This window comes from Phocoena phocoena, chromosome 12 (assembly GCF_963924675.1).
Source record: "Phocoena phocoena chromosome 12, mPhoPho1.1, whole genome shotgun sequence".
Classification (NCBI taxonomy): domain Eukaryota; kingdom Metazoa; phylum Chordata; class Mammalia; order Artiodactyla; family Phocoenidae; genus Phocoena; species Phocoena phocoena.
The window spans coordinates 41713292-42001649 of record NC_089230.1 but is presented as its reverse complement, the minus strand read 5'-3'; the positions used below and the strand labels follow the sequence as shown (position 1 = coordinate 42001649).

Genomic DNA, 288358 nt, shown 5'->3' with positions numbered 1-288358 from the left:
CTAATGTCTTCCAGAATCTACCCAGTTAGGCCTTTGGATGGCTTCAAGCATTCTTGAAAGTATTCACCTTCTTGTGTGCTGGGAAGGGTCCGAGCACTGTGGCCCTCAATAACTAAGGTACAGGTCCCCCCAAAGGGAACAGCCAGGGAGACAGCACCAGTATTACAGGCATCCCAGTCCCCCCAGACCCGTGGAGTCCAATTCCCTTCTGGTCTTTCCAGGCATCTCTCATCCCCCAGCAGCCCTAAAACACACACCCTGAAGTCATTTTGGGGAAGAGACTGAGTTTCCCAAGACCCAGAGGAGTCCTCAGAAACCAGAGAAGGCAGTGACCCCCTAGAACCTGCCCGATGCCGAAACAAGCCACCAGGATGACCGAAGGGCAGTCCCATTTCTCATAGCATCCTCCAGCTTGGACCTGGGCTTCTCAACCTTCTCGGAGCTGGAGAAGACCCCAGGACTTTCCAACTCTGTGTCCTCATTTCCAGGGCTAGTGCATGTTCAAGACAACCCAAAATAGGGATCCTATTTGCTGGGAATGAGGTTTTCCTGTACAGTTGTGGTAAAATTTCCTGTCAGTGATGAATCTGTGGTTGAAGCCACCTGAAATCTTCTGACTGACTAGGTCTCTGGCTTCAGGTGCCTAAGTATCAATTCCTACAGCTCTGGCCAGGAGTCAACTTGGTCTCTGAGGTCAGATGTAAGGGAATAATTTGTATATCCCGTTGCTCAGACCTAGGCCCAAGTACTCAATCAAGTTGTTCAACTGTTTCTACTCCCACCCTGGACTTTTCGTAACAAAGTTCACCTTAAAAACAGTGAACTGGGCTTCCCTGGTGGCACAGTGGTTGAAAGTCCGCCTGCCGATGCAGGGGACACGGGTTCGTGCCCCGGTCCGGGAAGATCCCACATGCCGCAGAGCGGCTGGGCCCATGAGCCATGGCCGCTGAGCCTGCGCGTCCGGAGCCTGTGCTCCACAACGGGAGAGGCCACAACAGTGAGAGGCCCGCGTAGCGCAAATAAAAAAACAAAAAAACCAGTGAACTACTGTATGTAAAACAGATAATCAACAAGGACCTACTGTATAGCACAAGGAACTCTATTCAACATCTTATAATAACCTATATTGGGAGAGAATCTGAAAAAATATATATATATATATAACTGATTCACTTTGCTGTGTACCTGAAACTAACACAACATTGTAAATCAACCATACTCCAACATAAAAAAATTAAACAAACAAGAAAACAGGTGAACTTCCTTTCTAAAGACACCTTTAAAAAGACTCTGAAAACAGGATAAATGTTATGTTTTCTTGATAAGGCATTTATTCTGTCCCCTGAGTACCCACACTTTATAGGTCAGGAAAATACCCAGGTACTGTTCTGGTTTGATATAAGTAGTTATCACATGCTATTTACAGAGTGTGTGGAAGGATTTCTGGGCTCCTACTGGGTCTTGGAATTCTGTTTCCAACAGGCTTTCAGCAGCCGTAGCTCGGAGTCATCCACCTGGTGACCAGAAGCCGGGATCCTGCACCACGTGTTCCCCAGATACTGAGGTCAGATGTGCCAGACCCACTGGGAGCCTGATAACTGACTTAGTAACGTCCCTAAGTGATAGCACTTTTGATTAAACCTCACCTCACTGCCTGTTCCCCCTCTTGTCCCATCTAAAATTAGAGCTGGTATTTTGATAACCATGCCCTTGCTTGAACTTTAGGATGGTTCAAGAATAGGGGGAAAGCATGATGTCCCTAGACTATTACCTCCAAGAACAGGGTGTTTTCTGGGTCACAAAGCCTTAGACTTTAATTCGAGTCTTGCTGGCCTTTTTCCCCTATGGAGTAAACTTAGATATATTTTTAAGCCAACAGGGTATAAAAGGAAGCATAAGATTTAGATTTAAGAAACGTGTGCTTGGCTTTTGAAATGCCAAGCTTCTGCTCCTAAGCCAGATATGTAAACAAAGTCACTTTACTTCACTGTGTTTCATTTTTCATCTATAAAAAGGAAAGAGTGTTACTTCCTGAACTGCTATAAGGATCACATAGGTTAATAGACAGAGATCCCTTTGCGAATAATAAAGGTAATATATGACTATGAGGTTTTAGTATCATAATTATTTGTCATGTTCCTGGGTTTTCTACTTTGTGGCTTTGTTTGAAAGCTGTAATCGCCAAAGTCAATTTGTCCCATTTTAATGTCAGAGTTCAAGACGTCAAATATTATAAGAGAACTTGGAACTATCCTCTAAAGTACCCCTGAACCTAGGAAATGAAGATGTTCTAGAGACGACAGACAGCCCTAGATCTCCATGAAAGTGAGGAGAAGAAGGCCAAAGGCAGACTGATGTAAAACAGGACAATTGCAGCGAGACTGGATGGGGGGATGTCAGTACAATAGAGAGTGCCCTCAGTCACCTGGGAGAACAGGTAGATTTTCCTGCCGTAGGACAGAGTGTTCAAGGCATCCCGGGGAATTAGGTTAAAGTGAATGTGCAAAGAGAAAACTAGAAGTGGGGAGGTCCTTTCAGAGATACTGAAACAGTTCAGGTGGAAGGCGGGTGGATTTCGGACAAGGATTGGAGCACAGATTAAGGGAGGATAGAAAGTAAAGAATAAATCTGAACAAAGACTCATTAGACTGAGAGATAAAGTGAGGATGAGGCCGAGGTTCCAGACTCGTGTGAGGATCTCGATGAGGTTGCAAAGCAGGTGAGGTGGGCTTGAGGGAGGGAGAGACCGGGAGGAGAGTGAGATGTAGGAGCTGAAGATCTCGGAGGAGGGGGGATTCTTACCGATGGGAGTGGGTGTGCATGGCTGAGGGTGATGGAAATGGGGAGGGGGGGGTGACGATCCCTGAAGTGGAGGAAGTCAAGCCTATAAGACCCTGTGTTCCCTGAGTCCCCACATTGTGAGTGGAGCCTCCCAGGATGAAGGTGGGACTTAAGGTTATGATGTGCACAGGAACCAAAACTTCCCGTCGATCTGGAGGACTGACCAAGGCTTTAGAAGCTGAGAGTAACGAGGTCAAGAAGCTAATGGTTTAGTTCCATGACAGTGGCCCACACAGTGGAGAACACAAATAGTATTTGGAATGCCACCTCTCCTCTCACTTCTGATCTCTTCTTCCTCATTCCATTTTCAGACCCAAGCTCAGAAACGGGGAAAATGAAGATAGAGGAGCAGCCTCCACGTGACCCTTGAAAAGACTACAGGTTTATGACTCTTGCTTCAGGTAGTCAGGCATCAGTATGAAGGAAGTGGGAGGAATTGCTCTGTGAGGAGATGGAGGGACTCCTGACCCCCATCATCAGAGGACTCTGATGCCCATTCATCCAGTGCAAGAGGAGCCATGGAAAGAGCTGAGTGTGGGGACAGCCATGCCAGGAGGGAATGAGAGACAGAGCATGAAGCCTGGGTGAGCAGAGGGCTTGCATTGGGGGGTGCGTCTGAGTGACAAGGACGAGAAGCCTGGGTGGAATGAACTGACCCCGAGGTTCTGAGTGGACTCTAGGCAGGCGGAAACCTCAGGCCTTCTCAGAAACCCAATGGCATCAGTCTTTTATTATTATTATTATCGAGATACAGTTGATGTACATTTTATAAGTTACAGGTGTACAACATAGTGATTCACTATTTTTTTTTTTTTTTTTTTTTTTGCGGTACGCGGGCCTCTCACTGTTGTGGCCTCTCCCGTTGCGGAGCACAGGCTCAGCGGCCATGGCTCACTGGCCCAGCCGCTCCACGGCATGTGGGACCTTCCCGGACCGGGGCACGAACCCGTGTCCCCTGCATCAGCAGGCGGACTCTCAACCACTGTGCCACCAGGGAAGCCCTCTCTATTTTTTTTTATTCTTTTTTTTTTTTTTTTTGCGGTACGCAGGCCTCTCACTGTTGTGGCCTCTCCCGTTGCGGAGCACAGGCTCCGGACGCGCAGGCTCAGTGGCCATGGCTCACGGGCCCAGCCGCTCCGCGGTATGTGGGATCTTCCCGGACCGGGGCACGAACCCGTGTCCCCTGCATCGGCAGGCAGACTCTCAACCACTGCACCACCAGGGAAGCCCCTGATTCACTATTTTTAAAGGTTATACTCCATTTATAGTTATTACAAAATATTGGCTATATTCCTTGTGTTGTACAATATATCCTTGTGGCTGATTTATTTGATACATAGTAGCTTATATCTCTTAATCCCCTTACCCTTCCCTCTCCCCACTGGTAACCACTAGTTTGCTCTCTATATCTGTCAGTCTGTTTGGCATCAGGATTTTTTTTTCTTTTTTTTTTTTTAAGAAGATGTTGGGGGTAGGAGTTTATTAATTTATTTTTTCTGTGTTGGGTCTTGAGGCCACAACAGTGAGAGGCCCGCGTACCACAAAAAAAATAAATTAATTAAAAAAAAACCACATAAGCAGTCTATAAGCCATTCTCTCTAGGTCTGGTCTTTACAAGCTCAAGTGTACACTCAAGTTATATTAACTTGGGGTTTGGGCGTGATAGAAGCAAGCGGTGAATGTTTACTCATTGAAGGCACATTGTTTGGAGGGACTTGGAGCAGGGGTGATGGCAGTAATTTGCAGAATTACTCAGCAGAAACTGGAGAGTGTCGTCAATGAGTTGGAAAATGGTTCTGAACAATTCGTGATGAGGGTTAGTGGCCGGCCTGAAGCTGAGAAACTTGAACTGCCTTGCTTTTGTACGCCATTTTCTATCTTCTGATTGCGAGTGAGAGCTGAGATTATTAAAGTTTAAAATTACATAAGCCGGCAATTTTCCCATTCTCAAATGAGGAATTTGAGTCACACACAAGTAATTGCAGGTTATAAGGAGTTGCATCTGAAACCTACACAATAAATATTTTGAAAAGTGAATTCAATTTAATTTTAAAATACTGAAAGGTGAAGTTTTAAAATAAACTTCCAATTTGATTTGTTTTCAGAATTTTACACCCAAAGGCTGGGTGAACCACCTTTACACCCAATCACTTAAAAACCTGTTAAGAGTCGATAGCAATGACTTCATCCTATATTAGTGCTGCACTTGAAATTTCATTCCTTGTCATTACTTTCCAAAGCCAAGGACACTTCACTAAGCCCCCTGTCCCAGATCTCAAGAGAGGAAAAGAGAACATAGTGGCAGGGACAAGGTTTGTCCTCAGAATCCGGCTCTCACACTCTCTCCTCTGCCCCATTCGGCCCAGGAAGTTGGTTCCATCTCATTTGGGTCCACTCTCCCGCCCCACCCACCAGGCCTGAATTCTTCTCCCAGCATCTCTGAAGGTTTCTTCTGTGAAGTTAACTATAACATTTAAAAATTTTTTATTTTATATTGGAATATAGTTGATTAACAATGTTGTGTTAGTTTCAGGTGTACAGGAAAATGATTTAGTTATACGTATACATGTATCTATTCTTTTTCAAATTCTTTTCCCATTTAGGTTATTACAGAGTATTGAGCAGAGTTCCCTGTGCTATACAGGAGGTCCTTGTTGGTTATCTATTTTAAATATAGCAGTGTGGACATGTCGATACCAAACTCCCGATCTGAAAGCCAGATCAAATAAAGAACTATCCAGGAAAAGCAAGTCTGTCCGTGTTTTGAGAAAGGGAAAGAGCTGAAGTTCACACAAAAATCAAAGGCATTTTAAATTGCAAGAGATTATGAAAATCTTTGAATTCAGGGACTTTCCTGGAGGTCCAGTGGTTAAGACTCTAGGCTTCCACTGCAGGGGGCACGGGTTTGATCCCTGGTTGGGAACTAAGATCCTGCATGCTGTGGAGCACGGCAAAAAAAAAAAAAAATTCAATTCCCTCCTTTAAAAGCTGAAGAAACCAACACCCTGAGAGCTATGTGACTGACCAGAACCACATGGCTATTCTGTAGGCAGGAAGAGATTATCTTCGGCACCCAGATATTTCTGGAACATTTTGGTAATATTAAAAACATGACTAGGGCTTCCCTGGTGGCGCAGTGGTTGAGAGTCCGCCTGCTGATGCAAGGGACGCGGGTTCGTGCCCGGGTCCGGGAAGATCCCACATGCCGCGGAGCAGCTGGGCCCGTGAGCCATGGCCGCTGGCCTGCGCGCCTGGAGCCTGTGCTCCGCAACGGGAGATGCCACAGCAGTGAGAGGCCCGCGTACCGCAAAAAACAAACAAACAAACAAACAAACAAAAACAAAAAAAAAACCATGGCTATATCCAAAATGTAGTAAATTCATATTATATACCTTACCAGGTGATCAGACAGTAATAACTTGCAGTGTCTTGGCATCTGTTTTTATACTAAGGCTTGAACATTAATTTATTCAATCGGCTAACAGTTATTACCTGCCTGTTCAGGTGCTGGGGGGAAAGCAGGGGACAAAAGGGCCATTGGAGAGTTTTGAGCAGACAAGGGATAGGATACAATTTTGAAGGACCACTCTAGTCACCGTGTTGAAAATAGACCATGAGGCAGGGGTGGGATGTGGGCGACGGTGAAGCGTGAAAACCAGTTAGGAGGCTGTTGCAATGAAGGTGAGCAAGCATGGTGGCTTGTACCAACGTAGGAGTGGAATGAATGATGTTTTCAAGGAAGAGCCAACAGGATCAGCTAATGCAGTGATATGAATGTAGAAGGAAGCAATGAGTTGGGGACAGCTCCAAAATATTTGGCTTCAGCAACTGAAAGAATGCAGTTGCCACTAACTAAAATGGGCAAAACCAGAAAGATGCGACTGAGGGATAAAATTTGTTTCGTTTGGGCATATTGTTTGAACACCCTAAAAGACAGTTTAGAGTGATATCAATAAGCACGATTGGACCTAGGAATGTGGAGTTTAGAGGAAATACTGGGTTGGATATTTTCCAACTTTAATTTTGAAGTAAAGAGCTTAATTATAGCTCGTTGTCACCCATAAAGGCTGTAACAAAGCATTTCTCACTAGAGTGTTAGTAACTATTATATTTTATGGATTCGACCTGTACCTACTTATTAAGCACCAGGCACCATTATAGGTTCTGAGGAATATAAAAATCACTATGGTCCTTATTCTAGGTAACTAAATCTAGAGAAGGAGACCAAAAAATAAGAACAAAAACCTATGATACTAGAAATGCTGTTAAGAGTTTGTTCATGGTGCTAATGAAAACACAGAAGCAGACATAATCAACTACACCCATGAAGGCCAGAGATAGTGTTTGAGCTGAGTCCTTAGGGTTGAGTTTGAGTTTTGCAGACAGACAAGGGCATTTTAGGCAAAGGAAACATGAACAAATGCACAGGGGCAGGGAGGGCAGGGCTCATCCTGGGACCCACGGAGTCCAGGCCATGTAGGGGAAGGTGACTGTTAATAGCAGGATGAAGAGAAAATCGTGGGCGGAGTGTGTGGAAGGTATGATGTGCCAGTTGCTATGCTACCTCATAAAAGAAGAGGGAACAAACACAGGCAGCAGGAGTAAAGACACACACGTCTGTGCCCGTGGCCGCTGGGCTCTGCTGAGTTGCAGTTAATCTCCTGGCAGCAGAGGAAGTGGCCCTGCTGGCAGGGAGGGACAGACAGGTGCCAGGAGCTGACCTGGGCTTGAAAGGGTGCCCTTCAGCGGGTTGTCTCCAGTTGCTGAGAACAGGACCAGCCGCTGCGGGGGCAGGCAGCGAAAGCCCAGGCACACCCGGGAAAGGACTTTGCCTCCATCTGAGAAGATGGAGAGCCACTAGCAAGCTTTCATTCAGAGAGGGGTCCATGATGAGCTTCCTAAGGGGTTACTCCCCGCCAGGAGACTTTGACCGGGAATGATGCTTCAACCCAGAGAAATTCATCTCATGTGGTAGAAATGCATCAGGATCACAAGCCTGTACAGAGCATTGGTCTGATCTCCCCCAGATCAGATCACGTGAAAGGCGAACTACTCCTTTTTCACTTAAGACCACCCTGAAAATGTGAGATTTCTGTCCAGGCTTAGCCTCCAAGAGTCACAAAAGAAATGCTTTTACTTTGGATATTTTAGAGCATCTGCAAATGTTTATCAAATTTTGTCAAAGTGTTAAGATTTAAACAAACTGTATAAAGGATAATCTATTAAAACTTTGTGCATTGTGATGTGTGTGTGTGTGTGTTTGTGTGTGTGTGTGTGTGTGTTGAAACTGAAGGGAAAGGGAAACACCTAGGGTTATAAAAGAGGATAATCTCCGGGAGGAGACCTTCAAGATGGCAGAAGAGTAAGACGTAGAGATCACCTTCCTCCCCACAAATACATCAGAAGTACATCTACATCTGGAACAACTGCTACAGAACACCTACTGAACGCTGGCAGAAGACCTCAGACCTCCCAAAAGGCAAGAAACTCCCCATGTACCTGGGTAGGGCAAAAGAAAAAAGAAAAAACAGAGACAAAGAATAGGGACGGTACCCGCACCAGTGGGAGGGAGCTGTGAAGGAGGAAAGGTTTCCAACACTAGGAAGCCCCTTCGTGGGCGGAGACTGCGGGTGGCGGAGGGGGAAAGCTTCGGAGCCGCGGAGGATAGCGCAGCAACAGGGGTGCGGAGGGTAAAGCGGAGAGATTCCCGCACAGAGGAACAGGGCCGACCGGCACTCACCAGCCCGAGAGGCTTGTCTGCTCACCCGCCGGGGCGGGCGGGGCGCGGAGCTGAGGCTCGGGCTTCGGTGTCAGAGCGCAGGGAGAGGACTGGGGTTGGCGGCGTGAACACAGCCTGAAGGGGGCTAGTGCACCACGGCTAGCCGGGAGGGAGTCCGGGAAAAAGTCTGGAGCTGCTGAAGAGGCAAGAGACATTTTCTTCCCTCTTTGTTTCCGGGTGCGCGAGGAGAGGGGATTAAGATCGCTGCTTAAAGGAGCTCCAGAGACGGGCGCGAGCTGCGGCTAAAAGCGCGGACCCCAGAGACGGACATGAGACGCTAAGGCTGCTGCTGCCGCCACCAAGAAGCCTGTGTGCGAGCACAGGTCACTATCCACACCCCCCTTCCGGGGAGCCTGTGCAGCCCGCCACTGCCAAGGCCCCGGGATCCAGGGACAACTTACCTGGGAGAACACACGGTGCGCCTCAGGCTGGTGCAACGTCCCGCCGGCCTCTGCCGCCGCAGGCCCACCCCGCACTCCGTGCCCCTCCCTCCCCGTGCCCTGAGTGAGCCAGAGCCTCCGAATCAGCTGCTCCTTTAACCCCGTCCTGTCTGAGCGAAGAACAGACGCCCTCAGGCGACCTACACGCAGAGGCGGGGCCAAATCCAAAGCTGAACCTCTGCAGCTGTGAGAACAAAGAAGCGAAAGGGAAATCTCTCCAGCAGCCTCAGGAGCAGCGGATTAAAGCTCCACAATCAACTTGATGTACCCTGCATCTGTGGAATACCTGAATAGACAACGAATCATCCCAAAATTGAGGTGGTGGATTTTGGGAGCAACTGTAGATTTGGGGTTTGCTGTATGCGACTGACTGGTTTCGGCTTTTATGTTTAACTTAGTTTAGTATTTAGAGCGTATTATCATTGGTAGATTTGTTTATTGATTTGGTTGCTCCCTTCCTTTTTTCTTTTTATATATAGATGTATATATATTTTTCCTTTTTCTCTTTTTGTGAATGTGTATGTGTATGCTTCTTTGTGTGATATTCTCTGTATAGCTTTGCTTTTATCATTTGTCCTAGGGTTCTGTCTTTTTTTTAGTATAGTTTTTAGCACTTGTTATCAATGGTGGATTTGTTTTTTGATTGGTTGCTCTCTTTTTTCTTTCTTTCTTTTTTCTTTACTTTTTTATTTTTAATATTTTTTTATTTTAATAACTTTCTTTTCTTTTCTTTCTTTTGTTCTTTCTTTCTTTCTTTCTTTCTTTCTTTCTTTCTTTCTTTCTTTCTTTCTCCCTTTTCTTCTAAGCCATGTGGCTGACAGGGTCTTCATGCTCTGGCTAGGTGTCAGGCCTGTGCCTCTGAGGTGGGAGAGCTGAGTTCAGGACATTGGACTACCAGAGACCTCCCAGCTCCACGTAATAACAAACAGCGAAAACTCTCCCAGAGATCACCATCTCAACGCTAAGACCCAGCTCCACTCAACGACCAGCAAGCTACAGTGCTGGAAAACCTATGCCAAACAATTAGCAAGACAGGAATACAACCCCACTCATTAGCAGAGAGGCTGCCTAAAATCATACTAAGATCACAGACACCGCAAAACACACCACTAGACATAGTCCTGCCCACCAGAAAGACAAGATCCAGCCTCATCAACCAGAACACAGGCACCAGTCCACTCCAGAAGGAAGCCTACACAACCCACTGAACCAACTTTACCCACTGGGGGCAGACACCAAAAACAATGGGAACTATGAACCTGTAGCCTGTAAAAAGGAGACCCCAAACACAGTAAGTTAAGCAAAATGAGAAGACAGAGAAACACACAGCAGATGAAGGAGCAAGGTAAAAACCCACCAGACCAAACAAATGAAGAGGAAATAGGCCGTCTACCTGGAAAAGAATTCAGGGTAATCACAGTAAAGGTGATCCAAAATCTTGGAAATAGAATAGACAAAATGCAAGAAACATTTAACAAGGACCTAGAAGAACTAAAGAGCAAATAAACAATGATGCACAACACAATAAATGAAATTTAAAATTCTCTGAAAGGAATAAGTAGCAGAATAACTGAGGCAGAAGAACGGATAAGTGACCTGGAAGATAAAATAGTGGAAATAACTACTGCAGAGCAGAATAAAAAAAAAAAAGAATCAAAAGAATTGAGGACAGTCTCAGAGACCTCTGGGACAATATTAAATGCACCAACATTCGAATTATAGGGGTCCCAGAAGAAGAAGAGAAAAAGAAAGGGACTGAGAAAATATTTGAAGAGATTATAGTTGAAAACTTCCCTAAAATGGGAAAGGAAATAATCAAGTCCAGGAAGCACAGAGAATCCCATACAGGATAAATCCAAGGAGAAACATGCTAAGACACATATTAATCAAACTATCAAAAATTAAATACAAAGAAAACATTAAAAGCAGCAAGGGAAAAACAACAAATAACATACAAGGGAATCCCCATAAGGTTAACAGCAGATCTTTCAGCAGAAACTCTGCAAGACAGAAGGAAGTGGCAGGACATATTTAAAGTGATGAAAGGGAAGAAACTACAGCCAAGACTACTCTACCCAGCAAGGATCTCGTTCAGTTTCGACAGAGAAATTAAAACCTTTACTGACAAGCAAAAGCTAAGAGAATTCAGCACCACCAGCCCAGCTTTACAGCAAATGCGAAAGGAACTTCTCTAGGCAGGAAACATAAGAGAAGGAAAAGACCTACAATAAGAAACCCAAAACAATTAAGAAAATGGTAATAGCAACATACATATCGATAACTACCTTAAATGTAAATGGATTAAATGCTCCAACCAAAAGACATAGACTGGCTGAATGGATACAAAACCAAGACCCATATATATGCTGTCTACAAGAGACCCACATCACACCTAGGGACACCTACAGACTGAAAGTGAGGGGATGGAAAAAGATATTCCATGTAAATGGAAATCAAAAGAAAGCTGGAGTAGCATTTCTCATATCAGACAAAATAGATTTAAAAATAAAGACTATTACAAGAGACAAAGAAGGACCCTACATAATGATCAAGGGATCAATCCAAGAAGAATATATAACGATTCTAAATATTTATGCACCCAACCTAGGAGCAACTCAATACATAAGGCAAATGCTAACAGCCATAAAAGGGGAAATCGACAGTAACACAATCATAGTAGGGGACTTTAATACCCCACTTTCACCAATGGACAGATCATCCAAAATGAAAATAAATAAGGAAACAAGCTTTAAATGATACATTAAACAAGATGGACTTAATTGATATTTATAGGACATTCCATCCAAAAACAACAAATACACATTTTTCTCAAGTGCTCATGGAACATTCTCCAGGATAGATCATACCTTGGGTCACAAATCAAGCCTTAGTAAATTTAAGAAAATTGAAATCGTATCAAGTATCTTTTCCGACCACAGCGCTATGAGACTAGATATCAATTACAGGAAAAAAAAATCTGTAAAAAATACAAACACATGGAGGGTAAACATTACACTAGTAAATAACCAAGAGATCACTGAAGACATCAAAGAGGAAATCAACAAATACCTAGAAACAAATGACAATGAAAACATGATGACCCAAAGCCTATGGGATGCAGCAAAAGCAGTTCTAAGAAGGAAGTTTATAGCAATAAAATCCTACCTCAGGAAACAAGGAATATCTCAAATAAATAACCTAACCTTACACCTAAAGCAATTAGAGAAAGAAGAACAAAAAATCCCCAAAGATAGCAAAAGGAAAGAATCATAAAGATCAGATCAGAAATAAATGAAAAAGAAATGAAGGAAACAGTAGCAAAGATTAATAAAACTAAAAGTTGGTTCTTTGAGAAGATAAACAAAATTGATAAACCATTAGCCAGACTTGTCAAGAAAAAAAAGGAGAAGACTCAAATCAATAGAATTAGAAATGAAAAAGGAGAAGTAACAGCTGACACTGCAGAAATACATAGGATCATGAGAGATTACTATAAGCAACTATATGCCAATAAAATGGACAACCTGGAAGAAACGGACAAATTTTTATTAAAGCACAACCTTCCAAGCCTGAACCAGGAAGAAATAGAAAATATAAACAGACTAATCACAAGCACTGAAATTGAAACTGTGATTAAAAACCTTGTAACAAACAAAAGCCCAGGACCAGATGGCTTCACAGGCAAATTCTATGAAACATTTACAGAAGAGCTAACCTATCCTTCTCAAACACTTCCAACATATAGCAGAGGGAGGAACACTCCCAAACTCATTCTATGAGACCACCATCACCCTGATACCAAAACCAGACAAAGATGTCACAAAGAAAGAAAACTACAGGCCAATATCACTCATGAACATAGATGCAAAATTCCTCAACAAAATACTAGCAAACAGAATCCAACAGCACATTAAAAGGATAGTACACCGTGATCAAGTGGGGTTTATCCCAGGAATGCAAGGATTCTTCAATATATGCAAATCAAGCAATGTGATAAACCATATTAACAAATTGAAGGAGAAAAAACATCTGATCATCTCAATAGATGCCGAAAAAGCTTCCGTCAAAATTCAACATCCGTTTATGATAAAACCCTCCAGAAAGTAGGTATAGGGGGAACTTACGTCAACATAATAAAGGCCATACATGACAAACTCACAGCCAACATTTTTCTCAATGGTGAAAAAGTGAAACCATTTCCTCTAAGATCAGGAACAAGACAAGGTTGTCCACTCTCACCACTATTATTCAACATACTTTTGGAAGTTTTAGCCATAGCAATCAGGTGAGAAAAAGAAATAAAAGGAATCCAAATCAGAAAAGAAGTAAAGCTGTCACTGTTTGCAGATGACATGATACTATACATAGAGAATCCTAAAGATGCTACCGGAAAACTACTAGAGCTAATCAATGAATTTGGTAAAGTAGCAGGATAAAAAAATTAACGCACAGAAATCTCTTGCATTCCTATACACTAATGATGAAAAATCTGAAAGTGAAATTAAGGAAACACTCCCATTTACCACTGCAACAGAAAGAATAAAATACCTAGGAATAAACCTACCTAAGGAGACAAAGGACCTGTATGCAGACAATTATAAGACACTGATGAAATAAATTAAAGATGGTACAAATAGATGGAGAGATATACCATGTTCTTGGATTGGAAGAATCAACATTGTGAAAATGACTCTACTACCCAAAGCAATCTACAGATTCATTGCAATCCCTATCAAACTACCAATGGCATTTTCCATAGAACTAGAACAAAAATATTCACAATTTGTATGGAAACAAAAAAGACCCCGAATAGCCAAAGCAATCTTGAGAAAGAAAAATGGAGCTAGAGGAATCAGGCTCCCAGACTTCAGACTGTACTACAAAGCTACAGTAATCAAGGCAGTATGGTACTGGCACAAAAACAGAAATATAGATTAATGGAACAGGATAGAAAGCCCAGAGATAAATCCACGCACATATGGTCACCTTACTTTTGATAAAGGAGGCAAGGGTATACAATGGAGAAAAGACAGCCTCTTCAATAAGTGGTGCTTGGAAAACTGGACAGCTACCTGTAAAAGAATGAAATTAGAACACTCCATAACACCATATACAAAAATAAACTCAAAATGGATTAAAGACCTAAATGTAAGGCTAGACACTATCAGACTCTTAGAGGAAAACATTGGCAGAACACTCTGACATAAATCACAGCAAGATCCTTTTTGACCCACCTCCTAGAGAAATGGCAATAAAAACAAAAATAAACAAATGGGACCTAATGAAACTTAAAAGCTTTTGCACATCAAAGGAAACCATAAACAGGATGAAAAGACAACCCTTAGAATGGGAGAAAATATTTGCAAATGAACCAACTGACACAGGATTAATCTCCAAAATTTACAATAGCTCATGCAGCTCAATATCAAAATACAAACAACCCAATCCAAAAATGGGCAGAAGACCTACATAGACATTTCTCCAAAGAAGATATACAGTTTGCCAACAAACACATGAAAGGATGGTCAACATCACTAATCATTAGAGAAATGCAAATCAAAACTACAATGAGGTATCACCTCACACTGGTCAGAATGGCCATCATCAAAAAATCTACAAACAATAATTTCTAGAGAGGGTGTGGAGAAAAGGGAACACTCTTGCACTGTTGATGGCAATGTAAACTGATGCAGCCACTGTGGAGGACAGTATGGATGTTCCTTATAAAAGTAAAAATAGAACTAACATACGACCCAGCAATCCCGCTCCTGGGCATATACCCCGAGAAAAACATAATTCAAAAAGAGTCATGTACCACAATGTTCATTGCAGCTCTATTTACAATAACCAGGGTATGGAAGCAACCTATGTGTCCATTGACAGATGAATGGATAAAAAAGATGTGGCACATATATACAATGAATATTACACAGCCATAAACAGAAATGAGATTGAGTTATTTGTAGTGAGGCACATGGACCTAGAGTTTGTCATACAGAGTGAAGTAAGTCAGAAAGAGAAAAACAAATACCATATGCTAACACAAATATATGAAATCTAAAAAAAGAAACGTTCTGAAGAATCTAGGGGCAGGAAAGAAAGACGCAGACGTAGAGAATGGACTTGAGGACATGGGGGGGGGAAGGGTAAGCTGGGATGAAGTGAGAGAGTGGCATGGACATATATACACTACCAAATGTAAAATACTTAGCTAGTGGGAAGCAGCCGCATAGCACAGGGAAATCAGCTCGGTGCTTTGTGACCACGTAGAGGGATGGGATAGGGAGGTTGGGAGGGAGACGCAAGAGGAAGGGGTTATGGGGATATATGTATATGTATAGCTGATTCACTTTGTTATAAAGCAGAAACTAACACACCATTGTAAAGCAATTATACTCCAATAAAGATGTTTAAAAAAAAAGAAAAAGAGGATAATCTCCTCCAGCTCCGATCCTCAGGAACCCTTTTCATTGATAGGTCGAGGCACCTGTGCCTCTCCATGAAATGAGTTGCGTGCTGTGGCTTACATTGTATATGACAGATACATATAGTTGTAAGCATGGCAGGTCTTAAAAGAGTATATTGGCTGATAATGTTGTGGTGATTTTCCAGGTAGAGAAAAGTCTTTTCCAGGGTGGCTTTCTGCTCCTGACTTTTAGGGTGCGGGGCTGAATAAGGTAGCCTGTCATCACTCTTTCCTGTCTTTTCATTCCCACATCCTGTCCTCAAGAAAACAGCCAAACAACGTGTATTGCTCTGGTACAAAGTTTCCAGAAGTAACCAGCCAGAATTTTCACTTAGTTGTTTCATTATTTGGGGGGTAGGGTATCAAGAAACTAGTCTACATATGAAAAGCCTACATTACATACACATACGCACACACTCTGGGGATGTGCATGTATTTTTAAAAAAATATTTATTCTACATATGATGCTAGGATCTTCTTGTGTTTGATCTACCCAATCAAATATCCTGACTTCATAATTTATGGAAAGTCCAATGCCCTTGTCAAGAGTGATCTGAATTTCTGAAGGTGTTAGGTAAATATGGTCGCTTCTTTATCTGATCTCCTGCTTCAGCTAGACTGTTTTGTTTACGGTCACTGCCCTGCATGTGAGGAATCTGGTCCATACCACGTGAAACCAGCCGTGGTTGCCTGCCACTTTCACAGAGTTGCCAAACAAACTACTCACCCAGTCTTTGGATGTGAAGGCAACTTTACTGAAGGTCTAGGGGAAATGATGGGAAGTTTATATCACAGCAACTCATACAACTTTAAAGCTAAATAATCTTCATCCCTCTTCTTAGAAGTCCTTGGCTTCTCCATGTTATTGCTAAGCCATCTTGTCTCTTTTCTTTCTCCTCTGTATCCTCCTTCCCGCCCCTTTTTTTTCTGATCAAAATAAGAGCCTTTGTCTCTGGAGAGATGGGGAGAGAAAAAAAGATAGGCTATAAATAACCATTATGTACAACTTCCAATGGAAAAATTTTCCCAGTCACCCCTTCCAGCTTGAACTCCAAACTCTCTGCAGCGTTCACTCCATTTAATCATAGCTGCCTACCTTCCTTTTTATTTCTATTTTCTCAGGAAGGGAAAAATTGGACATTGAAAGGCAAATGGGAATTCCCTCTGAGAGTACAAATGGGAGAAGTCAGGAGGAAGTTTTCAAAGTGCATATTGGAGGCATATACTACTGAGGGACACTGCTGACAGCAAGAGTGGATTTAACATGAGTTAACAGGAATTTTCTACATAGGCCTGAAAATAGAAATTAAGTTGGAGCAGGAGAGGACTGGTTGTTGACAAGGGTGTGAAGGAGGGGGCAGATGTTAATTCAATCTGTTACCTGAGTGACCGAGAGGAGCAAAGTCCTGCAAAGAAAGAAACCTGCAGCCTCCGGGAGGTTTAATTCCCACATCTGGGAAGGCTTCCCTGCATCTATAGCTGTGATTTACAAGGAAGGAGACGGTACACCTGGGGACAAACTGATTTCCTGAAAGGGGATCAAATTCTGCATCCTTTTCTCACTGCCTGCTGACCTCTTGTTAGGACCCCGATGAAGACCAAGATATTATTGGAGATCTCACGAGGCAGGCAGGCGGAAGGAAGTCGATATCATCTTTGAAGATGACTTCAGACACAGCGGAGGTCAGTGACAACATTCTGCTTTCAATTACTGACCTTTTGAATAAAAACACTGGCTTGTATCAGCCCCAGGTTTTTGTTGGGAAACATATTCTAGCATTTCTTTCACATTTGTGTGTGTGTGTGTGTGCACCCCATGTACTTTCCAGTCACAAAGGGCCCTTTTGTTGTCACTAGTGAAAACAGGAGAGACCATTACAGGACATGGACGACACTGTGCCCAGGAAATTGCATCCTCATTTCAAGCCAGACAGTTCCAATGGACAGAGTGGCCTTAGCTACTCTCAACTGTTTATGTGTCCTTTGGAGCATCCGGACAAGGAAGTAACTTGTCAGTCAGAAGGAAAGCAAGTCAAAGCAGGATGAACAAGGCGAGTTTATGGGGCTGGAAGACTGATGAAATCAAGCAAGAAGCAGTCATTCTTCTCAGCCAGTGGAGTCATAAGCCCTGTCCAATATTTTCAACTTCAGACATTGAACTGATCGTTTGGGGTGAGGTCAGCAGGGCAGAGTCCAGCTCACTCTCTTCACTGTCTCACCTGTCCCCCCCACCATCCTTTTCCATAAGGAGTCTCAGAGGTGATTTGTGCTGACTACCCTCTACGTTAATATCCTATGTTTAAGTACCTCAGCCCCTCATTGTACTTAGCAATCCTTTCAGGATAGGAATCAAGCAAGTGAGAACATCTCTGAGCTGACTGGGCCAGTCCGGGGACACATTTATATCAGATCACATGAAAGGTGTTTAAGTGAAGTGTTAAAAATTGGGAGACAATGAACAATTGGCTGAATATTGGGCTGCCATGTTTCGGTGGGTACACCCCAGCTGTGGAGATGGGGATGCCCTGGTGAGGGGCTGTGTTTGCAAATTGATAGGGGAAAGGTCACCTGGCAGGTAAACAGGGTCCTGCTGAGAGTGGTGGGCTCTCCCTAGTGGTATTAGGGAAACACGGAGCAGGGAAGGCATTGACTGCCTCCTTGGAAGGAGTGACTCTAGACCTTTCCAACCATTTGCTGCCTTTTCAACCCCTCACCACCTTCTCTCCTACAGATCTCTGTGAAGCTTGCATTTCACACATGGACACGCGGGGTCATGTGCTCACCGTCCTTTACTCATTCTCTTTCTCTCTTCAAGGGATCACCTGTAATATAAAGTCAGCTTAGATCCTGTGATCCCCAAATACTCCCATTTCATCAGATTTTTCTGAGTCCGTTTAGACAGCAAGATTAAATCAGGGAGAGGACTGAACCAAAATTCTCTGAGGAGAATTTCTTGCATGGCTTTGCTCTCCCTGGCCTTAAAAGAAGAAGCAGGAGAAAAAAAGTGATACTGAATGCCATACAATATAGCACATTTTAGGAGAGAGGTAGCTTTTAGTTTTAGTGATTATTTTGTGTTTACAAAGCACAAACGCTTATATGCAAGCTCTGAATAAGAGACCACTTGGTTGCCTTTAAGCTGTAGTCAAATATTGCAGGCTTGTTCTGAAGAAATGTACTGAAATTCTGCTTACTTCAAAGGGAAAAACTAGAAGAAATAGGAAAAAAGATATTTTGACTCAACATAAGAAAAGAGTTAACCTTTACTGCCTTGAAAAGTAGTAAACCTGCCAGCACTGAAAATCTTCATTCAAAATGGTGATCTGGTTTGTATAAATTAGAGAAACCTAAGCTGAAACAACAAATACAACCAAAAGATTCAGTGACTTAAAGAACAAGGTTTTGGGGATTCCCTGGTGGCCCAGTGATTAGGACTCCGTGCTTCCACTGCAGGGGGCACAGGTTCGATCCCTGGTCGGGGAACTAAGATCCTGCAAGCCACTCAGCACAGCCCAAAAGAAAAAAAAGAAAAGAAAAAAAAAAAGCTTTTTTACTGTGTTTTTTCTTTCCTCGTGTAACAGTCCAGAGCAGGTATTCAGGGACTCAGGTAGATGACTATTCTAGTATTCCAGACTTGTCCTGAATGTCACCATCCAGTGTCCTGGAAAGAGGAAACAGCATGAAGAACCACCCAGGGGAAGTCACCACCCTGCCCCCACTGCACTGGCCATAACTAACTGCAGCGGAGGCTGAGAAGTATGTTCACCCCAGATAGTGACAGGCTCGCTTGGCACTTCTAATACAGTGAGTGGATAACAGGAGGAGTGGACTTGGGGTGAGTGCTGGGAAATCTCTGCTGTATGAATGGATGCGTTGCACTTGGACTCGGGCCAACAAAGTTTGACTCCTGCACAGCAATTCAACAGCTCTGGTACACTTAGGTGAATCATTTAACCTCTCTCAAGTGGTGTTTCCTCATCTGCAAAACAGGAGGAACCTTAGCAACATCGATCTTACTGATGTGAGAATAAAGGGAAAAGAAACAAGATATCCAAGAGCACTGGGGTCATCAGGCCAACTTTCCGTTGTTTTCATCGCCATCTTCAGTGTACGTGTACACAGTGGAGAGCATCCACAATGCACTCTACGTCTGGGAACAAATGACAAATGAAGCAGATTTCAAATGCAGAATGAGGATTTTACACTACAAGCGGAAACAGAACCACTTAAACACGGCCATCAGAAATTAGACGTGAAGGAAGGATTGGGGAGAAATGAGCTATTGAAGAGGACGATAGAGCTTCTTTGTCTAGATAACCTTAAAAGAAGGTGTGATTCTTATTTCCTGGGGGAAAAGTTTTAGAGGACTGTACCAGGTGATTGTTTCTCCAAGTCCTTTCTAGAGCTGTTTTTCTTGGTCTGGCATTAGCCTGTACAGGCATCACCAAAAATAAGGCATAGTTGAGCATTTTTTCATAGAAAACTTAAGATTCCTCGTTCTACTATAATATATAGAGAAGGAAATAGATATTATAAGCTGGAAAGCTGGAGACATTTGTAGACCATGCAAAACATTCATCTGCAATAACGAACCTATTGCGTCAGTAGTACAGGAAAAGTACTTGAACAGAGCTGAAAGTTTGTGTTTGCTGCCTGCTCATTGCTATCTTTAGCATGGCTTTCCAAAAAAAAAAAAAAAAAATCAGAAGGCAGTAAATAAATGATTGACTTGAAAGCAGAAATTGAAGGAAATAGAAGTACAGAAATGTGTAGTTGCACATTCAATCATTTGTTTATTCATTAAACAAATATGTCCCAGGCGCTTGGAATACATCCATGAACTAAACACACAAAGAACTTATATTGCAGTTGGTGAGAAATACAATAAGCAATAAATGTAATAAGTAAATTATACATGTTAGAAAATAGTAAGCGCTATGAAAACAAAACAGTGGCAGACAGGAAGACTGGGGGGCAGGGGTGTGAGCAGTTTGTGATTTTGAATAGGCTGGTCAGGTGGACCTTATGAGAAGATAATATTTGAGCAAAGAACACTGCGGGTTGGGGAGTTGGATCCAGAATGTCTGGAGAAAGCGTGTTCCAGGCAGAGGGATCAGCAGGCGAGGACTTGAGATGAGGAAGGGCCTGCGTCACACCCAGCGGGCCAATGGGGGGGGGGGGTCACTGGATGTGACACTCTTGGCAGTCCTCCAGTGGCCACCCCCCTCCCTTGGGGAAGAATGAGAACACGGTGGGAAAAGGAGCTAGCAGTTTTCCCCTGGAAACATAAAGAATGACGAATAAGATTTTTTTCCCCTTAACAATCAAGATTATTAAACTGTACAAATAGGAATAGCTTTAATTTTAGACCAGAATAATTATTCATCACATATCTTTAAAAATCCCATTTTACAGTGCATTGTATAACAGGAACCAGGTCATTCTTACGCTCAGAATATTCTTCCTTGCTTAGCCAATGTATTTCTCTGAGAAGCAACATAACGTTATAAAACCAGCCTAGATTTGGGGGTCAGACTGAATTCAGTTCTAATTTTTTTTTTTTTTTTTTTTGCGGTACGCGGGCCTCTCACTGTTGTGGCCTCTCCCGTTGCGGAGCACAGGCTCCGGACGCGCAGGCTCAGCGGCCATGGCTCACGGGCCCAGCCGCTCCGTGGCCTGTGGGATCCTCCCGGACCGGGACACGAATCCGTGTCCCCCAGCATCGGCGGGCGGACTCTCAACCATTGCACCACCAGGGAAGCCCTCAGTTCTAATCTTGACCCCCCCACCTACTAGCTGTGTCTGTTACTTAACAGCCTTAGGCTTCAATTCCTGGCTGTAGGAGAGGAACAGTGATATTGGATGAATGAGACAGCGTATGGAGGATAAATAGTATAGTATCCATCCCACAGACTGTGCCTAAAAAGGTTAGTTTCTCCTTAAAGCAGGAGACTCAGTGGCGATGTGGAATGCCTGCTTTCTGCTATACATGAGAAAAAAAAAGTTCTTCTCCCTGAAACACCGGCTCTTCTATATGAAACACAGTTTGTCAAAGTGGAAAGAGAAAATTTTGCTTTCCATTCAAACACCTTAGCTTCATTCTGGGGCTTCCTCTGATAGCATGGTGACCTCAAGCACCACACTTCTGATGAAGAACTGTCTGTGAGAATTCGGTACAATGATGAGAAGGATCGTCTTATGAAAGAAACTGTTCTTGTGATGCCTTCAGCCCTAGCTCAAAGTCCTGTGGTTTCCAGTAGATCAAATAAAGCCTGGGGTAAAAATAAAACCTCTATGGAGATTTGTTCGTAGAAGCCAACTTGCTAGAAGGCAGCATTTCTCAATGATTTCACAGTCTGGTATTTTCACTGATGATATTTCAGTTATATGCTGTCAATTGCAAATTTTTCTAACACCATAGTATTGGCTCAAAGCTCTTTCTAATTAAGAAAGATGCTGTGAAGAGTCATGATAAAGGGATTTCAAATGCTTTGATTAAAATGACATTCACAGCACTGACATTTAAATGCCAAATTTGGTTCCTCTTCCATTCTATAAGTTCATCCATACTTTTGTATTGTATATGGAAGGAGATTTGGAGAATTTCAGGAGCAAAGCCGCCACCTTTAGCAGCAGTCTCTTTATAAAACAAAATCTTTCCTGTTCAAAGAAAAAAATCCTGCTTCTATACAGACAGCTTTATTTTCAAAAGATATGAACATATAATTGGATTAAACTACTTCATAACATTCTTTGATATTCTTCAGCCTTTCCCCACAGTAATTTATACCTTTGTCTACTGTAGGATAGCACAGAGAAGTGGATTTTCGGGTTTAAAATTTCTTTGTTTTATCTCCAGATCCACTGGTTGTTTGATCTTGGGCAAGAGAGCCTCAGTTTTCTCAAATGTAATATAGGGATAGCTCGTGGGATTGTTCTGCAGATTTACCAAGAAAATTTTTTAGAAAACATCTAATATTGGGGTTGATGCCTACCAAGCAGTCAGTAAGTGATAGCTATTATTTTCATGAACAGCCATCATAGTACTTTTGTTCCGTTTTTGAAACCTGGGTCAAATGACATACATTCTGGAGAGAGATGTTTATAACTTGGGGAAAAATTAAGCAAAAGATAATAAAAGAGCATTTTTTAAAACTACCTACCATTTTTGCATGGTTATTATGTGCCAGGCAATATACTGAGACATTTCTACAAGTTATCCCATTCGATACTCAAAATAACGTTTTTTTCTTTTTTAAAATTCACACACCATAAACTCACCATTTTAAATTGTACAGTTCAGTTGTTTTTTGTATACTCACAAGGTTATGCAACCATTATTTAATTCCAGAACTGTATCACCACAAAAAGAAACTCCACACCCATTAGCAGTCCTTCCCCATCCCTCTCTCCCCAGTCCCTGGTAACCACTAATCTACTTTCTGTCTCTATGGATTTGCCTACAAATGGAATCATACAATATGTGGCCTTTTGTGTCCGGCTTCTCTCTTTTTGCATAATGTATTCAAGGTTCATCCATGTCATAGCATGTGTCAGTACTCCATTCATTTTTATGGCTGAATAATATTCCATTGTATGGATGCACCACATTGCGTTTATCCATTCACCAGCTGATGGGACAATAACATTTTACTGTTGAGGATACCGAGACTTAGAAAGTTTAAAGAAACTTGCCAGAGATTGTATAATTAATACATGCCAGGGCAAGGATTTGAGCTCGGGCTTCTTTCTTTAAATCCAGAATTCATATTCTTAATCATTTTACCTTACTGTATTCAAATGTAAAAATAAGTTAGTATGTAATGAGAAATAAAAAAATATGCATCCACTTCTTTTGCTTATTTTTCTGTTTTTTCTGTCCTTCTTAAAGGTCTACAGGTATTCTCAATATAAATATTATTTTGAGTCTAATCTTATATTGATGGTATGTATTGTAAATATTTTCTTCCAGTTTCTAACTTGTCCTTTCACTGTCTTGAATGTGTCCTTCGATAAATAAAACTTCTCAACTTCAGTATGGTCAAATATATCAATACTCATATAGCTGTAATTTTTATGTGTTGCTTAGGAAGCCTTCCCGTACACCAAGGTCTAAAACATAATCACTTATATATTCTAACAAGAGCACAAAGTTTCCTTTTTTATATTTAAGTCCTTAATCAATCTGAAGTTGATTTTGTATACGAAATGTTCTAATTTCACCTTTTTCCAAACATCATTTCATCCATGCATTTCATAGAAGAGGAAACATGCATGGCAAATAAATACTTGAAATGATATTCAGCTGTATTAGTGACAGAGGAAACGCAAATTGAGAACAAGTTGCGATAGCATATTATATTCTTTCAAAATAACAAAAAATGTTTAAAGTTTGACAATACCAAGTATTTTGGAGAATGTGATTCCACAGGATCTCTTATACATAGCTGAAGGGAATGAAAAGTGTTAAAACCATTTGGAAAACAGTTTCATATTATAAAGGTGAACACCGACGCCCCCTGTGAACAGCAGTTCTAAGAGGAGTGATACTTAACACCATCGTTCATAACAAAACTTATAAACAACCCAAGAGCTCATGTCAGGAGATCAATGAATAAACATTAGTATGTTCACATCAAAGAGTACAGCAGCCAAAATGAATTACAGTTACACAATATTATAAGTGACTCTTAGCAATATGACATTAGGCGAAAAAAGTTAAGTCCTAGAAGATAACATACAATGTGAGACACTCATTTTGGTAAAGTTAAAAATAATTCTAATGAAAAATAGAACAAGGGAAAAATGAACACTGTTGTAGAATGGAGGTTACCTTATGTTGTGGGGGGCACAGGGGAGTGGTGGAGAAGGACCAATAAACATGCAGGTTATCATCTTAGTTCTAGGTTTCTTTGTTTTGTTTTGTTTACTGAGTGGTATATTCAGGAGTGACATTATTTTCTCCCAATTTTTTTGAGATGTAATTGACATGCCATTGTATAAGTTTAAGGTGTACAGTGGAATGATTTGTTATATGTATATGTTGCAAAATGATCACCACTGTAAGTCTAGTTAACATCCATTACATTACACAGTTACAATTTTTTCCTTGTGATGAGAACTTTTAAGATCTACTCTCTTAGCAACTTTCGAATATACAACATAGCACTAACTACAGTCACCATGCTGCACATTACTTCCCCAGGAATTATTTCTCTTATAACTAGAAGTTTGTATCTCTTGACCACCTTCACCCATTTCCCCCACCCCTACACCCTGCCCCTGGCAAGCACCAATTGGCTCCTGGTCACTGTTTTTTTCTAAATTCCATATGTAAATGAAATTATACAGTTTTTGTCATTCTCTGTATGACTTATTTCACTTAGCATAATGCCCTCAAGGTCCTGCATGTTGTAGCAAATGGCAGATGCTCTTCTTTCTCATGGCTGAGTAATATTTCGTTATATATATAGTGGCACATTTAATTATACATATTATGGAATATATATATATATATATATATATGACATATTTTTTTTAATCCATTCATCCATTGATGGATGTTTAGGTTGCTTCCATGTCTCAGCTATTGTAAATAATGCTGCAGTGAATATGAAGGTGCAGATATCTTTTGAAGTTAGTGTTTTCATTTTCTTAAGATAAATTCCCAGAATTGGACTTGTTGAATCATGAGGTAGTTCTCTTTTTACTTTTCTGAGGAACCACCATGTTTTTTTTCCATAATGGCTGCACTGATTTACATTCCCCCCAACACTGCACAGCGTTGCCTTTTCTCCACATCCTCACTAACATTTGTTATCTATTGTCTTTTGGATGATAGCCATTCTAACAGATGTGAGATGGTATCTCATTGTGGTTTTAATTTGTATTTCTCTGATTATTAGTGATGATAAGTACCTTTTCATATGCCTGTTGGCCATTTGAATGTCCTCTTTGGAAAAATGTCTATTTAGAAATGTGCCCGTATTTAAATTGGGTTTTTTGCTCTTGAGTTGTATGACATCTTTGTATAGTTTGGATATTAACCCCTTATCAGATATATGATTTACAAGTATTTTCTTCCATTCAGTAGGTTGCCTTTTCATTTTGTCGGTCATTTCTTTTTCTGTGCAGAAGCTTTTTCATGTGATGATTATTAAACGTCCCTTGCTGATGACGTTATTAAAGGAAACCAGCCAGCAAAGAAGTGAATAAAAGAGACCATTCATGGAGCCATGTTAAGAGTGTCATGAACCAGAAATGTGATTAATCCAATTCCGAGGAGCTATGGTCCAATACGAAATTTAAAAAAAGAAAAATAGCTAATAAATCCCCATTTTAAAAAGAAGTCCAGTAGCAGATCGATGAATTTTTATAATAAAGGAGAGGATGCAAGTGACATGAGAAAGGGTCAGCTTTAGCTTGCTTGTTTGTGGAGACACTGTTCTAACTGCCTCATATAGCACTTGGCAGCTATTCGAGCAAGGATTCGGAGAACAGGTGGTGAAAGCAATAGTGCCCAGGACATGGGCCTCCCTGAACACCCCAGCAGGAGAATGGTCCGCAGGAACAGGGTACTTATCATGGGCACCCAGGTCAGAGGTTGGACCATTGGACTATTCAGAGACATTTGTCTATTCCCAGCTCCTGCACACACAAATTGTCTAACTAGGAGCATTTTTTCAAATTATCAAAATCCTATCACAGTCCTTCTCTGGGCTGATCAGGTGTGAAGTACCGTACAGAACAGAAATGCTTCTGAGCTGGCCTCAACCTGAGAAAGCTTGAGAGTGACCTCCAGAAGGGTCTGTGGCCACTTCAGTTTACGACCAGGCCAGCTATTTTATGTTTAGTATTCTCTCGCTCTTCTCGGTGGTTTGACCACAGGTACACGTATCCCTGAACAAAAAAAGATTTTAATTGCTTACCTTTCAACTAGAATTATTTATTTTGTTTGTTGTCTCTCTCCCTCTGACAGATATAAGTTCTCAGAGGGCAGAGATTTTTGTCTGTTTTGTTTACTTCTGTATTTCTGGTGCCTGACACACAGCAGGTGTCACAAATATTTGTTAAATCTATGAATGAACTGATACAGGCGAGTGGAAGTGGTTCCTGACGTCACCCTCGTCCCTCACTGAGGCCCACCTGTAGATCTATATGAACTTTAGCATCTGTGGAGAAAGGACGTCATTAGGTCACAAGAGCCTTTTGCTGCCAGTAGTCAAGGATTCACTCCATTAACTCATGAAAAATTCTTGCTGCATCATATGTATGCACTTTTGTTTCCCATTTATTGCTGTGTCATCAGGCCTATGGCAGGCATGACTAGAGTCAAAGCCCAATCCCATAGTGGTATCATACAGCACCCTTACTATGGTGATTTACAGTGTCTTAGCCCATCCATTCTAAAACCTCTATATATGGCCCCATCTTTGTGTCTTTTCTAAGACAGAGTCAAACCCTAATCTTGCACAAATGGCCTCCGATATGCAGGGTTTCATTGCCGGATTCACGGGACCTAGAGGTCCAGGGGCCTCTGATGAGAGACTTCCCTAGACTGGCATCCTTAGCAAACCTGAGGAAGAACTGAGAAGGAAGAAGGAAACCAGTCTACTTGACCACTGGTCTCTCTAACCCGGGGGAACAGAAAGCAAGATTGCAAAGCTGAATTCAGGGATCTATCTTGGGTCACCTCCGAGCACTAATGCCTTTTCCTCAGCTTGACATCTCCCTACTTCCTCTACTCGGCTTAGATTTTCTTCCTTGCCCTTGGATTCATAGAGTATGAAGCTCCTCTATCAAATGACAGCCCTGCCCTCTTTCCTCATATGGCCCCACTTCATTCTTTGCTTTGTCCAGCCTGTACTCTTTTGATGCCCAGAAACTGCAAAGGCCAGTTCTGAGCTCATCAGAAAGTAAAACCCCTACCTAAAGTTGGCAAGAGGCATCCTTTCGTCAGCCTTGCAGTGTTTCCAGAACTGACATCTCACAGACTTCAGTGGAATTTTGTTCAACAATACCTCACCCAGAGCCGAGAAGTAAAAAATACCCACTATTCAGGTACACTCTTCTGAATGAGGATGCACTGGGGTATACAAAGCTGATTTTTGGTCTCAGAAACAGTCTTTTTGTTTTTCCTTTTTATAGAATTTAAACTTTTTACAGCGAACCATGGGGATTTTTAATATATATCGAGAGAGTTTACAGAGATGAGGGGTATTTATAACATATCATCTTGAATCAAATTCATTTGAACAAGGTAATTGTCCCCTTGTGATAAGGGAGCAGCTTGTTTATGGGGTTGCCATTGTTACCCATTTCTAAAAGGGCTTCTTCCTTTAAAAAGGACTTTCTAACTCATGAGCCACCTATTCCTTTCCTCCTGTCTTGGGTGAAGTCACTGAGCTATCTTTATAATTTCATCATTATTTTCCGAGCAACACACTGAGCAGCTATAAACGGAACATTAGGGAAATTCAAACCCACGCAACTGGTAGGGAAATTGGATTAAACAATGGTCTACCATCGTGGTCAAAAGTGACCACGGTGAAAATTAATTAAAGAGAAATATTTCTGTTGCCTTGGGCATCATTCTGCAGCTTAGAGAATAAATGTCCCAGATAATAGCAATGACTCCCAAAGTAAGATGGTGATTTATACATTTTCTTCCTGAAGAAACTACTGGTTATGGACAGGGAGAAGCTCCCCACTTCCTAGTTGGCCTGTGAAAATGATTTGGTGTAACTTGCAGTTCATGTGGATGCAACTGGAATGTCAGAGGTGAGAATTCTCTTCTAGGACAGAGTTCTCTTTCACCTGGTGTCAGTTTCCCTGCCCACCCTTCATCCCAACACATGTTTGTCATAAATAACTCGCTTGGCAATACAGTCTCTTCTCTGAGTTCTGTCAGTGGTTCTCTGAGTGCTTCCAGCCTGTCTATTTGGGCCACAGCACCCGCAAAGCAAGCTATCTCAGAGCTGGTTCAAAACAAGAAATGAAATCTTCCTGACCTCTTTCTGGCCTCCTCCTTGGAAAAAGAATCGGAGTTGCTTGTTAGCAAGTCTTTGAACTTTTGTGTGATCTTTCCTTGAATTTCGAAGAGGAGTTCTGCAGCAAGTGGCTTTGATTTTTGTTTAATTGATGTTCTGATATCGAGTTCTTGGTCTTAACTGGGTTTTTTTCCTCTAAGACTGTATTTTATTCATTTAACGTGATGTAGTTTGTGTTTGATCTACTCTCTGTGGAAATAGGTTTTGCGTGGATTTTTTAAAGGTTTTTCTAAAAGAAGATAACTAAATGATGAACAAATTTCTCTCCTACTTCAGTATGACTAAGCTTACTGGTAGCCAAACAAAATGAGTTGTGATGAGCTCAGAACACAGCTCTTACTTTGTATTTGAAAATAGAAAAGAGGGAAAAAGCACTTAGCTGTATCAAAACAGAACTTGGAGAAGCAAGTTCTTGATGGGGGCCTTTTGAATCCAGACAGGTAAATACGTAAAATTTCCAAGGTAACGTGTGGCTGGTGAGTGTAGATTTGAAATCAGAAGAGTGAGGCAAAATGAGCGAGCAGATTAAAACCATGATAATATATATATAATACATATTGTATATAAATATACTATATCTCTATTACTGAATCACTTTGCTATACACCTGAAACTAACACAATATTGTAAATCAACTATACTTCAATAAAATAATTTTAAAACCTGTAAGATATAAACTTGCAATTAAATATATCAAAACCATATGTAATAAATACTCAAACCCCACCGCTTCCTACTTACATTACTACATTTGCTAGTATCTGTGGACCTGAGGTAATTTACATGGATTGTATCTGTGTGGTAGAAATAGCACATGATGGAACCTTACTGCACATCTCTTCCCAGCTCCATGTGCAGTGATGTGAGATTGGTAGCTTGAAAATAGCTTTGCTGGAGTATTTACACCGTGAAATTTGACAAATGGTACAAACCAGGGCTTTTCACCAGACCTCCAGTTGTTTCAAACATTTACCAGCACTCTACTACCAAACAAGCGTAAGAATCTTGCTGTTTCAGAGCGTGAGTAGATCTGAAGGGCCTGTTCTGGACGGTTGATTGCTCTAAATGTGCTTTGTTTTTTACCATACAGCATTCTTTCCCTCTTCATCGTTTAGCATTATTCCTTTCTCTGTGGAGTTACCTCTTTCTTATTCCATGCAGTTGGGCCAGAGGGTGGAGACACAAAGACCCCAGCTCTCCCTGTCATCAGGGGTGACTTGAGTCATAGTACTGCAAGGCACTGGCCACAGTGATTGGTTCAGGCACGAACATGTGAGCCAAACTGGAACAGAGTCCTCCTTGAAATGTAATCGATGGATGCTGGCTGGGATTAAGAGCAGCATATGTAGGCTTGAAGCCACCATTAGCCATCTTTTCCACGTGTAATGATACATAAGGGGAAGCAGGACCCTGATGACATTATTTGAAATTTGTTTCAAGCCCAAAGTGCCTTAGACCTCCCAGTTACCTGAGCCAATATATTCCCTTTCTCGCATGACCAATAGGCATTTTTTTTTTATCTTGAGTAATTCTGATAAAATGCCATATAATATCGTACGGAGAACTCTCTTCTTGGGCTACAGGGACAGAGATGCATAGAGGGGATTGCAATTTGATCTATACTGTGACCAGATTTGTAGACCAATAAAATATTCTTTACACAGAGTCTTATTGTATTTATCAACCAGAATTTTGTGTAAATTTATGAGATTCTATTTAAAATACTAAATTGTGTATTTGCTTGATTCTTTGACGTTCATGAAAGATAAGGACAATGCAAAGTCTATCATCACATCCCCAGGACTTATGCCAGCATCACATACAATATAATAAGAAATTACTCAGGAAACACCGGTTGAGAGAAAGCCTGTCCCTTGAAGACGCTGCATTCATCTGTACCATGATGATGATTCAGCCGTTTCATGCAATACCCCACAGCTTTCTTTGTAGAAATGCATATGGACTACACTGTTTGATGTGAGGCAGAGTAAGCAGATTCTATAAATAAAGAAATTCGAGCTCATCAGTATGCTCTTTGACCTTGAGAGTTGAAGTTGTTTCTGTATAAGCCAGATTTCCCATTTCTGAGTCTCTGGGCTCAAGGGAACCAAGCCAGAGAAGAGAAATACCCTACCCTGCTTTATAACAAGCAAAAAAGGTTAAGCCGTTGGCTATTCGCAGATTACCAAATAGCTAATTTAAATTAAATTAGCTATTTTAAATTAAAAGTAATTTAAATCTATATAACTAAGCTTTCAAAATTTAGACATTTTTTTCTGGTATATCTCATACCCACCCACAGCAACGTCCAATGAGAATGCTTTGTCAGAACAGAACTGAGGTTGCCAACGGGGAGGGAAGGATTGGAAGTTTGGGATTAGCGTAAGCAAACTGTAATATGTAGGATGGATAAATAACAAGGTCCTACTGTACAGCACAGGGAACTATATTCAATATCCTGTGACAAACCATAATGGAAAAGACTAGAAAAAAATATATAACTAAGTCACTTTGTTGTACAGAAGAAATTAACGCAACATTGTAAATCAACTATACTTCAATAAAATTTAAATAAATAAGTACATAAAAAAGAATGCTCTTGTCAAAACAAGAGCAGTGTCTGCATCCCAGTTAGAATCTTTTGGGGGAACACCTGCCTCCCCTTCTACGTTTCCACAGAGATGAAGGAGCAGTGTTGGGATGAATACTTCTGTCTTCTCTTTGTCCCTTTACTCATTTTTCCTCATTAGAATAAAAACAGATCTGTCTGAAGAGTCAGAGAATAATCTGGCACACGTTTACCAAGCTGACCAGGGTGGGGATGAGGCACAGCATTGAAAGGCCAGCAGCATATCCGTCTCCCCTTCAGCTGGGCCTCTGTTCTGCCAGACATCAGGTTACTAAACAGCCATGATTCTTTGTGGGGTTGGCTGGAGAAAATGTGCACTCTGCAGAAACAGCTCTCCCTACAGGTAAGGAACAAGGCCCAGATTGGGAGGAAGGGAGGAAATTGTGGCCTCCACTTCAGCCTAAGCTCAACCATCTAACACTGTTTACCAGGGGTTGCCGAGCCAGCAGGGGATCTGCTGATTTGCTCTAGCAGTGAAGCCGTATCAGGAACAGCAACTATAATCTGAGTCACCATCTGATTAAGTTCACAGTAATCCACTATCATTCTCTACGATCCGTCTGTCTTCTTCACCAGCCAAACAGCAAATGCAGATTTGGTAGAAATCAACACCTAAACCTTCCAAATCCTTGATGGTGGCGCTAATCTCTGCAGTACCTCTAAGACTGCAGCGTTACTCCTGGTTTACTAATTGGGTAAGCTTTAACGGCGTCCATTTGCTCCCCCTGCTACAACAGCTCTCATTTCACAGAACCCGTCTGGGCCTTCTGCCAGTTGCTGGACATGTCTGTTCTAACAGAGCAATCTAGAATTGAAGGGTGGGTTCAGGAACTTACCGGATACCCTGTTACATTAACAGGAGCCAGAAGTTCTTTGATCACTTGACATCATTTAACCCTACTCTGACTGGCGGACCACAGTAGCATTTTGTGTCTCCAGGAGATAGTGTCAGTTCAGAGCCAGAGTCACAACATCTGATCAGTCTCCTTTCCCCACTGCACAGTCACCCTGGGAAATACCCACAGGTCCCTTTTGGGAAGGCTATGAGGAATGTTACCGTATGAACTTTGCCTGTGTAGCAGGGTTTTCCCTTTAGAGAATTCAGTATTCAAGGATCCCTCCTTTATTTTTTTATTTTTATTGTTTACAGGTTATAAAGAAAGTATATTTTCAGTGCAGTTATGACATTCCTCGTTCTTCAAATTAAAGAAGAAACGTCCACTGAAACCCCATGTTTCATCATTTTAAAATATTTTTTTTTAAATAGCCAAATAGGGCTTCCCTGGTGGCGCAGTAGTTGAGGGTCCGCCTGCCGATGCAGGGGACATGGGTTTGTGCCCCGGTCCGGGAAGATCCCACAATGCTGCGGAGCAGCTGGGCCCGTGAGCCATGGCCGCTAAGCCTGCGCCTCTGGAGGCTGTGCTCCGCAACGGGAGAGGCCACAACATTGAGAGGCCCGCGTACCGCAAAAAAAAAAAAAAACAAAAAAGTCAAATAGCCAAATAGCAGGTAAATAAATGCAATGAATTTTTGGACGCCAAAGAATGCACATGGGCTACAGCCATAGGAATATTCTTATGTATTTGAAATACAGGTATTAAGGATCCCTCCTTTAAGGCATGCTTCATCCAAGGGGCTCTATATCTGTCAAGAGGCTCAAGGCTGGTTGAGAGAATGTGACTCTATTATGGTGATTCAAGGACCTCTGTTCATCAGACTTAGGGCTTTTCTATTTATACAAATCGACTAAGACTTTAGTGGGATGTACACCTACTTTCATTCTAAGGACACCACAATCAATCACCAATGCCAAAGATTTCTGCGGGTCAGACTATTCTTACGACGACTTCAGCTCAGCAGTTCACCATAGTAACCACGGCCACACTGTCTCTGGCAATTAAGTACATTTAAAGGGCAGATTTTGAACCCTGTCCTCTCAACCACTGTAAAGAGGACCATCTGCCATGGACCTGGGCCCCATCCAGGTGTGCTTACTGCTTGAGGACAGAAAGCAGAGGAGCACCCCCCGTGCCTGGATCCAGAAGAGGAGAGGAGAAACCCCCTGCCCCTGAACAGAGTGAAAAAAGACAAATGGATGGAGACTGAACCTGGCTTCAGGGGCCCAGTTACTCACCCACCAGCTGACTTGGCTCAAACTCAATAGATGTCAAGTCCGAGCTGCAATGCCACTCCTTCACCCTTGGGGAAGGGCAGAATAAGAAGATGGAGAGAAGCAACATTTCCAATCCTTGCACTTACCCTGGCAAGAAAAGGGGACAGACGCCCTCCTATGTGGAAACAAGACTCCGAATAAGACTCTGGATGAAAGCGTAGGATTTGGATTAGCTGAAGCGACAGGCTTCAAGTGCTTGACATGGGGGGAAACAGTAGTCAGGAACACAAAGGCAGGAGAGGATGGCAAATCCAGGAGGGTTCTGGTCCTGACAAGTGACTTCCACTCTACTAGAGCTCCTGTCCCAGGAGGGAAGTAGGTGTCAATCAGGAACCAAAGCCTGACTTGGGATACAAAATGTACAAATGTGGAGGTCATTAGGAAAGGGAAGGTTCAAATGGCACATGGATACAGAGGGTGAGAACTTACAGTATTTAGGGCAAAAGAAGTAATTCCAAAGCAATCCTCAGTCCATAAGCAGAGATTTCCTAAAGTGTCTCCAACCTTTATTAGCTGAAAAATAGACAGCTATTCCCCAATCATCCCAACTCCCTAGAAATGTGAACCTTTAGGCAAGTTTGCCCTGAAGTTGCAGTTGTGCAAAAATATGTCATTTATGGAACGATAAGCCTTGGATAATTCTCGGTTAATGTTCATGTGGTTATTAAAAATCAACTAAGACTTTAACTTTCATTTGCATTTCATTTTTATACTTTCCAGAAGGAAAAAAATTACAGAAAATACATCTCCTGGGACCAAACCACAAATTCCAGTTCAGTTCAAGAAGCTGAAAAAATAGGACCCCTGCCTTCCAAGAGACGCAGAAACCAACAGGTGCTCCGCTTTGAAAAGGAGGCTAAGAATAAAGCAGGCACAGCAAATAGTTCTGGGCAGGAAAGAAACCAGTCAAACTCTTGCCAAAAATTATTGTATTAAGTGCTAAATCCTACTTAAAGGTGGCAACCACAATTTAGCCTTTTAGAAATCTCTCCCTTTATAAATAGAGCCTCCTGCTATTTTCTAAGAAGCAGAAGAACTTCTGTCTGCAAGATGATTGATTTTTTTTTTTTTTTTTTTGAGAAGAGCCGGAATTTAAAACTGGCATCAAAACCCAGCCAACTTGAGGCTAGGGAGAAGAAAGTAACACTGGTTATTTTATCTAAAGATGAGCCATTCAAATTTTTGGTACATCAATACCACGTTTGCCTGAGAAAAAATTAAGGAAGTCTGGTTGCATAAATACCTCCTATTCATGACTTTTCACCTGCCTCTGTGAGTGTAAGATTGGGTGATGGTATTGGCAATTATTTGGAACAGTCACCAGGGGCTGCTTCCCCCAAGAGCAGCCCAGTTAAGTGGCATGTCTATGGTGTTCTTTTACATAGTGACAAATGGACCTGAGGCTGATGAAATTACATGGAGCTCCACATGACGGGCCATGGTCAGGTAGAGACTCACCAGGAGGATGTGGAAAAGTTCTTTTTTGAGGGAGAAATTTAAAGGTGGAGATGGTAGGGGCAGGGGAGGTGGGATGTTGTGTTTTTAAGACATTCAGGAGGGTCTTCCCTGGTGGCGCAGCGGTTGAGAGTCCGCCTGCTGATGCAGGGGACACGGGTTCGTGCCCCGGTCCGTGAAGATCCCACATGCCGCGGAGCGGCTGGGCCCATGAGCCATGGCCGCTGAGCCTGCCTGTCTGGAGCCTGTGCTCCGCAACGGGAGAGGCCATTACAGTGAGAGGCCCACATACCGCAAAAAAAAAAAAAAAAAAAACATTCAGGGGATCAAAATAGGTATGCAGGCTTGGGTGATCCTTCAGGAAAAGTAGGAATGATGTCACCTACTTCATTGTGGAATGATTTAAAATGACTAATGACATGAAAGTTAACTATCTTCCCTTCGACATATTTCCAAAGCCTTCAGTAATGAAAACAGTTTCTTCTTTGTCAATTTCCTATGCTTAAAAGAAAATTTATGGGCTTCCCTGGTGGCACAGTGGTTGAGAATCTGCCTGCTAATGCAGGGCACACGGGTTCAAGCCCTGGTCTGGGAGGATCCCACATGCCGCGGAGCAACTAGGCCCATGAGCCACGACTACTGAGCCTGCACGTCTGGAGCCTGTGTTCCGCAACAAGAGAGGCCGCGATAGTGAGAGGCCCGTGCTTGCCACAACTAGAGAAAGCCCTTGCACAGAAACGAAAACCCAACACAGCCAAAAATAAATTAATTAATTAATAAAAACTCCTACCCCCAACATCTAAAAAATAAAATAAAATAAAATATCTGCATTTACGCAAATGATACAATTTGTGCTTTCACTTTCCTCATCAAGATCATAAAAACGTCTTGTTGGTGATAAACTTCAGTAGTCTTTGTTCCTTATATAGCCCAAGAGTCTAGAACAGTTCCTGGCACATAGTAAATGCTTATCTTAACCTGGAGTCCCAAGAAAGCAGAGCCTGAGACAAAGGCTTTAAATTCAACCACTTTGCTGGTGGAAGAAATCCCAGAAGAGCAAAAGTGAGGGAAAGGGGTTCTGAGAGCAAATGTTTCATTTGATCTTTTTTTTTTTTTTTTTTTTTCGGTACGCGGGCCTCTCACTGTTGTGGCCTCTCCCGTTGCGGAGCACAGGCTCCGGACGCGCAGGCTCAGCGACCATGACTCACGGGCCTAGCCGCTCCGCGGCATGTGGGACCCTCCCGGACCGGGGCACGAACCCGTGTCCCCTGCATTGGCAGGCGGACTCTCAACCACTGCGCCACCAGGGAAGCCCTCATTTGATCTTTTAAGACCATCCTTTGCTAAGTGTAGAAACTGCATCTCGAAACAATCCTCTGGGAGAGGAAGAGAGAAGAATGCATCCCTTGGCCCCCATCTCCCACTGGTCTCCCTTACGTTTCTGAGTCGTGCGTGTATGGGACCCCCCCAGAGCGCCACACCTCGTGGTCAACAGAAAAGCTGTGAGCAGACTGTGTGGGCTAGTTGCACCGGGGTTGGGGGCGGGGAGTTGGTAAGAGCTCGCACAGAGGAAGAGAGGATGGGAAGTTGTACGTAAGAGGAGTCTAACATAGTACTCAATAAGTATTTGCTGAAAGGATAGAATTTTATTATAATAGTCTGAGTTATTGATTGAAGAGGTGTAAAATGTCCCCAGTAATTCATTATCATAATCATCGGTAGTTTAGTGAAGAAAAGACACAGGCTCTGTTTTAAAAGATCTTGTTTCATGGAAGAATTTTAATATTTACTGATTTTTGAAATATTTTTCCAACTATCAGCTCAGTCTAACTATAGCTGATCAACGGGGGGACCTGCAGCCATGCGACAAAATGTCACAGATAATGCAGCTGCCCCTCGACTGGATTAAAGAAAAACTGTTCCTAAAAGCATGGAGCAAATCACATATTTCCACGAGCATCATCAACAACAAGTACCCGCTAAGTTAGCTTAAGTGATTTTTCAAATTTGCCACTGTCCCCTGAAGACCTCACACAGACTCATCCTTCCCCATCACATCATCCTTTTCTGACTACGATTCATCCTTCAAAGCTAAACTGAGAAATCAGTTACCAAAAAGCCTTCACATTCCCTCTCTCTCCCTCTTCCCCCTTCCCTGCCTTTTCCCCTGTCTCCTTCCCTCCCACCCTTTGTCCCTCCCATTACTTTGTGCTGGGTGCTTTCACGTTACTCAGTGTTACTGCTATGGCTGCATCTATCATATTCCACTGTAACAGTGAACATTTCCCCCACTAGATTGTCAGCTCTTCCAATGCTGGGATTGAGACACTTCTTAGGACCTGACACAGAGCAGGCATCCAACAAATTTCAGCTGAATGAAAGAATGAGCCAGTTGCTGTTTGAATAAGAGGGGAAATTGCAAAGGATTTTGGGAAGAGAGGGTAGCTGATGGTGATAGTGGGCTGAGTCAGGGAAATCTTAGAGGAGCTAGATGCAGAAGGAAGATGAGATTCATGGACCTAGAGAGAAGGGAAATGCTGTTCCAGCTGGGGCTGTGGCCATAAGGCAGAAATGCATTTAATTTACCGTGAAGCAGTGGATTCTCCAGCTTGGCGAGGGCAGGAAGCTCTAGAGCAGGTCACAGGAAATAAAACCGGAGACGAAAGTGGGGGTCAGGTTGCAGGGAGCACCAAATGCCAGGCTTAGCAGCCTTACTTTGTCCTCTATTTTAAGTTCTCAAAATATTTTGAGCAGTAGGCAGCACAGTCAAGTGGCATTTAAAAACAGCTGGTAGACGTGTGGAAGAGCAATTGGGAGGGAGAAACCAACCACACTTAGGAGCAGAAAGTGACTTTCCTTGTCAAGCTCTGAGCCAAAGATTAGAGTTTGGCTTTGGAAAAAACAATTGGGGAGGGGTTTAAAGATTATTTGCAAATTCAGTGCTTTTCTGTCCCTAGCTTAGAGCAGACATTCTCCAAGATGTGACCCCCAACTCTACCACAGTCTAGTCTCCTGACCTCCTGCCAAACTGACCCTTTTGTGGTCTCCACACATGACCTCTATTGCCTCATCTCTGGGAAGATCTTGGTGCCTGGAAGACTCTCCCTTGTACCCTTTTCCTCTGGTCAAAATGTGACCCGCACTTTATCCCTCTCTTTAAATGCCCTCTCATCCATGATAGAAGGTGAATGTAAGAAGTTCATTCCCAAGTGACACATGTCGCTTTCTCTTGGGCTGTCTGGGGACAAGCTATCCCTACCTCAGAATGTGTAGGGGTCAAATCTAACCATATCTCTCTTGAGTTTTACATATGGAGGAAGAATAAAGTGTGATGTAATAAACAAAAACCTGGATTTTAGTTTGTTCTGTATGTCCTGGGTCACACACAACCTTGGTTTCCTTACAGGCAAAATAAAGGGGTTGGATGAGGTCTTCTCTGAGGTGCCTCACGGCTCGTCACTCCAAGTGACTAATAGCGAGAATTTGTTAGTGACTAGTGAGAACTATTAGTCACTCCATGTGACTAATAGTATTTCAGGGAGACACACGGGGGCTAAAGGCATGGCACCTAGAGTGACTGGCACCTTGGAGATGCCCAATAGACATGTCTTGATTGATGGACTAACTAGAGATCCACTCTAATCACTTAGATGTTCTATTTGCCTCTGTTTGGAGCTGGCTGGGTGCAGGGCCCAAGGATCAGAGCTGACTGTTGTGACTGCAGTATCTTTCCCCCAGTTTTACTGAGATACACTTGACTTACAACAATTGTGTATGTTCAAGATGTATGGGACAAGTTGATATATGTATATCTTGAAAAATGATTACCTCAGTAAGGTTATTTACCACATCCATCATGGCACACAGATTGTGTGCGTGTGTGCTGAGAACACTTAAGATCTACTCTCTTAGTAACTTTCAAGTATACAATACAGTGCTGTTAACGATAGCCACCACACTGTACTGACTGCAGTCCTTAAAGCAGTGCTTCTCAAACTCGAACACACATATGTATCACCTGGGAATCTTGTTAAAAAGTGGATTGGGTTTAGTAGGTCCGAGTGGGGGGGCCTGAGATTCTGCATTTCTATCAAGTTCCCTGTGGTGTGGATGTAGTTGCTTCCCCAGCCAGACTTTGAATAGCAAGAACTTAAAGCACGGTACAGTCCATCCTCCATATCCCCGGGTTCGGCATCTGCGGATTCAACCAAACGTGAGGATGTGGAACCCACTGCTCAGAGGCCAACTGTACGTTACACCCTTTTATATAAGGGGCTTGAGCATCCAAGAATTTTGGTATCCAGAGAGGTCTTGGAACCAATCTCATGGATGCCGTGGGACAACTGTAGTAGGCCATAGAGTCTAGAGCTGTGATTTTCAAAGTAGGGCTCACAGTCAGACATGAGTAGGGAGGGCCATAGTGGGCTGAGGGCTAACTTTATGGGGCAGATAAAGTATAATTCCACAGACTTTAATTTTTATATTCTAATAAGTGCTGCTTAGTGGTGGAGGTTCCAACTGGGAGATTTGGTTGTCGTGTGGTGTGACTGTAATTATGTAAAGTGCATTCATTCGCCTAACAGCTACTGGTGAGCGGTGCCCTGTGCCAGGCACTTGTCTAGGCACTGGGAGTACCTCTGAACAAACAACAGGAAACTCCCTGCTCTCATGAAGCTCGTATTTTAATAAGGAAAGTATTGTAAACAAAACAAGACACACACATAGTTAGAATTCCTACACTTTAAAAAAGAAACACACTTTTCATCACATAGCAGTGTTTTCTTAAGCTGCTCATTGCTGTTTGCAATGCTGCTATTCTTGCCTTTTAAATGTAAATTGATATTAGCTTAGCTTAATTATCAATGTAATTGTGGTCTGTTGTGTGAATCCAAGGGTGGGTAGTTATGTATGTTTGCCCCCCTGGTATTTTAGGCCTACACATTTCCATTAGCTAGACTCTCAGACATGCAGGCATTTGAGATTCAATTATGAATCATCCACATCCCATTTCCAGCTATCAGTTTAGTGTAATTAGAACCGATTAACTGGTGACCAGCAGCAATGTGACGAAAAGTCACAGATGACAGACTTGTCCCTCCCTCAATTGGATTAAAGAAAAATTGTACATAAAAACTTGGAGCAAATCATATATTTCCATGAGCATCATCAACACCAATCCTAAAGTAGATATACTGAATCTCTGATCAAATTCTTCTTGGCTGGTGCCATTTAACTGTGATCACCAAGTCCTTTTTTCACAGAAGGAAGAAATGGATAGGGTAGATGGGCCATAATTCTTCATGTTCACTGAATCCTTACCAGCAAGAATCACGTGGAGGCTGAAATTTCTAAGAATGCCCGCCATAAGCAAAGATTTCTACCACCCGGAGTTTTACAATTATTATTGTGTGCAAGAGTCATGACTTTTCGATTAGGTTGATGATTTCATTAGCCATGTACTTCCTTAGTTTCTGCTTCTCTGTCCTCTCTCTTACCATCAAGGGGGCTATTAAGGGCTTGATTTTCTCCTTTTTAGATGAGAGCAGTGTTTCTTTCTAAGTTTGGACATTTTAAGACGTTGGATGCTTCCCCGACACGGGCTCAGTCCAAACAGAAAAGTGAGTGGTGCTGTCCTGCTAAGTAGTTTGGAAGTCAGACTGACCAGTGTCACCCAGCTTTTTTCACTTGGAAATACATGATCTTTTTCAAATGTTCTACAATAGGCACATACTGTTTTCATATATTTAAAAGTACTTTTTAAATAAAATAAATGATTTGTTGATGACAATTGACTTAGTACAGTCACTGTTTATGAAATGAGGTGAAATTTTTAAAACTGCTTCTTTTTTAGCTAAAGGAGGAGGCAGTCAATCATCTTTTTTATTTTGGAAAACCGAGTTAGTACCCATTACCCTGGGAAAACTGTATCACTGGACCTTTTTACCTTATGTGACTTAGAAAAGGTCGCCTCTCCCCTCAGAGCTCTGGGAAGCGTCATGATAATTTGTATACTACTGGAAGGGAAAGCCCAACTCCAAACGCCCTTCCTAACACCCGCAGTTATTTTCTAGCTGACAGAGTGGACCAGAATGGCTCAGACCCAAGTCCTCTGGCCAGAGAGGACAGCCCGGACCCCAAAGGGGACTTCACCTGCAGCACAGGGATGATGGCCACGGGTGAGCACGTGAGAAAGCAGGGTCCAGCAGGGCACGTGCCTGCAGCTGCAAGCGCCCCCGCCTGGCCAAGCTGCCAGGGTCTCATTTTTACAAAGGCAGAACTCACCCTCTCTGAACTGAAGTAGCTGCCACGTTTCTAGACCAATCAAAAGGGAGAGGAGAACTCAAATGGAAGATGCTATACTCTCATAAAATTTAGCCATTAATAGGGAAAAGATAGCCATATTTGTACCCTAGGCTGGTGAAATAAGTTGATTTGTACTTATTTTGTGTGTTTACCATAGGCAGGTTAAGGAGGCAATATTCCCTCAACAGAGTTCTACGCAAAGATCAGGAGCCTGGATGTTCGTTGAGAATATTCTGAATATGCTGCTAAAAAGCTTTAGCAGCAAGTTTCAGCTGTGTGGTCACTGCACTATACACCACAGCTGTGAGTCTGAAGGGCATGTTTCCTGGGAGAAATACTCAGGAGACCCATGGGCAGCACAGGAAGTGATGACAAAGGAATGTAGCAAATGAGCAAATATCTGGATGCATCCGAGTGTCAGGGACCCTCTGAGCTGAGAGGGACTTGTTTGCAGACAGGAGGGGAACTGTGGCTCCTGTTTGTTTGAAAGCCCTTACCCCGGAGAGAAGGGGAGATAGTTCTGCCAAAGCTTCTGGGAAGTTTCCACTTGCCCTGAAAGCCTTCCTAGCCCAGGTGCTGCAGCGTCTGAGACGACCTCACAGTCTTTCATTCCTTTGAAACATGCCTTTCAAGGTGCCATTTAAAACATTGGAATGAAAACCCATTAAAGAATATGTAAGCAAGAGTGAGAAGGAGGGTTGCCAGGGACAAAGAAGCCACTCATGCCTCATCACCATTTTGCTTAAGGGCACTGTGTTATTTTCCTAGGGCTAGCATAACAAAGTACCACGAACTGGGTAGCTGAAAACGGCAAAATATATTCTCTCCCGGAAACTGTGCCCCATGGGAGGGAGACGCAAGAAGGAGGGGCTATGGGGATATATGTATATGTTTAGCTGATTCACTTTTCAATAGAGCGCAAACTAACACACAACTGTAAAGCAATTATTCTCCAATAAAGATGTTTAAAAAAAAAAAAGAGGGTTGGGCTTCCCTGGTGGCGTAGAGGTTGAGAGTCCGCCTGCCGATGCAGGGGACATGGGTTCGTGCCCCAGTCCGGGAAGATCCCACATGTCGCAGAGCGGCTGGGCCCGTGAGCCACGGCCGCTGAGCTTGCGCGTCCAGAGCCTGTGCTCCGCAACGGGAGAGGCCACGACAGTGAGAGGCTCGCATACCGCAAAAAAAAAAAAAGCCAGACCATGTTGGCACTCTTATCTTGGACTTCTGGTCTCTAGAACTGTGAAAAATAAATGTAGGTTTCTTTTTTAAGCCCCACCCCCAAAAAAAACCAAAAACCCTGAAACCATGCTCCATAGGGTTAATAAAAACTGGTGGCTAACAGAAGCTCTTGGGCTTATCTTACAGAACAGCAGATAAGGGAACAGCTTGTTAAAAAAAAACCCTCTGCCTGTAACACAACAAATCTGGCTGAAACCAGATGGAACCAACATGACTGAGCCGAGTCTGCACAGAATAGACCTGCTTGTTTAATAGATGACCTTTTGCTGTCACAGCCCCAAATTTGCCCACACTTCACACTAATTCCCCCCGGATTTGCACATGCATCCCAGGAAGAAGCGTGTAGCTCAGCAGCACCTGCACAGGAAGATAATTGCGTCACCTTTTCCTGCCTCCATCACTTTCCCTTGCACCTCCGACCACCCTATGCTCTTCACCTGTCGCTCTCCCAAGATCCCCACCTTCAGGGAGGCAGAGCTGAGATTTGTTTTCCTGTCTCCTCAGTTGGCTGCCTCATGAAGAAACTTTTTCTCTGCTGCAAACCTTAGCTTCTCAGCATTTGGCTTGCTGCATGTTAGGCAAAGGAACCTGGTTCGATGACACTGTGGCCAGAAGTCCAGAGCCAAGGTGTTGACAAGGCCTCTCTGAGAATTTTAGGGAGAAGTCCTTCCTTGCCTCTTCCTCGCCTCTGGTGGTCATCGGCAGTGCTTGGTACTCCTTGGCCTGGAGATGCACCACTCCAATATCTGTCCCTGTTTTACATGGTATTCTTCCCTCTCTGTGTTTCTGTTTTCTCTCTTTATAAGGACACCAGTCATTGGATTAGGGCGCATCCTAATCTAATATGATCTCATTTTAACTAATTACATCTGCAAAGGCGCTACTTCCAAATAAGGTCTGAGGTTCCAGGTGGACATCAATTTGGGGGGGACCCTATTCAACCTGTATATAGTATAGTGTAGTACAGCAGCTATACCTCCTTTTGGCTCTATTTGCTTCTTCTAATATTCTAAATATGAAGAATTATCAAGGTGAAAAGAGGATTTCTTATGATTTGGATTAGTACACAGCTGACAGGAGATTTTTTATTCATTTTAAAAATAAGCTTTTTCACTAGATGGGGTCATTCAAGGTCAAAGATTACCTCACGTGGGGTTGGAACGCACTGATAATATCTTACATGATCTTCAAACCAGCTGTTGTCAACATTCCTAATGTAGGTAGAAAAATAATTATAAACAGAGCTCTCCCCCAAATCTGCCTTTGGATGTTCCTTTCAGCAAGTTCCCTCTAGAATACCATGATTTACATCCATCTCCTGTCCCCAACCACAATCTCCTTCTTGTTGACAATAGTCTCTGGGACTCTGGGACATTGAAAGGAGAAAATTCACACAAAATTACTGCTGACCTCTTTCTGTGGGATTCTTTAGGAATACCCTTCCTAAATATCTAGACCTGTATGAAGAAAGAATCCAGAGGAAATAACAAATGCTTGTTAATACATTAATGTTATCTCCTCAAAGTGTAGAGATCAGGCAATCACACACACACCCATTGCCTAAGTATCAGATATACAAGCTGAAACAAGTGGGTTGTAAGCTACAAAACTATCCAGTCAATAATGAGAGAAACGGAAAGGTGTGCTTCCAAAAAATAGAAAATGAAAGCCAAGTGAAGATTTCTTTTCTAAATAAACATATTTTAACAGAATATACTTATGGCTGTCTGTTTCAGTGCTGTGTTGCTTTGCCCAAGGTAGCCTGGTAAGGAAACATCGCACATCTGGATTGGGTTCAGGAAGAATTTATAAACATCATCTATAGCCACAAGCCTCAACAATTTTTGAAGTAATACAAATGTCCCATAATCTAAAGAAAAATAGAAGCACAGAAAAATTTGTAATTTTGCAATTACAAATTTGCAATAAGAAAAACTGGTTACTGAGTATCTTCAACAGAAAGCTAGGCATCATTTAGAGCACGGTCTTCCAGGTTATCCGATTTAAGCCTGTCATTGCCTTGAAGCTATTTTACAACTCTTATAAGTTGTAGATAACTGATAATAAGGTAAAATAACTGTCTACTGACAATTCTTGTTTATCAATATGTGATCAATTCTGGCTAGCGGAGGTTCTGCTGACTTCCCTTCCCCACAAAGGAAAAGCGTTTTGCAATCACTTGCAAATTCATTTCAGTATTCCTAATTTATAAATGTGTTTGTTCTTTGGCTTCTTTTTTGAATTACTTGTAATAGCTTTTCCAGTTCCTGCAATTAATTAATGAGTTAAATAAAATCTTTGATGCATGTTCACTTTATATTCATATGAGTCATATTACTTTAAAAAGTTATCCTTTTACAGATTTATGGAACAAAACATGCCACCACTTTCAGACTGAAAAGAAGTCTTCAATGTTTACTGAAAATTAAATCTATCCATTAGATTAAATTTAAGTGAATTTATATATTCCTGTTATATATTCCTGGAATAGCACTCTTGTATGAAAGCATTAATCCCTGCATAGATGGACTGACAGGTCAAGGTTATTAAATGTACTGTTTTTCCATAGTGTCCTCATTTTTTATCACTTCTGCCTGGAAAGTTTTCTAGACCAGCTCTGCTCCAGAGCTAAGGAAAAACTGGGATACAGCCATAGAAAATGTGAATTCATTTGGCTTGCTTTGTGAATTATCACATACATTAAAGCTGAGATTGACAGCAATGTAATTCTAAAAATAATTAATTGCTTGATAACAATGCAATAGCTACTACATTCAAACAACTTGACAATTTACATGTCACAGAGTAAGTGAAAAAGGAACAGGTAATTGAGCTGCCCATCCTTTACCTAGAGGATGAGGACCCACAAGACTGACGTTCTGACTTCAGGTAACCCCTCATCCCCACACACTCAGGCCCTAGACCAAGTTGAGAAGAAATTAGAGTATGTCTTTGGTACATTTTAGTAGCCAATTTCTGCCAACCTACTATGACTACCTCAACAGCCAGTATTCTCTAGCCCAGTCTCTGCTGTCAAGAGAAGATTTTGAATAACTCTTTCACACTAAAATATTAATAACTTTCAACATCTTTCCTTTCCCAGAAGGAGCTTTATTTTAAAAGAGCATTGCAACTCCCACATATACAGTTAGCTGATCTTTGACAACGAGCAAAGGCATTTAATGGAGAAAGGATAGTCTTTTCAGCAAATGGTACTGGAAAAACATGATATACACATGCAAAAAAAGTGAATCTAGACACAGAACTTAGAGCTTTCACAAAAATTAACTCAAAATGGGTCAAGACCTAAATATAAAATGAAAACTACAAAACACCTAGAAGATAACATAGGAAAAAAAAATCTATGTGACCTTGGGGTTTGGTCATGGCTTTTTAGATACCCCATCAAAAACATAATCCATCAAAGAAAAAATTTAGAAGTTGGACTTCGTTTAAAGTTAAAATTTCTGTTTTGAGAAAGACACTTTTAAGAGAATGAACTATGAGCCATAGACTGGAAAATATAAACCATGGCCAACGCATACTGATAAAGGACTTCTGTCCAAAATGTGCAAAGAACTCTTAAAATTCAACAATAAGGAACCAAACAACTCAATTTAAAAAATGGGCAAAAGATCTGAACAGACACTTCACCAAAGAAGACATAGAAATGGCGAATAATAATATGAAAGGATGCTCAACATTGTATATCATCAGGGAAATGCAAATCAAAACACTAATGAGATGCCACTCCACACCTGTTAGAATAAAGTCCAAAACAGTGACAACACCAAATGCAGTAAGAAATCTCATTCATTGCTGGTGAGAATGCAAAATGGTAAGTCATTTTGGAAGACTGCTTGGCAGTGTTTTATAAAGCTAAATATACCATATAACCCAGCAATCGCACTCCTAGGTATTTATTCCAAAACGTTGAAAACATGTCCACACGAAAAACCAGTATGTGGAAGTTTACAGAAGCCTTATTCATAATTGCCAAAATCTGGAAACAACCAACTGTCCTTCAGTAGGTGAATGTATAAACTGTGGTATATCTATACAATGGAATATTCAGTGATAAGAAGAACTAAGCCTTCGAGCCATGGAAATAAGCTATCAAGCCATATGAAAGAATCTTACATGCATACTGCTAAGTGGCTGAAGCCAATCTAAAAAGGTTACAATGCTATATAATCACAACTATATGACATTTTGGAAAAGGTAATACTATAGAGACAGAAAAAAGATCAGTGGTTGCCAGGAGTTTGAGGGGAGGGAGGAATAAGTGGAGTCCAGAGTATTTTTAAGGTGGTCAGACTATCCTGTTTAATACTGTACTGTAATGGTGTATACCTGACACCATGTATTCGCCAAAGTGCATAGCACTGTTCAAACAACAGTGAACCCTATTATAAACTACAGGCTTTAGTAAAAATAATGTATCAGTATTGGTTGGTCACTTATAAGAAATGTATCACACTAATGGAAGACATTAACAATAGGAAACATTGTGTGTGGCAGCAGTGGAATGAGAGTGGGTATATTTTCAGTGCAATTTTTCTGTAAACCTAAAGTTTCTCTAAAAACAAAAAAAGAGAAATTCAAGCTGAGTGAAATGTTTAACACAAAAGTGTGAATCACTCGTGAAATATTGGCAGATGTTTTGGAATAAGCAATCCCCACTACGTCACTTCATTCACATAAAATAGAGGCAAGCATTCCTCCTATCTATCAATAATGTGGCCTTCCTGAGTACCAGAGAGGGATTTTACTGTGTTCTTTCTTAGTCAGATTCATTCTTTTTTTCTGCTTCTGCCCCAGATTCACTGATGGGAAAATATTAGCATCGAATCATAAATCCTTACACATTTGGCCACACTTTTTGCTCATAAAAGTTACTATCGGGCTTCCCTGGTGGCACAGTGGTTGAGAGTCCGCCTGCCGATGCAGGGGACACGGGTTCGTGCCCCGGTCCAGGAAGATCCCACATGCCGCGGAGCGGCTGGGCCTGTGAGCCATGGCCGCTGAGCCTGCGCGTCTGGAGCCTGTGCTCCGCAACGGGAGATGCCACAACAGTGAGAGGCCCGCGTACCGCAAAAAAAAAAAAGTTACTATCACTTTCATTCTGAACTCAAAAGCCAGATAAAAACACTTGCTATCACACCAAGTTTACCAATCTTTGGTGCCCTCATCAGCATCGGTGCTCTGTTCCACCACCCTTCCTTCTCCACTACAGTGTTTACTCTAGGCACCTCCTCTAGCTCTGACCTTATGGTTATTGCTCTGCTTACTACTTGCCACTTTCCAACACGACTTAGAGCTATTGAGGGCAATTGTTGAAAGATACAAATACAAGTATTTTTTTAATCACAGGTTCAAATACTACACAAAGGTTATTTATGAAAAGGATTAACAAGATTACCCCACTTTACCTACATTAGGAAATTGGACATTTTAATCTAGCTCAAAAATTTTAAAACCCATATCCTTTCAAGCCAACCTTCCGTACATCTTCCGCTGGATTCCTAAATTAACTAACTTGAGTCTATTCTTGAAAATGCTCTCATAAAATTACCCATAGATTCAAGATTAGGAGAACTAATAAGGGGTCTAAATGTTTAAAATATTAGAATTCTTAGATACTAGTCACATGGTTTACCTTGCTACTTGAATTAAAAAGGAAATTAGGGGCTTCCCTGGTGGCGCAGTGGTTGAGAGTCCACCTGCCGACTCAGGGGACATGGGTTCGTGCCCCGGCCCAGGAAGATCCCACATGCCGCAGAGCGGCTGGGCCCGTGAGCCATGGCCACTGAGCCTGCGCGTCCGGAGCCTGTGCTCCGCAACGGGAGAGGTCACAACAGTGAGAGGCCCGCATATCGCCAAAAAAAAAAAAAAGGAAATTAGTGGATTAAAATTATTCAACTGGGCTTCCCTGGTGGCACAGTGGTTAGGAGTCTGCCTGCCAATGTGGGGGACACGGGTTCGTGCCCAGGTCCGGGAGGATCCCACATGCCGCGGAGCAGCTGGGCCCGTGAGCCATGGCCGCTGAACCTGCATGTGTGGAGCCTGTGCTCTGCAACGGGAGAGGCCATAGCGGTGAGAGGCCTGCGTACAGCAAAAAAAAAAATTATTCAACTGTTATCAACAGTTTAAAACAGTTATAAGAAATCTGTCAATACCATATCTAACAGCCCTCATTTAATTATTATTATCTAGCCACTCCAATGCTAGATATAACTTCATCAATTTTAGCAATTACTTTATTAATGATTCAAACACTTATGGAAGAAATAATAAAAGACTGACAATACTCCAATGAAAAATAGCTTATACTTGTTTCTATAACAGAAATATTGATTGAGAAATCAGTCAAAGCAAATATTTCAGAACCTGACTCTTATTTCCAGTGAAAAACATGTTTATTGAATAAGCACCAGGTACAAGCCACTATGAGGCATAAAAGGATAAGGAAGATACGGTTAGACATAATGCCATCTGAATTGAATTTTGAAAAGTAGAAATGGGAAGAAGTTCATTCTAAAGGAGTAAAAAGCATTAAGTTGACTAAGTAATTTGGTATTTTTTTAGCAGAGCTGACTGTCCACTTTGATCAGTGTATGTGACCAATATATTTTGACCAGACTAGTGAAAGGGAAAAACTTGAAAAACAGGATGAGAAAAAAAAACCCAGCAAACCACAACATGAATGTCAAGTTAAGGATTTCTTTAGACAATGGGAATCATTGCAAGTTTTGAGAGCCTGATTAGGACTGCCATTTTGAAGATTATTCAGAAGCAGATATGCAGGATAGGTTAAAGGGGAAGGAACTTAGTGAAGTAAATATATTATTGAAATAGTCTAGGAAGGAAGGAATTTTTGTGTAGTGATAGCACTTCTTAGTATAAGAACCAACTCTAGAATAACTGCACCCTACATCACTAGAGCAAGCAACTAGAAAAGATCAAAAGTAATAAAGGCCAATATCCCTGGCAAACAATATTTTAACCAACAAGAGGGGATGGTGGAGTACCCATTGTCAAACTGAATTTGTTTAAAAACTGGTGGTTAAAATGTCTTATAAAAACTGTCTTATAGGGCTTCCCTGGTGGTGCAGTGGTTGAGAGTCCGCCTGCCAATGCAGGGGACACGGGTTCGCGCCCCGGTCTGGGAAGATCCCATATGCCGCGGAGGGGCTAGGCCCGTGAGCCATGGTCACTGAGCCTGCACGTCCGGAACCTGTGCTCTGCAACAGAAGAGGCCACAACAGTGAGACGTCCGCGTACCGCAAAAAAACCCAAAAAACAAAAAGCTGTCTTATAAAGATTTCTGCTTCCAATAAAGGCAAACTAAGAAATTCAGATGAACCCTCCCACAGAGAACAACTAGAAAATGCTGGAAAAATAATCTACTTGAAGACATCAGAGAGCTAATGATGCAGTAAAAAATATTACAGGATCAAGATCCAGTACAAGAAAGAAACAAAATGGGGCTATTTTTCCTTTAGGGATATCTGCCATTTCTGGAAGAGATAGCTCACAGGCAGAGAAGCTGGACAGAGCTTTCCTTATACTTAAGGACCCAGGACATGGGTCAGCAAAATTTTGCAAATCATAAATAATTTTGGCTTTGAGGGTCATATAGTCTCTAACAACTATTCAGTTCTGCCATTTTAGCACAAAAGTAGCCTCAGGCAATAGATGAATGAATGGGCATGATTGTATTCCAATAAAGCTTTATTTACAAAAACCAAGTGTTAGGCTAGATTTGGCCTGTAGGTCATTGCTCACCTAATCCCTGGACTAGGAGGTAAAAATTGGAATCCATAGCTCTCTTAGGAAGGGAAGCCCTGGCAAGTGCCCTTGACTTTGGGTTGGGATTCTGCTAGGTGAGCCAGATGTAGAGGGGCTCTCTCAAGGGCTCAAACTCTTGTTCTAAATCAGCTGAAGCCCTGAGTTGACTAGGGTGATTAGTGTCCCTAGCCCTACCAGAAGCAAATTTAAATCCTATCTGGAGTAATATAACATTATCTAGAGCCTCAAATACTTTCATATAAAATATTCAGCTCTCAATAAAAAAATGATCAGGTATATGAGGAAAAAAGACTTTATTTTAAAAATGAAGTGAAACAACAGACAGTAGAAACAAACCAACTGGGGATACAGATAATGGGCTTTAAAATATTTATGCTTAATAAGCTCAAGAAATTAATGACAAAATTGATAATGTTGACAGAAAACTGAAAATTCTAAGGAAGAACCAAATTGAAATTTTAGAACTGAAAAACACAACACCTGATATTGAGAACGCAATGGTTTGATTTCACAGATAACTAAATATAGCAAAAAGGAGAAATAGTAAATTAGAAGATCTATCAGAAGAAAATATTCAGAATGAAGAAAAGAGGAACAAAAGAGTAAAGAACATAAGACACATAGTGGATAAAAGAGAAGATACACATAACTGGAGGTACAGATGTGGGGAAAAAAAAAGAGAGAAAGCAGGACAAAAATGATATGCAAAAGAATATGGCTGAGATTTTCTGAAAGTCATCAATTCACAGATTCAAAGAGCCCTATCAAACCTAAGCAGGGAAAATATAAACAAAAGCACTCCCAGGTGCATCACAGTAAATTTAACTAAAAAACAAAGATGGGGCCACAACAAAATACTAGTCAACTTAATTCACCAGCATATTAAAAGCATTATACATCATGACTAAGTGGAATTTGTTCCTGGAAGGCAAGAACGGTTCAACATACAAAAATCAATGTAATACACTGTATTAACAGAGCAAAGGAAAAATCCCATGTGACCATATGAACCGATGCAGAATAAGCATTTGACAAAATTTGACACCCTTTCATGATAAAAACCTTCAACAAACTATGAATAGAAGGAAACTGCCTCAACATAATAAAGGCCAAAAAGTAAATATTTCCTTTATTATTTTATACAGTGTTTTTTTATACCAGCTTTTTGTTCATTGTTCCTTCTTACTTCTCTATCGTCCTTTCTGAATTTAATGTTTCTTCCTGAAATTTACCCTCTGGGAATTCTTTTATTAAGGTCTATTGATTTGAAACTCTTTCCAAGTTTTGTTTTTATGAAAAATGTCTTTGCTTTGGTCTTACTTGTGAATAATTGATATGATTCTATGATGACAGCTATTTTGTTTCAGTCTTTGGAAGATATTCTACTGTCTTCTGTGTTTTGTTATTGCTTATGAGAATTCTGCTGGTCTAATTGCTTCTTTGAAGTTATTCTACCTTTTATTCTCTACCTCTTTTAAAAACCTTCCTTTTAAATTTAAGATTCTAAGTTTTTCTACAACGTGTCTAGGTAGAATTTCTTTTCCATTTTTCTGGTTTCAGTTTAATTGAATTTCATGATTCTCTATTCTCTGTCCTTAAAAATTCACCAATCCTGTTAAATAAATATGATCTCTTTAAATATTTCCTATTCCCCCTTTTCTCAAATCTCTCCTTTGGAAAACTCCAATTAAAATTTGTATTAGACTGTCTCATTATATCCCTTGTGTTTCTGAACCTTCTTATCTGGGTGACTTCTTCTTGGCTATCTTCATGAATTCTTTGTTTGTACCTAATATGCTACTTAATTGCTCCATTTAATTTTAAATGTAATTATATTTTTCACTTCTAAAAATTCTATTTTTCTCCCAAAGTTCCTTGTTTTTTTTTTAGTGTAAACTTTTAATTGAATTATACACACATATAGAAAAGTGTGTAAATTATAAGGGTACAGCTTGATGAATTTTCATAAAGTGAAAACATCTGTGTAAACATCACCCAGATCAATATGTAAATGGAATATGCCCAGAACCCCAGAAGTTCCTTTGTGCCTCTTCTAGTCACCATCTTGTACATAACTTCTGCATAGTTTTAAATTTTATATAAATTTAATTACATAGTAATTTCTATATTATAATATACATCTGATAATTTCATTATCTTTCACATTTAGGGCCTAACTCTGTTATTTGTTGGTTTGTGGACTTTATTTTTTCCTTATGTTTTAAAATTTTAGATTTTGAGCTGATGTTCACAGGGACAAATCCATGGGACTTCCGTGAGGACTCAATTCAAAATGCTTCCCTCCAGGGAAGATATGTTTTGTTTTGTTTTGTCCAGGATTCCAAGGAGCTGCTAACCCAGAACTCTTTAAGTCAACTTCTAGCCTTAGGATTTTTTGGCTCGCAAATGTAGCATAAATTCAAACCTCATTCCATATGAAGGTAGCGTTGTGGTTGCAAATTCTCAAGGGGACATTTTTTATCCCCCTCAGCTGAGTCCTTGAAAACTAAATTTCCTTTTACTAGAGGGCATATTTTCCTCCATTTCTAACTTTCATCGAATATGTGATCTTTTGGAGATCCTGGCTTTATGTAAAGGTCTTACTTAGTTCCAACCCTCTACCTTATATGGACCAAGGCTTTGTCATCTGTCCTTCATTTGACAGTTAACGTTAAAGGGGATCATTTAGCACAACCGCATGATCTAATTCAGCATCACTAATAATGGTACAAACCATTATCGTAAACTGCCAAATGCGATGAGTGAGAAACACACATTACTCATGTAGCATTTTCGCCAAAAATGTTTCCCCTAAATCTAATCATCAGAAAGAATCAGACATCCAGATTTTGGCACATTCTATAAGACGTTAACAAATAATGATGCTATAAAGATTCAGAAATTCTCAGAAAAAAAAACACATTTTTTTCTTTTGAGAAGTTGAATCAGGAGTCTTACATGTCTTTTCTTGGGTGAAGCAAATACCTGAATCATTAATGATATAGTTTTAAAGCTGACTTTGGAGGCTCCAATTTAATTTTTTTTTTAAGCTCAAGTATCTGACATCTGTTTTACAGTAGTTTGAGCCTCAATTAGATGGAACAAAAGAAATGGAAACGAAGTACCCAAGACAAATGTGAAAGAATCAAAGAAGACAGAATCTGCAAGATTTGACAACTGATTCACTTATGAGATAGTATGGAAAGTAGAACAGTCCCCCAAAGATGACTACATCATAACCCTTGGGACCTCTGAATATATTAGATTACATGGCAAACAGCCAACCTTAAAATAGGGAGAATATCACATTATCTGGACGGGCCCAATGTGATTACATGGAGTTCTTAAAAGGGAAAGAGGGAGGCAGAAAAGAACCAAAGAGGTGGCAATGTGAGAGGGATTAGGGTCGGCATCGCTGGCTTTGAAGAGAGAATAGGGCCACGAGTCAAGGAATGTGTTAAACTCCAGAAGCTGGAAAGAGCAAGGAAACAGATCCTCTCTTAGAGCCTCCAGAAAGAAAACACAGTCCTGTCAACACCTTTTGAATTCAGTAAGACCCATTTTGGACTTCTGATCTCTAGAACTGTAAGGTAACAAACTGTGTTGTTATAAACTAATATAAATGGGGATGTAGGGGAAAGAGCGAGCCAGAAAGGATTCCTGGAATGAAGGTGCAATGCACAGAATTGGAGAAGCCTAATGAGGAGGCAGGTTTGGGAGAGAGGAGGAGTTTAATTTTGAGCACAAAACCGAGACAAGGAGGAACTCTAGTGAGTGGTTCAGTCAAACTTTGGAGCCTAAGAGGCCTGGTTCTTACAAGCTATTCCAACTTGGCCAAGATAGTAAACCTCTCTGTGCCTCAATCTTTTCATCTGAAATAGGAATAATAATAGCACCTACTTCATAGACGATTGTACAGAGGAATAAATGGGATAATTTATGCAAGGCTCTTGTACTTAGTTTATGCTCAAATGTTGGTTGATGATGATGATGATATGGAAAACATGCTGTGTATTGCTTTTAGTCATCACAGGCCACTACACAACTTTAATTTGGTTTATGACCAAATATCAGTGTAGGAATAAAAAATGTAAATTAAACTACCTTGCTTCCTTGTTTAGAAGGGATGCCAGCTGTACTATTTCTGTTTCAATGATTATTCTCCAGATTTGTGCATATATATTTACACACACACACACACATAGAGAGATGAAACTGCATTCATTGTTCAAGTTGACATTTTGTTCCTCTTCTAAGACCTTGGATTTGCCCTTACAAAACCTACACAGCTGGCCTAAAGCCCGATGAGACTGCTATGCTCCAGGAACACTGGGGTTGGGAAATAACTGTGTCCAATCCTGTAGCCTGCAGGGCAGGCTTTCTGCCTCAGAAGGGCAAAAAGAGGACAGTCACAGGAGAGATTAGCAAGAGGTCCAAGAGATGGAGGAAAATGGAACTTGCCTAAGTAGGGTTTATTATCACTTTACCTGTCCCATTAAAAGCACCACACCCTCCTAGGATGAATTACGCTTTAAAGATCACTTCTTTTCTTCCTGGAAATCGTTCTTCCTTCCTGGGGCTAAGGACAGGTATTTGCACATCTCTGGAGGTTAGTATTTCCTACTTGCTCATTAAAGACAAAGTTTAATAAGAGAGTGTGCCTGCTCTAAAAGAGCTCAAAGTCTGGTGAGTGACCAGCACCCAAACAATGGTATAAAAAATTTGTTTCAAGAAGGGTAAAACCAAGTGCTTCACATCAAGTGTGGAGACTCATGGAACACAGGTGGCAGCATAACAAAGGAAAACGCTCCAGAGGGAAGTGTAAACAAAAGTGCCTCTGGTAGAAAGGAGGTCTGTTTTCCAACTCTGATGCTCCATTGCCTCGTGGTCTATTAAATTTTACTCCATTTCCCCAAAGGATTGACATATAAGCAACAATCAATTAAAACCCGAGGTCGTGAGAGAATGCTGTTTTTCAACTCTAGGCCGAGAACTCTTACTGACAGATGCCTGTGCTATTTCCAGTTTTTGATTATTATGAATAAAACTGCTGTGAACATTCATTTACAAGTCTCTTTTTAGATGAGTGTTTATCTCAAATAAACACCTAGAGTGGAATGTCCGGGTCACAGGGTAGGTGTACGTTTAATTAAAACTTCTATTATAAGGGAATCAACAGAGATCGTGAGGCAAGGCTGTGTTCAAGTAAAAACGGGTTGGCTAAAATGGAAAGTTGTGTGTGTGTGTGTGTGATCGCGCCGAATTTGTCAGGGACAGCAGTTTTATTTAAACATTGAAGAAATCTTTTATCTCAATTTCAGTCCTCAAACTGGAATCTCCTCTAAATCAAGGAGACCATCTTGACTGACAAGATGTTAGAGCGCTATTCATTTGTAAACGGTTTGCTCTACTGGATCCACATGCTGCCATTTTGCACCATCACTAACAGCATATTCTACCCCTCGTTTTAACTGAGTCCTCTGCATTTCTACATAGAATGACTCTGGTTGGTTGGGAAAGCTGGCATAAAGAGAAGCTCAAAGTACTGGCAAAATCACTGGGATGTACCCCGTTAAGTCCTCTGCTGACTCCATCAAAACACTTTTTTTTAAACCAGATCAAAATAATCATATCTTTCCTTATAAAGGAGAAACCTCTTCATTAATCACCTTGGAAATACTCTAGGATTTTATCCATTCTGTTTTTATTTCCAAGTCACTTGTTTGCAACCTAAGGAGTCTGTAATGCATGATTCTTTTTCCTGTTAACTGAATTAGATGCCTCATCTGAAACTCCTGATAGCAATGCCAAGTTAGCTGGACTAGAAACAGATGCTGCTAATCCAAATATTAACCAGCTAGAGACATTAAGGCACATATGACTTAGAACAAGGACCCAGGTGCCATCAAAGCTGAGATGTCAAGGCCTCTGCAGAGTAACCTTTTAACAAGGTCTTATTTGTATATGTTTCAGTTAAGGTTTTAATCTCTGATTAGAAGGGAGAAAATAAAAAAGATTTAACTTGCCAGCCCAAGCTTTCAGCAATATAAAAAACTGAAATCTGATTTGTCTGTTGGAAAAGTAGAAAGAAGGCTTGATTCAAATAAGTATTTTAGAAATTCAAAGTACAGACACAGTGCTATGAGCTGTGCTATGAGCTGAAATGCATAGACATTCCCTTGTATTTACAGCACCTGCCATCAGAAAATCTCGGTGCCCTTCAGGGGAAGGCCCTGAGAAAAAGCTTTTTGATGACTGAAAAGAAACTGTAAGGTAGACGTAGAAGGCAGAAGTGTCCCCGATCTAGTAAGATTTTCTCTTGCGTATTTAAAGAAAACTTTAAAAAGTCAAGTCAGCATATTCTTATTGGGAATTCAGTGAGTCTGAAATTTCAAATACATTTTTATAATAACATTAGGCACTTGGTAGACATAAATCTTTTATAAAAAAATTTATTTCTCTGTTAATACAAATTCCAACATCAACAAACAATAGTCCAGTGGAAAAATACTTAGCCATTAACATTGAAAACTTTTTTTATTAATAAATAGAACTTTGGCATTCAAAATTCTAGCTGTAAACCCTATTAAAAAGCAAAAACAAAAAAACAACCCCTTTACAAAAAAAGAGGCAAGGATGATAGATCAGAAGGCATAAGCCAACCAGTGGCTTCACATTCTTACAATAACTGTATTTCAATTAAGTCATGACCGTTGTATTTACACATGAGGTATTCTGGGTGGTTCAAAAACTGAACCTAGTTTACAAAAACCACCAGTCATAGTGACTGATTATACACTCTGCTGTGCTTTTAATATAACCACCTAGCACCTTACTACTTCTTGTCATCACACCAATGTGATGCTGAATTTTATGTTTACATATTTAAATAACTATTTATACATATATGTACACATATACACACAAATGACTATACTCCAAAGGAGTTTCCTGCTCACTAAACAGGGGAAAGGCTGGGCTCCAAAGACATATATCTGATACCTCCCCTCATGTTTACTAAGGTATCTACCTAGTAACCAAAAACTGCTCCTTGCTTTAAAAGAAAGGAAAAAAAAATCCTAATCAAGTCTATTTACAGAAGAACAAGGTGCAATAATCATCAACATTCTTACAGCTCACGTAAAATAGAAATGAATGCTTACTGCAGGCAAAAAGGCACAAAAGGTTCTCTCTGTATGCAGCTGTAATAGTGTTGTTAATGACTTATTGATTTGAAACTACATTCTTTATATACTCAATACTTCTTTTAAGTAAGAAAAAAATCCAAATATCCAAAACCTTTCCCTCTTCATGATTAAATGTAGAACATTATATCATGCAGCAATTTTCACCATGACATTCTGGGGTGAAGCTAGAAATTTTATGTTTTGTGAACACTGGAAAAAAAACTGTCAAAAATGGAAACAAAATGAATTAACTTTGGCTCTGAGAGCTCTAGCTACTGGCAGTTTCAAATGACACAGTCTGAGTGAGCACGGTTAGGAGAGTTGCTTATTCCTGTAATTACATATCTACAGTGATAGAAAGCTGCATAAGAGAATGCCAATAATCTAAACTGAAGATGCGCCTGAGCTGCGTGATGTAAAAATATAGTCCAAGTTCTCAGCTACTGTGTTATTCAATGAACTGTTAGTGATACTGAAAGAACATTTTCCCAATAAAGTAGTTCCTTTAAAAATGCCCTCTAAGAGAATCCTATTAATAAGTCTTGAACTATGACAGCATTAATTTAGAAGCTCATTAGTGAGTCAGAAATGTACAATATCCATTTTAGCAACACTTTCCGGCTCTTGAGATTGTCTCTAACAGGCTACTGGAAGAAGTCTAATTCAGTTTAATAAATTGCCATGACCAAAAAACAAATTCCACTAAGATAAAATACTGTTAACGTTAAATACTGAATCCTATTTCAAATACAAAAAGGGGCCACACTTATTTTTTTTTTAATTCAGGCATGGCTTACCTAGTCAATACTTAAGCAAAATTTCAAATAGATATACTTTAAAACTTAGGTTAATTTTCACCTCAGACACACAATCACTGTAATAACTTCCAAGGATATCCTAGTTCAAACTAGGACAAGATACTGTAGTGTTTCTATTTGCCCATCTTACCTAGCCTAACAGTAAAATCTTTGTTTTTAATGAGATACTGATATTCTTACTACTCTAACACAAAAGATTGTCTTGGGAAAGGGGAATTTTCTGAAAAATAAAAATCAAAATTAAATACTGACAAATTAGAATACTACTAGTTTTATTTCCCCCCAAATTCCCTCCAAGTCTGTCTACTTATTATCTAGGCCCCTTTACAAAACCCAGACTCCAAGAGATTACATTCTGTACTTCAGGGTTATACTTACACTATCACATCTTAAATCCCCTTTTTATGTGGAGTATACATTTTGGAAACTGAAATACATCAGCAGTAGTTAGTTAATTTTCTACTAGGTTAAATTTGTTTTAACCTCAAGATATGTGAACTAAGTCAAATTCTGTAAGTTTTAGAAAGCTAACTTATTCTTAAAAAATATAAATTACTTAATCCCAACTAAGCCGGAAAACAAAGTATCTACAGTGATCAAAACAAACGATCAAAAGTTTGTTTAAACAACAATACTAACCATAAACCCCCCAAACGTATACATTTAAAAATCTAGTGACCCAAATCAGTGATTATTTGCCCATTATCACTATTATTTTAGGGTACCTTTACTTTCAAAATTATGGAGGCTGGGGTGTGGGGGAGGGGATTCTATTCAAAGAGGATATAAAAGTGTTGTGTGCTACGCTTGTGGCTTATCTATTTCAGATGCTATTACCTACTTTACTGTAAAGGGCCATTTTTACAGATCTTAATTTTTTATAAGGCAGAATTCTTTGCATCAGATTTTTGGTACAAATTTACTACTCCCTGATTGTCTTCAAACCACCAACATTCAAAAACAAAAGAACACGTGAGAAAGCCAAATTCTTGCTAGTGACTAAGCCCTTCCTTATTAGGTTAGGGACCTTGGGATGCAGAATCACTACAATGCACTGATTTCTTAGTGCCCAGATCCTAAGACTTAAAAGGGCAGGGAGGACTCAGGCACTGAATGGAAGGAAAAGTCTGATGTCCTTACAATGTATTATAACTGATTGTTGAAATATAACTATAAAATAACTATTGAGAGCCGTATATAAGTCAATTTCTGAACTGAATGTCTTCCTGGGTAGTTTCCTTGAAGGCCTTATCCCAAGTATGTTTTCACTGCTGAAAACTTTAGGAGCATATTTTTCTAGGAGCAGCCTTTATACCAGTATATAAGCCCGGCAAGAAAACAGACATGTGATCTGCTCTTGCCCTAAACAATATTCTCCTGCTTGATTAACATCCCTCATTCCTTCTACCTGTTATTTAGCCTTGACCTAAATGAGACCTGGGGTTGCATCAAGAGATAAATCAAAACAACTTGTAAAGGACAATGACTGCCGTAACTAAGTACATTAAAAAGAACGTACATTTAAACGCTCTGAAGGCAATGGAATATACAGTCCTTCCAAAATACCAGTTAAGACAGGGAAATACTCATTTGGAAGCTTAAATGATTATATGCCTACAAAAAAGTCAGTTGCATTTCATAGTGATATCCTGTACCCCAGAAGAAGAACTAACCTGGCCAAATTTGTATTCTATGAAGAACCCTGTTTTTAATGTACTTTACCTAACAAAAGGAATTGCAATATCACCTGGGTTTTAGATTTTGTTTTATGCTAGTGATAATTCTGATATAAAGAATACAGGTTGATTTTTTTCTTAAAGTAGTTTCAACTTTAAAACAGATACAAAACTGTTAAAATGTAAACATTTGAGATTTGGATAAATAAGCTATTGTTCCAGAGTCACTCTGTTAATCTTTCTTTTACAATAATGATCTGAGGCCTTAGGTTTGCATTAATTATATATGGCTTTGTTTACATTGATATATACATATAGATAGATAGATAGATATAATATATAAACAAAAAGTTGTAAATAGTAAGGGACATGTTAAAATTAGTTCAGATTACGTTAAATTGCCTTGTAATACATACATTACAATGCTAACGGGAAAACCATCACATCAAAATTTCACATCTCTTCAGCAATTCACAAGCACTCTGGAAAAACAGCTGACCTATCTACAGTACTAAAATCAACCCAACCCTACAACCTCACCATCTCAGCACAGGGATTGTTCAAACACAGATGGTTTCGCCTGCTGTACTACTATTTGAACACTTGCCTGCTGTGGCAACTCTTGTTCAGCCAGCCCTTGAAAACCCCAAGTACAACACAAGCTTCTCCATGAAAAAAGAAGCAGCACAAGAATACAGTGTGTGCCTTTCTCAGAAGCTTTGCTTTGATCCTAGAAATCTTTATAATTTTGTGAACACACACACATACAGACACACACACACACACACACACAAACTACAGGATTAAAAGAAATCCTATCCCTTTATCTGAAGGGCACTCTTCACAGCTTGGTCCTACAATCAGTAGTTTGAGAATACAGAAATTTTTTTCTTACACATTTTATCATATTTTTCAAATGGTAATTTAATTATTTCCTGATTAGATAAGCCCCTTTGATACTTCCTCACATCCCAATTCCTCCCCAAAAGAACAAATCCACAGAAAAAAATACTTATGTGCAAGTCGTATGTCACTTGCAAGTTTCTATCATGGCTCCTAAACGAAATGTGAAGAACCTAGCACAGCAGCATGTAACAATGGGTCGTTATTGCTGTGGGACCAACACTGGTCACTGGGTTACACAGTTGTCTCCCATGTCCTGAGCATAGCGGTCTGATATCGTGGTCCGTAATTCATCTATGTCCCTCCGTAACTGGCATACATCTGACAGTTTTTTAGTGAGTGTTTCTGGGCTGTGGTCATTCTCAGTCTCTTCAGCTGAACAGTTCATTGCTGTGGAAATAAAACATGGAGAAAATCTCACATTTTTTGGGAACAAAGTCATTTTAGGATTTTCAACTCATTATCATTGTAAATATAATGCTGTATACTTAATACAAGTCAGGCTCAGGTTTAAATTATGCATCACTCAATAGTAAATGCATCTTATCTACTCGGTCCTTTTAAAATTTTGCTAACTAAAATGCATTAAATTCATACAGTGATAACACACAAATTCAACAGGTTTAATGGATGACAATATTCCAAAAGTAAAAAGGAACAGGCTCTAACAGCTCTCTTCAAACTCAGAAACAAAAATGTGAAAATCACTGTGTGGTGAGGGGCATTATCTTATATTTTTACAGATTGCAAAGTATTAACAATCGAGTGTGTGTGTGTGTGTGTGTGTGTGTGTGTGTGGGTTGGGACCCTATGATTCTAAACAACTGAATCAGGCTGATAGCTAGTTGCCCAATGGCTGAATCACTGAGGGTAAGGCCCTGAGTTAGCTAGCTTTTAATTAATTGGAGGCATAAGAGTCAGATAACTTGTTATTTATAACAAACATTAATTGAACTGTTTTACTGTTCATGAATCATGATCTGGGCACTATGCTGAGTGCTGAGGTCAGCAAAATAATGCATATAGTGGCTTATTCTTAATGATTTACATACAGTTTCACAAACAAGTCAATTCAGTCAGGTACCACAGGTGACCTGCCACTACACAAAGGCTACATTAGCACAAAGAAGAGAAAGAAAAAGGCCTCACTGGAGAGGGGACAGGTTCACTGAATGGGACAAGGAAGCAGAATGAACAAAGGTATACAGAAGCAGAAAACAAAACAGTCTGACAGAAATTGAGAAACATCAAGAAAACCAGCTCTAAAATAGCAGAACACAAATTAAGTGAGGGGAGGTCCAAGAAACAAGGCTGGAGAGGCAGGTGGGAGCCACCTTTATCTCTATTCTCAGGGAGGGTATTAGGAAATCAGAATCACAGGTTAGACAGATGGCTCTGGCAGCAATGTAAAGATGGACTGGGGTGGGGAGGGCACAAGGCTTGGCAGAGAAACCAGTCCAGACGAAGGGCTACGAAAGCTTGAATTAAGGCAACAGTGCAGTGGAGATGTGGCAGCAGGAATAAACGTCACAAGTAGGAAGGGACTCATAGACATGAAGAAGTTCGATTATCAATCAGCTTGGAAAGGGGCCAGGGACTGGACACGGGACACAGATGGGGGAACGAGTAGGGTGGAGGATAAAATCTGGGTTGGGGTGATAGGTGGATAGTGGTTCTACTTATTGAGAGGAGGAGCGGGTTTAGCGTAGGGAGGAAAGAAAAGTAGGTTCTGTTTCAAACATATTGAGTCTGTGATACCTGTGAAACTGCTGGTCCTAATGTACAGGTGAGTACAATCAGGACAAAAGGGACATTCTAGGCAGTGAGAGATGAATGTCTGTATGGGTCAAAGGTGTAGAGAAAACAGCAAAGAAGTGGATATGTACAAGATTACTCAGAGAAAGTAAATAGAAACAAAAAGACCAACAAGAAAAGTTTCCTGGGCGACCGCCAGTATTTAAGTGGTGGAGAATTTCACAGATTGAGGCTGAGCAGTCATAAAAGTAGAAGCAGAGCCCAGAGAATGATGTCATGGAAACCATGGTAGCCCAGATTTAAGAAGGGTGGGGTGAACAGTATCAACAGATAACTGATGACTCCATCAGTTTACCTCCATCAGATGAGATAAAGGTTCAAAACACCTCCATTGTTTTTGAGAAATTAGCTGGCTGGTCAAATTTGCAAATGCCAGCCTATAAGGTAAGGGCTCTGGGGTTAGACTTTGAAGACTGGAAGGGCTGTACACTGTGTGGGGGAGGTGCTGAGACTCCCTTCTGTTCACATTGGGAGCACGCTTTTATCCTGGTACTGAAAAAGTAATAAATGCTACACAGGACCGTGCAGATGTAGAAGGTTACAAAGTAACTGAAGGGGTGACCAGCTCTAAAATGGTGGAGAAAACCAGTCTTTTGTGTGTGAGCTTTTATTTCTTGCTCCAAGAGATCACTGCTAACTAAACACCCCATGTTCACCTGGCAAACCTCTCCTCCTTTAAGATTCAAGCCAAACACCAGCTACTCCATGGAGCCTTCACAGCCCCTCCCAGGTAGATTTAGTTGGTTTTCCCCCTGTGCTCCCACTGCCCTCTGATCACATTTCAATTACAGTACTTACCACAATGCTGTAATATTTTGGTTAATGTGTGAGCAAGGGCTGTATTCAACTTATCTGCATTATCAGCACCTTAGTGCTTGGACCATAGAAGGCATCTGATAAATGTTTACTGAGTGAGTGAATATACTTAAACATTGAAGTGTCTTTCAAAAAGAAACAACCCAATCAAAAAATGGGCAGAAGACCTAAATAGACAATTCTCCAAAGAAGACACACAGATGGCCAACAGGCACATGAAAAGATGCTCAACGTCGCTAACTACCAGAGAAATGTAAGTCAAAACCACAATGAGGTATAACCTCACACCAGTCAGAATGGCCATCATCAAAAAATCTACAAACAATAAATGCTGGAGAGGGTGTGGAGAAAAGGGAACCCTCTTGCACTGTTGGTGGGAATGTAAGTTGGTACAGCCACTATGGAGAACAGTATGGAGGTTCCTTATGAAACCAAAAATAGAGCTGCCATAAAAAGAATGAAATAATGCCGCTTGCGTCAACATGGGTGGACCTAGAGATTATCATACTATGCAAAGTCAGTCAGAACGAGAAAGACAAATACCATATGATATCACTTATATGTGGAATCTAAAATACGACACAAATGAATGTATCTATGAAACAGAAACAGACTCACAGACATAGAAGACAGACCTTTCATTACCAGAGAGGAAAAGGGGAGGCGGATAAACTAGGAGTCTGGGATTAGCAGATACAAACTACTATATATAAAATAAACAATAAGGTCTTCCTGGGAACTATATCCAATGTCTTATAATAAGCTAAAATGAAAAAGAATAAATATTTTATATGTATAACTGTATTGCTTTTCTGTACACCATAAACTAAAACACAACACTGTAAATCAACTTATACTTCAATTTTTTTAAAAAAGTGTTTTTTACATACCCACACTCATATATGTGTTCTCACATTTATGAAGTGGAGGGGAAAATTCTGCCGACATCTCTGAGTACAGTTACATGTTTCATTTAACAAGTGAGATACTTCGATAAGGAGTAATATTTGGTTTCCCAAAATAACTACTATGAGGCAAGACGGCAGAATCTTTTTGATGAAACTGGAAACAAAACTAGTCTCCACTCAGTCACATATTAACCATATTATTAGGCAATTACTCAATACAAACATGTTGGTACATAAACAGTATGGTCTTACTCCACTCATACCTCCTTACTGAAGTCCATTTCCTCCATATTAAAAAGAGACCAACATGTCAATATTATAATAATTTAGAGCCATGTAAGTTGAGTGTTCCAGCAAAATTAGCACAGACGGGAAGAGACACTAGGATATTCTTGTGGCGGTTCTCACCATTATGTGTTCAGGAAGGCAGAACTGAGGCAGAATGGGTGGGTGTCACATTGGAAGGGACAAAGCCAGCAGGTGTGCATCACAAGGGCAACAGATCTATGGGCCATGAAAACTGGCTCATGTGACAGCACTGGCACTTACATTAGACAGTTGCCATAGAACATACGTAAGAAAGCTTACGAGTACTTTCTCTCAAATATTTTACCAGTGGACTGATGGCTGGGTCATTAATTTAATACAACTGCCACATGAAAGCAAAGAGAATCATTACTTTTAGAAAAGTAATCAGGAAATCACACCCAACTACCATTCCAGTCACATATTAACAGACTCAGCATAGGAAACATCTCCTAGCAGGCACATTTATAGGCATTCTTCTGAGTGGCAGTCCATATCAACTACGATCCTGCTCATTTCTATAAACATAATGAGGCAAGTTCTAGCAATGAAGTAGGAACAGGTATTCAGACCCACAGATTGATTCAGAAATATATAAAGCTAAGTAGGACAGGAGATAAAAACAAATAGGGAAAAGGCAGTCAGAAGCTCCCGATGCATGAAGACACATTTCTAATTGTTAAGCGATACAGTAAGAACAAGTCAGTAGCCGCTTACATCTGATTCCCAGTAGTAATGAAAGATTAGGCTCTTTGCCCTGAGCACGCTGGTTAAGAATACTACACAATGCCTTCAAGTCCAACAAACAATAGGACATCTCCTTGAACAGCTGATCAATCACACTCAAATCAAATAGTGGCCTTTTGGAAAGAATGGTCTGCTGCCTGGATTGGTCTGCTTCCTGGCCCTGATCCAATAAAGAGCAGGTCTCTTCTGTTTGTCTTTGGTTCTGCAATGGATAAAGAAAACAAAAATCTGGTTGTTAGAACAGAGGAAAGGTACTCAAAAGCCATAAAGGTTAACAATCCCTCATCCAATTCTATAAAGAAAACAGTGGAATATTACATGCACATTAACCAAATTTAACTGCATACATATAGCAGGAAAAATAAAAAATTTTCACCATTTACTCCTCATCCTGAAAACTGCTAATTAAAGGTAAGTTTAACTAGCTTTCCAGTTGGAACTGTATTTCAGAAAAGCCAAATAGCCTGGGTTGATGAGGAAAATACAAATTTTTACAGACAAATGCCAGCTAATAAATGTAAAGGGAATGATATAATTAGAAAAAATTACTGTTGTTTTAATCATCTAATGATTCAGACAATGATCACTGGTGTAAGCTAAAACCAGCAAGGAAAAGGTTGCTGGCAAACTGCACATCCACACACTTGCCTAAGTATCAACAACCCCATTAACTGCTGACTGCAGAGGCTACAATGTTACAATGGAAAGAATCAGTCTGTCACCACCTTAACCCAGTGAGATGGGTATTTGTGACACTTACAGTGGGATAAACAAACACGTATAATTTGATGATGTGAACAATACCTACAAAGTATTCGTGCCAAAAAATGTTTGCACTGAATCTAATATCTTTAGCTTTAACTCCTAGCTTACAAGAAATACAGGGGGGAGAGAACAAGATAAACCACACCATGAGGAAGCGATCAGACAAATCTAGGTGTGACAAGTTTACAAGTCTGTAAGACAAAATGCCCAGTTTCTTCAGGGAGAAGAAAGAAACTTTAGGTTTATAAGACAAAATGAAACACAACACACGGTCCTTGCTTGAATGCTGGTTTCAACAGCCACTATAAAAAACACTTGGGGAGCAAGAGGGAGGGGATATGGGGACATATGTATATGTATAGCTGATTTACTTTGTTATACAGCGGAAACTAACACACCACTGTAAAGCAATTATACTCCAATAAAGATGTTAAAAAAAAACATTTGGGGAAGAAGGGGGTAATTTTCATAAGACTAGGTATTATCAAACGCCAAGGAAAATTATTATTCTTATCGGGTGTGACAATGGTGAAATGGTTATATAGGAAACTGTCCCTAAGTTTTGGAGATGCATTCCTAAGTATTTAGAGGAAAATGTCATGATGACAACTCAAAAACTAAAATAAGCATTTTTTATATAACATGTCCTTAAATGCAAGCCAAGTATTTCATCTCATAATTAAATGAAGAAAGTGTGACCTGTTCCAGTGATGAAGTGTCTACATTGCACCTTCCCTTAAGGATTTTCAAGGGTAATTTTGTTTATATTCAACTTATGCATCATTTGATGACTTTAGGATCTAATCTCTGTACACTATTTGACTTTGCTATAGTTACGTTTGTGCAATTGTTTCTAAGACATTAGAAAAATAAAAGTTTGTGTTTTAGATTATAATTTTAGTAAGAAACCTAATGGATTTGATTAACTGGCACATCAAAATCAAGTCTTCAATTAAAAAGTGATTTATGAATATGTACAAAATAGGCATTTGCTTTAACTTAAGTAGGTACTGAATCATCCTTGAAAGCTATCTGAATTTCTTTTACTCACATCAAGCAATGTTCTTAATCTCTGAAGGTTTCTTTCTTTCTTTTCCAGCTCTTCCATCATCTTTTGAGTAGTCAATTTTTCTTTAGAAAGCTTCCCTTGCATAGACTAGAATAAAGAGAATTGCAAGCAAAGCATGTTAATGCTTAAAGCAAAATGCAATCAGGTAGGTAACCAGGAATACTGGCTCTGAATACTTTAGATGTTCTGACCTCCCTCACCCCTTGGAAGATGATGCCTTCACTTTTCAATCAACCCATATTACTTCTAGAGTGGATAATTCCAAAGCAGGGGAGGAGGGAGGAAGGAGAAAATATCATCTTTACCAAGACAGTTTTTAATCTGGGTAAAACATGTTAAATCTAATGTTGCTGTTTTAACAACTATATTACAAACAGTTCTTATTTTATTGACTTTTGTTTATATATTGGGAGTGTATTAGCAAATCTATACTTTAAAAAAACCCTTTTTCTTATGATTAATAAGGTACAAGATAATAAGATCGTAAGACTATCCCTGTTTTCTATCATTTGAAACAGCTAAACAACCTCTCTCAGTGTATAGTATTCCAAGCTGTGAATATGATGTTCAATTCAGGGCAAACGTCTATTATGGGACTTAGATAAACTAATCTCTCTTAATTCCATTATAAAATTATTCAGACATGATACTATTGTGAGGTAACCTTGAGTACACCAAAGCAGAGTATAGGCTATTTGAAGACTGCTTGGGTCATTTCAGCTACACACCAAAGAAGGACTTGCCAGAAACCTTGTACTTATCAGTGATTTTTTTTCTATCAACTTTTCCCCTTTTAAACCACAAGATCAATAAACATGACTAAAGAAGAAATTTCATTATTTTTTGCTTCAGGTCTATATTTAGTCTCAACTCTGAAAATACTTCAGAATGCTGATGACCTAAATAGCACACAATCTACTGTGAAGGTTTTTTTTTTTCCCTCACATTATCTCTGGATGGAATAAGAGAGGATAGCTGTCACCACGGGTTGAGATAAGACTCTAAATATAAAACAGTTTTCTCAGTAACAGTATTCAACCTTGTTGCTTTTTAATTTCATTTGTCTGCTAAACTCTGTAAAAATACTATACTTAATTACTCAAAAGTTGGATACAAATGAATCAAGCTCTATAACAAGTACATTTTCTTCCAGGGAAAACTTGTTTTACATTCCACAAAGATCAATTCCACAGTACAAAGTCACATGGGCTATCTGAAAATATATATTTTTGGATATTGAAATTCCTTTGTAACTGAGTCAAAACCCATTTGATTGAATGATATGTTGGGATTTATTTATCTAGCTAAAAACTCATACTTACTGGCATGACAAGATTATTCGGCTAGAATCCAGAATTCATCCTAAATTTTCTTAAGATTTGTGACTGTTTATTTTATTACAATTGTAGAAGAAAGGCACCACAAATAAACTACTCTAAATCTCATATTTTAACAGTGAAAACAGAACCCAAGAGAGGTATTTTCACAATGCTGTAATATAATTCTTTAGAAGATTATAGTGGTTTTTATTTTTATCATATTGAACGTGACTAATAAGTAGCTAATAAATCTGACTAATATGTTACTGTGTAAGACTAAATTTAAATCAGTGAAGAAAAAGGTAATCTCCATCAGAATAAACCAGAAATGTCTGGTAGTACTGCTGTCTGTCATAAGAAGGAAAATTGAATTGGGGAAATACATTAAGCTTAACGTGTTATGTTGGTTAGGTTCAAAGGCACTAATCAAGCAGCCCTTTAATAGCAGAAAGAGTTCACAGACACATTCTAGTAAGACCAAATGCTGTACAACTTATAGGATAATACTAGGTGTGAGTGCTATAGCTGTCTGACAATAACATTTCACCTAAAAGATTAATTACTTCTCTATCCCAAATTGTATGAAAAAGCACATGTTTAAAGTTTAAGAAAAAAGCAAGGTGAGGGGAATCTCTACTAAGCTTAGAATGGGATTACTGAAGTTAAAAACGAAATCATTTTTAAATGTCTACAATTTCTCTTTAAATTTCTTGTTTAATAACGATTTTTTAAAAGTCTCAGTTACTAAGCCACAGGTTGTTGATCACAATCATTCTTGCAGTTGAAAGTGGTTTTAAATTCATTTCTTATTTTGATGTAAATATCCAGAAACGCTAACCATTTTTTGGCGCATATACAACAGCTCCAATGAAGGAAAGCCAAACGTGCCTGACTCAGCGCGTTCTATGTACTCCACAAACCCAGTTTAGGAGGAAGTGTTTTGAAAGCCACTGATGTTAGCAGTTTTACCATAGAAACACAGCAAGCGACCAACCTCACCCCGCCCCACACGCCATACAAGAGTTCCACAAACACATTCCTTCCTACAATCATTCATTTAGCAGAAATTACAGCCAAGCACTATCTGTTCACTGGATGGTACATCAATGAACACAACAGTCAAAACACTTGGTCCTTGTGGAACTTGTACTAGGAGGGAAAAGAGCAAAGAAAATAAACATAATAAATACATAAGTTACGTAGCAGCACACACTGGGACTTGCCTCGTGCTTTCGAGAATAAATAGGGCATGGTGAGGCAGGGGGGTTAAAATCTCAAATGGGGTAGAATAAGGGCTCATGGAAAAAGGTGACAGCTGAGTAAAGTCTTGAAGGAGGTGAGAGACTGTGTCCCATAGGTATCTAGAGAGTATGTTTCAGTCAGTGCAAAGGCTCTGAGGCGGATGGTTTCTTTTCTGTTTGAGAAAAAGCAAGAGAGCCAGGATGACAGAAAAGAGTAAGAGATCAAGTCAGAGAAGGAAGGCGAGGTGGGGAATTGATTGCATAAGCTCTTCTAAGCCAATGTTACAAACTTTGATTTTTAACTCAGGAAAAAATGAGGAACCACTGAAGGGTACTAAGAAGATATGATGTGATCTGATATTTGTTTAATAGCTCACTCAGGTTGCTGAGAAAACACTGTGGACAAGCAAGGGTGGCAGCAGAAAGAAATAATCCAGATAAAGAATGAGGATGCTTGAACTAGGGTGGCACAACAGTGGAGGTTGGGAGAAGGTGCCAGATGCTAGATATATTTTGAAGAAAACAGGATTTGCTCACAAAATGTAAGGCAGAAGAGAAGTCAAGAGTAAGTCTTAAGGTTTCCAGACAGAGCAAATGGAAGGGCAGATCTGTCATTAATAGATATGGGAAATATGGAAGGTGTAGCAGGTTTATTATTTTTTGGCTTAGGGGAGTAAGAAATTCAGTTTTGAACATGTTATGTCTAATACATCAAGTGGTGACATTGAGAAGGCAATTGGATATACAAATTGTAAGATAAGGGGAGCACTTTGACCTGGAGATAAAAATTAGGGAGTAGTGAGCACACACATTATATTTAAAGCCATAAGACTGGGTAAGATCACCAAGAGAAGTATAAATAGAGAATCCTAGGAAAGAAACAAACCCCTGTTTTGAAATATGACACTGTGTGTGTGTGTGTGTGTGTGTGTGTGTGTGTGTGTGTATTTTAGCAGTATAACTGACCTACAAAACTATGTTAATTTGAGGTGCACGACATAGTGATCTGATATTTCTATACAGGACAAAATGATCACCATGATAAGTCTAGTTATCATCTGCCACCATACAAAGTTATTACAATATTATTGACTATATCCCCCCCACTGTACATTTCACTCCTGTGACTCATTTATTTTGTAACTGCAAGTTTGTACCTCTTAATCTTGCTCACTGGAATATGATACAATATTTTTGAAAGTAATTTACACGTCTTCAAAATAAACCTTAACATAAATATCACAAATGAAACTAAACTTATCCCTAGATTATAAACTGGAAAAGTTTCTAATAAGGTAATATGTCCAATTTTTATATACTAGTCTACTAACCTGCCTATACGTTACAATAGGATTTATGCAACAGACCTTAAATTCATTGTGTCTAGTTAAATCAAACAACAAAAACAACCAAAAAAATCTTAAAAAGCAAGTTCCTCTGAATTCTTTTGATTGCCATTTTATTGTACATATTTCAATTATCTAGAAACAAGGTATAAGTCAGTCACTTTAAGTTTGTTGCTGAGAACAGTCGAAAGGCTTCATAGGAACTGTTATGATTTTATTAATACGAGCACACTATTTTTGCAATAGCATATGTAACTACACATAAAAGGTAAGATAATAGTGCTACTATCATAAGAAATAGCAATTAATAAAGAGCATGCATACTTAACAAGATAATGGCATTTAGAAATCATTAATAAGAAGACTATATTCTTTTAATAAAATTTAATATTTTTCTCTCAACACCTTTTTAAAAACTAGTTAAGAAAAGTTCATCTCCTACAGGAGGCCATCCATTCGTTCAAGACTGGGCGAGATAGCTGTTTTATCTAGTACATAGAAACCAACACAGAGAGTCAAGGAAAATGAATATGTTCCAAATTTAAGAATAAGATAAAACCACAGAAAAAGACCTTAATAAAAGAGAAAAGTGGTTTACCTGATAAACACTTCAAAGTAATGGTCATAAAGATGCTCACCAAGGTAAGGAGAACAAAGCAAGAACAAAGTGACAATTTCAACACAGAGAGAAAAAGTATAAGATAGTACCAAATGGGAGTCACAGAGCTGAAGAATATAATAACTGAACTGAAAAATACAATAGGGGGTGTTTAATAGCAGACTAGATGAGGCAGAACAAAGGATCAGTACATCTGAAGACAGGGCAGTGAAACTCAGCCAATGAGAGCAGTAAAAAGAAAAAAAGATTGAAGATAGTCTGAGGGACTTATGGGACAACATTAGGCAGACCAACATTCACATTATAGGGGTTCCAGAAGGAGGACCAAGAAGAGAGAAAGGGACAGAAAACTTAAGTGAAGTAATGGCTGAAAACTTCCATAACCTGGGGAAGGAAACAGACATCCAGATCCAGGAAACTAAGAGTTCCAAAGAAGATGAATCCAAAGAGACCCACTGCAAGGCACATTATAATGAAACTGTCAACAGTTAAAGAGAGAGAATCTTACAAGCAGCAAGAGAAAAACAACTTATTACATGCAAGGGAAAGCCCATGATGCTACCAGCAGATTTTTCAGCAGAAACTTTGCAGGCCAGAAGAACGTGGCACTATATATTCAAAGTGCTGGGGTGGAGGGGAGGGAAAGAACTGCCAACCAATAACATTCCACTTAGAAAGCTGTCCTTCAGAATTGAAGGAGAAATAAAGAGTTTTCCAGACAAGCAACAGCTGAAGGAGTTCATCACCACTAGACTGGCCTCACAAGAAATGTTAAAGGGACTCTTTAAGCTGAAACAAAAGGGTACTAATTAGTAACAGGATAAGTATAAATCTCACTAGTAAAGGTAAATATATTGTAAAATTCAGAATAATCTAATGTTGTAAAGGTGGTAGGTTAATCACTTATAAAGCTACTATGAAGGTTAAAAGGCAAAAGTAGTAGAACTATAACTACAATAATTTGTTAATGGATAGACAAGATAAACTGTGGCATCAAAAATATAAAAGGGGGAGGGTGCTATATCAAACTAAAAAGCTTCTGCACAGCAAAGGAAACCACCAACAAAATGCAAAGGCAACCTACAGAATTGTAGAAAATATTTGCCAATAGTGTATCTGATAAGGGGTTAATATCCAAAATATATAAAGAATTTATACAACTCAAGAGCTGAAAAAAAAATCCAATTTAAAATGGGTAAAAGTTTAAATAGACATTTTTCCAAAGAAGATATTCAAATGGCCAACAGGCACATGAAAAGTTGCTCAACTTCACTAATCATCAGGGAAATGTACATCAAAACCACAATGAGATCACCTCACACCTGTCAGGGTGGTTATTATCAAAAAGAGATAAGTGTTAGCTAGGATGTAGAGAAAAAGGGAACCCTGGTGCACTGTTGGTGGAAATGTAAATTGGTGTAGCCACTATGGAGAACAGCATGGAGGTTCCTCAGGAAACTAAAAACAGAGCTACCATGTGATCTAGCAACTCCAGTTCTGGGAATTTATCCAACGGAAATGAAAACACTAACTTGAAAAGATATGTGCACCCCACTGTTCACTGCAGCATTATCTATAATAGCCAAGACATGGAAGCAACCTCAGTGTCCCTCAATGGACGAATGGATGAGAAAAATGTGATTTTATATAATACACACACACACACACACACACACACACACACACACAATGGAATATTATTCAGCCATAAAAAGAATGAAATCTTGCCACTTGCAACAACATGGATGGAGCTTGAGCACATAATGCTAAGTGAAATAAATTAGACAGAGAAAGACATACTGTATGATTTCACTTATATGTGAAATATTAAAAAAAAAAACAACTCAGAGATAACAGAGAACAGATGTGTGGTTGCCAGAGGGGAGGGAGTGGGAGTGGGGAGGGAATGAGCAAAGGGGGTCAAAAGGTATAAACTTCCAGTTTTAAAATAAGTCCTGGGGATGTAATGTACAGCATGGTGGCTATGGTTAACAATACTGTATTGTACATTTGAGTTGCTGAGAGTAGATCTTAAACGTTCTCATCACAAGAAAAAAAAATTTACTAACTACGTCGTGATGGATGTTAATTATTAGACTTACTGTGGTGATCATTTTGCAACATATAAAAATATCAAATCACTATTTTGTACACCTGAAACTAATGTTATAACAGTTTGAAAGAAAGAAAGTATAGAGTTAATGGTAACAAGATAAGATTTTGGAGTCAGACAAAATTAGGTTTTGGGTGCACAGCTTATGTGTTGTATAATCATGGGTAAGTTATCCAACCTTTCTAGGCTCCAAATTCATCAGAAAGATTTTCCAACCTTGTAAAGTACTGTGAAAATTATGTGGTATATATGTAGACAATACCTTTGGATGCCTGCCTATTCACAAATCCCATGAATCATACATAAGTAGTCATATTTGTACTGGGATTCTATATTCTTGGGTTATAGCTCACCGGGTCAGGCTGAATGAACACTTGACCAAACCTGAGGAAGTGAGACCCAAAGTCTCTGAGTTAGTCTCTGCAGGTGGCGGGAAATGAACTATAGAACTTCAGGGCTGTGGGACAGCCATAGTCTGCCATATGAGCTAAGGAGGAAAGGAAGTCAGTCTGCAGAGAGAGAAAAGAACTGAAACAGAGGGAAATGCGAGCAGCAACAAAGCCTTTTCCTTCCTGAAGCCAGGCTTCATTCCCACCTATGGATTCCACAGATATCTCTGCATTCTTGTAATACAGTATATTCTACTATTTTTGCTTAGGCTAAATTGAATTGGTTCTGTTGCTTACAATCAAAAAGCCTCAATTACTTTTACCTAGTACAAAATATTTATGCAACTAACACTAATTCCTTTCTTCTTATACTAATATTTAAAAGTCCATTTCTTATTTCAAATCACCATGATATACACTTTAAATATCTTACAATTTTATTTGTCAACTATACTTCAATAAAGCTGGGGGAAAAAAAGAGCCCATTCCAGGGACTTCCCTGGCAGACCAGTGGACCAGTGCAGGTTCAATCTCTGGTCGGGGAACTAAGATCCCACATGATGCGCAGTGTGGCCCAAAATTAAAAACAACAACAACAACAAAACAACAAAAAAGAGCCCGTTCCAAATTCAGCATTATGGGTGAATTTTCTTGTGGAAAAAGGTTTTTTTGTCTTTTTTCACTAGTCATCCCCTAGAAGAGTGCCTAGCCCATGGTAGAAACTCAGTTAACAATTATTAAATGACCTGAATTGGTGAATAAACGACAAAATATGAAAAAGTAACTATTTAACACCTAGTTTTGTTTAAGTAAGAATCTGTGCTTACTCATTCAAAACAGTTACTGAGCCTCTTTTATGCACAAGGCACTGTGCTAAGTGCTGAACTGGATAAGGAATGTTCAAAGACCTTAGTGTACCCATTATAAAGCTCTTGAAATAAATGTATCAGAAAAAAAAGGCATTTTATTCATCTCAAGGAGCAAATAATGCCACCACACTGTAGAGTGTAATGTACTAAAAGATTTCACTTTGGAGACAAAATTTCCAAATTGTGCTTCTAGGCAACTGAGCATAAGATGCTTTCCGCAGAAGACGAGTTTCCCAGTGTGCTCCAGTTTAAATATCTTTCATTCCAGGAAAAGACCCTTAAAACAATGCCCTCCCCTAAGGCTTATACAAGGAAGAAATCAGACTAACATCTTTTTTTCTTTTTCTTGGGACTTTTCACTTTGAGACATCCAGGATTAACGCCCAAGGCACAAACTCTGAAGTCAGACAGACATGAATTAGAATCTCAGCTGTCGAGACCTTGGGCACACCTTTTAAATCTCAGCAGCTTCATGTATAAAAATATGCTCTTTCTTACCTTGTAAGATTACTGTTGAGGCTTAGAGATAATAAACATAAACCAGAAAGAACCGCTCCTGTAACAGGTAATATCATCACTAGCATCATCACTGACACCTCTGCATTTGGCAACAGAGGTTCCATTTCTCACTTTGGCCTAAGTGTAGACAAATATTAAACTCCTTTTCCTCATTCTTCCATACTGATAAAAGAGAATTTTCAAAATATTTGTAAAACGGAGGAATATGCAAGCACCATAAAAATTGCAATTTTTTAGGTTTCTGTTTAATAATAATTGAAGATAGTGTACACCTCAAATTCCTTTCTTAACTATCACCTTGTTACCTGATATCATTTTAAAAATAATCTCCCTGAGGGCTCTGCTTTCGGCATGATGGCATGAGGAGCTCTTCAGACCTGCTCCCCAAGGAAACTGGTGAAAAACCATAAAATAACACATTTAAAGCTTCTGGAAATGGTTCATACAAGCAAATGAAGAAATATATTCAAGAAAAGCTACTAAAACTCAGAAGAGCTGAAGTCTGTGGTATTTGAAACAAAATCCACTTGATTCCTACCCTCTCACAGCTAAGCAAGATGGAAACTCCAGACTGGAACAGCCAAGAACAGAGGGCGCCCCCTCCCCCAGCTCCTAGTTGGACCGCTGTCTTCCTAGGAAGGGCAGGGCGTCAGCACTTCTCATCTGTAGCTGAAGCTAAGTTCCAGGCAAGTGCAGCCAAAAGGTGGGGGCTCCGTTCTTCAGAGCCCAGGCCGCCTCAAGGGAGGAAGGCTTTACCTGGGGTGTAGCCACGAGAATACTGGGGCCCTGACTGCCCTTGCGTTGGCTTCTGGGGCAGGAGTATCCACTGAAAGAGGCAAGCCGAGAGACCTAGAGCTGCTGCGCACCCTCCCTCCACTAGCACTCAGCTAGAGTCACTCAGAATCTTGACATTGTTCCCACCCACAATGATTAGGCTCAGAGATTTTGCCTGGGGAGAAATAGGCCACAGAACAGAGACCGCTGAAGGTCTCCCTAAAGGAACTGAATTCTTTTGCAACAGAGTATGAAGTTCAATCCTAAGGGCACTCTCAAAACAGCGGGAGATTGTGGCAAAGGCAGTTGGGAGGACAGCGTTAGATTCCCTGGAGCAACAGGCTCTACTGTAGGCTGGCTAGCTTGCAAGAGAGAAACAGTAAAAGAGACAGCTGGGAAGGACACTCCTGAACAGTAAAAATCTCAAACATTAACCCAGGAAGCTAGTCCTTCAAAGGAACCAGAATGGACCAGTCTATGAAGCAATTTATGCCACAGGGCATTGCTGAAAACAGCAGAGTGTTGGCAGTTAACGGAGCTCAACAACTGGTGTGGTCAGAGAAAGAGTCACAAAAGACCACAGATTACATTTATATAAAATGTCTAAGAGCAGGCAAATCTATAAATGCAGGAAGTAGATTAGTGATTGCTGATGCTGAGGAGGGCATGGGGTTTAAGAGAGTGACAGCTAAAGGTGTTACTTTTGGAGGTGACAAAAATGTTCTAAAATTGACTGTGGTCTTGGTTCCATACATCTGTGAGCATACTAAAAATTACTGAATTGTATATTTTTGGCCACTTGGCTTGCAGGATCTTAGCTCCCCGACCAGGGATCAAACCTGAGCCCCCTGCGTTGGAAGCGTGAAGTCTTAACCACTGGACCACCAGGGAAGTCCCTCTGAATTGTATACTTTATATGGGTGAACTATAGGGGGTGTGTGAACTATATAACAATAAAACCGTTATTAAAAAATCTGCACAGTATTAAAAAAGCACCACTTGCCTGGGTTCCTTTTCTTCCAGGTCATGATTTTCTCAGGCTTATAAAGCAAGAGCTACCAAAAGAGTTTAAACGTGCCATTACACACCTAAGCTTAGTGTCTCAGAATTAAATCCTGTTTTTTAAACTTAAATCTCAGTCTTTCCAGTCAAGTCCCACGAGCAAGCTGAGGATTGTACAATACTTCCTAAAGGCTCTAGGACTAGGACTACTACTGGGCTATAAGGAAGAACTGCCTAGAGAACTTATTAATAATACATTATTTCAAGCTTCACTCCAGAGATACTGACTCATCAGAGTCACAATGGGGCCCAGATATCTGTATTTTAGAAAGTATCCCAAGTACTTTGAATATCCATATAGGTTTGGTGACCACTCATAGCACAGGCTCAAGAATACTCTTTCATGATTCAAGTGAGCTGACTCCCTTCCTGCAACTTCCCACCTCAGACACAAAGAACTGACTTTTCAAAAGTTAAATCCACCTTTTACATATCTTATTCTAAGATTTTAATTAACAACTATACTGTGCACACAAAAGGCCTATACACTAAAGATTTTTTCTCTTTGTAAGTACAAAGACTAGAGAGAAAGCTTATTTTTTAAAAATCTACTTTTCCTTTGATAGAATACATATTTTTGGCTGTTAGGATTTTCAAAAATTAGTATTGATTTCTGATGAGAAATTTTCAGTTTTTCATGCATTATATAAAGCATTTACACATAGGTAAAATTTTTAAAAATTAAAAAACTTTGGGAAGAAAGAACTTCATGTCAGGACACATTACAAAACTAGGATAACATAAAAAATGGAGATAAAATCACACAATAATAATGAAAAACATTAAATCAATATGTATTTAGGTTAAAGAAAAGTTATATTCTGCCTGTATGACACTGTATTGGATTATGATCCATTTTCTCACCATATCTACTGAAAAAACCTGTTTGATGAAAGCTTTAATAAGAGAGATTGCTAAAAATTGGAATAAAATCTTCTGAGGCTGTGGAAACATCTTCTCTTGAAGCGTTATAAATAGGACATACTGTCACAGTTTTGAGATTGGTGGTCCCAACCATGCCATTAAAAGTGAACAGTCTTAAAGACTTTTAAAAGTGTCATTCTTACTTTGTAATATTATAATCATTCATTGATAGCTGTCAATTCAGAAAGGCCATTTAAACGCGTAAGTTCTTTTAATGAGAAAACTTTTTAACATGTTAGAGAAAACAAGTAAACATAACAAACTTTTTTACTTTGTATCTCCTCTGCCAAAAGATTACAATGATAACATAAAGATAGCAGCTCACTGGAAACAAGGTTATATGGGTGAAATGTCCTTTTGAGGGATAAATAGGAAGGAAGGTAATAATGCCCAGTGAAGAACTCATTCGCATTCTGACTGTAGCCATGTTTATGGAAATGATGGGAAACATTCTACTGCAAAATGTCTTTTTATAGTATGTATATTGACAGAAGAAAAACCTGTAAGAGGAGAAGTCAGTTTAGCTACACTGGTTTCGTGGATATAAGGAAATGCAATATTTCTAAAGGATCAGTTAACTAATCAAGGTATTCATGCCAGTTAACAATATCATCTTGACGGCTGAACAAAATAGTAGATAAATCTGTGTTTTTATAACACTGAACTCAATTTCAAAATCAGCATATACTGTTACATGAAGTAAAACTTTTTCTATATTCAACAACAAATACAATATAACTAGTAGAAGACTGATTTCTCCCCAAACCTCCAAAGTTGTGAATCAATAAACTTGCCACTGACCTAAACCAGGTAAGTATTTATTTGAGTTCTGGTGCAAGGTAGTAAACTACATGTATTTTATTTTCTTTTTTTAAATTTATTTATTTTATTTATTTAGTTTTGGCTGCATTGGGTCTTTGTTGCTGCACGCGGACTTTCTCTAGTTGCAGCGACCGGGGGCTACTCTTTGTTGTGGTGTACGGCCTTCTCACTGCAGTGGCTTCTCTTGTTGCGAAGCACGGGCTCTAGGTGCGCAGGCTTCAGTAGTTATGGCTTGCGGGCTTTAGCGCACAGGCTCAGTAGCTGTGGTGCACGGGCTTAGTTGCTCTGCGGCATGTGGATCTTCCTGGACCAGGGCTCGAACCTGTGTCCCCTGCATTGGCAGGTGGATTCTTAACCACTGAGCCACCAGGGAAGTTCAATAGTTGTATTTTAAATATAGCATTTTCACTCTATAACAATGCCTTATTTTTACTGCCTATAAACTGGACATAGTAAACATGGCAAGGGATTTTATTTTTTGTGTCATAAAATTTAAGCTATGAGAATAACCTGCATCTACCCAAGGCAATGCAGTACTCCAAATCAGCCAAACGAACTTCTAACAAATTTGATCTTCTCAACAGTGTGCAGGGACATAAAGAAGCAGTGAAACATGAAACTCGAATAATACTAAGTTGGCTTTGTCTACTAAACATCCAAAAATGGAACAACTTCCCAGCACTATGGAGGAACAAAACACGCAAACTACAATGGCAATGACATTTTACAATAAGTTTAATACTACACTAATAGCTAAAATGCATAATTCATGTTAAAATTGGTTGGGAAGTTCTCTGTTGTTCTTAATTATAAAGTATTTTGTGTTATTTTGGCTATGCCAAGGAATTTGAAGTAATATAAAACAGAGTTATAGCATGTTGGAAGGACATCACCATCTACATAGGACTAAGGTTGGCCATTCTTGATGTAAGCAAAAGGAAAAGCTAGGAGCTTTAAATAATCAGTAATTGACAGGAATTGCTCTATTATGTGGTTCAACTTGACGACATGCCCATTGACTATAGCATAAAGCAACAAGAATACTTCTTCAACCCAGAGTGTTCTCTTTAGGATTCTGCAGTTTCCAATGCTAGGTAAATGATTAGTATTCATTTTTTCAGAAGAGGCAATATTCTGAAAATTTCAGGTTTTTACAGATTACGCACTTTTTATATCCATCACAAACCACCAAATAACAAATGAAACAAAAAACCTAGCCTTCTCAACTGTGAGGGCCCCAAAATAACAAGTTTAAACAAGTAATGTTAAGCAAAAAATTTTCTCATTATCTGAGGCATATTTGTTTCCATCTGTAATTTTCAAGATATTTTCAAATAATATCTTGGTAAATACATGGAGTTTAGTTGGCCAGTTATCAACATTTGCTGTCTCTCTCTGTGAGGAAACTATATCCTAGACCTATAAACCTAGATGGTTACAATGGCTAAGAACAAAAAACAAAACAAAACAAAACAAGATAGGCTTTGCTTCCAAAGGTAGACAATAGAATTAATGAGTATACTGTCTGGGCCCAAATATTTGGAAATAAATGTACCTCATTAATTTGACTTCCATTCTGTAATTAATTTGAAGAAATAAAAGAATGTTAACTCAAGCATTTTAAGAACAAAGAATGGAATGGCACAGAATTATATATTCTTCTACATATTCATTTATATATAGTCATCTCTAAATGTGACTAAAGACTTGGTTAATGTGTAAGAGTAAATTGCATTACGATGCTTCCACAAATGGGGAAAATGCACATTTCAATTAATACAAATATACACTAAACATCTATAATGTGAGAGAGAGTATGCAATAAATCCTACAAATAAACAAATTAAAAACAATAAATCCTACATGTTTTATCCACCAAAATTTCAATGCCAAAGGACAAAGTTGACTGTCCTTAATTTGTATCGCGATAACTTTTATTAGATTTACCTCCTGGATATTGTTACCAAATGAAAGAGAAATTCCTTTCATTGTGGTCTATGATAAGAAGTCAGATAATAATGGCTGAGGGAATCTAACCATCTCATAATTCGAATGGCTTGCAGAACAACTGAAGGAATACACACTAAAGAGTATAACCTCTGTGAATCAATCCAATAAGCCCACACACTTGTTGAACTGGACTAGTGTTTGACTAAACTGATAGATCACTTAATATGGCCAAAAGACAAAGCAGATTGTCCATAAATTCTGACACTCAAACCATTACGTTTTTCTTTTTTACTTCCAGTTTTGAGAATACTCAAATGAGGAGATATAAAAATAATTTATTCAGCAAAATTTGTCCAATGGTTTTCTATCACACAAAGAATAAAATACAAAGACATATACCTCTATGTGATCTGGCCCCAGGCTACTGTCTACCATCAGTCACCTCTCACTATACCTTACAATCACTGTACTCCAGACTAGCAGCCTACCTGCTTGTCTTAGAGCACACCAGGCACATTCAGGGCACTGGCTGCTCTCTTTGCCTAGAATGTTCTTCCCCTGCTTATCTTCATTCAGAACTATGTTCAAATATTACTTCTTCAGGGAAAACTTCATGACCACTGCATATAATGCAGCACGATCTGTCATTGCCCTCTATCCTCCTTTTTTTTTTTTTTTTTAAAATAATAGTACATATCCGTACTTGACATTATGTTTCCATTTTCTCCATCTCACCCCACTAGAATGGCCAGGGACTTGCTTTGTTCACTGATGAATCTCCAGTGCTAAGAACAGTGCCTGGCATATATGCAGGGGCTCGGTAAATATCTGGCAAATCAATAAAAGAATGAAAATCCACTTAATCTACAAATTTTGGTTTATATTTTGGGTCAGATACCCTAAGCTCTAGTGTCATACTTTGATAATACAGAAAAATAATATATAGAATTATTAGGAGGGAGAGTGCTCTTGCCGAGTTACGATGGACTAAAAACAGTTAATTGTCTTTAATTTTAGATCACTGATGACCTTAACCAAATGTGTTCTCAGTAGTAGAGATAGACTGCACCCAATTGAAAAGAGGAGAGGTAAGGAATAGAGAAGAATAATTTTCACAGTTTTTGAAGAACTGATTTACCAAGTATCATTTTCATTCTAAAGAACTGAAAGATTAATATTAAAGAATTTGCAATGTCACCTCAAGTGTTATTAATATGTTCATACAAAAACATATATGCTTTGATATTTTTTAGATATGCAATTACTAAGAGTAAATCAGCATACAGCTAAATTAAAATAAGCACGAAGTATTCCTTACCTGAATTTCTAAAATCATTCTGTCAATCTCATCTTGTTGGCTGTCTATTATCTACAACATAGGAAATATATCAGTCTGAATCAAATTTTTTTTCCATTGCTTTTTTGGAAGTACCAAATTTCAAGAAAACAAAAGCACAGGGAATTATGAATTTATTTTTTTTAAATCAAAGTGTGTGGGGTTTTTTTTTTAACAAAAGTATTCATACAAAGTATCCTTTAAACAGCCGTATGATTTGGATCACACATAGGTAAAACTGCAAATGTCTTACTCTAGCTCTTGATAAAACTTTAATCTTTACAATTTATAAAAATAAGTTTGAGACAGATTTTGAATAATTTAGGACGGAAAAAGATATACTTTTGTTTTTGCTAAGAAATAATATAACTTTAGTTTGGCTTTTATTTAAATTTAAATTAAAGTTACTTAAACTGCTATTTTCTTTCCTAATAAAAACATTCAAACTAAAAATTCCATAAGCTCTTAAATATTAGCAAAAATATAAATCAAATAAACTAGATAAATTATATATCTATGCACGTATCCATATAGTATAGATTTCACTATCAAATTTCATTATTAAAGACATATACTGACCTTACTAGCATTCTCATTTTGTTTTCTCAGGTTATCATTTTCATTCTGAAGCTGTTTTGCATCTAGCATGGGAAGGCGAATTCCATCTTCAAGGCATCTTTCTACTTTTTGCTGCAAACTGTTTTAGAAAGACATAATTATAGGAAGAGAATAAGCTCTCTGTGCTGATTTTGGTAGATGAATGAAGTCTCTTCTTAGCGTCTATAATATTTTTTAAGCAAGCAATAATCAAGACCTACAGACAACAGATGACTAAGTTTGAGTACCTATATTTCATACAAATAAGAAATATAATGCAGGCAGATTATCTTTTCAGAAATAGCAAATACGAGACCAGAGTCAAGAGTTGCTTAGTATGTGACAACATTAGGCCCTGGTGAAGTCCTTCATGACGCTAATCTGAGCTCTGCAATCTAAGCCGTGTTCTTTCCCTCTCCCCCAAAGGAGAGTTCCTTGATTAAGATGATTATGGTAGGGAGCCTAAGAATACGGATACACGTCTTTTGTCCTGCATTTTGAGTTCAGCAAAAGTTTGTTTGTAAAGATAATTGTTGACTAAATCAGCAGAATTAAACTTCTCCTTCATTAATATGAGGAACAATCTAGTTCCTTTTTACAGTAATCTGCATTTCTATCAATAACCTTTCTTGTTTCCTTCAGCATTTTTACTACCTCCTTTTTGAACTTGGGATCTAGTAGATGAGAGGTCAGTTTCATTCTTTATTCTTTCAGGGAATTCTCTTGATCTTTTCATTGGGAGTGGTTCCTCTGCTTCTTCATTTTACTTATATTTCTCTGACTGTATGAGTTTAGAAGAAACAGTTACCTAGTGGTCTTGAAGGGCTGTTTTTGTGGGAGCATCCCTGTATAGCCTGCATGCGTCTAACATTTTTGATGCGAGGGCTGTTATTAGTATGGATGCTCTGCCACGTCTTTCCTCAGTGTGTGCTGCCCTAATGGGTGTGATTGGTGTTGTGGTGACCAGAGTTTGCACTGGATGCTGAGTGGGGCCTTCTCTTTGAAAAGCAACAATCCAATATATTTATTCCTTGACCTAACAGTTTCTTATGCTATGCTTGGCACAGAGTTGCATTTTAGAAGAGGAAACAACAAAAGGAAGCCCCTCTGGTATATTAAGAATAAAAGACAGGGAGCAGGGTGGATGTTAGCTTTGAGAAAGGAAGAACAGTATTGTTTGGGTTAAAAGAAACTATGCTATTAAAAACAATGACCAAAACCAAAACATAACAGCGAAGACACCTAGGAATAGTTCTACTTTAGCCTGTAATCATACTCAAGAGTTGCAGCCTACTAAAAGAAACAGACTTGTCATAATGTGGATTTTGATATTTTCATTATTTTTCTTCTTTCAAGTATCATGGCTATCGTGTTTTCTCTCTCCCCACCCACCGCCCAAAAAGAAAAACTGCCATATCTAGTCTGTAGACAAAGAATTGACAGTCTTAAATAGTACAATAAGGGCTTCAGATGTGTTCATAAATAATGGCACCAGAGAAGTTTCTACGTATTATGAATGTACTGTACTGATTTGTAATATATTGTTACTTGTCATAAAAGTATTTGCTCTTTCAGTCTAAAAGTAAAAAAATACATTATTTCTATCTCAGAATAAGTTTTTGTCTCAATTCAGTGTGAAGACACTACTTCTATGTATTTATAACATTACAAGAAAAATAAGTTACATGAAAACCATTAAGGCTCTCATATTAAAAAGAAAACAAAAGAGCCAGTGATGTGGAGGGAAAAATATACTCTGTCATGTAAAAATATCAAGTATTCTTTCATGTATATATTCTCATTTTGTTTATGTTATGAAGCATGCTCACTTAGAAAAGTAATAAATCTCTTTAACGGCAAAGGTACCAACTATTACAATACTAGGAATCCCCTCCACATATTTTACTTAGATTTTCATTTCTAAATGGAAAAGTTTTCTTATCTCATTTTTAAATCCCAAAAGTTCTACGTATTCACAAAGCAGGAAACTTGTAATATTATATAAAAACAGATCAATGTAATGATATAATTTATAGTCACATAATACATCTTAAGTTCTTCTGGAACTTAAGGCATACTACATCATATAGCTGAGGAAACTGAAATAACACTCCTACGCCCAAGTCAACTGACACTACAGCCATACAAGTACTGAAGAATTTTAGAAGGCCTTCTTCAGTCCCTTATATCTATTAGAAATCAAGAGAAAGTTCCTGGGATGATGTCATATCAGAGAGTATCAAGGTAAAGTTTAGCATATGGAAAATGGATTCTCAAATACACTATACTAAATCTTTCCAAATCACAAATACTAGGCTCAATGCTCTCCAAAAACCTAATAAAAGAGAAGGTATAAAATGATATTAAATATGTAAAAGCACACAATGGAACAAAACAAATTATTTTCAGGTGTTCCTAGTTCTACTCATAAAACACAGCTTGAGTTTATGATTGTAATGCCCTATAAAACAGAACAAACGCATTACCTCTTTTCATTTTGTCATAAGATTAAAGAAAAAGATATGTGGTTGAGTTAATGGAGGTCAGGAAGCTGTTTTGAGACTAGAGAATAGGATATAAGATGTGGAATAATAAAAAGAAATTAAAGACCAAGAAAGCAGAAAACAGGAGAAAAATAAAGGTAGAGTCAAAGGTATATGGACTTTTTTTGGAGCTGAGATTAGAAACACAGAAGACTGAATTGTCCCAGAAATGAGAGGTTTTCTGCACTGAAATCTAGGGAAAAAAAGTAGACCAGGCATATTTAAGACTTCGAAAATAGCAGTAAAGCAATATTAACATGGAATTATCAGGAGGATTTTGACTAAAAACGTGAATTACATTGAGTTATATATAATTGATAGAAGCATAAAGAGTGTCTTTATTAAATTTAGTTTTTTGCTGCTTTGTTGTCTTCTTCTTCAGGATAGTGTTATCTACTTATAGTTGATAATTTATTAAGGTTTCTTAAGTTCTACAAAACAGTGCACATGTAGATGCATATATAGCATAGTTTTCTAGGTTTTTCATGAATCCAACATTAATTTTCCAGCTTAAATACATTAACAAAATATACTAACAAATAATATTCACTGCAGTTCTAACTGTATTAAATTCGAAGAGACCTGTGAGGCAAGAGATATGTGAGTAAACCCGGAAGGTGCATGGCAAACGGCCACATCTGTTACTCTGCAGTCAGGTGAAATGGGAGCCAATTACCTCACTTTGACATGTCCCATTAAGGAGTGCAGTCCGGCTGCCCCTCTTTTTGTTACTTAGAATTTTTACTTATTCTTTGACAAAGCCATTAGATAAAGGGTTTGTGTTAATGCTTCCAGTTTTCAACTGATGTTTTTTTTTTTAGAAAACTATTCTCATCTAAAACCTACTCTTATCTAAAACCAAGATGTCAGTATGTTGCATCGCATTGTTAAATCACAACTGAGACAACCTGTTTCGATGACATAATACTTCTGGTTCTCAATAATACATCTTTAAGAGAAATAATAGAGTACTAATTATAAATTAACATATTTTAAGTGAAATGCTTTATGACAAATAAGGAATAACTTAAAAATAACATAAAAGAATAACTGAAGGTTTTCTTACCTCTGAACTGTAGTTACCAACTCCTTTTCTTTCTTTTTCTGGCATATTAGCTGTGCCTCATTTTCTTGACACTGTTTTTTGAACTCTTCAAGCCTTTTTTCCATTTCCATCAAAGTCTCTTGCAAATTCTTGTTTTTTTCTTCTAGAACTTGCAGCTAAAGAGAAATTTTTTAAAGTTCATGACACAAAGAATATTAAATATGTTCCTACTAGAAACTGATACTGGGTTCTCAAGAATTAATAGACTTATGGTTAAAATTACACTATCTTCATTTCATGGATAGCACTTAACACTTTATCTCTTCCTTTGTGTAAAGGGAGCTGAGAGAATGAGATTATGGAGAAGAGGAGAATAGGGTCAGAAATTTCTAGAAGACAGAGAAAAGTGAATGATCTCAATTTGGGGATATTTTTAAAATTTTAATTGTGGCAAAATATACCTAACACAAAATTCACCATCCTAACCATTTTTAAGTGTACAGTTCAGTAGAGTTAAGTACATTCACTTTGTTGTAAATTAATCACCAGAACTCTTTTCATCTTTCAAAACAAACTCTCTACCCATCTACTTCTCTGTCCATCTACCTCTCCCCTCAACCCCTGGCAATCACCCTTTGACCTTCTGTCTCTATGAATTTGACTACTTTAGGTATCTCATACCTATTTTTCTTTATCTTTACTCTATTTATCTTTGCTTTTTTTCTTTTTTTTAAATTAAATGTCTCCTTTTCAATTCCTAAAATAATTACTGTAATCATTTTTAAAAATTTTATTTTATTTAATTTTTTATACAGCAGGTTCTTATTAGTTACCCATCTTATACATATGCCAATCCCAATATTTATCTTTGTGATTGGCTTATTTCACTTAGCAGAACGTCCACAGGTTCACCCATGTTGTAGCATGTGTCAGAAAGTCCTTCATTTTTAAGGCTATATTGTGTGTATACCTCACGGTTTGCTCATCCATTCACCCACTGATGGACACTTGAGGTACCGTTTGGCTATTGTAAATAATGCTGTTATGAACATGCATTGTGAATAAACACCTGTTTGAGACTCTGCTTTCAATTATTTTTAGCATATACCCAGAGGTGGAATTCGTGGAGCATATGGTAATTCTATTTTTAATATTTCTGAGGAACCATCATATGGTTTTCAATAGTGGCTACACCATATTACATTACCACCAACAGTGCCTGAGGGATTATAATTTCTCCACATCATCACCAATGCTTGTTACTTTCTGTTTTTTAGATATTAGCCATCCTAATGGGTGTACTGTGGTATGAACACATGTTTTAAAATCTATAGTCCTCTCTGTTCCTGCTCAAGCTCCTGTGGGTCCTTCTTTAGTTCCTTCATGATATCACCCTCTGTTAGTTTTACAATTTATAAATTAATGTAAACAGAGATTGTATTATAGGTCTAGAGTCTACAGAATAATGATACTCCATGGATTAGATCAATGATTCTCAACTGGGAGTGATCTCCCTCCACTCACCCCAGCAGACATTTGGAAAAGTCTGCTGACATTTTTGGTTTAGGGGGAAGGGAAGAAGCAGCACTATTGGCATCCAGTAGGTGGAGGCCAGAAATGTTGTTAAGCATCCTTTAATGCACAGGACAGAATCCCACAACAAAAAATTACCTAACCACAAATGTCAAGAGTCCTAAAACTGAAAGTCCCATGATTAGTAAGATTTTGAGAAAAGACTGAAGAGTAGGTTTAATGGATTTACAAATAAGGCTTCAAGAGGATAGGCCTCACCAGAGTTAGTAGAAAGACTTTGGATGAGGTACTGCTAAGAAAGGAAAATGGCCAGAAGAGAAGTCAGAGGAGTGAATGGAGGTCATAGATTAAAGTATAAGAAAGAATTTATAGAAAGATTAAGAAGAATGATGAAAACAAAACAAGTATCTGGAAAGATGGTCAAAAAAAGGTCTTGTTAAGCCTTGGTGGATCCCACAGAATACTGGGAAAAGTCAGAACTGAGGTGCATGAGTGTGTGTGCATGCAGTGGGGTGTCACTGGTTTAGAAACTACCTTTTAGAGTAGAACAGTAAGTGAGAGAGTTAAGACAGGTTCATTAGGAAGGAAACTGCATATTAATTAAGGACAAGAAAGATCTATTCATGCTCAGATGAACAAAGTTTCTAATTAAAGTTAATCCTAAAAACAGCAATTAAGCACACAGATTTAACTTACAATTAGCCAAATATACAACTAAAATTTTAAATTATAAAAATTTACAAAATGAATGAAAAATTATAAAAATGAAATGTCTAAAGAGTCAACTTAAAAAAGAATATGTTTCCCTCTCATTTAAAGATCAGAATTTTATTTCATGTTACCTGTAGACTCTGACTCTGTACATCATCAAGAGTTGGAAGATCAGCCAGATACTTTTCTAAGGTCTCAATTCTTCTCTGCTTTTCTTTATTCTGTTCAGATTCCTTCTGGCACTTCTTTTTCAGGCTACTGATGTATCTATCTCTGGTTTTAAGCTAAAGAAAAAGATTATGAAGCTTCAGTGGTTTTGTCAAAAACCAGTAATATAAAAGCCAACATTCTAATCTTAGGCATCACTGAATTCACAAACTATTCCAGATATAGTTAACACCACTTCCAACTTAAGTATGATTTATCTTATTTCATAGATTCGAAGATTCACATTTTTTTCAAATTCTTGTATCATTGAAATCAAGAGTTTTGAAATTTTTATTTGATTTTACAATTGATGATATAAACTGCAGTCAGGCAGCGGTAATGATGTAGTTTTTAATTGCCTGCACATGTGCAAATTTGGTCAAGGTTATTCATATCTTTGTCATTTCCACAGTATTATGTACATGTTGAAAATGTGTTGAGTTTAAATCATATTTAAAATACCTTTGAAATATTACATTATAATTTGGCATTGAAAAATGTTATTGGGTACCCAGAAAGACAGTTTCAGGGAACAACTGAGAAATCAGTGAAGCAGGTATTCATCTCTGGAAGGATGACTTTAATTTCTTATTTATTGCAAAGTTATATGCAATGTTTTACGTGAATTAAGAAAGGAAGATATCTATAAGTAATTAAAGCTGTTTTGTTACTTACAGACTTACAAAGGAATCGCTTATCATGCACTAAAGCAAAGCAATCAAAGCCAGGGCACTCACCAAAATTACCAAATACTTAGGAACAAATAATGGGACTAGTGAGACTAATTCATACCTCAAGCAAGACTATTGTTAAGGCACTGTGTCAAACTGAACTTGTACTATATTCTCTTACTATACAAAATAAAGATGTGCCTTACCATTAATGTCATCTTAGGACTGATGAAATATGCTAATTGAACACCTACTATGGAATACATACAATTCATGATCTTTAGTAAATCCCAATTTCTGTAGGTTGAACCTCAGACTTTTATGTACTATTTTTTTTCACCTTTCCACCTAAAACATACGATCTTTAAATTTTGTAGATATACTATCTCTAAAGCTCTTTCATAATCAAGATCAATTAAAAACAATGTATATACAAATAGTTGCCTAAAAAGTAAACTCCAGACTCACATTTACTTTAATTTACCAGTCTTCCAAACATTTAACATTCTTTCAGAAGCTTACAGCGTTCTAAAATATCTTTACAGCCTTTTCTCATATTCACCAGGGAAAAAAGTACGAGTAATTAGTATAACGGATTACTCTTTCAAATTTTATTAAAGCTAATGCTTGTCCACAATCCAGTTTCTTTCATGCCTTATCTAACATATTTCAGGTCCAATGTATAAAAACTTTTATTAAAACAATTTCAATTGGAAAAACAAAACACAAAACAAATATACACTACCAAATGTAAAACCGATAGCTAGTGGGAAGCAGCCGCAGAGCACAGGGAGATCAGCTTGGTGCTTTGTGACCACCTAGAACGGTGGGATAGGAAGGGTGGGAGGGAGGGAGCCGCAAGAGGGAAGAGATATGGGGATATATGTATATGCATAGCTGATTCACTTTGTTATAAAGCAGAAACTAACACACCATTGTAAAGCAATTATACTCCAATAAAGATTTTAAAAAAAAAGAAAAAAAAAACCCCAATTTCAATTGGAGAAACAAATGACATCGCATTTCATCTATTCATTCCATCAATAATGTTAGGATTCACTTAGGTCCTTGGGTAAGGAGTAACAATGGTAAAACAGACAAAACCTTTTTTTTTTTTGCGGTACGTGGGCCTCTCACTGCTGTGGCCCCTCCCGTCGCGGAGCACAGGCTCCGGACGCGCAGGCTCAGCAGCCACGGCTCACGGCCCCAGCCGCTCCGCGGCACGTGGGATCCTCCCGGACCGGGGCACGAACCCGCGTCCCCCGCATCGGCAGGCGGACTCTCAACCACTGCGCCACCAGGGAAGCCCTGGACAAAACCTTTTATTTGGGCTTTCTTAGGACTAAAATCAAGTATGCTGGTGTGACAATTTAACTTTTGATCTATCAGAACTCACAGACTGTTGGCCCTGGTCGTGACCTGAAAGACCATATAATCCTGCTCTTGCCTTAGCAAATGACCCTGTAAATTACAGAAGCAAACATAACTACCAGCCTATTTTTACTACATGCTCCCTAATTTACACTTAATTGTTTGTGTCTTAAATGTGACATAATTGTTTAAGTGACATAATTGTGTCCTCAAAAAGCAGCCACTGGAATAAGTTAGTCATGCTGTCTTCTATGCAAAGGTGTCCTAGGTTTCTTCTTTTTCTTTGGTCAATTCTCTTCTTTGCTATCATGTCAAGCTTGGTGCTCTGGATCACAAATCTCGGCCAACACTCTCCTGTTGGATACCATCTCTGTTATCTGTGGCCACAAGCTGATCACACATAATTTCTGGATCTTTTTTGTTTATTTTTTCCAGCCCTGCTCACTGATGAGAAGCTCTTTATTTTTTGTTTTCTTTAACTTCCAAGTTTTATGTTGTTGCAGATTAGCAGATTAACAGAGGTTACTGAATTCTGAACTCCAGTAATTACCTACAGGTAAATGAGGCACCACTAATAAATCTTTCCTATTCTAGTTATAAAAAGTTAAGTAAAATTTCAAGGAGGTATTATGCAATACTGAGATCATTCCTAGAAGGCAATTCCCCACTTCAGAAGAGGTTTACAAACAGATTTATTTTTCTTCATTTTAAATACAATTATTAGAACAAAATAGATTAGGGAGAAAGTGTTTTCCACTAAAATTTTTATAAATTATTATTAGAACCAAGGCATCAGCTGGAGAGTTAAATTGTCTTGAATTTTACTTCCAGCTTTTCAACAACTTCTATCTACATGCAACTGGACAAATTACTTAACTTTTCTCAAAATTTCAGTAACCTCATTTTTTAAAAAATGGGGTACGGTATATACCTCATAGGGTTTCTGTGACACTAGGACTGAATAAGAAAATGCATTTAATGTACATCAACGTACCATCTGGCACATAAAAGAAAGTGCTCAACAAAGAGTAACTTCCCTTGTTATTCTTACCACATTAAATGTTTTTCTGTCTTAGAATCAGTCTTGATCAGGGTTACTGAGACTAAATGCAGAAGGAAAACAATGCAATCTAATCTCATGTGGGCCCAGGGTGCTGTTTAGTTGATGCATTACCAATGAGTCTAATTTCCTAGCTTCTACACTCCCTTCAAGAACTCAGGTCATCTCCACGTCCTCTGACACAAAGTCTACCCTCTATATTAACCCCACTCCTCAAGGTCCACTGGTATAGACACGTCCATTCTTAATTGTCTCACTTCACAGAGAGGCTATTTCTCTTCTTTTCCAAGAGGAACTCTTCCACCTTGGCATCTGTTATCAACATTCTCCTATTTCTCCTTAGGAATTTGGTCCATCGTGCACCCATTCTGACATCTTCGATATCTCTAATTATTCTTTCCCTAGTCCTTTGTTGGGGTTATCTCATTCCCTTCTCTCCCTTTGTGGCAAAAATCACCTGAAAGCATTTGTTCATTCATTCATTCAATATGCCAGGGACAAGGGCTGGTGCTACATATGCTACAGTGACACATTCAGATACATCCCTGCCTTCACAAAACTTACAGAGATATATGAAAAACACAGCAACATTCAAATTTGTGCTGAGAACAAAATGCTTTAAGCATGTATAAGAAGCGGTTGGAGGGAAAATATATTTGAAACTTGATAAAATATTGATAAATAGGTGACTGGGGAGCAGGAAAAGAGAGCCAAGTAGTCATCAGGCAAAGAGGACACTTTATGTAAAGAACCTATACCAGAAACCAGGTCTGACCTGCTTAACAACTGTAAGACACTATACCAAGACACAGTGTACCAGAGGGAGACTGGTAGGGCCCAAGGCTATATAATTAGGCAGGCTCTTTCAGGTCACAGAAAATATTAAATTCTTATTTTAAAGACAATGAGATGGCGTTAGTGGGTTTTAACCAAGTAAGAAAAATGACTGGATCTTCATTTTAAAAGGTTCATTCCTCCATACTATTAAGAATGGATTTGCAAGGCTGTGGAGCACCTGGAACTCTCACTCTCTGGTAGTGGAAGTCTTAAATGGTACACACACTTGGGAGGACTGGGGTAGTTTCTTGTAAGTTAAACATCTACACTATGAACCAAATGACCTAGAAATTCCACTATTAGGAATTTATCCAAGAGAAATGAAAACCTATGTATACCAAATAAAGTCTAGTACAAGAATGTTCACAGCAGCCTTATTCATAATTTTCCCAAACTGCAAACAATCCAAATATCCACTAACAGGACAATAGATACATTGTGAGAGATCTATATAATGGAATGCAACTCAAGGATAGACAGGAACAGACTACTGATACATGCAACAACGTAAATAAATCTCAAAGATATTAAGGGAAAGAAAACACACACAAAAGAACATATATGGTATGACTCCATTTATACAAAGTCCAAGAAGACTCAGAACTAATCTACAGTGATAAAAAAGTGTTTCGGGGACCTCCCTGGTGGCGCAGTGGTTAGGAATCCATCTGCCAGTGCAGGGGACACAGGTTTGAGTGCTGGTCCGGGAAGATCCCACATGCCGCAGAGCAACTAAGCCTGTGTGCCACAACTACTGAGCCTGTGCTCTAGAGCCCGCTAGCCACGACTACTGAGCCCACATGCCACAACTACTGAAGCCCGTGCGCCTAGAGCCCGTGCTCCGCAACGAGAAGCCACTGCAATGAGAAGCCCGCCCACCACAACGAAGAGTAGCCCCCACTCGCCGCAGCTAGAGAAAGCCCGCGTGCAGCAATGAAAACCCAATGCAGCCAAAAATAAATAATAAATAAAATTTATTTAAAAAAAAAGTGTTTCAGGGAAGGAAATAAGACTGACTAGAAAGAAGCACAAGGGAACTTCTTGGACAACTGAAATGTTTATGATCTCATTTTAGATAGTGGTTATATGGGTATACAGTTGACCTTTGAACAACAAGGGGGTTGGGTTGCTGACCCTCCATGCAGTATACAACTTACAGTCGACCCTCTGTATCTGCTTTTTCCTCCACATCCTCAGATCCTCAAATTGTGTAGTATTTACTACTGAATAAAATCTATGTATAAGTGACCTGCACAGTTAACCCATGTTGTTAAAGGGTCGACTGTATACTATTAGCAATATTCATAAAAACTGAACACCCAAGATCTGCACACTTGACTGTATGCAAATTATGCTTCAATCTTTAAAAGTATAATAAATAAAATACATAGAATTACAACAAGAACAAAAGTGATTGAGGAGAACAGGTAGACTGGGCAAGGGTGAATTCAGAGACACCAATGAAGAGGCCATTACAAAAGCTTTGCCAAGAGCTAAGAACCTGGACTAGGCTGGTAGTGTTGGACAGGTTTTGTATATATTTAGAAGACAGGCTTGATTAACTTAGTAGAGTTTCTAGCATGAGTAACTGAATACACAGCAATGAACATTGAAGAAAATGTTTTATGTCGTTTGAGAATAGGGCAGTCAGAAGGCAAAATTAAGAACTGATTTTAGACATGAGAAGTCTGAAGTATTTTGAAGACATCCAATTAGGAGCTGTCTCATAGGTAGGTAACATATAAACTGATTTTATTAAGCAATACACATGAAAAATAATAAAAGATGAGAAAAATTTAGATAAAACATAAAAATATATTTTAAAAACCACATCCACTGAATCGTCACAATTTTCACACAATCTTTTAATTAACAAGTTTCAGGTGAGAAAACATTTTAATCCCTCCCACTTATGTACGACCGATGGATATTTCCACAGCTCCCTCCAGATTGTGGTATTAGATAAGGCCCAAAAAATACACAAAAGAAACAAGAAACAGTACCTGTTTCAAGGTACTTTCAAGTTAGCCACAATAAAATACATCATATAGCTGAGAAAGAGAAACCATGTAAAATTTGTCAGTTTTTTGGAAGATAAAAATTTTAGCTCGTGTGTGTGTGTGTGTGTACTGACTCAAAAATGTCAATGAGCTCTCAATTAATAGCTCCAAACCTGCCTACAGAAATCATGGTGATGCCTCAAGATCACTTGAAGGGAAGGTTAGTTAATAGAATAATAAGCTGGGTATAACAAGAGAAATCTAAAACCAATTCTGCAACTAAGTAGTAGCTTAAGGATCTATGCCTCTTCAATAAATCAGAGCTAGCATGTATCCTTATCTTACTTGATCTTTAATGATACTATAATGGAATGAGATGAAGTCTGTGAAAATACTGTAATAAAGGCAGAAAGGTCAAATAAATGGATAGATGTATTGTGTATATAGAGGTATCTGGCTTTCAGCTACTTATTCTGAATCAAGGGCTTCAGCTTAAATAACGTGAAGTCATGTGTTTCTGAAAGAAGGACCACTTTCATTTCATTTACCAATCCTTCATATCCCACATTACAAAGACACAGGGCCCAAAAAGGAAAAGGAGAACAGTTACTGGTGTCACATCTCAGTGTAGACAACTAACTTTATAAAAATCTTTACTATTACTTAGAAAGACATAATATAATATGCAGTGGTATTTTTATCTCTCAAAAAAAAATGCCTGGATTTTTGTAGATAGCACAGGGTTTCTCAAAAGTTACTGTAAAACTAATCACTTCAATGTAAATAAAACCTGGTATGACACCTGGCATAGAGTAGATGACAAAAAAATCATGTTGAAGGAATGCCCTTGACCCAATTCAACTTTATTAAAAATACCTACCTTTTCCTCCAGTTTCTTCTTCTCTTCACTAAATTGGCTTATTCTTTGTTTTAGAAACTGATTGAGCTGTAAAACCTCTTTCTCAGTAGATGCAAGCTTTTGCTCAAGCTCCTCTTGCTGGGAATGGGATGTTGACTGGTCTGAAAATGGAGTCTGGAGGGAAGTACTCTCATACTGTGGCTATTCAGAAAGAAAAAAAACATAGGTAAGACTTTAAAAGTTTACCTGTCTTGAATAAATGGAAAGAAATTAGAAATGAGGTACCTACAGTACAAAGAGCACAAACAGCCTTTAATGACAGACCTTGGCATAAATCCCAGCTCTCCTGCGTCCTAGTTTTGTGCCATGATCAATTCAAATTGCTTACCAACAACAAGTTATGTAAAGTTCCTAGCACACAGCAGAAGCTTAATAAAAAGCAGTTATTATCTGGTTAAAAAGTATCAGAGTATAAAAAGTACATTATAAAGAAGTGAAATCTCAGGGGAAATAAATAAAAACTAAAGAAATATTTCCTCACAGGTGATCATTTTTTAGCTAATATTAAACTCAGTAAGTATTAATAGAGTGCTTCCCCTAACTAGAAACTAAGGTCCATGAAATCAGGAATTTCTGTCCATCTTAGTTGCTCTTATATCCCTATTTCATAGAGCAGTGACTGGCACAAAATAAATGTTAAAAAATAACTGCTTAATGAATAAATGTATTATTCTTTTCATGAGCAAGGCTTTGAAGGAGAGTCAGACAAAATCTCTTCCCTCCCCTTCCCCCTGCAGCATTACAACCTGGAAGAGGAGGGCAGGAAATACAAATATTTCCTCAAATTAGAATGTGATACCAACAAAGTAATGTGAAAGTAAAGAAATAGATTACTTTTCTATTTACTAAGCACATATGTTAGGCATTGTGTACAGGGGAGTCAACAGTTAATAAAACAAGGTCCCACCAGTTTAATAAAATGTCACACACAAAAAGACAACAAAAACTGCCTAAGTGCTAAGATAGCTGTATGTGTAGTAGCTATAGAATGGCTTTATAGAAGTGAACTTGAACTAGGCCTTGAAGAACTTATACTTTTTCAAAAGGTAGAGATGCAATTCAAAAATTATATACACGGTATGGCACTGGCACAAAAACAGACGCATAAATCAGTGGCACAGAATACAGAGCCCAGAAAAGAACCCACACTTATATGGTCAATTAATCTACAACATAGGAGGCAAGAATATACAACAGGGGAAAAAACAGCTTCTTCAATAAATGGTGTTGGGAAAACCGGACAGCTATATGCAAAAGAATCAAACTGGATACTTTCTCACACCATATAAAAAATAAACTCAAAATGGATTAAAGACTTAAAATGTAAGACCTGAAATCATAAAACTCCTAGAAGAAAACACAGGCAGTACACTCTTTGATATCAGTTTTGGCAGTTTTAGGGGGATTATGTCTCCCCAGCAAGGGCAACAAAAGCAAAAATAAACAAATGGGACTAAATCAAACTAAAAAGCCTTTGCACTATGAAGGAAACTATCAACAACAAAAAGGCCATCTACTGAATGAGAGAAGATAAATGGCAAATGATTTATCTGATAAGGGGTTAATATCCAAAATATACGAAGGACTCATACAATTCAACATCAAAAAATAAATAAAAAATGGACAGAGGACCTGAAAAAACATTTTTTCAAAGAAGACATACAGATGGCCAACAGGCACATGAAAAGATGCTCAACATCACTAATCGTAGGGGAAATGCAAATCAAAACCACAGTGAGATACAACCTCACACCTATCAGAATGGCTATCATCAGAAAGACAACAAATAACAATAAAGTGTTGGCCAGGATGCAGAGAAAAAGAACCCTCATGTGCTGTTAGTGGGAATGCAAACTGGTGCAGCCACTATGGAAAACAGTAGGTCAGTTTCTCAAAAAATTAGAAATAGAACTATTATATGATCAAGCAATTCCACTCCTGGGTATTTATCTGAAGAAAACAAAAACACTTAATTTGAAAAGATATATGCAACCCTATGTTCACTGCAGCAGTGAACAACAGCCAAGCTATGGAAGCAAGCTACGTGCCTATGGATAGATGAATGTATAAAGAAGAGGTGATATCTATATCTATCTATCTATCCTTCCAACAGAATATTACTCAGATATAATGTAAGATGAAATCTTGCTATTTGCGACAATATGGATGGACCTAGAGGGTATTATTATGCTAAGTGAAGTTAAGTCAGACAGAGAAAGACAAATACCATATGATTTTGCTTATACACGGAATTTAAAAAACAAAACAAATGCACAAACATAACAAAACAGAAATAGTCATAGATACAGAGAACAAACAGGTGAGGGAGATGAAGAGGTACAAACTTCTAGTTACAAAATCAATGAGTCACAGGTATGAAATGTGCAGTGTGGGGAACATGGTCAATAATACTGGAATATCTTTGTATGGTGACAGGATGTAACGAGACTTAGTGTGGTGATCATTCTGTCATGTACAGAAATACTGAATCAATATGTTGTGCACCAGGAACTAACATAATACTGTAGGTCAATTACACTTCAAAAACAAACGAACTCATAGAAAAAAAGAGATCAGATCTGTGGTTACCAGAGGCAGGGGTGGGGGAAGGGGAAGTGGATGAAGGGGGTCAAAAGGTACAAACCTCCAGTACTAGGGATGTAACGGACAACATGATAAACATAATTAACACTGCTGTATGCTATATATGAAAGTTGTTAAGAAAGTGAATCCTAAGAATTCTCATCACAAGGAAAAAATGTTTTTTTCTTTTTCTTTTATTCTGTATTTGTATGAGATGGTGGATGTTCACTAAACTTACTGTGGTAATCATTTCATGATGCATGAAGGTCAAATCATTATGCTATACACCTTACATTTATACAGTGCTGTATGTCAATTATATCTCCATAACACTGGAAGGAAAAAAATTTTGATTATATAAACAGCATTCATCATGTGCATGGTATTTCAAAGATAACCGACTCAGGCACTGCCCTTTACAAACTCAAATTCTAATCAGAAGCATAAGAGAAACCCTTAGATAATTATATACAGGATACAACAATATAGTATGGCAGCCAAAGAAAAGCCATCTTCAGTACAAAGTGTTGGAAGGTGGGAGGATAAATGAAAAGGGCATGGGGAGAATGAAGGAAAAGGCTTTACTGGAAAGGTGGCTTTTGGAACAGACTTTGAAAATAAGGAGGATTCTGGCAGGAACAGAGAAAGGAAGAAAAGCATTCCAGAAAGAACATTTTAAAAAGGTAAAAGACGGAATATATGCACAGAGTACCCATAAAGTTTAGGTTACAAGAGGGGGGAATATAAGAGAAAATTAAAACATCTACGTGAGACCATACTTTAGAATCACAAGGTTCAGAATTCAACCTTAATGCATAGGAAATGGGAATCCGGTGATGGTTCTAGAACAAGAAAGTAACATGTTTAAGAAGTCTGTGAACTCTGTTTTGTAAATCTCTGTATTCCCTAGCACTCACCATAGTGTGTAAACTCTTAGTAACTTTAGATTAAAGGGAAAAGAAAAGAAGAAAAAGGACAAGACAGAACTATAACAATTGGAAGTAATGAACAAGATGAATTAAAGGATATGGTGAATGGATATGAATATATCACTTTAAGAAATTATCCTAACCTATTTAGCTGAAAAAACCAAGGAGCTAAACAAGAATATTGAGAACAGAAGGAAGAAGCTCTGGAAGCAGAAATGAGAGGATTCAGAGAAAATTATTTTTTAAGGTGTGAATGGACAAGAAATGTTAAAGATAACTAAAGGTTTGAAATTCTGAGTCTAAGTAACAGGGAAGATCATATTCTGAGCAGAGGTAAGTAGGTCATGTGGGAGAACAGGTTTAAGCAAACGTACTTAATTACAATTAGAGCCTATTGATATTAAGATGCCAGTTAATATCAATTTAATATTAAGATACAAATATATATGAACATCAGGCAAAGAGATGGGTCTAGAACCCAGAAAAATGGCCAGGATAGGCTAGGAAACTGTAAAAAAGTGAATACAGATTTACAATTTCCCATCAGGCATATAATGAGCTCAGAAATTGCCAACCTGTTTTACCGACAAGTGAAAAGCTGAACAAACTGAAAAATCAACGACTCTTCTTAGATCTGTCAGAGAAGTGAGGTTATCGGGCAAACTGCAACCCCCAAAATTGGAGAAACAGGCAAATAAAGAAAATCACACTTACTGGATCAGAATTATCCATGGGAACCAGTGCTGAAGTAGGAAAACCAGAACTGTAATTGATGAATTTGTGGAGGCTCAGAGTGAAGGTCTGAGAATCAAAATCTCCAGGGGCACCCAGTCATAGGGGACACCCAATATTCTTGAATTATACCACTAGAAGCTCTACCAGGTCCTCACAATGAATCCCTTTGTGCTTCCAGCAGAGGGAGGAGAAAAGAAACCATTCTGAAATGCCAAAGCTCTATGTTCTTCTTAACAAGGCCTGTCCTCAGGAGAAACTACTTTACCAGAGACTAACCTACCTAGAAGGGAACTAACATACCTAGAAGGAAAAAATCCCAAACCAGCTCCCTCTAGCCTTCCACATGGGGGAAGAGTTAATATCCAACTCAGTTGCCTCTAGCCATCCTGTCCTACCTAAGGGTGGGAAAGAAAAAACTAAGAAGCACTGGTGAAGTTCACAGTCCAGGAGCACAGGCTCACGAAAAGACTAAGTCAGAGGGCCAGAGAATGCTTCCCCTGCCCCACACCCTACCATGACATTACTAAAGTCCTACTTACCACACTTCCTTTTATCAGTACATCTGGAGAGACTGAACAAGCATTAGAACTAGAGTCAGATATGTCACAGATGTTGGAATTATCAGAACAGACATTTTTTAAAATGTCTATGATTAATATGCTTAAGGGCTTTACTGCTGAAGTAGACAACATTCAAGAACAGATGGATAATATAAGAACAGAGCCGGAAAGACTATAAAAGAAACTCTAGAGACAAAAAACCCTGAAACAGAATGTCTTTGATGTGGTTATCAGTAGACTGGACCTGGCGCAGGAACCAATCTGAGCTTGAGGATATGATAGCAGAAACTTCTAAAACTTAAGAGCAAAGAGGAAAAAGATTGGAAAAAATGGAAGAGAATATCCAAGAGTTGTGAGATAACTACAAAACTTGTAATATACATCTTATGGGAACACCACAAGGAAAAGAGAGAAAGAAAACAGCAATATTTTAAACAATATGATTTGAGAATTTCCCCAAATGGTCACATACCACACCTCAGATCCAGGAAGCTCAGAGAACACCAAGCAGAATAAATGCCCCCAAACTACACTTAAGCATATCATATTTAAATTTTTGAAAATAAAAGATTAAAAAAATTGTGAAAGAAACCAGAGGAGAAAATACCTTACCTATAGACAGGAAAAGATAAGAGCTTTATACAACTTCTCAGAAACCATGCGAGCAAAAAGAGAGTGGAGTGAAATATATGAAAGTCAGGCACTTTCTTTCCTATATAACAGCAATGAACAAGTGTAATTTGAAACTAAAAACATTACCATTTACATTAGCACCCTCAAAAACATAATACTATAAATCTAACAAAATGTGTATATACAAGATCTATACAAGGAATACTACAAAACTCTGATCAAAGATATCAAAGAAGGACAAAATAAATGAAGAGATATTCCCTGTTCATGGACAGACTCAGTATGGTCAAGATGTCAAGTTCTTCCCAACTTGATCTATAGATTCGATGCAATTTCAATAAAAATCCCAGCAAGTTATTTTGTGGATAGTGACAAGCTGATTCTAAAGTTTATACGGAAAAACAAAAGCTCCAGAATGGTCAATATAATACTTAAGGAGATGAAGCAACCAAGATGGAGGGCTGACACCCTGACTTCAAGACTTACAGTAAAGCTACAGTAATCAAGAATGTGTGGTATTGGGGAAAGAACAAACAAACAGGTCAATGGAACAGAATGCAGAGCCCAGAAATAGGTCCACATGAATACAGTCAACCAATCTAATGACAAAAGAGCAAAGGCAGTACAATGGAGCAAAAACAGTCTTTTCAACAAGTGATACTAGAACAAGTGAACAACCACATGCAAAAAAAAAACCCCCAAAATATTCTAGACACAGACCTTACACCCTCCACAAAAATGAACTAGAGATTGGTTCAAGATGGCGGAGGAGAAGGCCATGCTCTCACTCCCTCTTGTGAGAGCACCAGAATCACAACTAACTGCTGAACAATCATCGACAGGAGGACACTGGAACTCACCAAAAAAGATACCCCACATCCAAAGACAAGGGAGAAGCCACAATGAGATGGTAGGAGGGGCGCAATCACAATAAAAGCAAATTCTGTAACTGCTGGGTAGGTGACTCACAAACTGGAGAACATTATACCACAGAAGTCTGCCCACTGGAGTGAAGGTTCTGAGCCCCATGTCAGGCTTCCCAACCTGGGGGTCTGGCAACGGAAGGAGGAATTACTAGAGAATCAGACTTTGAAGGCTAGCGAGATTTGATTACAGGACTTCGACAAGACTGGGGGAAACAGAGACTCCACTCTTGGAGGGCACACACAAAGTAGTGTGCTCATCGGGACCCAGGGAAAGGAGCAGTGACCCCATAGGAGACTGACCCAGACCTATGTGCTAGTGTTGGAGAGTCTCCTGCAGAGGCGGGGGTGGTGGTGGTGGTGGTGGTGGGGTCTTGGAAGTACTCCTTGGCATGAGCCCTCCCAGAGTGGGCCATTAGCCCCACCAAAGAGCCCAGTAGGGCTCCAGTGTTGGGTCGCCTCAGGCCAAACAACCAACAGGGAGGGAACCCAGCCCCACCCATCAACAGACAAGTGGATTAAAGTTTTACTTAGCTCTGCCCACCAAAGCAACAGGCAGCTCTACCAACCACCAGTCCCTCCTATCAGGAAACTTGCACAAGCCTCTTGGATAGCCTCATCCACCAGAGGGCAGACAGCAGAAGCAAGAAGAACTACAATCCTGCAGCCTGTGCAACAAAAACCACATCCACAGAAAGACAGACAAGAGGAAAAGGCAGAGGGCTTTGTACCAGATGAAGGAACAAGATAAAACCCCCAAAACAACTAAAGAAGTGGAGATAGGCAACCTTCCAGAAAAAGAATTCAGAATAATGATAGCGATGATGATCCAGGACCTTGGAAAAAGAATGGAGGCAAAGATCGAGAAGATGCAAGGAATGTTTAACAAAGACCTAGAAGAATTAAAGAACAAACAAACAGAGATGAACAATACAATAACTGAAATGAAAACTACACTAGAAGGAATCAATAGCAGAATAACTGAGGCAGAAGAACGGATAAGTGACCTGGAAGACAGAATGGTGGAATTCACTGCTGCGGAACAGAATAAAGAAAAAAGAATAAAAACAGCCTAAGAGACCTCTGGGACAACATTACACACAACAACATTTGCATTACAGGGGTCCCAGAAGGAGAAGAGAGAGAGAAAGGACCCGAGAAAATATCTGAAGAGATTATACTCAAAAACTTCTCTAACATGGGAAAGGAAATAGCCACCTAAGTCCAGGAAGCACAGCGAGTCCCATACAGGATAAACCCAAGGTGAAACACGCCAAGGCACATAGTAATCACATTGGCAAAAATTAAAGACAAAGAAAAATTATTGAGAGCAGCAAGGGAAAAATGACAAATAACATACAAGAGAGCTCCCGTAAGGTTAACACCTGATTTCTCAGCAGAAACTCTACAAGCCAGAAGGGAGTGCTGTGACATATTTAAAGTGATGAAATGGAAGAACCTACAACCAAGATTACTCTAGCTGGCAAGAATCTCATTCAGACTCGATGGAGAAATTAAAAACTTTACAGACAAGCAAATGCTAAGAGAATTCAGCACCACCAAACCAGCTCTACAACAAATGCTAAAGGAACTTCTCTAAGTGGGAAACACAAGAGAAGAAAAAGATCTACAAAAACAAACCCAAAACAATTAAGAAAATGGTTATAGGAACATACATATCAATAATGACCTTAAATGTGAATGGGTTAAATGCTCCAACCAAAAGACACAGGCTTGATGAATGGATACAAAAACAATGGATACAAAAACAAGCATATATATGCTGTCTACAAGAGAACCATTTCAGACCTAGGGACACATACAGACTGAGAGTGAGGGGATGGAAAAACATACTCCATGCAAATGGAAATCAAAACAAAGTTGGAGTAGCAATACTCATAACATATAAAATAGACATTAAAATAAAGAATGTTACAAGAGACAAGGAAGGACACTACACAATGATCAAGGGACCAATCCAAGAGGAAGATATAACAATTGTAAATATTTATGCACCAAACATAGGAGCACCTCAATACATAAGACAAATGCTAACAGCCTTAAAAGGGGAAATCGACAGTAACACATTCATAGTAGGGGACTTTAACACCCCACTTTCACCAATGGACAGATCATCCAAAATGGAAATAAATAAGGAAAAACAAGCTTTAAATAATACATTAAACAAGATGGACTTAATTGATATTTATAGAATATTCCACCCAAAAACAACAGAATACACATTTTTCTCAAGTGCTCATGGAACATTCTCCAGATAGATCATACCTTGGATCACAAATCTAGCCTTGGTAAATTTAAGAAAACTGAAATCGTATCAAGTATCTTTTCCGACCACAACGCTATGAGACTAGATACCAATTACAGGAAAACATCTGTAAAAAATAAAAACACATGGAAGCTAAACAATACACTACTTAATAACGAAGTGATCACTGAAGAAATCAAAGAGGTAATAAAAAAATACCTAGAAACAAATGACAATGGAGACACGATGATCCAAAACCTATGGGATGCAGCAAAAGCAGCTCTAAGATGGAAGTTTATACCAATACAATCCTACCTTAAGAAACAGGAAGCATTTCAAACAAACAACCTAACCTTGCACCTAAAGCAATTAGAGAAAGACGAACGAAATCCCCCAAATTTAGCAGAATGAAAAGTCATAAAAATCAGATCAGAAATAAATGAAAATGAAATGAAGGAAACGATAGCAAAGATAAATAAAACTAAAAGCTGGTTCTTTGAGAAGATAAACAAAATTGATAAACCATTAGCCAGACTTATCAAGAAAAACAGGGAGAAAACTCAAAGTAATAGAATTAGAAATGAAAAGGAGAAGTAACAAGTGACACTGCAGAAATACAAAAGGTCATGAGAGACTACTACAAGCAACTCTATGCCAATAAAATGGACAACCTGGAAGAAATGGACAAATTCTTAGAAATGCACAACCTGCCGAGACTCAACCAGGAAGAAATAGAAAATATGAACAGACCAATCACAAGCACTGAAATTGTGATTAAAAATCTTCCAATAGGGCTTCCCTGGTGGCGCAGTGGTTGGGAGTCCGCCTGCCGATGCAGGGGACACAGGTTTGTGCCCCAGTCCAGGAAGATTTCACATGCCGTGGAGCGGCTGGGCCCGTGAGCCATGGCCGCTGGGCCTGCACGTCCGGAGCCTATGCTCCGCAGCTGGAGAGGCCACAACCGTGAGAGGCCTGCGTACTGCAAAAAAAAAAACCAAAAAAATCTTCCAACAAAAGCCCAGGACCAGATGGCTTCACAGGTGAATTCTATCAAATCACTGAGAGAAGAGCTAACACCTACCCTTCTCAAACTCTTCCAAAATATAGCAGAGGGAGGAACACTCCCAAACTCATTCTATGAGTCCACCATCACCCTGATACTAAAACCAGACAAAGATGTCACAAAGAAAGAAAACAACAGGCCAATATCACTGATGAACACAGATGCAAAAATCCTCAACAAAATACTAGCAAACAGAATCCAACAGCACATTAAAAGGATCACACACCATGATCAAGTGGGGTTTATTCCAGGAATGCAAGGATTCTTCAATATATGCAAATCAATCAACGGGATACACCATATTAACAAATTGAAGGAGAAAAACCACATGATCATCTCAATAGATGCAGAGAAAGCTTTCGACAAAATTCAACGCCCATTTATGATAAAAACCCTGAAGAAAGTAGGCATAGAGGGAACTTTCCTCAACATAATAAAGGCCATACATGACAAACCCACAGCCAATACCATCCTCAATGTTGAAAAACTGAAACCATTTCCACTAAGATCAGGAACAAGGTGCCCACTCTCATCACTCTTATTCAACATAGTTTTGGAAATTCTAGCCACAGCAATCAGAGAAGAAAAAGATATAAAAGGAATCCAAATTAGAAAAGAAGAAGTAAAGCTGTCACTGTTTGCAGATGACATGATACTATACGTAGAGAATCCTAAAGATGCTACCAGAAAACTACTAGAGCTAATCAATGAATTTGGTAAAGCGGCAGGTTACAAAATTAATGCACAGAAATCTCTGGCATTCCTACACACTAAGGATGAAAAATCTGAAAGTGAAGTTAAGGAAACACTCCCATTTAGCACTGCAACAAAAAGAATAAAATATCTAGGAATAAACGTACCTAAGGAGACAAAAGACCTGTATGCAGAAAATTATAAGACACTGATGAAACAAAATAAAGATGATACAAATAGATGGAGAGATATACCATGTTCTTGGATTGGAAGAATCAACACTGTGAAAATGACTCTACTACCCAAAGCAATCTACAGATTCAATGCAATCCCTATCAAACTACCACTGGCATTTTTTACAGAACTAGAACAAAAACTTCACAGTTTGTATGGAAACACAAAAGACCCCGAACAGCCAAAGCAATCTTGAGAACAAAAAATGGAGCTGGAGGAATCAGGCTCCCTGGCTTCAGACTCTACTACAAAGCCACAGTAATCAAGACAGTATGGTACTGGCAGAAAGACAGAAATATAGATCAACGGAACAGGATAGAAAGCCCAGAGATAAACCCACGCACAGATGGTCACCTTATCTTCGATAAAGGAGGCAAGAATAAACAGTGGAGAAAAGACAACCTCTTCAATAATTGGTGCTGGGAAAACTGGACAGGTATATGTAAAAGTATGAAATTAGATCACTCCCTAACACCATACACAAAAATAAACTCAAAATGGATTAAAGACCTAAATGTAAGGCCAGACACTATAAAACTTCTAGAGGAAAACATAGGCAGAACACTGTGACATAAATCACAGCAAGATCCTTTTTGACCCACCTCCTAGAGTAATGGAAATAAAAACAAAAATAAACAAATGGGACCTAATGAAACTTTAAAGCTTTTGCACAGCAAAGGAAACCATAAACAAGATGAAAAGACAACCCTCAGAATGGGAGAAAATATTTGCAAATGAAGCAACTGACAAAGGATTAATCTTCAAAATTTACAAGCAGTTCATGCAGCTCAATAACAAAAAACAAACAACCCAATCCAAAAATGGGCAGAAGACCTACATAGACATTTCTCCAAAGAACATATACAGATTGCCAACAAACACATGAAAGAATGCTCAACATCATTAATCATTAGAGAAATGCAAATCAAAACTACAATGAAATATCATCTCACACTGGTCAGAATGGCCATCATCAAAAAATCTAGAAACAATAAATGCTGGAGAGGGTGTGGAGAAAGGGGAACACTCTTGCACTGTTGATGGGATTGTAAATTGATACAGCCACTATGGAGAACAGTATGGAGGTTCCTTAAAAAACTACAAATAGAACTACCATATGACCCAGCAATCCCACTACTGGGCACATACCCTGAGAAAACCATAATTCACAAAGAGTCATGTACCAATATGTTCATTGCAGCTCTATTTACAATAGCCAGGACATGAATCAACCTAATTGTCATCAACAGATGAATGGATAAAGAAGATGTGGCACATATATACAATAGAATATTACTCAGCAATAAAAAGAAATGAAATTGAGTTATTCATAGTGAGGTAGATGGACCTGGAGTCTGTCATACAGAGTGAAGTAAGTCAGAAGGAGAAAAACAAATACTGTATGTTAACACATATATATGGAATCTAAGAAAAAAAAATGTCATGAAGAGCCTAGGGGTAGGACGGGAATAAAGACACAGACCTACTAGAGCATGGACTTGAGGATATGGGGAGGGGGAAGGGTAAGTTGTGACAAAGTGAGAGAGTGGCATGGACATATATACACTACCAAATGTAGGGTGGACAGCTAGTGGGAAGCAGCCGCATGGCACAGGTAGATCACCTAGGTGGTTTGTGACCACCTAGAGGGGTGGGATAGGGTGGGTGGGAGGGAGGGAGATGCAAGAGGGAAGAGATATGGGAACATATGTATATGTATAACTGATTCACTTTGTTGTAAAGCAGAAACTAACACACCATTGTAAAGCAATTATACTCCAATAAAGATGTTTTAAAAAAAAACAAAAACAAACTTGGTTGGTGGGAATGTAAATTGGCGTGGCCACTACAGAAAACAATACGAAGGCTCCTCAAAAAAATAAAACACAAATCTACCATGTGTTCCAGCAATTCCATCTCTGGGCATATACCCAAAGGAAATGAAAACAGGATTTCTACAAGATAGATGCATTCCCCCCCCATGGTTATCGCAGCATTATTCACAACAGCCAAGGTATGGAAACAGCCCAATGCCCATCAACAGATGAATCGACAAAAGATGTAACACACAATGGAATATTACTCAGCCACGAGAAAGGAGGATATCTTCCATTTGAGACAACATGGGTAGACCTTGAGCACATTATTCTAAGTGAGATAAATCAGAGAAAGGCAAGTATTGTATGATACCATTTATATGTGGAATCTAAAAAAGTTAAACCTGTAAAAAACATAAGAGTACCTCCTTACGAGGGATGGGCGGTGGGGAGCTCCCACAGGGGATAAGAGTGATGGTAAGGGTAAAACTTTAACAAGTAGTAAATATGCCATAAAAACCTCATGCACAGTGTAATGAATACAGACAATTATATCATACTATATATGTTATGTAATGTGATAAATACCACTACAATAGCAATCATATTACATACAAATGTAACAAAATAACATGCCACACACCTTAAACTTACACCATATTACATGTCAAATCTGTTCAATGAAAAAGTGAAGAAAAATAACACTATTCACATGCCAAAATAATTCCTTCACTAAAGAAAACTTTATTATCTTATTAGTTGTTTCTCCTAAACTTTTGCTGTTTTATACACTCTCTGTATCAATCTCCTGGAAAAATGTTTATTTATCATATCATTTTAAATGTTTATTTATCATCTCATTTAGTACTTAGGGTTTTCCTTGTATTTCCTTTTATTAATTGTACTTATCTTTTAAAATGAATTTCTCAACAATTTTTTAATTCCCCACATAATTTAAAATTCTTCTAATATTTTTAGCAGCCCATTTTCCTTACCTTTCCAGATATTTCTATCTGTCCTTGCATACTGACTTAGAGAGCCCTCTTCTGGCCTGATGCTGTGTCAAAAAACATTTTCTTCAGCTTGCAAATAATGTTAAGTTTTAAATGTCTTTGGTAATATAATAATTGTATAATTCAAGTAAAACCTTTATTCAGAATAATAAAGTTATTAAGGAGAAACTGCATGGTTCTATTAAAATACCTTATCAAAGCAACTTATACTACTTAAGTAGTATAGAAATACCACTTTCGAATAACTGTACACTATTAATCTCAGTATGACAGAGCCTTGCTATCATGTGACGGAACTTGAAGATGAAGCCACATAATAACAAGGTATTTGATACACTAGTAACTGAAGTATGATAAACAAGCTGGAATCTCTGTTAAGTGCCTCTGCCTCAAAGAAGTCTGATAGTTATTTGGTCTTTAATATGTCCCGATTTTAATATAACAATGCCTTTAATAAAACTACAAGTTTGAAAATATAATGGCAGAAAGAATTCCACTTAAATTGATTTTTTTTAATTCTAGGAATAAAGATGTTAATGAAAGTGACCAAACAGAAGTACATACCACCATTAAGTAATTTGCCAATAGTTTTTCATCTTTTTGTAAATAAACAAGCCAATTATAAAGTTTACATAGAAATATATAAAAACAAATATTAAGGGCAATTCTTAAAAACAGTAATAATTTGAGAAACTAGTCCTTCCGGCCATATAAATTTTGTTATGAGGTGTCACAGACCCTATGTCTGTGTTCCCATTAGACTGTACTCTCAAGGACAAAACCAATCTCGTTCACATTTCTATTCCTAGCACCTAGACAATGCCTAATCTATAGGAATCATAATAAATTTTAAAGGATTGGGTAAATGTGTTTACCTATATGGTCTCTCCCTTTATAGTTTGAGATTCATGAAAGCATGAACTATTTTTCACTTTTGTGACCTCAGAATTTAGCACAGTGGATGTTTAATAATTGTTTGTTAAATGGGTTCATTTCCAAAATGGTTTATTTATAAAATACTCATCAGAATTAGACTTCATGGTAGAAAAAAATAGATAAAGGAAAAGAATGAGAAAATGATATAAATAGAATGAAAATATTATGACAATTCAGAAAATACATTATCAAATCAAATTATATGTAAAAGAAATTAACTTTTTTCCATTAAAAGGTTCATAAAATCCATAAACAAAAAAAACCAATACAGAAAAAATAAGCAAAAAATACGAAAAAACAATTCACAGAAAAAGAAACATGAATGGGTCTTAAATATATAAAAAGAAGTTCAACATCAGTTTAGGAGAAATACATATTAAATCCATATGGAGAAAACAAGAAAAAGATCTCAAATCAACAACATAACTTTACAACATAAGGAACTGGAAAAAGAAGAATAAACTAAATCCAAAGCTATCAGAAGGAAGAAAATAAAGATCAGAGCAGAGATAAATGAAATAGAGAATAGAAAAATAATAGAGAAAATAAATGAAACCAAAAGTTGGTTCTTTGAAAAGAACAAAATTAACAAACCTTTTGCTAGATGGCCCAAGAAAAAAAGACTCAAATTACTAAAATCAGAAATTTAAATGGAGACAATATCAATTCTATCAAAAAAAGGATTATAAAAGAGTAGTATAAAGAATTAACTGTTCAACAAATTGGAAAAACTAGATGCTCTTTTTTATTTTTGGTATGTGGGCCTCTCACTGTTGTGGCCTCTCCCATTGCAGAGCACAGGCTCCGGACGCGCAGGCTCAATGTCCATGGCTCACGGGCCCAGCCACTCCATGGCATGTGGGATCTTCCCGGACCAGGGCACGAACCCGTGTCTCCTGCATCAGCAGGCGGACTCTCAACCACTGTGCCACCAGGGAAGCCCGTGGAAAAACTAGATGAAATGATGAATTCCTAGAAGCAAAACCTACTAACACTAAATCATGAAGAAGTAGAAAATCTGAGTAGACCTACAACTAGTAAGGACACTGAATCAGTAATCAAACGTCTCCAAACAAGCAAAAGCCCCAGCCTTGAACCTGATGGCTTCACTGGCAAATTCTACCAAACATTTAAAGAAGAACTAATATCTATCTTTCTCAAACTTTTCTAAAAACTGGAAGAGGATGGAACACTTGCTAACCCATTCTGAGGTCAGCATTATTCTGATACCAAAGCCAGATGAAGACACTACACGAAAACTACAGACTAACAATCCTTTTGAACACTGATATAAAAATCCTCAACAAAATATTAGCAAACTGAATTTAGCAGTATATAAAAAGGATTATACTCCATGACTAAGTGGGATTTATTCTTGGAATATAAGGCTGGTTTGACATTCAAAAATCAATCAATGCGGGCTTCCCTGGTGGCGCAGTGGTTGAGGGTTCGCCTGCTGATGCAGGGGACGCGGGTTTGTGCCCCAGTCCGGGAGGATCCCACATGCTGCCGAGTGGCTGGGCCCGTGAGCCATGGTCGCTGAGCCTGCACGTCCGGAGCCTGTGCTCTGCAACAGGAGAGGCCGCGACAGTGAGAGGCCCACGTACCGCAAAAAAAAAAAAAAAAAAAAAAAAAATCAATCAATGCTATTATACAGCACAAAAACAGCAAAAAAAGAAAAACAACCATCTCAACTGAGGCTGAAAAGAGCATGTAGTAAAATGTGACACCCTTTTATGATAAAAACACACAAAAAGCTAGGAAAAGAAGAAGACTACTCAACATAATAAAAACTACATAGAAAAAACCCACAGCAAACATCATACTCAATGGTGAAAGACTGAGAGCATCTCCTCTAAGATCAGGAAAAAGGATTCCCACTTACAACACTTCTACTGAACAGAGTACTGGAAGTTCTAGCTAGAGCAATTAGGCAAGAAAAAGAAATTAAAGGCATCCAAATTGAAAAGGAAGATGTAAAATTATCACTGTTCACAGATGATATGATCATACACATTCTTTAGCAATAAAGAATGGATTCAGGGACTTCCCTGGTGGCGCAGTGGATAAGACTCCATGCTCCCAACGCAGGCACCCTGGGTTTGATCCCTGGTCAGGGAACTAGAGCCCACGTGCATGCTGCAACTAAGAGTTTACATGCCACAACTAAGGAGCCCACCTGCCGCAACTAAGACCCAGTGCAACCAAATAAATATTAAAAAAAAAATGTATCTCCACCCTCCTGGGTTTGAGCTGGAGAAATTAAAAAAAAAAAAAAAAAAGAATGGATTCAGCAAAGTATCAGAATACAAAGTTAATACAGAAAATTTAATTGCATCTCTATACACACTAATAATAAATGATCTGAAGAGGAAATTATGAAAACAATTCCATCTACAATAGTATCAAGAAGAATAAAATACTTAAGATGTAACTTAGCCGAAGAAGTAAAAGAATTGTACAACGAAAACTAAAAAACACTGCTGAAAGAAACTGAAGATGATACAAATAAATGGAAATACAGCCCATGCTCATGGACTGAAAAACTTAATATTGTTAAGATGAAAATACTACTCAAAGTGATCTACAGATTCAAATGCAATCCCTATCAAAATCTCAATAACATATTTTTTGCATAAATAGAAAAACCCACCCTAAAATTCATATAGAATCTCAAGGGACTACAAATAACCAAAACAATCTTGAAAAAGGGGGACAGAGGAGGACTTACACTCTGTGATTTCAAAACTTTCTACAAAGCTACAGTAATCAAAACAATGTGGTTTTGGCATAAGGAGAGACATATATAGACCGATGGAATAGAATAGAGAACCCAGAAATAAACCCTCACATATATGGTCAAATGACTTTTGACAAGGTACCAAGACAATTCAATGGGGAAAAGATTGTCTTTTCAACAAATGATGCTGGGAAAACTGGATATCCACATGCAAAAAGAATGAAGTTGGACCCTTACCTAACACCATATACAAGAATTAACTTGTAAGGGATCTAAGACCTAAATGTAAGACCTAAAACTATAAAACTCTTAGAAGAAAATATGTGGCAAAAGCTTCATGACACTGGATTTGGTAATGATTTCTTGGTTACGACACCAAAGACACAGGCAATAAAAGAAAAGTAGACAAATCGGACTTCGTGAAAATTTTAAAATCTCGTGCATGAAAAGACACAAAGGACTATCAACAGAATAAGAAGGCAACCCACAGAATGAGAAAAAATATTTGCAAATCATATATCTGAGAAAGGATTAATATCCAGAATAGAGAATCTCTAAAACTCAATAAAGAAAAAACCAAAAAGTCCAATTTAAAAATGGGCAAAGGACTTGAATAGACCTTTCTCCAAAGAAGATACAGAAGTAGCCAATAAGCACATGAAGATGCTCAACATCATTAATCATTAGGAAAATGCAAATCAAAATTACAATGAGATATCATCAGGATGGTTACTATCAAAAACCAGAAAATAACAAGTGCTGGTGACAATGTGGAGAAACTAGAACACTTGTACACTGTTGGTGGGAATGCAAAATGGTACCTCCACTGTGGTAAAACAGTGTGGCAGTTGCTCAAAAATTTAAACAGAATTACCATATGATCCAGCAATTCCATTTGTGGGTATATACTCAAAAGAAATGAAAGCAGGGTCTCAAAGAGATATTTGTACACCCATGTTCAAATAAATAATATAAAAAATGTTCACAGCAGCCATTATTCACTAGAGCTAAAATGTGGATTCAGCCCAAGTGTCCACTGAAAGATGAGGGGAAAAGCAAAATGTGGTATACATAAAATGGGATATTATTCAGCCTTAAAAAGGAAGGAAATTCTGACACATGCTACAACACGGATGAACCTTGAGGATATTATGCTAAGTGAAATATGCTAGTCACAAAAAAGACAAATACCGTATAATTCCACTTAACATGAGATACCTGGAGTAATAAAAATTATAGAGACATGAAGTAGAATGGTAGTTGCCAGGGGTCGGGAAGTGAAATGGTGAGTTACTGTTTAATGAGTACAGCATTTCACTTTTATAAGATTATGTATAATAGTCGCAAACTAGAAACAACTCAAATTTTGACAAGTAGAGAGAGGTTGAATAAATTATGCTGTCTCCATAAAATGGGAAATCAAGCAGCTGTAAAAGCAAAGGAAAGGGATGCTGCCTATGTAATGATATGAAAATAATCACTGTATTTTATATAATTTTATATAATATTAAGGGAAAGAAGCAAGGTGTTGAATACTGTATTTATTTTGATACTTTTTGTGAAGGTAGGAGGATAAAATACATTTATATGTGTTTGTTGTGATATAAGTCAACTCTGGAAGGCTACACTAGAAACTGTTAATAGTAGCTCCTGTTTGTGTGGGGAAAGGGTGTGAACTGGACAGATGGAAAACAGCACTTGGACATCTTTCACTACACATATAAATATGAACCATGTGAACAGATTATTAACTCCAAAAAATGTCCTAATCTTTCAAGCTTAGTATATAATTTACATGTTTTACTAATAAATCGACTACAAAATCCTTTATAATCTTACCTGCAAACTAGCCACATAAGAATCCTCACAATTTACGTAATGTCCTAACATGGCATGTTGTGCTCGTAATTCATTATCCCTTATTCTTTCATGCAGGTGGGTAATTTGTTGCTTCTGCCTGCAAAACATAAGTTGAGGTACCACGTTACAAAAAATATACTTTTCTAAGTGATAATTAAAAGCAGAACTTTCAGTATTCTAATTTGGCATAAGAGTTAAAAGTATGACCAATCATAAAATTCATAATAGGAAATCTTTTTAAACCACAGTACCATGAGATATGTTAAATACAGAAAAAGTTTATACTGTAGAGTACTTCTAACACTTTAAAGAACATAATCTTTTGTAGAATACTCTTCTTAGATTCTAACAAAGTCATGCTTTGCTCTCTTTCTTCTTGTTGCCTAACATAAAAACTGTTTCAATCTCAGTCTGGAATGTCTTTACCTTAATATTATTATTTCCATTCGTCCAAATTCTGTTCAACACTTAATACCAATTGAAGCTTCTGAAAATTTCATTGTCGGGGTGAGAGGTATTTTTATAAATATCATCTAGCTCAACTGCTGTACTATGCCTGCATCTTATCTACAACATCCAGGTTGCATGGTCTACACATAAACATCACCAACGATGGAGAACTCACATGGTGGCAGATTTGCATCTCTGGATAGCTCTGGAATTTCATTTTAATATAACCTCATGCTGGAACCAGGCACACTGAAGTTCAAGTATTTCCTCAGTGGATCATAGCTTTTTTTTTTTTTTTTTTGCTGTACGCGGGCCTCTCACTGTTGTGGCCTCTCCCGTTGCGGAGCACAGGCTCCGGACACGCAGGCCCAGGGGCCATGGCTCACGGGCCCAGCCGCTCCGCGGCATGTGGGATCTTCCTGGACCGGGGCACGAACCCGTGTCCCCTGCATCGGCAGGCGGACTCTCAACCACTGTGCCACCAGGGAAGCCCCATAGCTTATTTTAATCAAATTATTTAATTTTTGTGAATATGTATCCTTAAACATTTGAAAACCATTATGTGCCAGGCAACATGCTAAGACCTTTATATGTATTATCATTAATCTTCAAAAATTTAATAAGTCTCATACTAAGGTTATAAGAGAGAGAGTGAGAGCAAAAGAGAGCAAGAGCACGTGCTTTCAAGGAATAATAAGGATACATGTGGGTAAACAAATAGCTTGATGTTTTCCAAAATTACTTACAAAATAACTTTTGGAGCAAGTTCAGACTGCATCAAAGAGCTTATGCTATTCAGAGCTGTTTTTATTTGCTTTTCAGATATGCTATCCTTTAAGAACATCCACACAGAAAACATCAAACAGGAAACAGATAAGTTAGGAGAGATTAGTCACATGGTGCTTTTCAAATAATGTAAAACTTTACAAAGAAAACTAAACTTCCTCTTCCAGTCAAGATGGAGTAACAGGAACCTGTTTTGCCCTTCCCCTTGACATAATTACAAAATGGAACAAAATACAGGTAAGAAAGACTCTCAAGACACTGGACAACAGGCAATTAGTCACCGTGACTTCTGGGAGGTGGACAACAAATTCTGTGAGTCCTAAGATTGCCAGAGATTAGCGTTTTAAGCCTTAGCCTCTGAACAGGGAAAGTGACCTCTCTGAGTTGAAAAAACAAAGCTGGTAATCTGGAGAAACCAAGGCAGCTAGAGTTCACAGTGCAGAGCCACCCTTGAGTATTCAGTTGAGTGTTAACTAACGAATGCGTGAAGAAACTACTTTAAGTGGGGAGGGGGCGTTATGGGGTGAGGGTGGGGGATATGTTAGCCAAAAAGATTAGAAGAAACAGTGCTTGAGGCTCACATAGGGCCCGGAATTGTGCCTGTTCCCAAATGCCAAAACTTCATAATTTACAGGGTATCAGTTAGCAGCGATTTCCAACTGAGGGCAATTTGGGGCTCAGAACAAAGTGCAAAAATACAAAAATAATGGCTTCCCTGGTGGTGCTGTGGTTAAGAATCCGTCTGCCAATGCAGGGGACACGGGTTCGAGCCCTGGTCCAGGAAGATCCCTCATGCCGCGGAGCAACTAAGCCCATGCATCACAACTACGGAAGCTGCGCTCTACAGCCTGCACGCCACAACCACTGAGCCCGAGTGCCGCAACTACTGAAGCCCGCATACCTAGAGCCCATGCTCCACAACAAGAGAAGCCACCGCAATGAGAAGCCCGTGCACCGCAACAAAGAGTAGCCCCCGCTCGCTACAACCAGAGAAAGCCCACGTGCAGCAACAAGACCCAACGCAGCCAAAAATAAAAATAAACAAAATAAATAAATAAAGAATACAAAAATATGTAACATCCAAAACAAGTTAAAATTCATAATGCCTGGCATCTCAAAGAAGCAGGGAAATATGACCCACAATAAGGTGAACAGCCAATCAACTGAAAGTGAGCTAGAACTGACACAAATGACAGAATTAATAGTGAAGGACACGAAATCAATTATTGTAACTATTTTCATATGTTCAGGAAACTAGAAGAAAGACATAATATGTTAAGCAGAGACATGGAAGACATAAATATTATCCTGAATGGGATTAGGGCAGACTAGAATTTGCAGAAGAAAAGATTAGGGAATTTGAAGACATATCAACAGAAATGATCCAAAAAGAAACAGAAAAAAAAGACAAATAAATGAAACAAAACAAACAAAACAAAAACTCAGAGAATCAATGAGTTGTGGATTTCTTTAAAAGGCCAAATATATGTGTAATTAGAATCCCTGGGCTTCCCTGGTGGCGCAGTGATTGAGAGTCTGCCTGCTAATGCAGGGGACGTGGGTTCGTGCCCCGGTCCGGGAAGATCCCACATGCCGCGGAGGGGCTGGGCCTGTGAGCCATGGCCGCTGAGCCTGTGTGTCTGGAGAGACCACAGCAGTGAGAGGCCCGCGTACCGCAAAAAAAAAAAAAAAAAAGAATCCCTATAGGGGAGGGGAGGGGAGGAGGAATGAGCAAGAAAAAGTATCTGTAGAAAACTGGCCAAATTTTTTCCAAATCTGTTGAGAATGACACACCCACAGATCCAAGAAGACCAAAGAACCCAAAGCACAAATAACAAAAAGAAAACTAAACCAAGGAACATCCTAATCAAATGACTTAAAATCAGTGATAAAGAGAAAATCCTAAGAGTAGTCAGAGGAAGAACGGTAAATGTGTTAAGGGAGTATAGCCTGAAAATACTCCCAAAGTATATTAAAAGGATGCTTTTACATTTAAAGGCAGACCTTGGAGATATTGCAGGTTTGGTTCCAGACCGTGGCAATAAACTGAATATTGCAAGAAAGCCAGTCACACGAATTTTTTGGTTTCCCAGTGCCTATAAAAGTTATAATTACATTATACTGTAATCTATTGCATAATAGTATGTCTAAAAAAAAAAGTCCATACCTTAATTTAAAAATATTTTATTACTAAAAAATGCTGACTATCATTTGAGCCTTCAGCAATGTATATGCCTCTCATTTAATTACATGTGGAAGTAAAATCACATTATAATTTTGCTAGGTAAACTTTTAAAATCAGTGGTGGATTCTTTGGTATAGTGTGGATTTTTTTTAATGGAATTCATATTAAATGTCCTTCTAACTCATCTGCTTTAGAAGCTAGGACTTATCATATTTCTAAAGCAAGGCCTAAGTGTACATATCATGGTTATTAAAAGTTATTAAAATTCCAACTTCACAGATATGATCAATTAACATATGACAGTTTGCTCATAGCAATTTGCAGAACATCTTTTACTTTGAGACGGACTCCATAATGCAAGAGTCATATTTATTCTCCATCACAAGTGTCGAAGTAAGATTTGGTTATTTTTATCAGCTTATCTGAGTATTTAAATAGTTTCAATAGTTTGTTTCTATCTATTTTGGTTGTTTACACCTAGATATATAGCTTTATAAAATCAATTTCTGAATCTATTTTGTTTCAAGGCCAACTGCTACACTGTGTGAAATTTGATTCTGACACTAAACACCTTAAGTTAGCATCAGACTCCACAGCTTTAAGGGCATGATCCCCAACAAGAAAGCCTTACTTCAGATGCCAGACTCAAGTGGGATCCCCAGGCCATCCACACTTCTAACCAAATGGCTACAAATCTGGGGAGTTCCCAGAGTTTTTATTATAGAATTTCACTGTGTGGGCAAGATTGATTAAATCACTGAACTCGATCTCCAGCCTCCTCCTCTCCCTGGAGGTTGGACTGGCTCAAAAGTCCCAACCCTCTGATCACAGGGTTGGTCTCTATGGTAAATAGCTGAAGCTGCTATCCAGGGCCCAAGAATCACCTCATTAGCATAAATGCAGGTGTGTTCCAGGGCTCATGAATAAAAAAGACATTCTAAAGATTTACAGTCTCCTTTCCAAGAACCAGAAACAATGGCTAGTCAGATTCTCTATTGTTGGACAAGATCTTAAGAAGATTTGTAGATACTATATTGTAAATTGCAAGTAATGACAAAATGAGAATTGTCCTCTATACTGCCAGTATCATTTACTAATAGCATTAACTCAGCTGTCACCACAGAGGGTATAGGGTTTCCTCTCTGAATCTGGCTCCAGTGCACTGACTTACCCCTATATTTTATCTGTTCAATTCAGCGGCACAAGCTACGCAATTTCTAAATGTAAACCATCATATGAACTACTAGTATCAGCAACAGCATAGGTTAACCAACAACCTTAACCTCTTTTTCATTAAAATGAGGCTATTTCCTCTGCATGAATATTTAGTGAGTACCTACTATGAGTAATAAAATGTACATGAAACTGTCTCTTCTGTGAAGAGATCAAAGTCGACTGAGGAAAGACAAGCACGTAAACATAACTATTACATATATAAAACATGTATAACGTGGCTACTATTTGCTGATGGCCACTATGCATCAGACAGTATTAGTAATTTTTACATACATTTATTCATTTAATCCTCATGCTGTACAACTAGGTGGGAGAGGAGAGTTGCCTAGAAGAGTGATCTTCAAAAACCTCATTTTTTGCTTAAGTGGTGAAACTCCTTGTACCCAGGCAGATGAGAAGATCAATATGCAAAAGGTCAAGTACCCTATTCAGAATTATCTAAATGGTTAGTGTCAAATATAAAGCATTAGAAACCAGGTTTCTTCCTTTTTTTTCTGAGTTGTTTTTGAAATTAACCTATTTGCTTTTCCTCACAAGATGGGGAACATTTAAGAAGTTTCTTTTTCTTTTTAATTAAAAAAATTTTTTTACTTTATATTGGAGTATATAGTTGATTAACAATGTTATGTTAGTTTCAGGTGTACAGCAAAGTGATTCAGTTATACATATACATGTATCTATTCATTTTCAAATTCTTTTTCCATTTAGGTTATTACAGAATACTGAGCAGAATTACCTGTGCTATACAGTAGGTCCTTGTTGGTTATCTATTTTAAATATAGCAGTGTGTACATGTCAATCCCAAACTCCCCATCTATCCCTCCCTCCACCCGACCCTTCCCCACTGGTAACCATAAGAAGAACAGTTTCTATAGCAGTTATTTTTCCTTAACATTTGATCTGTTTTGACCTAATTATCCAAAATCTACGAAAGCTATATGCATTGCAAAAAAAAAAAAAAAAAAACCCACGTTTTTCTCATGCAATCATGAATAACTTGATATTTTCAGGAATAATATCCAGCATACAATTTTTAGTTAAGTGACTTAAAAGGTATCATCACCCACACTGTATTCCAAAGTAGAAAAGTTCAGCATCTTTACTCTCAGTTCCATCCAGGAAGAAACTAAATCCTGTCAATTCTGTCTCTGAAATAGTCTCTACATGTGTTATCACCATTTTAAAGGCCATTAGTCTAATCTGGTTCCTGGAAAAAAGATATACTATAATTTTGTTCTAATTTTCATCACTATATGTGTTATAAAGATCTTTATATATGAACATTTTAACTTTTTTTTTTTTTTTTTGCGGTACGCGGGCCTCTCACTGCTGTGGCCTCTCCCGTTGTGGAGTACAGGCTCCGGACGCGCAGGCCCAGTGGCCATGGCTCATGGGCCCAGCCGCTCCGCGGCATGTGGGATCTTCCCGGACCGGGGCACGAACCCGTGTCCCCTGCATCAGCAGGTGGACTCCCAACCACTGCGCCACCAGGGAAGCCCGAACATTTTTACTTTTAAATTCTGGTCATGTTGCTTTAGAAACAGGAGTTGCTACTTTTTCTTCCTCTGTTTTATATAATATCAAATGCATTAATCATCAAAAACTTTATAATAAGCATGTAAAATATCAAAGATTATTTAAGACACTGGGTGTGGTAGATTGTTTACAAAAACATCCACAAGTATTCCCTTCCCTGTATTACTCATACTCCTTTATGATGTGATTTTGCTGTTCCTACTGTCCACAGGTGAAGTCTCCTGGCCTTGTGACCAATAAGAACATAGCGGAAGTGATTTTTTTTTTTTTTAAGCAGACTTTATTTTTTAGAGCAGTTTTAGGTTCACAGAGAAATTAAACTAAGGGTACAGAGATTCTCCATAGGGACTTTGTGCCAGTTCGGAGCCTAAGCTCCAAGAGAACGTATGTGCTTCATTTTCTCTTTGAACTTCACCCTATGAACAAACCGTGGTTAGCATACTGGAGGATGACAGACCCCCATGGAGCATAAAGACCATCCAGATGAGGCCAGCCTAGGCCAGCCAACTCCTACTTGACAATGTGGCTACCAAAGATCCATAAATGAGACTAGATAAAGAATCGGCCAAAAATGGGCAGAAGACCTAAATAGACAATTCTCCAAAGAAGACATACAGATGGCCAAAAGATACATGAAAAGATGCTCAACGCTGCTAATCATTAGAGAAATGCAAATCAAAACTACAATGAGATACCACCTCACACCAGTCAGAATGGCCATTAACAAAAAGTCTACAAATAATAAATGCTGGAAAGGGTGTGGAGAAAAGGGAACCCTCCTACACTGTTGGTGGGCATGTAAATTGGTACAGCCACCATGGATAACAGTATGAAGGTTCCTTAAAAAACTAAAAATAGAGAGCTACCATATGATCCTGCAATCCTATCCTGGGTATATATCCAGAGAAAACCATAACCTGAAAAGACACATGCACCCTGATGTTCACTGCAGCACTATTTACAACAGCCAAGACACGGAAACAACCTAAATGCCCATCGACAGATGAATGGATAAACAAGCTATGGTACATATATACCATGGAATATTACTCAGCCATAAAAAAGAATGAAATAATGACACCTGCAGCAACATGGATGGACCTAGAGATTATTATACGAAGTGAAGTAAGTCAGACAAAGACAAATATAATATATCACTTACATGTGGAATCTAAAAAAAATAATACAAATGAACTTATTTACAAAACAGAAAGAGACTCACAGACATAGAAAACAAACTTATGGCTACCAAAGGGGAAAGATGGGGGAAAGGGATAAATTAGAAACTTGGGAGTAAATACACACACTACTATATATAAAATAGATAAACAACAAGAACCTACTGTATAGCACAGAGAACTATAGTCAATATTTTATAATAACCTATATGGAAAAAGAATCTGAAAAAGTATATATATAAAACTGAATCACTTTGCTGCATACCTGAAACTAACACAACATTGTAAATCAACTACACTTCAATAAAAAAAATTTTTTTAATTAAATAACAGAATTGGCCAACTGAGCAACTTGAATGATTTTGGATTATTTCCTTAGTATCCTTCTATATATACAGAATTGACAAATATAAATATATTTTAATAGATTACATCAATAATTATCTGCATTTCTTACTGCCATAGACTGAATGTTGTGACATACACCACCTCCCCCAAATTCACACATTAAATCCTAATGCCCAATGTGTGGTATAGGGGGTAGAGGGCCTTTGGGAGGTGACTAGGTCATGAGGATAGAATCCTCATGAATGCAATTAGTACCATTACAAAAGAAGCTCCAGAGAGCTCCCTTGCCCCTTTCATCATGGGAGGTTACAGCAAGAAGACGGCCATCTATGAATCAGGAGGTTGGCTCTCACCAGACATTGAATCTGCCGGTGCCTTGGGACTTCCCAGACTCCAGAAGTGGGAAAAATAAATATTTGTTGTCTATAAGCTACCCAGTCTATGGTATTTTATTATAGCAGCCCAAATGAACTAAGACACTTATTAACTTATACCCAATAGAATGGTATAATGGTGTTTAAAAAATAATAAAAGCTGAGTGATTCTGATTGAGGGCAAGTCTATTCATATTAATGAAAGTCTGAATTTTGGTGTGTTTAAAAACGGTATTAATTTCAAGTCTATACAATGAGTTAAATTATTTAAGTGTTCAAAATATATATCCAACAGGGTCTATAATTATTTATACATAAAATTCACTTGTACTAGAAGTATCTAATATTTTAAAATAGCCTTTTCATAAAATCAATTATAACTATCTCTTACAATCTTCATTCATTTATCAAACATGGAAGTATCAAGCACTAAGTACATGTACTACATGCCAGGCTCTGTTCAAGATGTGGAGAATAAGGAAGCCCAGATGTCTATGCTCTAGTTTACTTCCCAGCAGATCTTGCTTTAACACTGCTAAGTTTCTAAGCAAAATCTTTTGAAATTTCAACTATTAAATATATTTAAAGATTTGAATTAGGATTTAATTTTAAGGCTAAAATATCTACTACTTTATCCCATATAAGCACATGAAAATAAGTAGTAAAAATGCCTCCTCAAACTATTTCCCAATTACCATGATATGCAACATGTTTATCCCAAAAGTATACATAAATGATATAGAACCAATATAGATCATAAATAATTAAGTAATATTAAGGTTTTTTGCTGAGAATAATCAGGAGACTATTAAGTTTAAAGAAATTTGTTTTCAGAGCTTTGGTACTGAAATAGGCAAAATTTCGGAAATGTCTCCCAAAATTTTCAAAATTCTTATCTGTACATCATTTAACTTTAAACATTCATGATTTTCATGCTTTCTGTGCTATCAGATCTAACATACATTAGTTAAAGGAAGCTACCACTTTAAAGTAGCTTTCCAATTTGATAGTTTCCAAGTATAAAACACAAAGACACTAGCTTTGATAGTTCATCAGCATTGCAGCTAACTTGTTACATGTACAAAAGAGATGGAGAGGAGTTTCCAAATAATGAGTTACCCTAATGTAAATGAGAAGATGGTAGAAAACAGACACAGATAGATAGATACATAGATAGATAGGCAGATAAACCAACCGACCCTCAGTTCTGATAGTGGTTCTTAAAAGTACTGGGATTGGGGATGGACAGACATGAGACATCAGTGTACTTGTAAGGTTCTATTTCTTAAACTCTAAGCAGTGGGTACAAAGATATTTGTTTTATTAATCTACATTTCTGCATGCCTGAAATATTTAGTAATTAAAAAAAAATGACTCACCGATCAATTACAATTTCTTTCTGCCTTAGTAGTCCTTCTTTTATTTTCAGCACTGATTCCCACTTATTGAAATCTTGATAGCCAGGAGGTGAATAACTTTGACGAGATGATCCAGTCAAAACCTGCACAAACATGTTTACACTATTAGTATACTAAAAGTGGCTAAAGGGAATATTTATATGTCACCTTGTATTTTCCCAGTGATTTTCATTTTAAAAAAATAGAGAACTGTCCATTTGATTTTTTTTAAAAAACCATCTTAAATCACACCTGTGAATACAGCATAACTTGAAGAATTTCAAGGAAGTTCTAAAGTAAATGTACAAATCTAAGGAAGAATTGGTGACAAGAGAACAATTATTATAATACTATATGTAAGATCCTGTTCTCATTATCTTGTGGAAGCTTTCTGGAAATAAGAAATTAATCATTGCCTAAGGAAGGAGTACAATAAAAGAACATACCAAGGCTAGACTGTACAAGCATCACCAGAAGGGTTTCCACAAGGGAATAAAAATAGTATCTGTAGCATTCAGACTTCAAATTGTCATTCATCACATCAACCTTTAATTACACTGAAATTCCAAAAGCTAAAATATTTTCACAAAGTAGTAAATATATCCATAGAAAATGACTATTAAGCAGATAATCTAGATGATTACTGGTCTCCAGTGTTTATTATATCATTTAGAAAAAATTCGATTTAGACTTTAAGAAAAATTTAAGATATTTAAAACAAATAATAACAAAACGCAATACAGCAGATATCCTCAAATTTCTATCATTGAAACAAAATCAAAATATTAATACTGGTGGTACTGGTTGAACTGTGTCCCTTCAAAAAGATGTTGAAGTCCTAACCCCTAATACCTCAGAATGTAGCCTCATTTGGAAATAGGGACTTCACAGATATAGTCAAGATGAAGTCATGAGACTGATGTAAAAGGGGAAATCTGAACGCAGACATGCACACAGAAGACTATGTAAAGAGATACAGAGAGAACACCATGTGAAGATGAAAACAAGAGATTGGAGTGATACATCTACAAGCAAAGGAACACAACAAGATTGCTAGAAAACCACTAGAAACAGGCCTGAAACAGATTTTTCTTCACAGCCCTCAGAAGGAACTAACTTTGCTGACACCTTGATTTTGGACTTCTAACCTCCAGCACTGTGAGACAATAAATATCTGTTGTTTAAGCTACCTTGTTTGTGTCCTTTGTTATGGTAGCTCTAGGAAACTAGTGAATTTCCAATACAACTGGTAAATCAAATAGGAAAATAAATTCCTTGGCAAGCTAAGAGATGCTATATAAACACCACAAAGCAACTTTAGGAGAATCAAATGTGCAGCAATATTTTTTATCCTTTGTTTTCCAAAGATGCTACTGACAAGACCTACTTCTGAATAAACCACTAACTGGGTGACATCAACTAGTCCTAGGTTAAACCTTTAAATTAAGATGATTGTCAAGTAATACTAGGACAGGATGTTTCAGGCAGCACAAAGACAGCACAAGGCGATCAGATTAAGAAGCGTAGAAACTAGATAACAGGGTATATAACTTTGTCAGATGGTCACATATTTGGAGTCTAAGTGACACATAGGGTTATAGAGACAGGTTAGTCAGAGATCTGGTCTTTGAATTTCACTCTTTCTCTTACCCAACATACAGCTCAGGCTGATACTGGGCCAGTATGCACCAGTACAGATATATAAGTTGTAGCAGTACTGAAGTACTTTCACTGTGGTTGAACACTAGCTGCTGCCCAAATCCAATCCTGAGAACTTTCCATCATCCAACAAATAAAGAGTTACTTCCTGGCATAAAAAGGGGCCCTCGAGATACTACTTAGGGCATCCTTCCTGATTGGTTGGTTTCTACTAGTCAGCCCCTCAAAATTCCCCCACCCCAACACTACCTACCAGCTTATATTTAGTTGGCAGAGCTAGGATTCAAATATAGGCAGCCCAACAAAAGAGCACCACACTGTCTCACTCTTTCTACTATGGCCCAGTTGACTAAGAGGTATTTCAAATTTCATAGCATTACAGGAACTGGAAAATATGTTTGAAAGTAACTGCTCTTAAAAACCAAGAGAAGATTAAGCACTATAAACAATATTGTTGATATTAAGAGAAAGTCTGTGCTTATTGCAACTCCATGTTACTTAATGACTATCAGTTTAATAGGTACTCATTTCATGAAATTTACTTTGTCAAACTGTAGCTCAAACAGGAATTCATTAAAACTGGTAAAAACTAAGTAAGACAAAAGACCATATCAATAATTCCAAAACTCAACATAAGATGTGGAAATTATCAGAATAATATGGTGAACCATTTGTGCTATAATTTATAATACTAAATATTTAATTTATTTGTAGAATAAAAGTGAATATATATTTTATTTATATATTGAATTATATATTAATATCCTGATAACAGGTTACAGATATTTTAAATATTGGTTTTTATATATTGTTACCATGCCTAACAAAAAACTTCTAAGATAGCTTGAGGATCTATGGTATCCTCTTCCAAAACTTTATAAAAGGTTCCTCCACTGCTGATTACCACAAATCAGGAATGACCTATACCATAGTATTTTAAGCTATGCTTTACCTTATATATCTTGTACCTATTTCAATAAGACAAGTGCCTAGACAATAGATGATGATCTTTTCAAGAAGACATTAACTATTCTATTCTTCCACCAGTAATCTGCTAAAATTTTTCCCATGGCTGACAACTTAAGGAAAAGCCTTTTCTTGTTTTATAAAACTTCCTGGCATCAAGAAAGAGGGAATAAAGAGAAGAAAAAAGTAGATCTGCAAGACAAAAGCAAACAACAGTACTACTTGGTTTATAGCACCTGAGTCACCGACAGGATGGAATGCTGAAGTACTTGCCAGATACATCCAGTGAATATACATAAAACAAAACATGAAACTTTACTCTTCTGATTTGTAGTTCCCTTAACCTAAACCCTTTAGAAAACAAAAATTGACCCATAAAATTGAGCAAACAGGAATAAAGGAAAGGAAGCCTTTCTCTGTCATTAAGACGCAATAAACAATTACCAAATCAGCAGCACGGCAGTCTTCCTACGAAACTTTAATCCTGATTCATAGAAGTAGTTTAAAAAGGAGAATGAATCCTGACACACAACCTAATGCTGCAGGTGGAGTTACACGTAATTTTAAAAACCTGTTTATATCTACCTATCACTGAAAATGACAATTATGGAAACATGTTACCTTTTAAGGCTTTTGTAATGAGGCCATAGGGTATGCTATACTAAATGAAGTTACAGAACACAATTTGAATTACCTAGCAAGAGTTATTAAAATTATATTGTGACATCTCAAATAGCAAGGCAGCTACTGTACCTTTATGATTTTGCGTACTATATAAACAATGCTGTACTACTAAAGATATACAGAAAAGAAACAACTGATGAAATTTTATTTTTATTATAATTTGTAGCAAATTGGAAGTTTGTATCCTCTGACCAACATCTCCCCATTTCCCTACCCCCTACCCTCTGGTAACCACCATTCTAGTTTCTGTTTCTATGAGTTTGGCATTTTTAGATGCCACATACAAGTGATATCATACAGTATTTTTCTTTCTCTGACTTATTTCATTTGGTCAACTAACTTCCGAAGGGGCAAAGCTGATTAAATGGGGAATTGAATTTGGTATCTAATCAAAAGAAGTGAAAACGTATGTCTACAAAATCCTGAAGGCAAATGTTTAATCACCCAAAACTGGAAACAAACCATTAACTGATAAATGGATAAACAAACTGTGCTACATCCACAAAATGCAATACTAACTCAACAAAAACAAAATATATAGTAACCATGGGGCTAGACTTTATTTTTCTCTCTACCTCAAAGTAGGACTGAGGGGAAATGAAGGCCTTGCCTGCTGGGGGAGAATATGTAAGTACTCAAAGATGCTCTGTAGATGATACAATGCACTATCTCGGCTATAATTTCCTATCTATTCATCGCTACGGTGCTATCCTACATAGGCAAATAATTGAGAGATAAATGACCAGATGAAGTAAATACTGTACACCAAGAATGCAAAAACGAGTTGGAAATGAAGGGTAGCACAATATGCTACCTCAAAATACGACTGTAGGAGTTCAGGACACGCCACCATAATTAATGACATATTAATTATTTTGAGCTGTAGGCACTTGAAAACGAGCAAATGCAGGGAGAGGCTTTTTCTGAACTCCACTCTCTGCCTAAAGACAGATCCTCCCAAAGGAACTCAACTGTCATAAATCCCCTCCCTGGGAGTTTCATCAATCTGGGAGGATTGGCTCTTATCACAGGAAAGGAGACTAGAAGCAGAAATTGCACCCAGACAAACTTTCCCACAGGAGGTTATCATCTTTCCTATCTATTCTTCTAAGGGCCTATTCAACTCTCCTAAAAATTGTCTATTCTCCCCTGAGAGGCCTGCATCCCTCCTCTGCTTTTCCTGAATTGAGTGGTATTTAATCATGAATTCTAAAGCCACCTCTCTGAGTTCCTCATTTTCGTACACAAGGTACATAGGTTAATAAACTTCTATTTGTTTTTTTCTTGTAATCTATCTTTTATTACAGTGGTCTCAGCTAAGAACTAAGAATGGTAGAGGGAAAATTATTTGTCCTCCCCTATAACAATTACAAGCTGGTTCTTAAGAGTTGTCAATGCTTAAGAAGAACAAAGAAGCCTTCTCTTAAGATGGGACAATGCTGCTTCCAAATATGAAAAAGAAGAAAGTATTTCATATTCAAATAACCTCTCCCCATAACCATTAGTAACACATTTTTATCCCAAGTAGTTAGAAAGCAATTAAGAATTTCTATTCAATAAAATCATAACTGGTCATGAGAGGAATACCATTTTGTGGCAGAATTTCAAGTCATCAGTCATGTTTCTACTTGACCGTAACCAATATAAGTAATCAAGGAGAATATAATTTAAACATATGAATATATAATTTATATTTATAGCTTGTGAATAATAAAACTGTAACTAGACATGAACATGAAGTCTAAAAGATAATTATCAAGGCATATAACTGTGAGCTAACTTCAAGCACGGAACAGAAAGGACATCATCAAAGTAATGAATATTTCAAAATCTGTACAGCAAAACAAGGACAACTTTTACAAGTAAACATTTTTTATACATATTTGGTAGTTACCAAACTCAGGGAGGGAAGGGAACTCCTCATTTAGATGTTTTACCTAAAAATACATACGATACAATTGTTGCAATGGTGGTTTAGAGGAGAAAACAGTAGACTAGCCAAATAGTCTAGCCAGTAGACTAGCATAACTCTTCTGCATCTAGAGCCCAACCACCCAGAGATATAACACATATATTGGCACCTCTTATTGTAAACAGCAAATTCCACTCTCATAACTGAATAGGGAAAACAAGCATCTACAACAATCCCAAATATATCTATTTAGATGAGACCCAGATGCTATGAAAAGTTGCCAAAGTATGTCATGTAATGGTCAAACATGCTTCTAAAATAAGCTCACTATCTGCATCTGAAAATAGTTCCAAATTCTTTGGCTTCAGCCTGGACAAATACTGTTAAATTTAGATAATCTAGTGCTGCCACACTTAACTAGAATACAGCCTCTGCAGTTCTTCAAGTTTGTTATCTCTCTTTCATTTGCTTTTGTTCCTTAGCTCATTCATCACTCACAACATGTCAAATAACACAGCAGATCTTCCTCTCTTTCCTGGAATAGTCTATCTGAAGAGATACTCTGTGAGTGCTTTTTGGTAAAAGGATCAGGACACCTCACCCAGAAGTAAGTTCACAAAGCTCAATAATGAAGATGAAAATAAATTACAAATTACACAGAGTTTAGAGTTTTTATTCAACGAAAAGGAAAAACACAGACTATATGATTACTGAAAGAACTGTCATTAAAATAAAATCTGTATCTTACATATTATATTATTACTAAAAGAATGTGCATTTAATAAAAATAATCTGTATCTTAACTAAGCCCATGTAATTATTTATGGAATGTATTACTACATATTTCTCTAACAAAATAAAAACAAATCATATAAAAAAATTCTATCCATAACCTCTTCATCAGAGTGACTAATTATAAAAAGAAGTATGCATCTTAACTCTTGAAACTTAAATTAAAGAAGGAACTGAGTTTTTAATGATCTCATTAGTTCTTCAATTTGTCTTTATAACTAACTCTATAATGCTATTCTTGCCATCCTAATACGCTTTACTGAAATAACAATGCAAATATATCAAGTTACTTCAAGGGTAAAAGACCCTAAAAAATGATAAAAAGAAACTGATGAGAGGAATATATAACTACATTTTATATCTTAAAAATACATGTACATGAAAATAAAGAGAACCCTAAACATATTAGTGATTTCCACCATGCTAAACAACTAAGTTTCTATTAATGTAACTATTTTCTTTTGGAGGACGGGACATTTTTCCTCTCAAAAATCAATCTGGTTTATGTCTAATCTATGTTAGCATGAGCATGTTTTCTAAAAATGCCAACAAAGGAATGATCTATGCATGAAACATGATCTCATTACAGTTATAACGCAAAAGTGAAGTGGGTAAATGATATATCCAAGATTGAGGAACAAATCATTTTCCCTAAGAATTCAATTAGAAGATTGGGGGTGGGGGTGTGTGTTTAAGTCTTCAAATTTAATCATGGATTTTACTTATAAACAAATAGAGAACGTAGCATTTTCCAAAGGTTTTGTATAATTACTTAAGGATAATAAATGTACCAGACTACAGAACCAGATTCTACTAAAACGAAGCTGTAGCATAAGCGCTAACATATTTCACTTATTTTTAAAAGCAGATTACCAAAATATGTTTTATCAAGTTTTTTATCATATTGTACTATTGAGAGATAAAAGAAAAATATATAATAATACATGTGTTTGAGGACCAAAGCACTGCCTACATTATTTTTAAAATGTATGAAAGGATTTTTCTCAGGCAAGTATACAAAATGAATTATTAATGATGGTTATTTTGTGAGCAGAGAGGGAGGAGGCTTTTACTTTATATCAGTTGGGATTAACTGACTTTGCGTACCATATGTGTACTGCTTACTTCTTTTCGGACAGTGTAAGTATGGGCCATTAAATACTTTATTCTTCCATATGTTAAAATTACTGTTTCTTAAAAAAATATTTCAAGAGTCAACAATGGGTAATCTCAGGGTAAAATTGTTGAGAGGAGTTTAGAGGGACAACTTGATTGCTGTTCAATTTAAACATCCCTTCACATATTTTGCTAAAAAGTATAAGCACCAGAAATGTTAGAGATTTTCTTTTTTGTAATGCCCAGAGTCTAGTTCATCCCTAGCCCATAGCACACAATCAACAAAAAGACAATGACTAACAACAATCCCTCAAGTATATTTCTCAGCCTTCAAAACAATCCAAAATTATTTTGAACAGCACAGACAGGTATTGTAATTAGAGTGACTGACAGTACTTACGGCAGTGGTTCCTTTCCCACTTTAGTCTGCATCACGATAAGCTTGGCCTTATTCTTTTATAACTCCTGGTACTCAGCACAGAACCTGACAATATTTGCTAAATATTAAGCAATCTAAAAATTTACAGTCTACAAAAGTCTACCATCCCTGAAATTACCATTACTTAAAAATCTCTACTATCATTTTTATAGCAATGATATACATAATAAAAAGAAATGTACACACTCTAAAGATTAGAGTTCAAAGATCAATCCACAAACTTACATTTGAATAAAAATCATGCTTTCCAGCTCTTGAGGTTCAGCCTCATTTCTTTCAGACCCAGGAAACCTCTGAATAATCTACATAATTAATTTAATTTTAGTTTGCATTTTAGAGATACATTTGAAAGAAAGTCTTCAGTGACCATACTGTGTTTCTATTTTGTAGGTGTAAAGTCTCAAGAGCATTTTCTGATTCTCAAACAATCAGTACACAGATTCATAATGATCCAAATACTGAATTTTTAGATATTTTATGTTTTTAAGTTAGATTTTAAAAATCAACATATTATGCTGGAGTCAACAATCAACTCTTCAGCTATCCATGGCCCTAACTAAGCAATAAACCTATAAAAATGAATACATTAACAGGGTAGCCTGATAAACTTTGCCAAAAGTATGCTCTTGATCTTAATGCTAAGGGCTGCTCCTGGAACCTACTCACCACCTTTGACCAACTCAAGGGCAAATGAAACCCCAGATGATGATATGTTCACATCCTTCTGCTGTGCTATATAAGCTTTTAATTTGGAGATGGGTTAAGGAGGAAGTACAGATTACTGAGATACAGCAAAACAATGTACAACTCGCAGCACATTAAACTGCTGATAAAAAGTTACAATGTCTGCATATTAGAAAGTGGGCTTATTAATCTTTTCCACTGGAACATCGCTTGCTTTATAAGATAAACATGAATTTTACATATCAAAATCCATTTTACATAACCTTTTCAAGAATGCATCTATGCTGAAAATTCGAGGGTCAGTTGGTCAGTTGCATTTGTATTCTATACCTTCCTTTAACTTATCCTTTTACAAGCTCACTTGTAATGGCAAAGTAACATTCAAAGTATCCATTAACCTTAACTTCCAAGGGATTAGCAGTGTGAGGAGTAAAGAAAAAATAAATCAGTCCCTATTCATGAAATTTATGGTAAAGAAAAAATACCTACAAAATGTATAAAGTCCCTCTCTAACTTCTGCTTTATCTGAGTTTCCTGAATTGCTAAGAGATATTCACTTAATTACTTATGCAATTAAAAATTAAGAACAAACAAAACAGGCTTCTCCCTACCTATTTTTCAATAATAAAGGCATTCCAAAGGAACAAGAAAGTAAGGAATAGATTCCAGATAGAAGAAATAACACACACAAATGGCAGAGTTGTCAAATATGGTGGGAATAGATGACAACACCAGATTAGGAAAAACCTCTGTATGCAGTGCTGGAAATTTTGGGTTTTTAATCTTGAGGGACATGGTGATAATAAAGAAAAATTCTCAGCATGTGAGAACCAAATTTACCCTTGAGAAGGCAACTTGGATATCAGGGTAAAGAAGAGGAGAGGCTCAAGACAGAAGGTATATGAAAAAGTTCAGAGGAGAGCTGATGAGGCTCTGGGAACACAGATTTCTAACTGGCGATCTGCATTTGATTTCTTAGTGGACCAGAGTCTGGGAGAAGACAGAAAGAAGGATGAGTCTCACATTTCCATTTGGGATGACAAAATATATAATGATGCCACCATAAAGATTGGGAATGCAAGGAGCTCAGTTGCTGGGATGCCAAGCACAAAGATGATGAATATAATGGACGGGGTGGGACTACAAATCATTGAAGTGGATTAGAATCTTCCTAACAAAGGAACAGCATCATGGTGTACAGAGTTCTGAAGCAAGTATCTGGAGATCTGAGGGTTGTTTTTTGTTGTTAAATTGGTTGTGTATGTGTGTGTGCGTGTGTGTGTGTGTGTGTGTGTGTGTGTGTGTGTGTGTGTGAGAGAGAGATTTTCCACTTCTTATTTTGGCTTCAGTTCTGCCAGCTTCTTTTGTATAAAATATGCAGTTCTCTTAGAAATCATATTGCTTCTTACTACATGTGCTAATTTGACTCTCGATCCTGAATTTTCTTGACCTCCTAGTGTTATCTTGCAATAGTGGTTAACTTCCAAATGTTAAATGTTTCACCTGTATATTACTTGTTTACCAATAGACAAGTTCCTTAAAAAGCCGCAGAACATGCTATAGCATTTCTTTCCATCACTTAGAGTGTATTTTGTACATTTCTCCCAAATTGTGTAAACCTACATGACAAGCCCCTCCCTTAAACTAACTGGCTTCTCTTGATGTCAAACTTCCCCATTGCTAACTGGGATATTTAATAAGGAAAGAGAATCTGTCCAAAGTTCAGCACTTACGAAAAAATTAAATGCTTGAGCCTTCAAGTATCTGACAAGTCAATTTTAAAAGTGAATCTACCTCCCCTAAATGATCTCAAGTTTTATAAGTTACTTTATTATTGGTCTTTTTTACCCACGACTTGATGAATAACTCCTATTCTCTCTTCTCTATTACCTTAGGCACTTCCCCATCCCCTAAGTCTCAGACTACTAGTCTCATCATTTTTGCTCTTAGATGTTTTTTTTCAACTAATCCCTCTTTAGGTAGCTTTAAATTTTAAGGCAGTAATTCTCAAACTTTTAATAGAACAGAACCCTTAAGAGTTAGGTAAAATCCTTGGGAGTCTAGGGGGTCTAACCTTAAAAAGCTCCCTGTCTTTGAAATATCACAAAAATTTATTCACAGCTTACATTTTGCTGTATTATGTATTTAAGTATTAAAATGCTTTAATTCTGTCACCACTTAAATTATCTTTTAGTCAAAAAGTTTCCAGAGAAAAAAAAGGTCTACCTTGAAGCTTCTTTTGCTTCTGACATACCACTACAACTTGAAGTTTAAATACTCAGCGTAAAAGATTTTTATACATCATAATTTCCTTTACACAGAGTTAAGTAAAATTACAAGAACTTTTAAGGAATACATAATTTAAAATGCCACAAAACTATAAAAACAAATGTAAAGAAATCAACCCAGGAATCAGAATAATCATTTACTTGGGTGGGGAAGATAGGGGGAACATGGCAAGACCATGTGGTTAGGTATAAGTTATTAACATCCCAGCTTATGTTCAGGTGGTAATCTTAGAGGTGCTTTCTTTTTTCACTATTAAAATAAAAACTAAATAATTACATAAATAAAAGCAGGTCTTGCAATATTAAGAGTATATAAAGTAACATGAATTATTATGAATCCAATGAGCAAAGAAAACAAAAGTTAAAAAAAAATTTAGAGGCTCCATTCAGGAAGCATAGGCTTATGGTTCCACCTTCCTTCAGTCTTTACAAATATATTTACATCATCTTTAAATGACAAGGAAGTTTATTTTCTCAGTTACTGTACTCTTATCCCCAATCTCTCCCAATTATTCTCCTCCTCCCCCACGATGAGCTTTAAAAGTGAGAAGAAGTTTTTAACTGTTTATAACACTTACTTCTGCAGAATCACTCATTCACTACCACCTTGCAATCTTTCCTAGTTCCCCCTTTACTCACTCACTCATCCAATCATCCATTCAGCCAATATTTAAGAATTGCTATAAGCCAGGTTCTACACTATAAGGAATAAAGAGGGTATAAATTGGATAGTTATAGTTATATAAGTTATGTATAGTTATAGTTATATACGAGTTATTGGATAGTTCTCAAGTAGCTTGGAAGCTTAGTATCAACACCTAGTCTAGGCAGATATACTAATAAACACAATAAAATGAGACATAATAATACAGGTAACATGCAAAAGTATATAGCATAAGAGAGGGCTGCACAGAAGACATAAATTGAAACTAGCACTTTAATGGGAATAAAGGTTAGTAAGGAGGACATTCCTACAAAAAGTGAGGAGGCTTAAAATAGAACAACAGCCTGTTCAAAAAGCCACAGGCAGCTGTACAAGGCCACAGCACAGGATACAAGGGAATGTGATACGAGACAAAGCTGGAAAAGCAGTGCCTAAAAAAGCAAACTAGGAGGTCTGGATTTTAGCCTGTTTGAGAACTCAGTCTTCTTTCCACAAAGGGCTGCCCCATACTACGACAGAAACAACCCCCAGCATAGGACTTAATTTTTTGTGCCATGGACATTTTTTGGCAGACAGCTAAAGCCTACTGACCTGTTCTCAATGTTTTTATATCATAAAATACATAGGATGCCAAGTAATTTTTATAGACACTCCACTCTTAAGGTAGTGAAGCGTAAGGGTGGGCTGTGCATAGTAACTTTCTTCTGGAGAGTACAGTAAGGAGGGAGAGGGAAAAGAGTAACTTTACCATGGAGAAACTTGACGAATACTTCACTTCAGCCAGGTGATCAAGGTTAACGACATCGGTAAGTCATGCTGATAGTATGTACACTTGATATGTGATGAAAACGGCACTTCACCTCTCTGATCTTCCTCTCAAAAACACATTAACCAGCCCTAGCCATGAGAGAAACATCAGACGAATCCCAACTGTGGACATTCTGTAAGAAACGGTCACAACCAAGTGGACCAAAGGAGGCACGACTACTAAATGTAATCTGGTGTCCTGGAAAGAATCCTGGAAAAGAAAAGGAACACCAGGGGAAACAGGAAATCTGCATAAAGTATGGGCTTTAGTATCAACACTGGTATAACCGCTGTGAGAAATGTACCATACTCATCATGTAGGATATGTTAACAACAGGGGACACTGGGTATGGGGTATACAGGAGCTCTCTATATTGGCAATAAGTCTGTAAATTTAGAACTGTTCTAAAATAAAACTTTAGGGACTTCCCTGGTAGTCCAGTGGTTAAGATTTCACCTTCCAATGCAGTGGGTGCAGGTTTGATCCCTGGTCGGGGAGCTAAGATCCCACATGCCTCACGGCCAAAAAACCAAAACGTAAAGCAGAATCAATACTGTAACAAATTCAATAAGGACTTTAGAAATGGTCCATATCAAAAAATGAAATAAAACTTGAAAAGAATTAAGTGAGATACATAGGATTAGAAAGGAAATAAATTATACTGAAATAAATATTTTAAAAAGAAACAAATTTGTGTTGTAATATTTCTGCTTTTCTTTTATTTTCCTTTTCTGTTATGCTTCTTTATTAATGTATTAAATAACAATATATTTACAGGCAGGTCTAATTTTGTAATTTCAAGTGGTATGAATGTAAGCAGTATTTCAAGCTATCTGCAACAACTATACTATATGAAATTATCTAAGATTGCTAACGGTGACAGTCAAACATACTGCTAATACTTCTGCAGTTTGTGGCCTACAGTCAAAACTGAAGAAATGCTAAATCTCATTTAGAGTTTAGTAAAAATGAAGATGTCTAACATTTTTCCTATCCAAGTTCAAAGGGCACTGAACTCTACCCATGGACTGCAGATTAAGAATCATCTTCAAAAGGAAAATAAGTGCTAACACTAAATGGACACTGTGTTGCAAGATCTCTAATAGTCATTATACATACTTCTTCTCATTAAATCCTCACAACAAACCCATTCCACAGATAAGGCAGCTTAGACAAGTTTGTATAAGGTCATGCGACCAAAAATGGATTCAGACTACAGTCTGACTCTAAATGAAGATTCTGACAAAGCGCCTCTAAAAACACTTTCCAGCCCCTCACTGTGGAATTTTTGAGGAACAATCTACTGACTATACTGCAGCTCACCAATGCTCCTAGTAAGCAACTTTCTGTTTAGGCAATCAGCCTAAAACGAAGGTGTAGCACTTCCTAGAGCTCCGTTTGGAGTAATAATAGGGATCATCCTCCTCAGCAGCAGCTAACCAAAATGAAAAAGGTAAACACAGAAGCTCCCGCCCTTGTACCAATCCGAAAAGTAAATTTTCATCTCCATTTTCCAACTCTAACACACAGTTTGTTAGTATCCTTCTAAGGATACTAGAAGGATATATGTGTGTGCCCACCTATATATGCTTTTAAGCAAATCTGCCAACGTGAAATATCTAGGCCATATTTTATTTGGTCTGTGGAGGTTTCTTATACAACTAAGTATTACTAATTCTATTTTCTTAGAACTAGAGGTGCAACTACAATGATCTATCCCCTAAGCTTCACTTTCAAATGAATGTGTAGGTGAACTTAAAGCAGACTTTCTAAAAATAGTTTGTGAGTTTTCAGTAATTCAGCTATCTCCATCTTAAAATTCCTTAGTTGACGTATACTACTCTGTGAAATCCATGTCCAGATTATGACTTTCCCCCCACACAACATGCCAACCTATCAGAGAATTATAACTAAACAGATCTGGATTTAAACCCTCAGTTTGTCCCTTAGCAGCTATGTCATCTTTGACAAATTACTGTAAACCACTTTAGGGTTATATTTCAAGGCCCTAGGTTTTGTATGTCAGTAATCATTGGCAATTGGTAATAATAAGAGATCCTCATTATGTAATGATTGAAAGAAAAAATGCTTGAATAGCACTGAGCAAACTGTGAAACATTCATGCAATTTATTTAATTTGGGGTTTTACTTTTAAGTTGTAAAACTTTCCCTTAGCAATGTTTACAGAGGGCCTTTGCTGAATGTTATTTCTGATAGTTTTAGTTGATTCTTTAAATAACAAGAGATTTGTTCTAGCAAAGGATTTATCTTTCTTTGGAAGAAGCCAAAATCATCTCCATTTAAGGACACGTAAGCAGCTGCTGCAAAAGATTTTAGTTACCCATAAGAAAGTGAAGCAGACTGAGTTCACTCTGCTGTAAGTATTTTAAAAATTAAAAATAACAAGTAGCTTCTCCAGAATTACAGTCGAGATTTAAGAATTAGAATCTGGAGGTGTGGTGATTTAAGTAAATCTAATATATAAACAAAAAAATTACAAAAAACAGGAAAAAGATGCCTGGCTTGTCGAAGGAATCCTTTTCTGTTCTCAGAAGTTCAAAACATCATTCCATTTACTAAAATTTCATTTACACAGTAATTTTCAGGAAAACAACTACTGCATTAAATGAGGCACACCCTTTCAGAAGTACTAAATTTCCAAACACATGCACACCTATTGTCAATAAAGTATCACTAACTAGGATGCCACTGATTAGTGATTTGTGATTATTTCTTTTTTGCTAGAAAGTTACTCTTGATACTGTCAGCTTATTGGAATTTTAGTAAGATTTTATGGTAATTTAATGTAGCTGTTAAAAAATCCTAAGTACTTAAATGTGTAAACAGCAACTTTTCTTGGGGTGATATCTATCAGTTCAAATGAGAATTACTATTCATAAAAACGTGGTTAAAGCCCTAACTAAGAAAACACAGAGTTTTTAAAACCAAAATCAGATTTCTCAGCCTGGCTTTCTCACACATACTCTCTCCCCCATACACACGTAGGTATGAGAAAAGAAGAAAATAAGTCAGGAAAAGGTATAAAATTTGATTCTGTGACAATGTTTAATTATTGTCTTGCTAGAAGTTAACATTATGAAGCTGCAGTATTAAAGCAACAGCAACAACAAACTCAATGAAAGTTGTTTGGCTTAAGCCAGTATTATTATTCTCATTCTATTAAAATTCCTATTACTTTATTTTAGTTCTTCAACATTATTACCCTCAGTTTACAATTACTTCTAAGCCTGAAGATGCATGAACCTCTAAAAAAGAGCTTTCTATCACGCTGAACTTACTTTTTCACTTATCTCCCATATACTTTTTAAAATAAAGAACAAAAGGCACAAAGTGTTAATGACCTTTCCATACCTAAGGTTAAGATAAATGACATTCTAAAACGTTTGGTTGTGATAAGACTATGGCTAACCAATCATAACTTCAGAATTCCTGCGTGACATCATAAGACCTCCCTAGAACACTTTTTCTCCTCCACCTACTTCAATTGTTCCCATAACTCCGGTAACAGTCAGAAAACTTTCCAGCTAAACACCGGATAATACTTCATACAACTTACAATATTCTATATTGTGATCATCACAACAGCCAAGGTAAGAAACAGATTTCACTGGTTATGGCAATTCTTACTTTCTATAACTCAAACTTACTGAACTTTTTAAAAAGTTAATCATATTTTATAAACTTCAGTTCAAAGTTAGATAATAACATGTCTGACTGACATAAAGCTTAATTTCTAAATAAATGCTTACCCATTCAGTGATAGTAAGAATAAGACTTAACCCAGAAATGATAAAGATAGCAGTCATCTTTGGTCCTGGTTGTTGGTTTGTCGTTTTAATTTAACCTTCACTTTTATTGCTCTTCAAAAGTAAATTTCTGCCAATTAAAATATCTTTCAATCATGTTACCATGTTTGGTACTAGTGGTGATTTGATTTCTCCATGCAAAAATGTGGTTTCATTTTGTTATGTGTTACTCTGCTGAGAAGTAGGGTAGGACTGAGCTGTCTGCTTACATCCGGAATACTAAGAACAGTTGTGTTACTGGCATCACTACTCCAATATTATCATTATGATTCTTTACAGGGAATATTAATGAAGTGGAGTTTAAGAACATATAGCACGAACTAAGTCCAGTCAACTTCTATTAAAAAATCCAAGCTTTTAATAAATTGAGTTATTTATATTAAATTCAATATTATATCATAAATAACAAGTTTGGACATTTCAAAACACTTGTCAAAAACATGTAAAATTCTTTCTGAAGTTACAGAACATTAATTTCTTTATTTTAAAAATAAAGAGATGTTATTTTGGTAGCACAAATATTCCTAAGTATCTCATTTGAGTGAATTTGATCAAATGAATGTTTATTCTGCTATTAATGAATATACATTTATCAAGTTACTATCCTCCAGTGTTCCTCAGTTTCCTCTCTTGTATTTGGAAGGTGGAGAGGAGGATGAAAAAATGCCCAGGAATGGAGATGCCACCATAAAATTTATAACTTCTGTTTAAATTCTACTCTACTCTTTATCCTCAATTTAATATATGAAATGTGTTTTCATTCTTAACTTTCAGTCAGGGCATAAAGGATACTACATTGATTTTATTTCATTATTTTTATTTTTATATATATGTCAAAATAAAATTTACCTCTAGAATTCTAAGTTCTTATGACCAATGTTAACTCTACTGCTTTTTATAGATAAGAACTTTGTATAATTCCTTAAGCAGCTTTCCTTGAGGCATGCAAAAGCATTTATAATTTCTGTCTACCACTGAGGCACCCCAACTGCCTCTAAGTATCTTCATATTCATAACATGTTTTTACTTTGATGTTACACAAGAGTCACTCAGTGCAGGTGTTTTATATGCAGATTTATGCATTTTTACTCAAATATCTATCAAATTACATTCTCACACTTCATATGAGATGTTCATGAATTCTTTTATAGTACCAAAATTTCACATCACATACTGCTCCATGAAGTTAATTTCTAGAAAGAGCAGAAATTCTGCTATTAAAGTTATCCTTCGTGTGCCAGATTAACGGAAATTACATAGTTACAGTGACTGTTATTCAAATTTGAAACATAATACCCTAGTGCCAGACATAATGTCCCAACTAGTTCATCTCTTTTATAAGGTGAAATTTAAGTACTGTCTTTGTTTCATGTGGTTTAAGACTAAGTGCTTAAAAGAAAAAAAAAAGTGTCTGATGAAATAAAATGGAAGAAATGTGAAAGATGTTTAAATTATGAAAAATTGATTAAGTCTTAAAAACACGTGAAAGAGCTAGAGTACTCTGTTTAACTAAGAGGAGTCATGTCACTATCATTTCCTAAAACTCAAGTATCAAAATTATTTTAACAGTATTTCAGTGGACATAAGGGAAAATAATATTCCAGAAAAAACTGCATTTTGTTACTTATTGATATTATTTATTTCTTAATCTCACTAATTAATTGGAGATAGAATATTTACATAAACAAAATAGCTCCCCAGAAGAATTAAAATTTTAATGTATTAAATGTATTAGGTAAAATATTAACTGTGTCATGTATTAAAGTTTTAAGTAAAAATTAAATGTAAAAATCAGAGTACCTAAATTAGACTGTATATTTATTACCAATCCTAGAAATAATGAGGGCAATTAAAACTTCCTTCTTTATTCTTGAACAATTTTCTAAATGCACCACATACAAATATTTCATTTGATGCTCTTAAATCCCTATATGTTTGACACTCCATCTCTATTTTACAGTTTAGGAACAGATGCAAAAAGGTGAACTGCCCAAGGTCACAGAGCTAGAAAATGGTGGAGCCTTGACAAGAGCCAAGATTTTATGACTCTAAACCACACACACATCTCATCCACTGATCAACATGGCTTAAAAATAAATCATGACATTGGCAAAACAAAATAAATTGAAAGTCCTCAAATGGCACTCTAAAAGGCAAACTTCTATTTTAATTTAAAACCATTCCATTTTATTTAAAGTTAAATTTATGCATGAGGTATGATGTCCTTAATAGCCTTATAATATTCTCCTGATCACTTTCAAAGCCAGGAATATAAGAAAGTTATAGATGTCCTCAGTTATTAAGCGATACACCCTGGAAGACAAAACTCAAACTAACTGCACAGATTTTAAAGAACAATAACATGCACAAATTAAAGTTTCTTTTTATTTAATTTGTTTCATTGCTAAAATACTCATGTCTTTAATCTTTAGCTTTGATACCTAAAAGTCAGGTTAATTTCTCCTCAAAACTTTTCAAAAAATTACATTTTGTTATGTACTGTTTCTTAATCTCACTAATTAATTGGAGATAGGAGAATACTTGCATAAACAAAAACCACACTTTCGTATTTTATTCCAGTTCCATATTAAATCCTTGGCTTTCCTAAGTTTCATTTCTGACCTCCTCACATTCTACCATTGAAAATATTTAACCTCATTTGTTCTGAAGTGCTTGAATAGAGCAATCTTGCTTTATTTATGCTATGAAAATCACTAACTTTCATCTAAACTGTTAACACGGTACTGATCACACCAGCAAAGAAGAAAACCTAAAGGTTAGAAATCAAGGAAGTGATGTTTCTAAATTACAGTGACCTAAATCAGATAATATGTAGTCTCTTTGAACATTTCCAGAAATAGTACATCAATGTTCTTACCCTACATAACTCTGAAGCATGTATTACCAGAGAAACACAAGAAAATGAGGCCTGGGTGTACAGCTCCACCCCAGTAAACTTGTAGTCAACTGAGGACCTCTAGTGCTTTCTAAAATGTATTTCACCTTCAGGTCTTTTCCAAAACAGGGGGAGAGGGGAGGCCAACTTACCCACATTAGTGGGGATATATTTAACTGGCATTCATTTTCCTTAAAACTTCCTCTACACTTCCTCCTCACATGCTTTTCCCCCCCGAAGAAGAATCTGAAGGTTAAAAAGAATATTTTAATTGCAAATAAATTAATCTTAGCATAATAAACAGACAATAAAGACAAGCCTACAGACTAGCAACAGCAGTGTGCCAATTTCAAAGAGAAAATCTGTATGCTGCTGTTTAATGAATTTTCCTAAAGGCAGAGCTTTGAACTCAGGGAAACAATTCATTATGGGGTCAGTTTAGGGGTTGAGAATATGTTGATTTTTATATGTTTACACAATTCTTCTCATAACCAGGCAGAAGCAGCTTGAAGATCCTTTCAAATAGCCAGTGTGGACCAACAAAGCTCTGGAAAGTTGCTGACACAAAATAACTTCCAATACAACTTCCAAGTTTATTAGCATTAGGCAATCTCAAAAGGAAAATGATTCTACCAAAGTGAACTTTTGGATGCCAACAGATTGATGACAAATCTAATGATGAACTGTCCTGATTTAATTCAACAACCACAAAAAAAAGATGCATACACAATCGCTTCTGGATTATCTGAGAAAATGACAGCAAAGAGTAGGAAAAAATAATGCCCCCCCCAATAATCCTAATATAGACAAGTCCTGTAACTCAAATCTATAGAGAATTCTAATCTTCTGAACCAATCTAATGGGAAAAATTTTTCAAAAAATGATCTGTCAGACTGTACTCTTAGATGTGTATTACTTGAATTTACTAGCAAAATATGTCCATGTTTACTTTACTAAAAGCATGAACAAGCAGATAAAAATTAAAGGGAAGCAAAATTCTGAACACCACAAATAAAGAATCTAAGGAATTTATGGTTTCAGCAGAGGGAGTACTGAAAAAAAACTGAAGTTCAGTAAGTTCTGCAAAGCACGGAAAGTGCTTAAATTACACGTGGGGATTACTGCTCAGCGTATATAACATCGTTAAGGTATCAATTGTCTAGCAAGTCATAAAGCAGACACCAAAAGTCTGCAAAAGTCTACTGAAGTTCCTTTTGCACAAGAATGCATCTGTTGTTACCTTAAGAAATAGAAATCAATGCACACGAAGTGAGAACTACTGCAGAAGCTGACAAGGTACCTTGCACCCAAAATGTTGCCTAACATGGCACATGATACCTGTTGAAGGATTAGAGTTGCCTGTAGTTTGGTCTCTCCTTCTTCCACTTCAAAAAAACAGAATACTATCTTGAACTTGACTGTATTTACTTCCCAATTTCACCTTTTTGAGCAAAAGAGGAAAAGTGGACAAGCAAAGGCTTTATAAATCCTACAAAGAACAGTAAAGGGTTATTCTTCCCATCCTTCCAAAAATTTGAATAATCACAGTGCCCACAGGCATACAAGATACTCTGTGGGTACTTTTCTGCCTCTTACATGTAACTCAAGAGACGGATCTGGCACATCTACAACCAAATTCCTATCAAAGCATCTTTCATATTTTCAATATTCTGATACTAGGGCCCGGATGATGAATTAATTTTCAAAGTATCCTTACTCCTCTTGTCCTAAACACTTAACTTACATAACTGTCATCCTTTTAAAAAGCCCCCCCCCCAAGGGGGGGGTTTTGGGAGGGTAGAGCTAATTTCAGTCTCCTTGGATGTTTAGGCCAGATGTAAGTTCAGAATACCCCAACACAATCTATTTCTGACTATCCCAAAAGAATGCTCTAAAAGATTAAATTAAATGAAAATATAGTGAAACTATTTTTCTAGGCTCTCTACCAAATAATACTGCATTAACAGCTTGGCTCTAAGAAAAAGAAGGAAAAAAAGACTGCAGGAGTTCTAAACTCATAGGATGGCTGTGACCACAGAGGAGGAAAAAAATAAACACCTGACAACCATGCCATAAATTATGATGTAGTGAAGGTCACAGACAACTCTAAAAATAGGACTGTGCTGTTCCCACACACGGTTTTTCAATTCTCAACATATGACTGGAAGCCCCATCTTGTAGGGATGAATTTTGGCTTAATTATTATCATACAGATTTTGGAAGTTCAGCAGAATTAGGATTCAACACATTGCAGATTGTACCACTGTAAAATAAATTGGGCCCAATAAATTGCATGCATATAGCTAACATTTCAGCATGTAAAGTAGATTTGTTTTGGTTTTAGCATAAGGTTATAAAGTGACTACAAATCACTCTAGAATTATAACATATTTCTAAGTTTGACAAGAAGTAAGACAGTATCTTTGGTTGTCTCCTTTATAATCAACTTGTCTCCAGGAACAAACTACCCTTTTCCAACAATAGTTGGCTGAAGTATTATGAGATCATCTTTAAAATCTATTCATTGTATATTCATCATTAGATAGCTCATCTATTTAGGGCACACCTCTTTGTATTTCACAAACACCAAATATCCACTTGTACAAAGCCCAGTTCAGGCTAACAAAAAGAAAGAGACTTGAGAAGAATATTGGAGATTATGTGTTTATCAAATTCTATTTTCTACATGGTTAATCTGTTAATCACAGCACTATCTTTGATCATTAATAATTTTCTAAAAATATTAAAGTAAATCATAAAAACCCTTGTTCAACTTCACTGACTTGTTCAAATGGTACTAATTTTGCACTAAGTACTAGAATACCAAATAAACACGTGATTTCTTATACTCACGAACTAGAATTCTAGTTGGGGGCACAGGCACGTAAATCAAAATTACAGCACAGCCCAATAGCCATATCTTGATACAGGTAATACCAGAGCCCTACTAAAACCCAACAGAGGTGATAACCAATTCTGCCTTAATGAGTAATGGAAGGTTTCATTAGGAAGTGATATTTAAACTGGGCCTTAAGGATTAACTGAAGTTTGCCTGGCAAAGAATCAAAGGTAGAGGCAGGGGGAGGGAAGACATTCCAGGCAGAGCCAGAACAACATGTGCAAAGAACAGAATCATAAAAGGGAATGAAGTATTTATGGAAAGGTGACATGTTTCATGTGACTCAAGTACCACTCACCAGTGTCAGGGTAGGGAGTGACTCTTGTGTATGCTTCATGATGAATAACTGGCCTGCTCTTCCCTTTCCATGTTATATCTCCCAATAATTTTAAAATTTAGACCTTTTATACCATTTAAGTCCTGAAACTTCACAAAAATTAAGTTTAAATAGGAATTACCAATGCTAATTCTTTACAACCTTCTTAGTTGTACTCTGTTATATAAAGAGATTAGTCAGATTTATATAATAAAGTAACAAAGAAAACCTTCTCCACAATTACCCAACAGTATAAATCCGCTATATCTATAATAAACAAATATAAGCCGAAACAACTTAAAGGATGCTTCTTCTTAAGGAACAAAAGAAAACCCCTTTATTTCTATAGTATTTTACCTGAGGAATTAAAAAAAAGTAATTAAATTAAATTTATACCAAGATTATGCTGTCATTTTCTATTAAGTAACAGCCACTTGTGTTGGAGAATGAAGAATATATGCTAAATACATATATATATATGTGTGTGCACTAGAGAAACACAGTTTGTTACCAACTCTTTGAAAGAATGAAGTTTGACCTAAGTTGGTTTTTTGGATCTCCTCACTATAGGCCAATACTATGAAGGAGACCAGAGTCTTCAGCCAAATGAAAGCCCATAATTCAAACATATATATACACTACCAAATGTAAAATAGATAGCTAGTGGGGAGCAGCTGCATAGCACAGGGAGATCAGCTCGGTGCTTTGTGACCACCTAGGGTGGTGGGATAGGGAGGGTGGGAGGGAGATGCAAGAGGGAGGGGATATGGGGATATATGTATGCGTATAGCTGATTCACTTTGTTATACAGCAGAAACTAACACACAATTGTAAAGCAGTTATACTCCAAAAAAGATGTTAAAAAAAAATGAATAGAGCCAAGTTGAAGTGCTAAAATTATATAGAATCTAACCACCATATACCACATGGTTTCTTTGTAACAATAAATGAGGAGTTCTAACTGATCAGTCCTAATATATATCTTCCCCTTCCTCATTCTTTCAGTTCTTCCCTCTACTGTCTTCAGCACTAGTCTCTCTCAGAAATACAGCTGAAGGTTGAGATGGGTTTTCATGAGACATATAGCCACTAGAGAGAAAATGAAATCAGGCAGCTGGGGTAAGGTAATAATACCTTGATTAGCAGTGATATATCAACAAATGTTAACAGCTATTATCTTTGGCAGTTAATTACGGTTATTTTAAAAATTCCATTTCTAATTTTTCTTATTTCAAAATTTACACAGACGTATCCTGATTGACAACAAATATCACCAAATGTTAATAGCTATTATCTCTGGGCAGTTAACTCACAGCTAATTTTTAATCTATATCTAATTTTCTATAATGATCTGTTGTTTTAAGTTGTGTTTTGTTAATTAATTAGCACCGATAATTGATTAGGCAGCAACTAATTAATTAACTAGGCAGAATAGCTTGTGGGAGCTCTGAAAGAAAACAAATGGAAATGCTGTTCTTAAGTACAGGTCCTTTGCAAATAGCAACTGTCTGTGGTAGACAGTGAGATAATGATAATTTTATTACTATGCCTTCTGAGTCTTGACAGCCTTCAGTACTTAATATCATCTTGTTAAAAAGTTACTTAAAATAGCATATTCTACAAAGCTATAAAATCATAAAAAGGAATGAGAAACATTTGAATCTATAGTTCTGGTAAAACACTGCTCATTGAACTATTTTATTCTGGAGTGAAATCAACATCCAGAGAATAATTGAATGCATGCATTTCTTATTATACGACTTGCTCTGGAGCTATTTATATACTAATGTTCACAACAATTATGCTCACCGAGAAACAGCCTTAATAAAACTATATGTAAGGACTTCCCTGGTGGTGCCAATGCAGGGGGCACAGGTTTGAGCCCTGGTCTGAGAAGATCCCACATGCCATGGAGCAACTAAGCCCGTGCACCACAACTACTGAGCCTGCGCTCTAGAGCCTGCGAGCCACAACTACTGAGCCCGCAAGCCACAACTACTGAGCCCACGTGCCACAACTACTGCAGCCCACACACCTAGAACCCATGCTCCACAAAAAAAGAGAAGGCACCGCAATGAGAAGCCCACGCACCGCAACGAAGAGTAGCCCCCACTCGCCGCAACTAAAGAAAGCCCACACACAGCAACAAAGATCCAACACAGCCAAAAATAAATAAATTCATTAAAAAAATAAACTATATGTAAGAACTTTTGCCCAAGGGAATAGCCCAAAACAAGCTGCACCCTAACCAAACTATACTTCCAGTCATTTTGAGAGGAGGAGGCAAAGACTAAAGTTATTACACCCCAAATACAAGACATCATGGTGACCATCACCAAAACAGACTGACAGAGACAGAGCAACACACACACAGACTATAGAGATATTTGATGTCATAAATACAAATAATGTTGAGGAAGAGGGATTAACGCAAACTGTTTTACCTGTTCAGAGGATAGGTTACACATATTATGCTAATCCATTTTCTATTTTTACATTCCAGACAACCTAAAAGAAGACAGTGATCTCACACTTGGCTGGCAGCTTTTTATCTTTCTCTTGACCGTTTAAAACTTCAGGCTTCCTGCCATCCTGGTGTCATGGATAAAGTCCAATACCTCACTCGCTCTGCTATAAGAAGAGCTTCAACCATTGACGTGCCTCAACACGCACGTCAAAATCTCCAGAACCTATTTGTCAATTTCTGTCTCATCTTAATATGTCTCTTGCTGATTTGCATCATCGTGATGCTTCTCTGAAGTTCTGCTGCAATCTCCAGTGCTGCAACTTATCACCATCAGCTTAAAATCTATCATCCCATGAAGAAGGGAAAACGATACTATATAAGAGACCACTTCCTAAGTAGAAGAATTTCTTTGTGAAAAGGTCAAGATTTGGAACAAAACAAATTGTTAGCAAATGTATTCATCTGCTGGATGTTGTAAACATAAAAAGGGCTTTATTTTAAAAAATTAACTTTAAAATGACTATAATGTAACTGCTGATTTTCTCAAAAGAGCTTATAAGTTTCTATCCCAAATCTTTCCTAAGGATGAACTAGGGGTTTAGTTTTGAAATTGCACTGCTAACAAGTTCACTTCATATATAAAGCATTAGCTTCACTCTTTGGGGGTAAATATAATTTATACTGTACTGTAAAAGCCTCTTTGATGTTTATTAAGTATTTTTCAGGTCTTTACCAAGTATATCAAAATAATCATTCAAATGAAATGTCATCACTTGAAACAGCCCTAACATCTGTTATCTTTACTATCATCATACAGAAGTCTTTGTAGTAATTCTATCAGAGCATACATTCTAAAATAGAAATTATGTTTTTTGTATACTACCCTAATATTTTAAGTTTATGTGAATCAAGTTAAAAAAACCAAGATCATACCCTTACATAAGTAAAATTTAACTAATTTTTTCAAAGAATTACAGAATTTTAGCACATGTAGGTAAACTGTAAATCTGTTCTCTCTAGGACTTTATGATCAATAGACAAGAACTGTTGGTTAATTTAACATCTGACATTGTGATTAGCCATAAATACTAATACACTAATAGAACAGAATCAACCTTAATTTAAGGCACTATAGCTAATTATCTGAATTAGAGCACATAACTGCCACACTGTATCTCTGGAATCATGAAATTTTAAGACATCAGAATGATTTTACAGGTTGTCTTCTGTTCTAATCTCACACTCAATGTAGGCAAGGAACAGAATAAAAGAAAAAATATTATTTCAAGCATTAATAAAATTTTTAACTATCTCTCCAAAATTAACAAATTCTTTGATTAAGTTTTGAAATGAACTTTTTTTTTTTTTTTTTTTTTTTTGTGGTATGCGGGTCTCTCACTGTTGTGGCCTCTCCCTTTGCGGAGCACAGGCTCCGGATGCGCAGGCTCAGCGGCCACGGCTCACGGGCCCAGCCGCTCCGCGGCATGTGGGATCTTCGCGGACCGGGGCACGAACCTGTGTCCCCTGCATCGGCAGGCGGACTCTCAACCACTGCGCCACCAGGGAAGCCCTTGAAATGAACTTTTTATCCCACTATTGTTTATGATAGGGCTTAGCTATTTTCATTAATCTATCACCCAGACGGTAAATACATATTTGGTAGGCCACTCAACTACGCTAAATTATAGATCCAGCAATACTAATCTAGTCCCCTCTAGTCATTTAAAAATATCTTCCAACAACTCATTAAACAATAGAAGTAAAAACTGGTTTGGAAAATATATTCACCAAAATTTGGTAATTTAAATTGACTCAGTTTAAAATTAAGTCTAAAATGGTTTACACCTATATTGTACAATTGGTAATTTTAACTTACGTTCAAGACATACTACTGATATAGTAATTATTAAAGGAGTAGAAAATATGTAATTTCCTATACGATTTGCCAAAATATGGTTACTAAAAGAACTGGAAAAGTCAGTGTTGACCTTGGTTTGTAACACAAGTGCTACTAAGAAAATAGTGACGGAAATATTGCTTTTAAGTTTTTTCTGAATCCCTGAGGGGTACTGGAGATAGGAAGGGGGATAATTTTGGTTCACTGATATCTGAGAACAGAGGGAAAAGGGGTTTCTTACTAACAGAGGGATTTCTTGAGTGAAACCTCATCTATGGGTTGGATATCCCTAACATCAACTAGAAGAGCTTATAAACAAGAAGTAATGCATTCACTTCACTGGTGTCAATAATAACCCACGCAAAAAATAACCAAGTTCTGTAATTAGCTGCAATGATCTTAAAAAATAAGTGGAAATTTTACAATAATAAGTTCTATCCTTTTCATTATGTTGCTCATTACAACATCAACTTCAAACCATAAGCTGTGAGGTTATGGAGTTTTTCCTAAGTCAAACAGAAATAAAGAATTTTTTTGTTTTTCATTCTGCCTTTAACAGAAATTAAAACCTTATACTTGAGGATTACAGAATACTGTACCTTAGATTATATTGTAATGTACCTTAGATTATATTGTAAAACAAAAACCCATTCTTTAAATGCAACTTATTTATTCTGTTTATCATGATGTGTAAAGAGTAAGATATAATGAACTATGTATTTAAACATTTTTAAATACCAAATGCTCAAATACTTTCTACTGTAGAATAAACTCTAATCTTACTTTACAGGGTACCAAAACTGAACTAATTCTTAAATGTTTAATGTTGTCTTTTTTATTTTATCTCGTCCAAAATGTTTATTTAATGCAAATCACCTACATTAAAATGAACCTTCTTGAACTCAGTGAAATTGCTCATGATTGATATGATCATAAAACAATCTAATTATAAGCAGTTTCGATTTTGTAGGTTGTTTTCAGTGACTTTCCCCAAATAAAATAAGATCAAGATTTCCTAGTACAGACATAAGAGGACAGACCTACATAAAACAATGAATTTCCTCCTGTCTAGAAGTTATTTATCCTTTGATTATTCTTGAGTCTTCTGGAAAAGTGAGAAAATGGTAAAATTTCAAAACATTTGCTCTTCTTCTAAGTAACAGCACACTTTAAAATGTCTAAAAATTATATGCCAATACTATACAGAAAAGATGACAGATTGAAAAAAGCCAAACATATTAATAAGTTTATTCATTAAAACATGTATACAAAAATCAATTATATGCATTTTAGTTAGCTAGTGAATGTCATATCCTATCTATTGAGAGTGTCACAGTGTCCACATCTTTCAATGCAGTTGTGCTATATTATGTTAAACAGTAAAAAAGTTCAAAACAAAACAGGGTGCAAAAATAAGAATAAAAACAAGAAAACTTTCTTTTCAGAGAATGTAATAGAATACACAAAATGCTCTCACATTAAAAATAAAACCTTTCATTCATATGTGATGTTAGACAAAAAGCAAGTCATTTAGCTTTAAGTCATTCTACCAAATATTTATATTTTTTATTTATATAGGAGAAATCTTCCAGTAAAATACGTTGAAATCATTAGGTGCCAATATCCTGGCTGATCAAGCCTCTCCTTGGTTAAAACAAGCACAAAATTTTATCTTCCGCCTCTTAATGATTGCAACCCAGAACTCAGAAAGATCCTACAGAATATAAGAGAAAAGAAGAACTACTTTGTCAATAAAGAGAACACTTCTTCACTTCTGTCTGGGGGGTCCACTGTGAGCTTATATGGACCCAGTGGACACTGCTGTGTGTAGAAGTATGCATCCTCCAATCCCTTCTCACCGCACCCCAAAAGGGAAATGCAAAAGGGTCCTGGAATGGGAAACAGTCTTTCCAAAGAGAAGATGATAAGACTTTGCTGTTTGTTTTTCTCTTATGTCATAGTCCATGTAGGGTTAGACAGCTTTTGGGGAAGGTGGAAAGAGAGCAGCAAATGTAGAACAGAGGAACGAACCAAAGATTGTGGTGGACATTGCACATGGAGGCCTATACTCTAATCAACTGAGGGCATCGATGGCTTCTCTTCATTCACAAGGGAAAACGCTTCAGAGTTCCACATCACCTACACTCTAGCTGATTTAATAGGAAACCATGGGAATCAAAGAACACCATGCACATAAGACTGTGAGGCTGGCTCAGTAATTATTTAGAACTGAGTTCTAAGAGGAGTGACACTTCCATGTTACAATACTAAACTTTTGAGGGTGTAAAGGGAGAAAGGAGGTTCTGAGGATCAATTGAGATAAAACACTCTGACAGCTACAAAGTTCTAGATAAATTTATGGTGATGTTAGATTGTGACTCTCAGCCAAATTCCTCTTCTTTGTTGTAAATAGTTTTTGTGTTTTCTTTTTCTTCACGGTGACAAACAGTTGTCCTTGAAAATCATACACATTCTCACAATTTATGAGATGGGATAATTGTTATTAAGCCTCTTCCCTTTATGCAAAAATTAGACTAAAAGGAAATCAATGTTTTTAAAGAGACTTAAGACAAAGATGACCGCTTTTAAAATACAGTATTTAGAGGCTCCAAGGAGAAGGTATTTAAGAATTTTTTTTCTGTAGTAGTCCAAGAGAATTAGAAGAGAAGCGGTCATTTAAACAGTGCAATTAAAGTGTCTAGGTTTTCCTTACCTGGTTTCATCTTTCTACTATGAAACTTAAATGCACTATAAAGAGACCATCCCAAAGAAGGTTAATCAAAAAGTAGGGCTTCCCAAGCACAAGCAAGTTTTGTCCCTTATAGCCTTCTTCCTGTACCACGCACCAAGAAGATTTAAAAATAAGTTTTCTCCACAAAGCACCTCCAAGCTCCCTACCCTCTCTGCACTGCTTCAAGGTCGGGGAAAATTTCGATTACAGAAGCGGGTCCTCCCACCAGAATGGAAGAAGGAATGAATTAGTACTTATTCCTTTAAATTCACTCAACTCTCACAGTTACCTCCCTATCGCACCTACCGTTCTGCAGGCTGGAGCAGAACATTCAGCCCCTCCCCCCACCACCCCAGGCCGCTCCACTTCTGTGTAAAGACACCAGCTGCAGAAACAACTACTTGAACCCTGTTCTCCTATAATCACAAGCACCTGAGAACTGAAATATGGTAGCATTTGATAAATTAGGTCTCCTATCTTTCAACTGCTTGAATAGATAAATCACAAATAAATCTGGTTAAACTGCTCTTTTCTGATTTGTAATTCACACATCATAATGATACTTCTGTTTGGTTATGCAATTTAAATATATATAATCAAGATGATAAGAACTATGTCCAAAACAAGAGTAAAGAAGGCACATGCGATGTGTTTAGGGTTCTCCTGTGAATGTAGCACATTAGGTTATGAGTATGTTTTGGAGCTGCACTCAGATTTGTGAGGTTCCTAGGTATGTGATTTCCTTATCCTTTCATAGAATATATTCCTTTAATCTTTGTTACTTTTTTATTAGTAATTGTAACCATTAGTAATTTTAAGTTTTTGCTCTAGGGAAATTTTACAATTTTCAATGGAATTACTTTGTTTCAGAAAATTCTGGCAATCGAAAAAAAATTGGATGATAGAGTTTATGAAAAATTCTACAGATAACTGGTTTCCCAGTTAAAATGAGCTGTAGAAAATTACCATGGAATAGAAAACATTTCCAGATCAAGAAATTTAAACATTTACATGTTACATTAGGGGGTACACACCATTTTTCTTTTATGTAATATTATTGTAAAATGTTTTCCTTAAAATGATTAATAAATCCTGACATTCAATTTAATTTAAAAAATTAAGCACATCTATTTTATAAACCTAAATACATACCAACCACTACCAAAGCTTTATAAATGACTTTAGTTACACCTTCTCATTTTATAGATGTAGAAACCGAGAAGAAACATATATATGGCAAACAGGTACATGAAAAGGTGCTCAGCATCACTAATCATCAGGGAAATTCAAATCAAAATCACAATGAGATATCACCTCACACCTATCAGAATGGCTATTATCAAAAAGACAAGAAATATCAAGTGTTGACAAGAATGTAGAGAAAAAAGAAACCTGTACACGTTGGTGGGAATGTAAACTGGTGCAGCCACTATGGAAAACAGTATGGAGGTTCCTCAAAAATTAGAAAGAGAACTTCCATATGATCTAGCAATTCCACTTCTGGGTATCCATCTGAAGAAAGTGAAAACACAAACTTGAAAAAATATATATGCACCCCTATGTTCATTTCAGCTTTACTGACAATAGCCGAGACATGGAAGCAACCTAATTATCCACCAGTAGATGAATGAATAAAGAAAATGTGCCATGTGTGTGTGTGTGTGTGTGTGTGTGTGTGTGTATAGAATATTACAATAAACAATGGAAAGTTATTCATCCATAAAAAGGAAATCTTGCCATTTGGGACAACATGGATGGACACTGAAAGCATTATGCTAAGTGAAATAAGTCAGACAGAGAAAGACAATTATGTTTTTAAAACAAGCAAACAAAAAATCACAATCATATATACAGAGAACAGATTGGTGGCTGCCAGAGGCTTGGGCTGGAGGGTGGGTAAATGGATGAAGGAGATCAAAAGGTACAAACTTTGTTATAAAATAAAAGTCACAGGGATACAATGTACAGCATAGTGATTATAGCGAATAATGCTATATACTGTATATCTGAAAGTTGCTAAGAGTAGATCTTAAAAGTTCTTATTACAAGGAAAAAATTTTGTAACTACGTATGGTGATGGATGTTAACTAGAGTTACTGTGATGATCATTTTAAAATATATACATATATTGACTCATTATGTTATATACGTGAAGCTAATATGTTATATGTCAATTATATCTCAATTTAGGAAAAAAAAAAAAAAGGAAAGAAAGAAAAACTCAGGCCCAGAGATACTAAGTATTAAGTGACAGGTAGAGAATCATCCAGACTCTGAATCTGATACAACAAAATCCAAGCCTTCATACACCCAAGTTAATGTTCTTTCTATTATACCATGCCAGCTCCTTTGTTTCTGTTTCAAGTATTGAAACAGAATTGAGTATTTTTTGCTTTGTTTATGTTTATGCCCACTTAAAAAATGAGAAGGAAAATAAAGGCCAAGGTAGGTAAAGGTTTAAAGTTTTCCATGTTAATCAGTCTCAAATATTTTTTAAGCTTTGTTTACCAATGCAATACTTTTAGAGTTTATAACATTTATGCTTATTATCCTGTAGGGGAAAGGAAAAGCAAAACAACCTGTGCCTATGGACACTGTCATATGCTTACTTCAAGTGCGCTGGTACTCATAACATCCACTGGAGGGAAGCAAACACTAGATTTTGAGCCTTACCTGCATTGGTGTTTCACTTTCTTGTCGAAACCCTTCAATCTGCTGCTGAGGCCAAGGAGCTATACTGTGAGAGTCCTCTGTAGTTCTACCTTCCAAAGGGTTTGTCCGCAACTGCTCAGTAAGCCACATCTGCGTCCTCACAGAAGGCTGAATGGGAACTCCACCTACTGCTTGTTGACCAAGCATTAAATATTTCGGCGGTTCAAAAGTCTCTGAGCTTGTCAAAACGGGCTTGCTTTCAGGTAAGGCACTATATGTCATGTCTAAGGCCTGTCTCCTAGGAATGGAGGAAGAAGCTCTAAAGTCCTCTTTGCTGCAGCTCTCAAATTTATATTTGTTGTCCAGAGTTGATGGTCGTTTTTTATTTATTTCCTTGTCCTCTAGCTTAAGCATCTCCATACTGTCATGTAAACAGCTAGGTCCAATTGTCCTTAGTTGTGATGTTAAAGCCTTGTCTCTCCCTGTCTTTTCTAAACCTCTCCTTGACTCTTCTGTGTGCACAATGCCACCCTGGCTGCAGTTACCTGGGACAGTGAGTTTGGATAAAGATGACCATTTCCGGAGAGGCCGGAAGTCCTTCATGTCTAGTGAAGAGTCCTGCTCTCCCCTACTGTGGTTTCCCAATGTTTGCATAAGGCTTATACTCCATTTTGAGCCATCTGATGTCAATGATTCCCTATGTTTGGAAACTGAAGCGCTAGAATTAGATGGCATGACATGGGCAGTAGGAAGAGTAACCAATGATCGACTAGGCTTAAAAGATAATGTGCCACTTGAAGTTGAATGATCTGGAAAGAAAAAAGAATGCCAAATTAGTTGTAATTAACAGAAAAAAAAAAAAAGAGGCAAAATGTAAAACGCCAAAACAAAAATCTGAACATGATTTCCCAGCACAGGTTTTTCAGAGGCACTTTCATCAAAATGAGGGGCTTATTATTGTTACTATTATTATTCCTTTAAGTTTATCTGAAACAAATCAAACATACTTTCAAATATCATTTTGTAAAAACGGATACATAACAAAATATATGCTCATCTGCCATCTACTTACAGATGAAAAATGACTGGGAAACAGGTTTCTATTCATGCTATTTAATCTAAGTATTGTGCCTTAAAAGAAAACTCCATCTCTGCATTGAAAGGTCTTATTCCTTATCTATCACTGAAGCCTCAGACACAACTTCATTAAAAAATCGTATCTCTTAGTGTCTTTCCTCAACTGTGGAAATAGAGGCCCAATATGAACATTTTAGCACCTCTCAAACTACAATTCAAATTAGAATACGGGTAAAGGTGCTCCTGCAATAATGGAAAATAATCAGAAAGTGTTCTAGTAATACATTTGCAGATACAGAGTAGTTCCTACACTCCCAATCTCCCTTAATGGCATCATCAATAATATATTTCCCAAGCTAGAACACTTGGAGTCTACTTTTATTCCTATCTTTCTCTGCACATTTACTAAATCCCCATGTTGTACATTTATTTATTTATTTATTTATTTATGGCTGTGTTGGGTTTTCGTTTCTGTGCATGGGCTTTCTCTAGTTGTGGCGAGCGGGGGCTACTCTTCATCGCGGTGCGCGGGCTTCTCACTGTCGCGGCCTCTCTTGTTGCAGAGCACAGGCTCTAGACGCGCAGGCTCAGTAGTTGTGCCTCAAGGGCTTAGTTGCTCCATGGCATGTGGGATCCTCCCAGACCAGGGCTCGAACCCGTGTCCCCTGCATTGGCAGGCAAATTCCCAACCACTGCACCACCAGGGAAGCCCACGTTGTACATTTTTACTTCCAAAATGATTACATAGTTACTGCTGTAGGTCAGGCCTTCACATAATACTATCCTACACATAGGAACAGCTGTAGTAGGCTCTACGGAAGCCCAAAGGATAAATAAGGGCCTCTATACTCAATGGACTTACTATCAAGTACCAAATTAAAATCAAAGATTATCATTTTTATCACATGATATCTAGAAAGGGGATAGCGATTTGAAATGTAGGGGGAGAGGAGGTAGGTGGTGAAAGGCAACTTTTACAGTTTTTTCTGTATCTTTCCATGTTGTTTGACTCATAACAGAATATATTTAAATATTAGTTGTGAGCTTTGATACTGTTTTAAAGAAATAAAGTAATAGAAAAGGAAATGTTGAGAAAGTCATAAGAAAATTCAGATGAGAAAGACCCAGGCAAACTAATTTTAAAAATGGAATTCCAATAGGTCTTTGCACAGAATTTATTCACCTGGAGATGAAAGGGGAAAAACATTATAGATGAAAGAATACAAGAAAAAGTAATATAGTAGACATTTACCATGTAACAGTTTCCCATCAGCTTCTGCAGAACCTTTTCATACTCAAGAAAATTCCCACATTACAAGCCCAACCTCCCAAAATAAATTTTAGACCTTAAATTCCCAACATACCCTGCAACTATGATACAGACATTCAGAGGGACCTGCACAAGATTTGTTTGGAAGTGAGTCACATGAGAAAACAGGCTCAGTGTGGCGCTACCACATTTGGCAACAGCAGAGGCATTAGCCCCCAACAAAGACAGCAGCAGAGGTGGCCAAACCAAGTTCTGGCCCAGAAGTGGCAGCAGTTGGGCAGCAATGGTGGTTTCCTCCAGTGGGGCCGGAGGGTGCCAGTTCTCAGAGGTGACTGAGGCATATTACCTGGAAGCTTAACCATAAGCCTGGCTCTCCAGCCCTCCTCAAAAATTCTGAGTTAACCAAATGCCCTTAAATAAATTCCTCATCTGCTCAATCATCCAGTCAGCTTCTTCTAGTGATTCAGAACACTAACTGATCCAAGTATGAAGCCAGGAGAATATGGCCTCAAAAGAAGAAAAACAAATTATCCCATTTATCTGCAGTATGCAGTAAGTATCAAGAAAAGCTGCTCAAGATAATTCTTGAAAGGTAAATATAAAGCAGAGCTGTGCAAATCTTCAAACGCCCTGCTACAGAAACAGCCTACCCTTCATTCGGCAAGAAATGTGACCTACCAAAAGTTTCCAAACAAAGGAGCAAGTGACATGACCAAAACTGTACTTAGGATGATTATTCCAGTAACTGCTGAGGACAAATTAAAGCAAAATGGTTGGCAGCAGGAAGATTAATGGATTATTATGGTAATCAGTAGAAGAAGGAAATAGAGAGGAATATGCTACTGAAGGTCAGTTCTAAATAGAAACAGGATAAATGACCCCCAAATTCTATGGAATATTGGTATTAATACATTACAGCACTATATCTACATCTATATATGTGTGTGTGTTACTATTCCTAAAGGAATATTTGTATTAAAATCATCATAGCCTCTCAAAAATATCTTCAATTCTTTAAAAAACAAAAAATGAGTTTTATATCAAATTTAAAATTTTCAGACTTTTACACTTTTAAAAAGCTGTAAGTAAAGATGGTGTAAAGGCTAAGTGTAATATTTTTGAAATCAGCATTTTTAGATTCAAATCCTGGCTCTACCACTTAGTAGTCGCATGTTCAAACAAGTTATTTAACCTTCTTGCATCAGTTACCTCATCCATAAAGTAAAGAGGACAACAGTGAAGATTAAATGAAATAATACATGTAAAGGACTCAGAAGAATTCCAGGCAAAATAAAGACTATTACCAGAGACAAAGAAGGATACTACATAATGATCAAGGGAAAAAAAATTGATTGATCAAGGGATCAATCCGAGAAGAAGATATTACAATTGTAAATACTTATGCACCCAACATAGGAGCACTTCAATACATAAGGCAAAAATGCTAACAGCCATAAAAGGGGAAATCAATAGTAACACAATCATAGTAGGGAACTTTAACACCCCACTTCCACCAATGGACAGATCATCCAAAATGAAAATAAAAAGGAAACACAAGCTGTAAATGACACATTAGACAAAATGGACTTAATTGATATTTATAGGACATTCCATCCAAAAACAACAGAATACACATTTTTCTCAAGTGCTCATGGAACATTCTCCAGGGCAGATCATATCTTGGGTCACAAATAAAGCCTTGGTAAATTTAAGAAAATTGAAATTGTATCAAGTATCTTTTCCGACAATGCTGTGAGACTAGATATCAATTACAGGAAAAACTCTGTAAAAAATACAAACACATGGAGGCTAAACAATACACTACTAAATAACCAAGAGATCACTGAAGAAATCAAAGAGGAAATCAAAAAATACCTAGAAACAAATGACAATGAAATCACGAAGACCCAAAACCTATGGGATGCAGCAAAAGCAGTTCTAAGAAGGAAGTTTATAGCAATACAATCCTACCTCAAGAAACAAGAATAAACAACGTAACTGTACACCTAAAGCAACTAGAGAAAGAAGAACCAAAAAACCCCCCAAAGTTAGCAGAAAGAAAGAAATCATAAAGACCAGATCAGAAATAAATGTAAACCATTAGCCAGATTCATCAAGAAAAAAAGGGAGAAGACTCAAATCAATAGAATTAGAAATGAAAAAGGAGAAGTAACAACTGACACTGGAGAAATACAAAGGATCATGAAAGATTATTACAAGCAACTATATGCCAATAAAATGGACAACTTGGAAGAAATGGACAAATTCTTAGAAAAGCACAACCATCCAAGACTGAACCAGGAAGAAACAGAGAATATAAACAGACTAATCATAAGCACTGAAATTGAAACAGTGATTAAAAATCTTGCAACAAACAAAAGCTCAGGAGCAGATGGATTGACAGATGAATTCTATCAAACTTTTACAGAAGAGCTAACACCTATCCTTCTCAAACTCTTCCAAAATATAGCAGAGGAAGGAATACTCCCAAACTCATTCTACGAGGCCACCATCATCCTGATACCAAAACAGACAAAGATGTCACAAAAAAAGAAAACTACAGGCCAATATCACTGATGACATAGATGCAAAAATCCTCAACAAAATACTAGCAAACAGAATCCAACAGCACATTAAAAGGATGATACACCATGTTCAAGTGGGGTTTATCCCAAGAATGCAAGGATTCTTCAACATACGCAAATCAATCAATGTGATACACCATATTAACAAACTGAAGAAGAAAAACCATATGATCATCTCAATAGATGCAGAAAAATCTTTGGACAAAATTCAATACCCACTTATGATAAAAACCCTCCAGAAAGTAGGCACAGAGGGATCTTACCTCAACATGATAAAGGCCATATATGACAAACCCACAGCCAGCATCGTCCTCAATGGTGAAAAACTGAAACTATTTCCACTAAGATCAGGAACAAGACAAGGTTGTCCACTCTCACCACTATCATTCAACATAGTTTTCGAAGTTTTAGCCATAGCAATCAGAGAAGAAAAAGAAATAAAAAGAATCCAAATCGGAAAAGAAGTAAAACTGTCACTGTTTGCAGATGACATGATACTATACATAGAGAATCCCAAAGATGCTACCAGAAAACTACTAGAGTTAATCAATGAATTTGGTAAAGCAGCAGGATACAAAATTAATGCACAGAAATCTCTTGTATTTCTATACACTAATGATGAAAAACCTGAAAGAGAATTTAAGGAAACACTCCCATTTACCATTGCAACAAAAAGAATAAAATACCTAGGAATAAACCAACCTAAGGAGACAAAAGACCTGTATGCAGAAAACTGTAAGACACGGATGAAAGAAATTAAAGATAATACAAACAGCTGGAGAGATATACCATGTTCTTGGATTGGAAGAATCAACATTGTGAAAATTACTCTACTACGCAAAGCAATCTACAGATTCACTGCAATCCCTATCAAACTACCAATGGCATTTTTCACAAAGCTAGAACAAAAAATTTCACAATCTGCATGGAAACACAAAAGACCCCGAATAGCCAAAGCAACCTTGAGAAAGAAAAATGGAGCTGGAGGAATCAGGCTCCCTGACTTCAGACTATACTACAAAGCTACAGTCATCAAGACAGTATGGTACTGGCACAAAAAGAGAAGTACAGATCAATGGAACAGGTCAGAAAGCCCAGAGATAAACCCATGCACATACGCTCACCTTATCTTTGATAAAGGAGGCAAGAATATTCAATGAGGAAAAGACAGCCTCTTCAATAAGTGGTGCTGGGAAAACTGGACAGCTACATGTAAAAGAATGAAATTAGAACACTTCCTAACACCAAACACTAAAATAAACTCAAAATGGATTAAAGACCTAAATGTAAGGCCAGACACTATAAAACTCTTAGAGGAAAACAAAGGAAGAACACTCTATGACATAAATCACAGCAAGATCCTTTTTGACCCACTTCCTAGAGAGATGGAAGTAAAAACAAAAATAAACAAATGGGACCCAATGAAACTTAAAAGCTTTGGCATAGCAAAAGAAAACATAAATAAGATGAAAAGACAACCCTCAGAATGGGAGAAAATATTTGCAAATGAAGCTACTGACAAAGGATTAATCTCCAAAATATACAAGAAGCTCATGCAGCTCAATATCAAAACAACAAACAACCTAATCCAAAAATGGGCCGAAGACCTAAATCGACATTTCTCCAAAGAAGATATACAGATTGCCAACAAACACAGGAAAGGATGCTCAACATCAGTAATCACTAGAGAAATGCAAACCAAAACTACAATGAGGTATCACCTCACACCAGTCAGAAAGGCCATCATCAAAAAAATCTAGAAACAATAAATGCTGGAGAGGGTGTGGAGAAAAGGGAACCCTCATGCACTGTTGGTGGGAATGTAAATTGATATAGCCACCATGGAGAGTATGGAGGTCCCTTACAAAACTACAAATAGAACTACCATACGACCCAGCAATCCCACTATTGGGCATATACCCTGAGAAAACCATAATTCAAAAAGATTAATATACCACAATGTTCACTGCAGCTCTATTTACAATAGCCAGGACATGGAATCCACCTAAGTGTCCATCAACAGATGAATGGATAAAGAAGATGTGGCACATATATACAATGGAATATTAGCCATAAAAAGAAACGAAACTGAGTTATTCGTAGTGAGGTGGATGGACATAGAGACTGTCATACAGAGTGAAGTAAGTCAGAAAGTGAAAAACAAATACTGTATGCTAACACACATATATGGAATCTAAAAAAAAAAAGGTTCTGAAGAACCTAAGGGCAGGACAGGAATAGAGATGCTGACGTAGAGAATGGACTTAAGGACACAGGGAGGGGGAAGGGTAAGCTGGGACGAAGTGACAGAGTGGCATGGACATATAAACACGAACAAATGTAAAACAGAGAGCTAGTGGGAAGCAGCTGTATAGCACAGGGAGATCAGCTCAATGCTTTGTGACCACCTAGAGGGGTGGGATAGAGAGGGTGGGAGGGAGACGCAAGGGGGAGGGGATATCGGGATATACGTACATGCACAGCTGATTCACTTTTTTATAAAGCAGAAACTAACATACCACTGTAAAGCATATACTCCAATAAAGATGTTAAAAAAAAAGAAATAGCTGAACTAAGTGATATTTTCAATATAACAGGCAAAAGGCTAAATATCCATACTGTACAAAGAACTCCAAAAAAAAAAAAAAAATCCCCCAAACAAAAACCTAACAACCTAATTTTAAAGTAGGCAAAAGAAATCCATAAGCAAACCACAAAACAAAACAAAACAAAAAGCAAATAAAGAATACATGTTTAGGGTTTCCCTGGTGGCGCAGTGGTTGATAGTCCGCCTGCCAATGCAGGGGACATGGGCTCGTGCCCCGGTCCGGGAAGATCCCACATGCCGCGGAGTGGCTGGGCCCATGAGCCATTGCTGCTGAGCCTGTGCCTCCAGAGCCTGTCCTCCGCAACGGGAGAGGCCACAACAGTGAGAGGCCCACGTACCGCAAAAAAAAAAAAAAAAGCATACATGTTTAATGGAGGCAGCCTAGATGTCTGTCGACAGATGAATGGATAAAGAAGATGTGGTACAGATGTATAATGGAATACTACTCGGCCATAAGAAATAATGAAATCATGCCACTTGGAGCAACATGGATGGACCTACAGATTATCATATTAAGCGAACTAAGTCAGAAAGAGAAAGACGAATATCCTATGATATCACTTGTATGTGGAATCTAAAATATGATACAAATGAACTTATCTACAAAACAGAAACAGACTTGCAGACTGTGGTTGCCAAGCGGGGTGGGGAGTAGGGGGTGGGAGAGGGATGGATTGGGAGTTGGGGATTAGCAGATGCAAACTAGTATATATAGAATGGATAACAAGGTCCTATTGTACAGCACAGGGAACTATATTCAATATCCTGTGATAAACTGTAATGGAAAAGAATATGAAAAAGAATGTATGAGTGTATAACTGAATCACTTCTCTGTAGAGCAGAAATTAACACAATATTGTAAATCAACTATACCTCAATAAAATAAATTTTTTAAAAAAGTTTGTTTTTCAAAAAAGATATTTCAACTCACTAAATAGTAGAAGTACATTCCCTATCATATTCATAAAATTATTAAAGGCTGCTAATATCCTACGATGGTAAGAACATAAATTGTTATAGCCTTTGGAAGAAGAGGGGCAATCTGTCTGTATACATCAATATTTAAAATATGCAAACATATAAGTAAATATATGTATACATGTGCACATGTGTATGTAAATACGTATATATTCATGGGCACAGAAATTATCTAGAGGAATATACCCCAAATTTAATAAACAAAGGTAAAAAGAGGAGAAAAGGAGAAAGATGTTTTCACATTTTACTTTACACAACATCTTATTTTAATTACCATTTGGCCAAACTTCTGCAAAGGTGTTTTATTTTGTGACCTCAGAGAGTTTGAAATATCTCAAAGAACACTGTTACTAAAGTGTGAATTATGTATCAGGTGACTGTCTCACTTTCTATGTCACAGCTGAAACTTCTGAGACCAGAGATCACCAGTCCTGGGTGCTACTTTTATCTGATAACGTGCTAACTTCCTGTCTACCTTGGTAGCTCAATATTTCCCAACTGCAGAGAAAATCAACAAATGGTGATAAAAACCAATTCCACATCAGACTAGTATTTACTCCTACAAATCTGAAAGCTACTGATAATATATGCTGTTCATAGAACATTACATTGAGAACAGAATTTACTCCAAAAGTCACTTATACCTGAAGTTCTCAAACTTTAAAATACAACAAACTTAGCTGGTATCTGGAGCCCTACTCCGAGAGATTCTCATTCAGTTAGAGTAGAGAGGGTCCAGGAAACATCACTTTTTAATAAGTGATTCTGCTGTTCTATTCACCACATCATTCCACCTAGGAATGATTCCAGTTCTGAAGCCTTCAAGTTTAAATATCTTAAGTTCAACCATCACCAGTATCTGAGTTTCACTGTAAAAACTGATTTACTGTGACATTCAGAATTCATTACTGTGAAAACTAAGGATTAAAATTCAGTCTACCCACATACATATGCACATACATACACATGCACATATACACCATGAATTAATGAACAAAGTATTAAATATTTGACAGTTTAAGTATCTGAAAAAAAGGACCATTCTATCTAAGAAATGAATCAAAACATAATTTATTTTGCCTAACAAAACACAATCAGTTGGAGGTAGATGCAATGTGATTCCTAATGTGCTTTATTATACTACCTAATTGTAGCCACAAATCCCAAATGCAAGCTATTATGATGGCATCCAGCCCATATCTAAGTTAGAACAAGTGAAATCTAAAACCAGCAGAAGGCCGTCCTTTTAAAAACCAGAGGACATGGGACTTCCTGGGTGGCGCAGTAGTTAAGAATCTGCCTGCCAATGCAGGGGACATGGGTTTGAGCCCTAGTCCGGGAAGATGCCGCAGAGCAACTAAACCCGAGCGCCACAACTACTGAGCCTGCACTCTAGAGCCCGCGAGCCACAACTACTGAAGCCTGAATGCCTAGAGCCTGTGCTCCACAACAAGAGAAGCTACCACAATGAGACAACGAACAGTAGCCCCCGCTTACCTCAACTAGAGAAAGCCCACGCACAGCGATGAAGACCCAATGTGGCCTAAATAAATAAATAAATTTATTTTTAAAATTTAAAAACTAAAAAAAAAAAAAAACAACCAGAGGACAGGGTTTATAGAGAGCACAGAAGAGCTAATGGTTTCAGACATAGGCCTAAATCATAGGCCTAAATGTAACAGCTAAAACTATAAAACTCTTAGAAGAAACCATAGGTATAAATCTTCGTGATCTTAAGTCAGGAAGTGATTTCTTAGATACAACACCAAAAGCCCAAGCAACAAAAGAAAATAAACTGGACTTCAATAAAATTAAAAAAAATTTTTGCTGCATCAAGAGAGTAAAAGGACAGCCCAAAGAAAGGGAGAAAATTTTTCCAATTACGCAACTGATAGGGACTTTCATCTAGATTATATAAGAAACATAACTCAATAATAAAAACACAAATAATCCAATTCAAAAATGGATGTGGAATTTGAGTACTCATTTCTCCAAAGAAGATACACAGATGGTCCTATTAAAGCATACAAAAAGGACATTTTTGTTTGTCATTTTTTGGGAAATGCAAATCAAAACCACAATGAGACATCACTTCACACCCATTAGGATGGCTATCATCCGAATGACAGATAGTAAGTAAGTGTCAAGTGTCTGGCAAGGATGTGGAGAAACTGGAACCCTCATACAATGCTGATGGGAATGTAAAATGGTGCCGTTGCTTAGGAAACAGTGTGGCAGTTCCTCAAAAGGTTAAACACAGTTACCATATGATCCAGCAATTCCACTCCTAAGTATACACCGAAGAGAAATGGAAACATATTCACAGAAGCATTATTCTTTACAGCCAAAAAGTCAGAATAATCCGATGTCCATCAAGTGATCAATGGATAAATGAAAAGTGGTACAATGGAATATTATCTTTTATTATAGTAATAAAAAGAAATGAAGTACTGATACATGCTGCAACATGATGAGTCTTGAAAACATTATGCTAAGTGAAAGTCAGTCACAAAGGACGATATATTAGACGATTCCATTTATATGAAATGTTCAGAAAAAAGAAATTTATACAGATTAGTGGTTGCTTAGGGATGGGAGGGAAGATGGGGAGTGACAGCTAACAGACTTCTTTTGGGGAGGAGGGGGGCAGGCTAAAAAATGTTCTAAACTTAGACTGTGGTAATAGTTGAACAATTCTGAGAATATATTAAAAAGCATTAAATTGTATACGTTAGATGGGTGAACTGTATAGTATATGAATTATAGCTCATAAGAGATAGTGTGTATAACTTCTAATAAACTAGAAGGAAAATGTCATGAAGAAAAAGTGAAACCAAAGAAGGCAAGAAGGAAAATACTTGAGAAAAGCAGACTATAAAGTATACAATATGATTTAAAATGCATCAAAGTTTAACAATCACAGTAAATGAATATCCACTCAAAAGACAAGAATTGTCCACATAATTTTTTTAATCTAGCTAAAGCTAAATGTTTACAGAAGATACACCTAAAATATGAAGTCCTATTTTGGCATTATGGTATCTGCATAGAGACTGAGAATGATTACATAAAAGAATTACACAGAAATAACTATCAAGAACATTAGGAAAAGTGTATGTCAGGTATCAAGATCATGAAAAGCATAGTTCCATGAACTGCTTGCTTTTATTCATTATATCTTAAGGATAGAGAGAAGCTTCTGTTTCCCTACTGCCAAAACCTATGACCTATTCTTTTAGCAACTGTACTTGATAGCAATAGTACACAATTCTGTGCAAATCTTGGTTCTCATTTTGTTATTGTCTAATCATTATTACCGATCATCTTTTTTTCTTGAATATTTTATTTTTTTCTCAATTGTATTTTGTGAAGTCACTTCAGATCCTATTGAAGCAGAAAACGAGTGACAAGTTCTAAAATTACTTGTTTAAAATAATTACAGAAGTCTACACTGTTCACAAATTAGTTCTCAAGCTCTTTTTGTACACTGTCTCTTAGCAACCATTCACAACTAAGAAACTTCATTCTCTAAGTTTATATAAAACAAGGTGAAAAGCTGGTTTTTAAAAAAGGGGGGCATTTCTGATCTCAAATCAGACTACTGGCAACTTAATTAAAGGACAATCTGAAGTACAGTTTAAAGAGGTCAACAATTCGAAGCAAAACTAATTTTAGGGACTTCCCTGGTGGCGCAGTGGTTAAGAATCCGCCTGCCAACGCAGGGGACACGGGTTTGATCCCTGGTCTGGGAAGATCCCACGTGCCACGGAGCAACTAAGCCCGTGCGCCACAACTACTGAGCCTGAGCTCTAGAGCCTACGAGCCACAACTACTGATCCCACATGCCACAGCTGCTGAAGCTCACGCGCCTAGAGCCCGTGTTCCACAACAAGAGAAGCCATCTCAATGAGAAGCCTGTGCACCACAACGAAGAGTGGCCCCCGCTCACCGCACCTAGAGAAAGCCTGCAAGTAGCAACAGAGACCAAACACAGCCAAAAAATATAAATAAATAAGTTTATTTTTTAAAAAAAAAAAACTAATTTTAAAAGCTGGTCAGTAAAAAAGCTCCTTTTCGTATGTACACAAAAATTTTAGTTATTTTTTTCTTGAATGGCTTTTAAAATTTCATTCAACTGTACCATTTTCTAGATATCTCCTACTAGTTTCAGTTTAGATTAAGTCTCATAGGCAGTTTACTTGCAAAGAGCTAAAAGTGTTATTTCTCTCCTATAAAAATGGTTATAAATCAAATTGTAATGATCTCAAATTATGGGATGTGATTTTCAAAAATTCCAATTTTCTCAGGAAGAAAAACTGTAATTTATGACAGAACTGACAAGAAATTATCATTTGGTCCTCTAACCACTTGCATGTCTGGGGAAATGTGAAGTCATTAATCTCTTCCCTAAACCCATGGCTGTGCGACTGAAGGGCCTTTCCAGGTCAGAAGTACATGGGTTCATCACAGTTCTCGAAAATGGACTAAATTCAGCTCAGCTTGATCAGGTTCATATTCTACGAGGCCAAGAAGCAAAATGATATGAAAAAATGAGTGAATGAATAGACAAATGGATGGATGAACAACAATGAAGGTAAAAATGAGGGCCATAAAGATACAAAATATACCTCCAACAAACAATTTTAATTTCTGCAAATTTACTACAGCTGTAATGTTCTTATATGCCATGTTTAAATTGAAATATTTTAAGCAGTAAGGTAAGATTAACAAGAAAATTAAGTAGAGATGGGGAGTAAAGGAAAAGGGTTATTTGGTTTGCAAAAGAATATAAATCATAATTGTTTTGAATACTGCCTTGAAATTATTTGATTTCACAAGCAAAAAAGTATTCTGTGTATAACCCTTCACCTCTTTCCATATGCAAATGAAGAACTAAGTCCATAAAGGTTAAATTACTTGACCAAGTACAGATCTCAAAAGAGAATCCTGGTCTCCTGTTTCTCAGCCTAGTATTACCTATACTATCCTACACTACACCTCTCAGTTCTTCTTCCTCTCTAGTTTCTCCCTTCAAGAACAGATATCTAACAGTGTGGTTAAGCGCAGGGTTTTAGAGTTAGACTTGAAGAATCTCAGCTCCACCACATGAACCGCTGTATAAACCCAGATGTTATTAATGTTCTCTAAGTTTATTTTTCATCAGTAAGGAGAAAATAATTATATTTGACCTCAGAAGGATTCTATAATGAAAAAAATTTTTTAATCATGTATAGAAGTATAAAACCTCACACTGAAAAAAATCTATGGTACATACTCTTATTAACGTTAAGGTCAACAGACCAACTAATCCACTGTAATATCTGGAGGTCATGTTATGGAAGTACTCATTATCAGAGTCCTGAAAGTCCCAAAGCTATGAAGTTGCAGCAACATAAGATTATTCACCAATGAAATGAACCTTAATAAAGCAAGGAAACAGGTTAGAGAACAGTCTAAAAAAATATCGTTTACTTTGCCTATAAAATGGATATAGAATTGTACCCAACATGTTATTTTTGAATTAACTGAAACAATCATGTAAACCTCTTATCATGATGCCTTATACATAGTAAATGCTCAATAAATATTATTCCTATTGTAATTAAAAGGTTAAGGGGGAACTCTTGATTTGCTTGAAAATATCACCTAAGGTATGGGGGTGAGCACAGAATATCTGAAATAAGATTGCCACGTGTTATAAATTTACAATTGTATAAGTTTGGTGTTGTGTACATGTGGGTTTTACCATTTTGCCTTCTTTTTACTTTAGTATATGTTTGATATTTTCTGTAAAAAAGAAAAAAAAAAACAAGATAAGAACAAAAGGATATTTTACATTAAGATGAGGTGTTTGGGTTTTTTTTCTTGCTGTACGCGGGCCTCTCACTGTTGTGGCCTCTCCCGCTGCAGAGCACAGGCTCCGGACGTGCAGGCCCAGCGGCCATGGCTCACGGGCCCAGCCGCTTCATGGCATGTGGGATCTTCCCAGACCGGGGCACGAACCCTCGTCCCCTGCATCGGCAGGCGGACTCCCAACCACTGCGCCACCAGATGAGGTGTTTTAAAGAAACCATTTAGCAAAGTAAACTAATGAAACCTAATCACTGTAATAAAATACACAAGCAAAGAAAACAGAGCCTTGGGAAATTTTTATGATGTCTTCCAAAAGTAGTGGTTGCCTATGGTAGGGGGTATAGGGTTGTTGGAAGAGGGGGTGATGGCTAAGGGGAGTGGGGTTTCTCTTTGGGGTAATGAAAATGTCCTAAAATTCATTCAGGTGATATATATACAACTCTGTGAATATAATACTAAAAGCCATTGAGTTGTACATTTTAAATGGGTGAATTACATGGTATATAAATTATATCTCAATAAAGCTGTATAAAAGAAAGAATGTATGATTTTCATTGCCTAATTATCTCCTGAATCATCTAATTTTCTCCTTTCCTACTGTCTCTTTTTATGAACAAGTCATCATTGGCTCCCACCTGCAATGCCAGTAGTCTCCTGGCATCCCGTTTTGCTCTCCTCTTGATTCATCCTCAGATGTTCTCTCACCCAGTTTTGACCATGCTGTCCTCTCAGCCTAGACTACTCTCCTGCCTTGTTTTGCCCTGTTAGTTCTTACTCACCTTTTTGGTCCTCAGCTTAAACATCACTTCTGCCAGGGGTCCTTCCCCGAATCCAGTGGATTTAGGAATGTCCTCCTACCCTGTGTACTTTGCCTATCATACTGCTCATAGTTTATGATAATTATTTCCTGTCTTGTCTTCTCCACTAGACTTTATGTATACAATGAACAGAGAAAATGTCTGTTTAATTCTAACCACTAGCACAGGACCTGACACACACTAGATAATAAATATTGGTTACTTGAATAAATGACTGAACAAGTCCTTACATTACAAGGCCTTCATTTCTTCATAAAATAAGGACAATGCACCAAATGTTAACTTCTCTTCCTTTCTGACATATACTCACAGGATGACCTCAAAATTTATACTATTCAACAGTCCTACTATTTCTTAGTAAAAACAACTAACTAATGAAGATATGATTAAATTGAAGTCCATTTTTATCAGTCCCTCCTACTTGAAATAAATGAGGTTAATTAGATAAGAAAATTATCTCTGATACAAATTAGCAGTTGGAAATTATCAAAGAAAAAATATTTAACTCTATCTGTACCTTTTTCTAGTAAAATATATAAATATGCTTGAAAATTAGCCCCAAATAGACTATTAGAAGCTACACTTAAGAGCTCAGATTTTAAAAACTAAAAGAACTGCAATGTGAGCCTGCCTCTCAGGCACCATGTGATTCGGGAGAGGAAGACTGTCCTGTGGAAGGTTACAGAGCCAAGTCTAAGCAAAAATTAAGTCCTTTTCTAGCCTCAGGGTCCTATACTCCCAGTCCTATACTCCTCTTGCTTCTTCCTTCATTACTCAACTCTGGGACCACATCTAAGTTATGCCCTACACAACAAATGCTGTATACTTCAAGAACAACTCTCCTTTCTGTGCCAGCAGCAGCTATTTATACATGGCCTCCAGGTCTCAGCAAAGAAAACCAAGAAAGAAACTGGTGATCTGCTGATGTGGCTTATGTTACAATTTGGTAGTTCTGCAGGCACATCTATCCTTATGTCACAGATCTACTTCCTCCCACCCTGGAATCTGACACCCCATGAACAAATTACCACAGTTAAAACGTGGTGCCGCTAATGTTAGTGTTCCAACTTATTAAATATAAAAATCTCACACTCTTATTTAGCATTATTTGAAATCTCAAAATACCATGGCTAAATGCAAATCACTCAATGGTAATTTTAGAATATTTTTCTGTACTAGAGTTCCTTCCCTGCTGAGATTTTGATGTAATCCTCTCCATGTTGATCTCTGCAGTTCTGCAGTTTTTGAAACAAAGTACTCAATAAATATTTATTAAGTGAATAAATGAACAAACTTCTAAAAGCTGTATGTTAGCAAAGAATAGAAAGGTACCTTTATTTGTGTCATATCATTTACAAAGCTGGATATTTATCATTCCTAGAGCATTTGGAGTCTGTGTGACAAATATATATTCTACACTCATGTATGAATTTAAAATTTTTAAATAATTAAAATAAAACACAGCATTAAAATTAAAAATAATATGTTATTCTTCCAGATGATTCACAGAATACCTTGAGGATTTAGCAATGGCCAAAAAGCATCGACTGGAACATCAGTTACAAGCATACAGTACTATAGGGCAAAGAAGGGGGAGGGAAAGTGAAGTTCTAACTAGACAGTACCTTTTAGTTTGTTTAAGGTTTGATGACTTACTTCATAGCTGTACTGTTTACTTAATGTATCATGGAATTTAAGTAAAATTTATTCATGTACTTTTATCTATACCCCCAAAATTAAATTTACATTTAGTATATAGAGGTATACCATTTAACCATAATTGTCTTTTAAACAAAGATAAATAATCATTAAGATAAATAAGAACTCAAAATTTACTATTACAGGTTAAATATTTGAATTATATAACATGAACATAATGTTATTTGCAAAGAAAAAATTTCAGAGGCTTGTGGCAAGATAGGCTTTTTCCTCCTAAAACTGAAATTGCATCCAAACTTTACATATGAAAAACTGGTGCAATCACACTCTTTACCTGCTCACTTTCATGTGGGTACCCACTGGTCTAGCAGTCAGCTATGTGAGACTCCAGGATAACGTTCCCTCTTCCTCCTAATTAAGTCTGAGGGCCTATACCTCACACCTAATGGGAGAATTCCAGCAGGGATAAATGAGATTATTCCTTTTCCCCACTCCTTAACTGAGCAACAGAATTCTTCAGAATTTCAGGATTCTCCAATCTAAAATCTTTCCTAACCCAAACATCTATATCTCACCACAGAAACCTTAACTTTCTCTTTGCCAAAGGAACCAAGGCAACCCCACTGCAGTGAAGCTTTTACCACTGTCAAAATGATGAAAGGAGTATGCTCTTAGTAGCCCCAGACTGACAGTAGAATATAATTTATCATAGACATAATGCTATGGATATAAATTTCTATTATATTAAATATTAAGCGGGTGACAATAGCTATTTTGAGAAGCCAATATTGTTTCTACTGGGAAATATATAAACATATATACACACTCGTAAAATCTTTGAAAGTAAACCCTTTACAAATTATACTGTCAATACCAATATGTCCAATAAAAATATAATGCAAGCGGGACTTCCCTGGTGGCACAGTGGTTAAGAATCCACCTGCCAATGCAGGGGACACAGGTTTGGTCCGTGGTCCGGGAAGATCCTACATGACACGGAGCAACTAAGCCTGTGCACCACAACTACTGAGCCTGTGCTCTAGAGTCCACAAGCCACAACTACTGAGTCCTTGTGCCACAACTACTGAAGCCCACGCGCCTAGAACCTGTGCTCCACAACAAGAGAAGCCACTGCAATAAGAAGCACGCGTGCCACAACCAGAGAAAGCCTGTGTGCAGCAATGAAGACCCAACAGAGCCAAAAATAAATAAATAAATTTATTTCAAAAAATAATAATGCAAGCTACATTTGTAATTTTAAGTTTTATAGTAACTACATAAAAAAAAAGGTAAAACTAACTTCAATAATACCTTTTGTTGGGACTTCCCTGGTGGCGCAGTGGTTAAGAATCTGCCTGCCAACACAGGGGACACGGGTTCGAGCCCTGATCCGGGAAGATCCCACATGCCGCAGAGCAACTAAGCCCACGCACCACAACTACTGAGCCTGCGCACTAGAGCCCGCGAGCTACAACTACTGAGCGCATGTACCACACTACTGAAGCCCGCGTACCTAAAGCCTATGCTCCACAATGAGAAGCCACTGCAATGAGAAGGCCGCGCACCACAATGAAGAGTAGCCCCCGCTCGCCGCAACTAGAGAAAGCCCACGCACAGCAACGAAGACCCAACGCAACCATAAATAAATAAATAAATAAATTTATTTTAAAAATAATACCTTTTATTTACCCCACTATATCTAAAATAGTATATCATTACGTAATCAATATTAAAAAGTATTAATGAGATATTTTATATTCTTTTCTTAATACAAAATATTCAAATCCAGTGTGCACCTTACATCTCAATTTGGACCAGGCATAGTTCAAGCACTCAATACCCCCATGTTACTCGTGGCTACCATATTGAATCACACAGCTCTATACTATTGTTTTCCATAAACTACCCTAATATCTTCAGAAAGGAAATGACAGTAATTTACAATAGCTGTAAGTGCACGTATTGTATCAAGTATAGTACGTAAACTGTGATAAGTTACATTAAAATTTTTGTTAATAAACCCATGTAGTATGTAAATCATGCAGTTATTTGCTACGTATATTGAGGTTTTTACAATAATCAGTCTTTTAAGAATTCAAATGCATTCACGCATTTCAGCTAAAAATTGTCACAGCAAACCAAAATAATATAGCACTTCATGCCACAGCCTCAGAAATCAAGTAGGAATATATACCCTCCTCCAAGACAAATATTAACAGTAACAGAGTTAAAGGCAGTTAACGAAAATATTCTGCAGATACATTCTAAAACAAACTCAAATTATATTTGGTAACAGGTCCAAATTTCATGTATATTATTTTAAATTAATATAATTTTACACCACCATAATTCTCAACTGGGGGTTTAGTACAAAGGAGATGAACACTTTTTAGGTTATTCTATTATGTTTAGAATTTAATAAGGATAGATTTGTTTAATTTTATAAATGAGAAAAATAAATACTTTATAGACCTATGATAAGTGGATGACAAAAAGATTTATGTAATCAAAGACCAAAGTATGTAAAGCATATATAAGTGTGTATATAGATATATGTATAAAGTATACACGACACTGATATGAAATAATCTAATACACAGCATGTTTTAATGCTGACATTATGTTATAAATACAACCTATTAGTTATATTCTAATGCAAGGCTATTTTTAATATTCAATAATCCTCTACAATGGTTATTTCCCTGAGACCTTTACATTAAACAGATATGACATGTAGCAAATCCAACAAGGAAAAGCAAAGATTACAAATTAGATGACTCAGGAAACTTACCAAAGAACAGAGATGGTAAATAGCTCCCACGAAGCAGAAATCATGAGAACGTCAGAAAGACATATATTCAGGAAAGAAAACTACACTAATTGGAATCAAGTATTGTATCAGCAAACACCCTAAGCTTTTGTTCTAAATAAATAATCTTTAATATGCCTGCTAAAATTATTCCCTATTTTTAGATAACACTCTTAAATAATTGATTTTTTTTTTTAAACAGGAGTACCCTTCGCTTCTCCTGACAGTCAATAAATAAATGTAATCAAAGTCATTCGTTACCAGCACTGTCATTCAAACCATAATTCTGATTCATTTTCCACAGGAGCCTCAAGTTTCTGTTATTTATTGTCAGTCTCCCAGAGTCCTACTACTCCATCTTATTTTCATGCAGCATTGTTATACTCATCATCCTTTCCTAGAACTCTTTCCTTACTTGCCCTTTGTCTTCAAATTCTGACACTGCTTTATCCACATAGAAGAGCCTCTAAATAACATTACCTACTATGATCACACCTTGAACTCAATGGATTCTTTGTCCATTAGAATATTTTGTATAGTGCTCTGTAACATACCAGTAAAATCACTCATTGTTTTATGTATTAATTAAAAAGCTAGCAGGGAAAGGAGTCGGGAGTTCAACTTGGAAGTAATGGCAAGATCTAATGGAAGACCAAAAATAAATAAATAAATAAAAATAACATCTTCACATCAGCCCAATTCAAGAAGAAAGTGAGAATCATACTCTTCATCCCTAAAAAATTATAGGGACTTGCATTTAACACCTGATGAATTATTCAGTGAGAAAAGCAGTGATATTTGCTCTTAACACAAATAGTTTTAAATTAATTCAAAGAATAAAAAGAAGCAGTTTTCTAAACAGCAATAGAAAAGGTAATTATATATAATAATACACAGCAGAATCAAAGAGTTTCTGGAGATTATAAAAAAGACACCATTATAGTCATATTCTCAATGAAGTATTCTCAGTTCTTCAGCCAGTCATTATGAAAATGCAGCATCCCAGCCCTGACACTGCGTGGCCTAGTCTGGGGGGGAGAGAGGGGAATTTTTTTTTAAGCTCTCCCTGGCTGAACTGAGGAAAGAAAATTCCCAGCTGGACCCAGATTAATACCATAACATTCTATGGAGGTTGAAGTAACTGACTATAAAAAGATTATTAGTACTGAGTTTCTAAGACAAAGCTTCAAAAAGCCAAAGAATTTATCTCTGAACCTCAAGTAAATTTTTGAGAAGTCATAACACAGGAACAAAGTTAACAGAGAGTATGATTTGCTTAAAGCAAACAGTTTTGTTATAGCACTAAAAAAAAACCCCAGAGCATCAATTCTACAATTTTTAAATCTCCAGATCTGTATCCTTCCCACATCATTCTATCCTCAAAAAAAGTTAATTTTTATAGTTCAGTGACGAGACCAAATAGCTAATAATACATTTTTTAAGCCTTCAAAGTAGTTTCCTGCTTTATTTTCAACTCTACTTAGATCAAATTACTCTCCAAAAATTTTATGGCTCTCTATTTAACCACATAGATGTAATAGAGTGCTGTGGATTAAACTGTGTGCCCCACACAGATACACTGAAATCTTAACCCCCCCAATACCTGTGAAGGTGATCTTATTTTGAAGTAGGGTCTTTGCAGATGTAATCAAGTTAAGATGAGGTCATACTGGATATGGGCGGGCCCTAAATCCAATGACCAGTGTCCTTATAAGGAAAGAGAGAAAGAGATATCTGAAGACACAGAGGAGATCTAGAGAAGGCGGCCATGTAAAGGAGGCAGACATGAAAACTATCATGCCACAAACCAAAGAATGCCAAGGATTGCCAGTAACCACCAGAAGCTAGAAGCGGCAATTAAGGAAGACTTGTCCCTAGAGCCTCTGAAGGAAACATATCCTTGTCGATACCTTGATTTTGAACCTGCAGTCCCCAAAACTGTGAGAAAATATACTTTTGCTGTTTTAAGCTACCCAATTTGTGGTAATTTGTTATGGCAGCCCTAGGAAACTAACAGAGGGGAATATGGGTTAATAGTTCCGAACCTGCTTTACTTGTATACTGAGGACTGAATAACTATGTAAATAGATGGCAGATGGTGGAGGTATCTCACTATTGGAAAGGGAAATTATAGACAAGTAAGGGGAAAAAGCTAAAATGAGCTCTGCTATACTGGATTAGAGTCAGAGACATCAGTATGAACTCATTTAGCTTAATATGGATACTTATGAATAGACACAGAAATAATTATAGATATGCATGTATACACAGGCGAGTATACATACCATATAACCTAGTTCTGCCTCTGTGACGGTGTAGAAGCAATAACACCCCAGCGGTAACAAGCACTCCCAGCACCCAGATCTTGGTTTCTAAATACTGTTCTCCAATAAAAAGAACCAGGGATCTTTGGAGAAATGGCTGATCCTAGGGCTACAGTAGGGAAGATATAAGATGACCATGGAACACCTTACACTACCCAAAAGGAAGTGCTCAAAAAACAAAAGGATGGGGATGGAGCACAGAGTGTCACAGGAGTCGACCTGAAAGAGTTCCCAATGGCAAAAGGTGGAATAATTTGAGCAAGAAAATAAATATTATTCAATAATAACCCAAAAGATAAATATACACAGTCCATACTAACATAAGTAAGTGATTGGATAGATAAATAAATGAGGGAAAACAGTTGAGTCTTTCTTATAACAGAATTCCAAACAAAGTACGTAGATATTTTTCCCTCCAGGATGTAAAACTCTGTACCCCCACCCCCATTTTGAGTTTGGGCTGGACTTAGTGACTTGCTTCCAAACAGGAGAATATGAAGAGGGTAAAATAATAGTCCTATAGCAGAGAAATCTTGCAAACACAACTTAACTAAGTAATTAAAGTAAATATCACCAGTGATGGCATGTGAATATCATGTACCCCTTGATATGCTACAAGCACCTGTAGTATATTATTCCCCAAAAGTACAGTCTCAGTCTAATCATGAGAAAACACCAGACAAATCCAGTTTGAGGGACATTCTATAAAATGCCTAACCAGTCCTCCTCAAAACTGTTAAGGTTATGAGAAACAAGGAAAAAGTAAGAACCTGTACAGACCAGAGGAAATTAAGGAGACATTAGTGTGGTATCCTGAATAGAAATTAGGAACAGATGGTCACTGATGGAAAAATTGGTAAAATTCTAATAAATTCTGAAATTTAATTAAAAAATAAGTATGTGTATATATGGGCCCATATTGATATATATAGATTATTGAATAGATAAATAAGTAGGAGAGAAGGGACAAGTATGCCTTAAAAAATAATTCCAAGTATTAAATTCAGATACTACCTCTTCTAGGAGGTGGAGTTTAATCCTTCCCCTCTGACTTGCATCCAAAGAACAGAATATAGAAAGGGGAAAAACTGTTACTATACAGTGGAGAAATGTAGCAAGTCTGATACTACCAGTTCCTGAGCATTTTTGAGGATTTTTAATAATATATATTGACAGTTTGTTCCTGAATTTCTCTGCTGCTGGTTTCAGATTTAGCTCTTGGGATCTGCTAAGAAAATTTGTATTGTTCTGACTTATAGCTCCCAGAATTTTACTGTTGTTTTCTCTTTTTCCCCTTGTCATCATATGGTTGTTTTGGGTTTTGTTTTGTTTTTTAATTTTTTTTCCTGACTTTTAGTGGGATTTCAGAAAGGAACAGAATTAGAGAACTGTGTTTAGCTTGTTATCTTAAGTTGGAAATTCGCTTGAATATATTTCTATGTTAGTACATATGTAGCTACCTAATTAACTGAATACACCATGATATATTTAACCATTTTCCTACTGACAGACACCTGGAGTTCTAATTTTTCACTAAACAGTGTTACAGTGGATATTCTTGTACATATTATCTTTGTTCAGCTCTGTGTGTGCTGAATCAAGGATATATACACTTTACATACATTATTTATAGGTAAGTAATTTAACCTCTAAGTGTTACTTAAAGGTTGACCTCACTTTCCCTATCAGAGGGCTGTTGTGAGGGTTAAAAGAGTTAACATGTATAAGTGCCTAGAACATGGTTAACAGTTATATAGCTGTTAGTTAGCATTGCCAAATTGCCCCTTATAAAAGCTGACTACATATCCTAGTTATTAGAGTACTATTTTTCCCATAGTTGCTCAGATACTGGATATTACAGTCTATTTTTATGGAAAAGGGGGCAATTTTGCTAGTGAAAAGCAGTATCTCACTGTCTAGACTTTCACTTCACTATGACTGAGTTTGATCAACTTTTCGATGTTTATTGGCCATTTGTACTTTTTACATGAATTGTTTATTTCTTTTATCTATGAAATTTTTAAATTATGAAATATTTAAAATTTTATAGATAAACACCTATGTGGGGGCATTATCCTTATTTGTAGGAACTCTTTAAATAATATAGATATTAGTTTCTTGTTAATTTGATTATAAACATTTATTCCTAGTATGTCCCCTTTTTTATTTAATATCTTTTATCAGTGTTCAAAATTTTTGAATTTCTATTAACGTCTGTGTTGTGTGGCTTAAGAATATATTTAATGTAAAAATATAAAATAAATTTCCTATTTCCTAGTACTTTGATGATTTTTAAAAGAAATCATTAGTTCTTTGCTCCATTTCAAATTTAATTTTCTTACAGTTTGAGGTCAGTATCTATTAACACTTTTTTCAGGCTTAATCCTTCCTTACTATTTTGAAATGCTGTCTTTATATCATGTATTAAATTTCCAAATAAACATGTGTTTTTAAAAAGTACTTAGGTTGGTATGTGTGCTACAGAAATCTACATATCTAATAGAAAGAGTAGGCTTGTTGTATTCTGTGATCTGTTGTTTGGGTCATCTGTTGTAAGCTGGCAGGAGGACTTTCATTCATTCTGTGAGTTACTTCCAAAACATCAAAAAGTAGGCCCCCATGAAATCCTGCCTTACTTTCAAACTCCTGGGTCAAACCTAGTCCTTGGCTTATCTCAGTGGTGGATCTCCTTGGAGAAGAGAGCAATTCTAGGAGCCTCAAGTGATGTAGATTAGGTCATGTGAGTCGTATCACAGTGATAAAAAATTTTTTTAAGAACTCCAATTCAGAGAAGTTAAAAAAAAAAAGAAAGCCTATCACAAAGCATATATGGGATGATCCAGTTTTATTTTAAAACCTCTATGTATGTAAATAAATGCAGAGCAAAAGATGTGGAAGAACATGCAACACATTAATAACACGACCTCTGAAAACAAAGCAAGGACTGGAAGAGGGAAAATAAAGGGAGATTTTACTTTTTCTCTAGTTAATTCTATATGAGTTCAAATTTTTCAAAGACCATAAATTTAATACTTGAAATATAAATTTGTTTTTAAAATTATGTTAATCTTTATGCTTTTTTAAATGTGCATTTTTCACCTTTTTAAAATCAGGGTGGGGGGAGTAGAAGAAATACACACAGTAGTTGACATTAAGGAAAAGTTTTACAATCATTTTATAGTTCTTTTTCTCTTCATTTTTTTTTCATTTATATTTATATGACAGAATTTCTTGTTTAAGATCATTGCCTGAGTTCAGAAAGTTATATTCTCTCCCTCATAAGACCAACTGAAATAACAGAAAAGTAATAAAGTGGAAGCTCATGACAAGGAACAATATAGGACCGTCAACAACAAAAGATTACAACAGAATTCCAGAAGCTAGAAAATGAAGAGTGTTAACTTTTGAAAAAATACAATTTTTGGTAACGCAACACAGGGAGTTCATCTCTCTGGGGAAACATCAAAGAGGCTCTAAGCTCGTAAATATCAAGTACAAAAGTAGGCTAAAACAAGAACCTTAACTGCAAGTGTGTGTGTGTGTGTGTGTGTGTGCGTGTGTGTGTATTTATGCATTGTTTCATTGAACACTATTGAGCACGCAGTACATACCAGTCCCTATTCTATGATACAAATAATTAACCAAAGTAAAGCAGGTTTGTAGGTACAAAGCTGTGAGGGTGGCAACAGAAGTATCACTGTTTTAGGGAGCAGGGAAGGAGAACAAGAATCACTTTTAAAGTAATGATGGTAATACAAAGAAACTGCACTAAGCAATGTAAAAGTCATATTATTAAATCTTCATAAGACATTTTGAAAAGTCATTATCTCCAATTTGGAGATGAAAAATCTGAGGCTCAAAGAAATGAGAAATTATTCAAGGTTGCACAGATAATTAACCGATAACAGGTTTAACCAAAGCTTAAGCTCTAAATCACCATATTGATAAGAGTAGTCATTTCATTTTTTGAGAACTAGTTTACTCATTTATATAATGGTCTAATTAATTATATTATCTCTAAAGACCCATCCAATTCTAACACTATGACTAACACCAAAAGAAAATAATTCTACTTATTAAGAAAATATTCCATTAGTATAATCAAAAGTTTTAAATATATATATCTATATAAAGAGGCATTTTCTTAAATACTTAAGGATTATCACCAGTCTCTCACTCAAAGTAATGCCCTTAAAAGCAATTTTTTTTAAGATAATGAATTTTTGCATTTAGAGAAAACTAAATTTGTTTGGTTTAGCTTCTACTTCCTTACTGAAATCTAATTCTTTCTTTAGTGTATCAACTTGTTCTCAAAACTTTGACATCAACTTCAAAAGTAATGCACATAGGGTTTCCCTGGTGGTGCAGTGGTTGAGAGTCCGCCTGCCGATGCAGGGGACGCTGGTTTATGCCCCGGTCCGGTAGGATCCCACATGCCACGGAGAGGCTGGGCCCGTGAGCCATGGCCGCTGGGCCTGCACGTCCGGAGCCTGTGCTCCGCAACAGGAGAGGCCACAACAGTGAGAGGCCCGCGTACCACAAAAAAAAAAAAAAAGTAATGCACATAAAATACTATACTAAAATGCTATTTCAGATCAGTTAAGTAGAAAAATCCACTATACAACTGTCAATTAGCCTGTCAACTTTATCCCAAGGGTCCAAATATGAATAATACTTGAACAAATTTACAATAACATCAATAGTTCTAAGAGTATTCATTCACAAACTAAATAAGGCTGTGGAAAAAGGATATAAAATCTTAAATTTAGGGAAGGTAAAAAGAAAGTTAAAGAAACAGAAGCACTATATATTTAAATTATTTTCTCCTTTCAATTTAATAAAAGAAGAGTATTTGTCACATAATACGGGGTTTTTTTTGTAATTCACCTTCCTATTTACCTATCCATGCACCACCGTGCATATATTTCCTTACTTTCCTTGAGTTGTATATTTTAGTCAACTGATACTATTTGCAAGACCATAATGAAATCAATATTCTATGCAATTGCTAGCAAAGTTATGACAGATAGTAATAGTTAAATAAGTTTTTTTTACAGTCATTAAAACGACAGTGAGAAGATGGAAGAAAGATACTCTTCTCTATACTTACCACTAAGTGTAACTAAAAGCTCTGGAAGTTATATATAAAACGAGATATAATTCAAAGTTAGAGAGAAGGCAGACCAACTAGTGGTCTCAGGACCCAAGGAACAAGATGGTGGTGAACTCCCTGTGTTTTTTTTTTGTCTCGTACCTTCCAGACTTGGAGCTGGAAAAGCCAGCAACCAGAACCAAAGGGCACAGCCCAAAAAAGTCCCAACAAAAGCATGTTCTCCGTAGTCAACAGACCAAGAAAGAGGAAGTCTAACAAGACAGACGATTTTTAGACAGTAACCACTCTTCTCGAGGCAAATACCACAGAAAAAACTGCAGCCCTACCTGCACCCACACCAACAAAAATCAAGTGCGGAGCCTAGACTTCCAACCTTGCCAAGTTGTAACAACGTACTCCAATAACCCCACCAGGGTAGTATCAAAGAAGGCCAGGTAAAGAGATAGAACTTTCATCCCCATCTGGCAGTCTGAAGCCCCCTCCCCTCCCCCCCAACACACACACACACACACACACACACACACACACACACACACACGTACGTTATGTTAGAGGAGGTCTAATAGAAAGTCTAGACATTCACCATCACCCAGCAGTAGTGAGGCCACTCACACGGTGGTGTCAGTGATGATGATATGGAAAACCAGACTCACCACCTCCACCCAGCAGTAACGCACCCCCTCCAAACTTCTCAGATGTCAACAGAAGCCAAGGGGAGAACCTAGACTTCTAACTCCACCTGGCAGTAAGGATACAGTGCCTTTCCCTGCTTCACATGCTCAAGCAGTATCTAACAACAGTAACAGAAAATTTTAAATATATAAAATAATTAATATTTGTAAAATTTTTATTATGTTTACTTAGATGTAAATAAATATAGTTTACATTTATAAAACATGTAATAAATGTATAAATAAAAACAATATTTATTATGTAGCAAATAATTTAAATCCAGAACGTCATAACAAACAAAATTCTCCAAGTTTCAAATGAAAATCATTTATCATACACAAGAAACAGTAAGTTCCCAAACTGAATGAAAAAAAGAAAATCAACAGATGTCAACACCATGGTAACAGAATTGTTAGAATTCTCTGACAAACATTTTAAAGGAAACATCATAAAATCGCTTCAATGAACAACCAAACATGCCTAAACAATGCCTAAAACAAATGACTAAACAGAAAGCATCTACACACACACAAAAGGTCTCAGCAAAGAAATAGAAGATATAAATGAGGACCAAAATTAAAAATTTATAACTGAAAAATGCAATAGAAATAAAAATCTCAGCAGATAGGCTCAACAGCAGAATGGAGTGGACAAAAGAAAAATATTAGTGAAGTGGAAAACAGAGCAATAAAAATTACCTAACCTGAACAACAAATGAAAAACAGAAGGAAAAACAATCAAACAAACAAAAAAGGACACAGCATCAGGACAATAACAAAAGATTTACAATTTGTGCCATCAGAGTCCTAGAATAAAAGAGGAAGAGGCTAAAAAAGTACTCAAAGACAATAATGGCTGAAAACTTCCAATATTTGGCAAGAGACATCAACTTGCAGATTCAAGATGCTGAATCCCCAAAACATGTACAAATCCCAAAAAGGAAAAACCCAAAGAAATCCATCTAAAGACATGTGATATTAAATTTCTGAAAACTGAAGACAAAAAAATCTTGAAAGTAGCCAGGGAAAAATGAGAGCAGATTTGTCATCAGCAACCATGGAGGCCAGAAAGAAGTGACAATACTTTTCAAGTACTGAAAGAAAAGAACTGTCAAACTAGAATTATATACCTACTGAAATTATCCTTCAGGAATCTAGGGGAAATCAAGACATTCTCAGTTGGGGAAAAATTAAGATAATCTGTCACCAGCACATGTATCTTAAAAGAAGGACTAAAGGAAATTCTCTGAACGAAATGGAAACAATAAAAAGGAACCTTGGAACAAAACAAAGAAGAGCACAGGAAGCAAAAATGTGAGTAAATACAACAGGCTGTCTCCTCTTGAGTTTCCCAAATTATGTTTGATAGTTGAAGTAAAAATTATAACACTGTCTGATATGGTTATAAATATATGCAAAGGAAAGAGCTAAAACAATTTTATTATAAATGGGGTAGGTAAAAGGATATAAGGGAGATAATGTTTCTACACTCCACTCAAACTGTTAAAATGGTAAGCTATGTATATATAAGTTATCTGTATTATATATCCACATTATATATGACAAAACACATAATGTAATACCTAAACCAACCACTAGAAGAGGTACACTTAAAAATACTACGGTTAAATCCAAGTAGAATTCTAAAATTGTTCAAGTAACCCACAGGAAGGCAGGAAAATGAAAATAGAAACAAAGAGAACAAACAGAACACCTGAATATTAATACATCAATAATTACATTACATGTAAATGGTCTAAATATATCAATTAAAAGACAGAGACTAGCAAATCCAACTGTATGCTGTTACAAGTAATTTAACTTTGAATATAATGTTACAGACAAGTTAAAAGTAAAAGAACAGAAAACATACCATTTAAACATTAATCAAAAGAAAGCTGGAGAGGCTATATTAAATCAGATAAAGTAGATTTCAGCACAAAAAAAATTACCAGAGATAGAAGGACATCATATAATAATAAAAGGGCCAATCCACCAAGAATACATAGCAATCCTAATTGCATATGCATCAAACTACAGAGCTGCAATATGTGCAGCAAAAATTTATAAAACTAAAAAAAGAAATGCACAGATCCACAATCATAGTTAAGACTTTTAATACTTCCTTTCTCAACAGTTGAACAACTAAACAGAAAATCATCAAGGATATAGAAAAAAATCAACAACACCATCAACCAACAGGATCTAATTGACATTTACAGAACATATACCAAATAGACCTTATGTTGAGACCTAAAAGAAATCTTGACAAATTTAAAAGAAACAAAATCATAAAGTATGTTTTTGACCACAATGGAGTTAAACTAGAAATTAATAACAGAAAGATACCAGAAAAGTCTCTAAACACTTCAAAACTAAACAACATGCTACTAGATAACCCTGGAGTCAAGAGGAAGTCTCAAGGTAAATTAAGAAAATATAATGAACTGAATGAAAACACAAAATATCAAAATTTGAGAATCACAGCTAAACCCTGTCTGAGAGACAAGTTTATAGCACTAAGTGCATACATCTTAAGAGGAAAGTTTCAAATCAATATCTAAGCTCCCACCTTAACAACTTAAAAAAGAGCAAAATAAACCCAAAGCAGTAATAAAGAAATAATAAACAGCAGAAACCACTGAAATTGAACATAGAAAACAAGAGAAAATTAATGAAACAAAGAGCTGATTCTTTGAAAAGATCAATAAAATTGACAAATTGCTACCAAGACTGAAAAATAAACAAGGAAAGATGACACAAATAACCAATACCAGAAATGGAAGAGGAAATACCACTACAGAGGCCACAGAAATCAGAGGTAAGAGAACGCTATGAACAGCTCTACATTCACAAATTTGACAACAGACAAAATGGATTACTTCCTCAAAAAAAAAAAAAAACTACCACAACTCATCCAACATGAAAAATAATTTGAATAGTTCTATGACTATTAAGGAAATTTAATTCATGATGTTAAACTATAAAAAAAGAAATTTCTAGGCCTAGATGAAGGACTCTAATAAACATTTAAAGAATTAACACCATTCTACACAATCTCTTCCAGAAAATAGGAGGGAACACTTCCCATTTCGTTTTATAAAGCTAGTATTACCCTGATAGCAAAAGGAAAAACATTCTTACTTATAGATGACATAACTGTCTACAGAGAAAACTCCAAGAAATATACCCAAAAACCCCTCCTAGAACCAAAGAGTTCAGCAATGTCACAAGATACAATTAACATATTGATACCAAAATTGGAAAATTAAATGCCATTTACAATCACTCTTTCAAAAATGAAATACTTAGCTATAAATCTAACAAAACATGTATGGGACATGTATGTTGAAAACTATACAACACTGGTGAATGAAATTAAGATCTAAATAAATGGAGAAACATACCATGTTAACGGATTAGAAGACTCAACAAAGACTGCAATCCTCCCCAAACTGATATATGGACAACACAATTCCTATTAAATTTCCAGAAAGATTTTTTGTAGATATAGGATTATTCCAAAACTTATATAGAAAAGCAAAGCAACCAGAATAGCTAAAACAAGTTTGAAAAAAGAATAAAGTGGGGGAAAAAAAAGAATAAAATGGGAATTATTCTGGTTTCAAGATTTATTACGCAAAGAAAACGAACCTTAATCTAAAAATCTCACACTGTGCAGAAAGGATCAGCGTGTCTGAGTTTTCCATACTCTGCGCATTCCAAGAAAGTTTGGCCCCTGTCTGGCTCCTAAGATGCAACCACTAAACCCTTGAAATATCCTGCCTAATGAGAATGTCTTTATTTACCCGCGGACCTTGAGTGACTCCATATAGTCCATGCTAATAATGTGATATATGTTTGGAGCCTTGAACCATGTAATATCAGCTTGACTTCTCAAGGGCTGGAGCCTAAGGTCATCCACAAAGGCAGTCAACCATACCAACATAACCTACCCACAGTAAAAATCCTGGACACCAAGGCTTGGATGACCTTGCCTGGTGAGCAATACTCTGTATGTGGTATCACACACCACTTCTGAGAGAATTAATCACTGTCCACACAACTCCACTGGGAGAGGACAACTGGAAGTTTGGACCTGCTGTCTCCTGGACCTTGTCCTTTGCTTCTTTTTCTACTACTAATTTAAATCTGTATCCTTTCACTGTAAAAAAAAAAAAGAAAAAACAACTGCAACCATTAGTATAAAGCTTTTCTGAGTTCTAGCAAATAATCGAGCCTAAGAGTGGCCTCAGGGACACCCAAACATACACACATACAAAATTAACTCAAAATGGATCACAGACTTAAATGGAAAACATAAAAAGAATAAAATTTTAGAAAAAAGAAAAAAGAAGAATATTCAAGATCTGGGACTAGGCAAAGAGTTCTTACTTAGCCTTGACCCCAAAAGCACAATCCATATAGGCAAAAACTGAAACACTGGACTCACAAGCTTAAAAACTTTTGCTCTGCAAAAGACACTGTTAGAGGATGAAAAGACAAGCCAGACTGGAAGAAAATGTTTGCAAACAGAAGAGCCAACAAAGGATTAGTATCTGAAATATATAAAGAACTCTTAAAACTCAACAGAAAAAAAGAAAAAAATCCAACTAGAACATGGGCAAAAGACATGAAGAACATTTCAACAAAGAGAACATACAGATGGCAAATAAGCATGTGAAAAAATGTTCAACATTATTAATCTTTAAGAAAATGAGAATTAAAACCACAATGAGATATCACTACATTCCTATCAGAAAGGCTAAAATTTAAAAATCACCAAAGAAAAAATTAATTAATTAATTAAACTAAAACCCACTAAGGGCTAGCAAGGATGAAGAGAAAGTTAGATCACCCATACAGAACCACTTCCACCGCTGAAGGAAATGGAATAGTCACTTTGGAAAACAGCATGACTGTTTCTTTAAAAACTAAAGATGCAACTGCCATACAACCAGCTACTGTGCTCCTGGACATTCACCATAGAGAAATGAAGACATGTGTTCACACCAAAACCTGTACGTGAATGTTTATATTTATAGCAGCTTTATTTCTAATAGCCAAAAACTGGAAACAACTCAGATGTCTTTCAGTGGGTTAATGGTTACACAAAATGTGGTCTATCCAATACCACCATTGCTAACTACTACTCAGCAATAAAAAGAAATGAACTATTGATACACACAACAACCTGGATCAATCTCCAGAGAAAAAGGCCAATTCCAAAGGGTTACATACTGTATGATTCCATTTATAGGGCACGTCTGAAATGACAAAATTATAGAAATGGAGAATAGATTAGTGGTTTCCAAGAGTTAAGAAGGGCTGGGGGACTTCCCTGGTGGCTCAGTGGTTAAGAATCTGCCTGCCAATGCAGGGGACATGCGTTCGAGCCCTGGTCTGGGAAGATCCCATATGCCGTGGAGCAACTAAGCCCATGAGCCACAACTACTGAGCCTGCCCATCTGGAGCCTGTGCTCCGCAGTGGGAGAGGCTGCAACAGTGAAAGGCCCATGCCCCGCTATGAGGAGTGGCATCCGCTCGCTGCAACTGGAGAAAGCCCTCGCACAGAAACGAAGACCCAACACAGCCAAAAAAATTAATTAATTAAAAAGAAATTAATTAATTTAAAAAAAGAAGAGGAGGAGGGGAAGTGGGTGTGAGCAGAATAAGGTATACTCTGATGATAGGAATGTTCTGTATTTTGACTATATCAATGTCAATATCCTGGTTGTGATACTGAAGTATAGTTTTGCAAGATACTAAATGGGGGGTGAGATAAAGGGTATATAGAATCTCTGTGCTATTTCTTTAAATCACGTGTGAATCTACAATTATTTCAAAATAAAAACTTTAGTTAAAAAATGAATGAAGGGGGCTTCCCTGGTGGTGCAGTGGTTGAGGGTCTGCCTGCCGATGCAGGGGACACGGGTTCGTGCCCTGGTCTGGGAAGATCCCACATGCCGCGGAGCGGCTAGGCCCATGAGCCATGGCCGCTGAGCCTGTGCATCCAGAGGCTGTGCTCCACAATGGGAGAGGCCACAGCAGTAAGAGGCCTGCGTACCGCAAAAAAAAAAAAAAATTTTAATGATGGCCATTCTGACTGGTGTGAGATGATATCTCATTGTAGTTTTAGAGAAATGCAAATCAAAACTACAATGAGATATCATCTCACACCAGTCAGAATGGCCATCATCAAAAAATCTAGAAACAATAAATGCTGGAGAGGGTGTGGAGAAAAGGGAACATTCTTGCACTGCTGGTGGGAATGTGAATTGGTACAGCCACTATGCAGAACAGTATGGAGGTTCCTTAAAAAACTACAAATAGGACTACCATATGACCCAGCAATCCCACTACTGGGCATATACCCTGAGAAAACCATAATTCAAAAAGAGTCATGTACCAAAATGTTCATTGCAGCTCTATTTACAATAGCACGGAGATGGAAACAACCTAAGTGTCCATCATCGGATGAATGGATAGAGAAGATGTGGCACATATATACAATGGACTATTACTCAGCCATAAAAAGAAACGAAACTGAGCTATTTGTAATGAGGTGGATAGACCTAGAGTCTGTCATACAGAGTGAAGTAAGTCAGAAAGAGAAAGACAAATACCGTATGCTAACACATATATATGGAATTTAAGAAAAAAAAATGTCATGAAGAATGTAAGGGTAAGACAGGAATAAAGACACAGACCTACTAGAGAATGGACTTGAGGATATGGGGAGCGGGAAGGGTAAGCTGTGACAAAGCGACAGAGAGGTATGGATATATATACACTACCAAACGTAAGATAGATAGCTAGCGGGAAGCAGCTGCATAGCACAGGGAGATCAGCTCGGTGCTTTGTGACCGCCTGGAGGAGTGGGATAGGGAGGGTGGGAGGGAGGGAGACGCAAGAGGGAAGAGATATGGGAACATATGTATATGTATAACTGATGCACTTCGTTGTAAAGCAGAAACTAACATACCATTGTAAAGCAATTATACTCCAATAAAGATGTAAAAAAACAAAAAAAACACAAAAAAATGAATGAAGGAAAAATACGATCAGAAGAACAATTTCATTTGATATATAACAACACTGAACATTATTAAATATTCAAACACTACTTTATAATTTCTTAGTTTCGAACAATAAAACACATCCCTTGAATTTTCTCAATCACAGCCATTCTACAAAGATTAATATCTAACCAGTAAGAATTCAGCTCACCTTCCACACTGTCAGAACAGGAAGTTCCAATGCCAGTGTCACCACTGTCAGAAGCTATACTATGTCTCCTGATATGGTTATTTCGCTGGTTAGATGGAACAGTTGTGGCCTGCCACAATGATTCATTACCAGGTAACCATGCTGATGAAGAATAATCTGGGCCTACAAAAGAAAATATGCAGAAGTTAACATTTATAATGTCTGTGAGTAAACAGAAGACATCTTTTGACCTTGTAAAAAATGCAAGTAAGGTAAAATAAGCTTATTTTCTGCCGAAATTAATTTAAATAGATCAGTGATATCTAAGATTCACCAAATAAACTTACTTATCACACATACACAAATTCAATGCTGATTTAGCAGCTTCCTCTGGCTGAAGAGCTCTGATTTCTGCTCATAGACATTGAACTTTTATACATGGAACTACTGTCTGATTTAAAATATCAACTCTATCATCAATCCATCTGGAAATGTCAGCACTCTGCTTTGTAATATTTGATAGGTAGGCATCTGTGATCCCAGACACAGGCATTAGCTGAGAATTGGGACTCAGGGAAAATCTAATCAAATCATATTGCATGACAATGTAAGTAGAATGTGCTCATGGAAGGTCAAAAAAATCTATTTTTTTCCACTATAACCTAGCCACTTAAAATTTTAAATTCTTTTGCATTATTTTAATTGATTTTAGTTATCTTTTGATAAAAGTTTAACACCAGAGCATCTTCCTGGCTCTTTAATTTTCCCTTTTGAGTTACGTTAAATCTTCATTGTTTAGCTAATGTATCACTTTTCAGTGTTCTCTTATAATCTTTATTTTCACTTACATTGTCCATTTTTACTTAACTTCCATTTGTCTTTTTCTGATTTATCCATCATTTTACGTTTTTGCTCACTTCATTCTTTTACTGTCTACAATGCCACTCGAAATATACCCATGGGGCTTCCCTGGTGGTGCAGTGGTTGAGAGTCCACCTGCTGATGCAGGGGACACGGGTTCGTGCCCCAGTCCAGGAAGATCCCACATGCCATGGAGCGGCTAGGCCTGTGAGCCATGGCCGCTGAGCCTGCGCGTCCGGAGCCTGTGCTCCGCAACGGGAGAGGCCACAACAATGAGAAGCCCATGTACCGCAAACAAACAAACAAACAAAAAATATATACACACACACACACACACACACACACACACCCAGGGACCAATGCCACTCTGTGAACTATTAATTACAAGTTCATAAAAATTAGGTGCAGAAATAAAGGACAAGCACTGAAGAATGTTTATAGTAATTTGAAAGAGCAATTTTAAATCTTGAATTTTATACAAAGCTATAGTAGCACATGTCTTTATCAACGGTTAACACAGTGGCTCTAAAATTGAAGCCTGTAGACTTATTTGTGGGAGTTAACAAGCTCTGTACAAGAATTTTGAGCCTTCAATTCAATTATACCCTTGAAAATTAATAAGCATATTAGAGATGACATGAATAGCTACCTTAAAGCAGACATTATCACATAACTGTAATACTCCCATTTGGGTTTTATGTTTGCAATTGCAGTTGCTTCTAAGTAAAGCAGAAATGACTGGGCACTTATCATGATGTGAAACAAAACACCATTACAGAATTATCATGTTACACGCTACTGAAATTGGCATGCAAGGAGAGCTTTCTAGCAGTTTAATAAACATAAGAATCACAAAATGACAAACACATCCACAAAATTAATTACATAATTTTTACCACACTTAGGAACAGTCATTCTCTTTATTAATATCAAAATATATAAAGAGATTAATAATAAAACCAGGGACTTCCCTGGTGGTGCAGTGGTTAAGATTCCACGCTTCCAATGCTAGGGGCCAGGGTTTGATCCCTGGTCAGGGAACGAGATGCCACATGCATGCTTCAACTAAGAGTTAGCATGCCACAACTAAGGAGCCCACCTGCCACAACTAAGACCCAGTGCAACCAAATAAATAAATAAATAAATATTAAATTGTTTTAAAAAAATAATAAAACCAGACCTGAAGCTATTTTCTACCATATTAACCCCAACATTAAAGTTCTAGTTCTAATAAAACATTATGCCAAATTATTATCTTTCATTTCTATTTATAATATAATATATAAATTAAGTTTGAGTTTTATAGATCTATCTATGAAGTATACAAGCAGCCTTAAAAGTCATATACATTTAAATTAACTCAAGCTTAAAAAATAGTGGCCAAAGAAACACTTCTACCAGCTCTGAGGTCTAGAACAACCACTTAAAACTTTGTAGATTCTAGACCTATCTCAGAATGGGACTTATCTTAATTCATCTGACTAAGCACTCACACATTAAAGCACCAGGTGAAGGCATTCTGTCGCCAGATCTGCTCTAACTCTGATTGTCTATAATCTGCACCAAAGATATTTTCTTTAAACAGCTTCTCAGGTAATATTCCTTTAAATGAACTCAAAGTCCTATCTAAACCATTATCAAAAAGGGCAACCAGCCCACTACTTTATCTCCCAAGTGCAAACCTATTAATTGGAGAAATTTTTTTAGGAATACTCAGAAAACAACATAAATAGGCTGGTAGTACATGGAAATGGCAAATAAAGATATGAAAAGATGTCCGACCTTACTAATAATGAGAGAAATGAAAAAGACAACAATGTTTTTATTTTTAGATTTTTAAATTATCATAACATTAAACACCACTGGCAAATATCTGAAATACCCATGTCAAACAAAGTGCAGAGAAAGTTCACACACTTTTGTAGGTATATAAACTGATAGAACCTTTCTAAATTAGGGCATCTGGAAACAGGTATCTAAATTTCAACATGTACCTAAATTTCAACATAAGACCTCCTACTAGGAATTTTTATAAAGAAGTAATAGAGAAGTATAAAAATATATAAGCACAAGGACAGTACTTTAATAATAAAAATAAATGCCTAGAAACAAAATATGTAAGTTAGTTGATAATCTTCAAGTGCTAAAAATAATTTTACTGACTTTTTTTTTTTAACATGTAGTGACATCCAAAATATTAAGTATGTGTGGGAGCAAAGCATTTGTATCACTACATATATAGTATGATTCCATGGTTAGGGAAGAGATTGTACATTTACATATATGGAAAAAGGAGCTTCCAGGGAGCTCTACGTCTAAATGTCAACATTGACTACAATGTTTTACTAAAGGAACAAATACATTACAGAACATTTACTCTATCACTAGGGATGATGACGATGATGATGATGATGATGATTATACACTATTATCTTCTGCGGAAAAATGCTGAAAATTACTTATATTGATTTGCAGATTACATCAACATTTGATTCTGAAAGGAACCAGCTATAGAGCAAGGTATGTAAATTCAACAGATTCCTGGTTAACAATTTTACAAAAGCTGCATAAAACCACTGAAATAAAGTAAAAACTCTTGCTTTTAGACAATATAATCATCTTGAGCAGTATAAAGTAGTATTACATGTTTAGGCCACACCACCTCCACCCCCATTTATTGTTAACAAATCTTGGCTCAAGGAAACCATTTGTAGATAAAAAGATATAATACCCCCGCCCCCCAGCCCCCCCACCCCCCCACACACATACACACCAGTAACAGGGGGTAAAAGAAGAAAGAAAGAAAAAAAACACTGATAATGATATGGTGTTATTACCAGAAGCTGGGAAGATTTTCAATAATTAGTCTTAAATCATTAACTATTACCAAGAAGAATGGCTCAACAAAACTTTTTCTGAAGCTTTCTGAAGGTCAGACAGTAAGTATTTTCACCTTTGCAAGCCATTTGATTTCTATCAAAACTATCCAGCTCTGTCACCATTGTGGTAAAGGCAGCAGTAGACAACAGAATGGGTATGACTGTGTTGCAATAAAACTTTATTTATAAAAACAGATGACAAGCTAGATTTGATCCATGGGCCCTAGTTTGCAGACCCCTGATCAAGAGTAAAAACTTATTCTAATAGATAAATATTCTCTAAAATCCATCTGACTCAAAATGAGTAACTTCAGCCGGCATGTTAATTCATTCCTTTATTCAGAAGAAATTCTAGTTCATCCTAGAGCACATACCACAGCAAGTCCTGCTGCTCTAAATCTGAAAATTCATCGGAGCATTACTGAAGTTATCTGAGGACTACCAACACCAACAACTTTTTTGGATTTCTTTTTCCAGAATAAACAGTCTCAGTTTGTAATAAGGAAGAAACTTTTGCATTCTTTTACAAGTTAATCACTAAAGGGATGTTCCCTATAAGCTTAAATTATACATAATGGCCCATCTCTGGGAAACCTGCCTCCCAGGTAGTGAGCATTAAGGTGAAATACCTCTGTTTAGCTCACACGAGAAACATCCTGACCAGGCCCACCTGTGAATGACTACAGGGAGGAAGAAATTAACACATCCCCTCTGGAGGCTGACCGGAACCAGGAAATGTTTGACTTTACTCCCTCCCCTTTTAGTATAAAAGAAGCCTGAATTCTAACGCAGGCAAGATGGTTCTTTGATGCATCAGTTTGCTGGCTTTCCAAATAAAGTCACTATTCCTTGCCCCGACAACTCATCTCTCACTTTAACAGCCTGTCGTGCAGTGAGCAGTACAAGCTTGAACTCGATAACAAGTTGACCTGTATGGTTTATTTATTTATTTTTTGGGCCACGCCGTGTGGCTTGTGAGATCTTAGTTCCCCAACCAGGGATTGAACCCAGGCCCTTGGCAGTGAGAGCACAGAGTCCTAACCACTGGATTGCAAGGGAATTCCCCTGTATGGTTCAAAACTCTTAGACAACATCAAACATAGTATGATGATTAATTTTATGTGTCAACATAACTGGACCATGGGGTGGCCAGATACTGGGTGAAACATTATTCTGCATGTTTCTGTGAGGCTATTTTTAGGTGAGATTAATATTTAAATTGGTAGACTGAGTAAAGCAGATTGCCCTCCATATGTGGATGGGCCTCATCAAACCAGCTGAAGGTCTGAATGGAACAAAAGGTTGACCCACCCCCAATAAAAAGAGAATTTTTCCTGCCTAAAGGCCTTCAAAATAGAACATTGGCTTTTCCCTGTCTTTGGACTGGAAGTGAAACATCAGCTCTTCCTGGGTCTCAGGCCTGTCAGCCTTCAGAATAAAACTCCAACATCAGCTCTCCTGGTTCTCAGGCCTTCAAATTCAATTTTAAACTAAACCATTGACTCCCCTGGGTCTCCAGCTTGCTGACTCACACAGCAGATCTTGGGTCTTACCAGCCTCCATAATCACATGAACAAATTCTTTACAATAAATCTCTTCCTACAGATATATAGAGATAGAAAAAGAATATAAATACACATTTTTTTTCTCAAGTGCACATGAAACATTCTCCAAGACAGATCATGTCTTATGACACAAAATAAGTCTTACTACATTTAAGAAGATTTACACCATATCCAGCCGTCTTTTCCAATGACAATGGTATGAAATAAATCAATTAAAAGAAGAAAACAGAAAATTCTCAAATATGTGGTACTTAAACAACATGCTCCTAAACCACCAATGGGTCAAAAAAGAAATCAAAAGGGAAATCAAAAAATATCTTGAGACAAATGATGGAAACACAACATAACAAAACTTATGGAATGCAAAAGTAGTTCTAAGAAGGAAGTTTGTAGTGATAAATGCCAACATTAAGAAAGCTCAAATGAACAATCTAACTTTACACCTTAAGGAACTAGAAAAAGAACAAACTAACCCCAAAGTTAGTAGAAGGAAGGAACTAATTTAGGATTCCGGGCTTTCACTACCGTGGCCCGGGTTCAGTCTCTGGTCAGGGAATTGAGATTCTGCAAGCTGCGTGGTGACGCTAAAAAAAAAAAAAAAAAGTTTAAAGAAGGAAGGAAATAAGAAGAATCTGAGTGGAAATAAATGAAATATAGACTAAAAAGACAACTGAAAAGATCAATGAAACTAAAGCTATTTTGAAAAGATAAACAAAACTGACAAGCCTGAATGACTATGGGAAAAAAAAGTCTCAAATAAAATAAAAAAGGTGACATTACAACTGCTCACACAGAAATACAAAGGATCATAAGAAACTGCTATGAACAATCATAAGCCAACAAATTGGCCAACCTAGAAAATTCCTAGAAACATACAACCTAAATTCCTAGAAACATACAACCTACCAAGACTAAATCATGAAGACAAAGAAAGTCTGAACAGATCAATTACTAGTACAGATACTGAATCAATAATCAAAATCCTTTCAACAAAGATATGTCCAGGACCAAATGGTTTCACTAGGGAATGAATCCTACCAAACATTTGAAGAATTAATACCAATCCTTCTCAAACTCTTCCAAAAAATGGAAAGGGAGAGAATAATTCCAAACTCTTTTTAAGAAGCCATCATTACCCTACACTGGACACTACATTACCCAGACAAGGACACTACAAGAAAATCACAGGCTAATATCCCTAATAACATAGATACAAAAATCCTCAACAAAATATTAGCAAACCTAATTCAACAGCACATCAAAAGGACCATACACCATAATCAAATGGGATTTATTCCAGGGATGCAAGAATGGTTCAACATATGCAAATCAATAAATGTGATATACCACATCAACAACATAAAGCATAGACATCATATAAACTCAAAAGATGTAGGAAAGGTATTTGACAAAATTCAACATCCTTTCAAGATAAAACTGTCAACAAACTGGGTACAGAGGGAACATAACTCAACACAATAAAGGCCATATATGACTAGCCCACAGTTAACATCATACTCAACAGTGAAAAAGCTGAGGAACAAGATCAGGAACAAGACAAGGATACCTACTCTCACCAGTTTTACTTAATGAAGTACTGGAAGTCCTAGCCAGAGCAACTAGATAAGAAAAAGAAATAAAAGGTATCCAAATCGGAAAGGAAGCAGTAAAACTGTCTCTATTTGCATATGACATACTATATATGGAAAACCACCAAAAAACTGTTAGAACTAATCAGCAAATTCAGTTAAGTTACAGAATACAAAAATCAATACATAAAAATCAGTTATGTTTCTATATACTAACAACAAATTATTGAAAAGACAGATTAAGAAAACAATCCATTTACAATTGCATTGAAAAGAACACTAAGAAGTAAATTAAACCAAGGAAGTAAAATATCCACACATCAAAAACTATAATACCTTGAAATGAAAGAAACTGAAGAAGACACAAATAAATGCAAAGATATTTCATGCTCACAAATTGGAAGAATATTGTTAAAATGTCCATACTACCCAAAGTAAGCCACAGATTCAATGCAATCCCTATAAAAATTTCAATGGTATTTTTCACAGAAATAGAAAAAACAATGCTAAAATTTGTATAGAACCACAAAAGACCTTGAATGGCCAAATCAATTCTGAAAAAGAACAAAGCTGGAAGCATCAAACATCCTGATTTCAAACTATACTATAAAGCTGTAGTGATTAAAACAGTACTGTCACTAAATAAAGACTCACAGATCACTGGAATGGAACAGAGAGCACAGAAATAAACCCATGCATACACAGTGAGTTAATTAACTATCAGGGATCCAAGAATATACAAAGGGGAAAGGATAAATGGTGTTAGGAAAACGGAACAGCCGAAGGCAAAAGAATGAAACTGTTCCCCTATCTTACACGATACACAAAAATGAACTCAAAATGGATTAAAGATTTGAACATAAGACCTGAAACCATAAAACTCCTAGAAGAAAACATACAGGTATGCTCCTTAACATTGATCTTGCAATGATTTTTTTGGATTTTGACACCAACAGCAAAAATAAACAAATGGTACTATATCAAACTAAAAAGCTTTTGAATAGCAAGGAAAATCATCATAAAAAGAAAAAGAAAGGAACGAACAAACGAATGAAGGAAGAAAGAAAGGAAAGAAAGAAATAAAAGAAAAAAGAAAAGAAAAGGCTTCCCTGGTGGTGCAGTGGTTGAGAGTCTGCCTGCCAATGCAGGGGACACGGGTTCGTGCCCCGGTCCGGGAGGATCCCACATGCCGCGGAGCGGCTGAGCCCGTGAGCCATGGCCGCTGAGCCAGCGCGTTCGGAGCCTGTGCTCCGCAACGGGAGAGGCCACAACAGTGAGAGGCCCGCGTACCGCAAAAAAAAAAAAAAAAAAAAAAAGAAAAGGCAACCTATAGAATGGGAGAAAGTATCTGCAAACCATATATCCAATAAGGGATTAATATACAAAATATATAAAGAACAACTCAACAGCAAAAAAACACCCAAATAAACTATGGCCAAAGGGCCTGAATAGATATTTTTCCAAAGACACACACACACACACACACACATACACACACACACACACACACACACACAATAGAATATTATGCTAAGTCTTAGCATCTAATGTAGAATATGATGACTATAGTTAACAACAGTTTTGTATACTTGAAATTTGCTAAGAGAATAAAACTTAAAGTGTCCTCAACTTAAAAAAAAAGGAATTATGTGAGGTGATGGATGTGTTAATCAACTCTAATGAGAATCCTTTCTCAATGTATATATATATCAAAACATCACATTTACACTTAATACATTACAATTTTATTTATCAATTATACCCCAATAAAGCTAAATTTAAAAAAAAGAATCCAACATTTGGGACAATGGGGCTATAGAATGTTCCTTAAGCATTATTTCTAATAAGGAACTGTTACAAATAAACCAAAAGGGAGAAGGGAACACAATTTTGGCCATTAAAATAGTGAAGACCTAAAAGTATAAAATGTTTATATTGTCAATCTAAGTAAGAAATAAAATTTAATAAATCAGAAGTTCACAAATAACCTCAGATTTCATATTGTCTAGGAATTCTCTGAACTCTTTTTTTGCCTGTTTCTAGCTTAGCACTCACCATATCAAACTGAAGTTATCTGTGCCTGTATCTGTCCTCCTTCTACACTGTAGTAATAGTCATTGAGGGCAAGGACCATGTGTTCCAGATCTTACTCAGTGCTGCAGCCAGCATATAGTAAACATTCAAACAAACAAAAAAAACTGCATAAAGCAACTGGAAAGAAATACATCAAAATACTACCTGTGGTTTTCCCTAGATGGTAAGATTACTGGTAATTTCTTTGACTTTTATGCTTTGTATTATTACTTTAATAATCAGAAAAATAAGCTTTATTTTTTTAATCCTTAAACCCTACCACTAATAAATCAAATAATTTACTTATTAAGTACCTCTTAGTTATTCTATACCTGTGCTAAGTAACTATTAATGAAAGTCTTTGGAGATATGTTTTCTGGGAAATGGGTATACAACTTAGTTGGCCTAGTTTGGAACAAAATGCGTACATTCTAAAACATAAATCAAACTACCTTAACTTTTTTTAAATGTTTAAAAATTCAAAACTACAAATTAATGTTCACAAAATGAATTATATTTATACACTTAAAAGGAAAAATATTTCTTCAAAGTAAAGAACTTAGAACAGACTGGTTCTTTGTTTTGGTTGATAGCTACAAGTCTGTTTCAATATCACAATTAATTTAGTCCAGTAGAAGAAAAAAATTATGAAGCTTTTTAAAGCTGTAGGAGAGTCTACCAGGGAAACACAGCAACTCATATACTTTGACAAAAGACCAGTGCAGTCCTTTTTCTAGGAAGGCATCCTCATCAAAAGAACTCTAGAAGAAGGAAGCATATAATAAGTCCAATCACATCAGGCAAATCATTCGATCAATCAATGGGGAAAACATGTCCTATTCAGAACAGCATCTTATTCTTTTAAATCAGTAAGACATTTTAATTTGCTTATGATGGTATCACAATGATCTTATTTATGCTAAACTTTTCCTTTTAAAGGAATAGGCAATTCATTCAGGTTTCCCAAAATGACGAAATTATCTCTAGAAGGTGATCTCCTCTAGCCTGAATTCACATTTGTCTTAACCTTTAAATATAACTGCTACTTTCTTAAAAAGATCCAATATTTTATGTGCCTAGAACACTGAAGATAATTAACAAAATGTCATGATTGAAATAACATTCTAATCTTTCATTTAGATTGAATGAATTCAATCTGAGAAGAATGACATGGCGTGTCTCTATTCAACATAATCCAGAATCACAAAGCAGTCAGAATTAGACACGAATATGTTTACCAGGTGATACAAGGAAAATTTTCTCACACAATAGTTATAAGACTACACTACTAAAAGGGAATTACTCAATTTCTAGATATGTAAAAAAAAAAAAGCAAACTTTAAGGCTCAGTAATCTCTGAAATAAAGTATTACCTAGGTCCTATCATATTAGAGCAACTGAATGACTGTGTAGAATCCGCTCTCTCTAGAACAAAGATGCATTTCTGCAAGAACAGCAAAGATTCCCAAGACACCATACATTGGGACTTCTCTTTGGAAGACAGTATGTTACATTTCTTAATACCAGTTTCAATAATTTTAAATAGAATACTGAATGCCCAGGGATAACTTATTTAATAATTACTAATATTTCTCACATTGGAAATACAGGAAGATTAGCATCAAATGAATAAGTAACCTATTATATTTTATTTTATTTCTGAAGCTTTTTTTCTAAATTGGAAGCAAAAATGCACACAACATCAAGTCTTCCACAATATGCTAACATAATTGTAACTGCACTTAGAAGAACTAATCTTATTGAATTTTTAAAATGACAATGCTAAGCCAAAAAAATAAACAACACCATTGACAAAGCAGATTTATAGTTGTAAATAAAAAGCTCAATATACAATACAAACTATGAATACAAATTACGGTGTTTTTTAAAATGTAGGTTATCACCCATTCAGTGCACTGAGACCAACCTTTTTTAATAAAATAAAACAGAAAAAAAAAGAAAATATCAAATCATATTTACCCTTATTTGACATAAGATACACAAGTCTCACAATATAACATCTCTGAAATGTTAACAAGGACATCTCTGAAATGTTAACAAGTACTTCTCCTCAAAGTTCAGAACAGTAGCCTTCAAACTGCCCCAATTCTATCAATAGAAACCAAGTTAAAAAGAAATAAATGCAGGGAATACAACAACAACAAAAATCTCTTTTCCTTAACTCATACACCTAATCCATTTCTGAAACTCTTCAGTCCATTTCAGAAGTATTCACTGAATTAGTTCTCTCCTCTTCTTCCCACTGTCACAGATCATATGTCTTTTGGCTGAACTGCCGCACAGATGTCCTGCTGGAGTAACTGCCCAAGCCAGCCTCTACCCTACTATCAGAAAATATATTTACGTCATTCTTTTGCTTAAAACTCAAATTCCTTAACTTTGGCAAAGTTCTTCACCAGCTGGCAACCTCATTTTCTAAGACTTTACAATCCTACCCCTCCCACGTCAGCTCCTCTATACTCTGTAGCTGCACATACCTAACCACTGCCTCCAAACAGATCAGGTTCTTTCGTTGACTCCAAGCTATTTCTCTTCTCTCTCTTCTTTAAGAGTCCTGATTCAGAATTAACTTGCTCTAAATGTTTTCTCTGATTTCTCCAGGTGGTATTAAAATAACTACTACTTTGTGCTCTCCCAATATATCACTCAAAATACCATAACAGCATTTACTAAATTATATTAACCCATATGTATTTGACTTTCTTCTTCCTCACCAAAAGGCAACATTTTTAGTCTCTAGCACAGAGCTGCACAGTTAAGACAGGGTCTCAATAAATGTCTCAATAAATGTAGTCATTATAATGTAGTCATTATAACTACTGGGTACCCAATAAATGTTCCTGGCACAAAATTAAAATTTTGGAAGCTTTATAATTAGATCTTAAAAATAGTCTTTGTTTTAGAAGGATTAAAACAGGGTGTTTTTTTGTTTCGTTTTGTTTTTGGTTGTTGTCTGTTTGTTTTAAAATCCAGGAGATTTTAAACTATCCCTTGAGCCAGTTTGCATTTAAGTATCTATTTAAAGATCAGTAAATATTTTCCAATGCAGATAAAAACAAACAAACAAAACAATAAAACACTAATAATTATAAGTGATTTGAAAGGCTGTTGGCCAAAATTCCTAATAAATGTGGGAAAACAATTTTCAATAGCGTCAAAAGGCACAAAAAAGTCACCCAAAAATTAAACAGAACATTAAAACACAAGAAAAATATTCACATTAATAGTAATCAGGAAAACAAAAACAGAAAATCTTGTACTACACTGGAAAATACCTAGCTAAAGTGAAAGAAACATAATATAGAGATATTTATGTTATTCATCCTACTCTTCTACTTCATTTCAGTACTGTTTACCTCTAGGGTAAGTGACTCCAATAGTTTTACTTTTTCTTTAATTATAGAATTAATAGTATAGCTTAGTGGAAAAGAATATGGACTATGAAACTAGACTGCCTGGGTTCAAGTTCTGTACCACTCTTATAAGCAGTGAGATCTTGAGTAAGTCACTTAGCCAATCTGTGCCTCAGTTTCTTCATATGTAAGAAGAGAAAAAAAATTATAGTATCTATCCTATAGGGCTGTTGTGATAATTAAATGAATTAATATGTAAAGATATTTTTTAAAGTGCCAGGCATAAAAACAGACACAATAGATCAATGGAACAGAATAAAGGGCCCAGAAATAGTCTCTTCAATAAATGGAATTGAGAAAACTGGACAACCACATGCAAAAGAATGAAACTGGACCTTATCTTACACCACACATGAAAATCAATTCAATGGGTTAAAAATGTAAGACTTGAAACCGTAAAACTCCTAGAAGAAAACACAGAGGTAAGCTCCTTGACATCAGTCTTGGCAATGATTTTTTTGGATTTGACACCAAAAGCAAAGGCAACAAAAAGTAAAAATAAAAAGTATACTACATCAAACTAAAAAACTTCTGCACAGCAAAGGAAACCATCAACAAAATGAAAAGGCGATCTGCTGAATAGGAGAAAATATCTGCAAGTCATCTATCTTATAAGGGGTTAATATCCAAAATGTAGAAGTAAATGATACAACTCAATAGAAAAAAAACAATCTGATTAAAAAATGGGGAGAGGAACTGAAAAAACATTTCTCCAAAGAAGACATACAAACGGCAACAGGTACATGAAAAGGTGCTCCACATCACTAATTAGCAGCGAAACGCAAATCAAAACCACTGAGATAGCACTTCATACCTGTTAGAATGGCTATTATTAAAAAGACAAGAAATAACAAGTGTTTGCAAGAATGTGGAGAAAAGAGGAAACTTGTACACTACTGGTGGGCATGTAAATTGGTGTAGCCACCATAAAACAGTATGGAGGTTACTCAAGAAACTAAAAATAGAACTATCACATGATCCAGCAATCCCACTTCTAGGTATATACCCAAAAGAAATGAAATCACTATCCCAAAGGGATACCTGCATCCCCCATGTTCACTGCTGCACTATTTACAACAGCCAAAACACAGAAACAACCTAAGGGTCCATCAACAGATGGATGACTAAAGAAAATGCATTTGTACAGAATGGAATATTATTCAGCCATAAGAAGAAGAAAATCCTGTTGTAACATGAATGGACCTTGAGGGCATTACAATAAACGAAATATGCCAGACAGAGAAAGACAAATACTGTATGATCTCATTTATATGTAGAATCTAAAAACAAACAAACTCATAGAGACAGGGAACTGACTGGTGGCTTCCAGGGGCAGGTGGTGGGAGGGTGGGGGTTTGAAACAGGTGAAGGTGGTCCAAAAGTACAAACTTCCAGGTATAAGATAAATAAGTTTGGGGATATAATGTACAGCATGGCGACTATAGTTAACAATACTATACTGTGTATCTAAAAGTTACTAAAATTAGTAAATCTTTAAAGTTCTCATCACAAGAAAAAAAAACATAACTACGTGTGGTGATGGACGTTAACTAAACTTATTATGGTAATCATTTTGCAATATATACATACAGCAAGTCATGATATTGTACACCTTAAACTAATACAATGTTATATATCAATTACACCTCAATCAAACTGGAAAAAAATCTACCTCAATCTAAGTTAATTGGCTTTCTTGCATTTAAGGATTTAAATCGAATTTTAAGTAATCAACACCTAGTATTCTTTGCTTTCTAAATATAAAAAAGAAATCTGGAAGTTCATTAACTATTACTATTAAAACTACTTATTAGTACTATTATTACTAAAATTAATAAAAATAATTTTTAAAAATATTACCACAAAAGGTATAAGACTATAGTCTTCAGATGTGATTCTAAATGTCCTTACTTTCAATTTGAGTATAACAAGGAAGAGTTTTAAACTAGGTGGAGGTTAAAATTAACTCAATTAAGAACAATGATAAGATGGATAAATAAGTGGTTCACCTTTCACATAAAAAGTATGAATTCAAACCAGTAATATTCACTCACAATATAAAACAAGGAACTCAAGAGCGTCAGGGTAGCAACGAACAAAGGTAAGACCATCTCCTTCTATGAAAAAAATCATGTGCCTGTTGATTTCAATATGTGGAGAGGCCAAAGATTCCTATCTTATACTCTGGTTACACGAAATGCTGTATTCAAAAGAGTATTTGGTAGCTATTTGGAATGAGGGCCACATATTTAATTTAGTCTCTCATAAGCCTTTGTTTCTGTTTATAAACTGGAAAAAAATGAGGTATGATAAAAACTAATAAGAGGTTTTTTTAATAAAACCACTACAAACGTGAGGGAGTATAACAAGTCGTATTCCAGAGGGGTTTACCTTTGTCTTTGAATATAACTATTTCACAATATCAATTAATAGAGAAAATATTCTACATGGTAGCAAATTATGTCCAAACTTAAGAAGGATCATCAGCCCAGGAAGAAATAAAAGCACCAATAAAAATAAACATTCCTAAATAAAGTTGTTAAGACCTAATGCTGCTAGACCTAATGAAAATTCACATAGCCACTGACCTCCAAAGAAAGCAGAGTAAGCTCATTATTTCTCAATTAGCCTTTTGTTTTCTGATACTTAGGAGCCTAAGTGCTTTACATAATACATTTAAATGCCAAAACGAAAACAAAACTTTAGTTTTAAAACACTCCAAAATAAAGTTTTGAGAAAATTTATAAATAACACCCCCTAATTTAAAAACTTAACTTCTAGTTAAACTTTTCAGTACATTATTCCTAAAATGAGATGGGATGCTCAGAATTAATGAAAAAGCTTCAGTAATGTCATGACAAAGCAATGTATATTGATTATGATCAATAAACACACAATATCTGCCTCTACAAGACAGTGAAAGCACCTCATAGAAAACTTTAAACTTTACATGAAATGCAGTCCAAATTTTTCATCCCATTCTCTTTCAGAAGGTTAACTAAAAACTAGAGTTCACTTCAGAACTCTGAACTTTTAGTGTTAAGACAGCATCAATAAAGCAATGAAGACATCTACTATGTAAAGAGACATATACTATGTAAGCAATGAAGACATCTACTATGTAAACAAAGTTCCTGATCTTGAATCTACTATCTTTAAAGTAATTTAAAATCTCTTTAAAGTAATTTAAAACCTTACACCAGTTCAGATGCCCTAGGCAGAATCCTATAGTCAAGACTCAGTGACTGCTCAATGTAAGGCATCCCAGGAGACACCACCGCTAGTTTTAAAACTGAATGTCCCAGGCAAACCCAGATAGTTGGTCGCCCTAGCTTGAGACGTGGTAAGGGCAAAGAAAGCAACCCAAACACTCACTGAGAATTTAGGTACCAATTCTATGTAATAAAATGTGCAGACTCGATTAGAGAATCTTTAATCCCTACTAGTTTTAACTTTTTAAGTCTCTCACTGGAAGTATGCAGTGGCACTGGTCCATCCTCTTCTGTCTCGTCTTACATGGCCTCTTGGAAGCATGCGGCTCTGGGGGTGAAGACTCCTTCCTCAGTCTCCTCTCCTCTGGAACACCACACCCTGCTGGGTGCACTCCTACTTCACAGGCTGCTCCTTCTCAGTCTCTTTGGATGGCTCCTCCTCCTCTATCTGCCCAGAAGACGGTAACCTCTGCTGCCTTCTCCATACTCTACATGATCACGTTTAGGCATCATTTAGACACAGCTAACTCTCAAAATCCCTACCTCCACCTTCCCACCTCCCCACTGAGATGCAGACTTGTATACCCAACTTCTCACCTGAACCTCTAAAATGCATCTCAAACACCACACGGCTAAAACAGGACCCTTAATTCCACTTACCTTCCTCACATTCCTCCACACCTCAGAAAACGGCGCCGCCATCCATTATAATTACTGAAGCCCCAACTAAGACATCATCTTTGATTCCTCCTTCCTTCATTTACCACCCCCAAACCATCAGTAAATACTGTCAGCTTTATTTCTCGAGTATATTCCAGACCCATTCTGTTCTCTCCAATCCGATCTTACCACTCTGATCCAAGCCATCATCTCTCACCCAATCACCGCAATGACCTATTAACCGGCTTCCCTACTGCCAATCTTTCCCCCACTGCGCCACACTTTCTTCCCCCACAAAACAGCCAGGAGTGATCTATAAACACCAAGGACAGGGATATCTACTTCATCTCCCCAGGACACAGAACACAGAACGAGGTTTGCCTCACAGTAACACTCAGTGTGCTGAGCGAAAGAATGAACAGTCATCTCCCCTACCCACCCACAGCTGCCTTCCCCTCACACAGAAAAGAACCCCAAATTCTTACTAATTCTTACGATGCCTTACATCGGGCCTCCCTCACCTCATATCCCTACTCACTGTGCTCCAGACTCACTGACCTCTGATATTCCTCAAGCTCCCCAAATTCATTTCCACCTTGGAGCTGTTTCTATACGCTCTGCCTGGACACTCCTGCCCTCATGCCTGGCTCCTTCTCATCATTCAGGTCTCAGAGCAATGCTACCTCCTCAGGGAGGCCTTCTCTACCCAGCTCTACCCACACCATCTCACCAGCTCCCTTTTCTTCACAGTACTTAACATCAGCTGAGTTATCTTGTTAGTTTACTTACAGACTGTTTCCTCCCTACTAGAACGTAAGTTCCCTTAGAGCTGGGACCCTACCTTTCTTGTTCAATGATGTATCCCCAGCGCCTAGTACAATGCCTACCACACAATGTTTACTGAAAGAATGACTCATATTTACCAAGTACTTATGTACGTGCCAAGCACTATGCTAGGTAACAACAATGAATTTTTTTTAATTAAAGAAAAATAGAAAGTGCAAGTAAAATATTAGTATGAAGAGCAATTTGATGTTCTTTTACGTTGATCAGTCCCGTTCTTAAAATGAATAACCTTATACAATAAATTCCACTTTGTAGAATATTATTTTACCAGTGTAAAATATATATATCCTTAAGTAGTAACAATAATTAGTATTTCATTGTAGCTTTAGAAGTTATCTAAATGATCACATTGTTCATTTTTTAATATACAATTTGAAGGAACTAATTAAGCTATAACTCAGTAAAATCTGAGAGCCTTCATTTCTTCATCTTTTTCTCAGAGTACAAATATACACATTTCATCCACTCAGAAAACTCAAGACTGTGTAAAAACTTTCTGTTCTCAACATACAGAAACATTCACAACAGAGGCTGAACTCACCATTTACTGTCTGGCCTCAGATTAATTTACCAGCTTCATTCAAGCCAAGAAGCTATCAGTAATAATCAGGTTCATTTCACAAAAGTCATCACTAAAGTTGAGATTCACCCCTCATCCCCCAAAGCCTATTATAAAAGAACACGTCCAAATGAGTTTAGGCAGAAGAGTTATGTTTCATTGTTATCAGAGTACCTTTGGGTCCATTTAATTCAGAACCACAGAAAAACTTTGTATTTGACATAATCATACCAGCTACTACCACCATCATTATCACATCACTAAACACCTTAGGGCCAGGAATCAACTAGGAAAAGGCAGATTTAAAGCTTGAGGCACTGAACAAATGACACTTCTTCAGATCATGTAAGTATTTTCTATAGCATTTTCTTTTCAGCACACTTGAAAACTATCATATCCTACCTCCAAATGTTTTAGGGTTAAATGTATTAATATTTTGAAAGTATGATTTATAAAAAAGAACAAATTCAGTATACCTAAGTATAAGTACTCAAAATATCCCCACATCATACTAGATTTTTAAAACCTAAGGGAAATACATCTATCTTTCATCCAAATTTGAAACTATTATACATTTTGAATAACAGGATCTTCTCAAATGCACTCAACCAAATGCATAAAAGACATAACATTTGTTCTATTTAAAATTAGCTTTCTAACCACACTTGCCAATTGAAAAAAAAAAAGGAGGGGGAGGGGGGCCTTTTGTTTGATCTTTGTATGGACATATAAGAAAATATTCATTTTATTTTCATTTATAACAATTATCTCTGTAAAGCTGAAAAACTGTGGGTAAAGCCAAAACAAAATTAAATCCTAAAGAAAAGGTCAAAAGTTCAGTATTTTCCAAACCACGCTAATTAGTCCCACTTGTTTTAACTGCTATTACCTTAAAAAGAAAGTTTTCTCCAATTTTTTAGAACACTGGTTCTACATTACCTTTGGTTTTCCCTTTAGTTACATAACTGTATAAACAAACCAGTTTTAGGACACCTAGAATTAACCCACTTACTGAGACAAACTCATTTAAATACCAGAAATAATTTACATATCTCCGTCTTCACACCGGCCATCAAAACCAAAATGATTGCTGATAAATTCAATCAGAAGACTGGTTCCTTCTGCTTTCAGAAAAGCTCTAAAATCACTCAAGGTAGTCAAAAGATAATACTGGACAGTGTTTCAAATATATAAATTCCCTTTAAATTCTAAGAAAAAATGCCTACATGAACCAATTCAGCGGTCATTATCTTGACCTTCACCGTCTGCTCATTTGCTAAAGAAACCACACAAGTTTTTCATCTAAGGTATAAATTTTTAAACTAAAAAAATTTTAAAGATTTGCTTGGCTCAAGAAGAAAATAAACAATTATATCACTATTCTGTAGAAGTAATCTATTCTCAGCATATAGCTGAAAAAAAAATTTTATTGGAAAGGCATGTCCTGACTTACCAAAGGTTTATCACTGTCAAAGGTTAGATAAAATATATTTGTTGTAAAGATATACTGTCCAAATTTATTAAAATTGGGTAGTACTTATAAAGTATCTTCTTCTACTATATTCTTTGTCACAACAAAGGTTTAGAGGATACAATATAACCTCAAAGTCCTTCCTTCAGTTAATTAAAAATTTCTAAGCACTATGATGTTTTCTTCTTCATAGAAAACAGTGGAAAAATGGATACAATGCTTGAGGAATATTAAGCCTTCAAACATGTTATTATTACAAATAAAGTTTAAGAGGTTAGGTTACAAAGACATTACAGATGGCTTCTGACATGTACAGATAAACTGAAACCATTCCCTCCAGCCTCTAGGGATAATGAAGTACCTTCTCATTCACTGAAGTTACTTTGATTGCAGAGTTTGTAAGCACCCAGTGAGCATCAAAAACCTCTCAAGTGCTGTCTCCTCTTCTTAGGACAAATGGTATACATTTCAGAGAAAATAATTTCCTACTTATATGATTTTTTTTACTAAACTCATGCCTACGTTCAATTCTATTATTTCTAAAAGTGTTGCAGGACCAAATTTAAGAGAATGATTTCAAATCTAACTCTGGATTTTAAAATTTTTATGTCTAGATCTAACGTACAGTATGCTACTACAGTTAACAATACTGTATTGTATGCTTGAAATGCGTTAAGAGGGTAGACCTTAAAGTTTTCTCACCAAATACACGACACAAAAAGACGGTAACTATGAGGTGATGGATATGTCACCTAGTTTGAGTGTGGAGATCATTTCACAATGTGTGTGTGTGTGTGTGTGTATCAAAACCAAGCTGCACATATTAAATGTATCTATCAATACAATTTCTATTTGTCAATTACACCCTAAATGAAGATGACAAAATTATATATGTCTAAAAAAACCCCCACATCACAAATTTCTAAACTATCACAGAATTGCATTATTTGAAATTTTAATAGAAATCTGAGTTTGTGCCTGATATTTTTTAAATAGCAAAAATACTAACAACAAAAAACCACTTCCAAATGCTTCTGCTTTTTTGTTTCTCAAACAGCTTTGAAAATGTATACCAAAATGTCAGTTACACAAGTAGAGCTCATTTTGTGTAACAAGGTTACTTAATAGGAGTCCTAGAAGCACCTAAAGTTGTAGGAAAATCTTTGTGTAAGTACATATGGCGGTTTTTTCTGGATAAATGATCCATATAACTTGCAGCTTCTCATGGGGGGTTCAAAATTCAATTAAGATTAAAGTGCGTGAAAGAACCGTCAACGTCAGATAACTTGTCACAGGCAACCCAAGCCTTATTTTTTATATCACAAATTAGGGGACGATTTATCCTAATTTGGCGGCTCCTACACAACTTTTAAGTGATAAAAGGCATGAAATGGCTGTGCGTTACAAACAGCTCTCTTCACACACCCAACGCGGCAAACCCCCAATTTTCCTTGAGAGGGCCAGGGACAGGCAAACGGATTAACACCCCTATTGCTCAAAGATCGACTGGCTTTGGCAGGACATGTCCTCCAGAGAGAGCTGCTGGGCGGTGACCAGGTCGCAGTGAGGGGCAGGACCCCTCGGCGGGCACTTGCAGCCAAGGCATCACCAGCAGCCTCCTTCCGCCCCCAAACGCGCCCTAAAGTAGGGTGTGTGGACGCGGCTGCAGCAGATCCCGGTCCCTCTGGCGCGCGCCGCGCGGCCGCCGCTGCAGCACGGTCGCAGCGACCTTCCCGCCCGGGGCTCCGTGAGCCCCGTTACCCACGTCGGCCACACACCCCACGAGAAAAAGGGAGGAGGACGCACAACAAAGCCTAACCCGAGAAGGCCCAAGCAAGCTGTAAGTTGGGGCGCCCGGGCTGCGGCCCGAGGAGGAGCGGCCCGGACACCGAGCCGCGCCGAGCCGGTATGCCGCGATGCAGGGCGGACAGGGCCGGGGACGCGGGGCGCCAGAAGTCAGCCCGCGGGACCGGGCGTCAGCAGCCGGGAAGAAGCCGGGCTGGCGGGCCGGCGAGCGGCGTCGGGGGCGGGCGGCCAGGGGGAAACCAGGCCTGAGGAGGGAGGGGAGCGTTGGCGGGGTCCAGAGGCGCCGCGGTCGGCCGCGACCCCCACCCCAGCCGGGGGCCTGTCCCGTTACTTACCCGCCGGGAAGCTGCGGGCTCCTCCGGGGCTGTCCCGGCCGCCGGCCTCCGGGGCCAGGAAGCGCCCCCACATCGCGGGCGGGAGCGCCGAGTGGGCCGGGGGCGCCCGACTCCCCACGTCCGTCCTCCCTGCCTTCGCCTCCGGCGGCGGAAACTTGTCCGAAGCCTGGGCCGCTGCGGCACCGGCGGGGGGACCAGCGGGCGGGCTGGTTAACGGCCGATCAGCGACGGGCGGGGAGCGCAGGGGCCGGATTCGCCGCGGCGGCAGCTGCCATGGTCGAGCCGGCTCGGTTGAGGCCCGGGCCGGGGAAGCGGCGCCTCTGCGATGTCGGCGACTCGGTCCCCGGCTGCGCCCAGCCTCAGAGGCTCCAGGCGAAGTTGCAGCTGCGGCTTCTCTCCGCCCCGCCTCCGCTGGGGGAGCCCGAACCCGAGCCGGCGAGGGGCGGGGCCTGGTGGGGGCGGGGCATCGGGCGCTTACAAACGGCGTGCGCGGCGCCGGGCGGGGCTGCGGACCAGTACCAGTGGGTACCTTTATTCCCCTTTTCTCCGCAGGTGGCGAATAGTCGCTCGGACACACCAGCGGCCTTCCTCCTTCCCCATCCCCGCGCCCAGCGAGATGAGGAGAGGGAGGAAACTTGGCCCCGGGCCTCGTCTTTTGGTTCCCCTCCCCCCGCAACCTTGGGTAATCCCTCAGGGCCGGCAGGGCATATCTCAGAGAAGGGCGTGGAAGACCTGCCCTTCCATAAAGACTGCTTGTGATGAAAGAGGTTTCCTCGGGAGGGGCTGAGGGACTCCCAGTCTCATTTGGGATTGGGATTAAAGTTGTCATCATGCATTTCATAAGAATCGTTTATAGATCACTGTGGAGGATAGAGAAGTAGTCATTTTCCTCAACTCGCAAATTCAATGCCTGGGTGTGGGGTGGGGGGAGAGAACAGGTACCAAAATATCTACGACACGGAGACCTGCACAGAAAAAAGCAGAAAAGCCCCAAGGTACTCAGTACCAGAAGGTTCAGGGAGGGGCAGTAAATTTTAATCTAGTAGCCCAATGTTTCAGATAAGCAATCAGAAAGGAGTGAAAATGGCACGAAAGTGTGTAATGGGAGTGTAAACTGCCTTACACCCTAAACCTTCACGTTCCTCCTCTGCCTGGTCAGTTCCCACCCTTCACCTGAACCCATAGTACAGGAGCAGGTATCCTGAGAAGGAAAAAAGGGTGCAGCAATCTCTTTTTAAATCTTACTTCTCATGGGCAATATTTATAATCCTTCCAATATTTAGATCTAAAATAGTGCATTTAATAAATATTGGTCGGGCACTGTAGAAGGAGGCGAGCTCTGCGCATGGCCGATGAATCAGGTAAACCAGAAAGCAGGTCCCTAACCCTCAACAGGCTTTGAGTCCAGTGATGCTTTTTCCTGTTTTGGATGTTTGCTAACAAAGGCCTCATATTTGTATTTAAGCACCCTGTAATTGGGAAATACTGCTTAAAACTTTTAGAGGTTAAATTACATTTAGGTGTATAACCTATCACTTACCACAGCTGTTTTGTAATTTATCAGATTGCAGTTTTACTTTTAGGGTCCCCTGGGTACAGTTCCACTTATTTCTCCAAATCATGAGCAATTGGCCAAGGGTCAACTGTTTCTAAGGATAGAAAGTGATAGAAACATGAAAAAAAAAATGTGACTGGTTCCTTTCTGTGATTTAAATGTACATTAGTTCATGTAATATGACACATGCATAGTATAGGTTCAAAAAGAAACCTAAAAAAGTAAATTCTAAAATGAATTATCAGAAGCTATAGAACCAGATGAAAGTATCCTTTTTTTTCATGATTTATACTTACCATACTCTCATATTAGGTATAGCATTTATTAAATACCAAACTTTTTCTACACAGTTCCAAGAAATGTATGAACTATTGCAGATATATCTCAATCCTTTGTGAGTTTAATATGTACTACTGTTATTCCAAAACTCTGCCTACTTCCATTCAATTCTAAGCAGTGTTTTTAAAAAATCATTTACTCAGGTTTTCTACATGTTTTTGTCAAACTGAAGGGCATGCCACTATATACACCAAAAAAGTATGTGTGAAGCTGAGACTATGTAAAATATTTCAATACTTATTGAAATAAGAGTAAAAGCAAAGAGAAAAACATGTTGCTATTTTGGAAGTTGGCACCAAAGATAAAAAGTTTTGTGTCCCTACTAATTAAACTTGAGAGGATAGAGATCTAATGCAATTAAAATAACTGAAATACTAAGACTATTATGTATATGAGGTAAACTATAACCATCCTTTTTTTTATCATATGAATTCTGAATATATATACAGTTGATCCTTGAACAATACAGGGGTTGGGGGGGCCGACCCTCTGTGTGATAGGCATTTTCGAGTATAATTTATAGTCACTCCGAATCCCTGGTTCTTCAGTATCCACGGTTTGACATCCGAGGATTCAACCAACCAGGGATCCTGTAGTACTGCAGTATTTACTATTGAAAAAAATCTGCATATAAGTCAACCCACACAGTTCAAACCCGATTGTTCAAGAGTCAACTGTATACTGAACTGAGATTTCCCTCCACATCCATGACACACCCAGTATCCACGGTTCTCAGAATGAGTAAAATCAGTCATAGCACAAGGCTGAGAGACAGGACTACCTAACGATTACTAAGCCCAATTTTGTAAACCAGCATGTTTTTGCTTCATTGTAACAGTAGGTAAAGACCATAAGGAGGATCTTACAAGCTAAGACATTTATTACAGAACTTCAATATTTTAGTAATTTTTCATAAGTAGAGACAATACAAGTAAGTAATAAAAACAGTGATTGTGTATGCTTGTGTCTGTGTAAATATGTGTGTGTGTGTATATATATGTATATATATGCATAGTTACATGCGGGGACAAGGACACTGGCAGCAGAAGTTCTGGGAAGTACTCCTTGGTGTGAGCCCTCCCACATTCCACCATTAGCCCCACCAAAGAGCATGTACGCTCCAGCGCTGGGTCGCCTCAGACCAAACAACCAACAAGGAGGGAACCCACCCATCAGCAGACAAGCGGATTAAAGTTTAACCGAGCTCTGCCCACCAGAGCAACACCCAGCTCTACCCAGCTCTACACCCAGCTTCCATCAGGAAGCGTCAACAAGCCAAGAGGTCACGGAAGAAATCGAAGAGGAAATTAAAAAATACTTAGAGACAAATGACAATGAAAATATGACAATCCAAAACCTATGGGATGCAGCAAAAGCAATTCTAAGAGGGAAGTTTATAGCTATACAAGCCTACCTCAAGAAACAAGAAAAATCTCAAAAAAACAATCTAACCATACACCTAAAGGAACTAGAGAAAGAAGAACAAACAAAACCCAAAGTTAGCAAAAGGAAAGAAATCATAAAGATCAGAGCATAAATAAATGGAATAGAAACAAAGAAAACAATAGCAAAGATCAATAAAACTAAAAGCTGGTTCTTTGAGAAGATAAACAAAATTGATAAACCATTAGCCAGACTCATCGAGAAAAAGAGGGAGAAGACTCAAATCAATAAAATTAGAAATGAAAAAGGAGAAGTTACAACGAACACCACAGAACTACAAAACATCATAAGAGACTTCTACAAGCAATTCTATGACAATAAAATGGACAACCTGGAATAAATGGACAAATTCTTAGAAAGGTATAACCTTTCAAGACTGAACCAGGAAGAAATAGAAAATATGAACAGACCAATCACAAGCAATGAAATTGAAACTGTGATTAAAAATCTTCCAACAGGGCTTCCTGGTGGCGCAGTGGTTGAGAGTCCGCCTGCTGATACAGGAGACATGGGTTTGTGCCCCGGTCCGGGAAGATCCCACATGCCGCGGAGCCGCTAGGCCCGTGAGCCATTGCCACTGAGCCTGTGTGTCCGGAGCCTGTGCTCTGCAATGGGAGAGGCCACAGCAGTGAGAGGCCCGCGTACCGCAAAAAAAAAAAAAAAAGAAAAGACACGTGAACACCAATGTTCACTGCAGCACTATTTACAATAGCCAGGTCATGGAAGCAACCTAAATGCCCATCAACAGACAAATGGATAAAGAAGACGTGGTGCATATACCCCATGGAATATTACTTAGCCATAAAAAGGAACAAAATTGGGTCATTTGTAGAGAGGTGGAGGGTGAGGATACCTCATCTCAAGCCCCTGATTCCTGGGAGATACAGAAGATGAATCCCACCTAGAGAGTGTCATAGAGAGTGAAGTAAGTCAGAAAGAAAAAAACAAATATCATATATTAATGCATATATGTGGAATCTAGAAAAATGGCACAGATGAACTGGTTTGCAAGGCAGAAATAGAGACACAGATGTAGAGAACAAACGTATGGACACCAAGCAGGGGAAGCAGGGGTGGGGGTGGGATGAACTGGGAGACTGGGATTGACATATATATACTAATATGTATAAAATAGATATTAATAAGAACCTACTGTATAAAAAATGAATAAAATAAAATTCAATTAAATAAATAATAAAATAAAATAAGAAAAATGTATTGTGCATAATATAGGGAACCTTAAGAGAGTTTAATATTTACAAAAATATAAAATATCAAAACCAACAAAATGTAGAAAAATTAAGCCAACCAGTAACAATTGAAAGTGTTCCCAAAGAACAATTGCCACTTGATAGAAACAGATGTGTGGATGAAGTCTGAAAAATTTGAAGGAACAGATAATTCTGGTGTGTCAAGTGTGTAACAAGGACTACAGTATATAACCTCTTTCAGATCACAAAAATGACAGATTGCCAAATTTATTATGGGTTGTCATAATCTCAAATAACCATTTATAATAATAAAAAAAGAAAACTAAGAAATTATTTCTCCTGACGACAAGTTTGAAAATCTTAATTGGATTCCTAGCAGATTCATTCAACTATACAAAGGTGAAGAGATATAAGTTACTTAACCTGTCTGTGCCTCAGTTTCCTCCTCTGTAATTTGTGGATTACAATAGTAATTACTTCATAGGATTTTTGTAGGCATTAAATTAAATTTGTAGCATGCTTAGAACAATGTGCACCCTGTATTGGTGACACAGACATACAATCTAGAAATGGAGTCCCATTATAACTCACCAAGGAAAAATAGCATTGATTGGTACATCTAGGTTAGTTATAGATGATGCTTTGTATCAGAATGGTATATCAGAATAGTGTAAAGTGCTGATTGATATCATTTCCTGACCCTTTGGGGTTGCTAATTAGTCCAGGGATTATGGTGAAATGATACACGTATGAGAAATATTTACCAAATTCTTTGGGGCCAAGTTCATAGAAGCCTTCATTCTAGGCTGTGATTCCCTGAACTCCTCATATGGATGTCTGCTTAGCTACTGGGTTTCCTGTCTCTGCCCAATGCTACCAAAATAGAAGAAGGAAGATTAGGGAGAGGTGGCTGGGTGGTGTAGCCAGGCCAAAAGGGTGAGAAAACCTCATCTCAAGTCCCTGATTCCTGGGAGATACAGAAAATGAATCCCACCTATAACTTTGGCTCCAGAGTTGGGTTGCAATGGCTAATGAGAAAGTAGGTAAGATATGGATCACTGAATAATGGAGCAGTCCTATGGGTGGGCAGTGAGGCTGTGAAGGATGAAATTAAACCAAAAGATAAAGTTTAGTCTTCCAGGGACCATCAATGTTTACTGGAACTGCTGAGGACTGACATCTTTGTCAGTGGAACTTATTATGGTCGCCACCTGGTCATACTGAGCCTCAGAAAAGATTCAAGGTCATTTACAATGAAAGGGGACAGCAACCTTGACAAACTATAAAGAAACAAATTCTTCCCTACCTGTCTTCCTTTTCAAACACCAAATGGATATGTGGAAGGAGGGAAGTGTGGAGTTCAAGAAAGTTGATCATGCCTTCACTAAAGACAAACACACAGAGTTTCCTATCTAACCTGCACTAGTGGAGAAGAGGACTGTTTTAATAACAAAATGTCCAGAATGTTATGAAATTGGATTGGGATGTACTCAGTGGAAAGAGGAGTTTTCAATAGAGTTCAGTTGGTAGCAGTTAGTGGGGAAAAAGCTGAGGGTATATACTCTCAATGGTTTGAGAATTTTCACTAAACTGATGAAATATTTTATGTAATCCTGAAAACAATCTGTCATCAACTGTTAATATTAGCTCCATTTTAAAGATTGAGGAGAGACTTGCCCAGTGGCACAGTGGATAAGAATCCGCCTGCCAATGCAGGGTACACAGGTTTGATCCCTGGTCCAGGAAGATCCCACATGCGGCGGAACAACTAAGCCTGTGCGCCACAACTACTGAGCCTGCACTCTAGAGCCCGCAAGCCACAACTACTGAGCCCACATGCCACAACTACTGAAGCCTGTGCGCCTAGAGTCCGTACTCCACAACGAGAGAAGCCTCCGCAATGAGAAGCCCACGCACCACAACAAAGAGTAGCCCCCACTCGCCACAATTAGAGAAAGCCTGCGCGCAGCAACGAAGACCCAACGCAGCCAAAAATAAATAAAATTAAATCTTTAGGAAAAAAAAAAAAAGGATTGGAGAAAAAAAGACCTAGAAGTTAAATAAGGCCACATAGGCAGGAAAGAGCTACAATTCAAATCTAATCTAAGGAGCTTTCCCTATCATGCTCTTTAACATGTTGCAAAAACAAATATTATAAGATTTTTCTTCCAGTGCCATGTGAGAAGGAAGTACCTAATTATAGGATTTCTGTGCAGTGTTTAGGCTTCAGCTAAGACTGGAAACCATGTGACATTAATCTGTAGTATTGTATGATCTTCTTTAGCTGCGGCCATCATTTTGAGTATAGGAATAAAGAAGGCAGATGGATAAACAGGATTTTGCATTGTGGGCACTTAGGGAAAAGGGGCAAAGAATTTAAGGATATTGGCTGGAGCATGGATGAAGTGATGGGGAACTGGGTCTAGCCTATCTGGAGAAAGCAGTGATGTCAAGAAAGGGTAAAATGCTGAGAGAAGGTTCAAGGAGTAAGGGAGTGGAAGTTTCACATGAAATCAAACAGCAGATATAATGAGAGTAAGGGAGCGAATGGTGGAAAGATAGGGCATTAGGGTGAATGGGTAGCATGTTGGAGTTTCAGATTTCAGAGGTGGGGCAGTGGAGGAATTCAATCTATGAGGTAGCATTGGAGTTGCTTCTCTCTGATTTCCCTTCAAGAAAGACCTTGATGTTATCCACAAGGACATTCAGTCCACAAGCTGTTAGCACCTGCGGGATCTGCCTTAGCTTTGGAGGCCTCTCTTTTCTTGGAGAGCCCCAGCCAATGGCTGAGCACAGCAGAGATACTGGGGCCTGCTAGTCTTTCCAGTGCAGAACCCTTCTAATCATCAGTCTTTGTCCTCTAGCTCCCCATTGGATTGACTGAGACCTCATCTGATATGCACTTTGGTCTGAGCCTTTCCTTTCCAATCCTATTTCCTGCCCCTTTTATCTTTCACAGGTGTTAACCCTCCAATAAACGTCTTACACTCCTAACTCCATTTTAGCATCTGCTTCCCAGAGAACCCAACTGAAACAATACATGAAGATAAAGATATAAAAGAGTTAGATTTTCATCTATGTATCTGTTTGTTGTAAATAGCAAAATGGGGGTTCTTAGAGCATGCTGAAAGTGTTTCTGAGGACTGTCAACCGAGGATGAGTTACCAGAAAGGCAGTACAGAGCAGCATGGACTGACACCAGACAATGGTATAGATAAATAAGCACCTTACATTTCGAACAGCAGAGGAAGGCAGGATTGAGAGAAACAACAGGTTTGAGTGGACTCAGAATGCCACTTGGGCACACATGAAACTCACGGGACAAAGTCCTCAATAGTCCTGCCTGGGGTGGTCCTGGCTGCTGCTGCCCCAGTTAGATAAGTTTGCCGCTATCCAAAGTGCTTCCAGAAGCAGACTACAAACTTGTGCAACTTGTCGAGTTCATTGAGGTCCACAGGATTTAATTAGCTAATTAAGAGTAATTAATTTGTTACAACTTCACTACTCAAATAATTTTAAAACATTAAGACAGTTTTCACAGTAGCTTCGTTACTTCTAGGTAGTAGGTAGTATTCAATTGAATAGCTCTGCTAACTTTGGTAAGTTTTCATTCCAAAGAATTTTCCCCGTATTGCTTACACAATAGAAGAATGTGTAAGGATCTCCAGAACTGTAAATAGAGCTAATATCACTAAAACAATCCCTAGAGTGATCTGGGCTGATTTAAAGAGTGGACATTTTAGCTAAAATTTCAATGGAATTTTAACAAGTATTATAATATATTCAGAAAATAAAAGACAAGTCTAGCTATAAATTCTGGATTTATGGGGGAACTAATTTCTTTGTTATTTTTTTCTGATTGTAAAAATAATACATACTAAAAAACTGAAAGAAGGTAGTATATAAATGTTCATTACTTACTCATTTAGTAAATATTAGTTGAGTACCTAAGCAGAGCAGGAAAAAGTAGGGACAGGTATGAAAGTTTGGCTTACTTCACTATAACCCTTTATAGCTTTTGAATTTTCTGTTTTGTAAACATACATACATATCTATAAGGTGTGGGTTGTTTGGGGGTTTTAACCCAAATTATCACTCAGAAAAGATAGAGTCACGTTGTGCTCCAGTCCTTACAAGTCTCTAATATTATGGATCACTCTCTTACTTTATTTTGATCAACAACACACTGATTGGAAAAGTCATCTAGCTTGATGTAAATTCAATCTATAAAATCAGGAATCTGTATTTTTTTAAAAAAAGATAAATTTAAAACATAAAATGTACTACAATAATTACTACATTGTAGTGATTAAAAATACATATTAAATGTGAAAGTGGAAAAAAGGAACATATCTCATGTTATTGTTAAGCAACAATATTGTGTTGACATTTAACCATTTCACTAATATCTCAAAATTTTAACATGTCAAGTTGTCCCAAACTTGGGACACATTTTTGAAAATGTGTCTTAAAAAAAAATGGGGATCACCTTATATTTGGACATATCTAGACTAACTTAATTAAAATTAATTCATTAAAATTGGTCTACTTTTTCTCTACTTTGAGCCACAGTCAAGATATTTCTTAAACATTTCTAATTTCTTATAATGTTATACTTGGGGCATCTATTTTAACATACTACCTAAAACTGAATTCAGAAGGAATAACTTCTTATAGACTTTTCTTACAACCCAGTAAGACTTAAAAGTTTTTAAAAACCTAGAATAACCAATTTGTACTTTTATTATAGTGACTGAGACTTTTTAAAAATGTTCTCTGCACCTTTAATCGCCAATTACTGAACTGCAAAATTGCAAATGAAAGCACAGAAAAGCCACCTGAACGTCAAATATTCATTATCATAAGTACTCACAGAGAATCTGAGATGAATTAACAATGAACAAAGCGTCTAAAATTAAATTCACACTCTTCATACATATATTATGAATGATGACAAAATAAATTACAAATGATATATATATATGATATACATAAATTTATATGACATTTTCCTAATTGGGATATTATATAAATATATTAAATAATTAAGTACTTTTTTCTTCCATTACAGATAATCTCCTAATGAAGTTATGAGCAAACTTTAGCCTTAGTAAAACTGGGCAAGTTATCTACACTGTGACCATCACTGAAAGATAACTGTTTTCAACTGAGACCAAAAGATAGAGATAGCGGTAGGATTTATTTTCATTGTCTTAAAAAGGTGTATGATTTCAGCAGGAGGCACCTGTTGTGACACTAAGGAGGCAGGGGATGGATTGGAGGCATCTGACCAGCATTGGAGAGAACAGAGCCAAAGGCATTATCCAGAGAATTCTGCACAGCAGTTGCCTGAAGGCTGCTGCCTTCTTTGCTTACCCTTGAATGCCAGCCTGGTTCTGGCCCAGGCCCAAGAGCTAAGTTTCAGATCACGGCAGGCTTAGGACAACGGTGCAGACTGGAACATCTAATCCCACCCGGCTTGCCCTAACATGGCCCCTGAATTCACCCAGCTCCTGAGCCTGTTGCCTGAAGCTGTTTCTAAAACATCGAAGCGTAGAAGAGCAATGCAGCTTTTGCTCTGGGTTTGAGTTTGGGTTTTACCGTATCGTTTTTTTTAAAGGAATTTCCATCTTCCTCCATACCATCTCTTAGGACAGATTGCTTAACATGAGGAAATGAGACTCAGTTAGCAGATGAGTGTGCATATCTCCGCGTTTCCAGGGCGGAGGTAGTTATCACCCTGTAAGTACCTACCAGCTACACGGGAAGCCGATACCAGGCACTGTAGTTTTTCTGTTGTATTTCATCTAGGGGCTTATAATGCATTTCCTTAGGATGTTTTGGTATGTATGGGCATTCTCTGGCTTATACAGTCTCCAGTAAGAGGTGAACTTTCTCGGCTGCAACGTGGCTTTCTGCTGAGGTGACGGCCGGCTCCTGGAGAAGTTCTGCTGAAGGAGACCTACAGCGACAGCCACAGTGAAGTGCATGTGCCTTGATCCCTTTTCACATACTGGCAAAAAACCAGACCCAGAGCATTGCTCCAGTGAGTAGCTGGGAGAATTGTCAGATTGCCAGATGAGGGGTAGACTGTCATTTATAAAGTGATGGTTTTTATAGACCCCCAGTAACCCACACTTCAGCCACTTACCTGAACCCTGTGGTTTCTGGGAGAAAAAAGAGCCAGATTATTCCCATATTGGAATAAAACCAAAACGAACATTGTATTTAGGTTGGCGGGATCTATATCTTTTCAAAATACTTTAGTATTTAGTTCAGTAAATAGCCTTTGCGTGATCGTGTCCATAACTCACACTTTTCCTGAGTCTTGAGATGCTCTCTGCTCCTCTAGTTGCCATTAAGGTCCCTCAGTCTACCATGCCCTGGGGGGGTTTTGTCATGTTGCCTGTAACTGCGTCATTAACTCCCTCCCCTCTTGGGTTATCTGAATCTGGTTTTCTTTCTTTTTTTCTTTTAATAAATTTATTTATTTTTTAAAAAAATTTTTGGGTCTGCGTTGGGTCTTCATTGCTGCACCTGGGCTTTCTCTCGTTGCAGTGAGGGGGAGCTACTCTTCATTGAGGTGCTCGGGCTTCTCATTGCAGTGGCTTCTCTTGTTGTGGAGCATGGGCTCTAGGCGCACAGGCTTCAGGTGCGCGGGCTTCAGTAGTTGCAGCACGTGGGCTCAGCAGTTGTGGCTCGCGGGCTCTAGAGCGCAGGCTCAGTAGTTGTGGCGCACGGGCTTAGGTGCTCTGCATCATGTGGGATCTTCCTGGACCAGGGATCGAACCCGTATCCCCTGCATTGGCAGGCGGATTCTTAACTACTGCGCCACCAGGGAAGTCCCTAGTTTTCTTAAATATGGTAAGAAGAATATCACTCAATGTGAGAGATCAGAATGTTCAAAGAAAAAAATGAGCGAAATATGAGAACTGAGAAAAATATGATTACCATAAAATGTCATCTTAAGAAATGTTCTTGTAGTTTAAGAGTTATATAAACAGAACTGATATTTATTAATGTGTTCTATTAATGCATGCCAGAGTAGATTATAATCTATACCCAGGGCACTTTTTACTGTTCCTTGGGAAAAAAATAAAAAATAAGGTTTCATGAAATGTAGTTTACAAATACATTTTAATAAGACATTATTTTTCCTTTAAAATTAAATTTTTATAAGTCATAAAATTTTAATCTTACTGCAGCTAACTGTTAAACACTCAGGATCATTATGGGGTTTAGTTAGAAGGCTTAGGATTAATGCATTCATGGACTGAAATTTGGACGCAGAAATTGCATAAGATCTTTACTTTGTCTTATTAAAAAAAAAAATCAGAGAAAAGTCATACCAAACTTAGAGATCTTAAATCTCTAACAATGTAAATATAATTATATTATATAACTGGTAACGTTTTTTGTTGCACTTAAATGTATATCTAGTTTTATAGAAGCAATAAATATTTCTTATAGAATATTTAGAGAATATAGAAAAAGGAAACAATTATAAATAGAGAAAGAAACTGGGATCTAACTATAATGATTATCTTAAAGAACAGTGCTAAAACTACCTCATAGGCCAGTAATATTATATCATGAAACGGCTTGTTAACTTTCAGGGGTGATGGCACTGCAGCACAGAAATGCACAATGTAAGGTGCCAGCTACCAGAGATGCAAGTACAGACACAGCTCTGTTCCCTGCTGGCCCTGGACCTTTCGAGCTCCATTTCCTCATTTATCGAACAGGATCACTGCAGTACTACCTCATAAAGCTGTCATGAGGAGTAAACAGGATCATGTTTGATAAAGTGTTTCAAAAGTTGTAGGTGAGCTAATCTTTTAAGAAGGACAAGGAGCAAGCAATCCAAAAGAGAAACTAGAGCAATAATGAAAGGTAGTGCTGAGTGCTGAACACTGTGCCAAGAATTTTGCCTGAACTGTAGCATTTAATCTTCATGACAACATAAAGAATAGTAGGAATGATTATATCTCCATTTTCTAGATGAGTAAACCGTGGCACAGAGAGGTCCAAAGAGACATGGAGAGTGAGAAGCAGAGCAGGAATTCAAAGCCAGTTCTATCTGACTCTACGACCTGAGTACTTTCCTATGAGCTATGCCATAGGAAAGAGTTTAACTTCATTAGTAATCAAAGATTTAACAGTTAAAAGTTATAGAAATGGAAATGCAAAGGAATGATAAACATCCAATTCCAGTTGTCTCTGTAGAGGGGGGATAGGGAGTAAAATTGGGAAGGGGGTACACAAAGACTTCAACCATATATGTAATATTTTATTTTTATAAAACTAGTGAAAATATGAAAATGTGTTAAGATTTGATAAACCAGGGCTATGGATTAATATTTTTCTCCATACTTTTCTGTATGTTTTAAATAATTCGTAGTAAAAAATTAAAAGTGAACTAACATCATTTTATTTTGTTTATATGAAGATTATATAATTAAGAAAATAATTCTGGGGAAAAGCTGGAGAAACTGATATTCTCATATGTTTCTGGTGATATAAATAGGTCCAACTCTGGAAACCAATTTGGCAATATGTTCCTAAAACCATAAAAATCATCATACTCTTTGTTTCAGTAATCTTCCTTTGGGATGCCATCCTAAGAAAAAAATATGAAAATACACATGCACGTACACAATGAATACACACACTGAAAAAACTATATGCATAAATATGTCAACTGCAGTATCATTTATAATAGTGGACTGTAATTAACAATCTAAAATTTTAACAATAGTCAATATTATGCAGGCTTTAAAGTAATATTTATGAAGGCTTATAGCAATTAGCATAATTGTGGTGATGTAATATTAGTTGAAAAAAGTCAAAATATGAAATTGCATCACCACTGGAATTAAATCAGTGAAAAAAATAAGCATAGAAAAAAGTTTAGGAAAAAACACCCTAAAATGATGAGTACAGAATTAGTGTTAAGATGATGAGATTATGAATATTTTTCTTTCCTCTCTCTTCCAAATTTTTGATAATATTGGTCTCTGACATATTGTTTTTGTAATGCAAAATTGTTACATAGTAAAAACCTAGCTTTGGAAATAATGAGATATATTTGAAAATGAACTAAAATTCAAGGGAGAGAATGAGGAGTTCTAAGGAAGGTGGTAGACCATCCACAATCAATGCAGTAGTTCAGAGGAGGGGGCGCTCATCAGGCTGGGGTCTTTAGGAATGCTTCCTGAAGGAGGGGCTGTCTGGGGGTTCAATAATGGTAGAGCAGGGTAAGAGCTGAGAACTAGGAAAGGGCCTAAGGGAGGAGGCTGTGCAAGCTTCGAAAGTAGAAAGATGTGAGATAATCGTAGGAAACAGCACTTCTTGTCATGGAATATTTTATTTTCAGTTTTTATCTGCAGGTTTTTTTTTTGGAAAATATGATGACTTTAAAGTTGTCATGGTTGAATTAATTCCACAAAACAACTGGTTATAGAATCACAGCAACATAATTATGAGCTGTGCTTCTGGCTTCAAATCTTTCATCTAAAAATAATCACAATGACTACATCTTGGGAAAATAAAGCCGTTACCTACTCTTGTGTTCCAACTATCTTGGTAGTCATTTACTGGAAAATGGATCATAGGTAAAATAACTCCATGTTTTTAAAACCCTGCTTGTCACTCTTACCCCAGCTGAGTTGATTAACGAAATAAGTTTTCAACTTTCATTGTATAAGCATTCTCTTACACGGACATAACAGAGGAAAAAAATCTTTTCTAATCACACAAGCCTGCCTATGCTCCCGGAGGGGCACAGCCCTGGCCCTTCTGAAGGCTCAGGGAGTGTATTTTCTGGTGCAGAAAGACAGAGGCCAGGGGTAGAGGAGTGGGGGGGTAGGAGGAGGGATGTTAGGTCAAATGAATGAACCTGTATATGCTCCACTGCCCTCAACATATACCAGCTGCTCTTTGCCCAGCTTCCTTGGGTTTGATAAATAGTCACTGAATAATATATGAATTAACAGGCTGAATGGATGATAGTTATCATTTATAGAATGATTACTTTGTGCTAGGAGTTTACATCCATTAACACTAATTGTCATAAGAATCCTGGTGAGTGTGTAGCACAAATGCCAGGGTACTTAGTTTCTTTAACTGACTCTTGGGTTTTTTGGTTTGTTTTTTTTTTTTTTTTCATTTTTTAAATCTTTTAAGATCAGTGTAAAATAAAAGTACTTGATTGCTGTCTCACACTGGTGAGAAATCTGCTGGTTTTCCCCACTTTTCCAGGTTTCTTTTCCTGACCTCACATTCTATTTTCCTACCCAGGCCAAATTTCTTCATCTCCCCTCTACATCCCTCTTGTGTTTTCATTCCCTTCTACTGCACTGCCTTCCCCAATACCACAAACACATCATCCCAATTTCTTCACTTCCCAAAGTATCACCCACACATGATTCCTTGTGCGACAAACATCTATTTATATTCTGGTGAAAAGGTAAGGAATGGTCCACTGCGGTGCCAAGTAACAAGTCAACGTTGACTATTAAGACTCTCGCCCCAAATAGAGCCCCAGGTTTTTGGCTCTATTGCTGGACTTTTCTCCTTCCTGGGGTTGGTGCTTTCATCTCAAATTCTGGAATGCTCGAAATTCTTACTTTATCAGGCAAAGCAATTTAGTTCTCTGCCTGGGGCTTCCACCTTCATGTACAAAGTAGGCTCATCAAGGTGTTTTCCTAAATTTAGAGTCTTAGGAATCTGAAGGCTGTTGTCCGCTGTAGTTTTAAATAGCATTTTCCCCCCACCACTATGTTATTATTCACATTTTACACAAGATGAAACAAGTTTAGTGAGATTAAATGATGACACAAGAAAAATGGCCAGAGTATGAATTAAAAGCCTGTCTTGACTAACTCAAAGCTTATGCTCCTTTCCCTAAAGCAGGATGAATATATGAAAGTCAGTACTTACTGAACGTTTACAACATGCCTGGCTCTGTTCCAAGGGCTTTGGGTGCATCAACTCATTAAATCCTCACATTAACTAATATCTATGTCATAGATACAGAGATAGTAAGTAACTTGCCCAAAGTCACATGGCAAACAAAGGCCAGGATTAGAACCCAGGTAGTCTCTTTGGTTCCCTCATCAGCTGCCAGCCTCATGCTCTAGCTCCTTGCGGTTCTTTCAGTGGCTGGAAATGGGGGCAGATACTGGATGACAGTTCAATCTGCACCCTGAAAATGGCATCAGTGTGGTTTAGAAACTCAAGTTTTCTGGGAAATTCCCTGGCAGTCCAGTGGTTAGGACTCCACGCTTTCACTGCCAAGGGTGCAGGTTCGATCCCTGGTTGGGGAACTAAGATCCCATAAGCCATGGGGTGCGGCCAAAAAAAAAAAAAGAAAGAGACTCAAGTTTTCTGAAGCTGTGACAATGCAGGGGCATTGTTGGGGTCTGAAGGTACAAACTAGATTTGCTCAGTGACAAACTGAGTTATAAACTTTATAATTGCTGCTTTTGAAAATAATAAAGTAATTCGGTCTTTTCTTGCTTAACGAGTTGCCACAAATTCACTTAATTCATTTAGTCAGTCATTCAAGATGTATCGAGTGTCCTTTAGTACCTCAGGTCCTGTTAGGTGCTGAGGAAACAAAAACATATCCTGCAGTAGCTCAGAATCTTATGGGGAACTTGTAGTCTAGAGCATGCTGTACTATGACTCATTCATCAAATAGTTACACATTTGATGATGTTTGAATCTATAGAGAGTCGTATTTCAGATCAATGTATAAACGAAATGTCTAAGAATTACTCCTTGGAGGAAAGAGAAATGACTCTATCTCCAATGGTAGCAAACCCTCAAACGTAGGAAATGCACAAGGCAGAGCCTGGCTCACGTGTGTTCAAACATACGATGACCTGAAAAGTTCTCATCCTGGAGTATATGATGCATGTTTTGAATGTTAGGAGAACAGTCATGTCAGGAGTATGGAGATCTACATGGAGACATAAAAAGGCAAGTTAAAGGGTAAGGTTTCTTCCAACGCTGATCTATGGGGAATGGTGCTGAGATTCTAGATTTCCCTGCCCACTTCTTTAGAGAAAAAAAATAAAATATTAGCATGAAGAAGGGCATTAAGCTAGGTCAACCACTGCTTGACAGAACTATTCCTCAAGAATAGAGAACTTGTGGTGAATTCCATAGCGGTTCAGTGGTTAGGACTCAGCTCTTTCACTGCCAAGGGCCCGGGGTTCAATCCCTGGTCAGGGAACTAAAATCCCACAAGCCACACAGCCCAGCCAAAAAAATTAGAGAACTTGATTTGATTTATTTTATGCTCAAAGTTCTGATCTAAGATTTGATTTCCTGAATGGACATGACCATCAGGGCTAGATGTCTCATGGAGATGACCACTAGCAATTCTCTCACTTTAATAAGTGGGCATCTTCATTTAGAGTTGGATCTTAAATGTGAACTAAATCAGTGGTTTTCAAGGTGTACTCCTAGGGCCTCAATGGCAAACAGTGAAAGTTTTAAACTGCATGTGAAAATTGTGTGTTGTTTTGTGTCTGGTTTATACATTGGAGTTTTGCAATTAGATTTCATTTAGGAAAAGAAAAGAGCCCCACTGCAAAAAGTGAACACCTTTGAGATTTTGGTCCATTTCTCTATTCATAAGGAACCGAGGCCCAGAGATTAAATGATTCACTGAAAAGGCCATGGTAAATCTTAAAACTAAGTCACCACTCTCAGCCCAGTCCACTGTGCAGACCTTCTGCTTTCTGTCCACAAGCCACTGCTGAGTCTGGGGAGCATGGCAGTCACCCAGGCCAATGTAACTCTGGATGAACCATGCATTCCTAGTACTGCAACAGCTAAGAATTAGGTTCTAAATGGGAAGATTCTACTCAAATACTGACTGGCCAGCTACCATTTATTGTTTATATAATTAGGTGCTACATAATCTAATTTGAACCTCACAGTATCTGTTGAGTTGGGCAGAGCAAGTATCTCCCCAGCCCCCATCCTTAATTTTGCAAAAGGTAAAAGATATATCAATATCTCAAAGATACTGATTTCCTCAAGGAAACATATAGTAGATTGAAAAACAAAAAAAAAAAGGTCCTAAACTCCAGTCTTCTTTTAGAAAGACAAGGCTCAGTTCATTTTCTTATGTCCTGATTAATCCAACTAGTAAGAATATGCAGTGCCTGTGTAGAGGGGGACCAATGATGTCATTAAATAGGACAGCTTCCAAAACTGACAGGCATAAAAATGGAGAACAAAGTTTAGATGCCAAACTATGAGCCATGGACATCTGCCAATCTTTATAATTATTACAGGGAGACCCACATACTTCCATGAAGTATGCTTATATCTGTACCCTGAATAAGTTGGCTTGCATTGATATGTATGCCTATTCTTCAAATGAATGTAGATGCTCTTTTGTTCAATAAAGTATGATTTTAATTAAAAGCATTACTGAATTCATAACAATGTGCTTTGTCCTAATGTACCGTCTCAATCGAATTCTACTAAAACTACAATTTTACTGTTATGTGGGGCTCTGTGAAATTTTTTCATCTTAAAAATGGGATCCTACTTGAAAACTTGGGGACCATCTGTCTGAGGGTAAAATAAAGGGAACAGAACAATATTAGGATAGGAAATATTTTAAAACATATTTTGTATCTTTTCCTATGCCCCTTTGTTAATGTTGTATAGCTAAATTATCACTCTGTTTTTTATGTTGAATGGCTGCTTCTTGTCTGGCTTTGTTTCTTATGTGTGGTCAGATCACTGATTCTCAGAAAAACTACTCTCTAGCCTAGCCCTACATTCCTCCAAGATAATATCATCTACAGGGGTCAAGTTTCTTGCTAGAAGTGTCGATTCACAGAAGTAAGCAAACTAGAAGTACAACCATGAAATGTTAAAGAAACTTTCAAACTTGGACAGGACATTAATAACAAATACTATATTAACTATTAAGTATCTCTTAAAAAAAAAAAGTAATATCCAGTCACACTGACCAACAAAATTGGCACAGTAAACAGAACACAGAAAGGGCTGCAAGCAACGCATGTAGGAACACTGAGGTAATGGATAGGCTCCACGTCTGCTGAGGACTCCGGAGGAACAGCTGTTCCCTTCTCTCAAAACAAACCCGACTCCAGTGCATTTCAGTGTGCTTACCAGCTCAGATCTGCTTTTGAGGAGTAAGCCAAGCACATAGCCACTGGTGATTTACCTTAGGGAGGACATTAGGGAAACTTAAAAAACAAAAGTCAGCTTGAACATGACCTGTTTTATAGCTTTCCAACATCTCTGGCAATCTTCCATTCAGTCCACCTCCCCTCCCCCTTGCCCTTACTTACATTTGATTCTTTGTCAGATAAAACATGGAGACAATGGAAAGCAACTGGGAAAGAAACTAAACATTTCCTTCTGGAAACATTACCTATTTTTAAATAACAACTCAGACTCTGTAAATATTTTCATTAGAAAAACCCTATGAGAACCCAATTTTTTATAGTCAGAACCTAGAATTTAAGGTCTCTCTTCAGTGTACTATCAAAACTCTTTACATCTGCAGCCAATCTAGGCTTTTATCTCTGGAGATTGAAGTTTAGGTCCTTAATCCTAGATTTATCTCATGAACTAAACTCATTTAATTCCACATAGAGCTGGGGCTTGGAAGTGGAATGTAGAGAGGAAAGTCAGCGGTACAACATTTAGTTTCACATAGCAGAGCTTTGAACTGACTTATAGGCAAGTCTTCTAGTCTCTCTGTGCCCCAGATAATTCATATTTAAAACAAAAAGGATCATACTAGACAATCTTTAAATTTCCTTACTAATCCAATGTTGTAGGATCCCTAGAGGTCTGAAATGGGAAGTGAAATGTGAAGGGGTGTAGCAAACAGAATTATGGTGATGGTAATTGGATTGTCCCTCCCTGATGTGGAATTACATGGCATCTGTCAAGTGGCTCTGCAGCACCTCCCACCAGAGTAGGCAGAATATATTTCCCCACTGACCCTATTGGGCTTGACCATGTGACTTGCTTTGGCCAACTGAAGTTAGCACATGGGATGCAAGCAGAGGCTTTACATATGCCTGTCTTTGGCTTTAGCACTTCTTTGCTTCTGTAATCTACTGGCTAGCCACTGACTCAAGAACGAGGAGATGTGGAGCTGACCAAACCTTGAGCAAGAAAAACAGGAGAATGGGATTGACATACATACACTAATATGTATAAAATGGGTAACTAATAAGAACCTGCTGTATAAAAGAATAAATAAAATAAAATTCAAAAAAAAGGGAAAAATGTGAAAGTGAAATATTAAAAAAACAAACCCCCCCCCCCCCAAGCATCTGCTGTTTGGAGCTGACCAAACCTTGAGCAAGAAAAACAGGAGAATGGGATTGACATACATACACTAATATGTATAAAATGGGTAACTAATAAGAACCTGCTGTATAAAAGAATAAATAAAATAAAATTCAAAAAAAAGGGAAAAATGTGAAAGTGAAATATTAAAAAAACAAACCCCCCCCCCCAAGCATCTGCTGTTTTAAGCCTCTAAAATTTGTGGCTGGTTGTTATGCAGTACTACTGCAGCAGAAATCTGACTAATACCATAGACCTCTTGCTCTTTTGACTTTTCTGGTGTATTTTATCCAACTATATGCCCCACTGATCTGAAAATTCCTTCAAGACTATTGAGCTGCATCAGAGGCATCGTGCCATTTCAACTTGACCATGGAAATGTTCTCCTCGTTAGGACAACCAGCAGGGCTGCTGTCAGCACTAAAAACACTGCACAACTTAAATTTAGTCTACTGAACCTTCTGTTTAAAGAACTCTGTGTTCCTAGCCTCTATTGAGAAATGACTTCTACAAAAGGGTGCTGTGTTGACTGTAAGGATGGTGATCACTGTAACTTACAGTGTCGTCTTTGTGACAACCTTATGGAGAAATTTCTTTCTGGTTTCAGTAACTGGAGAAACTGTATTTATCCCAAGCAATTTGTTTGAATCTATGGACACTAGTTCTGTAACTGGTTATGAGCCCTCTTGATACTGCTTGCAAAAGTCAGAACCAAATATGTAGCTTTCCACAAGCAAGTACATGTAGGTGACCTTGCAGCATACATTTTGTTTACTAACCTCTCTCCTGGTTTTACCTTTTTTTCCTACACCCATTTTCTCTCTCTTTGTTTTCCTTATAACTTACTATTGTTATTACATTAGGTATTGTTATATTGTATATGTTTATGTCAACTATCTTAAATCCTTTTCGGAACTGAATTGAGAATATATATATATTTTAAACTACTATTAATAATAAAAGTACTAATTTCAATTAATACAATGGAGATAAAAGTATAATTATACCACTGATCTGTCAACTCTTTCACTGTTAAAACTTACTGAGACTATGGTATTTCTCTAAACTATCTCTAGGAAGGTATTGTTTAAAAAGTACTGATATCCATTTGTACCATTTCAAATCCACCATCAAAATAAATGTAAGGATGAAAGACTATCTTCAGGGGCTTCCCTGGTGGCGCAGTGGTTGGGAATCCGCCTGCCAACGCAGGGGGCATGGGTTCAAGCCCTGGTCCCGGAAGATCCCACATGCCATGGAGCAACTAAGCCCGTGCGCCACAACTACTGAGCCTGCGCTCTAGAGCCCACGAGCCACAACTACTGAGCCCATGCCACAATTCCTGAAGCCTGTGTGCCTAGAGCCCATGCTCCACAACAAGAGAAGCCCCCACAATGAGAGGCCCACGCACCGCAACGAAGAGTAGCCCCTGCTCACCGCAACTAGAGAAAGCCCACGCGCAGCAACGAAGACCCAACGCAGCCAAAAGTAAATTAAAAAAAAAAAAACTATCTTCAAGCTGTTAGAGAAGTTTTTTATTTACTAAGAAATTGACATGTTATTCTATTAATTATTCAAGTGAATTTTTAAATATTTGTTGAGCACCTACTGTGTACATATGTGATGCTAAGTGCCATTGGCAATATAAAGATGAATAAGGTACTTCAAAATCTTTCAGAAGCTCCTATGTGTGTTAGGCGCTTATACATTACAAGGATTTGGTTACCTCAGGTGTAACTGGGGTTCACTCTAAGAATGAAGAAAGCTGAGGCAATGTGGAAATTCTCGGGACCTCCCGCAGAAGCACAATCTGATCTCTAATTGTAGTTTATTGCTCTAAAACATCAAGAAATAAATCAGTCACCAAGGTCAGGGGGCTGGTGACTAGGGCAGGACAAGTATAGGAAACACCAGCAAAAAACAGAAAATAACCATTCAGGTTGATGAGAGTAGGAAGCTGAACTAATGTGGGTCGGTAGATGGAAGCCAAGAATAATCAGTAATGAGCAGAGCCAAATCAGAAGCTGAAAGAAGGGCTCTGATGCAAGACACTGATCTCAGTGTACATGTTTTAACTACTATTGAATATCCAAAGGGGTATAAAAAGGGGGGAAATATGAATTGGCACTTGCTATAAACCTTAAGGGCTCACTATTAAAGTGTTCTGTGTCTAGAGGTAAATGTGAGATATAGGGCAGTTAGGGAGGGACAAATACCAATCCTACCAACATCTATAGGAAGAACACTAAATGCTAGAGTCCACAAAGAGCAATATTCCAGGACATCCTAGCTTACCCTTCATATACTGAGGTGAGCCATAAGAAAACAAGAATTCTGTGACACCGTGTTTGTCTCTGACCCTGCCCCCTCTTGCTGTAACTCTTCCCCTACTCCAGCAGACACCTGGAATCCAACTTATTAAAGTAGAACTGTGAAAAATCTTAATTTTTCCCTTCTCCCATTGTCTGCACCTAATATTTGAATAGGACCCTCAAACAATTCTGAAACTTGTGAACTTCATCCATGGAGATAAACACAGTCATAAAAATGAACAAGCAGAAAGAACCATCTTCTAGATTAAAAGCATCAGTTTTAATCTATAAAAGGCAATTAACCAGAGGTGTAAACATAAATGACCTCATCCATGAACAGTTAATAATACAAATAAAACAAACAAAAAACTTTAGCAAACTCTAAAACCCAGGAAAACATGCTGGGCTATCAACAAGATGCAAAAGAACATCACACCATATACACATTATATGCAAAATTTAGCGCAAAATAAATCATAGACCTAATTGTAAAAGCTAAAAGTATAGGGACTTCCCTGGTGGCACAGTGGTTAAGAATCCACCTGCCATTGCATGGGACACGGGTTTGAGAGCCCTGGTCCGGGAAGATCCCACATGCCGCAGAGCAACTAAGCCTGTGTGCCACAACTACTGAAGCCTCCGTGCCTAGAGCCCGCGCTTCACCACTAGGAGTAGCCCCCACTCGCCGCAACTAGAGAAAGCCTGCGCACAGCAAAGAAGACCCAAAGCAGCCAAAAGATAAATAAATTAAAATTTTTTTAAAAAGCTAAAAGTATAAAATTCTTAAAACATGGGCACAAATATTTGTGACCTTGAATTAGGCAATGGTTCTTAGATCTGATGCCAAAAGCACAAACAAAAAAGACAGAAACAGATAAATTGGACTTCATCAAAAGTAAAAACTTTGTGCTTCAAAAGAAACCTGGAGAAAGTGAAGGGACCACCCAGGGAATGTGAGAAAGTATTAGCAAACCATATAACTGGTAAGGAACTTGTATCCAGAACTCTTACAACTCAACAATAAAAAGACAAATAATTAATTTTTAAATCATCTGAATAGACATTTCTCCAGATAAGATAGACAAATGGTCAATAAGTATCTGAAAAGTTGCTCAACAATATTAGTTATTAGGAAAATGAAACCATGATGAGATACCACTTCACACACAGTTAGGATGGCTGTAATAAAAAAAGACAAACAGTAAAAAGTATTGGTGAGGGGCTTCCCTGGTAGCGCAGGGGTTGAGAGTCCGCCTGCCGATGCAGGGGACACGGGTTCGTGCCCTGGTCTGGGAAGATCCCACATGCTGCGGAGCGGCTGGGCCCGTGAGCCATGGCCGCTGAGCCTGCGCATCCGGAGCCTGTGCTCCGCAACGGGAGAGGCCACAACAGTGAGAGGCCCGCCTACCGCAAAAAAAAAAAAAGTATTGGTGAGGATGTGGAGTAAGTAGAATTCTCATACGTTGCTGGTTGGAGTGTAAAATGGCACAGCCATCTTGGAAAACAGTTTGCCAGTACCTCAAAAAGTTGAACATTGAGCTATCACATTACCCAGCAATTCTACTCCTAGAGAAATGAAATATACCCAAGAGAAATAAAAACGTATGTTTGCACAATACCCTAAACAGAAATGTTCAGACCAGCATTATTCATAATAGCCAAAAAATGGAAATAACACAAATGTCCATCACCTGATGAATGGATAAACAAAATTATACACACACACGGAAATATTATTCAGCAATAAAAAGAATGGAGTACTGTTACATGCCACAGCATCGATGAACCTTGAGAACGTGCTAAGTGAAAAAAGTCAGACACAAAAGACCACATATTTTATGCTTCTATTTATGTAAAATGTCCCACTATAGACAAATCCATAAAAACAGCAGATCAGTGGTTGCCAGGGGCTGGGTGGCAGGTAGGGGAAATAGGACGTGATTTTTAGTAAGTAAATAGGGTTTCTTTGGGGAATGATGAAAATGTTCTGAAATTAGACAGTGGGAAAGATTGCACAACTCTATGAATATCTTAAAGCCCACTAGACGGTACACTTTAAAAGAGTGATTTTTATGATATGTGAATTTTATCTCACTAAAGCTGTCACTTTAAAAAATATTACATATTTTAAATGGGAACTATTTGAAATTAGGAGCAATTGCTTTAGAAATAAGAATAGGACTGTAAAAGTAAAATAAAAAAAAAATTAAAAAAAGCAGGGCTTCCCTGGTGGCGCAGTGGTTGAGAGTCTGCCTGCCGACGCAGGGGACACGGGTTCGTGCCCCGGTCCGGGAAGATCCCACATGCTGCGGAGCGGCTGGGCCCGTGAGCCATGGCCGCTGGGCCTGCGCATCCGGAGCCTGTGCTCCGCAATGGGAGAGGCCACAACAGTGAGAGGCCTGCGTATCACAAAAAAAAAAAAAAAAAAAAAAAAAAAAAGCAATGAAAGCAGCAAAGAGCAAGATAGGAAAATGCCAAAAATCAAATCAATGAATTTGAAGACAAACTCAAAAAACCTTCCAGAATCCAGGGGAAAAAGATATAGGAACAAATAAAACGAGAGAAGAGATAATGTACTGAGAACAGATCTAGGATATCCACCAACCAGGAATGTGGTTTTAAGCAAACTGTTTAGCCTCTTTGGCCCTCAGGTTGTCATCTGATAGAAACGAAAGCTAGAACAAGATGACTTAAGCATATAATATGGGCCAGAGAAGTGGTAGGAAGTAAAGAGAGAAAGCTAGGCTGGGAAAGATAATGAAGTCCTGATCTTACAGAACTAAAATATTGGGGGTGGGGTGAGGAGGGGGCAGGGAAGTGCACGCAGTCCTGCCACTGTCCGTAGTGCTGAACCATTACTGTTTTGTCTGAATGCCGTTTGGAGGAGTTGGGAATTGCTTTGGTAAGCAACATGGAGAGCTCACCATTTTAGAACTGAACAGTGATACTCTGAGCTAATGTACATTTATGTTTTTAATTACCACATGTGTGCTAATGGTCACAAAACCCATATGTCTAGCACTGACCTCTCTCCATCTCTCAATGCATATTTTCAATTATACATACCTTGGAGATATTGCAGGTTCAGTTTCAGGCCATGACCATAAAGCAAATACCACGATAAAGCAAGTCACATGAATTTTTTGGTTTTCCAGTGCATATGAAAGTTATGCTTTTACTATACTGTAGTCTATTAAGTGTGAATAGCATTATGTCTAAAAATACAATGTACATACCTTCATTTAAAAATACTTAATTGCAGGATTCTCTGGTGACACAGTGGTTAAGAATCTGCCTGTCAATGCAGGGGACATGGGTTCGAGCCCTGATCCCAGAATATCCCACATGCCGTGGAGCAACTAAGCCCGTGCGCCACAACTACTGAGCCTGCGCTCTAGAGCCCGCGAGCCACAACTACTGAGCTCACACGCCTAGAGACCATGCTCCGCAACAAGAGAAGCCACCGCAATGAGAAGTCTGGGCACCGCAGTGAAGAGTAGCCGTCGTTCACCACACTATAGAAAGCACACGCACAGCAACGAAGACACAATGCAGCCAAAAACAAACAAATAAATAAATACAAATAAAGCTTATTTTAAAAATTCTTAATTGCTCAAAGATTCTAACCATCACTGGAGCCTTCGGTGAGTTGTAACCTTTTTGCTGGTGGGGGTCCTGCCTCGATGTTGACGGCCGCTGGTCAGGGTGGTGGTTGCTGAAGGCTGGGGTGGCTGTGGCCCTTTTTAAAATAAGACACCAGGGGCTTCCCTGGTGGCGCAGTGGTTGAGAGTCCGCCTGCCAATGCAGGGGACACGGGTTCGTGCCCTGGTCTGGGAAGATCCCACATGCTGCGGAGCGGCTGGGCCTGTGAGCCATGGCCGCTGAGCCTGCGCGTCTGGAGCCTTTGCTCCACAACGGGAGAGGCCACAACAGTGAGAGGCCCGCGTACCACAAAAAAATAAATAAATAAAATAAAAGACACCAGGGAAGCCGATTTACTTTATCACAGCACCTAATACATTCTATTTATTCTTGATACACTCTTCTCTATTTCTCATTAGACTGTGATCCTTGTGGAACAAATGATTTGGCACAGAGCATGTCATTAAACAATTTATCAAATGAATCATTAAATGGATGAATAACATGAATCTGTTTTCTCTCCATTCCTTGCTCCCTGGTGATTCAGTCAAACCAAACTAATTGCAGTTTCTTGACTCTCCCAAGCCTTCCCTTGAACCCAGGCTTTGGCTTCTCTATCTGACTTGATTATCAGCTGAATGTTTCCTTCTCAGAGTCAGCTCAGTTGTCGCCTTTGGAACACTTTCCCAGGCAGTCACAGCCTTCATCCTCTGTGTTTCCATAGCCCTCAGTTCCTACCAACTATCACAATCCTGTTACTTTTAATGTTCACGTCTGATCCCCTTCAGGGGATATTAGACCGTGAGCTTCACATCCATTTTTGTTTCCTTAGCACCTAAAAGGGGTCTTTCACCCAGTAAAGAAAGAATGACTGAATAAACAATACATACATGAGTTAGGCTCTAGGAATATTAGCAGGCAGTGTGTGCAGAATGATATAGGGGAGAAAATTTTAGAAGGTTATGTAAGAGCCATGCGTTTGTAGATACTGAATTAACTGTAATTCCTTACTTCCAAAATTAGTTTTTCCCGTGTGCAAAATGAAGAGCAGAATGGTGATATCAGCACAATTGTTGCTTTGCCTAACATGTCTCAGTCACACCTCTCTCAGTCCACTGTCTACTAACTGCTAGCCTTTAGGTGTCAACTTTAAATAACCTCAGGTGCCAGGCAGATATCCTAAAGGTGTGATGGGCCTGTGAGGAACTAAATGTCCATGCGAGAGGCATGAATTTCAATTTTTAAATCATGTGGTCACCAAACAGAACAGTATTTGGGCCTGATGTGGTCTGCAAGGAACTGGTTTACCTTCCCTTCTACACATTTTGAAATCAAAACATCTTCTAAACTACAATGGAACTGAGTGGGGAGAGATGTGGACAATCTCTTCAACATTGTAGAAAAAGAGGCTGTTTCTATAATTCTGGTAAGAAGTAAAATTCTTTCTGAAGTGGTTTCATAGTCTGCCAGAATATTAGATCAGAAATTTCACTGGCAGCCCAAAACAGAATCTTTTCCTTCTATGTAAAATATCTTGATATCTACCGTTGGCACTGCTTTTGCTTTTTTCTAAACATAGTTTCTTTGCTTCTTGATTACAAAACTAACACAAACTCTATGTAAAAATATTTGGAAGATAGAGGGAAAAAAGTCAAAAAACAATTCCTCAAAATTAGTCCACCAGTGGGCTTCCCTGGTGGCGCAGTGGTTAAGAATCCACCTGCCAATGCAGGGGACACGGGTTCGAGCCCTGGTCCGGGAAGATCCTACATGCCGCGGAGCAACTGAGTCCGTTCGCCACAACTGCTGAGTCTGTGCTCTGGAGCCTGCTAAGTCACAACTACTGAGCCCACGAGCCTAGAGCCGGTGCTCCGCCACAAGAGAAGCCACCACAATGAGAAGCCCGCGCACCACAACGAAGAGTAGCCCCCGCTCGCCACAACTAGAGAAAGCCCGCGCGCAGCAACGAAGACCCATCACAGCCAAAAATAAACAAATTAAAAAAAAAAATTAGTCTACCAGTGATCAACGTCTACCAACCAGCATTTTAGTTTATGCATCAGATGTGAGGTAGAACTGTGGAACTGACATGCATGCTCAGAGCTAGGTAGCAGGTAAGCAGGAAAATACTTTAGTTCTAAACAGCTGGTTATCTGTAAGAACTTAAGATCCAGCTGAACTATTAAAGACATTCTGAGGTGCTGCTGGAGTACCTGACTGAAACCACATGTCTGCAGAACAGGGCCTGATGAGGAATTTACGATTGTTGAAATGGAACTTGGTTCTGAATCCACAACAGAGCTATTGTGCATATGACATTTGCTTTGAGAACTGAATTCGGGATTAACAGTAAACAAGAGCTTTTGAGTCCTGCCCGTAAAGAACCTTCCCTTGCTTGCCAAGTAATTCAACGTAGAAAACGTACTCACCAGTACATTCAACATAGAAAAGTACAGTTTTTGACCTTAAAACACTGAATGCAGTCTGAAAATTTAAAGATGTGGATTATACAAGTCAAATGAGAGAAGACAGTTTCAACAAACAACATTTTTTTAAAACAAGGAACTGTGCTGTGTTTTTATGTAGAGTGTATTGTGTCCATGTATTCTTGGGTTCATCTATAGAACCATAAGAGGGAGAAGCATTGGAAAACAAGGAAATGGACAAGTCTGAACACGAATTATCAGGGATCTGGGGTGAAAAAAACCCAATATGTCCATTATTAACAGTAAAGAGACCAAATACTCATATTTTCAGAGAAGCTTTAAAGATTTCAGAATATCTAAAGTTGTTCTTTTTTTCCCACTTAGTTTAAAAAATTTTTGCAGTTTTCCTTTTATTTCGTCTTTTTTTTTTTTTTAATTTTTAATTTTGGGGCCATAGAGCATGTGGGATTTTAGTTCCCTAACCAGGGATAGAACCACAGCTCCCTGCTTTGGGAGCACGAAGTCTTAACCACTGGACCACCAGGGAAGTCCCTGCAGTTTTCGTTTTGATAGTATGTGAACCCCATGAAATTTTCCTGCAAAGTCACTGGTATATCAGGGGACAGAGTTTTAAGAATATCTCAGATGGGGACTTCCCTGGTGGTGCAGTGGTTAAGAATCCGCCTGCCAACGCAGGGGACACGGGTTTGAGCCCTGATCCGGGAAGATCCCACATGCCGCGGAGCAACTAGGCCCATGCACCACAACTACTGAGCCTGCGCTCTAGAGCCTGCAAGCCACAACTACTGAGCCGGCATGCTGCAACTACTGAAGCCTGCGCACCTGAAGCCCGCGTGCCTAGAGCCTATGCTCCACAAGAGAAGCCACCACAATGAGAAGCCCGCACACCACAACAAATAGTAGCCCCTGCTCACCACAACTAGAGAAAGCCCACGCACAGCAAAAAAGACCCAATGCAGCCAAAAATAAATAAATAAAATAAATAAATTAAGAATATCTCAGATGAGGGACTAGGAAAATGTGATCTATTAGAGGTACTTTTGAAACCCAGATCTATTTATTATTTTACTATAATTAAACCTGTGATGCACTTAAATATCATCAAACAGTTTTAGCAATGCTTTCACCTACCTTAATATTCATTTCAAAATTATTAATCTCAGGAAAACAAAAAACAATCAAGGAAAAATAAAAAGTGGGTAGCTTTCAAAAGCCAAGCAGCTGGTCATTCAACCTAAATATCATAAGCTGATTTTATTAAGTAAAGCCTTACATTTCACAGTCACAGCAGTTTATCAATACATGTTTACTCATTCATTGATTCTTTTTATTCATCAATCATATTTTTAGTACTTTATGTAGTAGGGTTATATTGTACTAGGTGCTGGGATTTAGAAACACAGACCTTCTGGGTGTGAAACGTGGTCTTCACCTCCAGGACCCCATGGTTCAATTCCATAAAGAAGTTTTAAACAAGGGGTGCCTTCGCCATATATTAAGGGCACAGAAGTGATTTGGCAGACAAATCGCGCAAGGAATGTGTCCCCTCCGCTGCTCAAATGTTCACATGTCCTAAGTTTGTGTTTCAGGTAGAGGTGAGTGAAGCTTCACATAATATTATGCCCTAAAGTTAAGTCCTCCTACTCCTGAAATACACACACACACGCACTTTCAACTTGCTCTAAATTTTTGCTCTTGAATATCAAGCACTTAGTGCTAAAAAGTTATTTTTAGAGTTCTCAGCTCCAATATGGAAATGTTTCTAGAGCTTGGATCTAGAAGTTTATGCCTTTCTTGAATTTCCAGAGTTGTAATAATCCACCGAGGACAAAGGACACAAAGCACTGCCACAGGGGAGATATGGCCTCAATTCGAAAAAGTACACGTTTTTATAGGCATGAAGATTAAGGCAGCTAGAATCTTGTAGTTTCCATGACGAGAAGTTCTGGAGTTCCTGGAGGCCTCCTAGGAATGATCCATCCTACATCACAAAGCTTATGTGTTCTGAAGAGTCCAGACAAGATGATTTTGAGGGTTCTCATACTCTGATGAGAAAAAGCTGATGGCTACATTTAAATATAGTGCATTGTTTTTACCACTTAAAGTTGCAGCAATTTGATCAGACAGCTTTCTTTTGGGAAGATTTCCAAATCAATGTTTGGGACAGAATCTAATCTTTTTCGTGCCAAGCTGGAGGTTTTTGTTTTTTCTCCCTTGAAATGTTTATATGGAAGAATATGAACTATAAATATTTTTATATGAAAACTTAACTTTTTAACGTTTTATTGACTGCATTGCAAGGAGTCATTTGGCCCAGGCAGGGCAGAGAGAGTAACATCTCTCAGGGTCGCCTGCAACCACTCCTCTGTCTCCTTTCCCAACTCCAGCAGTAATGCCGGAAAATCAGTGCTGCCTCTGGGTGTGTATATGCAACATGGTTTGACAAAGATTATAACGTTCTCATCAACATGTAGTGACAGACCAATGTCCGTTCATAAATTCCGGTGTTTTTTCTTGTTGAAATAAGTGATTAACACGTGGGTATAACTGTCTACTACAGCTACCTGGTTTTGTAAAGCATATTGTTAATTAAAGGGCAGGATTCAAAAGCTTAGCCAACTCTGTAAAAGCTCTAAACTTAATCATCTGTTTCTTGTAAACTTCAGCCTGTGGGGTAAAGAGGCATTTGTTGGATCATGGCCTGCTCGTCTTTGGGGAGGATCTTTCCACAGACTGGACTCTTTATCAGGGAGCCTAGATAAAGGTCTCAGGGCCACCTATTTTGCCAAAGTCTTTCACCCTGTCAAACTAATTTTCCTTTCAAAAAAGAAAAAAACTATGTGGAAAGTTAATGTTTAGTTTTTCATAATAATATTTTCTCTTCACCTGTTTTTTTCCATTGGTTTCATATCTCAGCTTAACATCCATCCCAAAGGACTTACACAGGAAATGGAGACCAAAGCTAAAACAAACTCACACCCTTTTCTCTAGCAGCCAACTTTAAAATTAGCACTTAAAAATCAAAACATAGGGCTTCCATGGTGGCGCAGTGGTTGGGGGTCCGCCTGCCAGTGCAGGGGACGCTGGTTCGAGCCCTGGTCCGGGAGGATCCCACATGCCGCGGAGCAACTAAGCCCGTGAGCCACAGCTACTGAGCCTGCGCACTAGAGCCTACGTGCCACAACTACTGAAGCCCGCGTGCCTGGGGCCCGTGCTCTGCAACAGGAGAGGCCACCACAGTGAGAAGCCCGCGCAGCGCAACGAGGAGTGGCCCCCACTCGCCGCAACCGGAGAAAGCCCGCATGCAGCAACGAAGACCCAAAATAAAAAAATTAAAAACTAAATTAAAAAAAATGAAACATAAAACTCTCTCTGCTGAGAGGCTCTCCCTCTAGGTTACATTAGAAAAATCTACCCTACATCTAAATGGAGTTTTTGCTGTTTATGATCTCAGCTGTCATTATTGTGGCTTAACTAGTATATGTAAGGTTTAAAGACAGTTGAAGTTGTAAAGAAATCTCATAAATTATGAGCAACCTACAGGAAATGAAAGGTCAGCATTGTTTCTTCCTATCCTTCTCCCAACAGGGCTGAAGAGTTTCTTTACAGCCTTGAATGCAGTCTGCTGTGGCATGTCTGTATTTATCCATCTCCCTTAAGGCAAGACATAACAGTAACCTCTGATTTCATAATCTCACATAATAAGTAATTATGAGCTACAGTCCTGATTGTTTCCTTTCAGCTGAATTTTAAAGAATTTAGAAGCTCATTCTTTTACATATTCATAACCAAGAAATGAATTCTGATAGTAGAAACTATTAATATGCTAATCTTTTCCAGCATTATATATTTCACGTGAAAGGAAAATCCAAAGATTATGATGAATCTATCATCTGTTCTACTGACAGGGAAATTTAATTTTGCTTAGTTATATCTACAATTTCCCTTTTGCTTTTAAGAATATATCAGGAAGGGCTTCCCTGGTGGCGGAGTGGTTGAGAGTCCGCCTGCCAATGCAGGGGACGCGGGTTCGTGCCCCGGTCCGGGAAGATCCCACATGCCGCGGAGCGGCTGGGCCCGTGAGCCATGGCCGCTGGGCCTGCGCGTCCGGAGCCTGTGCTCCGCGGCGGGAGAGGCCACAGCATTGAGAGGCCCGCGTAACGCAAAAAAAAAAAAAAAAAAAAAAAGAATATATCAGGAAAAAAATTGCAATAAAACAAGATAGGAGGTCGGCCAGTGGAACAATTATGTATAGCACTTAACACATAAAGGTGCTTAAATCCAGTTAAATAATGGCAGTCTCCAATTAATAAACCAAAAATAAACTCTAAATCTTGCTTGGGCTTCAGACATCATTTTTTTTTTCTATAGAAATAATATGATAACTAGTGTGTGCTTTACGGGGTCAGCCTACAAAAGTATTTACATTGATATCAATACAATACTTTTTTTGCTATTATTCTTGTTCATAATGAAAAATAATTTAAAAATACAGTTATATACAAATAAGCAAAAGTTTAAAAATATGATTTAATAACTTTATTTCCCATGAATGTAGTAGAGAGAGAAGCAGGTTTGATTGTGCAATAGTGAGGTAGAGGGAAATTTTGAGATATTTTTGAGAAGGATTTTTTGGTACTTTCAAGTTTAGAGGCTGATTTGGCAAAGTATCTCTTAGTCTCTCCTTTTTCTTGGTACTAATAAAGTGTCTGTCCCCAGTACTGTTCTCCCATGTAAGGGCCATGATTTTTACAGTCGTTTTGTGGGATCACAAGTGGAGCAAATACAGAGAAAGAGTGATGGGTGACAGCAAAGAAAATAAAGGTAGAAAAGGGAGGAAGAGAGGAGAAAAGAAAGTAGTAAAGAAAAACAATTTTTTTAGAAAAACACAGTTGACAAAAGCTAGAAAAGTGAGAGAAAAAAGTGGGTGGGCTAAAGGTAATAAAGCAATTTCTTACGGAGGAACCAACCAACCGGAGAGTTCTGAAAATAGGAGGCATGGGGAGAGCTTGGAATGTCTGTGATCTCCTGAGAGGGAAGAAAGTTGGGAGAGGAAGAGGCTTAACTCAACCAGTTCCGAAGCAGGACACTGGTGAATGGAAAGCCCGGCCAGCTTGGTGATGCCTAGAGCAAGGGGTCTGCAGGGGGGACCTGAGGTCAGGCCAAGGTCTGTACAGACCGAGGGTCCACGGGATCTGAGGACATATGTCCTCAGTTTAGAAATATCTGTGTGTGTTTAGAGACAGCTTTACTGAGGTATAATGTACATGCCTTAAAGTTCACCTGTTGCAAGTATGCAATTCAATGATCTTCGGCAGGTTTACCATTTCGTGCAACCACCACTGCCACAGAGTTTAGAACACTTCCACCATTCCAGTGAGATCTCCCTGTTCCTGTACAGTTAAGCTCTGTTCCCACTCCCGGCCCCAGCAATCACTTGTCTGCTTACTCTACATACAGAGCTGCCTTTTCTGGACATTTCATATAAATAGAATCATGCAATATGTGGTCTTCTGTGTCTGGATTCTTTCACTTAGCATGGTGATGTTGATGTTCAAGTTGCAGCATGTATCTAGATCTCCTTTTATTGTTAAATAGTTTTCCATTGTATAAACACATTTTGTTTTCCACTCACCAGTTGACAGACATTTGAGTCGTTTCCACTTTTTGGCTATTATGAATAATGCTGCTTAGAACATATTGTGTGCAAGTCTGTGTGGACACCGCGAACGAGAGGGAGAGATTAACTTGTTTATGGAAAATACAAATTCTCAGGTCTGTTGTGTCCCAGGGAACACACTGCCTGGAAACAGTCTCCACGCAGCAACTCGAGCAGACTTTTTACAACAGAAAATCAGATCACATCCCTCCTCTGATTACCATTTTCCAGTGACTTCCCATCTCACTAAGAGTGAAGCCTGACCTTGCCGTAGCCCACAGGGCCCTGCCTCACCTGCCCCCAGCCGACATGTCTCACTTCTTCACTTGCCACTTCTCTCTCACTTTCAATTTCACCAAACAAGCGCTTACGCTGCCCTCAGGGCTCCTACGTAAACTGTTCCCTTTGCCTAGCATGTTCTTGCCTAAACTTCATTTAGCTCATTCCTTCTCATTCAGGTCTCTTCTCAGATGTCATTCATGTAGAGAAGTCTTCCACAGCTTTTTAGGGTGCTACCTAAAATAGCAGCCATGCTTCTCTCGCTATTAGCTTACCCTGGTTCATTTTCTATGAGCCCCTATAACTGAATAATCAGAAATCACCTTACTCGTTGTTTGTGGGCTGCCTCCCAACCAGAATGCAAGTGCAACGTAGCAGGCACTTTGTTTATCTTGTTCTTTGATGTATCTCCAGCACCTAGCATGTTCATTAAATTTGTTGAATTAATGCATAAATAAAAAGCAGAATTTGGTCGTCTTTTTTTTTTTCCAAGTCTATACTTTATCCCTAGAATCTCTAAGTCAGTTAAACGATGCTGTGAATTCAGTTTGTGAATTTCTAAGCCAACAGACCAAAGGTCAAATACTGGCAAACCATGTACCGTATCTGGCCTTCACATATGTTTGTTTTATGCAACAGATACCTTGGAGCCCCATTCCCATTTCCTTGGCCCACCTCTGTTTCATCTGCTGAGAGTTCAGGCTCATCTCCTGTTGACAAGGTCCCATCTCAAGCAGGTACAGAAGTATTCTGCCTTCTGCCCTGGGTCTCTCCCGTGCCCTGGAGCAACTGGGCTTATGTATAAACACAGCCCTAAGGTGAGCTATGTTAGTGCTCCCCAGCGAAACGTCAGCCATAAACACATGTGGGAGCCATGCTTCATCCTCACTTCCCTCAGATGGAAAATTCTGGAAAAAATTCACACTTTCCAGAAGTCCCAGCCAAACTGAGTCCCTGTGCCTTCAGCAAAGACTTGGATACCACACGCTTGTATTGACTTTACCACTTCTCTTGTCCCACTCTCCCTGCTCCTTTACTCCTGTTTCCTGGAATCACCTCCTTCACATGTGACCTGCAGCCAAGTCTTTGTCTCACCCCCTGCTTTCAGTGGGAGCCAAATTTAGTCTACACCTTACATAGCTTTTTATTTTAAATTATAAATTGTCCAAATTTAAAGCTCAAAATATCTCACGTTAAATTCTGGGTTTTCAACTTTGTACGCTGCATATAGCTTAGTATACTGCATGTAACATCACAAACAATGCTTTTTGTTTGGTAAAAAAAAATTATAGTTTATATGGACATTAGCTTATTTTCAAATCTTCAACCTTTCAGTTGTTAATAGGTCATTTCAGCTGTTCCATGAGGAAAATGGTCTCAGAGCTGTGATTCCATTAGGAATGAGAGGAGGTAGGGAATTCTTTCTATTATAGAGTGTGGCAGAAAAATTGTAAGGGGTTCTTGGCTGCATTAGATTTCCTGTGGGATGGGAAATCAAGAAATTAATGGCTACAGTACTAAAATAGACAGTGATCAGTGCTTGTGAATAGAATTACTTCATTACTAAAGCAACTCAGCCTTACTGTTTGTAGGTTAAGACAACTGTAACATGTGACTAGCAGAAGAATCTTTCTTTTTGTTTTGATTTTGAAGCCCCATAAGTACAACTCATTCATTCAAGCATGTAGTAATAAAAAAAAGATTAATTGCAATAATGTTACATTCTTCTTGTCCTGCACACCATGCTTTGCTTGTAAGAGTACATCCTTTATCTTTCCACCTTCAACAGAGTCAATTATTGGGGGAATTCCCTGGCAGTCCAGCGTTAGGACTCAGCACCTCTCACTGCCTGTGGCCCGGGTTCAATCCCTGGTCAGGGAACTAAGATCCCGCAAACCGTGCGGTGCGGCCAAAAAAAAAAAAAAAAAGTCAATTATCTGTGGCTCTTGCCTCAGGTTAAGTTTTCCATCCAGGTCCCTCCCTTCTGATTTGCCCAGTTCACTTCAAAGTAACTTGTATGTCTGAATCCATCCTGGCATTTGATCTTACATGGGATTTACGCTTGTCTAATACTTTGGGGACTTTTCCCACACCTTTGGTGATACAATGTCTCAGATTGCTTATGACTGAACCAGTTTTATAATTAATTATTCCTAATTCTTATGTGTCTGACTTGTAGACCATATCAAATTTATCATGTGTAATTATAACTCTAATAATCTGCTCTGGTATACCTATATCTCTAGAATGAATATCAGGAATACCATATTTTATCCAGACCTGTTACTTCGTGAACGTCCTAAAGCATTTCTTTCCAGGAAATACCTCTCTGCTCCCTGGTAGGACTGCCGATCACAGGGCACCATCTTTCCTTTCACAGGAATGGGTATGTTATCCAGGCTGACCAATCAGAACACTCCATCTGTCAGTCGCAGGATTTGTTCTGGGAGCCATACTGGGCCAATCATAGTCCTTTCTTGAAATTTTGCTGGAACCATTCAGAAAGAGGTTACATCTTTTTCTTTTCATTGGGATTGCTGCAGTTTAATGTAAATCCAAAGCTGCTAGTGGCCATGTTTGCCAAAATGGGAATTTTCCTTGAAGGTAGACTCAACAGAAAGGAGAACAAAGACGGACAGACAGAAAGGGGAGAACAGTTTTAAAAAGAGAAAGACTGAGATAAACAAAAAGAGAAAGAGAGCAAAAGACTCTGTCAAATGACAGAAGTTAGATGACATTATTTGAAACTCTACGTCCAGCCATGCCTGAAGCAAGCAAGATCTATCTTTTCAGTTTTCTTAGCCAAAGATATAAATATTTTTCTTAAGCAAATTTCAGATAAATTTTTGTCAAGTGTACTTGGAAGAGGCCTGACTAATGCTTCGTACAGCTAGTCAGAGGGTAGGACTGGTGGGTTAGGCTACACCACTGTAGATGTCTTTTTTTCTTCCATGAAGCTTGTGGTTCTCACCAGGATCGATTACCTGGGGAGGAAGGAGGTCCTCAGGTAGAAACTCAGAGCTGACAAGATGGTCCTGAGATAGATGGAAGCTCCTATTCTTCTTTGGGTCTTAATGATGACAAAGCCAGATATTTGGGGATATGTACTTGCAGAAACAGAACTCAAGAGAAAAAGTAAAGAGCCCTGTAATGGGTTAAAAACCAAAGATGAGTAAGTTATGCAACGTCTGTTAGATGGGTTACTTTTATGGTTTCACTCTTATCCAGTTTGCCATTTTGTTAGCCTTTAATAAAGCTTAATTTGGGCATTAAATCTGTCTCAGCTGAGCTAAATGATATACGAGAAAAAGTCATGTGCCCATATATGGGACAAAGCATTGGAAGCAGGGTATCAGTCTTTGCCTCCCAAGGCCAGCAGGTGATAACAGTCATTAAAATAATCCCCGAGGAGAACGTTCAGAGCTAAGAGCTGAGACTGTAGAGTACAGCCTCCTCTACGAAGAAAAGCCTCCCCGTCGTTGACTGCTTCAGAACATCTGGGTTTTATTTCATCACGGAAGGCATAAATGTACTACACCAATTATGTGAAAGCATAAAATTATACATCTGAAGTAAATAAAAATATTAATCTTCTAAGTAGAAAAAGCAACATGCCCACTTCTTGTAATCTAACAGATCGATTAAGGCTTCTGCTTCATTTCCAGATTTGGGGCACAGACAGCAGTGAGCTAGGCCAGTACAGAGAAAATGAAACAATGTGCAGATATATCGATAGAAGGGGGCATCTGGGATTTTTGCTGGTGGGCAGGGAAAGAAATCATTGGAAAGGAAGTTTCACTAAATCTTGAACTTTGTCTCTTTTGGACACCGGGGTACCCTCAGTGCCAAGAAGCATGCCCAGCACGTAGTAGGCCAAAATGTGAGACTCAGGCTATTTAGTTTGTCTTACTTCTGATTGGAATTGGGCCTAAGAAATAGGCATGCACAGATTGTGAAGGGGGGAATCTTGTGGCCCCAACTGTTCAGATGAGACAGAAGGAGAACAGAGACCTCTAGCCCTGCTAGTTGGGAAAAAATAGCTGAAATTACAACATTCAGTACATGACCGAGGACAGTCCCAGGATAAAATTTAAAAGTCTCTGTGAGTGAAACATCTGCCTATCTGCTCCTCTGGAGCAGTAACAAGTAAGGTCTAGCACCACAGCGTATATGGAAGGTACTGCCTTTATTTTCTAATTCCAAACTGCATATTTACTGATAGTTTCCACTGAGTCCATTATTAATACATTTTTTACAAATTCCCATTCTTTCAAAGAAAGATGTTTTCCTCCTTAATTATTTTTACCAGCTGGAGATTGACCCAGGCAATACTGCTGGTAGGTGGATGAATATTTGTCTTTCCTAACTTTTAATAACATCAAAAAGTAAAACTTACAAAGAAACACTCAATTCTGAAAACAATATTAGTGTTGCAAAAATACATTTTTTTCTTTTGGACCAACATCTCATAGACAATTTTATCCAGAAGAGCTATATCAGCCAGGGAGCCTCATTGCGAACAACAGATATGGACTTTGCCTGCTTCGGGCAGAAAAGGGATTATTTAAAAGATATTGGTTAGTTCAAAGATTGTCCAGGTTCAGAAGCCATGCATCCAGGGATACAATGAAAATCATATCACAAAACTATTCCTGTGAGGACACAGCTGCTGCTGCCACTTAGTGTCAGAAATCACAGCTTGCACAGTTGACACTGTTGGCACTGTATCAGTACATTGGATGCTACTACAGATGCAGCTGGCCTTAGAAACCGGATGTTGTTCCTACAACCACTACAAGTAGAAATGCTCCCCCCTCTCTTCTTATTTGTAAGACTAGCTCCCAATTAAAAGTGAGGCAGAAGAAGAGACCACCTCTTATTTTTCTTTTTAATAGGTAAAGAAACTCTCACAGAACTAACCGCATAGCACACTTCCTTCAATGTCTCATTGGCCAAAATTGGGTCACATGGCCCTTTTTAGCCAACCACTCATATGGGAAATAGAATAACCATGATGGGCTAGATGAATTGATTCACCTGTTGGGATGGAGATGTAACCAGCCTTCCTTGGAGTGTAAAGTCACATGGAGGAGCATGGGTACCTATACAAAACTGAAGTTTTGTTCTCAAGAAAGAAGAATGGCTATTGGGTTCACAACCAATGTGGTGGACATTTCTATGGAACCGTAATGTCTTTACAACATGGCCCATTTTATGAGACCCGTCCACATGCTTCTTCCCAAGCTTCTTTGTCACCAATTCTCTTGTCTTATTCTTTTCATGTCTATGACAATCTGACCAAAATATTTGTTACTGTCCATCAACTTATCTCTCTTTCCAGGATAAAACAAAGATGTTATACCACTTAAAGTTCTACCTACTGGGAGAATTTTGCCCCTTCAATTAAGTGGGACTGAGCGGTACTCAGCAATCCACTTGAGGCTGGTGTCAGCTTATTATGCAAAGCCATCTGTAAACTACACTTTCTTTTTCTTCAGTTACCTGATACTAGAGAAGTGTTCATGGTGTTGTAAGTGTTGGTGGGGGGAGCGGTGGCCTGTGGCATGAGTAGGTATAGTAGGAAGACATCAGCCTGTGAAACCTTAGCTTTCAGGACCTGCTCAGATGCACTCACCTATATACTATTTCCACTTGGATATGTCTGACTTTATAGCTGGGTAGATCAGATAACACTCAGTTCATGATGGGCAGCTTATATTTCGTAGTCACCTGGTTTCTGTCAGGGCCCAGTAGCAAGCTAAGTACTGTTCCTCCAAAGAGGAACGGAACGGACCTCGATGAGGAAGGCATAGCTTTGTTCTAAAGCCTTGATGTTTCTGTTGTGAATCTTGTATTCAGTCTTTCCACACCACAGACTTCATTTGATTTTTGAGCACCACTGATCTTGTTGGGTCCTAATAGGCCATATGGAAAAGTTGCAGCCTGGACCAGCTAGAGAGTCTTCCTCTGGACCCTACTCAAAGCTGTCAGCCTTTTGGGTCACTCAGGAAAGAGCTGACGGGCACACAAAGTGTTATATCTGTTGCTTCTAAAATCCAAAAAGCACCAGAAATCATAGTACTTTTTTCTAGAGGTAGGAAACAAATTGTCCTTGACGTTAGAGAGGATAAACTCACATGCCACATAGCACAGATCCCAAGAAACGTCACTGCATTAGCATAGGATTTATTTCCTACCTTCTGGCATGCATGGTTTCAATCTAAAATACCAGCCACTTCCTGCTCTTTGGAGCTCATCAGTATATTATTGCCGATTTAGCTGGGCATGGTGAGACAACCTAGTTCTTATAGACTAATTTATGGCACAGAGAATAAAGAGTTAAAATAACCTGGAGTTGAAAATATGTTTCTGTCATTTGAGGTGCAATCAAACTACTTCTTGTGTTCTCTGTTGGAATGGAGAAAAAGGAGCGTCCAGATACAAGCTGCAGTCATACAGTGTATGTAGATTTGCTGCAAAAAAAGCAACTACATTTGGAAGATCATGTATGCTTGGAATTCCCACTTGACTTTGCCTACAGCAATCCTCTGTGATTCTCAAGACTCACCTATCTTTTGCACTGGCCAAAAGTGGGGATGGATAGGAAACACTATGGCCTCATTCTCTGTGATTCCCCCCAGAGATGAAGTTTAAAAAATATTACAGTAATTTTTTATTCAACATGTCAGTGTAGGAAGTCTGCCACTTTCTGAGGTCATCTATCTTAATAATATACCCAGAAACTGGGGAAATAATCATGGCCAGGGCACAGGGTCCTATTGGGATGCATCAGTGTTCAGGGCACAGGACTACTCTAGGTACTTTAAGTAGAAAGAGTTTTAAGACAGAGAATTAGGTGCTTACAAAAATCGCTGGAAAGGCTGGAAAGGAAGGTGTCAGAAGGCCACCACCAGAACTACCATGTTCAAGAACACAACACCAGAGCTACAACCATTAATCCTGGAGTATTTTCCATTATACAAATGAATTAGAACTCTAGTAGGCTGCCATCTATTTTGATGTCTGTAACTCTACTGAATATAAAAGACTTGCAGAGATTTTTGAGAGTTGTATCATTTTGAATACCATGCTAATCCTACTGCTGTTATTATGGTCAGCATACCCACCTTGACTTTAGCAGTTAAGTACCACAACTTGCCCTCTTCCATCTTAGCATCCCTATTGAAATCAGGAGCCCTTTTCAACCACCGAGTATTCTCTTCTTACCCCAGCATGTGAAGAAGAACCACAAAGTGCTTTTTATACCTATGCAATTCTCAAGCCTCTGGTCTAGGGCATATTTTCTGACCATTTCTTCCTTTTCCTAAGAGGAAGGAAACAGTTGGGAATAGGTGAGTGGTTCACATGTGAGGATCTACCCCAATATTTATATCTCCATAAACTTTTGGATTTCTTCTTTTATATTAAAATAAGAAATTTCTAGTATCTCTGGTTAATTTAGAATGGACTGCTGTTGAGCACAGCTCAAAAGATAATTTAGCAAATAATTTAGACAACTTCCAGCTGTTTGAACTAGCACATTAAATCCAGCATTTCTGATAAATACATCTCTATTGATAAATTCTATCTGGTCTATAATTTTGTTCTTCCTTCCTTGGTCTAGTACTCTCAGAATCCATTTCCACATATATATTCTCCATATTTTTCCAACATAAATTAGCAGTCTTTCTATTCTTTTGGCAAGTACATCTTCTGATCCTGGATTTGGCTTTATAATGAATCTCCCGAGGCATATGGAGATCTGAATCTGCTTAAATGTTTGGTTATGTTGAGGAGCAGTGGGAGTGACGTGTGAGGAGAATGACTTGCCCTGTAAAACCATTCCATGGACTCTCTTATGTGAGATCATCAAGGACACCTCAGGCGAGACAAAAACAGCATCATCAGACAGGAAGGACTCTTTTGGCTGCCCGTGTGAAACTGGCCTAAAGAGTCAGATGTTTATTACATACATAATAATATTTCTAGAGGAAAGGTGAGTTTCAGGAGCCTCTGTGTTTACCTTGTCCTTAGGTGGGCATCCTTTGTGGTTATTAAGGTGGCCGCCAGACTCTAATACTTCCTTTTTTATATTCAGTAGGGGAGAGGACATTTCAGAGTCATGGAATATAATTTCTCCCATTTAGAGTGATTTTCAATCTCTGCATCAATGATAGTCACCATGGAGATGGCATGTACAGAACAGCTTTCAAGACTGGGTTCTTGAACCAGTCATTAGGAAGGGGAAAGGAACTAACATGATGGCTCAACCTAATAAGTTTACCCCTGTACATGAGGATAGGTTGAATACCCAAATAAAACTGAAGTTTCCATTAGGAAGGAGGAAGGGGAAAGGTCCACATGGTGTAACATCTACTGATATGGTTCAACAGCTACGGAAAATTAGAAATGTTTTCTTTTACCCAGTGGTCAGAGAAGAATAAATGTAATAGAGTATATAATTCTAATGTTCAATCTTGGAAATAAATGTGGCTTTTTTCTTTATATTTACTCTATAGATAGCTCTGCTTTGGCATAACAGAGCTTTCACTTTCTAATGAAAATTTTATGCCTTTAATGTCATTTTCTAGTTCCTAATTAGACATATCCCTACTAAATGGCTACCTCTTATTTACCTAAGTAAAAAAATGTTAATGCAATTTCTGTTATAAAGTGGTTTAAGTGAAATAAGTATGTGTGAAGGAGGTGGGAGTATTTTGTGCATTTCTTTAAGTATACCTCTTGACACACCTACACTTTCTAAAACAAGCTGACATTTTCCAAGTGTGGTGGGTTAAAAATGGTCACAGAATTGTTTACAGCTCCTTTCATCAAGAGGTGGTCTATTTTCCACCCCCTAAATCTGAGCTGACCTTTTGTATTAGTCTGCTAAGGCTGCCATAACAAAATACCATAGACTGGATGGCTTAACCAACAGAAATTTATTTTCTCACAGTTCTGGAGGCCAAAAGTCCAAGATCAAGGTGTTAGCAGGGTTGGTTTCTGGCCACCCTTTCACTGTGACCTTTTCTCTGTATATGCACGTCCCTGGTGTCTTCCTCCTCTTATAAGAGCACTGGTCCTATTGGATGAGGGTCCCGCCCTTATGATATCATTTGACCTTAATTGAAAGGCCCCATCTGCCTTTAAATTACATTAAGTCACATTCAGAGTTAGGGCTTCAACATAAGAATTTTGGGGAAGCGCAATTCAGTCCATAACACCTTGCAACTTGTTTGACAATAGAATGCTGCAGAAGTGATGATTTGTGGCTTCTAACAAGGCCTCAAGAAGCCTTTGTAGCTTCCTTTTGCCTTCTTTGGAGCCTCAATAATATGTGAAGAAGCCTGAGCTAGCCTGCTGGAGAGGTTCTGTGGAGAACTGAGGCACCCTGATCGTTAACCCCAGCTAACTGCCCACTGACTGCAATTGCAAGTAATCTCAGTCAGTGCCATGTGGAGCAGAGACGAGCTGCTGCAACTGAACCCTGAATAAAGTGCTGGCCCAAGAATTGTGAACTAATAAATGGTGTTATATTAAGCCACTAAGTTTTGAGGTAGTTTTTATTCAATGATAGATAACTGATACACCAAGCCTTGTCTAATTTTCATTGGTTCTTCATGTTGTATCCTTTCACTGTCATTTTAGTGAGATGTGGGAAAGAAGTAGACCCAAAAGTATATTATCATTCAACATGCTTACTTAGAAATCAATAAATTATATGTTATAGATAAAAGTTTTTTTAAAGAGGAATAACTTAAAAACTTAGTCCTATTTTATACGTAGAAAAACAGAAATAACATATCGACCAATATGGTTGTCAATAATGTAGGTAATTCCATGCAGCCCTGTAAAACATGGTGTGAGAACCCTGAGTAGGGACTGAGAAAATGCCATTCCACTTCTGTCTTCTGTCAATACCTAATGAGCCCCTACTATGTGCCATTGCGTTATGCCCTGTGGTAGGCAGGTGAGCTTCAGGATGGGTGGGGGAATGAAGGTGAAGGTGGGGAGGAGAAGGTTCCATTCATAAACAAAACTGTTAATTAAATAGAATTTAAAATATATATTTAATTTTATCTTTATCTCATCTTTCTTAATATGGATCTCATAATCTAATGGCCCATGTATCATGAGATAATACATGCATAGAGTTTATGAATAAAAATGCACATATACTGGGAGGAAATGCTTGCAATATTTTTACTTACACATGTAAATGATCAAAAAAATATGAAGGATGAGCTAGGAAGCACGGCTGCCCTTTTTAAGAGACAAACGTAGGTGAGAACTGTACCTGTCATGTAATATAAATAAACACACCCATGCATACAAGATGTCATCTAACTGCCATGACAAAGGCCTTGGGAAAACATCAAGGCATATCTACCCATGGAAAATATTACAGTAAAGACCTACTCTGTGCCGACACTGTAATAACCTGTTTGGAGGAATCAAAGGTGGAATTGGGAGTTTTCTAGCCTGATTTAAATTACATCCAATTCTCTTGGGGTTTTCCGTTTAGGTCAGGCCTGATGTAGTGGTCCCAAAACCTGAAAGTTCTTTTCAGATCATTCTAAGGGTTCATACCTATTATAAAATATTACAAAAAACATCCTTGGAACCCCTCTACCTCCCGGCTCATCTTCCAAGTGGCCTAATCAGACTCAGGTGGTTTGGACTCTGTTCCAGGAACCTTGCATCAAGTCCACTCTGATGTGGCCTCAAACACCAGGAAAGAGCCATGTTTTAAGCTGAGAGTTCACTACATTGGGGAATTTTCTCCCACCAGTTGCCTGGCTTCCACTGAAGATGTTTTCTTATCCTTCTGGCTATTTTCACCTTTCTTTCAGTTACTTTTTTTTCAGAAGATTTTTATTCATAGTCTTCTGGTTTTTAAGTACCCATCACATCCATTTTCATACTTTTCCTTTACTGTTTTATTTTTCAGTCTCCTCTTAGCCCTCCCTCGCCGCCACATCTGCTTTCCTCCTTTTCATTTTTTCCACATTCGTTTATTCCATGCTGTCCCAGCTGCTTTCCTTTGTTCAGTTCAGAATATCAGCCAGAAGTTTCCCTTTTGCTAAGTAACAGCATCACCCACACACACCCTTTTCCACTCTGCGCATTTCTTCTGCTGCTTTTATAAGTGCATGGGTCAAACGGGCTCTCAAAGAACACGAAGGGTGGTGCTTTGATCTTCTCCTCATAACCAGGGGATGCACACCCTTCCGCACCCTGCCTCTTATTAGATTTTGGCTTCATGTTTTACCTGATAATTTGCCCCAGGCTGTCAGATAACACTAAAACAGCACAAAACATCCCTTTGAGCTTAGACAATTTATAGACGGGAGGAAGGGATATAATTTCTGCTAAAGGAACAACGAAAGAGAAAATGTTTAAAGTTTAGTTACATGGCCTGGCCTGGGCTCATCAAATCCAGGTTTTAAGAGCTTTCTATTAGGGATCAAGAGAGCCAGCAAGTCCCTCTTACAGACCTTTATCTTGTTGAGTTTTGAAGAAGCTACTAATGGCATGTGGAGTATATAGGTGTGCACAAAATAAAGGATAAAAACAACACAAGAACTCATTATGCAGTTTTTCAAATCTCGGTCCTTTTCCAGACATCAATCTGACATGACAATTGTACCAAAAGCATAATTGGAGTTGTGTCGTCAGCCCTTCTCAACATGCGATTAAGAGATTCCAAGTCTTCTGGCACATTTTAGTACTTTAATGGCAGTGGGTACTCCATATGTCCAAACACTAGGTTAGAGTAATAGAGATACCAGGACCTTGAAAAAATCTTCTTTTCACCCTTGTAATGCCATAAATAATTTTCCTTCCTGGTGTGAGTTCTTTCTGTCTCTCTCTCCTTGTGCATTGATGCAATGCCTGGGAAGCCTTCCCTGATAACCCTGCCCCACATTGTTGGTCTCAGCTCTTTGCTACAGTCAACACTGAGCTAACTGGGGAGCATTGGGGCTGCTTTGTCTGTAGGAACCACAGCCTTTCACTAGCTGTGTGTCCCTGCTCCTCGGGTACTTCTCTCTGTAAGGGAAGGACTCGGATCTTGCATGTAATGTATACTTGATCAATCGCCTTAAATGTAGGCATAGAACACAGGTACTCTGGTAGGGGAGTTGGTTTTAGTTTCATTTTCTAGAGAGGAGAAGGAACAGTAGTTTTCTTTGTATTAAAGACCAAGTTCATCAGCACTCAAAGTGCCAGAAATGAAGCTTATGTGTTTCCATCACTATCCAGGTTTGCAGACTGAGCATTTCAGTAGAGAACATTTTCAAGAGCCTTATTTTGGCCCTTTGGTTGATTTCTGAAAGTAGCATCCCTCTGAGACTAAAATCCACTCCAAGGTATTCTAAGAATGCCTGACCAGAACTGGAATTGGCAAGCTACTATGATTTTCCTTCTAGAATCGAGCCTCTTGGGGATGTTATATCTTCTGAAAGGTTCAGAAAATTTTAATATGATTTTAGTTTTTAGCTTAGGGTGATCTCAACTAATGAAACATATATTTGAACTTCCTGGAATTTCTGATTTATGTACTGCTTACTTTAAGCAACTGAAAATTTAACAAAATTTTTACTACCCTTCAATATTTGCTTCTCTTTTAACTCTTTTCTCCAACTTGTACTGGTCAACACCGCTTATGTCATATTGATTTCTTTTCCTCACATCTCTACGTGTCTAATTCCTTTGTCCCCTCCCATCCCACCTCCTCAATGTGACCTATAGTCCCACAGTCCCTCCTGTGACTGAAAACTGGCACTCTTCCCAGTAAACAATCTTACAATCCACCCAGAACATCTACATGGTAATACAACCAGAGCTCTGGAGGACTCTCATATTTCCTGACCTCTCAAAGCTAATGACTCCTCTATTCATTCAGCCACCTATAACCTTGGCCACACCCTCAACCTCATCACCTGGGACGGCTTCCCCTCTGAAACATTTAGGTAAAAATTTTTCTCTCCAACCATAATCTCCTTCTCTTCCAGCCTCATTTAGCTACTTTTCACACACTCCATCAGAACTTTCACTTCACAAGCCCAGCCCAATTCTTCACCTAGTAGTCTCCTTTTTTCACTCCTTTCCTACCTGCAGAGATCTCACGATCCATCACTTTAACTATGTTCTCTAGCATCGCGACTCCATTGCTCCTCGTTAGCAAATCCCCAACCTTGAATGAGTTCATCTTCATGTTTTCCCTGTCCACCTGCACCCACGCTACTGAGATGTCCTGGAGAAATAACACAACTCTGCTACGGGTGCTATTCCAACCCCCTGTCATCAAGCACTGGTCCCTCAAAGCTGCACAGCAATCCTCATCATCTATCTGTTATAAGCCATCATCCATTCATTCATTCATTTACTTATTCCTTAAATATTTATTGAATACCCGCTCTAGCAGTATGCTGGGTCCTGAAAAATAACTGTGAGCGAGACAGACAAGGTCTCAGTCCTCAAAGAGCTTAAAATCTAGCCTGGAAGACTGAAACCAAAACCGTTCCAGCGAATTGAATTCCGGAGAATTGAATTATTTGGAGGCTAATGTTTAAAAAGAATGGTGAATGGATGAAATAGTTACTATGGTGAGTGGGAGAGAAGATGGCTAGCGAAACAAAGGAGGAGAGCTAGCAGCTTTGAGGGACCAGTGCTTAATGACACAGAGTTGGAATAGTACCAATGGCCAACTCGTGTTATTTCTCCAGAATAACTCAATAGTGTGGGTGCAGACAGGGAAAACATGAAGATAAACACTTCCAAGGTTGGGGCTTTTCCATGCTGATGACAGGCAAGGGAGTTGAGAAACTAGAGAGAAACCTATGGAAAAGATAATTCAGATTAAAAAGTATTAATGGATTTGAAGTGCCTTTTGATAGTTATTTCTTTTCTAAACAGATACTAAAAGTACAACTGCTATCATATGATAGTCTGGAAAATTATTAACAATTAAAAGGCATCCTCATACTCCAAAAAGTTGTAATCTCCTTGTATATTGTTCTAAGAGATATATAAAATCTCATTTTTTGCTAATTCCTAGTGATTTTCTCTTTTCATTTTTTAACATTATACAAGTACAAAAGAATGAAAATATTCTCATTTTTAAAATATTCAGATGTTACAGAAGTACTCAGAACAAAAGCGAACTCTCCCAACATCCTTCTTCCCCTTTCCCATTCCCTGTCCCTGCACATAGGCCCTGTTAAGAGCTTGATATATGTCCAGACAGGTCTCGTTTTAATGGGTTTACATACAAAAAGATGTTTGCAGGCATATACATAACACACCTAAGCTTTAGAAACTGCATAGTTAAATCATCTTTTTGAGAGGGGAAAATGTAAACATTAGAAAGACATGTCTTCCTTTAAATAGGAATAAACTTCATTGCAAATCACTTGGATCTAAACTTAAGCTGCTGTCTATAAGCTGATACGAAAGCTCAATGATAGAGAATATTAATGATCCAGGGAACAAAACAATAAACCCACTTGCTGACTCATCAGGTTGAGACGTGATCTTAAGTAAAATTACACTTTGTTATACACTTTTATCACAGATAAAGTTAGGAAACAAAAGAGAAGATCTGTAAAGATAGACAAGGACTCTATTAAATGTTCTCACTACAAACACAGCATTTACCCATCTGAAGTGTAAGCTAACTTTAGCTATCAATATCAGGGTTTGTGAAACATGTTCTAAATAAAATACAGAAAGTCATAATATATGGCAATATAGGATTGATAGATAAGAAATCATAGCTCTTGTTAGTCACTTCAGAACTAATTGAACCCCCAGGGAACTGACTCACTGGGTTTTATTTCTTTTTTTCTTTTTCTTTTTTTTAATTCAATTTTTATTTTATATTGGAGTATAGTTGATTTACATCTTTTTTTTCTTTTTTTCCCACATTGGACTAGTCATATATTTCCCACACTATAAAAACTCAATGCATCTTTTGGAATGTGACCTAGATTTTACAATTGCTATTTGCTTGCTGCAGTGTGACTCAAATATATAGTTTTTGATAGTTCCTAAGATTAAGGACAAATAGTTTCTTCCACAATGTGCATATGTACATATATAATTTTGGATAGAACTATGCAATACGTCTTCTACAACTTGCTTTTTTCACTTAACAATATGCTGAATTCCTTTTATGCAGTACATGTAGATTTACCTCATTCTTTTTTAATTCCTCATTCTGTGTCATAATAAGGAAACACCATAATTCATTAAACTACTTTCTTTTCACTACACTTAATTTTTTATTACTACAGACAATACTCTAATGGGATGCTTTGCATATATTTTTGTTTACATATCTAAGTGTTTCCATAGGATACATACCTAGAATTGGAATTTTAAAGAAAAGGGGCTTTATACTTTTTGTTTTTATATATCTTGAAATAAATGCAAACTTTTCCGTGTCAAGATGGACAAAGTATATAAACAGTTAATTCACAGAACAGCAAATCTAAATGACCAACAAACACATATAAAGATACTCAAACTGATTAATAGCAGGAAAACAAAAATTAAACAATGGGATATCACTTTATAGCTATTAAACTGGCAAACATTTAAAAGACCAATAAAACCTATTACTGGTAGAAATATGGGAGAAAATTGCCTTAGCTTTTCTTGGAAAGCAATCTAGCAACATCTATTAAAACTAAAAATATATATAGACTTCGACAAACAAACTCACTCTTAGAATCCAATCCCATAAAAAGGCCAAAAGGTCAGAATATAGAAACAAAGGTGCTCTGGGCAACATTCATTTTTTTCTACAAATACTTGTTAAGTTCTGACTATATTGCCACCCCTTCAGAAATGAATAAGACACAGGCCCTGCCCTCAAGGTACTCACAGCCTCTTGGGGGAGAGAGTTAAGTGCTCAAGCAATTGGAGCTCATGAGAGAGATGCAGAGGAAGCAGTTCAGGCATTAGATGGAAGGCTGCAAAAACTTCTCAGAAAAGCACACTCACATGACTTGGTAAAATACAGCATGCTCCTAAGGTCTTGGATTAAGTTGTATGGTCCACGAGAGCTAAACAGAGTAAAGATAACTGGACACGGGGAAACATAACCCTAAACTGGCCCTGAAACAAAAATCACAGGTAATCTAAGTTTTCTAATGGCAGGGGTGACAGAATATGAGGTGCACGATGGAAAAAGGATTTATTATACTTTTTGGGAATAAAATCCAAAGAGTCTATGATTAAGTGGTAGCCAAAAATGCTGTATTGTTCTATGCCTAGTACAGAGTACACTCTTGAAACGTATTTGTTGAACCGACAAAGACAGAATTGGGAAGAGCATGTAAAAAGGTTTAGCTCTGTGGTGATCATTTTGGTATGTAGAGAAATACTGAATCACTATGTTGTGTACCAGAAACTAAGATTATGTTGTGGGTCAGTTATACTTCAAAACCAACCAACCAAACTCACAGAAAAAGAGATCAGATTGGTGGTTATCAGAGGTGGGAGGAGGGGGTGTGAGGGGATGGGAAATTGGATGAAGGTGGTCCAAGGGTACAAACTGCTAGTTATGAGATAAATAAGTACTAGGGATGTGATGTGTCACATGATAAATATCATGAACACTGCTGAATGATATACGCAAAAGTAGTTAAGGGAGTAAATCCTAAGAGTTCTCATCATAAGGAAAAAAATTGTTTTCTTTTATTGTATCTATATGAGATGAAGGATGTTCACTAAACTTACTGTGATAATCATTTCATGATGTATATATAGGTCAAATCATCAAGTTGTACACCTTAAACTTATACAGTGCTGTATGTCAATTATATCTCAATAATACTGGAAGAAAAAATGTGGTAGAATAAGTGTTTAGAAATGTGAATGTAATTATTTACCTTCTTTAATTAAAAAAATATGTATTAAAAAATGTTTAGCTCAGATAAACTTAGATTTAGTCAATAATCTCACCTATTCAAGACTTTTCCTTGAATAGACTCTCCTTCTTCTCACTCTCCCTGCCTCCTCTCTTTCCTTCCATCCCTCCATTCTTTCCTTTCACCATTTTTCGGAAGGAAAGACTCCAGTCAAATTGAAATTCTAAATCCCATTAACCTCACTTTGACCCTGTTATTTCACCATTTAACCATGAGACAAAATCATCAGCTCTTAAAACATGAGCTTTAAATGCCAAAACAGTGTTAAGCAATTTTTAAAGGATGAACATTCCATAGGAAAAGAATGTCTAACATTAAAAACAAACAGTTCATTAGAATCATAGTAATCTATGACAACCAAGATAATATCAGTAACAGACTTCAGGAAGGGGTCATCAGACTGTGGAGAAATAAACGCAGCACATCTAGAAAGAAGGTAGGTACATTTTCTCCCTAACGATTGTCATTAAAGGAAAAGACATTGGTGTGGGTTCGAATGAAAAGCCTGGGACCTCCATGGACTAATGCAAATGTTCCCAGGGTCTAAGTGCTGCTTGGCAAGGCTCCCATATAAACAGCAAAACAACTGCATAGCAACATACATATGCCCATTTCTCACCCTTTACTGTTTGTCCAGAGAAGAGACCCCTACTACTCCCTGTCGGCTTCGTAAATTTTGGCAAACAGGAGTTGCGTCTGTGTGCCAAGTTGAGGAGTGCCACAGGCTGGCATTTCCCAGCACATGCTGTTCATCACGTGGGTTCCTGGAGCGCTGCCTCTTGGCTTCAGAGGAGCTGGAGCCCCCCTTCCCCTCCCCCATTTCCTCTCACAAAGAAAACACACAATAACCGTTAGCAAGTGTGTGTGTGTGGATGTGTGTGTGCACGCGCGCGTATCCCAAGTATCTTTCGATCTGGTGACCTGTTTTAGGAATATTAAGAAAGAGTTTCCAGCTTGTTTCTTGCATTCTCAGGAGTACACAGAGTTCGCAGTGAGAGCAGAATAACAGACACTTCTAAAACAAAGAAAACCCACTCTAAATGCTGCTTCGCTGGGACCATTCGCCATCTGTTTATTTCCTCATGGCAGTGCTGCTCATGGGAGACTCCAGCAAAGGCACCAATGTGCAAATCCAGACCGGAGGGCTTTTCCTCTCCAAGAGGGTGTTTCCTTGAACTTTCCCATCTGCCTCTGAGTAAGATGTAGAAAATATTATTTATAAAATAAGACTAGCAAATGACTCACAGTGAATAAAAATAAATCAGGATGCAGTTTGTCATCTTGAAGAGAAAGAAAGGAAAATGCTCCACAATTGGAGTTACAACTCACTTTTTCACACCTCCTCAAGGAACATCTTCAAATGATAGGCAGGAAGCGGGTTTGTGGGAGTTAAGTTAAGCTCAAGGACACTCAAGTGGCCAGAGCGAGATCCAGCCTCGTCATGCATATTCATGAGAGGCAACCTGAGCTCCGGTGTGAAACCACAGTGTTACTGTGTTTCCTGTACACACTTTGCAGCCCACACTGCCAGGAAACGCTGTAACGCTGAGGAGCCCCGGAGCCTCGGTTTATAACACAGTTCAGAATGATGACTGTTCACTGCCGACTTAACCCACACATATAACTGGATTTTCTTCATCGCCTTATGACAGCTCAAGAAGTATCCATCTGCCAGGATGCATTTTAGAGCCATCACTGTGCAAATGTGAATTGCAAGGCTTTGGCTAATAAGAAGCAGAAAGGAATAAGCTTATTTATTTTCAGTAGCGCCTTGGGCATTTATTATTAATACTCTAATGGAGAAATAGGTCAGTAGAGCATATGCACAGGAAGATACTTTTCCTCTACACGCTGCTTCTCTTCTCAACAGACTTTCTACAACAAAATACCCAGAGTGAGTTTCACCTGCCAGAAAACACAAACCAAGGGCCTTGTCCCAGAGGCATGTACTGGATTTTTCATTCCTTCAGCCAACAAATAATAACTGAGTGTAAATGCGTACTGTTCTAGGCACTTCGAAAACTGCCATGAACAAGAGATAAAACTCCCTCCATCAGGAAGCTAATATCAGTTTATTGTCATGTTCTTCTAGGGAGAAAGAACACCTTACTGTGTACCTGTCACAGAAGATTCTGGAACTTTTAGTTCAATATCTTTCAAATGCCCTTGATGACTCTGTGGATGAAAAACTCAGTATGTGTGTCCATGCATGCTGTGTGAAAGACAGAAAAAAAGAAAGAGAGAAAGAGGAAAAGAAAGCAACACAGAATAAACCAAGAGGAAGACTATTAAAAAAATAATGGATTTACCTTTACGATCTAATGAAAACACAAAAGACTCTAGTACTGGGAAATGAAAAAGAGACACAAAGGAACACTGGAACAGATGGGAAAACCTGATATGTTTTGTGTTGGGAAGACACAAAATATTATCGAGATATCAACTCTCCTGACTTAATCTATAAATCTGACATAAGACCCCAAAAATCTTCACCATAATATTCTCAACTAGATAAGCTGATTCTAAAGCAAGAAGAAAAATCTCCAGGGAAAAATGTAATGAGGGGTAGCCCTATCAGATACTGAAATATAAAGCTTCAGACTACTCCATAAGTAAACAGTCAAAACAATGGAACTGAAATAATGCCCAGAAGTAGTTCCAAATGCTTATGGGAATGTAATATCCAATCGACATGGCACATTCCCCATGGCTCTGTTTGCCTCACTACGCCTGTCAACCATGTTGCATGGTCCTTAGCCTCTTTCTCATTAAGGGGCTCAGTGCTAACCCTAGGTCCTTGGCACAGAACAGCTTGGCATTAGGAAAGAGGGCTGGGTTTAGATGGTAAGAAACAGAAGTAACAATTCTACTCCACCACTTGTAGTTTGGTGAGCTTGAACTTGGAACTTTACTGCACTGAGCTTTGGTTTCATTGTCGATAATGTGAGAATAATAAATCTATCTCAAAGAATTGTTGTGAGGGTAAAATAAGTTGATATATATGAATCTACCTAACAAATTCTGGTACTGAAAAAATAAACGTATCCTATTTGAATAGCTTTGTAGGCATCTTAACTCTGGGTTGATTGTTTAACAACTTGTCTGCAGACAGAAACTGCTTTCTAAAAAATTCTTAAATCTTCCTTTTCCACACAACATTAAAGTAAATAAGTTTTGGAATAAAGAAAGAATTATTTTTAAACTCAGCTTTTAGACTCAATGACTTCCTTACACAGAAAATTCTTTACAAAGGAGATAAATTTTTTAGTGGGTTGATTAAATCCAGCAGAAGAAGTTTGGTTACATAGCATGGAAGGACCTCCTCACTTCCAAGTTTGTAAGGAAAATGTGGAATTTTTGAAGATGATCCTGGACTGAGATGGGACTAATGGAAACCCATCTTGTGTGTAAGGACTGCCCAATGCACAGGTGCAACGTCAAAAATGGAAACTGACTCTTCCACAAAAGAAGCTTGAACAATTTATGGAGCAGGTAAGAATACAAACACAATGGCACGTAAATTTTTAATTCCAACCTTTCCTTGTATTGTATATCAGCGCCTAAGGGATAAGAGGATATTGAAGAAGATTGTGGGGAGGAAAACATGGAAACCACGTATTCTCTGGGAAAACATGACAAAGAACAATCTTGAACACTGTTGGAAAGGGATGAAGTGGCATCACTTGGTTGGGAAGTGCCAGGCTGAATGGTCTGTGGATACATCAGAGGTGGAAGGCGGTTGAAGGAAGAGACAGTAAAGGGTCTGATGGGCATAGTAAAGGCCTACAAGACAATGAGTTGAGTAGTAAGGTGATAGAATACTTGCTGAATAACTCTAACTTAATTTTGTCAGGGAAATGATGAAAAGAACGCTTGCTAGGATGGTTCGTATAAGGAAGGAACTAAAGGGGGGAGATTAAAAACTATTCCCCATGTCTAGATGCAATGCTTCGGTCCAATGCAGCCTGTCCCCGTGGGAATGGAGAGAACATGTAACTTCAAGAGGCCTCACAGAGCAAGGATCCTTAGAACTGGTGATTTCCTGGACAAAATTATGGAAGGGAAAGAACTGACCAAGTTAGGAACATAGGAGGCTGGCAGTAGAATGGAGCCGTTGACAACAACGGGGAACTTCAGATGTGACAAGGGTTTGTAAGGAGAACAGGTAAGGAAATAAGCCCGAGTTTGGCTAAATTTAGCTGTAGGTGACAAACAACCAACATATGACCCAAACCCTCTCAGAAAAAAATATCCAAACTCTAAATATAATAATTTCAGAATTCTTAGCAAAAGAATATTGTGCTGTTTTTTCATCTTGAGGCTAAATGTTTTTTCCCTATTATAATATGCACAAAAAGTGTTTATAAAGGACACGCCTATCACTGACCTACATCTTATTTAAGGAAAATGTATCTGTTGCAGACACCAATAAAAGAGTCTTTCCTCCCACCCTCTCCTTGATAGAAAAAATAGCAGAGGAGCACATTTTTGGCAGTCTCGCTGAGAGGGGAAGCATTTCACACAAAATCATCACTTCCACCATCTGTCTTGCTCCAAAGTTCACCAGCTGCTAGATTAATGCATTTCATATAAGTCATCATTTTGGTCCTCTCTTGGACATTGGTCAATGAATAGGTGAGATGTTTCTAGATCACTGTGTGGACTCTGAGATGGATGTCAGTGCTGGGGCCACAGTTGGTTGTGATGGAAATACAGGGCATACACTGACAGTATACATGGCACAATATCACATAAGAAAATTGACATCATTATTTTATCATTCATACCTTGATTTTTATAACTGGATTGATTATTCTCCCAACTCACCAGGTTTGGTTTTGAATAATCCTCAGGTGTTTCCCCCACCCAAGACAAGTGCTCAATGGATTTTCGAAACATGTTGAGAATTTTCAAAAGAGTGTATTATATTTGCAAACTTTTTTAGCAGAAGAACTTTTATTATCCTAATGAGAACCCCTACATATGAAATAGGTGATTGTCATGAAGGTCTTTCTCCTCCCAACTAAAATTTCAGGGATTAATGGGCACTATGTCATTCTCTGTGAACCTCTGAGGTGTCTGTGGAGATGAAGGCAAGTCCAGGAGAGAACCCAGCCTCTACTGAGCACCAACAGAAGAGCATGGCTGCCCAATGGGACTGCACGTAAGAGCCAACACTGTATGTGATCTGATGTGCTTCTAGCTACATTAGCCACACCTTGTAATACATGAAAGCACAGGCTTTAGAGTCAGACAGACCTGGGTCTGAATCCTGCTGGGTGATCAACAGGTTATTAGCCTCAAAACTCAGTTTAAACATCTATGAAATGGATATCATAATACTCATCTTAAAATGTGTGTTATAAGAGCAAGAGGAAGTCATGTATATAAAGAGCTAGCATAGTGCCTAGTATATAGCGAGTGCTCAAAAATGGTAGGTAATAATTATTATTATTATAGTAGTAACAACAGTAACAATAGTTGCCTTACTTTGTAGAGTAACTAAGAAAGCATCGTGTTGGTAATAAGTTCATACCTGGCTAGTCTGACCTGAAATGGAATTTCTAACTCTCCTAACAGGAATAGCCTCAGCAAGCAAGGTGTTACGGAATCAAAACGCCACCTGCGTGTAAGAGCCCTCAGTGGTTACCTTGAGTAGAGTACCTATGATTTTAGTTGGAAGACCTTGCCAGTCAAACTAAGCACTCTACCTTCTGTCAGGATCGTGGAACCTTCTATAGAATAGGCATAGTTTTAATAACCTCCAGGGAAACAGATTCCACAACTTCCCTTAAGAACTATTTCAGTGTTTAGCAACGGTCTCTCCTGGTAAATCTTCAGAGCTCATCTAAATCCTCTGTGCTCTAGTTTTAGGCTGATCATCTCACATGTAATTCAGATAGTATTGATACTCGTATCGGTATTGAACCAAATTACAGTTAGAAATACAAACACACATGTTAACACAAGCTTTCAATGTCAGCATAATCAACTACGATGAGTTAACATGCTGGAGAGTGAGGCACCGTTGATGTAATCAGAAACACATCAGCAGCGTTTGCTTAATGTCACAGCCCAAGTTCCACAACAGTTGTCACACACGGGCCTGCATGACATGAAACAGAGTGAGCAGCATTTTAAAAGCCAGCAAAATGAAAGGAACTGTCCTCTGAGTTGTTTCTGCATCCCTTGGTGCTGGCTCATTCTCTTAGAAGCTGTCGCTTCCTACCCACCTTCTGGGAGGTCTCAGCCTTTTGCACAGTGTCCAGGATTAATCTAACAGCCACAGAAACAACAAATTCCCTGAAGCCACCTTTACGGTGCGGGTGACTTTCCTTTCTTTATCATTGTGTGTCAGAGAAGCTCTAGCCCAGAGGCCACTGCTTTGTTCAGTGGATTAGAAAAGTGGTGCTAAAGGGGGACTGAAGCTGGACGGCAGCATCTGCCCAGATGCCTTCCTTGCAGAGCCAGGCTAGCTGCCCGAGACCCTGGACACTTTACACTTAGACTCAGAGTTCTGGAAGACTGTTTTCTTTGAAACATGGTGTGCCCCCCTCTCCCCCCCACCAAAAAAAAACCAAGTGTTCAGAAAATATGGATTGACCATGGGCTAAGGAAGCATAAGTTTTGTTTGTGTGGGTCCCATCAAAGCTGTAGCTACACCTAACTTACATTCAAGATTTTGTGTTGTATGGACCACAATTCCCTGGACTGCTCTGAGACCCACTTCCCTCTTCCGTGTAACAAGATTAATAATATCTCACCCACACCTAGTGGTTCCTCTTCTGCAAGGAGGTTGCCAGAAAGAGCTTCAGGACCCCGCTCCTGACTTCATACCGTACTCTTCTTTGGGAGACTCATAACACCTGTTGGTTTATTAAACTCACCAAATCCTGAAGGAAAGACTTCTGCTGAATTTGACTGAATCTAATGTTTCCTCAAGTGGTAGCAGGATGACGCCTTCTCTTACCTAGTGACCAACCTGCCACACGGGAGGGAGATGACAGGTGAGAGAGTTCACAGCAGTCCTCGTGTCACCTGAACCCCTCTGCAGGTCTGCAGGTCCCACCTCAGCCCCCAACTCTCCAGACATTCTTTCCTTAAAGGGGTAGGTGAGCAGGACTCCAGTGTCCCTATTTCAGCTCCCCAGTTGTTCACTGGAAATGGCTGTCTTTTCCAGAGCTTTCCTGTCAGGTCCATTGCCACTCTCAGTTAGAATCTTCTGGGTGCTGCCTGAGCTCACAGGCAGGACTGGGTGCTTGAGACCCAGTCTCAAGAGACTGGGTCTAAAGAGAAAAAGCAGGGAAAAAGATAACCAGGAAGAGCAGTGACTGGCAGACTGACCTTGTGCTTACATCAGGGGACCATAAGATGGATGTGGATACAATCCTTAACCCGCCGTTTGTAAGTTTGTGTATGAGAATGAATTGACAACAGTATTTTACTTTCCTTTTAAGGATTTGATTTCTAGGCGACCCTAAACTCCATTTTAAACTTGGGAAGAGAGGGCTACTTCCATCCATCCACCATGCCTGTCCAGGAACACTGATGAGAGAAGAAGACATCTCTAGGGTTTCCCACTCTCCCACCGGAAGTACCCTACCCACCCCACCCCCAAAGGTCCACTGGTCCAAAATTCAGAGTAGGGACCTTGTTGGGGGTGAGGGCCTGGAGGCCTGAGACTAAAATGGCTAGTGCAGTTTCCAGGTGTGATAGGCTAGGGGCAGCCTCCTTGAAAAGTTTGTCCTTGAGGGGCAGTTGTGTTGGAAAGAGCCCTGTGCAGAGGTCAGAGGGTGGCTGGAGTCGTAGCTCTCCCACTTACTGATCCTGTGCAGTTTCTTGAATCCCTCTGAGACCCAGTTTCCTCTCTATGTAACAGGATTCATGGTGCCTGGTCTGCATTTAGTAGTGCTCAATAGCTGTTGCCCCTGAGTCTGTGATGAGGCGATAGTCAAGGACACTGGGTCCTCAGCAAGCATTGAACAGAAACCGCCCCTTGGGGCTGCACGCTGACTGCAGCAGCATTGTCATTCCACCTCCTTGCCCATCACTCAGACCAGGTCCCCTGTCATTTTCACTTTCTCCCGCTAGGATTTGCACCTACAGGGACACCTGGAGGTCACAGCGCCAGGCAGACACCAGCAAGCCCAGATGGCCAGCGTCGGGCACCAGCGCCCACCACAAGTGCCTGCAATGGAAAGAGGGCTGCTGGAGGTTCGCTGAGCAGCTGCAAAACGAGGGAATGCTGAGCGCAAGGTGGTTTGGGTTTTGGTTTTGATTTGGGGGTTTTCTCTCCTTTGCACTTTCCCGGGAAAGCATTTGAATCCACACTTATCTTCCTGGCTGATTTCTTGTCTGAGTCCACTCTTTTTGTTCTTAATCCCACAGGATTAATGTTCTTAATTTCATTTCTCTTTCTCTTTCTCCCTTTGAACTCCCATCTCTACCTCTTCTGTTCTGATCTCCTTTCTTCACATCCCCATCCTTTTTGCCTCCTTGGTCCCCTAATGTCCTTTTGAAGCTTCTGCCCAGATAAGCAGATGCACTTTTCTCAGTAGGGATTGGGAGAAACCTCTCCCTGCAAACACCTGCAGCTGCCTGGGAGCCCCTAGGTTCAGACTGCTGCACCCAGCATGAAATGCACTCACACAGCAAGCCAGTGCCTACGTCCAGATGTGACTGAAATAATTTTTATCCTTAGAACACGTGAGGCACCCCGATATTTTCTATACCAGTCTATTTAATTTTTGTCTTCATTTTCCCTTTCCTTCCTTCCTTCTTTACTCCCTCTCTCCATCCCTTCTTCTCCCTCTCCCTCCCTCGCTCTCCCCTACCCCTGCACTGTTCCTCACCCCCTACACTGATCTCAGGCCTCATTACTGTCATTACTGTCATTCTTGGATTGAGACTTAGGAGCCCTGGCCACTGGCCCTGGAGAAGAGACCCTCTCCTTCATCTCTGAAACACATAGTATTTGTATATAATGAGAAATCCATTCCTCCCCAAACAGATGAAGTTTAAAAAATTCTCCTAGGGCTTCCCTGGTGGCGCAGTGGTTGAGAGTCCACCTGCCGATGCAGGGGACACGGGTTCGTGCCCCGGTCCGGGAAGATCCCACATGCCGCGGAGCGGCTGGGCCCGTGAGCCATGGCCGCTGAGCCTGCGCGTCCGGAGCCTGTGCTCCGCGACGGGAGATGCCACAACAGTGAGAGGCCCGCGTACCGCCAAAAAAAAAAAAAAATTCTCCTAAAGTAAACTGGGAGACAGGACAGAAGGACAACAGGTTTTTAAGGTATATTGTGGAGCCATCTCGGGGTTTAAGAAATGAGGATAATTGTTCTGATGCTTTGAGGTTCCCTGGCTCTTCTCTTCATGATGCCCCAGTGTTTTCGGCCCCCCAGCCTCCTCCCCCACAAAAGTTCTGAGGAAGGATCTAGTAGTGGGCAGACTAATCGCCCCTCAAAGATGTCCATGTCCTATCCCTTGCACCTGTGCATATGTTGGTTCTGTTACGTGGCAACGGGAAATTAAAATTGCAGATGAAGTTAAGGTTGCTAATCAGCTGATCTCGTAATGGGAAGAAGAGGCTGGGCTGTGTGGCTGGGACCACTGTGATCACAGGGGTCCTTGTGAGTGGAAGAGGGAAGCAGGAGCATCAGAGTTAGCTGGATGCCATATAGAAAGATTCCATGACTCTGGTTACCAGGTCTGCTGTAAGGAACTTGGAAGTTGTCTCTCCATCTTAACAAGAAGTAAAAAGCTAAACAGCCTGAAAAATCAACAACTCTTCTCGGACTCATACGAGAGAGGAGGACACAGGGCAAGCCACTGCCCACAAGACTAGACAGACAGACAGGCAAATACAGGGCGTTTCTGCCTCCCTAACAGAGGCTCGAGAGGGGAAAGCGCCACAGGGACCAGGGCCAGGGTTATAGTGAATTATAACTGATGAGTTGCTGGAGGCTCAGTGCAGACAGTACTGAGAGTTAAAAATTCCAGGGGGACCCAGTCATAGGAGGTCCCCACAATATTGTGAGATTTCTCTCCAGGAGCTTAACCAAGTTCCCACAGTAAATACTGGAGAAAAAAACTCTCTCATACTTCCAGCAAGGTCAGAGCATTCTGCTCTTAGCAAGGCCTGCCCTCTGGAGAAACTCGTTAACGGAGACTAACCTGCTGGGGTATTCTCTAAGCCTGACAGTGGGAAAGGAAATACCCAACTCCACCTAAGCGGGGAGGGGAAAAAGCCCAAGAAACACTTATGAGTTCTCAGCCCAGAGGCACAGGCTCACTAAACGACTGGACACCTGATCGCAGACGCCCCCTCCCCCCAACCTCACCACCATCCACTGTTCACAGCAGCTCCTTCTACCCGGTACATCATGTCTGGCTATCAAGAAAAACTGACAAGGCATACTAAAAGACAAAAGACACAATTTGAAGAGACAGAGCAGTTGTCAGACCCAGACATGGCTGGGATGTTGGCATTATCAGACTGAAAATTTTAAACAAATTTGATTAACATGCTCTAATGGATAAAGTAAACAACTAGCAAGAAAGACTCCACCAGCCACTGTTGGCTTAGAAGGTGGAAAGGAGTCACAAGTCAAAGAATTTAGATAGTCTCTAGAAGCTGGAAAAAGCAAGAAAACGGATTCTCTCCTAGATGCTCCAGAAAGGAAATGAATCCTTACAGCACCTTGATTTTATCTCAGTGAGACCCATTTCAGCCTTCTGACCTCCAGAACTATAAGATAATAGATGTATGTTATTTTCAGCCACTAAGTTTGTGGTAATATATTACAGCAGCAATAAGAAATGAATACTGATGTATTTTTGGTCAATTACAACGCACTTTCTGAGTCCAGGGTTTATTTTAAATACCCACTTTCTTATTTCAAGGCTGGCCCTGGCACTTGGCATTGTCCCCAGTCTGGGAAAGGAAGAATGAACAGAGGTCTGGCCTGCAGGCCTGCGGAGCCACTGAGGTCAGGGTAGCTGGAGGATAGGGTGGGTAACTGTGATGCTGAGAAGCAGGGGTTCCGTGGAGGGCCGGTTCTTCCTCCTACTTCTCAGCAAAGATCACAAGTCTATCACCCTGCAAATTGTCATTTTTACCTGATTTTTTTTTTTTTTTTTTTTGGCCGCACTATGTGACTTCCTGTGTCTCAGTTCCCCAACCAGGAATCAAACTCACGCCCTTAGCAGTGAAAGCACAGAGTCCTAACCACTGGACCCCCATGGAATTCCCTACCTGGATTTTTTGAAGGCTAAAGGCAGTCACTGTGCCTTAAGGTCTAAGCTGGCTAAGCAGGGGGACCCCCTAACTGCACTTCCAAACCAGAGATTTCCTAGAGCAGACGGTGGTGAGGAGGGCTTCTTATGACACAGTGATGAGTGCTGTTGTGAGCTCCTATCCAGCTGGACCCGACCGTCTAATTCTCCTTCACCCTCTTCACTGTTAGATTCTGCCTCAGGGCTGCCGTTGCCTGGACAAGAGGTCTTGAGAAAATAAGTTAAGCTCCCAGACTTAAGTTTCCTCCTCAATAGAATACCAGCACTGCCCCGTTCAGAAACTCTGACTACACAGCACGCACTTAACCTTCACTGGTTTATAGCAGCTTTCTCTCTGCTGTGAAGCCCAAGGTTTTGTGCACATTTCCATCTGGACTTGAAATGGATGGTGTGTGTGTGTGTGTGTGTGTGTGTGTGTGTGTGTGTGTGTTTATAATAATATGTTAACTATACAGGATTCTGTTTCTGATTGTGGGTCTGCTCACGAGGCTCAACAGTTACTCTCCACTCAGGATCCTCGTCTCTATGAGGTCAGTGAAGAGCATACGTTATTTGCTGATTACACCAGAGAAACATTAGGAATGGATATTTCGCCAAGATTTTTCCTCTTTTCCTTCCAGCCAAGAAGACTGCTTCTACCTCAAAATGTTTTCCGTGCCATAGATTTATAAGTTCTGACATGCATTGTGATTTTCAGAAAGCTAGATTCTTCTCTGATAGTCTCCTTACATTAGAGAAGCAGCCTAGAACGCTAACAACTCCCAACGCTGCATGGCTTTAGAATGGATGATTCAACTCTATTTTATTACGAGTCATGGTTGACTAGTTAGCTAGTCCATGGTGCTCCTGGCTGTAAGCTATGCCCGGCTCAGCCTCTGCCAAGCCTCTGACTTTAGGCAAGGGGCTGCGGGTGTATAAACTTTAACTCCACAGTCTAGAAGTTAGGTCCAGTCACCCTTTCTGGACCATCTCTGTTCAAGATCTGGTAACTAGGATTCTGAGTGCTGGGAATGTTGCCTTTTCGACCTGTCAGAATTTCAACCTGCTAGAATTCTCAAGCCGTTTGAGGCTTGAGGCTCTGCCATGCTCTTATCAATCTCCCTTCTTGGAACAATCCTAACCATGAGCTGCTGACAACCTTGCCCAGTATCTTCTGCCCATCTAAGTTCTTGTTGTATCCCAGAAGGTCACGACGTGCCAGAACTCCACTGGGACTCCCTGCAGCCTTGTGATGATGGGCCATCCCTATACTCATTCCTGCCCTGCTACCTACTCTGCCGACTGCATTTTTTTCTTGGCACCTGTTCCACGGTGCTTGTTTCTCCAGCCCCTCCCAGGCTGCCTGTCCCACTGCAGTTAACTGGGTCATGCCTGGCCATAGCCCAAGGTATGTCAACAATTGATAGATCACACTTTAGGAGCCAGAAAATCTTATTAGGCTGAAATGTTAATTAGGACAGGAACTCTTGGAATGTAGCAGCAGGCAGAGCGATCAAGGTTTGGACAGTGGGAATGTGTACGCATCACATCAGGGAATTAGTCTCTGAGCAAAACACAAACGAGATGCCTTAAGGCTGAAGGGAAAATAAATGGCTGCTGATTTTACAAGGCCCAGGAGTTTTCAAATTTCTTCTTGTTGTTCGTTTGTTTTTATATATTTTAAAATCATGTTTAACTGTGGTAAAATGCACACAAAGTCCACCGTCTTAACCGTTCTGAAGTGTCCAGTTCAGTGGCATCAAGCACATTCACACTGTTGTCCAACCATCCATCCCCAGAACTGTTTTCATCTTGCAAAACTGAAACTCTGTACGCATTAAACAATAAACTCTTCTTCCTCCACCCTCCCTCCAGGCTCTGGACACCACCCTTCTACTTTCTGTCTCTGTGAATTTGACTACTCTAGGTACCTCATGTAAGTGTCTATTATGAATAATGCTGCTAAGAACATGGGTGTACAAATAGTTTTGAGTCCCTATTTTCCATTATTTTGGGTATATACCCCAAAATGGAATTGCTGGATCATGTGGTAATTCTATTTTTAATTTTTTTGATGAACTGTCACACCATCTTCCATAGTGGCTGCACCACTACACATTCCCACCAGCAGAGCATAAGAGTTCCAGTTTCTCCAATACTTGTTGTTTTTCTGTCTTTATGATAGTAGCCATCCTAAAAAAGTTGAGGTAGTATCTTTAAGTTTTTTCATAAATCATCTGTAAGTTTTCAACCTCTGAAAATATTTATACCCTCTTCCCCACAGATAAATATTGTTCAAGTTAAGTGATATTATCTCGTGGTTCTCACTCATCTGTTGCCTGGTTGTATTTTCAACAACATTTTCCATCTGCCCAAGTTTAGAGTTTAACGAGGGCCTCGTCAACAACTCTTAGGTAAAAAATGAACTAAAGATCTTAATATAAGTATTTGATTTTATTTGTTTTTATCAGTTTATGTATATAAGAGTAGCTGTAAGTTTGTTTTTACTTTGCCCTCTTTCAGAATCCTAGTAAATTTATTTTCAAAGGTGATGACATATTGTGTAGGTATGCAAAAAAAAAAGTTTTAAGGTTTCTGAGGGTCTTTAAGGAATAACTAGGTCCTTAGAAGTGTGGGAGTGGTCATAATTATTCACAATAATCATTACTCAAATTATCCCACTACCAAACATTTCAAGGAATAAAGACATGTTAAAAAGCAAATTACCAGCGAAACATATCTAAATCATTATATTTTACATATAACAAAATATACTAAGAATATAGCATGATTAAAAATTATATTCTATTAAATTAATTTTAATTACTAATTAAAAGCATCCATATTAATTCCATGTTATCCAAACTATTTTTTTTCCTATGTGATCATGGTTTTTATCAATGGCCCTTAGGTACACAGAAGTGGAATAAGTTATATTCATTAAGTGATTCTGCCATTCTTTTATGCCTGATACCGTTCTGGTTTCACGTGAAACAAACTCTATTCCTTATGCTTAGAATGCTTTTCCTTGTACACCTGTCTAAATTCTGCTCATCCTTCAAGGCCTAGCTCAAGTCTTCCCCTACTAAAAGGTAATCTTCAGGAGGGCAGGGAGTTTTGTCAGGATTGTTTAATGCTGTAGGACCATCACGTAGGAGAGTACCTAGTGCTAGAAAATGCTCTACAAATGTACCCTGAATAAATGATGAATGGATAAGTGAATGCATAAATTAAAATCTTAGATTTTATTGCTTGCTCACGCCTCTAAATGTCTACAGCATGTGGACACAGTCCATATAATGTATTTGACCCTTAACATGTACATTTTGTAGTGATCATTTATGTTGTCCACCAAATATGTACAGTTCCCCTCCTAGCATATGGTAGAATCACACTCTCCCACCCCCCTTGAAGTTAGCTGTGGACATGTACCTGCTTCAGACAATGACATATGAGCAGACGTGACAAGTATAGCATCTAGGAGGAAGCATTAAGAACCACTGAGTGATTCATCACCTTCCTTTTCTCCTGCTGCAGTGATCATAAAAGTAAGTCAGTGTGGAGCCCTCATTAGCCTGGGTTCCTGAGTGAATGCAAGGAGCAAAACCCCCATGCCAACCTGTGATGACCATGTTGAAGGAGTGAGAAATAAACTCTGTTGTTATAGTCCTCCAAAATGTGGAGGTTATTTGTTTCTGCAGCATAACCTAGCTGCTTCTGACTTGTACACACTTAGTACCTGTATTTATCTATTAATTTGCATCTTCTCTCTGTAACTGGATCTTAAGCTCTTTGAAAACAGTAATTATGTTTTATAGTCTTTTGATTTCCCTTTTCCAGTTCAGTACCCTAAACACTGTAGACACTTTACAAATGTTTACTGATGGTGGGAGGTGGGGATGATTGTGCTGGTGGTGAAGGTGCCAGGGAGTCAATATCAGGTGTACTTATATTTTGAAGCAACCATTTTGGCCTCTGTATTCTTGATTTCAAGAAAAGCCCAGTTAGGGCTTCCCTGGTGGCACAGTGGTTGAGAGTCCGCCTGTCGATGCAGGGGACACGGGTTCATGCCCCAGTCCGGGAAGATCCCACGTGCCGCGGAGCGGCTAGGCCCGTGAGCCATGGCCGCTGAGCCTGCGCGTCCGGAGCCTGTGTTCCGCAACGGGAGAGGCCACAACAGTGAGAGGCCCGCGTACCGCAAAAAAAAAAAAAAAAAAGAAAAGCCCAGTTAAAAACAGACTGGAGTTTGCCATGGTTTTTGAACTTATACGATATGTACATTTTGATTATATTTCCTATGCACCCTAGAAGCCTGGTCACACAAAAACATATGTAAACGATGCTGAGATTCTAGTCATATTAATTTTCATGTTAAATTTGATCATTAGCTATAAACCATAATGGGAAATCATAATTAAGAAGGTACCTCTTGCATAAACACGCTTTCAGCCTGTCCCTCACCGGTTTAAAACATATTTCCCTCCATGTTTGCCTAGTAATGCCTAGTATAGTGCTGGATATTTTGCAATCTCCCAAGTGGCTTTAAGGGTATCCTGCTCCAGTTTCAATGACCGCCCATTCTGTAAACATCCTCTTAGCAAATGAAACAACAAAGCCATCCCTGGAGTTTGACTTTGGGTGTCCCTAGATGTATTGAAATTGCCATGGATAACTTGCCCCTGGAAATGAACAAGGGCTTCCCACCTTAAGTCATTTGTACAGACTTGGATAGAGGATTATGATAACATTTGCCATGCTTTCGTATAAGAACAACTGAGCTCGAATCTAATTTATAATCAGATCTTGAAAAGTGTGACAATTCTCTTGGGGCCACTTCCTCAAGATTGCTTAATCCCATCAATTTATGGGGCACCTGAAGACTGCACCACCGATGAATGAAGGAGAGACGAGGTCAATCCTTCTGTTTGCTCATCCCCAGCATGGATTGTCATTATTTCCCCCCTCACCTCTGGTTCACCTCATGGTCATGGAGACCACTGATACCCGCTCTTGTCTCCAACTGTGCAACTCTCACTTGTTCTCGCAGTCCCAGGCTTGGATTTCTCCTCCCTCATGACCTTCATCATTATTTTAACCTCCCATCGTTTCTCCAGTGACAGTGCATATCTTCAACATTGATTCCATATCCCTGTTCTCATTTCTCTTTCCCTAAGTGCTTTTGAGAGAGAAAATAATTGAGGTATGTCACTCAGGGATCACTATCTTCTGCTGACACTGAATATCTCCCCAAAGGGATGAATGGGTTAAATAACGCTTAGGCTAAAGACAGGAAGATGTGACAGAAGGTCAGATAGAGGAGAGAGAGAGGGTGGAGTTCGATCTGCAAAGTTGGATTGGTGGAGGCTGAGATAAAATTAATTATAATTATGCAAAAAGAAGGTGGTCATACGATGCTCATGCGCAAAGGAAATATAAGTCCCACTGCCTGCTCCAGCCCTAGACCTCCTCATGTGATTTTCTCATGCCCACGTCAACCCCTTTTCCCTCTATACTCATCACCCTTACTTCTTTCTCTCATTTACAGTCCATCAGCACATCCAAGCACCTCTACTTTAGAAATACACTGTAAGTGCACCCCCCACCAGCACACTAGTCCAAGCAAGAGTACTATCTTGCCGGGACTACTGCGATAACCTCTAAACTAGTCTCTCTGGATTTCCACCCTTGCTTCCCTGCTCTATTCTCAACCCAACAGCCGGAATGACCTTTTCAAAACAGAAATCCCATAATGTCATTCTTTTTTTTTTTTTTTTGCGGTACGCAGGCCTCTCACTGCTACGGCCTCTCCCGTTGTGGAGCACAGGCTCCGGACGCGCAGGCTCAGCGGCCATGGCTCACGGGCCCAGCCGCTCCGCGGCATGTGGGATCTTCCCGGACCGGGGCACGAACCCATGTCCCGTGCATCGGCAGGCGGACTCTCAACCACTGCGCCACCAGGGAAGCCCATAATGTCATTCTTTTGCTCCAGTGGTACGTCTATAATTCCCAAGAGTAAAATCCCAAGCCCTAATGAAAGTTCCAAGGCATAAAATGAGCTGTCCTCTGATTCTTTCCTGATTTCATCTCCTACTACTTCACTCCAACCCCACTGACCTCCTTGCTGTCCTCCAACATTCCTTGTAAGTTCCTACTTTATAGCCCTTTGCCAACACTATTCCCTCTGCTTAGAGAGGTGCCTCCCTAATACCCACACGGCTCTTTCTTTGAATTAGCTAAGCTGCAAGCTAAGCTACTCTAACAAAACACAGCCACTTAATTCAGAAGAGAATGTTATTTCTCTCTGTGTAGAAGTGCAGGGATGGTAGCCGTCTCACTATGCGGTCTCCAAGGTTGTTCCAGTTGTCACCATTTCCCAGTTAGCGGGAAAAAGGCAAATGTCCTTAAAAAGATGACCCAGAAGTTGCACACATCACTTTTTCTCACATCCAATTGGCCCAAAATTAGTCCATGGCATGCAGAGGTGCAAGGAAAGCTGGGAAATGAGTCAGTACAAATGTCAACCATTTGCTTAGCAAAAACTCTGAGGTGCTATCACAGAAGACAACAAGGGTAAAGGATACTGGAGCGCTGTTAGCCTCTGTCATACCACTTCCCTTGATTCAGGACTCAAATATATCCTTATCAGAGAAACCTGCCCTTTTTATCCTTCTGAAACTATCCTCCCCCAGCCAATCCCTTTACTCTACATTTTATTCTTTTTCAGCAAATATGAGCAGTTGATACATTCCAGTTTTATTTGTTTATTCTTTCCCTCATCAGAATGAAACACCAGACACCCTGAGGGCAGGGACTTTGCTTTGTTCACTGTTGTATTCCAGAGTCTAGAGCAGCGCTGGGCACACAGTAGCCATTTAAAAATATTTGTTGAATGAATAAATGAATAGCTGTTGAATCACATTTATAGTTCAATAAATATGTAACGGAGCATGGTGGAGACCAGGTTTTAACCTACTTTTGAAAGCTGAAGGAGCACCAATTAAAGCTGCTAGCAGTTCTATGTCTCACATTTCCTTTCGTTGAAAATAATTAGTAGAACGGGCCATTTATATTTGTTCACAAATGTGGAGTGTATTAGAGTCTTCCAGAGAAACAGAACGAGTAGGATATAGATATATAGAGGAGATTTATTATCAGAATTGGCTCTCAGGGTTATGGAAGACAAGAAGGCCCACAGTCTCTCTGCCATTTGCAAGCTGGAGAACCAGGAAAACCAGTGGTATGATTCAGACTGAATCCAAAAGCCTGAGAATCCCGAGGCTGATGGTGTATTTTCCGGTCTGAGTCTCAAAGCCGGGAACCAGGGGCACCGATGTCCAACATCCAAGGGCAGGAGAAGATGGATGCCTCAGCTCAAGCAGAGAGAGAGTGAATTCATGCTTCCTTGGACTTTCTGTTCTGTTCAGGTCCTCAGCAGATCGGATGATGCCCATCCACGCTGGTGAGGGCGATCTTGACTCAGTCCAAATGCTGACCTCTTCTGGAGACACCCTCACAGACCCACCCAGAAATCACGTTTGACAGCTATTTGGGCATCCTTAGCCCAGTCAAGTTGACATATAAAATCAACCATTACATGGAGCAAAAACACCACACATTGTTTTGGGGAAAGTGTGGAACTATTGTGAAATCGAGGATGTTGCAACTTGAGATGCTAATGTCCTGCGTAGTAATAAAAACAGTCTACATTTCATGAGACTTGGTCGGGTTAAAGAAGAATATTAGGAAGTCTGGCATTGAGATTGGACCGTCCTCGAAGATTCTTATTGTTTCTTAAAGTTATCTGTGTGTCTTCGGGCCCAAATATGTACCCACAAGACGTTGTGAACCGGAGTCACACAGGGAGTGAGAAGCAGCCTGACCTTCCCTTCACCTTAAGCTGAAAGCTGAGGAAGGTCATGGGGAGGAGTGGACTGATGGACCAGGCCTCGCCAGGTTTGACCACAGGTGTCCTAGCATATAACGAAGCATCTGCGTGCCTCCTCTTGGTCCGTGGAGGAAGCCTAAGCATGTGTGTAGGTTAAGCCTTCCTGAAGAAAATGGACGGTCCCCCTGTCAGCCATCTTGGTGTGGGAGTGAGTTGGCCTAGGACGGAGGAGGGAAGGAACTTCTCTTCCTGAGACTAGACTCCAAGGTAGGAAGATGCCTGGGCATGCTCTTTGGTGGGGGTTGGTCTGGCCCTTCCATGTGGAAGCCTGATAGAAGTTTCCTTTAATACCCCATGCTCTGCGCGCTCTGAGACTGATCCGGGCACACAACCGTGAGGTGTGCCCGTGCAGCAGCAGTGCCTGTTACTCTTTATGCTGGGTGTCTGCTTATCCCCACCACAGCCCAGACTTTGCTTGGCCATGAGGACTAGAGCGAGCAACCAGAGCCCCTGCTCCGAGCGACAGGCACAGGGGAACCAGAGCAGCCTGGAGAAGTTAGACGCAGTCTGGAGTAGAAGATTCGTGGCGGTCCAGAGAGCCAGGATTTAACAGGTTACACACCTTCCTCTAGGATGTCCAGAAACCAATTGAGAGGTAACTTCAGAAGGAAAATGGGCTTCCTGCAGTCCATGAGTAGGGAGGGCTCCATTGCAATTTGGATATTAAAGAAAGAATGTTCTTGTTTTTCTGGCTGGTGAGATATGGGGACATATCAATTACATCTAATTGGGAATACTGAGAGAAGGATTTATAGTCCTTGTTTCTGACATCCCAGAGTGTTTCTAATTATCCCAAGGAGCATTACAACTGTCCCAAATATTTATCAGAAAAGAATTATTCTTAAATATAATGTCATACTGCCTATTAGGAGAAAGGAGACTGACAAGCAAACTAGAGTGTACAACCTGCCCCATGAGAAACAAATGAGCCTTCCTTAGACACGGCTTTCATCATTTGATCCTTCTGCCTCCAAACAGCTAATGGCTCCCGGCTTCCTCTACCATTAAGCTGACATCTTACTGCTTATTTTCTCTTTGCAAGGGAGCCCTTCTTAACTGTTAAACTTATTCCCATCATGAGCTTTCCTTTCCATCCCAGGAGTTTGACAGACTCCCTGCCTATGGCCCATTTTGGTCATCGTGGCCCTTAACTTTGCTCATTTTGTTCACACCACCAGAGTTATTTACCCCTTGATTTAGGCACTGTCTTGAATTGTGTGCTAAATGTTTTGCAACTATTTGTTCTGATTCTTCAACTAGATGGAAAGCATTTCTGGGGGAAAGGTAGTATTTCTTATTCCTTTTATGTTCCTTGCTGCATCTAGTGCCATTCAGGCACCTTACATGGCTCAATTAACACATTTTTAATTCGATCTTGAAGAAGAAGTTAGGAATCACTGATCTATAACTAGTTCTTATAACTAAGTGCCCTTCCTCCTGAGACACATGAAGAAGGGTTAGTGTTTCTTTTTTTTTTTTTTTTTTCGGTACGCGGGCCCCTCACTGTCTTGGCCTCTCCCGTTGCGGAGCACAGGCTCCGGACACGCAGGCTCAGCCGCTCCGCGGCATGTGGGATCTTCCTGGACCGGGGCACGAACCCGTGTCTCCTGCATTGGCAGGCGGACTCTCAACCACTGCGCCACCAGGGAAGCCCGGGTTAGTGTTTCTTAATGCCACTGAAACAACTGGCCACAAACTTGGTGGCTTCAGACAACAGAGATTTATTCTCTCACTGTTCTAGAGGCCAGAAGTCCAAAATAAGTTTCACTGGGCCAAAGTCAAGGTGTCAGCAGAGCCACTCCCCTGGAGGTTCTGGGAAGACTCCATTCCTTGCTGCTTCCAGCTTCTGGTGGCTGCCAGCACTCCCTGATTGTGGCCACATCACTTCAGTCTCTGCCTCCATGGTCACATGATCTTATCATCTGCATGTCAAATCTCTCTCTGTCTCTCCTTTATAAGGACACTTGTGTTTGCATTTGGGGTCCTCCTGGATAATGCAGGATAATTTCCCCATGTCAAACTCCTTAATTTAATTATATCTGCAAAGATCCTTTTTCTGTTTAAGGCTACATTTACAGGTTCCAGGGACTAGAACGTGCTACCATTAGGGGCCACTATTCAGCCTACTATAAGTTATCATTTAAACAATATTCTTAAAATTTGATTATGGAAAAAGATGATGTCAAACTAGAAGGAAACAAAAAGTCCTCAATAAAGTAATGACCACTCTACACACACACACACACATACACACCCGCGTGCATGTACCTGCACGTACATGAGTTTGCGTGTTAGCAAAAGTATTTCCTACACCATCTTCAGCTTTACTATGGACCACTGTCTTATTTATTTTTAAAAAGACAGAATTAAAACACATGTCAGGCATTTAATTGAGACTGCCAACATGACAAAAAGGAAGATTGGGTTCTATGTACAAAGAGATTTGTTTATAACTAAAGTATTTTAAAACTTCAATAAAAATGGCATCTAAGGTTAATATAGGTTAAAGAACTATTTGGACAGGTAGCCTGAGATAAGATATAATTGAATTTGCAAGTGTTTCTATCAAGTGATGTTCTTTTTTTTTTTTTTTGCAGTACGCGGGCCTCTCACAGCTGTGGCCTCTCCCTTTGCGGAACACAGGCTCCGGACGCGCAGGCTCAGCAGCCATGGCTCACGGGCCCAGCCGCTCCGCGGCATGTGGGATCTTCCCGGACCGGGGCCCGAACCTGTGTCCCCTGCATCGGCAGGTGGACTCTCAACCACTGCCCCACCAGGGAAGCCCTAGAGAAGCCCTCAAGCGATGTTCTTACTCCACTATTTCCTTCCAAATTCCATGGGTTTAATAAATGATATGAGATACAATTATAATACTCAATATTTGTATAACAATTTATAGTTTACAAAGCTCTTGACGTACCTAATCTAATTCGATTCTCACCACAAGATGGTGAAATATGCAGAATGAGTATTATTTTTTCCAATTTTCAGATGAACAAAGAGATTCAGAGAGAGTAAATGACCTGCTCAAGAAAATGTGGCAAGTAATCATCAGAGGTTAACCATGACCCAGGTTTCCTACTCTTGAGTCAATATATCTTCAAGTACACTAGTATTAAATTCAAGATAGAAATGATAGTAATGAAAAAGAAAAGTGGGCAAAACACATGAAAAGGCATTTCATTTGGCCCCAAATCATAAAAGACTCAAACTTCATTCGTGATCATGGAAATGCAAAACAAACAACAAAGAGATGAAAACACTAAATGTTGGAGAAAATGGACCAAACAATTCTTCATCCATGGCTGATGGGAAAGTAAATTTATACAACGCTCTTTGAAAACAGTTTGGCAGTGCCTTATAAGTTGACCATCATATTCCCTACAACCTAGCAACTCTTTTTCTAGGCATATCCAAGGTAAACTTTTGTACATGTGCACATAGAGAGATTCACAAGCATGTCTAAGCAATGTCGTTTTTAACAGCGAAAACTGGAGGAAAAAAACCCCTCAAATGTCCATCAAGAAATGGGTAAATAAATTGTAATATAGCCATGATATGGAATAACAAATTACAGTTATATGAAGTTATATGAATGAATTTTAGCAATGCAGTTTTCAGTGAAAATAAGAAGTCTTGGAAGATTTCAACCATAATAATAGCCATTTTATAAAGTTTAAAATAAACCCAGACTAAGCAATCTTTTTGAATGACAGCAAGGAATTTAATCATTAATTGAGAAATGCATAAATCGACATCTGAGAGAGAGCTCTTGGCTGATGAGCTGTTTGTTCTGCTGGAACCCTGGCAGCTACTCCCTCTACCAGTCTGCCTCTTCTGTCTTTGTCTGGGTCTACCTCTAAACTGGCCCCAAACTTAAGCCAAATCTGGGGATATTCCTGACATACGAAAGAACTGGCAGCAAGACCAACAGTCTGGTTTTTATTTTGGTTCTGTAGCTTCGTTTAATGAGCATATCTTGGAACCTAGTTTTCAGTCAATCAGATGGTAATAGTTATGATCCAAAAATATGTATAACACGTTGTGTCAGGTACTATGGGGAACCTCAGAAAAGCACCCATCATTCACATACTTATCCATCCATCCATTTATTCATTTAATATTGACTGCTTATCTGCTATGACCAGGCAGTGGAATCTAAGATGAACAAGATGATGTTGCTACTATTAAGATACTCACACAGTCCAATGAAGGAGAAAGACATATTAACAGATCAGTAAAAGAAGATGTGATAAGTCCAACACTGGAGTTGTAGGCAGGGGTGAGGAAAGCATGCCCAGAAGAACATCTGAAATGCATCTTTTAGAACAAGTGGAGTCAGCAGGGAGAGGGAAGAAAAAGAGAGGTGGGGCAGAGGGCACATGAACAAATGCCCAGAGCTGAGATACAGCACGGTGTGCCTTAGCTGTGCCTCTGTATCATCAGGATTGATACCTCTGCAACCTTGAATCCCATCTTTCATTGGCTTCCACTGCAGGCTCCAAGCAAGAACCACAGACACAGAGCACAGACGGGGCAAGCGCACTTTATCAGTAGCAGAGGCTACTCTGTTATTTGAAGCTGATGAGCTGTGCAGGACTATGAGTTTGCAGCCCTGCTTTACGTGGAGGGAAGAGAAGGAAGGATCTGGCTTCTTGTACTCCACCAGCCCCAGAGTGAGCGGGTGACTCAAGAATGTCAACAACCATCCAAAGGAAGAGTCAAAGCTAAGAGGGAGACCCAGAAAGACCCTTCAGGAGGAAGCACAAAGGTTTAATATCTGACATTTTTGAGCCTCTCCTGGAAAGTTTCAGCCTCCAACCCAGCACCACAGTTGTTTACCCTGGACCCTTCTCAGCATTCCTTTCTTTTTCCTGGTGTGGTGAGGTTGCAGATGACCATCAGAGTTCCCATACTCAGCAATTTCAAGCCAGCCTGATTTGTCCATCTCTCCCTCCCTTAGGATGAGTCCTTTCCCAAGAGAAGTTGTAATCCCTTGTGTAAACAGGTTTCCTAGGCAGACCCGCCTTTCCAGTCTGACGAATGCAAACAAGACATGTCTAACTCCAAGCAGGGGCTCATACTAAAGTCCTCGCTTACACTAGCTTTGGTGATAAGGTGGCCGCGGATGCTTCCAAACTAGAGATCAAGAGGAGAAGTGGATCTGGAGATGAGACTGAGGATTCGGTGTTAGAAATGTCGATTTTTGAGGCACTTTATAGAATGCAAAGGAAAGATGACCAACGGACGTTTGGATACTTAAGCCTGAAATTCAAAAGGAATGTCATGGCGGAAGATATAATTTGGGAATCCTCAGCTTACATGCGTAACTAAGACATAAAGTGGATGCAATTCCTCAGAGAGAGTATGTAGAATGAGAAGAGATGGTGACCAGCAAGAAACCCTGGGGAATAGCAACACGCAGGGATGTTCACAGAAAGGATGTCTGTGAAGGAAGCAAAAAGGATGGTCAGAAAGGAGAGCCAGGAGGGTGCCCAGTCACTGAAGCCCATGAGTGGACCCTTCAGTGAATCCTGGGA

General features: G+C 38.3%; 2 protein-coding genes across 3 annotated transcripts; one reads left to right on the top strand and one right to left on the bottom strand.

Annotated features, from left to right (window-relative positions):
• Positions 1–60996: 60996 nt before the first annotated feature.
• On the bottom strand, positions 60997–214031 carry CEP85L (centrosomal protein 85 like). Of its 2 annotated transcripts, none has more exons than XM_065889039.1 (13): positions 213950–214031; positions 191141–191302; positions 156167–156954; positions 124431–124552; positions 114938–115055; positions 95935–96114; positions 89040–89192; positions 86686–86840; positions 83059–83176; positions 82462–82512; positions 67179–67283; positions 65333–65564; positions 60997–61160 (listed from the first exon to the last, which is right to left on the bottom strand). In XM_065889039.1, exons 1-13 carry the CDS (start codon positions 214029–214031, stop codon positions 60997–60999), a joined length of 2430 nt encoding a protein of 809 aa, XP_065745111.1. The 2 variants fall into 2 exon arrangements, with proteins under 2 accessions (XP_065745111.1, XP_065745112.1); XM_065889040.1 differs by lacking the exon at positions 213950–214031 and adding an exon at positions 212410–212482.
• On the top strand, positions 139998–149555 carry PLN (phospholamban). The gene is made up of 2 exons (XM_065889181.1): positions 139998–140071; positions 148902–149555. Exon 2 carries the CDS (start codon positions 148999–149001, stop codon positions 149155–149157), a length of 159 nt encoding a protein of 52 aa, XP_065745253.1. The 5' UTR covers positions 139998–140071; positions 148902–148998; the 3' UTR covers positions 149158–149555.
• Positions 214032–288358: the final 74327 nt, after the last annotated feature.

Excerpts from the sequence above, each read along its gene's own strand:
- CEP85L (XM_065889039.1), bottom strand. The coding sequence starts at position 214,031 with ATGATTTGGAGAAATAAGTGGAACTGTACCCAGGGGACCCTAAAAGTA. Across the intron at positions 115,056-124,430 it reads AAAGAAATTGTAATTGATCG|GCAGAAGCAACAAATTACCC; the intron begins GTGAGTCATTTT and ends TATGTTTTGCAG. Across the intron at positions 86,841-89,039 it reads TACAGAGTCAGAGTCTACAG|CTGCAAGTTCTAGAAGAAAA; the intron begins GTAACATGAAAT and ends ATTTCTCTTTAG.
- PLN (XM_065889181.1), top strand. The coding sequence starts at position 148,999 with ATGGATAAAGTCCAATACCTCACTCGCTCTGCTATAAGAAGAGCTTCA.